The 245799-nt window shown below is 42.3% G+C and overlaps 2 protein-coding genes across 3 annotated transcripts; both read right to left on the reverse strand.

Annotated features, from left to right (window-relative positions):
- Positions 1–11138: 11138 nt before the first annotated feature.
- LOC141932146 (sphingosine-1-phosphate transporter SPNS2-like) lies at positions 11139–150704 on the reverse strand. Of its 2 annotated transcripts, XM_074845283.1 has the most exons (13): positions 150321–150704; positions 114172–114237; positions 87119–87255; positions 65844–65995; positions 63514–63580; positions 60815–60957; positions 59476–59628; positions 57689–57878; positions 51868–51933; positions 44330–44428; positions 32743–32906; positions 17636–17682; positions 11139–15783 (listed from the first exon to the last, which is right to left on the reverse strand). In XM_074845283.1, the coding sequence occupies exons 1-12, from the start codon at positions 150616–150618 to the stop codon at positions 17640–17642; spliced, it is 1578 nt and encodes a 525-aa protein (XP_074701384.1). In that variant the 5' UTR covers positions 150619–150704; the 3' UTR covers positions 11139–15783; positions 17636–17639. The 2 variants fall into 2 exon arrangements, with proteins under 2 accessions (XP_074701384.1, XP_074701386.1); XM_074845285.1 differs by lacking the exon at positions 51868–51933.
- A 61096-nt stretch (positions 150705–211800) lies between these two features.
- LOC141931981 (protein spinster homolog 3-like) lies at positions 211801–242102 on the reverse strand. Its single transcript, XM_074844859.1, has 12 exons — positions 241860–242102; positions 238101–238166; positions 237508–237644; positions 236837–236988; positions 235878–235944; positions 234758–234948; positions 232730–232882; positions 229467–229656; positions 224036–224101; positions 216382–216480; positions 213428–213596; positions 211801–212928 (listed from the first exon to the last, which is right to left on the reverse strand). The coding sequence occupies exons 1-11, from the start codon at positions 242065–242067 to the stop codon at positions 213429–213431; spliced, it is 1497 nt and encodes a 498-aa protein (XP_074700960.1). The 5' UTR covers positions 242068–242102; the 3' UTR covers positions 211801–212928; position 213428.
- Positions 242103–245799: the final 3697 nt, after the last annotated feature.

Genomic DNA, 245799 nt, shown 5'->3' on the forward strand with positions numbered 1-245799 from the left:
CGGGCCCTCTCCCTTTCACTGTTCCTCTGGCAGGGGGAAGGCGGCCTGAATGCGTGCTCCTCTTTGTTGCTGTCTTGTGGCACGGCGTGCAGCACAGGTGTGCAGCCCACGCAGGAGGCCATGCTGATCTGGCCTGGTCAGACGCGGCTCAGCCAGCCTGCAACTGCCTCCCAGGCCCCTGCCCAGGTCAGGCGGCTGGTGCTGGCTGGTGCGGAGGAGCCGCTGTCTTGTGGAGTCTCCTCCAGGCCCAGCGCCACGTCCTGCAAAGAGAGGTGTGAAAAGGTCCTGCCCTTTCCTCCTGAAAGGCCCAGAACTGCGGGGAACCCCCAGAAGCTGTGGCAGGGGCCAGCTAAGGGCCTCTGACAGGCCAGAGGGACGCAAACCTGCCCAGGGCTGTAAGCATTGGTTTTGCCCCTGCTCCTCTCAGGGAGGATTTCTCTTTTTAGCCTCTGCTTGGGGCATCCAGTTTGGCCACAGCTTTGCTTGGGTGTCCCTTTCTCATCATGTCCCTCTTGGGATGGCTGTTTTTTCCCCTCCCTTGCTTGGGGAAGCTCATTTTTCCCCTTCTCCACACAGGGTACCTGGATTTACTCCAGCCCTCCTCAGGTGGCTATGCCCCTGCCCAAAGCGTGGTGGCTAGCTTTGCTCCTGCCCCGCTTGGGCCATTGAGTTTTGTCCCTGTCCTGCTCAGGGCATCTTGTTTTGGCCCTGACTCTGCCCTGTTCGGAGTGGCCATTTTTGCCCCTGCCCCAGCAGGACCAGGGGGGCTCCAGCGCCATTTCCCTGGGACCAGCCACCGGCCCAGTGCTGTATTCAATTGTCACACCACACCCTTGCCTTTCAGGACAAAGATCTGCTTCCGAGCCTCCTCTAGCACCGCTCCTGCAGCTGCCATCGGACATTCAGAGGTGCAAAGTTCCCTCCCTGCTGAGCTCATGGCAGGGTCAGGGCCCAGGAGCTGGCAGTGCCTGATGCCACCCGGGATGCAGAGGATGCTGGCAGCTGGATGTCGAGCAGGGTGTGCCGCTGCTGCCTGCTCCTCACGCGCACGCTTTAGCTACAGCTCTTGTGCTTGGGCAGCACGGCCTTCGCTACCCTTCGCAAAACGCTGTGGCAGGCGGGCTTGGTTGGGTGAACGCGGCTGAAGAATTCTGGAGCCCCAGGAGGCTCCTTTTACGGGAGGCATCTTGTCCATAAGATCATCTGGACAGAGTTTTCGCTTATTTGGCTTTTCAGTAGTAGTCCTCTGAAGATGCCTGTGGAAAAAAACAAAAAAAAAAAATGAAAAGAGATTTTTAAAAAAATCATCTGTATCTATTTCAGTGCTGTCGCTGGTAAAGGCAACAAGGAGCCTGACCAGCAGCAGCTGCCAGGGCTTGCAGGCTCTAGGAAGCTCTGGCAGAGCTGGCAGAGCTGTGGCTGCCCTCATTAGACATTACTGACAGGGGAAACGCCAACTGGTGAAGCTGTCTTCAGACCTGAGCCATTGCCCATCCCTGTGGTATCTAACAATGCTTTAACTGAGATAAACAAGAAAAGAAGTGCTCTGACTTTGCTGTCTTTGTTTACTCCAAAAGCTGCTGCAGCGATCCCAAGCTTGATGCTTTGGGCTTGTCTTTCTTCTTCAAGGCTAAATAGTCTTGGGGGGATTTCCAACACATGTTGTGTCACCTGTCCCCTGCTGTCCCCCCGCATCCGATCCAGGTCCCCAGTAGCCTCCAGCCCCACCTGGTAGAGCTTCAGCAAGCCAGGATGTGACCCAATCTGCAAGAGGGTCCAGGTGATCAGGAACCATAAGCGAAGCTGTGCTATAAAATCCAGTGCTACACTGCTTCTGAAATGGTGCTATGCTGATGCTGCTTATAGAAATCTTGTGCTATGCTGATCATAAAACTGTGTTAAAAAAGCAAAGCTTTAACTGTAAGTACGACTGAGTGTTGTCATCATTCTGCTCAGGATGCCCAGAAGAACCTGTGTGTCCCCACAGTGTCGGGTGGCAGCCCGGGCCCAAAAGGGGCAGAGGGAGATGCAGAGTGACTGTCCAGCAATGGCATTTGGCTGAGGGGGGCGTGCAGGGCAACAGGGACCCAGACGAGCTGGTAACAAGTCCCCATGTTCACCTTTTTTTCCTTTCCCCTCCTAGGTGATGATGATCAAGCCCTGGGCACCTGCAGCCATGTTTCGAGTCTGTCATTCCCTGTACACAAGCTGTACATTCAGAAAAATGTAGCTTCAAAAGCACTTTCCTGAAGAGCGGTGGTAGTTATTTACGCAGTGCTGATGCTGCACCAACACCCGTCATCTATTTATAATGTTAGATTTGATCTCCAGGCATAAGGTCTTATTTCTTTTTTCTACCTATAGAAATTTAAACAAACAGTGCCTGTGATGACAAATGGTCGTTTTCTCTATCTGACCAAATGGGAAATATTGGCCAGGCTTTCTGGGAGAATTTTATTTAACCTTGGTCACTCTAGTTTCCTGTTTTTAAGGAAGAGGTTTGTCTTGTTCACTTAGTCACATAAAACACACGTAAAACACACAGCATGATAGAGTATTAGCTGTGGACAATACAAACCTGGAAGGGAAGCCGTGAGCCTAATCTAAGGAAGAAATTTTGTATTTGCTTGTATCCTGCTGACTTCTAAATGCGTGTCAAGTGTTTCTTGGATGGGCTTGCTTATCTGTAGTAGGGCCTTCTGTCAGAAGGATCTAAAAGTTACTGAGTTAACTAACTCTTTAATTTTTTCATTATTTTTCTCCCTTCCTTTCTGTCTTCCTGTGTGTCACTGAACTATTTTCTCCTCTGTCCATTTAAAACCTAGATCTCATCACATACTTCCCAGCTGTCAAGTGCTGAGCCAGTAAAGCACTGTTGGAACTCAGCATTCTTCCAGTTGGCAGAGTGACACCCATTAGCGTTACAATGGGAAGATGTGTGCATCTTTTCCCCAGAAAAGTATGAATTGTGTATGGTTTGCTCTAATATCAAATCTAGTACTACCAGAAGCATAAATTAGTATATAATGCAAGAGTAAGAGAATTAGGCAGTGGCAATGGCCCCAGGGACCTCGCTTTTCTTTATATACTTGTTAATGTACATAGTTTCTTGAAGACCTCACAGAAAAAGTTACACTTCTTTTTAGAAAAATTAGCCTTATAACACAAGCAATGCTCAAGACAGTAACAAAGATGAGACACAATGGCATTCTTCTTAATTAGAAGCTGGATACCAGGATTCAAAAGGTAAAGCTTTGGTTATAAGGACTGGAAGGTGCATTGCTGAATTGGGGACCAAGAATAAGAAGGGAAAAGTAGACTTTGAGATCATCAGGAATCTCTGTGAAGAGTTAAAAGCTGAAGTAGCGTATTAAGTTCTGAAATCGGCAGCTGTCAGCAGTAGTCAAAAATACTAAATCAGGTTTCCCAACAGAACTAGAAATTCTCTGTGAGGCTGGAAGATGGCTGGGTCAGCACAGGCTCACGCAGCAGAGCTTCCCACCCAGGCAGCCATTCTGTATGCCTGGCTTGACCATCTGCTGCCTTGTCAGCTGGTGTCGCTCTGCTCGTTAGTCCCCAGCCCTTGCTGCAGCTCTGTGTGTTGCCTGACCCCACGAGCGGTATCGCAGCAGCCTCCTGTTGTCAGAAGAGCTGGGATTTCCACCAGGGTGTAGGTCAGAGTGTGCTTGGTGTCACTTCCATGGCGAAGCAGTTCCCTAGGCACTGGTGACTCAAAGTTTTGCTCTGCCTTGCTAGGCTTCCCCTTTTTAACTTAATAAAGACCATTAAACCATTACAGCCCACCTTTCTGTCTTGATACCAGCATGCTTGGACCCACAGAGCATTCTTTATCCACTAGATGTGGTTAAACTCCTGCAGCGCTCTCTGTCTTGTAACAGGCATCACTGAAGAAACTCTTTTAAATGTCTCGTGTCTTGCTGAGGTTCAATCTGAAGTGCTTGTCCTCTTCGGTGTGCTGGGTCCCTACAGTTGACTTCGTTTTTCTCGTTCACAAAGGCAGATGATAGATGATAGCTGTTCAGTCCCGTGTGAGCCCAGTAGCTAATTCAGTCAGGTCTTGAATTAAGCAGTTTCAACATGATTTGAGTTCATTCCCCAAAGGGAGTTCTGTCTTACCCCATCCTTGTTCAGCATGGGATAAAGACGCTGTGTAATGCACATTACCGCTGTTTTGGACAGCGCCTTAGCTGGTTTTGCTTGAATTGCATGCACCAAAGGCACATTTAGGTGTTCTCTTCAGGTGTTTTTCACGTTTATTTCCTTCGTTATCTCCCAGTGGATTTTCCACCTCCTTCTCTTTTGATTTTGTATGACCTCTGATACCATGGCACTCTCTTCCAGAAGGTTTTTCAGGGTAATTTCCAGCTATATGAGATTTCAGTGGCTCTGCCCACCAGGACAATCCTCCCTTTGTTCCTGACAATATGGCAAATTCTCTCGTCTGGTCCCAGGTGGACCAAACCTATCTGGAGAAGAGTTCTCTCTGTTTACCGGAGGTTGAGGCTGAGTGCCAACAGCACCAACCTTTTCATACCATTTTCCATAGGTCCTTTCCCATTCTCCATATCTTTCTTTTTCAAATGGATTGCTAAAGCCAACAGATCAGCCATAGTAAGTTTTCATATCATATGGTGGAACCTTCTGTGTATCTGTTAAAATATTCCCTTTCTCCTTCCCCTTGAGGTATAGTTCATTTAGTGGGAGACTGGCCTATAAATACTGGAGACCTTGACAGTGAATGGGATCTTCTGTATGGGGGTGACCTTGACCTAGAATGATAGTTATGACTCTTCTGGGATATGACGGTGATCGTGAGTAGGAACAAGAATGGGAAAGACTAAACATAGAAGCGAGTGTGGGAAGAACCTGATCTTGACTTGGAGTAGGTAGACAAACTTCTAGAGAAGATGAAGCACTACAGGGAAACTTGAACCTTAAAAAAAGGTGATCCCGCAAGGTCTGCTGCATGCCCCGAGGGCTGCGCTGGCTCCTGCTGGCAGCAGGTGAGGGCTGGAGTTGCTGCGCCCACATGCTGGCAGGGTTCAGCAGGGAGTGTCGTCCTTCCTTTCCCTGCCTTTCGCTCGGTGCCTTCACAGCTGGCTGCCTCGGGCGCTCGAGGGAGGCAGGACTGAGGAGCACTTTGTTGTTGCCTTGGAGGCTGCAGCCCTTGTGCATCCTGGATGAGGAGTGGGCAGAGCGGAGCTGGACTCTGCAAGTCAGGCACCCTTTGGGTAGTGGCACAAATTGGGGCAGGAGGTGAAGGGGAGCTTCCATTTTTTCAGTGCAGCCCACAGAAATCAAGATGGATGAATGCTTTCTAATTCTAAATCTCTGATACGTCTTTCTTTCTAAATATCCCTCTGACTTCACTTACAGGCTTTCTGTTATTCTGTAAAGAGTGAGATAATTGCTTTAGGTGCTCCCATTGGTCGATGAGCTATTCAGATCAGCTTTAAAACAACAAAAAAAACCCCCAAACATGCATAAACATTTGGCTTAAATGAGGAGGAGGAGAGTTAACTAGTTTTCCTGCATCCTAAGAAACCTTTAAAACACAAATTTGCTATGGACATAAGCATTCCCTTTGTCTCATTGTTTCTGCCTGTTCTAAGCTATTTAATTTTTTTTACTTATCTGAATGCTTTGTGCTTTTTTTTCCTCTATCCATCATCTTAATTCCTTTATTTCATTGGGAGTGATGCAGAAGGGGAAGTCTTATTGTGTTGAGGTTTCAGTTCCGCCACAGTTGAGTATAGTGCAGACTTACTACTGTGCTTTACTTCAAGTCTGGCAGTTTTGTTATGAGCAGTTCAAGGTAATTTTCTTTTCTTGCTTTGAATGTACTTTGCTTTCGTTGACTGTTCTTTTATTCACAAGCCAACTGCAAGGTTGCCAATGTCCCTTAGTGTGTGAAGGGAAGCTCTCCTTTTGCCCATGCTTGCTAACTGTTGGCCTCCAGCCTCAGCAGGGTTTGCAGAAGCTGCTGGTCCTCAAGCAGGATGAAGGCTTAGGCTGCAAGTATGTGGCCAGGACAATACAGGTCAGACCTTCAGTGAAGTGCCTGGTGCCTGCATCTCTGTGTGGTGCTCCCACACTTGTCGGAGCAGTTTAGGGCTGAACTTGTCCTGCTTTTCTTCAAAGACACATTAATCTGAAGGTTGTTGTATGGTCTTGATTGCAATAGCTGCTCATGAAGTGTGCGAAAGAGCTACAAGTCGTTGTTCGCAGTCCGAAGGTACCAGCAATTATTATTGCCAATCTTGTCTCCAAGAAAAAGAGTGCCTCTGCTTCAAAGGGGACTGTTAGCACCGGGGATGCTGCCCTGTCTCTTCCATTTAATGCTGAAAGCTGGTTCATTCCCTTGTTAAAATCTCAATCCCAGCTAAGCCCCTCCATATGTGGAGTGATGACTTTTCGTATATTATGCATATTCGTATATTTCGTATATTATGCAAGTGCAGCATACAAGAGGCCAGCAGGTCAGGGCCATCTGTGTTCAATGGTCCAGAGATGCTCTGAAGGGGAGCAGGAATTTCAAATCTGAACACTGTCTTCACTAAAAAATTTTCTTCCTTCTTTCTGTGCCCATAAATAGGACGTCCTGGGACTTTGTACCACTGTCCCTGCAAGAACTAGAGGAGAAACAGCATGCAGGTGTGGTGGGTGGAAAGCAAGGTGAGCACACAGATATGTGGGTGTGTTGGGAGTGGGAAGACAGTGTTGGACCCCACTGGGCTGTCTCTTTGGATGTGCAGCAGGGCAGCAGCTTGATTGTGTTGTGGGAGCTGAGCATGGTGCTCAAGGCAAGAGGGCCTGGAGCAGCCTGTTGCAGTGCCCTGGCCTTGCCACACAAGTGTGGATGATGCCACCTCACCCTTCTGTGGGAACATGAGCCTGCTCCTGGGCCTGGCAGGTGCTGGGCAGAGCAGGTACTGTGGCCTCACAACAGGGACTTCTGGCCCTGTGAGCAGTTTGGGGTGAAGTCTTGTCTCAGCTGGTGTGGTTTTTGTCCCATTAGAGCATGCTGAGGCATTTTAAGGACCAGTTGAGCTCTCCATCACTTGTAGGCTCAGAGATGCAGTTGCAGCTGAGCTGTGGGACAGCAGAAGGTCCTGGTGAAAGTAAGTGTTCTAGAAAGAGCCTTTCACAGTGCTCTGATCAGAGCTGCCGCAGCAGGCTGAAGCCTACTTTCCTGCAGGTGGCACATGGCAGGGCCAGTGCTTTTACTAGGAATAGGCATTTCTGTAGCTACTCTTTCTAGCTCGCTGCTACCAATGTATGACTGGTTTAAATAGCAGGTTTTGACTCAACAGCTCACTGAAGTGAGCTGGATGAGAGAGCTCTATTCAGGCGGCAAAGTTGGGGGGACCTTCATGCCTCTGCAGAGAGTGCGTCTGCCCGGCACCCCGAGCTGCCACGCTCCTGTCGGGGCCAATGCTGCCGGGCGAGTCCTTGCCCACATGAGCGTGAGCTGGGGCCATGGAGACTAAAACTGAGCCACTCTAGGGTATCTGCCAGGATCACAGAGGTTAAGAGTTCCTGTGGATCAGGTTGTCACTGTCCTTTTGGGAAGAGACCAGGAAAGGTCAGAGCACGAGGCTGAAGCCATGTCAGCCGTTGTTTCTGATGGGATGGCACCTGGGTAGTGCCAGCTGCCAAGCTGGACAGGTTGACTTTGACCTCCGCCTTGACAGCGTGGAGGCTGCCGTGCTTGCGTGTGTGGTTGGTGTCCAGCGCTTGCAAAGCGGTCAAGGGGACAGGAAAGCTGTGAGGCATTGTGCAAGCTGTGCTTTAGTAACAACTCTTTCACCAACTAAATTACCTGACTTCAGGCAGGCTTTGATGCACAGTTTATAGAAAGCAGTCACTAATCCACCAAGTCAAATCATGTTTCACCAGCACTTATTTGCGCCTTTTAACAATTACAAAGGTTTCATTTTACTCAATTTGGTGTCACAGAATCACAGAATCATCTAGGTTGGAAGGGACCTTGAAGATCATCTAGTCCAACCGTATGTCCTGTCTGCTTGTTGGACCTTTACAGCTTTAGGGGGTAGGGCATGCTTTGATTTTAACAGAGCCTTTTCTTTTCAGCTGTCCTGGGCTCTGATGCTTTTTGGCAGTGATAAGAGCTCAAGGGTTCTTCTGAATGCAAGAAAATAGCTGCAGGCCCTGGGGCACTGCGCTCAGGGGCGTGATCCTCTGCGGGTGTGCTGCTGGAGATGAGCTCCTGTCCCTTGCCTTGCCCAGTCTGGTGCCTGCTTGTGCGAAGGCTGTAGGCTGCTTTAACTGAAGTCAAGATTGTTTGGTCCCAAGGTGCGTTAAGACTCTCTCAGCTGCCTATGACTGGCAGAAGAGTCAGTGCTGAATTGCTAGTGGAGGATTTGGCCAGGACATAAAGGCTGGATGTCTGTGGAGGGGAGAAAGGCTGCATGTGGCAGTCAGGTGGAGCTGGGCAGTAAAATGTGCTCCCTGCAAAGGGGATTAAAAATCTACCTGTCCCAAGCTAAGCCTGCACTGGAACAGCCGTATTCAGGTCTCTGTCCTCCCTCTGAATCTCATCCTTGCAGATGAGATCAGTCTTGATCAGTCTACAGCTTTCAAACCTCAGCCATGGCAGGAGGCCCTGCAGGGGTCAAGGCAAATGGTAGCTCAGCCACCTTGCTAACAAGGCTGGGGGAGAAATTAGCTGCCCTGTAGCGGTGGGACCTTGGTGATGCAGGAGAAGCCCTGGGTTTTAGTGCCAGCAATGTGTTCCTGTGGGGTGGGAAGTGCCATAGAGCAGTGCAATGCACTGGCACTGATGTGTCACTTGTGGCCAATATGCTTCGGAGCATCGATGCTAAGTGGCAAATACAGTAGCTGTGATCAACTCAGCAGCAGCCAGTCCTCTTCCAGAGAAAAGAAACTGCAACAGCTTTTACTTTTGCACAGCAAAACCAGAGATTTTTTTCTGAGTTGCTCTTGCTGCCAAGACATGAGTCCCAAACTTACTTCCAGTTGCTCCAGACTTGTGTAAAATATGGCCTGGGACAGGCTCAAGACATACCTGGGAGACATCTGAAAGACAGGGAAGGCACATGCCTGGTCTTGCTGTCTTTAGAAACAGTTCACTGAGAGTCCAGCATGCAGAATAGTGAGTTGTGGTTTTATTTTTCTCCCTTTTTCAGCCAAAGGAGAACCTGTCCCCCCCAATTGTAGTGGAAGCAGGCCTTAATGGTGACGATTCTCTGCTGTCTCTTAAAGCTGTCTTCTTCTGACAGATTCTCTGTCTTCTGCTTATAATCAGAAGCCCTAAGGTTACAGGAATTGGCTCAAACCGGGGTGTTGACACTGTGGTGTTTTGCTTCATGCTGTGAGACTAGAGAAACCAGCCAGTTCACTGTTCCGCAGGAGGCCGGCAGCATGTGCGGCAGCATGTGCTGGGGGTGACAGGACACTCCCAGCTGCTTGGCGCTGGTTTGGATTGGGGCAGTGACTCTCCCGACAGACTGGCTGTGCTGTGAGGGGTGACTCGGACTGGCCACCCACAGGGAACCTCTGCCCCTGGCACCCAGCAAACGGGTTCACATTGTGGCTGCTCTTGGCAGGGGAAAGCCTGGGCACAGGGATTTCCTCCTGACTTGCATCTGTTGGTCATCACAAATAACCACAGCGAAGGCGGAATCGGCTGCTAGTGAGGTAAACATTGTGTCCAGCTAAGCAAATTTTCAAATGCTAAAACGTTAATGCTTTATTTATGAAGTAATAAAATATGTGTCATACAGAGAGATCACCAGGGACACTAGGAGATGGTTGCAGCGTGTTGTAGTTGGTCAGGAGTGAGAGAGGTTGGCATGCAGTCAAGGCCAATTTACCTGTGGTAAATGCACCAGCAGTCAGACCAGGACACCTACGGCATAAACAGTGTCAGCTCGTACAAGCCAGCTCGGGCTTCACAAGGTGATGCACAGCTCTGGCTTCAGCAGGTGTTGGCGATGGTCAGTGTAGTCACCCTGTGCAAGCCCAGGCAGTCAGGCTGTTGTCATGTTTGTCAGGCTGCAGATGGCCTTGGTAAGAGCTCTACAGAAAGAGCGTGGGGAGGATTTATGAAAAGGGAAGGCTGGCGTTGGGGCAGAGTGTGTACGCACATGCACATATGTGTCCATGATCAAAAAACATGTGAACAGTAGTCATGTTAGTTGTTGCTTGATGGAAGCTAAAGCTGCTGAGCTTCGAAGCTTAGCTGCTAGAACATCAGAATTTATAAAATTATGTTTAATCATACTGTGTAAATTACTTGATTAAGCTGAAAGCCCCGAGATGCACTGCCAAAAGGCCATCAGAGTTGATAGTTTAAGCGACAAATCTTTTGTTTTCAGGGGTGTCCTGACTGGGACACTTGTGCTGGGCTGAAGGAAAAGAATGGTGAAGGGAGCGTGGCAGGGCCCTGTGGGAGAGGTCTCCTCCAGGACTGGTAAGGGGACAACAAACACCCCTTATCAGTGCTGGCACTGCAGACCAAGGCAGGAGAACAGGGGGGCTGCAGTGCTTCTGCAGCAGCAGCACCAGCCCCTTTGCTCCTTCTGTTGCCCACGATTGAGACGCCACCATCCCACGAAGCTGCCAGGGGATCCCTGGCGAAGGGCAGCCTTGGTGCCTGCCATGGCAACCACTTGGGGATTAACTTCCTGGTCTGCTTCCTGCCCGTCCTCCTGAGCACCCTGACCCGGCCATTTTTGTCAGATCAGCCAGGTCTTTTAGCTCTGACTTGTGCTGTGCAGTGAGGAGCCCAGAAGGGGATGGAGCAGGACTCTGCCTCCGTGCCCACCACTGACTCCTTCCCCCTTGCTCTGATCCTGGGTTGGATCCGGATCCTGGCAGCCAATTTGGAAGGAAAAGGAGGCTGTCACCCACCACCCCTCTGCTCTCCTGGCTCATGGTGTTACTTTCTAAACGAGCTTCAGGCAGGCTGGTGTCCAGGTAGATTCGCTGTCATCCACATCAAGGTGTTCTTGGCAGGAGCTGAGTGGCTGGTGGAGCTCGGGGCAGCCTTGTCCAGGGACCAGACCTGCAGACAGCAACCACAGGAGTGCGCAACCAGAGCGAGAGGTGACACAAGAAAGGGAGCCAGGAGCTATGTTTTAAATACTTTTATTTCTTAATTTACATAAAGGTATATATTTGGCTTATTTATCTTTTTTTTTTATACTCTGAGATTCACAATCAATTGCTCTTAAAAAATAAAATAGTCATTTGCTTCTGAAAGAAATCAGAAAACTATTTTATATTCCTCCCTTGTATAACAAGAAAATATACTAATACTCCCGTACATCACATAGTAAAAGTGATTGTAGTGCTGGTTTACCAAACAATAAAGCAAATGGAGAAGAAAACACACAATTAAGACGGAGGGTGCAGAGAGGAATGCTGCTTTCCAGAGCACGACCATTCATTTATAGGGTTTAGTCACCCTGAGGTTCTCTCTTAGCTAGTCTGTAAAAGGGGAGAGGCTCTTGGGTTCACCCAGGTTCCAGGTCTGTGAGCGAGGGCAGCAGGAGGCCTTATAGTTACTTGGGTTGGCAGCTTGTTGCTTTTTGGGTAATTTTCTTGCCTCTCTGTGCAGTTCCCATTACCTCTGTTCCTCTCGCTGTGTAAAAGCCACCTAATTGCTTCTGCAGTAGGTGCATGGGTGCAGATGCAGTATTGGCTGCGGAGGAAGTTAATGCTTGCTTAAAACCCCAAAATGTACGAAGTGGAGCAGAAGAAAGCCCTCATAATTAACTGAGGGGCATCCTGGACCCTCGCTGGCGCACTCTGTACACTCTGTGCCCTGCACGGACCCCCATGAATGCAGCGAGGCTGCGTCTAACCCTGCAGGTCCCACAGAGGGCAGGGAGGCTGGAAGGAGCCGGAGCCTTGTGGAGAACCACCGGAGATGGTCGACCCTTGGGCAGAGGTGGGGAACAGGGGCAGAGCACAGGGTAGGGACCAGCTGCGGCCCTGAGGAACAGGGTGAGGCAAGGGAGTGGGGCAAGACACAGCAGCACCTGCCGATAACCTGGAGACCTCTGCTCTCGCCTGGCTCCCGGTCCTGAGGAGATGTGCCTGTGCTGGGATGGGAGGGCGGAGTGGGGCTCACTGCCTTTTGGTATTTTACCATCTGTTTGAAAATGTATTCAAGGGTTCCTGTTTCTGTACTCTAGTTTTCAGACATTTACACAAAGTGATTTTGTGTGCAAGAGATCAGTGGCTCTAAAGGTATTTCTGTCCTTATTGTGACTATTTAATTTTGGGTTGAAGTTTAGAACCACAAACATAACCTCGATGACCTGAGCAATTACTTAAATAAGCGACAGCCTGGAATCTTGCTTCATTTGGTGTGATGGATACTAAAATATGTGGATTCTTTATTAAAAACTAACTATCTTTTCCTATTAACAGCCTTTCTTTATAAAAACAGAAATACAGCTTGGATATGCATACGCATTCAGTCTAGATTTCTATTCTCATTCCAGAAATGCTTCCTATGTATATACCAAAAATTGTTCCACTGCTCCACGAGGTCAACAAAGAAATGGCCCTCACAGCTTCCAAGCCTGGTTACATCTGTACCTGCATAAAGTGGAGTCATTAGGGGAAACCAGCACAACGTGCTTGCTAAGTCCAGAGTTCAGCACTGGTATAATACAATACCTCTACTAGAGTACAAACACACCATCGCTTGTTTATACAGCATCTCAGCAGCGAGTATCTCAGCTCTGCACATACAGAAACTGAGGCCAGGCAGTGACTTTCCCCAAGTCACATACTGGCAGAAACGGGCCGATGTCCTTGGACAGGGAACAGTAGGTTAGAATCCAGGGAAGGGTCTTATATGGCAACATAAGTCCAGTTTCTGTTCAGTAATACATATGTTTCACGGCCAGACTTGATGTACCTCTTACTGCCTTAATCTATGGATCCTTGATCTAAGCAAGCTGGTTTCCCTCTAATAGACCCAATATCTTTATAGAAGCACTAACTGAACAATTCCTCACAGCTAAACCAAGAAACTCTCAATAAGAAATGCAGCCTTTCAGCTTCCGACCATTCGAATATGGGTCATCAACATAAAGGAGCAGCAGCATCCACAGGAGGTGGAAAGGCTGTTTTCTTTCCCTTCTGTTCACCTCCTCTGAGCAGCCATAGCTGCTGCTGCTGCTTTGGCTTCCCTCTCAGCCTGCAACATGTGGGAGCAGGGATTCAGGGATCCCTTGGTGTGGAACTGCTGCAGGTCGGACTCACTTCTCACTCCCTTTCTTTCTCCCTTCTCTCTTTCCTTGTCAAAAAGAAAGCCACAGCAGTTTCCTTCATATGCACAGAAGATAAAGCTGACCTCCTGTAACAGCACTGTGTTTCTCTAACAAGGACTGGGGCTTGTCATGAACAAGGACAGCCAGTGAAATTACAAAATACTTAAGTTCCCTTTTCATTGTAGACTCCTGAGAATTAAGTTTAAGGACAATTCCTAATCTCTGAACTTTAGCAAGAATGCTTCATTTTGTTGACAGTAAATGCTACAACAGAGAGAGCCTATCAGAAAAACAATTTAGGAAATGTGACTAATCTTCTTTGGTCTCTCAGATGAAATGACTGATTGTTGGGTTGCTTTTTGTTTCTTTTTAAACAGCTTAACAAGGAATTCCTTAATGGGAATCTGAAATTCATGTGCCTTTAAAGCCAAGTGTTTGGCTCATAGACTACAGAGGCGGTATTTCCCCTATGAATGTAAATAGTGGCACAAGGTGGGAAATGAAGCATTGTTTTGGATTTGCTTTGCTTTATTATTTCTAGCACCTGCTTGCTGTTCTCCAGAGGATGCCCAGGCACTCGAGGAAAATTTCTGGCTCTAGTTGTTTAGCCAAATCTTAAAGCTATTGTTAAGGTATTTTAGGTGACAGAGCAACCTTTGCAGAAGAGTCCTGTGGAGGTTGATGAGGAGGAAAGGCTCACATCGTTATAGGAGTCACACTCAGAATCCATCTGCCTGGACAGAGGCTGGCTACGTGGTTGAGTATTAACTGGGTCACTGGTACCTGGAATTACCAACCACCTCTACTACAGTGCTGTCCTGTAAGTCCAAGCAATCCTGGGAGAGGATGGGAAATGAAACCCAGATGTACTAACAATACCTTCCTGTGTCTCTGCACAAATTGATGCCACAATCGGGACAGCCAGCTTCCAGTCATAACTCACATACAGTCCTGGCTTTGCTGATTTAGTCTTACTTGCAAGCCCAACTGCAGCCACTTGTTAAACATGAACACAAGAGTGAGGAGCTACTCGAGATGTGTGCTGAACTGTAGGGGAGTATCTAAACTTTGGGAGACATTTAAACAGGAAAAAGGAAGCAGGGAGTTCACTGAACCAATGCCCTTTCGCTGGAAGCCTGACTTTCTCCAGCACCCATGCTCACCTGCCTTCCCCACACTGTTGCAGCATCAAGCTGGCATAGCATAAATTTGGCTTATGCAGGCCACGTGCAGGAAACAAGACTCTAGTGAAATGGCACTCTGAGACTGCTTTACAGACCCACGCGTCTGCATTTGAGACTGATGCAGGGCAGACACCGGCCTTGTATATTAAAGATCTCAAATGCATCTTCGTAAAGACAGAAGTGACACCCCAGTAAGAGTAGTCTGGGACTGTGCATGGGGTTGGGCATGCATTAAACCTAATCACTGTTCCAAAGGAAACAGCTACGGTAGAGTATCAGCCACCTGCTTTGAAAATACTGACAGAGGGAGAATTAGCATTGACAATACATGTAGTATGATATGCATGTAAACAAAGCATGATGTCACTGGCACAGCAGTATTGCACTACCAGGCCCTAGGTAAAGCAATTCAGCCAGATGGATTTTGGTATTTTAAAAAACCTGTGAACCTCCTAGGCAAGGCTGAATTTAGCATATTGAGCAAACGCTAGAGCCCCTAGGTATTTCTGTCCAGAGTTCTTCTGGGCCTTTCTGTAACAACCACCAGCATACCCAGTGCAGTGAAACTCTCTCCTCTGTCCCATTGCTCAGCCTCAGGTGACAGGTAAGTCATCTATGGGAAGTCTTCCGACAGTGCCCTTGCAGGGCCTGATACCAGGACACCGAGATGAGGAGAGTTGTGGACGTTATCATGTCTGGTATGGTTGCACAGGCAGCTCCAAATTTTAAATGTTTAAATAAAAATTGTTTATCTAAATATATATATATATCTGTCATCTACTGTTTTCAGAAGAGATAAAGCATCTTATGACATATTTAAATAAAAAATAATCATCTGAATTGAGCCTTCAGTGTTAAAGAAAAGGTGATGTACAGAATAGGTCCCCAACTAGTGCAGTCTCTGGGTGTGGGAGCGCTGACAGAACAGCAGCTTTCAGTAGGACGTAAGTTGCCCTATAAACGATGTGGACTTCGTTGGCTACAACTAAAACCATATACACAATCTACAGTCACTCACTTGGGTAGCACATTTTGGGTCCAGTGGACAGTTGTGTTTGACGCTTAGAGGAACCTGTGAACATCCTTATGCTCAAGAAGTTCTTGTGTTCCAGGCTGCCCTGCTCATCTCCTCATGCCTGACCCTGCAGGCTGGAGTGGTGTGATTGATTTGGTGCTGGATAACCCTTCCAGGGTAGTGTGGAGCTGAAGGATCCACCAGTTTCCAGTACAGAAGGGCTTCGAGCTCAAGATTGGTGTAGCGGTGGCGGGAGCAGGAGTCCACATGTCACTTCCTTCACTGGCAGCTGCAAACAGGGAAGAGAAGGTGGTTAATGGGGTAGTCACAGAAATGGGTAGGTAACGGTGAACATACGCACCCCAGCTTTGTGGCAGAGGCCTCAATGCAAGTTGGAGGCTAGCAAAGCTTGACCAGTGTGGAGACAACACTTCAGGAGGTATTGTAGGCTTTTGGAATGGGAAACACAAATACAATGTGATCCTGGCACAATCTGCTCAGCAGCAGGCACAAACCTGCTGAACAGCAGCAGGTTTAGACTCCTTTCTGTAGTATTTAAGGGCATTGACCATGTCTTATGGCAGTTGTGTAGGTGCAACTGTTCATAATGTAGGTTGAAACAGCTCAGCAGATAACAGAGTTAATTTTTGCTAGACTTTTTTTAACCCCATCAGTTTACTAAAGAAAACAGGGATTTCCTCTTGCCTTAAATTGTCATTTTCAAAACTGGTGTCCCTTGGAGAGGCCAGTTCAGGCAGTCAGTCCAGCATGCACATCCCCCGCAGTAAAGCTCAGCTATCAGTCTTGCTGCTAACAAGGTACCCCGCATGCTGGTGGTACACACTTGCTTTAAAGAGCAACATCAGCACATCTATTGACTGGTGAGATACCACTTGTGCATGCTGTGGCATATCTAAGCAGCCAGCAGCCTTCCTAGATTAAGTGGAAAGGATAACCAGTTCTCTCACTGCAGGATTTCCTGTGAGAGGTTCTGTGCTCCATGTCATGCAGGAAATTGCCCCTGACCTTAAAAATCAGTGGCTGCTGGGTTATAGAAAAACTCCCTATAATGATGGCCTGGTTCCTCTCAACCTGTATAAAACTGGACCAAAAGAGAAGAAAGTGTGCACAGGACCCAAGTGTTCAGGGTTTTATAAGGTAAGTGTCAGCAACACCACCAAATATTTCCTCCCAGATTTTTTGAGGCTTTTTTCTTAAAAAAAACCCACTTTATCTAAAAGCTACTGATAAACAATAATGTGTGAGCACACATCCCACCCAGAGACTGCAGGTACAGGCAGGCCTATCATATCCTTAGCCTACACCAGAATATACTCCCCTTTGTGGAAATAACACATCTGCTCTACTAGAGATTGTATTAAATCTTTTCCCCCAAAAGGCCACTCTTAAGTGTGTTATTGAGTTCTGATTTTATCATTAGTCTTTCAGTGCATTTAATTTATGGGAAAGAAATCTCTTCAAAAACTTGCTTTAATTAATTTTGGCTACAGTAAAATGGTGGGAAACGTTTATCAATCGTTGCAGCTCTGAGCTGCAGCGCTGTGACTGGTGAGTGATAAGAATAGCATGAACACAAGAGAGAAGAAAGGGCAGTGGCAGTGGGACTCTCCCTCTGGCTCGCAGCCAAGGCCTCAGCTCTGTCGCCCTGGACCAAGGGCTGCAGTGGGGACAGTCCTACCAACGACATACAAGTTCATACACTGCCAGAAAACATTTTTCTGCAGAAAATTTGGAATATGCTAGGAATGGTCACTTGCTAGTGAGCAGATGTTGGACCAAGAGCGATGCAGCAGCAGGTTTTATGAACGCAAGATACGTTCTGAGTTCTGGCCTCGGACAATCACACCCACTGCTGGACAAGGTGAGAGGGGTTGCATGGTCTTATCTGCTTAAAGAAAGGGGCACCATGTTTCTGGAAGCAACCCAACACAACAAAGGACACTGGAGTTGACCCCTGGTTTCCCTGTTGTTGATTTGTTCCAATTTGGGTTGAGGGTAGCAAAGGTGCAGACCACGGCTGTCTAAGGTTAACTTCTTTCCAATTTCTAAGGAAAGGAAGGGGTTGACAGGGATTTTGGAGTGGACGGATAGCTTGAAACCAATTGGTTTGGGTCACTCACCATCTCAGACTTTCACAGAGGCTGGTGGCATCACAAGTTGATTTACCCTGGTGAAGGGAAAACAAAAGTGACATGTGAGAGCTACAATTAGTGAAGAAACAGGCTCCTAAAAACATACGAGCCTATTAAATCCAGGTTCCTGTTGCTTAACAGTTTCTGAAGAGATAGAACATTAATAACTGTCCTGCACAATGGTATAAAGCTGAAACCCTTTCACACAGAGGTGTCTGATAGCAATTCTGACAATTGCTGGAACATGCCAGGTACCACTGCTGACACTAATTGACAAGGATTTGGGAAGGTCCCAAAGGCATTCAGACGTAGCAATTGTTTCCCTAAGCCAGTAACAAGACTGTTTATACAGCAGCTGTTGAATGGTGTCCTTCAGACTGACAGCACAAATGTAAACAGTCACCAATGATAAAAATTAAATTAAGAAAAAAGGAGCTGTCTTTCAGTTTTCAGCTCCTGAAAGCCTCCTGCTGTTCCAGACAACTGCTCCCAAGTGACGGATGGAGTCTGGTGGGGACACTGCAGTGTCACCAGGCAGAAGCTGTCCTTGGCAAGGTGCTGTCCTGCACCTCCTGCTTGCGGGCAGTGAGGGGAACAGCTCCTGTCTGCTCTGTGGGGTACCCAGGGAAAGGCACCAACAACTAAGTTCATCCCTTAGAGCTGCTCCTTGTCATTGCAGGACGTGTCCTGTGCCATTCAGCCTTCCTTGGCAACAGCCCTCCTGCTGCTGCAGATCACCTCGCCTCTCCCCCCCTGTTCCTGCCTTCCCAGGCTGTGGTTACGCTGGTGCTCCGTTGACAGCAGGGCCCCTGTGTGAACTGTGACCAGACAAGTCACCCTCGGCCTCTCAGACCTTTGGGACTTGACTTCCTCTCTATCTCGGACACTTACTGACCTCAGTGGGAACTCCTGGATTCGTACGAGGACGCTGGAAAACCCCCACCTCACCTGAGGACCTGGCTTGACATTGCCACGTTTGAGTGCTTTTACCCAAATGCACTCTAGCTGTACGTGGCCAATAGAAGAATAAATCTGAGTCACAAAGAGTCTGCTCATACAATCTGGCTGTGCTAACTTAAAATTACAAACAAACTGAAACAGCACTATTTTATACCTTAGAGGATTGCAGCAGGATATTGCCATCACATGCAAATGCACAGCTTCTTTCTGAATCAGTGAAAAACTTGGGCAGGTTTACAGGGAAGACCACACAAATCATCACTGCCTGAGGTTCTACCAGATAAGAACTTCTCAGTGAAACAAAATTTTCCTTTGGAAAATGCTGATTCTATAACACTTATCTGTGGCTCTTCACCAGATTTCATACCTGACCCAGGACGCTCTTTTTGCTGAAAAGGGATGATGCTGGATTCAGACATGTATTCCAGAGTAAAAACTAACCAGTGTTTAGGGGACACCTTTCAAGAAATCTCTGCATCAGAAATTGGCCCAGTTCAGCCTACAGCTCTTGACTTCACACCGACCTCACAGAAAATTTGTCTCCAAGATGCATAGAAGCCTCTGTGCCTTTTCTGCCTTTCAGGGCTATAAGCAGAAATATTTTTGATGCAGGAGCTGGTGCAAGTTTCTTTGTAGAATTACCATTCTCGGTAACCCTACTGCATTGGACGTTACATTGTACTGAACACTGCAGCTGTGCTTTAACTATCAGAATACATCAGAGGGATGAAACCTATCACTGTGCAATGCTACAGTCCACTTCAGAGGTAGGAAGTAAACTGTGGTACGTTATGAAGCTATCATAGAACACTAACACTCCAGATGTTTGAATGGACCATAATGTTGTTTGAAAGTTGTGTCCCTTAACATGTACTTCATTACACATTTTTTCAAGATATAAAATACATACAGAAAAAGTTAGTTTTGCCATCATCTCTTTAACACAGAGAACCCACCTGCATTGCTGACAGATGAACTGTAAATACACACACAACTTTCCTTCTTATATTACTTACAGTTCAGTCTCCTCTGGGATAAAATGTACCTCCTACATAAGTACTTATGTTGTCCCCAAGTCATGTGAGTTACTCGCTCTTTGCATTTTAACACATTTCTCTCAATTTCTGCTTTATCTCTTTTTTACAGATGGGAACAGAGGCCTAGAGGGGCTAATCCTAAAATGCATTTAGAAGATTTCATGGGAAATTAGACCTCACATGACTTGAGAACCTGCTGGGGAGAGAAGTGACTTTCAGGGCTCACATAGGAAGCTCCTGGGCAGAAGAGGGAATTGAAATAGCCTCCCAAATTTCAGACACTGCAGTCTTCATTCTCTGAAGCACTGTGTTGTAGACAGTGGTCAGTGGCTTAGGCACAGCCTGATTTCAACGAGGCTCAGCTTACAGGTGGCAGCAGGTCAGCTGTGAATTTTTTTTTTTTTAAAGAAAAACCACTAATAATAAATTTTAGGTTCTCTTGGGTAATAGAATGTAGTACATGGACTTAAGCTAACAAGGCTCAAGAGCATCTAAATCCCTGTTTAAGTCCCACTTGCCTTTCTAATAATGATAATCCCACACTGAATAGATTGTCGCTTCCGATTTGGTGATATCTGCCGACTAAACATTGGTTCCTAAATTGTTCTATTTTCTCTGCAGTGTTTTCTCAAGACTGTGAATGTTTTTGTTCCTTGAAGAGAGCAGGGTGGGAACCACTCTGTTGTTTCCTTTGGGGGAGGAAACTTACCCAAATTGCCTTTCAAGAACAGAAGCTGTACAACTTTTTTGGTTGTTTTTACGGGTTCTTCCAGCAGTTAAAAATGTGGCTGACTCCTTCTAACCCCATCATTTCCTCTCCTGTCAAACCTAAATATTTCTTCTAGATCCTATCAAACCATTTCCATGTAGTGTGACAGCATCTATAATTCTGAAGTATTTATAAGACTGTCTGTTTAATATTAAACTACATGCTCTAGAGCTATTAAATATTTATACTATGTAAAATGGATCTAATTTCACAGCACCTCAGCTGCTTAGAGACTGCATAAGAAAAAGAAGACAAATTTAAGATAACAGATGAGTGGCCAGGATCTTTTACAGGTCAGCCACACTCTTTATTTCAGGAACTGTGCAGAGATTATTCTCCAAATGCTCCGTCCCTTTCAGTCTAGCTGGTCACTAAACCAACAGATAATGGAGATTACAGTTTGTAATACAGCCAGCACAGCTGTACAGTTCTGAGCACAATCTGGGCCCTAGAAGACCTTTGAAAGAGTTTTTGCTGCCCACATCCCATGCAAGAATGCTCTGCTCCACCCTCTGCCAGCACGAATAAAACCCGGATCGCCCTTCTCACCTGCAGCTCCATCTGCTCCAACAATTTAGGGCGAAGTTGTGAGAAGCAGTGGTGGGACATATGTCCCCCTGACTCTCCATAACATATAAGCCTCTGAATGTTTGAGCTCCATGAATATGTCATCTCTGCTCATGAGCTCGAGCTGAAGCAAGTAACAGGATGTCAAGAAGGACAAGACACTTTAGTATGTGCAGCTCCGTCATGCACAAGACTCCAAGAGAAAGTCTGTGCTTATATAAACCTTTTGTGAATGATGCCAACACCGTTTCATGTTAAGTTTCATACATAACTTGAAGAACACACATATTTCAGTATCCTACAGCTTTCCGAAAGCCCTGTTTTCTTGCTATCTAAACAAGTCAGGCTCTGGCTTTTGTAACAGAGAAGCATATTAGGAAATAATGTCCTAATTTTATGACCTGCTGTACTTAACATCACTTAACTTTTACAACCAACAATAAAATGCTTCGGTGGGGACCTTCTAGCCTGCAAATAACTCATTTTTTAACTAGCAGGAGCTCATTCAGCAGATGAGGGTATTGGGGCTATAGGGCCAGCTAGATCACTAGACTTAGCAGCAACTCCTGCCTGTGCTTAAGGATGCTTCTTCCTTCATTTCACTGGAGAGAATTCTGTGTTTCTGAAGTGCTGTGCAATATGCTATGAAGTGCCTGTTTGAAGCAGTGCTTTAGGAAGGGATACCAGCATAACAGTCGCTAATGGCACCCTTCCTCCCTGTCTGAACTTCCTCAGACGCTGCGGGTGGGGTGGTAAACCCTTCCCAAAGGCCTTGTGAACACACTGAAATCAGAAATTTTAGGTGATGAAATGTTTACATGGACAGACACCCTTGAAAGCTAATGAGACTTTATAGCCTTAAATCTATGAAAAACAAATCTCTTTTTCAAATACAGCTAGTTAAAGGGGTTCTTCTTGGCACGGAAGCGTTGGAGCCAATGACACACTCCACCAGTGTGTCAGTGATGATTAGCAGTGCAGCCAGGTGCAGCATTCTGCAAATCCAGCTACTGAAACTCATCAGTAGCATTCAAATCTAATGTTGCTATCTGAGCCTGTGCAAGCAAAACAGAGTCTGAGGATTATCATTTGTAACTCCACACCTGCATGACTTTCAGATGTAAGAGTGAATTTTATCCTCTGATAAATGAACACAGGAAGTTACTTGCACATGAGTTAGCTCATGCCATTGTTATCACTGTATTCCTGCAGACAGATAACTGACAAAATAGTTATGGAGTAGGAGAGCTGGGGCAGCCTTTGACATTGGGTTTCCTGATCTCCAAATGCACACAAACTCAGGTAAGTTAAAATTCTAGGTTAGAAGTAATGCTGTCACTGTGGTCCCCCTGACACTTGCAGGAGGACAAGTGTAGTTGCAGCTGGAAGGAGGAAAGAGATCACTAAAGCAGAGCATAAAGTGGGCTTAGGCACAGGCAAAGTCCTCTCTCTGCACAATAACTGCCTCCTAATTTACCAACTGTGGTTCAGAAAGGGAGAAATGTCAAGAAAGCGTATGTTTCACAAACTGGGCTCACTTAATCCTCCCCCTCCTTAGTGCAGGGATCAATTGCCTTAAATAAATCCTTGCTGAAGCTGATTGCCAAAACACATTAACATTATAGTAAACAAAGGAGGGAAACGGACACAAGTTTACAGACCATCCCACTCATATTTTCCATCACTGACTGCATGCTGTCAACCCCTCATAAGCAGAGTCAGCTTCAAGAGGATATAAAGCTTATCGCAGCTGGCCTGCCAGCAATACAGACAGGTAACACAGGACCAGGAAACACCTTAAAAACCCAACCAACCACCTCTCGTACGTTACCACACCTCATTCATACTCTACACAGACCCTACTGCTTTGTCTCACCGGTATTTCACCACACAGGGATTTCTAGCTGCATTTCACTGGGATTTTGTCCCGTTTTCCTTGAGGACTTTGAATCAGTCCAGCTCCATTAAATGCACCAAGTTTTATCTAGTAATGCATGATGCCAACAGGGCCACGCATGCGGGCACTGAATTCATGCAAAGATTTCTGCCCCTAAAGCAAAACAAAGTCGTCCATGGCTACTCTGCTTTCTCTTCATTTTACTCCCTGTAGAAGCCAAACCCAGCTGTCTTACCTACTGCAGAGTTCTCTTTCAGCTTGGCTCTCGACCACACTTGTGAGTGTAACATACTGGTCCCAACAACACACCACCTTTTTGCCAGACACTTTACAAAGAGCAAAACCAGCAGGCTGGAGACTCAAGTGTGTACCTTTTATGTCCTTCATTATACAGAGGTTTTAACCAAGTAGTGCAGAATGTAAATGTGTTTGCCATTACTGTACTCCAGTAACTAAGTATAGTTGCTGTTTTCACCTGCAGTTGGAAGGAGATGGCTTTGGCCCCCTGCTCTACAAGGGAGTTCTCCCAGGATGCTGAACAAACTGCTAGGTGCACCTGTGCCTCCGTCTCCACCTTAGAAGATGGCTGCAGAACATTACACCTTAGTACAACCTATTCCCTTCCGAGCAGGGTGTAAGAACAGCCAAAGCAAGGATTGCTTCCAGACAGCATGTCCTGTTTTAACTGAACTCAGTCACGTCAGTAACACTTTGGGACAAGATACTCACAATTAACAACATGCATTACTGCAGAAACTCAGTGCTTTGATTTAAAAGGCTCCTAGTATGCTGCAGCTGAAAACAAGGACTGAAAGTGAAGATGCATGAAAGGTGAACAATAATAATACATCAACCTAGAAAGATCCCAGTGAGTGGTACAGGGACAGGGCTGGCACAGCTAAAAATAGTCTATGCACTGAGCTTCCTGATGCATCATGACAGGTTCACCCAGCCTCCCAGGAACAGGGCCTGTTTGATGAAGCTGAGGTCAGTTTGCTAAAGGAAAAGGATGCCAAGCAGAACGCTAACAAAATTTAACAAAGAATCAGGCATAGGAGTAGCTTACATTGGAGTGGGAAACCATTGCTTAATTTAGCTCTGCTGCCTGCTTGCACTCACTCATTTCTACCCAGAGAGGAAGCCTGGGGCTTGTGTAAATCTGAAGCACTCCCAAGCAAGGCTCAAACAGGACTTGGTTGTTGCAGCCCCCCTGGCAGCCACTGCCCTTCGCTCTGGAGACAGAAATGGTGGCTCAGTCTGCAGCGAGCAGCAGCTCCCGTGGAGGCAGCCCGACAGGAGCTTCGTGCTGGTGATGACAGGTGCTCCGCCAGCTGCACTAAAGAAATGAACTGGCTTAAATCCCCTTTTCTTCCTGCATGTCAGTGTGTTTAGCAAATGCAATATGAGAATCATGTACAGCAAATACATATTTTCTCTATATTCAGTACAGCCCCTTAAAGTTCTGCAGACTCTGTTAGTATTTTCCATCTGTTCATTTAATCTAGGTGCTGAGCATATTTGCCTCCAGAGGGGGAAACATAGGTCAGCTTCTATTTTTCCTCTTTCACATGTCTTGACAGAGAAGAAAACTGGCATAAAGAAAAAAAATCAATAATGTTTCCTTCCATTTTTCCAGGCAGCTGCAACAGAACAGATGTGAAGACAAGTGGTTAACAGCACTCACTAGGGTGTGGAGGACTTGGATGGAAACGAACTGCAGAGATAAGGCTGCCTTACTGCTCTGCGGTGGTACGCTAACGTGGGCTCCTCAAGCTAGAGATGTGGGTCTCTGAAGGTCTCTCAACTTTGTGCCTGAGTCTGGCCCTGTATGTATAATTCTGCCAGATATGGATGGGCTCAGAATTAAGGTGGTGGGATTTTTAGTGCCGTGGAAGATGATGGTAACATCATACCCTTACATCCACTGAAATAATGGAGAAAAGAGGAAGTGGAGGGTCTTGCTTTTTTCTTGGCATGACTGACTGGGAAAGGGGATAAAAATGACATAAAAAGCAGGTATGATCTAATTAAATCTTTAAACGGAAAATCCTGTAGAACTTCCTGATGCCACTTGATTAGAAACATAATTCTTACCCTCCAAAACAGCTGCCTCATCATACAGCTCTTTTCACCAACCTCTAAGTTACCAGGTGTGGGGAACCATCCTTCTGTTTTGCTCCACTGTAACAGTCTGGGCAAGCCTCGTCTGGCACGTGGTAGTGGTCTGGCAGCAACTTTAGGAATGACCAAGCCAGAGCACTTGAGACACTCCTTATTGAAGCACTGGAAGTAACCCTCCAACAGTTTTGTCCCTGTTTCACTAAGAGATGCCGTTCAGGCCAAGGACCCAACCACCAGTAAATTACTCTAACACACCTACAGTCACGGCTTGCTGAAAATCTGCCTTGCAGATTTCTCCACATGAAGAGGTCATCTACTGTTGATAAAAGTAAATACCTTTGTAAGATGCTCTGTGACCCTGACAGGCTTCAGGAAACAGACTAGCAGGGCTGAATTTTTCATGACTGTTTGTATTTCCTTGTGTCAGAAAGGGTTTCTGGCTTGAAGGCTGCCTTCTGTTCACTGCTCCAGTCACCTGCACAGAATCTGATCAGATTTCCTATCTGTGCCAGGGCAGCCTTAGCAGACAAACTGTGCCAGCAAGAGTTTAAAATATCCTTCTGCATGATACAAGTCCCTCCATGCCAAGAATTGTCCTTTGCAATGACAGTGCAAACTGACATATTGAATCCATTGTAAGCATATGATTTAAGTGCCCCTTGTACCTTGTGGGCAAGTGCTTTCAATCTTGTTTTACAGCTGATGAGCATTTTAGGGACAGCATCTGATTTCCTGAAGGTCGCAGCAGAGAGTCAGTAGCCAAGACAACAGTAGGACTCCAAGTAGTTCTTGATCTGCTGCTCTTCTTGGACAAGTAAGTTTTGCCTTCCCAGAACTTCAGGCACAGGAAGAAATTCCACTCTTGCTGTAGAACAGCACTTAAGTAGTAGGAATAGTCTAGGAATAATGTTTTCTTTTCTCCATGGCACAGCAGATTAACCTCAAAAGGTTAGTGTATGTGAGGAATTGATGGGCTTGGAGAACCATGAAGTTCTGCCTGCAGCCTCTTCCGCAGCTTGCAGTTAGCAAGACCTATGCCAACACCAGCTGGCTCAATCCTTCTGCCTGTACTTAAGCAAAGCTCCTGCTGCCAGCAATTAACTTAAACAGCATATTCCAAATGCCACAAGCATTTTGTGTAAGGACCACAATTGAGCTCAAAATGTCTGTGAGCAACCAAACTGACCTTTGACATCTTCCTACCTAACCTGCAGGAAATCTGCAGGTTGACAAAAGCAAAAGAACAAATCTATTTTTTTCTATATGACACCATATTTTCCATCTGCTGGGGGCAGCTCCCAACTGAAGAAACAAACCAGCATTTAGAATTCAGCCAGTCCCGAGCCATTACATTCTTCTATCTGCTAGCCCCGTTTATGGAGTTACAAACATGGCTGGTAAACAGGGGAGAAAAAAAACCCAGCTCTACAAGCAGGCTTTTTCCACCAATACTAAAACTACTTACATTTTAAACACCTCCTCCCTTCAAACTCTTAACTCTTCGATTCCACATAAATGATCTAACAGTCTAATCTTATTCCAACTGCCATCTATATGTCTTTATCACACCACTCTCAGATATTCAAAACACACTCCTTGCCTCTCTTCTTCCATCATCACAGATCCTGTGCGTCTTAATCTGGGCTTTTTGCTGTAAATTCACATACCTTCAAAGGCCAAGGACATCTTATCTGGGCTAAAAAAGCATTGTGAGTTTATATCACTGTAGGAAATGTTTAATTATTGTTCTTCTTTTGTAAAGTAAAAAACAAACAAAGCAATCATATTATTTCCCCTAAATAGCTGAATATCAGCAGTGAGTTAACTGTTTCTCAAATATCCCTTTATGGGAGTTGTTAAAATCCGCTTGCTGGCCCTGAAATCCTCAAATCCAAACTCTGCTTCAATGCAGCACTGAGATGTCTCTCTAAAGTAAGTGTCTAGCCTCTTTAAAAACACCCTTGCAATACATCTTAAAATATTTCATTGGAGAGATATTCTTTTTAGTAATGCAAACTACCAGAATGGAACATGCTCTGTATGAGTCTAGCATGCCAGTTTACTACCTGTGACACTATTAAGAGGGGACTCTATCCTTTACTGGCAACAACATGAGGTCACCTGATGGGTCCTTTCTGTCTCTAAATGCTGCCGCAGAAAAATCAGAGAAAAAGATGGTTGACAACTCTGCGAGTCCTTCCCCTGTCCCACATAATAGAATCTGCAAAGCCAAAATAAGGTCAGACACTTTCAAATTGCTGCAATAGGAGAACTGGGAGATCATTTTATATCTAGTTCTAGAAAAGGCTAAAAATAAGCCTGATGTGAGGCAGAAGACAGAGTCTGAAAATGGATTATTCTCATTTTCCCTGTAATGTAATTTGCAGATGTGCCGTGTTTAAGACAGCAGAAAAGGTGTATGGACTAGGGGTTGTGCTTTTTGTGGCTTGCACAATCTGTAATGAGTATTTTCTTTCTAGTGTTTGTGCTCACCTTTTTTTAAATGAAATGTTAATCAGCACTGCTACTCAGCAAGAATTTCCACACCTGATCAAAGGTGTTAAAAGTAAATTTTTTTTCTTATTAAATGTTTGATTTTTATTTTAGGAGAGAAGAAAAACCCTAGAGGTGTTTAAATAACCTGCTTCTTGTCATGTAAACAAATGGGTGAACCATTTAGGCTCGCAGGTCTCTCTGAAGTGCTGAGTGGTAGCTAGTTAAATGCTTAAATTCTTTTGTTCTGACCAGCTGCATCAGTGCAGCTATTTATTCCTGTTCAGTCTGCACCAGGGATACACACTGCAGTTGCATCCTGCTGCCTGATCTGCATTGCTGTATCTTTGGCGAAAATATCCAGCATGTATCATGCAGGATGCAGAGGGACTGAACAATTATAAAACTTGGATATCGACCCAGAGCATCTTTCTGTACCTCTGGAAGAATATGGGGAAAAAAAGAAACGCGAGTGCTTCCAGGTATAAAAACAGGGATTAAAGAAAAAATATATTAAAAAAAAAAAAAAATCCTTTGAGGGGTAGACTGTCCTACACCTGCAGAGGGTGGTGTTTCTCAGGAAAAATCTAGGTGAATTTGGGTTTTCCCTCAGCAACAACTGGGAGTGGCCCTGCTGGAGACAGGAGTGCAGATCACCCTGCGCCTGCTGCAGAGCATCAGCGGCCCTACAGGTCTGTGCCCGTGCAGAGACAGAGGATCATTGCTCAGCAAAGCTCCAGATGCTCAACGCTCACGCTGACTGCCCAGAAAAGAACGCCACACACTAATTCCATTACAGTGATTTATATGCCCTGGCACCCAAAAGTTGTCAGAGCTTGGGGAAAGGACTTTTTTTCCCTTTTCCTAATAGAACAAGCACATTCTTTCCAATTACTGGTGAAGCCGTTGCTTCTAGTAAGCACCAATGTAGGCGTTTCTTCTGCAGCTCTAGGGTGAAGCTTTGTTTTTTCAAGTTATCTGCATTATGAGCAAGGAAGAGGACACAGGCAGACCACAGACGCAATTCTCAGCAGTGCTGAGCTTTTGTTTCCAACCCGTGAAGTACCTGAAGTACTCCTGACCTCTGAAAGTTGCCTTCTGGCTGACATCTGCCAAGGCTGCACAGGTATCAGTGATGGAGCTAGGGAATAAAAGGTCATCAGATTTCTGATCCGTTTCTGTAGGGCTCTCCCATGGCAAGACTGCACATGTACGTATTGTCTTCCAGAGGATCACAAGAATAGCTTGGGTCTCACAAATTTTCATTAAGCAGGTAAGAGAAATACAGTACAGAGTGGAGTCATGTTTGGAAATAAAATATGACTGCCTTAACCCTCCACTGCAGTAGTACAGAACAGCGAAGGAACAACAATATAGTCAAGAGAAATCACAGCAGGAATTGTAGTTCAGTGGTTTAAAAAAGAACTGAAGTATTTATTATTACTAGTGCATAAGAGCTCTTACAGAAACCATTCTTACCCATTTTCTCTCTCTTATCACTTTGGAAGGGTGGGATTAAATTTGTGTTATAAAAATTGCGCCAGAAAAGATTGGATTATATTACAGTGATGTACTGTATCGTGTTCTCTGCTAGTCCTAAATTTACTAAAAGCCTCTTAAAGCTGTCAGACTTCTGAAGCAGTATGAAAATAGTTATAAAATAATCGCAATTTAAAAAAAAAGGATTGCTGTATAAAGAAATTTTTCTCATGAGTGTTTTTGTGAGAGGGGAAGCCTTATTGACTGGAATTCCTGTGCTAAAAAAGTAATCTACAAAATATGCCAGGAATTGTGGCAATGATAAAAGTAGCGTAAAAAAAGTCACGAGGCACTGGAAATTCTGTTTTTGAAAGGAAGTGTGGTGGAAACTGGTGGAAGCTTTACAGGAAAGAGAGGTTGCTATCCTGATACTCTGTCCTGCCTGGAATTATCTCTAAGCAAAAGCCCAGAGACCATTACACAAAGGAACAAACAAACAAAAAAATCCTAGCAATAAAACCCTGAACTACTTTTCACAGAAGCATGGAAATTAAAGCAGGGAAAGCTTAATTTCCATAGGCAGAGCTGCAGAGAGCAGTGTTACACTTCTTTGCTTCCCTATCAGTTCATTAGAGAGGTCTGTGACATCTGCCCTGTGTGCCCTGACCCTCCTGGTGATGAATGGGTTTAATCTCTGGCGTGTGACACCAGCGTTTGTGATTCCTGCAGGTTAATTGATTTCTTTTGGCAAAGCACATTTCCAAGTCCTGTTGTCTGAGCAGCAGGACTGACTGCAGAAGGAAAACAAGGCATCTTGAGAAAGGAATTCTCCTGTACCCAGCAAGCAATAGGTAGGCTCCGAGGGAGGACTGGCCGGGCAGAAAGCTCTCCTCGCCAAAGGTGCGCGGTGCCAAGCGCAGATGGCCTGTCAGCCAGGTGGGAGCTGGACGTTGGATCTGCAGACAGCATGGAGTTTTAAGCTGCTAATAGGAAAATGCTCTGTAGTCTTTTCTCTCACAGGCAAGCGTGCAGCTAATAACAAACAAATCCTCCCCCATAAATTCTTCCAAGGAGACCACCGAACCTGTCAGCAACGGCAGATGGGACCCGATCGACAGCACAGACACCACTGCACATGGCAGGGAGAGAAGCCTTACTCTGCAGTTGCCAACCTTATTAAAGATACTGTCTTACTGTTCAGTAATGTGTCAAACTTGAATGAAGCTGCACTCTCCAGGAATCTGACTGTAGGATGCCAGGGTATTTTTAACATGGGAGTGGGCATATGCCAGAAACAGTGCACTAGGAGTCATTCGAGAGAAATTATTTTGTTAACCACCATTTATGAAAACTGTTCTCCCTCTGTATCTGAGCCAGTTTATAACACGAAAGATCCATAGCTGAATAATATAAAATTCATACAGAAATGTGAATCAGACAGACCAGAAAAGGGAAGGATGCTGAAAGAGAGAGAGCAACAAAAACATGTCTGAAGCCTGAATATGTTTCTTCAAAAAGTGGACCAGTGACTGGCTGGGAAGCTGGTATGCTTTGGACGTGAACAGAGTACAACCAAATCTGCTCAGGCTAGACAGCAACAGGCAGAAATAAACACTTTTATGCAGGAGAAAGCAGAGCTGTGGGATGTGATCTCCCTCCCATAGTAAAACTACTGCAAAGCTGGGTTTTGGTGCACTGTAAAACAGTCCTGTAAAACACACCAGTGCTGGCACCCAAGCAGAGTCAACCAGCTAGCGACCAGCCTGTGACCTGCAGTGCCTCCTGAGAAAGCCTCTTGCTTGGGAACTCCACTGGAGCTGGGATACTGGCTGGATACCACAGTGCACTGCCCAGTATAAAGGTCCAGGTGGGGTTAGACATGTTGATAAAGATGGGAGTGACCTGGAATTCATCAGTACCCGAATACTGAAATCCTCCTTCACCACCTGAGACACCTTCATGCCATGCTGGCAACACTCGTGGTGCAAAGGGACACATATCTCCACCCTAACTGTACCTAGAACGAGCGCTCTCCCTTCTGAATACAGTGAAGACAAACACTGAAGTTTGCTTAGAAACAGGTGGGGTTGTGAGCGAAGGCTAACACTACAGCTGCACAAGGAGGATTTCATCTGCTGCACTGTATCACTACCCTGCCACCAAACAGAACTTTTGGCTCCTTGCAGAAGAAAAAGCCACCCTGAGCACCTCGAAACTGATGTTCATCTTGCCATGTCCCCAGGTGATCACTACTTAGACTTGCATGTACAGCTTATGTGCACAATTACACAAATAGGACTGGAAGGCAGCCAGAGAGCACTTCCCACCTTCCTGCCTCAAGACTGAGCCACGAAGGCCTTCAGAAACACAGGACAGCTTTCCTGTCTTCTCCAAATAATCTTCTGTAGCATTTACATCTTTTTTTCCTCTTAGGAAGTTCTAACATCTAATCTCCAATTTCACTTCTTACAATTTAAAGCCCTTATATAGAGATAGCAAACCAGGCACACATCAGCCACGTCACATCTCCAAAGCCTGAAGTTCAGCTGTGCAGGACTTATCCTCCTTACAAGATACACGATGAGGTCTTGTTTTTTCCACAATGTTTAAACAGCTTATTACAGGGGGAATGTATATATCTAAAGGCACCAGGAGGCAGAAAACCTTTCCTTTCTCTGGTATTTGTGCACTTTAGTAAAAAGAAGGTGGAACTGCTTGCAGGGCCACAGCACCATCTGTGGCACTGCTTCCAGATCTCTTGCATCCATCTGATATGACAGTGAGCCAGAAAGTATCACCCAAACTGTTCACGCACTTATGTCCACCTCCAAACACCTTATTTTCATCCTAGTTGTACTATGTCTAGTGACAGTGATATGCCAGGGCCCTTCTCCTTAAGGCACAGCAAGGTATACTCTACTCTCTGTCTGCAGAATTACGACAGGCTGTTAACGTCTGCGCTGTGTGTCTGCGTGTCTCCTGCTCTCCCAGTGGGACAAAGGCAAAGTCAACTTATAGTCAACACCAGACTAGTCACCTATCCACATATTCAGCATGACATTATACATAGATACTCTTATTTTTTGACAATTATGAGAAAGAGACTAACCCCAGAAGTTTGTATGTCATGTGGAAGCGTCTTCTGAATTACTGTAGTTGCCAACCGTGAGGTGGTCCGAATCGGTTTCTTTACTGAAAAACAGTAGCTTTTTTTTTACAAGCTGCAATAAGGGACTGGGAAAGACTATCTTTATTACAGTGACCCTTGAGCACATATGTCCCCACACACAGCTTGCTTCCTTCTTGCCTGATGTTCCTGTGTATTGGAGGTAGCGGGCAGGGCACAGGGGTCTGAGTTGGGACTGTGGGCTCAACGTTGACCACCAAGTTCTGTGAAGTATCTCTTGCTCTTCACCTAGCAGTCCACCAATTCCAGCACACAGCAACTCCTCTCCACAGATGGCCTGGGCTGTGGCATGCTCACGCAAGGGTAAAAGGGGCCTGCGACCTCAAATCCTGTGCTCCCCTCCAGGCCATGTGGCCAACAACTGAGATCCACCAGAGCAGAAGCAGGTAAAGGATGCCCAGCCAGCATGACACAAGCCCCTGTGCTTTGTGCAGCCTCATGCACTCTGCTGAGCCGAGGTTCTTAACACACAACCCGACATCCTTTATCTGGAAGGACCAAGGCCAGGGAAAGAGTACAAGCATAACATTCAAGAGGGAAGACAGGCTGCGGTACCTCCCCATTTGCAATTGCCAGGTTACTCACTGTTGTTCAGCTTTGGCTCGGTCACTTAGGAAGAAGAGGGCTGTGGCCAGGAAAAACATCCCTCCTAGGACAACGACAAACGGGCAGAGCATGAGTGCATACCCCAAGCTGAGAAACTCCCAGACTGGGGACTCCTTTGTGCTTTGTCGTATCAGGTCTGAGATCTAGGAGAGACGGGCAAAAAAATTAGTCACTTAGATGAGAAAGAGACATGATAATGGTGAAGAGAACACGATTCCCTAAACAACCACCCGCGGAACATGTGCATGAGGTTTAAAATGGAACAGTGTGTTCACTAAAAGCTGAATGTCCCTTGCACGCTTCAGCCTTCCACATGCCACTCTGGAGCCTGGGCGACTTACGGTGCTGCTCTCCCTGTTGTTCTCCTGGCCTGATTCTTCCCACAGCTCACTCTATCTTCTCCCTGGCTGCTTCAGTGACTGCAGCGTGGGTGTCTAACCCTGCTGTACTGACCAAGCCTCCTGGGGTGCTGGCAGGAACACACTGGCATGGCTCAGTGCGTGAGGGACTGATCAATCTTCTCTAATTTCTATCAAGTCCTGCTTACTCCTACACCTTACCTCCCTTTTGGCAAAAGGAGGCATTAAATTCCATTTCTGTGTATTGAGTGGGAAGGGGGAAATGTTTCTCACAGAACAAAAAACCAGAGATCCCATCTGATTTTCAGAAACAGAACTCAAACATGGGCTTTTTATCCCCACATCGGAGCTATGGGACTCATTTCCTCTTCTAACCTAAGCTTGCTGCACTTTGAAGTGTAATTGTGTGCAAGATGTGACTCTGCCCCCCAGGCTCAGGCAAGGTCTGTTGCATAGGGGCTGTGCTCACACCGAAGAACCACACACCACCGAGTTTATGGACTAAGGCAACCTGCATCCTCCAACAGCCAACGTGAACACAGGTTTGCGCTTACACAAAGGAGCAGTGACGTAGTTAGTTCATTATGAAAAGCTTTTGCTAAAACACAGTAATATTTAATGACTGTCTGTAGCTAAAACAATCACATTTTAATATTTACTGTCCAGCAATAAACTTTACTCTCCATAAATCCAACAGAGCAGTAGCAGCAGTAGGGGTGAGTCTCAAGGCATTGGGTATTTAAATGTCCAGCTCTGTTTTCATCTGTGGCATTTTGTTGAGGCAGAAATACTAGATTATACTAAAAGGCTGCAGGGAATTTGCAACATAAAATCCTACTGCTGTGCACACACGCAAATTGGTTCCAGAAATAGCCAAAGCTTGTGCAGCAACTTCTAAACTGCTACATTACTGCTAAAAGGTGGTGTCAGACACAAACTACAAGCAAAATCTGACATTCAAGGCTTAAATTTTGACAATCAAGTGAGGAAATGCCACACACAGGAGAAATCACCAATTCACAGCCCTGCAGCCAGCCTGGAAGGTAAACGTGTGTGAAGAGATGCCTCAGCAGAGGCCAAGCACAACAGAAGGTCAGAGAAGGATGACATTTGTGGGGACTCAAGTGACCAGGTTGCAGAATGTGCTTTAGCAGGGAAAGTCTGGAGCACTGGTGGGCTCAGTGCCTTAATATTCATCTTACAGCTCAGCCTGGCTCCTGCTAGAGCAAAGGAAAGGAGGAGTGGCCAGCCTGATGCTGGAGGTGGAACCACTGCACACAAAAGAGGAGAGGACTGCCTTTTAGGATGGACCATTCTCAAGTAGAGAGAAGTAAGTAAACACTGGAAGAATGTATCCACAGAAAGAACTGAAGGTTTTTAGCCAGACTCCTCTGTTTCATTCCCTGTCCTAGAAAGGACAAGGAGAAAACTTCCGTGCTTGGGAGACAGCTAAGGAAGTGTTCCTGTCCTCTCAAAGAGAACTTTATTCACAGTGTGTAACACACACAAGTTAAAACAAGAGTGTTATGAACAAGTCTCATGTGAGAAATTATGGCTAAAAAAGTCCTTAGACTGAAGGCGAATAACAGTGGCTATTAGTCTGAGAGACTTATTAAAAAATAGCAACGAGACTTGAATGTGAAAAGAATGCACCCACAGGAAATTAGCAGAACATGCACTGCACCCAGGGACATCAGCTGGTAATTTATTCCCTCTTGTATCCAGACACCTTAATTCCCAACATTTCCCTTACTCTTCATTATGAATCAAAATTTGGCATTGAATCAGCTCCTCTGTGTGCAATAGCTAGAATTAAGGCTATTCTAAAATAGAAATTTAGAAATTCTAAACCACTTTTCATTTTGGGGAATGGATACAATTATCCTCCAAAAGGACCAGACAATAAATCACTTGACAAATTGACATGATAAATCAGCAGTAGAGGATGAAAAGCCAGACATGCGCTCCCAATTGCTTTCTCTTACGGATGACATGACATTCTAGGATAAAACCAGCTTTGAAGACATAAAGTCTCCAGCAAATAAAATTCTCAATGCAGCTTGCCCCACACCTTCCCTTCTAAGGCATCGTGTTGATCTTTTATACCAACAAATCATGTTAATATTGAATCTGCTATCTTTTTCATTTTTAACCCAACATATTCTGTAAGTGCACATTTTAGAAAAAGCAGTGTTTCCTCTCATCCAAGGTGTAATTCCTCCCACCAAGCCAGCTGAGCTTTCTCATCTAGGTTTCGTATAAACTCCTCAGCTCTATCTGCCTCTCTTAACTCTACAACTTTATCAGGGCCCACAAAGATGTTGTTGCTGTTAACTTAACAGTCACTATTCCTTTGCTGTTTTGTTTCACTCAGTTACAAGCCACCTAAGACTGGAACTTTGGCATCTCCTCTCAAGAGGACACAGGACATCATAATTACAGACTTGGGCTCCAAGAATGACATATTGTTTGCCAAATGGTCTGCTCTCCAGACTCCTCGCAACGACAGCATCCTGAGCTGTCTAACTGTGATCTGGCAAGACACAATCTAGCATCATATTTGGTGTCTTCTCTCTATCATGAGTAACAAAAAGTGGGGGTTGCATGCACAGTCGGTGCCAGTTCTTCAGCACAGAGTCCTGTGTGGGAATTCTTTGTTCTGTCAATTGATAGGTGGCAAAAAACTTCCAAAACATTTACCCAAAACTGGGGGGTGGAAAAATCAATAAGGAAGTCTGCTGCTTCTCTGCAGTCTAATCAAAAGTCTTTGATAACATCCTAACTAGGAAAGTTCAAATCTTCTTTTCCCTTACTGTCTAACACAGATCTCAGACCAAGAGGAATGACTTCCCTAAATAAACTTCAGCTGATGGCATTTTTACAACAGAATACAAATGGCATGTATTCAGCTGGTGGCAGCCAACTGGATAGAGTCCAGGAAGAGAAAATGCCCACTTGCCGGAGAATGAACAGTGCAGCTGCAGCTGATCCAAAAACCCAAAATCTCTGATTGTGTCTCAATCTGAGTGAAGAAGACAATGAAGGGAAAAAGGGGAACTTCATTACCTTTCTTGGGAAGCATGTGCTGCTGTGTTTTTTGGAACACTAGACAGGCTATTGATGTAATAAAAGCTCAGGTGGGCTGACACCCTAGAAAGATGGCTTGCTTCTGTGTTACTGTCCCTCCTGAACAGCACGAGTGGTTAACTTACATTATTTACTAATTCGACAATGTAGTGGTAACAACATCTTTGAAATCATCATTTCATCTACTCTGTCTCATTGCCAAGTTGAACATCTCAATTCCTCTGCAATTGCTTGACTTTCCTAAATTTCTGACATTGCCTCTTGGGCACAAATCTTGCCACATAAAATGGTGTTTCCACTGCAGTATCTGGCACAAATACCTGATTTTTACAATTACCAATTTGATACAAGCCAGGTTCTCCCTGGCTCTTCTCTTCAGTACAGTTCCCTAACACAGTATTCCCTGTAACCCCACAGTGTCACCACAATGGTTTGGGGTTCACGCACTCTGAATTCAGAGGTTTCTTTGATTTCTTAAAAAAATCTAATATGAATGCAAACGAAGACTAAAACCAAAAATAAGGGATTTTATAAAGTAAAAGTAAACAATTTGCTGGGCCTGTGGGGAGCACAAGCATTTATACTGTGCTAAATGGCATGAGAAACTTGTTATAAAAAGAAGTAAACCTGACTGTTTTATGATATTCATTTAGAAGACTGCAGAAAAGTAAAAGCAATTATAGTCTAAAAGTTATTTCAATTTTAACCTTGGCATGTTTAGATGTTAGAGGGGAAAAAAAGCAAAACATCCTGTTAACTGTGTCCTTTTGAGATTGCAAACACATTTAATACTTGGCCAGTGACAATATCGGTTCCCTGCACTAGTGTGTGGTACCCGAGTTCGCCCCAGCAATACCCATAGCAAGGATTCCTGCACTGCTTCCCCTGTGGAAGGTTCATCTGGTTACGCCCTTGTACTCTCACCCAGGATTACCAGGCTGCATTAAATAAGTGGTGCTTCCTTCAGAAGGCTGCAGTAAATTAAAAGACTCAATCAAGGGTTCTGCTTGAAGTGCTAGCAAATGGACTTTGTATGTCTCTTGGTGTTAGAGCAACATTTGCCTCCAGACAATGTTTGCCCTGGAGAGGGTTGGAGGTCTATTTTCTTTAGGACAAGAGGGAATGGCCTCAAGTTGCGCCAGGGAAGGTTTAGACTAGATGTCAGGAAGTATTTCTTTACAGAACGGGTTATTAGGCAGTGGAATGGATTGCCCAGGGAGGTGGTGGAGTCCCCATCCCTGGAGGTGTTTAAGAGTAGGGTCGACATAGCGCTGAGAGATATGGTGTAGATGGGAACTGGCAGTGCTGGGTTAATGGTTGGACTAGATGATCTTCAAGGTCCTTTCCAACCTAGCTGATTCTGTGATTCTGTGATTCATGTCACTGCCTTTCTCTCCAGGTCTGGTCTGCCCAGAGATTTTCTAAGTTACCACTGGACTCTCTCCTGTCCCAGCAGGAGATGCCTTGTACTGTGGGGAACGTGGAATCGAGGAACATGGCTCATACGAGAGGGCAGAGGTACTTCAATGTGTAGGGATCAGGGAGGGCCCACTTACATGTAGAAACAAGGTCTGTACCACAAGACCACAGTTTGGGAGCACACCCTTTCGCAGCATCCCTGTCCCCCACCTCTCCTTGCAGCACAGGCCCCTTCCCTGGCAGCACATCCCAGGAGAAGGAAGTCACGTTGCAGAAATTGGACAACTCGTTCTGAAAGGTGCACAGCCCCATGAAAACTCTGTGTCCGTATTGGGTCCTTCGCAGATCAGAGAAAGAAGCCACTTATTTATTGAGATTTTTAGTGCACAGAAGGAGTGATGGAGCAGATGGGACAGAGCTTGAAATACTTGAGGGAAACAACGATCAGCTCTGGATTTCTGGGCTTTCTCTAATGAGACACTTTTACATACTTTAAATGTCCGTTTATCAAAAACACTGAGAACCTGCACTTCTAACCAAAGTCGCGGGAAATGACAGGTGCACAGCAGCTCTGGAAAAAAACCAGAACAGGCTGTGAACCCTTGGCAAAGAGCGTTTTATATATGGGAAGTCATTTGGGTTTTTAGGGCAGATTTAAATCTTGTCTGTTGCTGAGTCATCAGAAGTGGGAAGCTTGTTAGCTCGTCGCAATGAGGAGATAAATCCTACGTGGATTGGTCTCCAGGTGCATAATTCTCCCCTTTTTTTGCAGCTGACAGCCACGTCAAAGATTTGGTCTTTCCATGCACTAGGAAAAAGGCTTTTAATTGTTCAGCTCAGCCAGGACCAGAGAAATCCTCAATTTAAAGTTACTGGTTGAAGAAACAGATAACAAGGATGAGGGGCTGAGGGCTCCTTTCTCACAGTATTTCCCTGACCCATGTACATTAGATGTTGGACTGCACCCACTCCCCACCACAATCTGGGTCATACACAAGCATGAATGCAGGGGAAGATCTCTGCAGGAGCAGTGATATCGTTAGGGCCACAGAACACCAGTCAAGCAGCTGGCACTTGGTAAAGAAAGAACAATAGAAAACATAAACGTGTATCACATTTCATCTACTATCTCCATCAGGTGATGGAAGGTGCTGCCTATACACACTCCTATATACTATAAATATTGGAACATGTAACAGGCTGCAAAAGGCAACAAGACAGAGACCTCTGTTCCATCCTTAATCCCACAACAACAGTGGAATAACTCCTGATAGTCCATAAAACAGAGAGTGATGGTAGGAGAGTACCTTGCACGTTTTTGTTACAGGATATGCCTGCCTTTTTGAACTCACGTTCATCGCGCACCCTGCTTTGGCAGAAGAGAGAGTACTGTGTAATCACCAGCGAGCACATAATGGGCTGTATTTGAGGAATGGCTGCGCAGGTCAGACAGGGACAAAACACCCTGCCTGCAGCATCACATCGCAATGATCCACTTTATTCCACTACTGTGCTTTTAAGTCAGACAGCAGTGGATTTGAGCACCAACAGCCTGTTGTAATCTAGCAAGCTAAACTGGAAAAAATGTTATTCCAGAGTAAGCATGTCCACAAATCTACTCGGAAGTAGCCACAGCATTTTAAAACACAAAATACGAGTTTTAAACCATAATACCCCAATTCAGCCTTCTCAGGCAGGCAAATCTTTACACATAGAACTACTTTCTATACATATATATTTACTTGGATGGGTAAACACCTTTGAAACCAAATCAACAAAAAGGCTGTCTCCAACTGGGACAAGACGGCTGTGAAAGCTACACCTCCAGTTATAACTTTCATTAAAGAAGTATCTTAATTGCTGTATTTACTACAGTTTTCCTTGAGTTGCCCCTAATCAAATGCTGATGTGCCTTCCCTGATACTCTGCACCAGTTATAATTAACACTGTTCTGCTAACTACTTGCTAAAGGAAGGTCATTAGCATTCTTGCTGTTTAAGTAGCTCATTAGATCTGGTTTATCAACCAACTCACATAAGAAAGTTGGGGAAGGGAGAAAAGTGAAGGCTTATTTTAAAAATCTTTCCAGGTAATACTAGGAGCAGCACAAAATCCCTTCAAAACAGAACAGCTCAGATTTGCTTACAATTAATTACAAGGTCATGCAGACCTCTTTTTCGCAAGGAGACGGTGCAAAGAGAAGATGCCTGTTCAGACACTGGTGATCTCTGTGGCCGGGTGAACCCGCACACCTGGGCACCGCAAACCGACACAGCGTTGGGTCATGGGGTCTTCCAAGAGGAGTCTGTCAGAGACCCAGCAACTCGGGTAACGCTGCCGTTTGCGTAACTGGGGATGGACAGATGGGGAGAGCTTTTGCATGACCCTCAGCACACAGGCGAGTGACCGGGGTCCCCGCTCTCACCCAGCCTAGTTGCCAGACTGTGGGATCCTGTCCTGACGCTGCCTGGCCGGAGCGGCTGGGGGTTGTGTCCCTTGGGTAAAACTGAAGCAGCAGCAGCAGCCAAGGAGGTCAGGACAGGTGGGAACCTCACCAGTGGAGTACAGGGAGTAGCTTTTAGCTCATCAGAAGGTGCTGGTAGAGGAGAGCTGTTCTCTAGCACTTGAAAACACACGTTGATGTTGCTGGTGACAAGCAGATACAGACAGGTTTCAAACCACAGACCTGATGGATTGTTGCATAGGGGAGATGAGAAGGAATTTAATAAAGCAGGAGGCTAACAGGAGAGGCAACAGCACGGGAGCAGCAAGGACGGTGTGTGCCCACAACAGCAATTTCCCTGGCACACGTAGAGAGAGCAAAACCTGCCGTAGGTGCCCATTTCTCATCACAGCCAGGGCTAGAAGCCACGCAGGGATGGAAGAGGAAGCAATGCTGTGCTCAGATAGGAAGCAAACGACAGACTTGGAGGAAGGAAAGAAAAAGTACCAAGGCACAGCCTCAAAAGAAACAGCAACTACCTGTACTCGGTTTTCCTGAAGCAAAAGAGAACGCAAGTGAGTGGAGGGAGACCACTGTCTGTGTGAAGGATTGATGTAAACCGCGAGTAGGGAAGACAGGTTCATGCATGCGTGTGCACAGATGAACACAGAAGCGCAGACTCACTGGCACTTCTTACAATTATTTAATTCTAAAGGACAAAGATTTAACCAGAATTAATAATACAAAGAGCTGGAGCTATGACGCAGCCTGAGAACTGTAGTTCACATTCTGCTGCTAGCTACCTCCACTCAGCTCTTCTGAGTCTGAAATGCTGTCTAGGTATTAGCGCACAGGAGGAGCAGTTAGAAGACCTTTATCTGATACTCAACATGAGTAGTGGGATTCGGGGTATTTCTCTTAACTGTTCTGTGCTTCAGCAACCGTGTCTACATAGTGGGACCTCTCAAAGATGGAAAAGTACTGGAGATATCTGGGTATTATGCACTGAACCAGTGAAATTTCTTACAGACTACATCAAGAGTAAAGCATGGAGTTATACTCCAAGTTGTTAAACAGGAATTATTTAAACTCTGCAGGTTATCACAAAGGTCCTGAAAAAGTTACAGTTATCTAGGAATAAAAACTATCCCATCTAATGAAATACTGCAGCAATGCCTATTCTTATTTGTGAATGAATAGGCAGCACTGTTTAATAGTAATTGATCTCAGTGCTTGGCAGGTAGTAAAACCTTATGCAAATTACAGCTGCCACCCTAAAACTGCATTTGCATAACTTCTTTGTAAGTCAGTCTTAAGCCTTTTTACCATAATAAAAGTTATCTATATTTAAAGAGACATGAAAAATAACCATACATACATGCTTCCTTCCACTTAGCTTTTAAACACTAACATATATTTGGTGCTTTGGGTGATTGTAAGGAACTGCACTGCAAGATTGGAAATTGGGGGAGATTACAGAAAAAAAAAAAATCTGAGTCTGACCTTCAACTCTTACTGCACACCACAGAGCAAGGGAGCCACCGCACACATGAGGCTGCAGCTGTTAAGTACTTTCTACGTTCCACATGAGGATTATAAGATCAATACAACATTTATTGGTATCCAGCAGACAGACAACTGCCTGCAACAGCTTAGTCCCACAAGGACACGGGTGTCTGATTCTTTATTAACAGCACTGCTAGAGGGAATCTCACTATGAACTCACCAAAACTATGTAAGCCATATTCGATCAAAACACTACTCATTTAGTGAGGGAGCTTCAGGTGGATTTTGTTAGTAGTCAGAAGAAATGGCAGATCTTCAGGCTCTCAGATGAACCCTGAGTAATCAGGAGGCTGTGTTTGCTTCTGAGCATGCCTGCTACTGCAGTTCAGTTATTTATCTTGCCTTCTGCCTCTCTCTTTCAAGATCTACACCCTGCTCTTGGTCTCCTTCATGGTAAGTCTGGAGTAACAGCAGTGTGAGTTGATGTCTCCAGGCTGGGGATTCCCAGAAGGACTACAGGAATTGGGTTCCCAAATTTCCCTTAAAGCCAATAGGAATAGGTTGTTTAGCTCCCACAGACTGCCTTGAAAATTCTCCTCCTAATCCAAGCCACTTTTGTAACCTGCCAAGTGAGATTTCAATCCTGCATGAAGGTCTCCAACACCACAGCTGGACAATTCCAATGACAAACATATGCAGTTTTTAACAACAAGTTGATTGGTTGTCTTAGCTCTGGCAGAGAAGTTGGTGTTTGTCCTTTCGCTTTAAATAGTATTTGTTTTTCTGTGTTATGTGAAAGCTGCAGTTGACCTTTCAGTCATTGTAGCACAGGGAGCATGAGTCAGCCAAGCCAGTCCAGAGGCTACAGAAATGGATGCTGGTGCCTTCCATGACATGAGAGCTTCTCTCCTGCCACAGAGCCTTGCACTTGAGCAGTCTCCTCCCAAATGAGGACTGCCCAACAGGTACAGCATTAGAAAACAGTAATTCAAAATCATAATTAATATTTTCCCAGTCTGCAGAAAGCCTAAGGCAGCTATTAAATTGGGATTAAGCATATTTCAAGCAGGCATCCTTAAGTAACGCACAACTTGCTTGATCTCTGAATACCAGAAGGGCAAGGCACATTATTTTCTACAACCAAAGTCCTTTTTTTTTAATCTGTGACACTAAAAAGCCCTAGGCAACTTTCAAGATTAATTGCAATTGTTCAGGGTCCTCGCCATTCCTCCTGGATATCCCTCTTATGTAAGAGAAGGAATGAACATGCAGCAGAGTCACTGGAGATGCCTCGCCTGCATCTCAGACCCTGCCTCTCATCACTGGCACCTGCCTTCAAAGCATGCTGGCCTGCTTATTTCATCTCCTACTTGACATTCCCCATGTTGACTGCCTTGCACGAAGCAGTCTCTTCCAGTGATTCCTTTGTTCTTGTCACTTTCAAATAATTTCTAAAATAAGATCATTTCTCCCTGGGTGCCCAGAACATTGAAGTAAATAAAGAGTAAGCCAAATTGTACATATTTATTCTCTTGAGACATTTCTCATTTCTTTGGTCCATTCAGCTTTATCTATATCTGTCTCTTCATGTATGCCTCAGAGGGCTACAGAGAAACTATATCATTCTGGGGAGCTGGCATTCAAGAGGAAGTATTTATGTATATTTAAATATATATACACAAAATTAAATATGTAAAAATAAATGCGTATAGATACACACACTAGTGTCTATGTGATGAATAGATGAGAAATGACAGGGTTTTTTTTAAAAAAAAAAGTCCACAGCACCCAGCAGCTGTGTCACACAGCAGTACTGAGCTGGAAGAGCACATCAAAGTTCTGTCTGTCAGCTGATGGGACTAGTGAAGATCCCAGTTACAGCACTGGAAATCTGTAGCAACTTCAACACAATGTGGGCTTTACATGGGAGCTACTGTATTTTATAAATGATGATTTGTGTTCTCCAAAACTCAATGCATCAAACTCCACAGAAGGGTGCAAGGGAAAGAAATTACCCCAGTATATCTAGACTTGTTTTCCTCATGAAATTTCCTAGGCCTGATCTTTTCAACTGTGAATGTTCTCTGATTGCCGTTTTTTGGAGCAGGGTCTTTTGTTTTGCTCTGCACTAGGATAATGGTGGCATAATAAGGGAGATCTCCAGTCAGACCAAGGCCAACAACTGCAGCAGTAGTAGAAAGGAATACTACTAATGAAAAACCAAAGCATACACACCATAAAGGAATACTAATAAAACCGCCAAAACATACACACCCATCCCGCCATGGATTTTACACCATTATTTATTATCATACAAACTAGGTTCAAAATATCAGCAGGTCAGAACAGCTGCATGTTGCCACCCATAAATAGGTGTTTGGTTTATGAGACCAGATTAATAAACACACACACGAGCCTGTTCCAATCTAATTTCTAATGGACCTATGTCCACACCACAGAAGCAACCGCTCTCCCTTTACAGAGCTGTCTATACGTTTTACAAAAGCCCTAGGCTAAAAAAATTTAGAAGCTCAATTCTGTTGACCAAGTGGTCCTTCCAGGTTTGAATTGTAGCCCACTGATAACAAAAGCATGTAAAAAAGTTGCATTGCACTGCACCGCTTCCCATTCTGCTGATAAATACAGGCCTTCCTTCCCTAGCATGGTTTAACTTGGCATTTTAGATAAGCAGTTAGTAAACAAAAACAAACATGGGCACGCAACCCTGCCAAAACCTGCTGTGAGCACTTACAAATCCAATCAGATACGGACTGCCAGCATCTCCCAGGAGGTGTGAAGTGAAACTCTGCAAGGCTACTGCGGTTGCACGGCGTGTTGGAATGACCACATACTGCAAAGAAGAAGGAGAAAGAAAAAAAAATACATAAGGAAACTTAAGTAAGAACCTGTCCAGCTGTCTTGCACTGCTCAGTTTATATCCAGGTCAGGACAAAGTAAACAAGCTCCCCCAGATGTCGGTGGCAGACACAGCCACTGTCCAGTCCACGGGCTCAAGCAACCGCGGAGCTCAGCTACCCTTCCTGGCTTCCTAGTACTTCTGATGGCAGGTGCTGAGGGAAGGAGGCTCTGTCGGGTCTGCACTCCACTCAGCAGCACTGAATGCCTGGGTTTGACTAACAACTTTGCCCATAAGACACTTTGCTATTGCAAATCCTCAGCCTGTATTTTGCTTGGCTGATGGGAAGAGTGAAGTTCAAGGTTGCCTGCAGCACATAATTTGCCAGCACCTCCAGCCTTCCAAGTGAAGGACTTTGCAGTGACCTGGGATATTGTCCTTTTTCCACAATAAGGATATAATTTTGTTTCCTAAACCATAAGCAATTCACATCAGTATGAAAGGTCACACATCCTCCCCTTCCACTCCATCTCTAGCCACTTTATATTTTTCTCAAAAATTTGGAATTCCACTTGTGAAAAGTGACCAAGACACATTAGGAAAATTTTCCATAGACAAGATATTGTTGTTTGGTCTCCACTCCTCTAATAAGGCATGACACCCTCGGCCAGGTCATGCAGAATCAGTCTGACTACAGAAGATCAGTGGAAAACACAAATTACTTCCCCATTAAGGGACCAGATCTTACAGAAAACAGAGCCCTAACCATGAAAGGGGATGAAAGATTAAAAAAGGAAAAAAACCCAACAAACCCCTGTCCTTCAGAATGACCTTAACTTTATAACATGCATTTAGGAGCAGAAAAAAGTAATTCTCCTGCACAGAACTTGTGAAAGAAGCTGGCTAAGAACATCTGCATCAAGTCCACATATCCTGGTTTATAAATTGATCCTGTCTTGATTTAAAGGCTGTAATTAATGAAGAATTCAATAGGTCTCTAAATCTAAGTGAGCTTTGTTTCCACTTCTAAGCACTGAATCTTGTTCTGCCTTTTTCTGTTGCTCTGAAGAGCCATCTACTCTGCCAGAAATTACTCTCTTGTCCACGTTCTCTCTGATGGGCTGCCTTTACTCTTTCTTTAGAAGGCATCCCTTCCCAGACTTCCACTCATTCTTGCAGTCCTTTCCTGAAGTCATTTATTAATTAAATGTGACATTTCAGGACTGGCATATCCCCAGCTAGAGATACCCAGAGATGAGTCTACTGAGGTAGGGAGAGCTCACTGCTCAACAGTGACATATCTCAGGGCACAGGATCTGAAGCACTGTTTCAGTGCTTTAACACTTCCTCTTAGGGAAGGGGAGTTGCCTTGTCTGCAGTGGAAAGAGCCACAAAAAATGGAAAGAAAAGAAACAGCATTGAGAAAATCCACACTAGAAGAGAACTGATGCCTATTGAGAATGATTATCTCATTCCAAGCAGAGACAATTAGGAACGATGGGTAAAATTAGATTAAATGCTTTTCCCTAGGGTTTTACCATGCCCTTTCAGAATGACCTGCCAATTCTTTCATTACTGGTTTGACAAAGGTGCAAGTGCACACTGCTAATGCACTTTGATGCCACATATTAAATGGGTACCCTGTTAAACTCCTGTTGTGCAACAGAAGAGCAAAAGATGATCAGATCCACAGCAACCACCTGGCTACAGGTGTTATACACTGTCCTCCTTTTGCATCCAGGGGCTCACAATAGACTTGAAGGCTCACAGAAATCCCAAGAGGAAAATAAGGTCTAGACTTTATTAGAGACACAGAAATGTACCACAGGAGGAGAGCCACACAATTCATTACCATTCCCCAAAGATGCAGGGTAATGGGTGCAACCTGGATAGATTAGACAGAGAAAAGAGAAAAAAAAAAAAAAAAAGTGAGTTATTGTTCTTCCCACCTGGTCCCACTTCAAACAAGTGCAATGGAGCAGCATTCTGCAAGAGCTGCTTGAGAAAGGGCACCTGAGAAGATAAAGTGAAATTCTACCTAATTCAAGAGTCCAGAGCTGGGTACATCTGTGAAACAGGGAATTTTAAATTTACATTAAAATAGTTTTCTTTCTATAAAGTTTATGTTAACAAATCTGGAGAAGAAAGCCTGCCTGGCTTTACATTCTATCAATTTTCCTAGCAAAATGACAAAGAAAATGGCAAATTTATTAAAAACTTGCTATTTTCAAGGAGTGGTAGTGAATTAGTGTAAAGTGGAGAAAGAAAATTGAATAATACCTGAATCATATCTGTGTGTGCATATATATATTTATACACATGAACACACACATGTATTAAACATAATTTTGCATGTATATCTGTATTATGTGTACATATAGTTTTGCAAGTAGCAATACAATTTCCTGCAAGTTTTCAGTTTGCCTAACTAAAGAAGTTATTGATGGTTGAAACCATTTAAATTAATTAAAAGTAAATTTAGTCTGGAATTCAAGTGAAAAACACTCCTCCCCCACCCCCAACATGTGGCAAGCAAACGAACATAAGATTTTTCCTCTTCCTCTGAAAGATATTGGAAAGAAAAAAAGGCTTAAACCAGCACGTCCAGAACAGCAAAAAAATAATCCACCCTATCCCTCCTTAAAAAGCATTTCGTTCTGATGGAGAGGAAGTAGTTGGTAGCAAACATTGTCTACTGTTCTAGGAAGACAGCAGTAAATTACAGTTCTAAATGGGCATTTTGATACTAAAATAGACCTAAATTCAAACCATACATGGCCTGGTTTGAATATCCCACAGAAACTGGAGGTGGGAGAGCCACCGCAGCCAAGGCGGAAGTCCGTGGGATCGCCCTGGCTCATCTCTGACTCCAGGTTCAGAGGCAGGCAGCACAGAGGATGGGCAGGGAGGCTGACCAAGCAGCTTTGGCAAACCTCTGCTCTTTAAATAGAGGTTCCGAAAGGCCATGGTTTACTGCTGACATCCCCTTCCTGTCGTGAAACCAGCAGAATGAGTTGGTCTGAAATAAGTTAACCAGGAAAGCCAAGGAGAGATCACCCTTCTCCCAGTGAAAGGCCACATGCCAAAGAGGTAAGTTCTGATGTTTATGTCTACTCTTTGAAAGAAAACTCTACTCTCTAAAACGCTTTGCTGCCCTTCCTGGGTCAGACAGTAATCTTCAGGACAATGTATTCTGGCCTCTTCAGCACCAAAGTCAGAGAAAACACATGCTAACCCAGTTCTAGGCACTGACAGAGCCTGGAAGTAGTCCCGGTGTCCCTGTTGTAACTGCCGCTCAGAAAAGGCAAAGGCTGTGATCCAGACAAACCAGCCTGAGAGAAACCCTTCACTCAAGCTAGGCAGGCATTGTCTAACACAATACTTTTAAAAGAAATAAAAGAAGGCTGATTTGGTCTCCAAATCACAGCACAACGTGGAGCAGCACACATCCATCTGCAACCCTTGGCCCACAGAAGAACTGCAGAGACGCCCCTTGGCACATCCTTCCCTGTCAGAGCTGTGCTCGGGTGTTTGAAGTGGGCTGTGTACCTTCAGTCAAAGGCACTCCTCACCCTGCCGTAAAATCTAAACCACAGCACTCAGATTACTGATGTGTGGAGGCACACTGAGAGAAGCAACAATGAGAGCTTCTGGAAATGCTATTTATCTGCGGCTGTAAAAGTAGGGCAGTATTTCATACTACATAAATAATTGGTTTTTATTTATAGGGAAGGTAATCAGAACAAAAGCAACATTCCTCTGTGCCTATAGCACAGCTGAGCACCAGTCTATACCTGTTTCAAGCCTAAAGGAAGACTTTGACTCTACAGCAAAACGTTAAAGCAGCTCCTCCATGGCAGCTCATGACCATTTAAAAAGAACTAATGTTTTAAAAGAAAAAAAAAAAATATGCAGAGCATTTTTTTGCATGACTGTCAGGACTTTGCATAAACTGGAGGGTGGCTTTTCTCAGCAAAGACCTAAAGAGATTGTGTGATTGCAATAGCTGAGGCCCTTTAAATTGCCTACTGGCTCCTACACAGAAAAGCCACCAAGCCTCTGTCCATCACCTTTATTTTTGAGATGTGCTATGGAGGAAAAACCCCACTATTAGAACCGGATTCCACAAAGTCCCAAGCACTCAGCACGTCTCAGAATGTTACACACTTGCCCGCTGCACTGAAGCTCATTCATTATTGCTGTTACAAGGCAGCTTTAATGCTTCTTTGGGGTTCTGGTAATTTTGAGGCCAATTTGCAAAGATGGCTGATAAACTCTGTTTCATAATTAGCATGCTCCATAAGAATCATCCCCCCCTTCCCTAAGCACCGTCTGAGCATGTGCCTGGGAAGAGATCTGGAGAGTTGTGCTCGGGAGAATAAGGCCTGTTTTGTACAAATTTGCATTTGGAACAAATATCAGCCTTTTAAAATCTCAAGCAGTGCAGTACATTCTGCAGTGCTGACAGTTTATCAAACCTAGCACTCAGCACCTTTTACTGCAGACACTTTGAGGAGCTGCACACTGACCGTTACACTGGCAAGAACAGTCGATGCAATGGAAGCACAAAGTTCTGAAGAGCCAACCATTAAATTTGAAGATAATAAGCAAACATCCTTGCTTTGCCAAGGAAATTAAACTTGCAAAATCTCTGAAGATGCTTACCAACTTGCCTGATAGGATTATTAAGCAATCACAAGATCTGTAAATCTTGGGAGAGCTATGGTAAATCATCTGGGATGCAGTTTCCAAAAAGCCTCACTTCTGGCATAATGAAATCAGTGGGAACAGTGTTCAGCCAGTATTGACAGCTTTTTACCCATGAAAACAGGATACTATTTATGTATATGATGAAAGTGGTGTTAAGCTTACGCTAATAATGCTTTTAAACTCCTTACCAGCCTCAGGCAAGAACAGACACACTTCTGATTACACCAAATAAATAGTAATCGGTAGAAATTAATTTGCCAAACATTTGAAGTGCATCTCGCTAAAGCATATCCACACCTTTCTCTGGCTAGGACTTCTTATAAAGCTGTCTGTCAAACATGGTTATAGCCCTGGCTCTCACCTATCGTCTGACTAAACATCCTCTCAAACCCCCTGTGTAATACGGATGCACTTCAGACCATCTGTTTACAGGCTTGCATTGATCTAAGTGGATGTTTACTTTTATTTGTATAGCACTTTTATAGGTCTACTCATGCTGATAATGCATTAAGCTGGGCATTATATATGACACTCAGTTCATTTTTCTAAACAGACAAGAGAACAGCTAGCTTAAGAGTTGGCATCAATTACCAAAATTCAATTTTTAATATGCTTTTAGTTTCTTTTCCATGTTTTGGAAATTTGAACTAAGAAATTATTTTCAATTATTTCCAATCATTTCTTACAGAGTTCTTTTGCACTAAAGCAACATAAATAACTGCAAATGCATCCCTACAAAATGCAACTCACTATAGGATGCTGGTAAAACAGATGGCAAACCCTATAAAAGCCATTAAAAAGCTACAGGATACTGAAGTCACATTGAAATCAACACAAAAAATCTCAGTAATTAAAATGGGACAATGATAGCATCCTTAGTACAGTTGATATAACAAAGTAGTTGGTTGAAAAATGCCTTTTGGGGTTAGCTTGAGACAAGGTAGGTCAGGTTTCAGCTCTCTCTCTGGCACAGATTTTCTGGAGGACCTTGAACATGTCCGACAGGTACCCTCCGTCCAGCTGTGCTGTGTTGGCAGCAGAGATGACTACCTCAGCTGCAATTTCACTGCTGGAGGACTGCAGATGTGCTCCATGGCCAAGCCCTTACCTGTTTCAGCCAACGCTAGTGAGGATATAAAAGATCTGCTGTTTAAGCCAGTCAGCTAATTCTAACCAGAGTTGGGAGTGCTCCTGGGAACACCACAGCCAAAGGCAGGATGCAACAGGAAGCTCTGGCAGGAGGCAGCAATGACAATTACAAGTATTGTATTATAATGTATTCCTCAACACAGCTGTCTGAAGACCGCACATCTAAGTGTTGAGGTACCACTTCATGAACGGCCACGGCAGCCTTGAACTCCCCACAAGCTGCAAAACTCACATAAGTACGGAGTAACCACACGTTCAGGCCATGCAGGGCTCCATCACACCAAAGCTAAACTGGTGGGAGGAGCGAACCTCGGTAATTAAAAGCTATGTAATGCTACTGAAGTACACTGATAACACCTTTGTTTCTCTGTGCTTTATTCACATCTGAGAGAAGGGGAATTAACCACTCCATCTCCCAAAACATTCTCTCCACAAATGAGTTAAAGATTGAAAGTTCATCAGACAACACAGTTATGGCAACTACAGAGATACCTTAAAAATATGAACACAACCTTGAACTCAAATCATAAACAGAACTTAAGCAGAAGCTTGAAGTTCTTTGCTGAATCAATATATCAACACTATTATCTTTACATCTAGGAATACTGAGCCAGACTGTTTTCTCATTGATGTTTGCATAAGCAACAAATACAAGTCAAGGGAGTTTTCTATTGATGCCAGACTGATTATATTTTTAGTTCTGTCAGCAAGCTGCCAAAAGACCTCGGGCAAGTCCTGTAATGGTTCTGTGCTTTAGTTTCTTTCTTTTCCATACAATAAGCAACAAGTAACCTTCCTGACACTGGGATTTCAACATACAGTTTGTTTGATAGGCTCTGTAAGTCTCTGATGGAAGCATCTACAAAACATGCAGGGCTCTCTAACAAACATTCAGACTATTTCATATGAAAATCTATCTGCTGAGGTCAGCCTGCTGATTTGAAAGACTTAAAAAGCTCTACAGTGGAGAAAGAATGGAACATTAAGGACATGGGGTGAAAAGTCCCTGACAGTTTCCTCTCGGACAAGATGGACATAGTCCAAAAATTCTTTATACTTTCTTTTCCTCTCTCCTCTCCCAGAGGTGGTTTTCTATTGTGTATGTGTTGAATGGTAGGTTTGCTGGAGTTAAGCCAAAGAAAGAGGTAGATGGCTACCTTTGTGGTCAGAGGAGGGAGGGAGGGAAGGATTTCCTATTGCAGAACAAAGCTGAGTTATTGATAACAAAATCCACTAATATGCTGAGTATTAGGAAATGCTGGCTGATTTCTTTGCATGTGGGGTTTTGTGCAAATACTTAAAATTTGGGGAAACTATTTGAATTCAGTAGTGGTGTCATTTCTGGACATCTCCTCTCCCTGGTGCTCAGAACAAATCATGAGAAGAATCTTTCTTCCCTTCTCTCTTTCTATCCCGCTTCCCTTTTCAGCAAGTAAAAAAAAAAAAAAAAATTAAAAAATAGGCTGAAGTAGGGGCTAGGCATTTGGGAGAAATTGAACTTCAGGTTGTTCTTGCAAGCTGACAAACTGCTCTGGCCACCAGAAGAGAAAGATGCTGTTCCAAAGTACACTCACCATTAGTATGTCTGCTGTGATAGCCCAGTTTGAAAACAGAAGAGTTTCTCCGATAAAAATGCAAATCTGTTGTAACAAAACACACAAAAAGAAGAAGATTTATTCACTTGACATTCAAAGGAAAAATAACCTGTCACAAACTTTCCTTTGCTGCTTATTTGTCTCAGACCTACAGAATACACTCCTTGTTACTGTTGTTATCCCGGATATCAGAAAACTATAGACTTTTATCTGAGCTCTAGGGGTTGGCCTGCAACTTTGTTAGAGTAAACTGTTTATGATCTACAGAGCAGCTAAACAGAAGGCTGACACATTCGATTACAGAAGAACATGAGAAGCCAGCAAGAAGAGACAGCCCTGGGCTTCCATACTTGCATCATTCTGTTCCAAAAAGCCAGTTAGAAAAGGCAAGAAGGCTACAACTCCCCAAAACACAGTCATTTTCATCACTAGGAATCAAGTTATGAGTTAAGTTCTGTAGCAAACCAAATGAGGTTCTCTGCTCACTATGTGCAAGATCCCTTCCCTTCCCCAATAGCATATTGCTGTCCTTTCTGAGCGGGACATAGGTCTAGGCACTACAACATCTCAAGCATTACACTGGTAATATCTATGTACAGTCAAAACAGGACTTAAGTATGGCTTTTGCAACATCAGTGTCTTATGGTGAAATATAACTCTTGACTCTGTGGAGGAGGTCAACAAGATACATTAAAAGCCCTGTGTATGTAGTTGGATGAGAGCTTTTTATGGTGGCGTGGCATGAACAGCCACCACATATGCTTTTCATCTCTGGCACTCCCAGTTGTGCTGGTACAACAGGGCCAAGCAGGGATTCGGAGCAGGAAACTGAGATGGAGCAAAGAATCCTTTGTTGGGGGGAAATAGAGGAAGAAGGGCTTGTTTTGCTTATTTTTAACCCAAATCAGTTGTCTGGTGCAGTTCACTGCGGTTCTACAATCAGTTATAGCAGTTGAAGAACTGGAAATGATCAAGAGGAGAAACAAATTTAACCTGGCCTCATCATTAAACTGAGTCCAATGGAACAAGGGTGACACGGCTTCAGGAGGAACACTGCCTCCATCAAGAAGCTTTTTACTCATATCTCAATTATGAACCTTTTGCTTTTATACTGTATGGTAACAATTTAGCAAAGAAATGTTGGTTCAAGAGGATGAAAAAACAAGGATAGAAAATCTTCCACACACACGTTTTCCTCTTCTTTTGTGTATTATGAAGAACAGAACACACGGACAAAATGCTACTTAAATAACCAGACTTGTAAAAATCAGCTCCCTCATTCCCCACCAGTAAGAAGGCAAGCAAAACTCCTTTAATCTCCCTCCAGAAAGTTGCTTTTTGCCCAGCTAACCCATTTCTTTTTGTGGCATCTAGAGAGAAAACATTACTCCTGGAATCCCTATAGGTAGCTGGGGATAATAGCTATGGAGATTGGGATTCTGGCAATTGAAGATTCCCCATTTTAATTGCCATACCTTCAGTTTTTGTTATGTTGCATAGGCTACAATTCACTAATGAAACAAAGCCAGCAAGAAATACACGGCACACCTTGTTCTGAAGAAACATTCAGCTGGGTGTCATTTTGTGGCGTTCCTGTGAGCTTTGACGGGCTGACAGGCACAGCCACTGCCCCGGTCCCTGCTGCCTGCCCAGGCGCAGGTTGGGGCGGGAGGAGGAACTGCAAGATTGGCAGCTATGGCATGATGTGACCATCGCAATTCTCTTTCCCACACACCGGTTGAGATTGCCTAAACCCCTCAGACCATCATGTCACTGCCAGAAATAGTTTGCTTTATTTAGTGAATCTTACGCATTGACCTACAGAAAGCTTCCTCTATTTGTTTCTAAAATTGTCTTTGTTTCCCACACGTTCTCCCTCCCTATCCCCTCTTTCTGTGACTGGATCTGCTTCCTCTGTGATGGTGTCGGAGCCAGTCATTATGGCCCAGCTGGTCAGCTAGGAAATCTCCTCTTTCCATTTTCCCACTGTCCACTGGTCTGCCTTGAACTTGGCTCTCACTGGAAATCACAACTGCCAAGCTAAGAAACACAGATCCAATGAATCAAGGTGCTGACAGGAGTTGAAGCCATGTGTCATGCAGCACGGGCATACCAGAGCCCCAGGTGGGCTCTCAGGACCTGCTCTGAAATCTGTCCTACTACAGCTCTGCGGCTGCTGTTGCTGTGGTTCTGTGGCTGGATAGATTAAACTGAGCTTGGGAAAGATGTAATCACACTTCTGAATATGGCATTGCCATGCCCTGCCTGTTCATACAGTATTGCAAACAGGCAACTGCTTGCCTTAAGGTTATATGAATTACAGACACATAACACATATATGAATTGTTACACACAGCAAGTAAAACTTGCCCCCTTCTGCAGGTATTCAGCACAAGTCCTATAAATAAATCACTGAAATCCTACAGATTTCAGAGCGCACCAGTTCTGAATTGCTGCATGTGTCTTTCACCCACCACGTTTCCACGAAACACATGCTTAATACGTGGATACTGGTAAAAGGAAAAGAGGAACAAGAGGAAGATCAAAAAGTAGGACAAAAGATACTGACATTAAAAAAAGTCTGTCCTTCAGCTGCTAATGGGGATTTATAAAAATGAGTTCTTCCCCTGCAAAGGGCATATGAGGATATGTGGCATTTCTGCTGGAGAGAGACTCTAGGGATGCTTACTGCAAATAGGGCAGCCTCCAGAACAGATCAATACCTCCCAAAATGCTCACGGTTTTGACTCCTCACACACTTTTCAAAGCCTCATTTTACACTGAGATTTCAGCTCTACACATAAATCCTCTTCCGAATCCAGTTGTGTTGTATAATATCTCACCATCTCCATGTGGTGTCCAGTTGTGATGAGCTGACAGAAGTTATATCCCCCTCAAGTCTTTCTGTTTATGTGATCAGTAGCAAATTCTGATTAGTAGGTTTCAGTGTGGTCACACCAGCAGCTCTCACAGCAAGATCTAAGCAGGTTATAAACTCCTTCCATGGCTATTTGCAAAGTGCATATCTGTCTACATCTTCATTACTTGTATTTCTCTGAAATCATGGGTAAGACTCCCACATGGACTCTTGAATTTGAAGCAAGTATAACTCCATCTCAGTGTTGGGCCATACTGATGCCTCAGAAGTAGGTACGTTACCAACACCATGTCAACAGAAAGTCCCTGGCGTTAAGACTGAGATGCTGTAAAAGCTCTATGGCAAGGATTTACTCTGGGATTTGCTGTTTCTGCAAGCTCATAACACGTCTTTGGGGAATTTAAATAGATGTTGAAATTGAGGTACAACAGGAACTTGGAGCAGTGTGAAAAGGAAGGCAAAGCAAAGCACTTCGCTCCAGTCATTTGGAGATTTAAACTAGTGTAAAATCTGCTGTTGAAATGTCTGAGCAGTGTGATACAATGACGCCATACAGTTAATGGGTTTCAAGAGAGAGGTTTGAAAACCAACATTTCAAAGAGTACATATTTCAGAAAGAGTGGGACTTAAAGATATGCAAATTTCTGTTTTAAGGAGCTAGACTACAACACACAAATCCACATGCTGCAAGGAAACCAGGATAAGAACTGACTGGACTGTACAGCCAAGCAAGATAGTAAAAGATAGAAATACAAGTGTCTGGGCAGCTAAGTGATATAGAATGCTCTTTTATTCCAAGATTGCAATAGCATTGAATGGCATGGAAATACAAGGGCTTGTGTTTGAAACTCGCCTTGAAAAGTCAATTCAACTGATATATAGCACCACCATGGTAATACCCTGTGTTATGAGACATTGGTAGCTCCAACATAGACCTGTTCTCTCAGTTGGGTTTAGCACCTGTAACACTAAACGGCAACAGCAACAGGTGGTGTGTCATTGTTTTCTGTTTATATTCATTTATAGTGGATGTCTTGTCCACAGATCATCTAACGCTAGGTCATTAATGATCTAAGCTACCCTGACCCTTTGTAAGTTAAGAATTCTCATTCTTGCAGAGGCAAAACAAAGTTAAATAACTAGCCCACTGTCACATGTAGAATCTATAAAGAGAGTTCAGATCTCTGAATCTCTGATTCCCCAATTGACACATTAACTAGACTCATGATCTGCTTTCTATGCATCAGGTTTCCAGCAGCAGAGAGAGCATATTTAGGGCTACAGAGAGGCAGTGTTGTTACCCACAACAAATGTATGCTTCAGCCTAACAGCATCAGCAAATACGCTTATATTTCTCATACCCCCTCCGTATGCAGATATAACTTCCTTTGCAAATCATTGACTCTTTATTAGATTTACTGCTCATGCATAATAAAATAAATTGCTTCTAAGACTGGTTAAATAATACCATCTATATATATTTACACAATGCAAAATAATCACATAGCTATTAAAAAAAAATAAGAAAAAAAAGATGAAAATGAGACCAATAACCACCTTTTGTTGCAAAATTTTTGAAAACGGTATTTCAAGCTTAGAAAGGGAGAACTTTCTCCATAAAGAGACTAAACACCACAAATGAATATGTCTGTCATCGGGTCTGAGAAAGGAGAAAATCACAGGTCTGGCTGCACAAAGAGGTGGAGGGGAGGGGCACGTAGAGGGGTGTGACAGATCACTCAGAGGAGGGTTAATGCTTCATCAACCAGTGACACCCTCTTATAGGTTGTCTGAGGTGATCGTTTTTCTGCTGAATCAAAGGTTGATTCTAGACCATGCCACAAACCAGAGGACTGAATCTCTTCTCACACTTTCTAAAGAGCCAGAGTAGGCATTCTTGGTTCTGTCTTAATGTTGTCAAAGTTGCATTCCTTCTTCTGTGTTTAATGATGAAAATATCCACGGCTAGGCTACTGCTAGAAATATAGAGAAGCAAGGGACCACAGTAGGTTGGTTGGTTGGTAAATTGTAAATGGATTCTCCTTGCTGGGTGGTGTGCACTGCTCCGTGGAAGCCAAGGGTGGGCTTTCAGAAATTATCCCACTACTCCAACCATCTCATGTTTTCCCTTCAAAAACTTCTCTCAGGTCCCAGGCTTCTCTCTATTACGTTGAAAGTGAACCTGGGACCTGGATTTCTACTCTCTACTGAAAGCAAGATTCTAGCCTGAAGCTGGATTATTATACTTGAGTTTTTCCTTTTTCCCTCAGTCTATTTGTCTGGATCTATCTTTTTCTATACTTTGATTATAAACACTCAGGGAGGGGCCATATTTTAATCAGCAGTCTGCAGCATCAAGTACTGTGGGTTCCTGGGCTCAGACTTTCAGATGCTATAGTAACACAGATAACAACAAATTGAAATTACATAGTAGTTAATATTGGTCTGCAGCAAGCTACCTAGTTATGGAAATTAATGGTACTTATAGGTAGCCAAAAGCATGCCCACAGACAAATTATACTGCAATTATAATTTGGTACCACTGCAGCTACAACACCCTTACTGCAAGGGAAGCGGTCAATTCTCCTGTACCAAAACATTAGGCAAGAGCAACAGAGGTATGGAGAGAGGTATAGACAGAACAACCCAAAGGCAGGGAACTGTGGGCTTCCATGCATGCGCTAAGTCACCAGCTCTGAATTCTGATGACAGTAAGTGGGGATAAGCAGCTGAGATGTCATTTTCCCTCCAGGCCCATCTAGATAGTGCCAAAACACCAAAGGGCAAAATGAAGGGCATTCAGAAGGGGAAAAGCAAGACTGACATCTCAGGCTTCCTGCAGGGGACAATGCACGCACTCTTCTAAGGAGTTTGGATGAGAAAGTACAAGCGAGACTGGCATATGCAAAGGATTATACTTACATAGGCTCCCACAATGCTGCTCTTGGCAGCAACGAAGATCAGACAGATGAAGATGGCTGATCCTAGCATGCCAACAGCACAGACAAGAGGATCAGCTCGCTGGGTTTTTAACCGGCACCATTTGGTTGCCCCTGCCCCTGTGATTACACCCAGGAAACCAGTGAAGCATGTGATTGCTCCGAAGATCAAGCTATAAAAAAAAAAAAGAAAAAAAAAAAGACAGGTTTGGGGTTTTTTTTGGTTTTCCCAAAAATGGGCATGGTCTTTGAACAAATTATTAGGGTAAAACAACTAATGGAAATCTGCACCTTGGCTTTTTAAATTTAAAATAAAACAAATGCGCTCCCCTGATGAGTGCTTGTGATTTTTGCACTCTTGCCCTGCAATTAAGAAAAACACAGCATATGTAATTCAGCCTTGTACACAGGCATTGATCAACATGCAAAGAGGTGCAAGGGGCCCACAGACTGCTTCTCTGTGTGGAACTCAGCTTCCTGTAAAGTGCATTGTACAGCTAATTCTGTATGCACAAAACTAAGTAATAACCTGCACATTGATCATGTAAGGTGAAATCATGGATAGCACAGGAACCAGGAAACCTAACAAGACCGTAAATAGCAGTGACTTTCAACATACTTTGACTTTCTAACTCCTTTCAGACCACTTCAAAGAAGCCTTCTTCTGCTGTTAGGGTACACATTTGAAATGTGTTAATTTAAATTTAAAGAGCCAGGAGCTGTCAAGGATTCTCTGTATTGTATGTGCAGGACTTGGATTACAGAGTCTTTGGCAACTACGTTACAGTGGCTCCAGGGCAGCTCAAAACATACATGTCATCAAGGAGTGGAAAACTTCTCTTTGTAAACAGCAGATGGGCAGTCAGACTGGAGCTGTATTTTCTACGCACTGCATTTTCACAGAATAGACTGGGACTGCCCGCTGGGTGCTCTGGTTGATGGAACTCCAAACCACTAAGTAGTTTACTTCAGATGGGATTGTGTCAGCTAGAGCAAGAAGGTTTTCCTAACGTTATTTTTCCCTCACAAGCTAAAAAACAAAAGAGCTAACAAAAGGCAGTTTTTCATATCTTTTACTCACCTGGAGAAATGCTTTTTTAGCATTTTATGTTTTGTGCCATCATGGTAAAGCACAAAACAATGAATTACTTTTCATAGCTTACGTGCTGTAAGTGATGTTACATAACCAGGACTGAAAAACCAAACCACTGTATAACATGAAGCACCCCAGACCGAAGTGTCCCAGATCTCTGCACCATTCTAGAGCAAAACTCAGCAAACACAGTAGCATACAGAGCAATGAAACACAGTGAAACCCTCCCTCACATAGAAACAAAAGTATTCAGGACTAGTCTCTGCAGCCTTTAGGGAAAAACAGTCCAACCTCTGACTTACAGCCACCACTGTGGCTACCCAACCTACCACCTTATTCTGCTGCTATTAAGTATGGGTCTTAAGAAACCAAATTCTCAGCTCTTCAAACATCCTCTAAGTCAAAGACAAAAGTCTCTTTTCTACTTCTGCACCATAGCCTGGGAACTAAGACAGCGCTGAGGTAACTGCTTCTCCCTTGGTTTGACTTCATGCAATGAAGAAGAGAAATAAAACCTAGTTTACAATCCCAGCATTTCCTATCATTGTTGCGAAGACCTAGAGGAAATTACAGACATTCTAGTAACTTGACTCTGTGGGACCTGCCTGTTTCCTCTGGCAAAGAAGCCCCCACCCCCTTTTCCCCCCCTCTTTAAAGCAGAGGAGTATGAATCTCACCTATCTTTGGTGCTGCAGGGCTGTGAGCTGCAGGTCTCTGCTGTCTTCTGCACGACCTGTGCTCTGTGAAGGTAGAGAGGGATCCACATGCCAAGCGCCCCTGTGGCAAAGGAGACAGCCGAGGTGGCCAACGATGAGAACACGTAGCTGCGGCTGTGGAGATGCAAGAGGCAAAAACAAGAGAAGGTTTAGTGGGAAGAGTGAAAAAGCAGGAGCCCCAGGACAGAAGCCAGTGCTTCAGTGACAAAACACAAGTGTTCCCCCATACTAGCCACCTCCCTTTGCCAAGGGGCAGAAACAATACAAGGTACAGAGCAATGGAGGATAAGAGACATGGAATATTTCTTCATATGTGACGCTCTATTGATAATAATGTACTTAACTCTTCAGAGGTGCTTCACAGAGACCATTTCTCATGGGACTGTTTCAGGAGACAATCAGTACTTAGTCACTAAGACATCACGTGTGAATTACAGGCCTTTCACTGTAATATCACCTGTTTACCTGGATGAGCAGTTTCACTTCTCCCTCGCCATCCATGCCACCATATTACTACTACTTGAATAAGCTACCAAAATAAGTAATAAAGAAATAGTGATAAATTAACCATCATCACTTTTCATAGTCCTTTCATACTGGATGACAATACCAACAAGGCATTCTAGCCAGCAGTTCTAAGGATGATGGACACAAGTTTTCCATCAGAACTCTGATGTAACGCTGAATTCACAAGTGCAAGATTTACACATTCATAGGCAAGATTTCTGAAAGCAAGTACAGCTGCTTAAACACTCATGAGCATGTGATCTTTTATGCACATATACAAGCACCCAAGCACATTCAGTGCTCATGCATTCAGTCGTATGTCGTTGTATAAACATATATATTTAAATTTGCCATGTAGTGTAAGCTTTTGTGTATTTTCTCCTCTTATATTGCTCTGGTGTTTAACTCTCTTCTTCCCCTCAGCAGATCAGCTCTTTCAAGGAAGAAAAAGGATCTAAGCATCTGAACAACAGTGCACAACAATTAATACAGGAACACAGCAATTTCTACACTTCAAAAGCCTTGATTTGTCTGAAGTATAAGCCAAACAAAGCAGACTCCCTCTTAGATCTCAATCTTGGAAAGGTTAGAGCAAAAGTTGGAATCCATCACTGTCATTGTCGATACCTCATGAAAATGTAGCTGCGATTTTCTCTCCTAGCTCCACAGACTAAGCTCCTGGCAACTCCCTGCCTGTTGTTGCTTTCCAGTTTCACAGTGCTAAGAGGTACAGGCCATTGCACGTTCCAGTTAAGCACTAGAGGCAAAGCATGATTTTTATTAGTGCTCTTACTTTCTAATCAGTGCTTTCATGTCTCTTAGCCACGAGGTCCGAGCCTTCAGCTGTCCCCCAAGTTGTTCAACATTTCCTCTTTTAGCAGCAGGTACAAATATCAAGATGAGTGTCCCTGTTATCATTCCCAGGAGTGGAGACACCTGCAAGAAGGGAATAGGGAATTAGCACAGGAGTCAGCAGGGTTTGCTCTGAGTAGTCAATAACAAGCAGATTACATTAGTTTTGTTTCAGCGACTCGATTCTTTACAGCTAGCCAGAATCTGTAAGCACACTGAGGCATCTGCTCCTTTCCTTCCTCCCTGACATTCCCTGGACTCTCTTATCTCACTCTGGAAGCATGTAGCTTTGAGAGTACTCTGATTAAGGCAGTCCATTTCTTTGTGTTATTAAAGTACCAAGATTCATCTAAATACGGTTCTTCAGTGATGTTTAACTCTTTGGAAACCTACTCCCAGTTGGCCTAAGAGACCAACTAGTTTCTGGGAGAGTGCAGAAATCTTTTAAAGGCAATGAGGCCAGGTGAAATATTTCTGGATGTAGGGAGCATGCTGGCTTTGAAAATCCTTGCTTGACATGCATCCCTCTTCCAGCTAACCCACAACGGCTTCCCATATTCAGGCAGCTTCCTCGGATTACCTCAGTGTACAGCAAACCAAGAAACACTGAAAATTCAGGCTGGAAGATAGGAAACAACACATTCAAGGGTTAGGTTTCCCAGTTTCCAACCCTTTCTCCCAATCACTACACAAAAATACAGAGATCCCACAGTGTTTTGCAAGCTCCAAATGTGATTCTTGTTTTGACACTGAAATTCCATCATTGTCAGAATGGAAAATAGCTCTGTTAGGAAAATAGGAACACAGATTTTCACCAAACTATCATCTATTCTGTACATGCTATTTTAAAAATAAATTCCTGTTCCAAAAAAAATATGTTTCCAATAATAACCTGAGAATGGCCTTTCAACAGAGAGCAGTGTTTCACACGCAAAGATGACAAACCCAGAATTCTTCTAGGGAAGGGAAGACAAAAATATTTCAGAACTGGAAAGTCAGGAAAATCCCTCATCCACGGATAAATGAAGCCTGATACAGTATCCTTAATACAGTTGAGGACAAGACACAGCACTGGTTAAAAAACCCCCAGAAATTCTGGGATTTTCTAGGGCCATATAATTTAAAGTCTCCTTGATTTTTATCAAAAGACTTAATCCCCCAACAGGACAGTATCCATTGAGACTCAGTAATGCTCCAGTAAAACACAGACGTTACTGCTAAATCCGGAGACAAAGCTGCACTTGCCAATGTGCCCTTCTGTCTTCTTCAGCTCACTGAAGTACAGATTATTCTTGACCTCTCCTGGATTTGGAGACCACAGGAGAACACAGAGGGAAGCATCACCTAGGGGAATCTTTCACATTTTGTAAGAGCACAGTAATTGCCACGGGGATGGAGGCTGCTTTACACTGATGCCTGGAAGCTTTCAACATGTGCTGTTTGACTACAATAAACAAGAAAAACTGTCTAAAGCAACCATCACAGAAGCGTGCAGCTTGTCAGATTCCCCACAATATTGCAATATTGTCTTTCAGATAGCCTGGATTTCTCAGGATAACTGTGGAGAGTTCATCTGAAGAAAAAGATGCTAATGAGGATTTCTTTGCACAAATTAATCATTTGAGTTTTACAGACAGAAGCACAAGAGTGCTCCAATGTATCAACCTCATTAACACCCACTGACCAGGAGGAGGGACTTTGGGGTTACTTATTCCTTGTGCTGGCCTCTACTCAAAAGTTACTTTTACCCTTAAAGTATTTCTGCTACTGAATAAGGTAGCCATCCTCTTGGTGTGAAGCTGTAGGCTAAGAAACTTTTCATTTCAGGTGCACAGCTGAAACCTACTCTCCACTCTCTTAGCTGCAGATGAACTGTTCACGGTGATTTTCCTGGCTTTGCTTACCCTTGCTGGGCAGGGAGGGAATGGCTTGTGCAACAGAAGGGCACATTTGCTTGAGATGGGAACCCATGTATTTCATCACCTGCTGTTATAAATGTGGATGGCCTGAGCTTCATGAGATTCATTTTCTTCATGAAGTGCCAGAGCCAGAGAATGCACCTCATGGGGGCTCATGCCACCCAGACTGCCAAAGGTCAGAAAACAGTTCTGCTGGGCCACTTCCTCTCAGCTCTTTCAAGACATCTTTGTGTGCAGGATCTGTTTGTGCGTATGCGATTGCAGTGTATTATCTTTTCAACACATTTATCAAGGTCCCTAGAGGTTAAAATAGAAGGAAACCGACTGTCTCAGGGCAGAAAAACAAGCGGAAACTGGAACAAAGTGTTTTTTCCTCAAAGCAGGAAGTCATTCTCGGAGTTTCTTGACAGCAGGGGACTGAAAGACTGTGGAGTTGATTTAAGGCCAATGCATCGTCTTCCCATCCCCATCAAGAAATCATGGTTGACCGATAATAAAGTGATTGGAAAATTCTAGCTCCCAGGCCAGGAAAAAAACCAAGTACAATGAGCCAAAACCACATACCTTCCCCACTTAGAGAATGTATCTGCTATGCACTTACTATCCATAGATGTAATTTCCAATCCTTTATCTTCTATATATAATAACAGGTTCAGGAATTGTGTGATAGAACTGATAAACAGACGCAATGATTATTAAGATGTTATTAAGATTGGCTTACCCGCAACGCCCAGTGCCAGTCTCCAGCAACCTGCTTCACACTTGAGCCAGTGATGTATCCCAAGCCACTGCAAGAAATACATGGATGAGAGTCAGTCAGATCTTTAACAGAGTACCACAGTCACAGATCTTCTTAAATAAAGATAGAAAGAGGCACAATTGATTGTGTGTCTTGGGCTCTCTTCTGCAGGAAGAAACATGGGGGGTGAAGCGGATGGTGGCTAATATGTAACTCTTCCCAGCGCTGTTGATCTAAAAATGCGCAAACCTGATGGAAATTTGGACATTGATCTCGAGTTTAGAGCTGACCTTTCAATCTACAGTGGATGGAAACAAAGCCTCAAAAAGAATTTATTTCCCAATTTAATTTCTACATCAGGCCTTTCTGTGCACTAGTATCAGTACTTAATAATTTTATGTTCAAGCTCTCAGTTAAGAAGTGCCCTTCAAGGACACACTATATTCCATCATTAATTTTTTTTTCTTGTCATTTAATAGCACTTAGTTCTAATTACCCATGAAGAGATCATTTTCCATAAGCTTGTAAGAAAAAACAAGAAGAATATGCAAGACAGTCTGATGTGAGAAACATCAGACCTGAAGACTGGAAACCTCCTCTGAAGATAAAGGAGCAACAGGACCTTCAGCCACATGCTAAGAACTACACTGAGGTAACAAAAGGTGGCTCACAAAGAGGCTAAATAAAGGTGACCATAGCCATGCTTCTCTCAAAATGAAGTGGATGGATGTGAATATCTTTTTTTTCAAAACTGCTGCATTTGTTGCTGAGATTGCCTTGGCTAGAAGTTGCCAGGGCTGCTGTGGGGCAGCTCTCAGCCATCACATGGCTTTACTGAACAGTCTGCCATCTGGACATCTGGAGGTTGCCATCTAAAATCACCCCAAGGGCTTTTTACACAGACAGGCCCCAAAATCAAACCATGGATCCACACCTCTGTTGGATATTGAGATAATTTAGTCCAAGAATCAGGCTCAACAGGATGAATATTTGTCATTTCTTGCTAGCCATAGTGCACTGAATTCTCTGTGTAAATACTTGGCATCCTCAGCCCTCTTGGGAAAATATTATTTTCACCACTTGTATATCTCTCTTTCCTCAAGAGCAAAGGGATGTTTGTGAGTTTTATCTCAGGGATGAGTGCTCTAACTCATAAAATGCACCACCCTGAACCAGAAGTTTTTCCCTGAGTTGGGGGGAATTAAACTGCTGTTTTCATGTTTTCCACGCTGGAAATGAACCCATGATGCCACTTTTGCACAGGATGTTGCCCAGCTCTGGGAATTGGTATGTAAACTATGCGAACCCACCCTGCCTACAACCTCACAATAGAGGGTCAGCCATTATTTTTAAAAAGTAAAAATGAAAAAAAAAAACACAACACAGATTCCCTCCTGTCCCAACAATCAGATACTGCATTGGGCTGATAAGGGAACTCAACTGAAAGAAAGTGCCAGAGGAAATAACTACCCCAAATCTGAATCTGCTTCTTGCTTTCATCAGGCATCTCTGGGCTTGGCTGTCCTCCACTGCTCAGCATTGAGACACAGTGGGAACAATCATTACAGTTTCTCTTTTCAGCCTTACTGTCTACATCAGACTTCACAATTTCTCCTAACTGCTGTTTCAGTGGCCATAGCACTAAAATGGACTGGCCATTGCTATTGCAGCTACCAAGTCACCTAAGACTGGCATAGCTGCATTTTCCAAACTCAGTCAGATTGGCCAAATTCAAGGTTGGGCAGAATTTGAGCTTAAACTAAAAATATTTTTAAAGTCAACATTTCAAATTGTGTATGTTACATAGCATACTCCTCTTGCAACCTCTGATATTTAGGAGGACTGTCACGTAGAAGCAGGTACCCACTTGCTCACTTTTGAAAACTCAGCCCAGTGTCTTAAGAGAACTTGATTTCACAGTAACCTGGAAGACATGGCCTAAAGAAGGCATAGACCTCATGTGAATTGAAGCAACAACTCAGAGAACCTATATAACATTATCCAAAATGATAGTTTAATTTAATAATGCTAAAAAAAAAAAGTCAGCTAAAATATTTTGATTCCATTTCCACCCCCTTACTGTAAAAAAAAATTCCTTCCCACTAATTCCCAGAAGTCACACATGAACCAGTAACAGGGCTAGAAAAAGGATCTAATTCCTGCAACTAATTAGTCACTGCTCACAATATTTTCCTGTTTAAACCATTCCAGCCAAAGACAGAAGAACTACGATCATTAGCAGCCTAAGATCTGTGTGAGCTTACTTTAAGAGAAAAGCCCAAACCAGACAAAAGAAGCATTACATCACTTACCTGCCAAGAGGAATTGCAAAGTAGAAAACAGACAGCATAAGGGTCCTTGTGTTTTTGGTGAAAAGGTCTCCTATGATAGTTGGTGCAATAGTGGAGTAACTTGCTTCACCGATGCCAACCAAACCTCGTGAGAGCACAAGGAGCCAGAAGTACTAAGAAAAGAAATAAAACACGTTAGCAGGTCTCCCCTTGTCTTTTTTAATTCAGGATGCACAACAGTGAAATCTGCGCAAATAGGGAAATATAAACCCCTGTGACTGGAATGTGATCCCCTTGTATACGTTTACTTTTTAAAACCTCAGACTCATTTCATTTAAAAACTCAGACTCTCTTGCTGGGAGGAAAGGGACTATAGTTTTTGTGAAGATTTATAGGCATGAAGGAAAAGTAATAATACATGTTCACTCAATGACACTCAAGAAGATATTCTAATACAGGCAGAAGACCCTCAGTTTATTCTGAGGATGCAGCTCACTCTTGTTAAGCCAGCATCAGCGCACTGACAGAGGAAGGTTTGGGGAGGCAAGTGACTGTAACAAATCCTGCTCTGGGATCCAGAAAAAGCAATACCTGCCGAGCACAATCTGAACCTCCCCAGCATGCCAAGGGACAGGTTAAGACTGGTGAAGTCCTAAAGGCTCTTCAAAGCTGTGACAGAGTTGAACATGCAATCCCCCAAACTCTATTTTTTTTTTTTTTTCCTTCATTAGAGGCCATGGAATAAGGGAAGTTTTTCAAAGGTGCTAAGCACCTATCTCACTCCACTTCTTTTGAAAAAAAGCATCAATCTCCCCCTCATAGCAGGAAGGCAAAGTAAGCCAACACTGAAGCGTTCTGAAAAACCTCAGGTTACAATCTGGGCTGAGATGCACGCAGTTACAAAGAGGTAAGACAAGCTTTACTGTGCACCACAGGGACATCGGTGTGCACAGTAAGGAGGAGCCCCAGGTGGACGATTCAGAGCCAAACCAGGCCACGGCACAGGCTGCGAAAGGCATGAGGCTGCTCAGAGAATTACACGCCTTTCTGAATAAGGGGCCATCCAACAGAATGAGGAGAAGGACTTCACGTTCAGCACAACACAGCCTAAAAAGGGACGAAAAGGAATCGTTCGCCTAACAGAATCTTCTCCATGGCCCGTTTCCCTGTTTTAGCCAATGCTTTCATAAACTGCAAGGACCTGATTTTCAAGTCGACCTCTTTCACTACACTTGCAGTTTTCTGGGTGCTGCTGTGTGAAGGCATAAGGCACAATATTTTGATGCCTAAATACCTGATAGATGAGCACAACCAAGTTCTCAAACATCCAGGCAGCTTGAGCTACACCCAGGAGTAACTGCAGGTACAGAAATGAAACAGGCAATTGCAGAAAAGTGTAAGCACAAGGAAATCTATTTCTACAAATGTGACTTCTACAAATCCTCTATTTACTGTTATTATTCATTTGTGTGGAAAACAGCAGGGATTATGGTAAATATGAAAGTGCTTTGAGAACAATGAGCGATTACAATGAGTGATGAGGGAAAAAGTTGAGTTGCAGGGAAGTGACTGACTTTGTGCCCTACAGCAAAGCTAAGCCAGAGTACAGGGCTCTCATTCACAAACATGGAAAATGCCACGCAGACATCAAGCCACGTGCCTCGGTCATAAATATATCCATCAACAGACAAAAATCTACCACTGACATGTTCTCATTGTTTTCTTCATTGTAATCCCCTGGTTGATAAGAATTTCTTGAGGATTCCTATAGTCACACAAAACAAATACTTTTGCACATTCTTCACTTCCTCTTATTTTGATGTAAATTCTGCATTAATACCTACCTTCTGAGTGTATACAAGTTCCTTGTTTGCTGGCAGGGAGTTTGCAGTGCTGCTATCATTCATATATCTCCCATAAACTGCACATACATAACAGACATGTGGGTGTATGCAGAAAGGGCAATACTGTGACTCAAGCGATTTAATTTATGCAAATTACCCAATGCTAAACCACTCCACGGCAGAAATATGCTGACAATGATGGGTGCACAGGTAACCAATGTATTTGGAATGAGCAACAGTATTCATTACATGCTGAATGACTTAGTCATGCAGAATTAGAAAGCGGGGGAACTGGAAGATGATTTTTGTTTCTTAAGAGGTTCAGATCTGGATCACAGAGAGGGTGACTGGCAAAATAGTCATCTGCCAGACCCAGAATGAGTACGCAGATAGTGCTAGTTACACATGTAGAACGACAAGTTTGTAAATCACAGAATCACAGAATGGTTTGTGTTGGAAGGGACCTTAAAGATCATCCAGTCCCACCCCCCTGCCACGGGCAGGGACACCTTCCACTAGCCCAGGCTGCCCAAAGCTCCATCCAACCTGGCCTTGAACCCTTCCAGGGAGGGGGCAGCCACAGCTTCTCTGGGCAACCTGTGCCAGGGCCTCATCACCCTCACAGGGAAGAATTTCTTCCTTAGATCTCATCTAAATCTGCCCTCTGTCAGTTTAAAACCATTACCCCTTGTCCTATCCCTACACCTCCTGATCAAGAGTCCCTCCCCCCTTTCCTGTAGCCCCTTTAAGTCCTGGGAAGCCCCTCTAAGGTCTCCCCAGAGCCTTCTCTTCTCCAGCTGAACCCCCCCAACTCTCTCAGTCTGTTCCTACAGGGGAGGTGCTCCAGCCCCTGATCATCCTCGTGGACTCCTCTGGACCTGCTTGAGCAGGTCCATGTACCTATTTTGTTGGGGGCACCAGAGCACTGGATGTTCCTCAGATTTGAAATACCTACACAAAAATGACACAAGTTTGTGCTCACCAGCCAGTATCACTCTCGGTGAATGCACTGGGCAGGAATTTCCTCCAAAGAATGCTGTTATAAGGTTCCTCTTACAGTCCTTGCGTAAAGCAGGAAAACGGTACAGTTTTTTATTGTGGTAAAGAGTGACTTAGTTCCACCAATATAATTGAATCAGAGTCCCAATACAATGAAATCATCTGCAACAAGTAATACGTTCATTCTTCTCCTCCAGTTCTTCCTTGAATCCTCCTCCCTGGCTTGTCCCATGCTTACACACTCCAAATATCTGTTTAATATTTAAACTGTTCTCTGAATCAGTGGTATCCATATTTAAGTCATGAGATTCTGATTTCAGTTGGCAATAAAAGCAGTCTTATAAAAGCATAATCTACATAAAGAGATGACTGATGAGATGATATATTTAAGACTATGGACAATGTAGCTATTTAGGTGTAACATCTAGACAAAACATACAAAAGTCTAAAACAATAATAGGTAATTATAAATAATCAGTTGTATGTTGTGCCTGGATTTATAGCTCTATATCTAGGATTAAAGAGCTAATGCCTCTTCTTATCCTGCTGTAAGATCTCTTCTGGATCTCTGGCTAGCATGCATTCTATTGGAACCTATACAATAAAATGATGTAGTAATTTGTTACAATAAGCTAGAACCCCCATTCTTCCATCTCTAATCAGTCAGTCAAAACTTATGTTTTTGTCATTTCTGAACAGGGACAGCTGGGTAGCTCTCTGAGACAAAAGGTGGTCCTTTCTGAGAAAGGCCTACTCTTTTCTTTTTTCGTAGGGGAAGAAAAAAAATCCAGACAACAAAACAACTCCAAAATTCTTATGCTGCTGCTCATTTGGACCACAGACATGCCATGAAACACTTAGAAACCGGTCCCAAAACCACTATGCGTGCAATACAGGCAACTGCTATTTTTTGTATGTGCATTTATATACACATACACCCATACGCACACCCCTCTCTCTGAGCGTATGCATACATGACAACGAACATAAGCAAATGGGAAAGTCAGATATTACCCACAAAGAGGAAGCACTGTTCCCCACCGCTGCAGCAGGACACTTCTACCATCTCCTTTGCAATAGATTTTTGCCCCAAGTGCTTTTTCCTCTTTGTCCTGCCCCAGGATTCTCAGCAGTTTAGTGAGATGAAAAGGGCTGACACCAGCCAAATTCTTCTCTACATTATCTGCACTTAAAAGCAGTACAGGCAGTTGAGACTTTTAACTGAATTTCACTGTTCCCCAAGCAGATATTGATATATACTAAAGAAGCTTATTCCTTTCTACATTACTTTAGAGCTCTTCTGTAATTTGTTCATCTGTGTAAATAGTTCTCACTCTGACAGGAAAATTAAAACCATCCGAGTCAGCTCTCAGCACCTGAGCTTGTTCCTTTTCCACAGGTTAAGCCCAGCAAGCTCAAGACTTCAGTGTCTTTTTCTCTGGGTCAGTGCTTGCAACTAAGTTTTTTGAAACGAGGAGCTATTACAGCAAACTATTTATGTCTTTAATTTTGTTTAGCAGTCTGCACCTCCATGAGAGCTGCCAAGATCTGTTTTGTAGAGATGCAATGGTTTTCTTCAAATGTATGGCAGAAATCCCCCTCCCTGCCTGTGCTTCAGCCCAACCTGCTCCAGACACTATCGCAGTCATGGCCATGCCGCAGCAGAGCTGCTGGTGCTGGTTGGATGTGGACTGGAGAACCTGAACCACACAATGCGACTGCCATGAGCCCTGGGGGCAATTTAGGATGCAAAGGTGCTCCAAGCTCCTTCCTCCAACTCGTATGTGCCACAAAAGGGCTGATGAGACGCCAGCCAGGGAAGATTCCAGTATACAATAAACCATCAACATATGGAAAGAATTGTGGCTGACAGAGACCCAGCACTGGCACAGTCTTCCTGGGAATTTCCCTTCAAAGGGGCCATCACCAGAAAGTAGCACACAGAGAAAGCACTCATACAAGTGCATGTGAGGTAGGTAAGTCAATGGACCTGCTCTCTTCTCCCCATCTCTTAACTCTATGGAAGGAAAAATATGCCCTAGTTCTAAAGCTGAAGACTTTACTACTTTGTAATTTGAAGATTAACAAACCCAAACAAAGAAGAAACCAAATCCACCAACTTAGATATGAGTTTTGGAAGGGATACAAATCCTTATGCCTCAGGGAATGCACCAATCACTAACAGGAATGCACAACCTACTAATTTCTAAATTTCTTAAACTATCAGCAAACTGTAGGTAACAGCAGCAATAGATCATGGGGTCAGATGGACTTGGTCTGACTGCTGTTGCCAATGACACTGTCCCACTAGAACCTATAGGCATGACACAATCCTTCCACAATTTTCATCTAAAAAAAGCTTTCATCTAAAAGAAGCTTTCATGATTTGAGTATTTATAATATGACATATATCTTTTCTGCAAAGTATGACATGGTTTATACTCACATTTTCATACTGACTTTACTCTCATCCTCTTGCACACATAAATGTTTGATGGCCTAGAACATGTGACTATCTTTAATCATGTTTGGACAAACCTCCTAATTACACATTTATCCTAGTTGTATAGGCCATTGAGTGAGTAATACATGTTTTAATAGGTCTAATTACAGCTTTAACTTCTTTCTCTTTTTTTTAATTAGTTAACAAAAGGAATTAAGCCACAGTTCTCTAAAAGATTAGCTGTCAGTGATAAACCCATAATCTGCCAAATATGTGTACAACTCCGAACCACCAGATTTACTCTCTAAAGAATCATATGATCCTTAAGCTTCGGTTATTAAGTATTTGCATTTGAATGTGGAGTAGCTTGTAAGGGTCATAAAACAAGCTGAAGACATGCTTCTTTCAGATCAGGGACACACAGACCGATGAGATCACACAGGTATAGTTAACCTAGTACAAATTACTAGTACGGATGCACAGCACCAATGCAAGCCATGTTTTGAACTGATGTTGCTGGTCTAAAAGGACGATCTTTTATACAGCTACAGCAACTGCACCTGCACCCTTTCCTATATGAGGGTATATGAGAAACCTCCTACGGTTTCTACATTTAGCTTCAGTAAAAGAGGGTTCAGCACCATGAGATTCCGTATTTGAACTGCTGAGGTTTGCCACATTTTCTTTCTTTTATTATATAAACATTATGCAGCAAACAAGGATATAGAATCAGGGTTTGCATCCTTGGAAAGATGTGCATAAGAAAAACCATCCATGCCATCAGGCAGCTAGGATTGCCACACAAAGCCTAAAATAGATGTGTGTGGAATGACAACAAGCTAATGATAAAGCATTGAGATTGATTTAATCTCCCTGAGTTTCTAGACCAAACTCAGCTGAACTGTACTGCAGTTACAGTCTTGTATTTCTACAGCTGGCAGAGTCTTGCACTGACAACATCCAGGGTACCACAACAGTCACAAGCGATCAATTAGATCAACTGAAGATAGACAAGTCTGAAATACTGCAGGAGTCAGCTGACCAAAGTAAAACCTGCAGGGGTCTAATGTATATTCAGGGGCTACACAACTGAGGTCCCTTTTGACAGCCACACTTGTGTGCAAGCATTTGCCCTTTGCGATCAGAACTTGTATTTTCTGGCCAGGCAAACACCACTTCCTCTTGCATTCCATTAAGTTTTCCCAACAGTATCAGTACTTTGCAGGAATCTAAGTGGTTAGAGGTGACACACAACACGCTTCACCGCAGGTACAGCAAAGACCATGATGTAAACCAAACCAGGAACATGCTTCTGAGTATCAGTATTGTGACTAAGAGCATTGGCTCCTGCAAACTCACAGTTCAAATTCCAGCTCATTAACTGAGAGTCACTGGAAGAGCTGAGCAATGGAATGACATTACAAATGCAGGTGACATATTAGCTTAAACACTAAACACTCCGTTTCTCTTAGCTCTCCCAGCAATGATGGTGTCACCTTTAAGAACCTGAAAGTTTCCGAGTCAGACAGGGACATTGACATATCATAAAAGACAAGATGACATTAAATGATGAACATGTTTTAAATTCCATTCTGTGTCTGGATGGATGACGAAGACTACAGCAGAATACATAAGCCTAAATACATCTTCCACCTCTATGCAGCCCTAAAGCTTTCCAAATTTTCAATATATATATGCAAGGCACCTGGCTTCCATTGGTGGATACAAGTCCTGGGTCCACACACTTGACAGAAGTAGTGTGTCAAATCTAGATGTGGACCACAAAGTCACACGCCCTACCTTCTCAAATTTGAATGGTTCAAAATCTCCTTTAATAAAAGCAGAATAAATATCATAGACAGTTAGAGAGAGGTAACATATTTAATACTGGTGAATTGTTCCATGCCAGTTCTGAAGAACATGTCTTCCTGTGACACCCAGCCCAGACTTCTCAGTAACTGAATATTCATGCCAAATTTTGGCCATTTAGTGTCTTATTGTCTGGGAGATCTTTGTGCAGGAACAAAGGAAGATGAGTATCTACCTTTATCTACAAGTAATCTTAACTAATCCCTCATGGAGATTGCCAGCAGAGACACCAAAATACAAAATAACATGAGGGCAGAACTGTTTACTATGATGTTCTGTTGGTCAGTACTTTTTTCCCCCATTAATAGGTTGGGTAAGCATTGTTTTCAGGATTTCCTAGAACCAAAAGGAGTTTATTATGTTTAATCTCTGGGTGGCATAAAGAGTGGCTAGCCAGGGTACATGCCTGTGTGGAGTCTGGTTGGCGACAGGTCGGTGAGTTATCAGAACTGATGCAATGCTGTGAGCTATCAGTATTTTATCTGTTTTCTGTAGAGATACAAGTGCACTTAGAGGTTCATGCTACAGGTACCTGTCTGATAAATGTAACTATAAACCACCCTTCTCACCTCCAACAAGATGTTTTTCCCTTATCAGACGTGAGTCATGCTGGTAGGGTAGCCTGGGGGAGATTCACTGCAGTTGCTCGTTCTTTTGCCATTTGGCTCAATGCAGAGATGTGATTGGGTTTAGAGTCTTCTTTTCTTCCCTCATTGTGTGTGTCATCACCTACGCATAACCACTTTTCACCTCCCATCTCTTTACAATCACAACTGCCTTTTAAGTCACTACTGCACACAACATTTCCCGTAACTTCTATCACCACTGGATTCTACAGTTTCCTCCCTTCAAATTGAACTCTTGATGACAAGCCCGTATTTCACCACCATTTTCAAACTGCTCTTCTCATTTACGTGCATGTCACAGAATCAGAGAATAGTTGAGATTGGAAGGGACCTCTGGAGATAGTCTAGTCCAAGCCCCCTGCTCAAAGTGGGGTCAACTACAACAAGTTGCTCAAGACCATGTCCAGTTGGGTTTTGAATATCTCCAAGGATGGAGAAGCCACAACTTTGCTGGACAACCTGTTCTAATATTTGACCATCCTCACAGTAAAAACGTGTCTTCTTATGTTTAAATGGAATTTACTGTATTTTAGTTTGTGCCTATTGCCTCATCTTTTCACTGGGCACCATTGAGAAGAAACTGACTCCATCTTTACTGCCTCCTATCAAGTCTTGATACACATTGAAGCAACATTACAGGCTCTCCAGGGGTAGAAGCACAGTTCTAGAGTAAGGATGACACTTTAACAAGGGTAAGCTATTCAAAATGTCAGGTTTTTCTTCACTTGGCTTTCCTGAAGCCTGCTTGGGCATAGGAAGTGTACAAGTTTAAGTATTTGTGTCCAATGAAGAACATTTCTCTTACCCAAAGGTCTCTCCCTGAACTCTGACGGGCAGGTCATTAACACTGAAGTGAAAATACTCTGGGCCTTCCTTCAAGTATTCACACATTTTATTCACACATGCGTATTTTATGCTGGCTAGAGGTTATAAACATGTTACAGAGGAGACCACTACACCACACCAAGATTTAATAGCAAGTTATTGAGTTATTGAAACCTTAGTACACTTAATTAATCATTTGCTCAAGGGTCAATGTATAAACGCTTTGCAATTAGGACGGACTTATACTATAGTTTCTAAAGCAGGTCTCATTCTTCTGCAGCATCCATTTACACTATGTCAAACACTTCAAAACTTCAGCTCATTTGGATGCATTAAGTGTCCTACCAATTCTCAGCTCTAAGCAGCTCACCTTTGAACAATTGGCTTTTGGGAAAATTCAGCTGGTATTCAGAGCCCTGCAAGGAGAAGAGAAACTACAGCAAGCAGAAAGAGAACAAAATACGTATTTAAAAATAGAAATGAGCAAGGGAGATGAAGCAAAGTCCACTCACCTTTCCTCTGATTGTCTCTAGTATTTGTTAATGGCTTTAGTTCTCCCAGGTGACCTGTTCAGGCACACTTAATTGAATGTGGAAAGTTTTATTTGGAAATTAACTTAAGATTCTGGCTGATCAAAGTGTCCTTATTTTATGAGATTTATATTATTATTTAGTATGTAAAAATAACCAATAAAGACTGTAAGATACTTATTTTTCACCCATCACACCCTTCAAACAGCAACTAAGGTGTTTAACAACTGGATACCTACAGGTAGGCTCTAAAGTGAAGCACCTAATTAAACACTCTGGAGAAAAAAACAAAAACAAAACCACCCCGGAAGTAGCAAGAATCCCACAGCACTTCCCAGAGTCAGCAGGGAGCTGCTGTGTGCTTCGCAGGTACAAAAATCAGGGTCAAGACCTTCTTAGCTACTTGTAAATTTTGAATGTGAAATTCCCTTTCAACATTAAAATCGCAGCGTTTGAAATCCAAGTTCCCATCACTGCTCTCCCTTCAAACCTGTGGCAGTCCCGAGAGGCTCTTCTACTACTTTTCAGTCATTTTTGGGTAGCACAAAAGAAAAAATGAAAAAAAAGAGTAAGCCCAATTCCCATTCTCCATCCAATTAGGTAATGTAATTACAAGACACTGGGTGAAGCAGCAGCACCACTGGGTCTTGACAATAGCCTCGGTTAAGACAAAGCAGCATTACAGCTTACTAATTGAAGGGCTTTTCATCTGATTGACCTGCCGGTGGTAAAAATATTACATGACACTGAAATGGTGGAATTTATGTTCTTCTCAATTTAGTCTCTTGGTCATTAATATTGCATTAATGACAGGGGTCTGGAATGTAATTGGAAGGAATGTAACAGATTAGCTTGCTTATTCACCAGAACACTGAGTGCTACATGCATAGCTACTTATATTATAGACCTTAAAGAAAAAGGCTGATGTTTTCAAATAAATCATAGGGATCATAAAGAGCCCCATGTTACCAGTGCCTGCTAGAACATTGAGTTAAAACACTTCTTTCATCCTTGTGGCTCTGGTGTAAGACACAGAGGAGTCCCTAGCATTTCACATGGCTGCAACAGTGGTCATTTATCCGTGTTACAGAACCATTACACGCAGCTCGGCCAGAATGTATCTTCCAAAACTGTTCTCCTGAGAACCTTAATAGTTCTGGGTCGGAAACAAACTGTTGCTTGTTGTTCCAGATCTGTCAGGTGGGACACACTTATCAGCACTTCCAACAAATATCTCTGGCATTAGGCACTATCACCATTCCCTTCCTGAGACGTGCAAAGACACCCATAACATAATCACAAAAATAGAGATTGGGAGAACTACAATGTAGTTTTGCAACTGTGGAAACAATGCAAGGTTCTTGACACATAAAAGTTTTCAAATACTAACAGCTGGAATATGGCCTGGCTAGGAATATTATAAACTAAAGGATATTCACAGGCAGTAACAGGCTCCTGTGTTCCAGCCACAGATGAGTCACAAGCAAAGACTGAATCCAGGCAAACCAGCTCTAAACAGCCCATTTTTCAGAAAAAATAGTTACAGGCACTGATATATAACACTAACCACATCTCCACCTTCAGTGATGTCTATAGAAATGCGTGAGATCGAAACACATTAACCTGATTGGCCGTCTTGGCTCAAACACTCTTTGGCTTGGACCAATTCTTAAGCCAAAATTTAGTCAAATCCAACAGCCAGGTCTTGTTCTTGGAGAGCACAACCCCATGTTCCTATCCACCAGACAACTGCAGAAACCATGATTTCTCAGGACCCTTTTGAGAAAAGCATCAGCCAACCAACCGAGACATCCAGGTGTGAATGTTTTGCTCTAACCATATGCATTTTCAAGGGCAGAACAAGTTTTGAGAGTCCATGAAGGACACATTTGAATAGAATGCCTCAAGGTTTAAATGAAATTACCACAAAATTATAGTCCCAGCAACTTTACCCATACTGTTGGTTCTGCTGATTCTTGGCATATTTTACTTTGCATATACTAACAATTTAAGTACAGCAGCAGGTCAGACCTTTTAGGCATCGTTGTTGAAAAAACACCCAAATCATGACAAACTCTGACTTTTTTTTTGTGTGTGTGCTTTCTGTTTTCACACTTCTCTGCCTTGCTGACTCAATCAAGATCCAGAAGCGCTCAAGTACTGTGAGAAAGGCTGACCTCGCAGTATGTTTGGCCTACATTTGAGACGTCTTTTTTAGCATCAGTTTTCCAGAGAGAAACCGATGCATCTACCAATTCCTTCTACCTACCAGCTTCTTCTTATTCATGATCTTCTTTGAACGGTTGTTATATTGCTAGGTGAAGCATTATTAACTGGCAGGGTTTCATCATGCTGTAGTTTCACTTCATTCTCTAAATCCAGCCTATTTGACAAAATGACAGTCCTATTTAACTATACTAAATGCATTTGCATGTTTTGTTACTATCTTCTCATGAGACTTTGTCAATCATATTTTCAGACATGATGATCAGCACCTTTGCCAGGGATTTCCAGCTCAAAATCTATTAGATTGGTTTGAGATTAGTACTCTAATTCAATGTTATCTGAATTGCAAATGCAGTGTTTTGTGTAGCATGTGAACTTTATGCATTTAAAAGAAATGTCAACACTTCAAAAGACTAATTTAGCACCTGGTACTGTAAGACATTTCCCATCTTCACACTATTTGCACATTACTCAGATCACAAAGGTCCTTTTTTCAGCCTTTATGCATGACCCAGGAGGCCACAGACTGTGTGTGCCACTGAAGAAGCACTTACACTTCCTATAGTATGACTGATGCTTTTGTATCACAGGCAACCAAGAGCTCAACCAAAGATAGGCTCAAATCCATACTTTTGCATCTGAACATGAGCCAGAGGCTTTCCCTGACTCCTGAATCCTATTTTTCAGGACAATATGCACAGCCTTCAAGAACCACCAAGGCCCTGTGAATACAAAGTTTAATTTGTTTCCAGGCCTCCTAATGAGCCTAAAACTGGGTTGAATGGATTGTTTTCTTTGTCTGTAAGGCATCATTAACCAAACTCCCCTGAAGCATCATGCTTCTTTCCAAGTCATAAACCTCAAGAACACAAGCCATAAACTGCTTCATTTACATCCATGCTAAGTACATGTCAGCTTACATCCTTAAACAGCAACATTTTTCCAGACCCATATTTGAACATCCCAGTGAAGCATGAAGGGACATGTTCTACACCACCAACTTGGCATCCTCTCGACACCCTCAATACACAATTACCCGGGAAGCTTATTTCCAAAGAGGCAGGATCACATGGTGGCATGCAGACACTGCAGTAGTGACTTGCTTTGCCTTCTGAACTCGTTTGACTGAGCCAGGCTTCCCCACCACTGAAGCACAGCATGTAACAGTGGAGCACTGCATCAGGAATGGCTTGTGTTCCTCAGGTCACTACCACTACTGCAAGGATCACATTAAGCTGATAGGAAATTTTATAATTCCTTACTCTATCTTTTAACATCTGCTTGGGAACTTACATGCAGCACTACCTCCTCTTTTTAAATTTTTTTTTCCCCCCAGCTGATTCAATCCCTATCTATTCAAGAAGCATTTTTCCTTTCTTCCATTCCTAGGATGTTTTGAATGAGGCTGAGCTTAAGATGCTGCAACAATTATTTATAAAACATAATGCTAAAGCATTAGAGAGACTTTCAATAAGACAGAGTTGAAGCAATAAAACATCCTTTTTGTGTTCCATCAGCATGCTCTTGGTTAGGCCTCTGCTGTGGTACGACAAGGAGAATATACATTTTAATAGACAACAGAAGAAGAAGGAATGCTTCCAAGACACATACAGCCTGGCAATGAAATAAATATGCCTTCTTCCCTCTGCCTCCTCAGCAAATAACTGACCCAGGTGAGATTTCCTGCCCAGGCACAATAAAAGCAGGACAGGCGGGTTGATAGTTACAGGCAGGCATTGCTTCCAAATCATCCAGTAACTGACATACTGGCTGAACTTTCCTACTCTTTAACCTAGAGACTATAAATTCAGGTTTCTGCATAAAAATGGGACAAAGCTGTAAAGGTCTGTGGCCTGTAAAGATCCTTCATGCTGACGCCATGGTCCCCAGCTGTTGTCTCTAGGCATTTTCATGATCCGATGAAACAGCATCAAATGTAAGCATATTGATTTAAAAAGATGTAGGGTCTGACTCAATTACCACAAAGACACACAAAAGGTTCCCACAGACTTCCAAAGGAGGAGCTGAATCAGAACCACAATCACAGACCCTGTGATAAAGATTTCAACATCTTCCAGTAACGTAGATAACCAACGGTTCCCTAAAAAAAGGGTAGGCAATTACAGGGAGCCCTCACTGAGAACCACTGCAAATTAGCATTAAGCCTCGAGACTATTTCTTGATACTCTCCCAGCACAAACCTCTGTGCACCTGCTCTAGAAAATGCCTGAGCTCCGAGGAGCAGTTCTGACATTTCAGTGCAAACCGCTGCCTTCATTTTAATGAACTGGCAATAGAAGCCTCTGCAGCAGCATGCATCAGTTCAGGTGAGTTATGACACTCAGCAATAGAAACATCTCTTCTTCTTTCAGCATTCACAGTGTTTGATCCAGATATTGCATGCTTTCAGACTGATTAATGACCCAAAAGTAGGTAGCAGAGGGCAGGAGGCACGAACGTAACAGCAGGGTGATTTGAGAAGTTCAAATGGGACATGCTGCCAGGCTGACCCTACCTGGGGAAGGTGGGACTTGGGGGGTGCAATCTTGATTGCTCTTGGGTCCCGGAGGGGAGAGCAGAACTGATCCTGTTCCAGACACACTGCAGACAGGAAATGCAATGTACGGTAGAGATATTCCTTATGATAGTTTCTTGAAGTTCATTTTTATCATCACATGAATAAGCTTTCTGAGTAAGCTTTGGAACTATACTCTGTCTCTCTCCTGGCAGCCATCACCAGCTGTGTTTTCAATAACTCTTCCCAAATGCTTTACAGACACATAGATGCAGATACTGGAGGGAAAAAACCAACACTCAGAGCAGAAAATACAGCACTTCAATTTCTGATAGTACCTATGAAAAGCCTCCTCCTCTCATAGATTGGCTTTTTGGGGCTGATGCTCTGAGAACACCCTAGCCTGTTTTTCATTTATTGTTTCCCTTGGAAGAGGGACAGGTAGAAAGGGATGAGGTAGGAATATAAAGCAGCTAGGAAACAAACATATGACAGTAATTCTGCACTCTATTTCAGCGAGCTGCAACTATTTCATCTATATAAATCTTTGCCCATCTCTTCTATCCTAGGTCAGCAAAATCTGAGGGAACAACGAGGACCCAAGATTCAAGAGTTCAACTCATTACACTTGTCTGTGCAAAAAACGATGTTGCTCTTACATGAAAACAGTTTCCCATACAGTATTTGGTATCAGCTGTGCTGAAGATGCTAGCAGACTTGACAGATGCTCAGAATACCTGAAGACCAGCTCAGCCAATGCTTCTTTATTGAACGAAGAAGCAATAGTGTATTTTTTTTCCTATAGTACTCCTCACATAATCCATGTTTTAAAAATGCAAGACAGTAAAACTTTTAAGAGTGCTGTGAATAGCATTGGGGAGGAGCAGCAGGTGCCTCCTTGCTGGAGAGGTGTCAAAGAAATGGTGCCTTTCAACTCCCATAGAAACTCTCATACTTCTTTGTCCAGAGAGCATGGATTTTGTTATGTCTTGATCTAGTCCTAGCTGGAAAGTCAGGAAGCCATGAAAACACAGAGGGAGTTTCTCACAGGAAACTGCTGCAGGAACCTCACAACTCCTACCTCCCAAGAGTCGCACCTTTAGAGATCTCGTGCCCATCTCCAGCAGCCATATAGGTGTAAGTACATATAATCAGATTTGAGGTAGGTTTATCTCTTCTCCTGATGGGTAATGCCACCACCAGCACACTGCAAGTAAGACTTCTGCATAGCAGGCTGCTGATGGGGGAAGTAGGTCTAAAGGGGGCCGTGGGAATTACCTTTCTTCAAACCATCTGCTTTCAGACATATGGGAGAGGGAAAGCAAGGCAAAATCAGTCTGCAAAGAATTTCACTCTGCAGTGTAAAGCAGAGATGACAGCCCTTATTCTTTCCCTCTCTTCTGGGACCTCAGAGCCACCTAAATCCAGCCATCACAGCATTCTCCTTCACCTGGCACCCACCGATCCCCATTCCCCCAGCACAGCAGCTCTGCTGCGGTGAGGAGGGAGCCCTGATAGATGAGGAGAAGAGGAGATGTATAGATTGCCATGTCTTATCTTAACAGAGGCGAAGCAGGATTAGCTACCGGGTAGCGCAGAGTGGCATCATACCAGCATTATACAGACGGTCATAATAGTAGCACTTGAGTGTTGACACTGCTGGCAGATAGAATAGCAACACTACTGTAGTATATTACCCACCCTAATCTCTTCCTCTGTGATAAGAGAGTACGCAGTGGACTACATTTTTCCTGAGAAGTCTAGCAAAAGGGCAAGCATGCAGAAATCCAAATGTCAACAGCATATGCTCATCTGTAGGGTTCCAGTACCACATTAAAGGCTGGCAAAATACACCAGAGCCAACTAACAGCCTTTGTCCTTGAGCACCCCATGTTAGTTCCAGCACCGATTTCTGTAACAGCAGCACAAACTGACAGGAGCTGCAGCCGAGGGAAGGGATTGAATGTATGTGCAGCAGACTTTACTAAGTTGCTGGGAGAATCTCTTTTGCTTTCTCTCTAAAAGAGTGTTCTGCTCAAAAATAATAGGATGGAACAGTGGGATATAAACATTCCAATAATTCATGGTGACTTCAAAGATAACACTTTGTACCCTTCTTGCATACAAAACGATGGCTTGGGGCTTCTAGTTTTGTTTGTTTCTGTTCTTCAAACTGTGGATTTATCTCACACAGTGGAAGCAAAAGAACAGAAGCTCTAAGTTTTATAACACAACTTCTGTCAGAGCACTTAAGACTAAAGGCTTTTCTTTGCTTGGAGTAAATCATCATGTGTAGGGGGGTGGGGTTGGTTTATGTTTACGTTTTTTAAAATTAACCCAGCTAACCATTTGTTCCATACTGCACATAATTTGTTGCTTCTCTTTTAGCACTCCTTGAAAGACAAGCTGTGGAAATAAATATACATCTGGCAAGTCTGAAAGACAGGACTTTAGCAAGCACTGCAGGCTAACTGGAATTCCACAGTGGGCTATTTGCTTCCGCTTTCAGAGATAAATCAAAAGGAGAGGAAAAGAAAATAAGCAGTAGTAGAAATACCTATCCAGATTAACTTGCAGTGGGAGCAAAAAGATTTTATCATGGCAGTTATATCAACATCTAAACAGAAATATCTATCAAGAACTGGAGGATTCAAAAGCACATTCCTGATTTACCTTGTTAATTCTTTGCTTTTCCGTTTCCAAACTTTCTGCCATCTGCAACTCCGATGTCTCACAGCAAACCCACATTACCACAGCCTGGTCTGGTTGATTATTAGGTACACTTGGTCTCCCAGAATAGTGGAGCCTAACTACTTAGCAGAATACTTTGCTCATCTGTAAAACAGCATCCCTTTTACACAGAAATATGCTTTATTTGAGGTATTTACATGGGAAATAGCAGTATTTCACAAGACTGGAGAACAGTCTGCAACTTTCCACCTCCAAACTCTTTCTTGCTTTAAGATACTGGTGTCTGCCCACGAGGGAGAGGGGTCCTGATCCCTTAGAAGTTTGTGCTAAGAGGGGTAGGAAGGCTACCACCAAAAACAAGGTTTCATCTAAGACAAATTTCTGGCCAGAGTAGTCAGCGGTAAGAACTATTATTATGACTAATAGATGTGGATATCCACACAGCCAGAAAGCAACTCTCAGCACGTGGCCTGATCACTCCTGATAACCAAGTTGCTTTCACGTGAAACTGTTCAGAAAGAGAGACATGGTGCAACTGGGATTACAGACTCTTTCCAATGACATCTGCACTATAAACCAGCTCAAGATGAGCAGCCACAACGCAGGCAATCAGGCACTGTGCTCATCAAAATGCTATCTAGAGAAAAAAATGGTTACCTATAAATCAAGAGTTTATATTGATACAGAGGAAGACAGACACATATTCAGCTTTTTGTGTGGATGGAAATGCATCCTGGTAAAGAAACTCCATGAAGATTGTGTGCTCAGTGCATTTCTTTGTGATACGACTCTATATTGCAGAGCAGCTCACTTATTTTTTGCTGATTTATTACAGAACATGAACCAACAACCAGCAAGCGTTTTCTCCAAATGCTTGCCAAAAGCCAAAAACAACAAAAGAAAGGGTTTTGCAGGTGAAAGTACCAAAATTTGTGTACCCGCAGGTGCAGAGCTGATTAAAAGGCATGCATAAAGGGAGGTAATTTCTAAGCAGGTGTTTGTACTTACAAAATACAAATTAAGATATATACATACTTTATTGAAGTTTCTATAAACGGAGTTAATCTAGAGATAGGTCTAAATATGTATCAACTTTAACTAATTTCAGATTAATGAACAAGTTTGTTAATGGTTGTTTTAAGCAACTTTTATTTTAGAAAGTGCTAAACAGTGTTATAGAGCAGAAATGTGCAAGTACCAGAGACAAAGTAGTGGAGGACTCATTTCTTATTTTTCTATAGAGAAATTGTGCACTAGTATAAATTATCAAATCATATTATTTGCCAGAATAAAAAGTGACCTTTTCAATATTATCTCAGTCTTGTTACTTCTGATTATTTTCTTTAGTTAAATTTATCATTAGCTATTTCTATCCATGAAACCAGGTGTATTTATTGATACAGTATTTAGTTGGGTTTCTTTTTTTGATTTGTTTTAAATGTAATTTAAGGCCTCATGAACAGTAACCAAGCGTTAAGTATCTAGTTGTCCTGTTTCTATTTTGCTCTACGTGGAATTCACGCATTATTTTTTTCTGTAACTATCACCTCCTATATATTCTGGAACTATCCTTAAGTTTTGGCCTGATTTTCTTTTTTCCTTGTGAGAGCCTATTATTTAGTTATTTAGTAGCTACTAGCAGATGAGAGATCCATTTATTTGATGATCATTATTCCATGTTAAAAGCCCAAAGACATTTGGTAACAAATAACCAAGGTTTTTTTAAAGTCGTTAAAAACCTTAATGCAGTGCTCTCTAGCAACTACATGTCTACAAGGTATATATATCCAATTCCCTGTTTTATCTGCCAATTTTCAGTCACTATCTTCTTAACCCAAATAGCATGAAATAGCATTTAGATAGTATCTTAGATGACTGTTTCACTGTGCTCCAATCCTTTTTTCCAGATCAAAATACATCTCTCTGAGGTACTTTCTCACTCCATGTCCTTTTCTTGCCACTTGGGTATTTCTTTACTGAACAACTTGACAATAGCACAGATAAGAATTAAGAAGTTCTTTTCTGTATGCTTATTTGCACAATAAATTACAAATAATCTAGATATTCACTCAAATTATAGCATTTTGACCGCTCTCCTTTAAGTGTCCAAATTTTAGCCAGGACCTAATATTACCAACACACTGCTGAAAACCTACCAATTGGGCACCTTCAGAGTCCACCAGAGGTGTAGCTGCTTTCCATCTTTGTTAAGCTGTCTCTTTCCATTTACACTCCAAATCTGAACTATGCAGATATGTACTCTATTTAATTACACTGTGATAGCATGCATGAGGCACTAGACACTATCAAAATCTGAAGAAAGGCCATCCCTGAAGACATAGTTTGCTATTTCTACTGAATGGCTATTGTTTCTCTTCTAGTTCAGTATTTTTGCTGTCACCACAAAAAGGAGTTTTCTGTACAATTTTTCAATGGGCTCAGCCTGTGCTAACTTGCTCCTTCTAGTCCTGTCTTTTCATGTTGACCTGGATGTGAGTACTTATCTACTTACAGTAGTCTTACTACTGCTTTTATTTGTGCCAGCAAAGTCTTTTCATATTTCAGCTCCTAGCCTTCCTCCCTGACAAACACACCAAACCTAGAAGAGAAAGATCAGGGAAAATGCCTAGTTAGTCACTGCATACAGAAAAAAAGCTGCATCAGCTCTTCTCTGACTCTTTTTCTCATTAAGCACTTCAGGAATTCACCTGTTCAATGTGGCATGTCTTCCCAATTAAAGATCAGGCCTCCTAAAAGGATACCAAAGTGGTAGGGATACTCTGTGAAGTTGGGACTATTCTTATAACCTTGCTCAACTGCTGCAGCCCCTGGGTAAAGCACATCCATACAGCAGCTGCAAAATTTTCCATTATCTTCTGGAATAGATAACAAGAGCTGGGCATGAGACCTCTGGTTCAATAAATAAGCCTTCCAGTAGAGTTGAGGAACACAATAAAATCAGGACAAAGGATTCTTCTCAGTATTTAGAAGATTGTGTCCAAGGTTGTAGTTTGAGTCCCGAGTTAGTACTGATGCAAATCCAGGAGGAATTAACACAGGCCAGGCTATTTTGATCTTGGCTCTCTTGTGACTTCCAAGACATTGGGGTTTGGATTCCAAACATATTCCAGCTTTATAAACGTTATTCTCCCTCTCTTTGGCTAAAAATATGCCACTTCCACTCTGAGCTCCTGTATACTGATGACCACATATATTAATCCTTGAACTACTTCAGCTAATACCCCCCCAATCCTTCAGCTGAAAATCAACTTTGCAAACGTAATTACATCAGTCCAGTTCCAGTGTTCCCCTACGTGCAACTACGGGACTACATCTATTGCAGAGAGAGCGATGAGAACCCGAGCATGAATGTGTGTTCCTAATGTGAGAAATGGTTATAAGCAAGTAACTGGTTCCTCATAAAGTGCTTCCCTCTCTGGGCTCTGATCACAGCTGCTTTTGCAGAATGTTATGAAGATAAATTAAAAAGAAAAAAAAAAAAAAAAGGGAAGAAAACCAAAACACCTTCTTCATTTTAGATGGGATATGTACTTTCTCTGGAAAGGATGCTTCCTGGCCAATTATAAACCAGAACAATTTACTGAGTTAAAGGCTTCTACATTTGGCCATATGCGTTTTTCTTTAGAAATGCAACAACAATCAGTCCAACATGAAAGCCAGACAGACATGTGACTGCCACTGCCCACTTTAGGTGGAAATACTCTTTTATTAGAAACTGCAGAGCATGTGTGTGGGCAGGAGGGAGCAGGGCGGAGCGGTTTAGTCCCTGGTTGTCATTCTTTAGGTGTGACCATAATGCTGCAATCTCTGGAACGCAGCTGGACAGAAAGGATGAGGAATGCCCTTGCCTCCCTCGGGGAAATCAGTCTGAGGATGCCAAGAGCTGTGATTTGTCTCTCCAGGAATGTTGCCACCTGCAGCAATTAAACCTCCTCTATAATATGATTTAAACAAGAGGATATTTTTCCCCAGAAACTGCCAGATCATTGTTTCCTCCAAGTGCCTCTGACAGGTAAGAAAATTAATGCAATGAGGAGTCCTCAAAATGGGGTAATGTGGCTGTCCTGAAAGCAGGTGAGGGATGCTGTGCATAGCTTGACAAAATTAAGTGAGCCTGACAACTCCATCATCAGTTCCCCAGACATATTCATCAACTAGCATTAAAGGAGCTGAAACTATGTCTAATCTCTATGCTATCATCCACCCTCACTGCCTTGGTTGGATAAGAAACAAAGCGCACGCACAAAACCACTGCTGGATGCATTCTGCCATTCCACAAGCCACGAGCAGACTTCCCAACAATCTCCAGTGGCTTCTGTTGCATATCAGAAGACCAGAGAACCACTATATAGCCATGGATTTTTTTTTTCCCCAAGTCTTTTTTAAAGCCTTTTCAAGTTTCTTTAGGATTTCCCTCAAAACAAAACCCTTATATCAACAGAAACTCTTGCTTAGATATGCTTCACCTGTTATATTTTATGAGTGTGCATGATCAAAGAATAACAGCTTTCACAGTTAAGAAAACACTGTTACACAGATGACACTTCACCCACAAAAGGTCAGATAATGCAACATGCTATACGTTAAATACACGCGACAGGGATACGTTCCCCTCGAGCACACGGAGATGGGGCGTGGGGATTTTTTCAGGACCATATTGTCCTGCTTTTCAGGACACCCTGCAAAGCACCTTTGCAAAGATCTTACCTGTTCAGTGATGAAGGAGCTTGAAAAAGTGACAGCTGACCAAAAGAAGATCCCACAGCTGAGAATGATCTTTCTGTTGAAACGGTCACCAAGGTAACCAAAGATAGGCGCCGCAACCATGAAACTACAGATGAAAACTGCCAAGGAGAGAAAAAGGAAAGAAACGTTTAATAAACATCAGGCCAAGAACATGAAAACTAATTTTCTGCAAGCCAAATCCTCTAGAGAGCAGTTCCATTTAATTAGACATTCTGCAGCCCTGACATAAAGTTGCGCAGTCTGATAGGCTTTCAGAAGTCAGTGTTTTCTTAATCAAACAGATATTTCATTCCCAGAGAAACTTCAGACAAGTATTACATTTGAAAGCACCAGCCCCTCATAGTCCACTGTGAGCTCAGAATCCAGGGATGGGCAAAACCAGGACAGAATAAATTAAAAGCTTCTGCCTAAATATCACTGAGAAGGTGAATTGGAGGTTGGAAGGAGTTTCAAGCAAACAGAAAGCAAGCCAAGGGCTGCTTTTGGTTCTTGCAGCAGAGATCAGGCCATAGAAACTTAAGTTCTTTCATCCTTCCTAGCAGTATTTTAAGGCAACCATGAAACAGTGAGGAAAACCAGTAAACACTACTATCACCCTACTGGCACCAGCCCTGTAATTAGACAACTCCTTCCTCCTCCTTAGGTCCTTTCACCAGCACTGAACTTGTATTTAAACCCATCACTGAGCAACAGTTTCACTAAAAGAAAGAGTTTTAACCTCCAAAGCCCTAACAGGCCAGGAACGCCCTCATCTGAAAGACTACAAGTTCACCTTTCTCTCTGCTTCCCCCCTCAAAAACCCAAAGCATTAACCTAAGACCTGCTGTCATGTAGGAATGAGGCACTTGATAGAATAACCTCTGCAAAATCTCCTCAACTTCAGAGGTCACTCCTCCAGCCTAGCTCAAAACAGTCTGGCCAGTGACACCACTGAAAACACCTCAAACGAGGCACTCACACCATATTCATGATTAATTTGGAAGTTGGCAGAAATGGCCAGGTTTAAAGCTGATTTATATCCAGCTTTTGTCTGTTCACATTAGAGATCTGGATGAAAGCAACTACATTGATTTTACTGCCATGTAGTATGAACTTTTTGACTTTCACTGACTGCCTTGAGTTCAGCAAACCCAGAAGGATTTGGGTGGGACACTAGAATACCTGGAGAGGCCTCTATAGTCACAGAGTTAAGCCTCTCATTAATTAGCAGGTAGTTCTTGGAAGGCTGGGTGGGCTTTTGGCATTGTTTAACCCCAGCCATCTACTTTTAATTGTACAAAAGGGGAGGGGGGATAGAACAGGAAAAAAAAAGGCAAGAGCAGAGGACACACCCCCCTTTGGTTGGAATGCGCACATGAAATTAAAGTGGTTAAGGCCCAAATGATGCATTTTTCATGGATAATAATATACAATAGCTCAAAAACATGCAGAATGCTGAACTATGAAATGATCTAAACGTCTCTTCTTTTTTAGTATATTAAGATGCCAAAGCTGCTTTATAAATAATACATATCCATTTGCAACTATATTTTGTGAGCCATATGACTGTGTGTATATCAATTTTGCACTGTGATATTTGATGGGAATTACAGATTTATTCCTTTTACATTTAGAGTAAAATAAATGGAGATAATACAGAAATGTTAAGACATGAAAAGAAGCACATGAAATGATTATATCAGGCATATTTCAATAGTAATGCTATGAACAATGTTGCTGTTAAAGCTAGCACACAAACCCTACTGATAGGCAGAACGCTCAGTCCCTGCATCTACCCCAAAATCCTTGTGCAAACAAAACCTGTTGAATAAAACTACGAGCACTTAACGCAGTGTTTGCATTTCTTGTGTTTTACAGAGAAACTACACAACTAGTCTGAAACCCAGCTTAACACTCTATCGCCAGGAAACCAGTCCCCATGTGAGACTGTGGGACTGATACCTTTTGGGAAGCCCAAGACCGTGGGGTTGATACCTTTTGGGAAGATGGGGCAGTGCCGCTGCCCCTGCACTGCAGCACAGACGCTCGGGGTACAGAGCCCAGCTTTGCCAGGCAGGGCTGTTGCATTCTGCCCCCAGCACCAGGCTCACGCAGGCTCCCTCTCAGCTCCCTCTCAGTTGGCACACGCAATGCCTGGCGCAGCCCAAGAGCCCTGTTGTTCTGCTGACCCAGGCTGCCAGGGACTGCCTGGGCAAACACTCTTCTTTCCCACACAGGGGGTTCTGTCATGCACACCCACCCCTGCAGCACAGTCAAGCTCCCAGAGCTTCACATCCCCAAAACCCTTGATCTCCAGTGAACTTGGCTCTAGCAGACCAGAAGTGGCTTACAAATTCTGCAAGGGTACATCTGCACTGGCCCCAGGCCAACAAGGCACTTAAGCACATGCTTATATTAAGCATTTTAGAGTCATCAATTCCATGATTAAGTGCTTTCCTGAATTAACACCAAAGAGCTTGGCACCTTGCAAAGCTGGTGCAGCAACCTGGCACGAAGGATATGTGACTGTTTATTGGGAATGAGAAGCAGAAAATGACTCTGACTCTTACCGAGCAGTGTGCCCATTGCAAGTTGACCTTACCCTTGGAAGGACACTGAAATTCATTCATCTCTGAATCAGATATTATGCCATTTTTATGATGTAAAAAGACATGAAGCTAAAAAAGCTTCTAAGGGAAAATTAGAAACATTCAAGTCAGCATCCCACCATTTCAAATAACCTGATTAATTCAGCTTTGAGACAGGGAGGGTGTGATCCAAAATTCTCATTAATCAGTGGGATTATTAGCTTCGATGACCTCTGGATTGTCAACGCAAAGACTAATTCTGGAATCTGGGCAAAAACAGGGCAAAAAGCACAAACCTCCTCTTTCCAATAAAACAAATGAAAAAAAAGATTGTCCTATGCCTTTCCAACAACATACATCCTGCTGTTACTCAAATCCCTTCAGAGAATTTATTTTTGGAAGATTCTAAACTGAGCTGTGAGCTTTGTCACTGGTAAGCAGCTGACTTGACAGCTCCACAAGGTGTAAAATGAAAGGACAACAGAACCTAATAAATAATAGGTAATGGAACACAGCTGTCATAATAATAAATGCAATTTATATCAGAGTATTTATGACCCAAATATGCATCAGAGCATTGATTGACTCAAATAAATGCAGAATATGATGGCTGTGTGGTCTGTCAAAAGGATCTGCCTGTTACAGGCATTTCTCATGAATCAATGCTTGCAATTACTCCTGCAAATGACAGGCAAGACTCCTGAACAACAGACTGGGTTGGCAGAAGAGAGGTGAATGAATCTAGGGCATGTTACCAGGTGGGACGGAAACCCCAGTTACTCTAGACCAAGAGTTGAAGTTCTGCGACAGCTAAACACTGTGAAGGAGAGATCTTATCCAGAAGACAGAAAACTGCCAGCATGTTCAGCTGGAGAGAGGGGCAGCAGAAACATGATTAATTTGTAGAGAAAGATGGCCTGCAGCATAACGCAGAGGGATGCATTCCAGTAAAAGAGCCTGGCCCTTGTGCCAGCCTCTTCCTGTCTGGCTCCTCTCCCCTCTTCCACAGCATTTGCTGCTCCTTGCATTCACCCACTCCCCAATTAATATCCAAGTGACACCACAGCAGCTGCAGCTTCGGCTCAACACACTGCCACAAATCTTTTTTATTAGGAGAGCGCTGTGACAGAGGCTGGCATTTCATTTGCCTCTTTCCAATCAACAGCTCCTCTTCCCATTTACACTTAAAGCCATCTCAGAATATTACCAACTCTCGAGAAGACATACACTGCAAGCCAGGGCAGAGTTAGAAATCCATTGGGATTTGGGATGAGCTACAGAAAAGGTAGCGATGGCGTTCAGAGCGGCTGTGGGCAGGTATAGCTATGTGGGTTGCCACTGTGTATGCTGTACAGCTAATTTCTCTTGGTAAATGATCTCCAACAGTGCCAGAAGTGGCTCAGTCCCAGCACTGGGTGGAGCAGAGATAATTTCTGCAGTAGAAAATTATCATGTGAGCAAAGGCTGAATAAACAGACACATAATGAATGCCATCCCAGGAGGGAGGTTAAGTACAGGTATTTTCAAAAGGAGATCACATTTGTCTTTATACCTCCCTTTGTGGCTTAGCCGCTGAAACGCCGACCGCGGTGAGAATGCAGGAAGAGTGTAATTGCCCAAACAGGATGGCTTGGTGTCTATTTCTGCCTCTGAACGCCTGTCCCACCCTGTACAGGTGCACAAGCACCTTCTCAGCCAGCACTGCCCAGCTTTTTCTGTGCGCGGCTGGAATTACAAAAATGTGCAGCTTAAAAAAAATACAAAAATCTTACACTTCCCACCCAAACACACACCAGAGAAGGAAAGCATCCTCCCCAGACTTTATTGCCTACTTCATGTACTATAGCTTCAGCCATCATTCAGGGATTATGGCCAGGGAGCTGCCATTCAGCCCACGCTTTTTCCTCTCAAGAGCTGTTTGTGTACCCAGTGGAAAAGTAAACCCCCAGACAGTGGAAGAAAAGGAGATTCGGGGAGAGGGAGAAACCACAGATTTTAATAGTCACAAAAAGCTCCTGCCTACTGGAACTAGACTTCATTGTTCTTATTTTTCTCTTCTTTCTCTCCAAACAAAAATTTACCAGCTTGACTCTACAGCTATTCCCTGAAACAGCTCTGATCCATCAGCTTTCTACCCCTTGATTCCAAAGACACTGTTGCCTCTGTCTCACTTGCTCTTTTCTTATGGGGACTGATCAACCCTTTGTGTCTCAGAGAGGGACTTCTCCTGCCAGCAGGTCGTCCACACAGTATAACCAAGAAGGAACAGAGGCACATGCAGAGGCTGCATTTTCTCAGTTACTGGAAGACTGAAAGATCACAGGCACCTCCAGAAAAGGATCCCTTCTTTCAGTTTTGACTTCAAGCACACAGGGTTTATTTTTTTCCTATCAGGAATAATGCTAGAAAGGTTCAGGTAAAAATAGCTTGCTGTCTCTATGCAGGGATGCTCAACAAGAAAAAAATAGTGGCTATCTTTGAGCTCTGAGTCAGCATGAAACCATATATACACATCTAATTGAGTGCTGACAATGTGTTTGGCTCTGTGGAAGGCAAACCCAGACAGCCTCTGCCTCGAGGGACTGGCCATCAACTTAGACACAGCAAAGGACTATGTGCTGTGAGGTTGTTAATATTTTCCCAACAACAAATTTCCAAACAATGAGAACACCTAAACACCCAACTCACTCTGGATGGGATAATTTACGGGTGTGTACAAGGACAATCCTGCTCTTTCTGCATGAGACACTGCCCTGCCAGGATTCGGTTGAGCGATTTCTACTCCAGGGACTTTTGGTCGTGATGCACATGTTTCTCAAGCTGCTGATGGGACCAGCTTCCATCAACCTGCAACGGTGAATAGAGACTCCACATAGCCCAACCAGCCCCTCTGTTCCAAATACATGTTTTTGCAATGCCTTTTTTTATTATTTTTCATGATAGTTTTATGGTATAATAGTACTACTCAGCACATACATACACAGCACATTTAATCACAGTGAGGCTTGGGACAATTTAGAAAGGAAGTTAAACATCATTAATTTCTACTTCAGGGCTAAGGAAATTAAGACACAGGGAAGTGACCTGACCAGGATGAACTACAGAAGTTTTGAACACATGCAGGTATTCCAGCTTCGGCAGTGTCCTGTTTACAGGACCATATCTATGTTAAAGGTATTTTTTAATGTCTACAATCACAATTAAAAGTGATTTTTTTTCTCACAGCACCATAAAAGCCAAGCAAGAACAACAATCCTTTCATGGTACTTCACCACTGAACCTGACTGTTCAGACACAACATGGTGATGTGACCAAGGTAAAAGTGGTATCTGATGATGGGGCAATCCAAGGCCCTGGGTAAACTCAGCAATGTGATTTAAAAAGATCATCCTTTGATGGAGATGAATTCCTACTACACAATTGTTTGTGATGTGTGGTGGTCAGTTCCCTGTATCACTTGTACAAAATATCACCCTTCAAATCATCGTTATCACAAACTCTACTATAGGTACGCTGTTACATCACTCTGCATGGACTTTGTTTTATTTAATTTCTAATTCAACAGCCAACAGATGGATCATGTTACTGCATTTTGCCAAGTGCAAAACACAAGATCACTGAGTTCCAGACTATCATGCAGACTACAAGTTTCTTGCAAGTGTAAAGAGCTCTGAAATACACCATCAGTTCCGTATGTCATGCAAAGCTGTCATATACTGACAGCATCGAATGCAGGAGAATTTTTAAAAAAAAGGCTTGAGAACACACCAAATCAGTTGGACTTAAGTATACAAATGTTTGGTTTGGACATGGCCTGAAATGCTCTCCCGGAACAAATCACAGTACAAGATGAAATAGAGAATTTCAGAAATGCCTCATTCTTGTGTGCTTGTGTCCTCAGCAAATTAGTGAGGAGAAAAGCAGTGCTTTAAAAGGTGTGGACCTAATTGCTCACACACTTTGCATTTCTCTAGTATCTCTCTGTGTGGCAGGACACTCTAGATTGCATTTCCCTCACTACAGATGCCTCTCATCAGTATTCAAGTTCCAATCTTGTCTTCTCTATAGGGAGCATGTTGCACCATGAGGTGCCAGTTTTTTCCTGAGAACAAACTGATATAAAATATAAACAACATGTTTAGGATGACTATATACACACCCAGCTGACATACACATTTACACTGAGAAGGCGGCTGTTGTACGATACCACTCAATTTCATTTGCTGTGACAGGGTCAGAACCTGGTTACAAAACACACTTATGAAGACAGACAAGGCCTGAACGCAGCTTTCCTGGCAAGTTCTTGATTGACTCAACAATACAAAGGATGCAGCCCTGAGAAGAATTCAGTACTGATAATTCCACCCCTTTTCCTCACTGGAGAAACCAAATTCTTCTAAGAGTTACATTCCTTATATTCCCAGCAAAGGATATCCTGAAGGCTTACTTTGTTCAACTTAGCCAACGAGAATAATTGCTTCAGTGGGAATTTCTGGAAAATCTACTCCTTGGAAACAGAAAGTCAGATAAGAATAGCCAGAAAACCAGTCCAATAACACACTAATGCCACCTGAGCTTTGAGAGGAACTGTGTTGGGCAAAGAGCAACCGCTGTGGTCAAATATAAGTAACTGCTGTCAAAACTGCCATATATAGTACAGTATATCATCGATCCATACAGGGGTGAGTATGTGATGTTATGGATGTAAGAGATATTTCACTCATTCATTGCTGTATAGGGGTGAAGAAATATTTCTCTTCAGTCCCAAATGCCTAGACAACAGCTACAAGAAATAACTCTAACAAAAGCGAAGGCTAAAAAGGGAAACAACCCTTACACATGAGTACCACTGCCTACAGACTGGCAAAGTTGAGAGTCCAATGGCCATGGCAGTTCCTTATGTGAGTAGGCTTACAGACAAAATCATTCAAATACCAATCAAACCACGAAATATTCAACTCAAGAAATCCATCTGCAAGTCCTGCTGCATGTCTAGTAGTGGAAGTAAAATCACAGGTGTAAGGTGTGAACTACTGTTATTCTGGTCTTCTCAATAGCCCGTTTTAAGGGCTGTTCAGAGGATATCGGACAGTTTGGTCATCACCAGTGAGAGGTGACTGTAACCAGTGAGCTGTCAGCTGCTGACTCTAGCATTGCTGCTGGTGGGCTGAGACAGGCATGTACCTATTCATAACCAGAAGACGGAGAGACCCAGAAATATCAGGTACAATGCACTGCAGAGAACACAAACCTTGCCATAATATACACTGCCTCCCACATAAACTTATAGGAAAGACAAACAATGTCTCCAGCCTACTTTCTATAAACCTATAAAACTGATCACTCTATGGTCCTCATTTCTATGGTCCATAGCATACCAGCACTCCCTAAAGAGCAGTAATGATGCTCCTCTCACTTAGGCCTCACAAATACTGCTATGACGTTTCAATGTATGAAATCTGCCTTGGTTTCCTGATTCAGGCAATCAGCATTGTAAAGGCAAGGAAAAAATGGCTTTGAATTAAAAGCCAAGATGTAAAACAGCACTCAAATTTTTTATCTAAGCATACAGTGAAAAAGCCAGCATTTTGCTGTACTGTTCAGTCTCTCTGGACGTCCAGCAAATTTACTTGGAGTAGGAGCTAACTTGCTACTAGATTAAATTTTGAACAGCTGTACACAGACAACACCATTGCAAAAGAAAAGAGGAAAAACCCAAACCCACCTTCTGCTTTTCAATTTGGGAACTACAGTGATTACATTACCATTGTTTTAAAGGCATTTGGGCAACCTGAACATCAATAAACCAGTTACTGTGTTCCTAGAGATGTGCTTCATAATACATTGCTGCAGGCAGCAATCCAAAGGAAGGGTTCCAGCTTACCGTCCACCTGTACCTAAACTAGTGCTTGCCTGACCTGCAGTGAGCTGAATTCTGGGCGACCAGCAGGTAGCCAGCCCCGATGAACATCTTTTGCAATGAAATAGTGTATTTGCTAGCAGAATGTCTTCTGTGGCTACACAATGCGTTCGATTGGGGGATTAAAATTTAAATGTGAGAACGTTTGAGGAGGAGCAAACACCACCTCACCCCATCAACTAAAAAAAAATCTTCACATCTGGGTCAGTTCCACAATCTGGTTCATTACATGGTTGCCAAAAAGAGGCTGTGGCAGAGTTTGCTTTCTATGCCAGTGCCATACAAAAGGCATGCAAATTACTGCCTAAAACAGCATTAGATTGCTGACACTTAGCATGAGAGCTTGTCTGGCAGTGTTTAAACTCTGCTTTTGCATTTCTTGCCATTCAGAAATGAATGATTAAGTCAGTCAAGGCCACTTTTGTTTTATAGCCACTTCCACTTTGAGTTGTTTTTCTGCAAAATGCTTTCAGTGTGGTTTGATTTAGACCCCTGACCAAAGTTGATAGAAGGACTACCACTTGATTCAGGACACATTAGAGCTGAGTTTGTTGTTTAGATGTAACTGCTTACAAATCCCCAATGGTAGCAGAGATCACAACTTCTTTACCAGTAAACACATTTTAGTACTTGTAAGTTTACTGCATCCCTGTAACATAAAAGCTTATTACTGGGAAAAGCACAGAGAGCATCAAAAAAAATTGTCAAAAGGATGAAACAGGTCCTTTTACAGTAAAACATTAGACATACTGGAAAAGGAACGACTGATGTGGGATATAGAAGAGATCTAGAACCACAAGCAGCAGGTAAAAGGGGAAAACTGAATCACCTCTCTTAGAAGACTGACCAGGTGGCATCAAGTAAGACTGGCAGCTACAAAATTCAAATCCAAGGAGATATTTCATGCACAAAACTTAACTAAACACTGGGGTTTTATCACAGGAGGCTATGGGAGCTCAGAATTTATGTTATTTCAAAACATTGGATAAAGTCCTGGAAGAATACTAATTTAAAGACTTTAAAGATCACTCCTCTTGTTCAGAAAGTCCTCAGCTATCCAGTTAATGGGGTATACTGGGGAGCTGTCACCATGATCTTGTCCTGTTCTTTTAGTATTTTTCCTATTTATGTGCTATTGATCACAACCAAAGACTGAATAAAATAATAGAAGGACCTCTGGTCTGGACTGGTACAACTATTCCCATGTTATTCTGGAAAAAAAAAAAAAAATTAGGAAGACAAAATTGCATCTGCATAATTTCCGCCAGCTTGATTAGGTAATGGCTTATTAACATGTTATTGAGTTGTACCTAAAATTATTTCTAAAGGCTGTAACGTGGTTCACAGTTACATTTCTAAAACCACAAGTGACCTTCACCCTGCACAGGCACACTCAGAGGGTAAAGTAACAAAGCACGCAGGCAGTTAACAGGAGCTTTTTCCACTTGCAAGTTCTTGTCCAGACTTAACGGGCTCTGACTGAGAACTTTGCTGGTTAACACAGGGAAGTGAAAAAGGACATCATCCTTTCCTGGCTGCAGCCTCGCTGCTCACACCATGCGTGACATGGGTTAGTTTGCCCTTCTCCAAACAGTTGCAGGGAAACTTCATTAACTTAGCTAGCCAGTTAGGATGGATTTGTATCCAGTCTGGTCAATCCTGAATTAGACATGAGATCCCAGGGGTACAGAGATCGGACAGTAGCTTTGCAGCACTGCAACATCATGAGTGACACTGCTACAAGATTGAGTTTGCCTCAACACAACTAAAATACACCTAAAACAATCTCAGCGACTGTTACAGAAAAGCCAGTAATCACTCCTAGCGCTCATGAAAGTCTGCATCTGAAAGAAGTGCATTTTTGCTTTTCCCTTTTTGTGCAGCTTTCCAGGACATTCTGCACACACACGATCCATCTGAGAGCCTCTCCAGCCCAGAGGAGGGCTGCTCCCATTTACCAGGAGGATGAAGCACCTATGTCCAGGGCTCAGGACTAGAGAAAGGGATCTTAATTTAAATAATCATAAACCAAATGGATCCTTATTTTATTCTATTACCTTCCTCTACTTGAGATCTTTCTTTTTCCATTGCAATTATGATACCAGGCACACACTACAACCACATTCACAGAACCCTTTGGAAATAAAGGTGAGCTCTTCTAAAAGAACTGGTCAGACTTCCCCTTGTGCCAGTACTAGAGCTTGTGTATCCAAATGGAGAGCAAAATCAGGGAACTGTTGAGGACTGAAAACTAAACTCGTATCTTTTCTGTCAGGTCCCTGATCTATGGCACGGCAGTGCGAGTGCCAGGCAGGCAGTAGGCACAGGTAGCCAGAAGCAAGCCAATTTTCTTGAGGCAGGAACAGTGACATGCACATTTGCCCATAAAGCCTTTTCAACCACAGCGTGCACTTAAATGCACCAAGAAATGACAGCCTAAAGCTGATAATGCAGAATAATCTAAATCCTTTGATCCTTGAAATCTGCATTGAGTACCATGAATTAGATTTAACTAGCATAAAATACTTTAAATCTATTATTCTCTTAATAGAATGGTACATCATTTGTATCTGGTATAAAGTGAAATAATGTTTCTTGTTTCCAATCTGAGATAGAGGGGGAAGACAGTTTTCATCCTAAAACAAGGTTTACCATTCTTCTTTACAACCACACCACTAATCCTGCATCCCACCTCAACTAACATTTTAATTTCAAATAATTAACTAGTGTGCAATAGGAGTTAATCTGTCTCAAAGAGAAATCAATCTCAACACCTACTTCCTGCAGCAACAGAGAACAGGAGAGAAGGCACTTCGAAAGTATTACTACGAAATTCTTTGCTACGTGTAATTTATCAACAGCAGCAGCTTCCGAAGAAAAACAGTGCAATAGGAAGTGCTTCCCCTTCTCTTTTGAGTGGAATCGAGAACTTCTAGTGCCATGGTACTCGGGGAAACTTGCTAAAAGAAACGTTCATCTGACATATTCTTATCCCAGAGCTTTTGTCAGATTTCAGGTTTGTTCAGGTTTGTTTTTAAAAGGAAATTCACAAATAAATGACTATTCCACAGTAGGAATGCCTTGCTAACCTCTACATCGGAGTTTCTAATAGCTGCTGGTTGCATTTACAAAGTGGGAAAAACCCTGCAGTGTCCCCAGATACACTCCCTAAACACGCTGCACAAACCGCTAGGGCACAGGACAGCTAACTCGGGTGCAGTTCCATTACAGGGTGAGGGATTCGGGGAAGGCTGGTGCACAGATGCTGATGTTGCAAGTAATCTCAGCCAGAAAGAGACCTTCAGCCATCGCCTTCCACCAGGGGCACAAGCTCAGGGGGGATTTTGCAGCTATCAGTCCCGAGGGCTGTGCTGGTGGGAACCGAGGAGATGCTGAGAGCGGCAAGGAAAAGCAACAGCAAAGTCTTGCAAATCCACAGGGCTCTGCTTTGGGAAAAGGGGGGGCACAGTCCTTTGCTGGCATTCTCTCCCACAGCCAGTGGGACTGATTGATTTCTTTTAAATTATCATTGCAGCTCTTTGGGGGGCTGTTGTGCAGTGGGCTTGGCAAAACACATGCTCCCTCTTTTGAAGGGAGAATGGCCATACTCTCATTTTCATTACGCAGTTGTCTATCAACCAGCTGAAAGCCTCATTACAAACATTTTCTACTCTGGCCAGGACAGAGGTACGAAATAAGACTTTGCTCTCAAGCTTTTAATGTCTGTCATTGACATCCACCAAAGTTGTCCTACTGAGAGTTAAAACTGAAGTCATATCTTCAGATTCATGTTCCAGAAATTGCTCGGAAAAGCATGTAAACACAGGGCAAATGGAGAGGAAATACTTTGGGGTTAATGAGAGACCTCCAGGGCACTCCAGATCCTGCTTCGGTGTTACCACAGAAGTGCAGGAGCAGAGCACCAATGTCTGGACAGGAAAGGACAAGGTATCATATTCAAAACATGCATTTGTACACGTGCGAATAAAAGCGTGTCAGGGTTTGGTAAGCAAATTCCTTTCTCACCATTTTTCTGCAAAATTGTTACCTTTCCAATTCAAGCCATACATCTGCAAGAGTGCTTTTAGCAGACCGGGAAAATGGCATCTTTTAAAATCAATAAAACCTCAATAACTAAGAAAATTATGAATCTGAAAGAAGAAAATGCTGATTCATCTCTGTGTATTGTAGCTAACTTCCTTCACAGAGGTCAGTTCAGATCTTTCTAAATTTTTAAACAGACTAACTTCACCCTGGTTTTATGCTGCCTGCCTCTAGTTATCTGGAGGAAGGCAAACATCTGTCAGATTAAACTGAATTCTAAGGGATGAAAATGCATTACCTCTTATCAGAAGAACTTCAAGAGGACATCTGAAATATCTGATTTTTATTCACTTGCTCCAAGATGCAGGCAGCACCAACAAGGGGTATTGCTCTTAAAATCCTGCCATCTGCAGCTTTATGCTAATTCACTCTTCTAGGAATAGAGAGCACTGTGGAATGGGAATATGCTAAAATCCACAGGAAATATGGATGTAAAAGCAGTTGTGGGTAATTGCTTTTGTCTGATGCTAACCCAGCAGCCTGGGATTGTCTTATTATCGTCAAAGTTTTTCCTCCAACTTTCCCCGCTCTCAGGGATGTTAGTGCTTGGTATAGATAGCTTCACATTGATTTGTGGAGGAAACACATCAATTTCATAACACTGCCCACCAAACTCTTACTTCTGAAAAGCTGCTTGCTGGTCACAGAGGGAATTTCACTATTTTGTCCTGCTCAATTGCCTACTTTTTTTCTGAGTTGCCTATAAAATATAGTAGTGTCTCATGCAATGACAGCTCTTGCTACCACCCATTAGGGAGTGGGCCAAAACCACACTAATTTTACACAGGAAATTTCTGTAGTGCTGACTGGGTTTCAATTCAAAGCAGCAACACAGAAGGAGAGAAAAGCATCTCTCAATGGACTCTCAGAGTTTCTCCTTAACAGTGGTGTCCATCTTTCTGCTTAAAGCATTGGCAGTGAATAAATAATAAGTCCCCCAAGAAAAGATCTTTCATGTAACCTCAGGAGACCACTTCATAAGAACATGAGAACAATGGCAACAGATCAGAAAACCATGTAGTCTTGCATCCTGTGACAGTGACAGCAATCAGCTCCTTCCGAGGAAAGTACACAAAATTCCTACGCATGCAGCTGAATTACCCAGAGGCTGGCTTAAGCCCTTCCAAGAATTATAATGTGCTATCCACATAAAGATCTGGTCTTTTAAACTCTGGCCCTGACAACACTCCTTGTTGTATTCATTTCCACCAGCTAACTGTTCACTGTTAAGTTTTTGGAGTGCTCTCCAGCAAACTGACCTGTACTGATTGTTTCTGCATTATGAAGAAAACATAAGAAAAACACACACCCTACCTTTTCAAGATGTTATTTTATGTGCTTTTACATTACTCCCCCCTATTTTTAAGAACAAGAAAATTAATAACACAGATTATATTTAAAAACTACTCCTGTAAGAAGGAAGTGAAGGGCGTGCATGTGAAGCCAAGATGTGAATACACACCGGGGCCGAGGCTGGCTGGCTGAATTGGGCTAGACACATTGGCCGAGAGTTGTGTGCGTAAATGCACTTGCTGTCTAGTTTCATTCTGAGTCACATATTCTTTAAAAGGCAAGGAAGGAACCATCTGCACTTGCACTTACCCTGTACCCTGAACTAATTCTTATTTGTTTTATTACCCCAGTCATTACACTTGCACAGGCACAGACACTGCGTGTTTAGACAGAAACAATTCACCAGTAGCTGCAAGGGCCAGGAAATAAAATGCTGAACTACTAGCCTAACAGTACAGAGGTGCTCACGGAGGAGTCTGGATGTGCCAGACAGCAAGACCTACCTTTAGGAGAAAACAAGGCTCTAGCCCCTCAGGAGTTACCATGCTGCTTTCTCTTACTGTTAAGGTACATCAGTTAACTCCACCTATGCTTCTCTTAGGGACTGGCATCTAAACTACAAGAGATGGACTTTCCAGACAAGCACCAAACTCCAACCTCCTAAAAAGATCCTTGTGCAAGCCAGAGATGTTAAGAACATGATCTTATGACATCCAGAATACCCTCAACTCCCACATCTCTGCGTGTCCAGCGCGCTTTAGAGGAAGTGTCATCATCATTTAAGAAGTCTGAGCACAGGATAGGAGTCATAAATACTTCTTACTTCCTATGCAATTCCACATGATGCCCATCAGCACTTAACAACTCCCTGCCAGGGTACAGAGCCACAGGCTTATCCATCTACTTTTTCAAATGCCAGCAACATTTCAATAGGATTTTGCACCACAAAGTAAACACAAAGAAACATTGCTATTGACTGCAATTAGTAATTATGTATTGACTAGTAGGACAAGAGAGATGAACAAACAGCAGGCCACAAATAAACACCTACAACGACAAGCAGTCTTCATCCTACAACACAGAGGGATCACAGAGTACGTAAGGAAGACTCTCTCATAATTGTAAGTGGCTAGTGATATTCAACAAACTATTTACTGATTCAATTTTGCTGGCAGTGTTTAGAAATGCTTTTGCCTCTTGCTGTTATAAATGGCAATTCAGACAAAAAGCAATTGTTTCAGAGTGGCTGGGTGGCCTTCAAAAAGGAATAAATTCCTTTAAGGAAATTGTTGAAATACTGACATATTTAATGTTATGTTTAATTTGCCATGGTGTGTAAAAGGAAAAGGATGATAACTACACTGGAGAATTCATTGAGTCTGTGTCTGTCTTACAGTTGTTATTTCTAAGATGATCATCTACGTGAATTTCCAAAGTGTCATCCACGACTTGCAAAAACACTTTTAATACCAAGTTGAACTGTGACTCCAGGAGTAAGCTTTGCAACTCAACTTGCATCTGTGGATAAAAGAACATGACGTCTGTAAAAGATCTCAGGGTTACAAGTAGTTTCAATAGCCATGGTGCATGACCAGACCCTGTTTTAAATAATCCCTCATTTTAAATTTCTTCTGACTAGTATCTTTCTGGTAGAATGAGTACTACTGGAAAACAATATACTGAAATGAATACTGCAATGCACAAGGTTTGCAAATGCAATGCCTTCATGCATCATCAATTGCATTAATAGGAAAAAGGAAAGACAATATGTGGTGAATCCAGGAATTGTTAACGTATTAGAAAAGCCCATTTCAATCAGGCCTAAATATGTAGAAGGTGAGACTGATGTCTGACCAACGGCACATCTGAAGTCAGTTTGTGTTCAGCACCTATTCCATTCCCCTCCCTAGAGACCACACCACTGTCCATGTCCCAAGATGCCAGCTGAGATTTGTTAGTAGCAGTCCTATACAGCTGAAAACTGAACCTTGGGGAAGACTTGTCATGGTGTTGCCAGCAGTTTTTCTGTCTGGTGATTAGACAATGGAGTCTAGTTTCTGGACTGTGAATCCATAAAGAACAAGTTCAAGAAGTACAAACAAGGAAAATTAACATGTCTTTTACACACAATGCAAATATTTCTCAGCTCAATGTGTCATATAGTGTATTGTCCAAGTCATTGGAAAGTATAACATTAGCAGCTGGTAGGAATATCTCACTGGGGAGCTTTTAGTGAAAATTCAACATCCATTGTATAATATCCTGTATTATTACCTTTGCTGCCATAAAACATCCTCAATGGGAACAAGGGCAACTTTGGACAACTTGCTTTTCAGGAAAATCTCTTCTCTCTCTACACAATTTTTTCCAGAGATATTTTCTTTTAATATTTTCTCTTTGTCTTGCTAATCTCCTGCCCAAATATGGCATATTTTGTACCATACTTGCTAATAATTTGCTGCATTATTACATCCATGGGTTTCAAAGCAGTTAGCAAGCAGCGTGATTGTTATGTTAACCAAAAAGCTGGAAGTAACTGAAGGCTCCAGATGGGTAAAACAGAAACGAAACCATCTGCACTTCTCGGCTGGTGATGCCAGCTGACGGAGGCAGGGCACTGTGCAGACCCATGCCGCAGTGGAGCTTAAAGACCTCACCCATCAGCAGGTCAGAATCACATTTGTGAATTTAGCCTCACTGGTCTCATGAGGAGCTGGAAGGTCGTGTTTCCAAAGCACGCTCAACTCTGTTTCACTTCACATTCCCAAACCTGAATGTCCCTTGAGAACAACAGGTTTTGCAGACTAATGACTAATGGCCCAGGACACTGGACAGCACAAGAACCAGAGCAGGGCACTAGTCCACTAGATTCCACTTATTATTGTATCCACACCCAAAACATCTGTCCCTTGACAGTGACTCTGTGGCCAACAAACTCCAAGTACCTTCAGGATAATAGCCAACTTGCAAAGCTGGTGTTTTGACAGATTGTGACAGATACTAGCGAAGCTAAACATCTTGAAGAAGTAGGTTTCTTTATAAGGAGATCTCATCACATTTTGTCAGAAATGGAAGAAAATAACCCTTAGAGACAGATCTTCTTGCTAGGCCCATATGACTAAACAAAAGCAACCACATGGCCGATGACAGTTTCAACATTGTGAGCTATAAAAACAGAGTAGTACCTTAGATTTATCCATTTCAGCAGTGCTCCTGTGAACCCCTGCGTGGGGGACATCATATCGGCAGCATTTTGATGGTGGAAGATGTCAATTTAAAAACAAAATGGGGGGGAGGGGGGGGGGACACAGGATGGACAATGACGGACACAGACCGAAACAGCAAAAATCATGAGACCTTTTCATGTTCCTGTTCTGTAATTTTACCTTCAAGAAGCATGATAAGGGAGATCAATTTATCTAGTCAAACACTTGCATGGTTCTCACTATTATAACTCTTTACATCACCCCTCTGAAATAATATCTATTTTTAGTATCAGGTTTTTAAAGTATCCTCAACTCACTAATTTTGAGCTTGCAATTTACCCTGGGAGCAATTTTGCTGGTGGAATTAGTGCCACTTAACTACTTTGATTTGCAGGCACAATTAGTAAGTTAAGTATTTATAGATCCTAAACTACACCTGTAAAATGGAAGGCTGCTTTTAAAAACAGCCCATATGCTTAAATTGAATCCAACTCAGTTCAATGGCACATGGATCTCTAAAGCACCATGCACATTCCAAAGTAAGCAAAAAAACCCAACTTTTTTTTTTTTTTTGTGGCAAAAGTTATTCTTTAACTCACCCATCTTTCTTACATGACTCATTCTAGTCACAAAGGCTCTCATAAAATAGTACCTTTCTTTGTCAGACTTTGTCAATGATTTCTAGTGCTCAAAAGGTGTGGCCAAGGGCACTCAGGCACTTTTACTGTTATTTATATTGCCAGGTAGGTTGGACAAAATCACGGGATGCTGAAAGTACAAGCATGGAGCTGACAGCTAACACCATCAATCGATCTGGTGACCAGGACCACTCAGATCCCAGGCAAGGTAGAGGCAAGGATAAAACCAGTAACTGTGATTAAGGCAGAATTAAAAACAAAGACTTTGGAGCATATTTCAAACATCCTTCAATGAAAACAAACAAAACCAAAACAAATCTAACACCCCCAAAAACACCAGACAGACAAATCCTATCCTGAAAATTTCACTCGGCCAAAATTCATAACAAGGTCAGTTTTAACAAGCACTTCATCACAGGCTTACAGGGTAGGTGATCGCCTTGCCTCTACAAACTGATGATCTAGAGGGCGAAGAGAACAGGGGAAAAACCCAGAGAAGAGAGTACCTTGGCCAGTGCCATCAGCAGAATTGTAAAAAGAAATCAAAGCTCAAACTGCTTTACTCATACTGCTGCCCTAATTCACTTTCAAGCCTACCCCAATACTAATTCATTGTAACCATCCAGTTAAAATCAGTGTAGCTCCAACTAAGCAAGTTAAAGTTATTATAACTTCTTAGCTCTTTAAGGCAACTCTTTGCAGGAAAAGCATATGGCTATTAATGTTCTTAGTTCAACACTACTATCCCCCAAAAGAATAAATTAGAGTTGCCACATCTCCAATTCAGCTCATCTACAAAGAACAAGGACAATGATGAAGTAGGAGAATATGTAAAATAAATCTTGCTTTTGTAAACATTAGTGGCTGAAAAGGTTGGAAGGAGGAAATGGTCAAAACTGTCCAAATGTTTAATTAACAATAACCTGACGTATAACTGAGTGAGGGAATAAAAGAAGTCACAACTGAACTTTCCTTGGAAACATCCTTTCCACTGAAAACCAAAGCACCTCCCTGCCTGCAGCAGCAAAGAACACAAGACCCCTCCTCCCCCTATTCATCCCATCAAATAACTTTTCCATTTGAGATTCAAAAACCTAAGCCATCCTCAGTCTTTTGACTAAAACTTGAAAACAACTGAAAGGAGTTTTAGCAAAAAAATGTTTATGTACATTTACATTTTTTTGTGAGAACTTTGAATTGGGGTAAGTAATGGACTATGGTCAGGAATATTTTCCCTCCAAAAACAAGTTTCTTGCATAATCTAAGCAAAAAAATTGGTCTTTGCTCTATAACCTTACAGGAAAAATCCTGGAATTCATGCACATATTGGGGTTAAGGAGAGTTCTTTTGAATTGGTGTAACAACACAGCATTCATGCAATTCAGACTTACTTGTGTTAATTGGAATCTAGTTCTGCAGGCTGGTTGCACTACCGAATACCATGAGGAATGTTCACTCTTTACGTAACTGATGCCCTGGAATTCATTTTCTAAGCCAGGTATAAGTGTCTACAAATGAGTCACTCCTTCTCAAGTGTGCATGGCTCCATGCACAGGAATCTCTGCAACCTGTACTGAAATGTAGTCGCTTCTGCCTGGAAACCACCACCTGTTTCAGCAGCTTGTAACACCTAAAGGCCATGGTTCCCTAAATCGTGTTTCACAAGGTAACAGCAATTTTTTTGCAGCCAACCACACAGCAATATTACTTTTATGGTGGTCTGATGATAAATCACTATAAAAATTGGATTGTAAAGATGCAGAGTGCTCTGGCACTCAGCCCCAAAGGTTTGAGAAGCACTGGTCTGGAGAAAAAGCCACCTGGAACTCAGGACACATTAGAGAAGCAAAACAATCACATGGGCTGGCCTAGGACCCCAGCATTCCCACTACTACAAAACCACCCTGCTACTTCCAGAGTCTACCAAATGCCTGCAGTATTACAACAAGTAACAGCAGTGCTCTTGCTTCATTGCAAGACGGTACCTTCAGCGCTCCAGAGCTCCTTCACACTCTGTCAAGATTATTTCATTTATCCAAATGATGTCTCTCTCAAATCAAACACATCCTCCAACAGCAATGCTTCCAACTATACTATATTAACTCGGAAATCTCCCAGGGGGCACAGACCAAGCCTGACTTCTTTATCACCTGATCTCAGATCCCTGTATGAATATAGCTGCTTACATTTTTCACAACACAGCATGTTACCCTGCAGAACCGTAGCTTTGTGCTCTAAGAAAATTAGAGTTCTTCAGGTGTGGGAGGCAAGACAAAACCAAAACAATCTTAAATCTTTTAAGAGAGAATACTTACGGGTCCCCTAGGATGAAGTATATTAAATATACAAAATGTTCTATTTTCTCACTCCCAGTTCTTAGAAGACCCCAGTCCAACTTCCCTTAAAGTCAAGGCAAAAAATCTTCCCCTCTGGGCTAACACTTGCCTTAAATTGGGCCCAGCAGGTATCAGTAGCAGCTGTATGCACAGATCTAGATCAGGGTACAGAGAAGAAATACAGGGCTCCTTCTGATTTAGACCATATACAAACACTCCTCTGGTCACCACACTTGAAAATTAAACTTAGAGGCTCAGTGAAAAGCAAGAATTAAAGCTAAGCAGGTTTTCCACTTACTACCAAAAGCTTTTAATATCACTGCAGAGGGGGGAATAAAAAAAAAGTAAGCTACTTGTGAGGTATTGAATATAAGTACATACCTCTCTTCCAGCAACTGGTACCCATTAGATGTCTAATAATGGCATTAAAATAACTCTTATGTAACTCAAATGTTCATCTCCCTATTTCAAAATTCCAAATGTGGTGTTAATGAAAAAAAACAAAGGTGGCAAGACTAGCCTTTCTGAACTATTTGTGCATGAAACACACAATACAGTGCACATGCCTGCTACGTGAGAACGCATAGCTGGTATTAAGAGGAAGTTGTTGTTTAAAATAATTACACAATACCAACAAAAATCCCATCTTCCACTACAAAGAGCTTGAATTAAATTCTGAGGTTTGAGGGACATGCGCAGGGGGAGATGGACAGGCTATGTTAAAAACTGTTAGGACTTCGGGTGGAATGATAACTACTTCTCTAAAATCTGTGGAAAATCTTTCCCCTCATTATTATTACAAATTACAGAAGTGAACACAACCTTGGCAAGAGGTGCTTGAGTTACAGCCAAAGGGAAAATAGGCCACTATCTACTTACAGAACAGACGTGCCACAGGGAGCACAAGTGCAAGTTTGTCTTGCAACACCCAAACCAAGTACCTGCCCTGGTCTGAAAGGCCAATAGTTAGGACAAACTTTCCTTCTGCAAATCAGGAAATAGAATAGGAAAATGAATTTGTGTCAGTGCCCATGCAGTATCATAAAATCAAGATATTAATGAAGGCAAGCCAGTCTGAAGAGTTTCCCTGTTCTAGTAGCCTGCACTCACTTGCTGACGCATACAATAAAAAGATAAAGTGCAACACTGGCTCAAGCATTTACCACCTATCAGCAGGAGGCAAGGACACCTTCCCCTCCCTTCCCTGCCCCTTCTCCCCCACCAAAGATTATTTACTTTGCAATCTAGGGCTGTCCAGTGAGAGTTCACACTGTAAACAGCATTTTTATAGTTTGGTCCTTGGTGTATGGAGGACTGGGCTAGGGCACAAACACATCTTCCTATAACTTGCTCACTGATTCGAGAAAATACTTTCATTCTTGATTGCAGAGGGATTTCCAAATAGGCTTAACTGCTTTCATGAATCAGACCCTCAGATTGCCATGACTTCTTAGCATATCAGATACCATTCTAGCAGACAGGAAAAAACGACTGTCGGAACTTGTAAAGGATTTACGCGGGAAATAATCAAGCTCTGGACTATCTCAACTCACTCTCCCTTGATAAGTAAAAGACCTACCCTTGTCACAACATTAATCAAGGCACACTGAACGCAGAGCCCTGCTTTTTCATCTTTATTGCTTAAACTATACAAAGTCCTATACAAACCGTTTAATCCCTAGATCAGCAGCATGCTTCAGAAGGCTGGAGAAGTTCAGAAAAAATGACACAAAATCAGGTATGGAGGAGGAAATGGGGAAAAAGGTTTTGCTCATTGTTGATACGACTTAGACGATCTCCTTCTGGCAGAAGGAGAGCTCCACCTTGCCCTGGCATTCAGAGCCCCTGATTGCAAGAGAAGTAACCTGGATTGAAGAACGCTTAGCATAGTTGGGGGAAGGGAAGATGACAGTGGCTTGACCTGCTCCGGGTAGTTCATGGTGGTCCAAACCATTTGCAGTCATAAGAGCAGCAGCAACTACTAAGCATTCTGTCTCACCTTCTGCACTGGACACCTGAGATACCAGGGCCTTGGGAGGTGCTCTGGTGTAAGAAGTCATTCACCCAAAAGGAAAGCCCATGGATTTTAAATAGAAAACAGAAAAGTGTCTAGAATATGAGTTCCTGTGTTCTAGCAAAAAGAACAGTTAAACAGGTGCAGCAGGAAGTGAAAGATGAAGATTTGATTCGGTTATGCATAGCACAGATGAGGAGCAAGACAGCATCTATTCAGGTAGAAGCAGATGGTAGAAAAGAAACATGCAGCACCTGCAACTCATGTAATATACACATATTCAAGGTTAGCATCCAGAGGAGGTGGTCACTGTGTGGAATAAATAAAAAATGTTAGAGCAGTATAGGCTGTCATCATAAGCCAATGACAAGGAGATGGAAGTCAAAGGGAGTTGAAAGAACAACCAATTTAGCAAGTCTGATTTATCCCATCATTGCACCCCACTATCTCAAGTCCCTACTCACTGCACATGCTTATAGCTCGCTTGGTACAATCACAGCACACCAGAGTTGCTAACATATTTGCAAGGTTGCAATCTAGTACGAGGTTACACTAGGTTGGCTCAAGAGACAGGGGAACTCAGGTAGGTAAAGGTTTCACTTTTCAAACAAACAGAGGTTTCAGTTGGAATTGACCCTTACAGGAAAAATGAGCCCACAATACTTAAGAAAGTACCTGGCATTGCTAGGCTTCCTGGGAAACTAGAGGCTGAAAGGCGTTTGGGAGAATGCCCATCTCTCCACGTGAGAAGAGACAAGTTCTTTCAGAGCCCCAGTTATCTATGATTATTCACCTTTAATGTGTCCTTGCAGATCTCTCCACTTCCTTACACTTCCTTGCTTCTGACCTTATGGTATAAACTTTTGGTTACCAGGATTTCCTCTAATGACATCCCTATGCTCTTTCTGCAAACAGACACTTTTCCCCTCTGTGTTTCAACAGAATTCTTGCCATACCCTCCATTTCATGCCTCACAGTTTCCACTTGCAGAAGTCCCCACTGCTTCATGTGCCTTCCCCTGAGCTTGAGCTGCCTAGGCTAGAAGATTAAGGTGCCCATTAACAAGAACCAAATCTCTGGGTCTAAGCATTAACCTAGTTGAATGCTGTGTGTTCAGGAACTGGATGGCAGTTCTCATCCTGACTCTGCCTCAGACCCGCTGTGTGACTTTGGGCAGGTCATTTCTCCCATCTGGCTTTCTTGGTTTCCCCATCTGTAGAAAAGAGCAAGTCTCATTATCCCTTCCTATATAAAACATCCTGAGATCTACAGAAGACAAACTGCATTGAGAGCCAGGCACTATTATTATTAGAGCTCTGTAGTACTAAACAGACACTGGCAAGAGACACAAAAGTAAAATAAATCGAAGGGCAAGGAAAGCAGACAGAGCAACAGAGCACAAAAATTGAAGAAAAAAGGGGAAAAAATCTGGTGAAAACCAGACTACAACACTGGGGCACCATTCCTGTGGTCTAAGTATATACGGAAGGATAACACTATTTAGAAGCAGGTCTACAAATCCAGTTGTCTGTCTTCTCAGTTTTTAGGGGCCTTTAGTTTTGGTGAGTCTAAATTGCTGCTCCTACCTAACTTTGCACATAGGAAAGACTTTTTGTATAGTTTGGCTTACAAGTGTATTGACTGACTACAGCTGTATAGCTCAAGTAGGTGAGAAGATGCTCTATCACCTTTTGAGATCAGCCAGGATTATCCCTTCTCCAGCTGGGAAAAGCAACCACTAAGAAATGAAAAGCACAAGAAAGCCTGGATGCAGACCTGTAGGACAGTTAAGTGAACCTAACTAATATTTATATAAGTGTGTATGTAGTGCTTTAAAAGGGAAGATGGGCACAGAATTAGAGCATCATCAAGAGATAACTGAGGCTCTGGAATCAACATAGTCATATGCCTGTTACTCTACAACGCTACTGGGCAAGAGGCAAATTGTGATCCATCTGTCAGCGTGTCCTTTGCTGTCACAGGATCCTTGCTGCAGAGACTACCACGTTCTGCTTCTTTCCATTATGGATGAGGCTGGAATGTCCCTGTGATTTTTCTGTACAAGGAGTTACAGTGCCCCTCTAACCAGTTTTCATTATATCTCCTAGGCAAAGAGCAGCTTGTATCTTGGGATTAATATAGAAGACGACAAAAATTCAAATCCTGTCTTTGCAATTCCTAAGAAACCACTCACCTTTGCTTTCGAGAGAGAGAGCAGCAGAAGCTGAGAGTGTATGAATTGGCTTTTGAATGTTTGGAGTGAGAGTGCTATGAGATTGGCTGGGTCTGCAAAGAATGGGTTATGGTATGAATGCAGGGTCATACATTGCCTTTGGTGGATTTCTTTTCCCCTTGCTGTTTGAGTTTTCAGTACCATCTCTTCCTAAAGCTGTGTGCAGCCTTGTTTCTTAGTTAAAAGGATTTTCTTTATTATTTTTTAAAGCCTATTTGATGAGTGATATGAACTGCCAGTGAATACTACATTTCACTCCCTCTCATTAACATTGTAAATTAATTTAGGACTCATTTAGATGCAGGATTAACAACCTGAGGACTAATCCACTCTTTATTCAGAGGACATATTTGGGATGAGCAGTCTTTCGTCTCACATCACTCAATTAGTTAGCAGGACCATCTCTTGGGAATAAAATGATATTTCTGTCTCTCTGCTTGCAAAGGAACTGTTCAAGGTCAAGGTAGAGGTCTGGGAGACATCAGTCCTGGTCCCAGCTCTACTACAGGCTTCCTCTGCAATCTTGGTCAACTGCTTTTACACTCTGCATCCATTTTTCCCAATTTGCACATCTAGAGAGGTCAGACTTAGAGAACAGGCAAAAGATTAAAAGTAGTGTTGTTTATGGTGGCTTAGGCCAGCGTGGTTTATTTCACCAGGGTTAAGGGTACATGGGCCATAAGCCAGCTGCCAACACAGAAACTTGTTAAGCTGAAGTAATACATTTAATAAGTTTTCAGTTACGTGTCCCTACTCTTACTTACGGGAAATGGTGTTTTATTTTGAGAGAACTCTCTTCCTGTAATGGCACTGTGATTAATACATTATTATCTATATTGCAGGGGCAAAGTCAAGCCCTCAGTTTTCAGATCAGCAAAAAAACAAGAGAAAAATGTTGCTTTTCTTAAAGCAACAGTTATCAGTTACAAAACTCATGACACATTCAGCAGCAATCTTGCAGTATCTCAGTGACACCATTTTCAGATGCCTTGTACGTTTGCTAGAGAAATAAATAACATTTCTTGCAATTAACAAATGAAATGGCCTGTTGGAGATTAGCTCTTACTTGCTGTCAGTAAATCATCTGCAGAAGAATTTCATCCACTGAGGGGAATGAAGATTAAATATATGCTTTGGCAAATGTCGTTTTCAACCAGAATATTTTCTTGAAGGCACTTCGAGTCTAATGATATATTGAGGACCTGTTCCTCTGAGTACAATAAATAAATACAAATATTTGCTGTAGAATAGAGCCTGATGGACAACCAGTGCCACTTTGGGCATAACTGACTGATGCTACCTGTAATCAGTAACACTTGTAAAGCTCAGGCCTTCTGTTCTGGACATGTGCTGTACACATCAGCTTAGCCGAACTCTGTCGTCCCACAAGGAGAGCATTTTTAAAGCCCTAATACAAACTGCTATTAATTGTGTGTATTGCAACATTACCAAGAAGCTGTAATCACAGATGAGGACCGTGATGTGCCATGGGTTGCAGAAAATAAAAAGGAGGAGATACTGCAGTGGTTCACATAGTTTGAAATCAAAGGCCAAATGACAGAGCTCCAGAACATTCTCACCTCTGGTGTGATAACAAAGGATGAATGATTTTATACAGTTTATTATCGGCTACAGTTTCATGGACAAGCTCCTGACAGGCATTTGGTATCCACTGTGGTAGAATAAGAAAAAAAGCATGGAAAAAAAAGTCTTTCTGGCACACTATTTCTAATCCTAATTGAATTCTAATTTTTTTCAAAGAGATAATTGTTCCAGTGTGGTTCCCTCAGACAGATGACAGTGACAAGACAACCACAGCACCACAAATCTCTGACTCCAACTAACAATTCTGTAGGAAGTTTCCAAACCAGACTGTCTCTCCCCTTAAAATACTGCTTTTGCTCTCTGGCTAGTCCTTTCAACTCTCCATAAGGATCAAACGTGCTGTCATAACTACATGAGACTGCTACTCAATGTCATCAAATCCAGCCCATTGACAAAGGCACTCCTCTAAACCGCCTCAAGACTAGAGGCCAGAAAAGCTGGATTTGTCCTGGGGTTGTACAGCTCTGTCTGCAGATGTCTGCAACATTAAAACGTCTGCTACATCACAATTGCAGTAATCCTCCTTCCTTAAACACAAGGAGAGAAATGTCTGAAGCTACAATACCAAAATCACAGGGATATTGTTAATCCATGAGTTACCATGAATGCAGTGATTGTTAGCCTTTCCTGCAGTTTGCATCCTCAGGTACTTGTCCTGATGAGTTTTACATTTTCATGCCACACTGTACTCCCAATTACTGTACATTCAGCAGATTCTCTGTAGAGCACATCCAGGGCATCATACATCACACTTATTACCAAGAGTTAAGAGAAGTGAGAACAACAGGATCCTGCTGTTGGTTTACCATGAATTTTCTGATGTAGGGGAAGTAGCCATCTCTTATTTGAATTTTGTTGCCATAAATAATGTCATTAAGTTTGTTTACTTTTGGCCCATTCTACCCTCAAGTCATTCTGAGCCCTGATCTCCTGCCCACCAGCAAATCAAAACCAAAACAACCCTCATGTTCACTCGTCTTCCTAGTAAGAGTATATTTCACAGCCAATGTGCCCAAGGGCCATAACTGAAGAAACCTGAAAGCACCCTTCTGAGAAGAGGAAGGTTACAAAAACCAGAGAGAAAACAAATACTCTTACCTGTCTGTAATAAGCCAGCCCCACTGTCTTTGACTCCAAAGTGCTGCTGGATGTCTAGTAACACACCTGCAAGAAAAACAGAAAGAAAAAACTCAGTGCCTTCAGCGTTTTAAAAGCATACAACTCAAACCTTTTGTGAAGCATCAGAAAAGCTTCAAATTCCAGTAGTTTAGACACATAACTTCTAAAGTTTGCACACTGGCTGCTCTTCTATACATGCACACTCAATAATTTCGGGCTACTACAATAACAGCAGAGGTAGGTAGATATAACATCATACAAAGAGTTTGGGAATGAAATCCTCATGCATGAGAAACTGGTCTTTCCTTTCTACTTAAATAAGATCAGTGTTTTCTTTTTGTTTGTTTTCTGCAGAATCCAGATCCCTTACTTCTGTTATTTTACAGAAAAATAAGGAAACCGATTCTGTGCCTTAGGTGATTCAAATGGTTTGACAAGACAGACAAATTGAATCCAAGACAAGTTTTAACAAACCTCTGTTGGGAGGAGATATGACACATTGATAGGAGCAATGATGAATGTTTTCACATTTATCTAGTTCTGAGGGGGTTCTCATTTCCAAAACAAATGTAGAAAATAAATTTAAAATAGCTTAGTAAAGGTGGGTAAGTGACCAAATACTTAGCTTTAAAGCAACTACAAGCAAAACCAGAATCAACCTCCTCTCTTCCCTGAACCCCCAATATATTAGTTGGCATAAGCAAAATTAACAGGTTTTGTAGTATTTACATATTCAGCTAGATTTAGCACTTGGGTATCAAACATACCAATGCATGTAATGTCAGGTATGTGTGAACAGGCATGCTTTTGTAATCTAGCCACAGGGAAAACCCACAAGAGAGCTTTTATAATTCATCTCGGGGGACACACATTTGCCAAGCTGTAGATGGTCCAGTTGTGTCAGGTACAGATCCATACGCTTGAAAGTTTGTCTATGGTCTAAACAAACTGTACTCCAACTTCTTGGGTCTGGAACAGAGACAGTTGCTCTCTTAATATCTGGAACTTCCTTATTTAGGCTACTGTCTTCCCCAAAACTGAGGATATGCAAGTTTCTTTTTTAAAAAACAAGAAACACCACTCTCCAACTATCCTGAACACCTATAAAAGTTCACCTCCAGTTATAAATTTGATCCAAGGCTTTATCCAAAGTGATTCTGCTCATCACTGTAGGTCACAGGAATCAGCTAAGCACCAACCTGAACTCACTCACCATATATCTTATCTTTTGGGACTGTCAGGATCACACTAAATGACAAACACAGAGATAAAAGACCCAGAGATAACTATTCCCAGCAGACATCTGGAACAATGTCAAGAAAACAGACATAAATTAAAGGTACTAAAGGAAAAAAAGATACAAAAAAGGAAGGAAAAAGTAAGAAACTTCATTTATCCTATTTCATATTACTGGTACATCATCATTTACTCAGGCAGCATTCAGCAACCAATATCTGCCCAGTAACACTAGTTCAACCTCTTACCTCCTACAACGACCCCCTACTCCCATATTCTATCAGTGTTTAGCCCTGAGCAGAGAAGGCTTGGGGTGGGGATGGGTGTGAATCTTATCAATGCATGTCAATACCTGATAGGAGAGGGAGTAAAGAAGACAGAGCCAGGCTCTGGTGCCAAGTGAAATGAGACAAAGTGCACAAACTGAAATACAGGAAATTCCATTTAAACACTAGAAGAAATATTTTTACTGGAAGAGTGGTCAAACATTGGAACAGGTGGCTCAGTAAGGTTGTGGATTCCCCATACCTGGAGACGCTCAAAACCCAGTAGGACACAGTCCTGAGAACCTGCTCTGGTTGAGCCCACTTTTAGCAGCAGGCTTGGACTAGGTGATCTCGAGAGATTGCTTCCAACCTCAATTATGCTCTGATTCTGTAATTTTCTGAAATATTAAGTTCCTGATTACATCCAGCCTGGCAGTTTTCCCCTGCCTTTCTTTTTCTTTGGAGCATTCCTGTCTACTGTCGTTCCAACAGGTAGTTCTTAGGTTCCTCTTGGATGGCAGATTTACCTCCATTTTCAAAGTGCTCTGGCATTTCTTGCCTGTCCTTCCCTCATTTGCTCCATTAATAACTGAGATATCATTATTTAGGTAATATCTGATGAACAAAAATAAATTTTGCATTTGCCTAGCAAAACCCTCTGTGGCTTAGATGACTTGCATACTTACAACACTCCAGCTGGAGAAGCCAAGTCAGAGGGATCCAAGCTCTCCTTTCTTTTACAGATGCATTCAATAAAAGACTTAATCCGAGCAGGTACATCACCAGCTGCTCAAAGTGATGCCCATTCACCTCCTGATCCATGGGCAAATGGCTTCCTGGTGGATGCCATGTCCCTGTTCAGCCCATCAACTTGCAGCTTCTTTTATTTCAGTAACAAAGGGCTAAGTTTTGCACCCACCTTTCTTTCAGGATGGGGCTTCAAATCCCACTGACATGATGATAGATTTACGTTTTAAAAATCAAATAAACTCTGTGAAGCAGGCTACAAGTATATTACCTAAAGGCTGCAAAGAAAAACAAAGCAGTAAGATACTAAACCAGGGACACTGCAACTGTACTGCTCCCAGCACTCTAGTTAGGATGGCAGCTGATGAAAAAACTTATTCTGAAGCTTGTGCAGACAGACTACCCCGATGTTGGTTTCATGGTAGAAACCTCTGAGCTGAGGTGATCACCAAGCAAGATTCATACCTCCTAAACTAGCAGGTGCACAAGGGTCAAGAGCAAGCCAGTAACAGAATCTCACCTGTACAAAAAGCAAACCAGCACAACCTACTGTCCTGCCACAGGATACCAAAGGGACTGAGTCAGTGATGGGGAAAGGGACATTAAGAGCTGTAGCCCTGCCTTATTAAAACTGTCTGAGGAAGCAGATCCTCTGAGTGGGAGGGTTGGACCAGACTATCTCCACAGGTACCTTCCAGTCTCAACTACCAGGACTCTGTGCTCCTAATCCCACAACGGAACATACACACGCGTCCAGAGCTCCCTCCACCACCCTGAAAGGTGCCTGCCCTGCCTACAGCAACATATTCCCAGTCAAGCCAGAATGCCAAAGAGGTCCACTAAACCACCAAAAGTTACAAGGAGCAGGAGCCTGGGATGTGATGGAAAGCAGAGTCAGAAAGAAGATTTTTTTGGATTTGCATCAGAAACCAGAACAGCAAGTGCAAGGGATTATAATGGTGCCTATACAGTAAAGCAGAGGAGGTCTTCCAGTTCATTACAAAGAAATTATCTGCCCAGTGACAATGGCTTTATAGTTCTACAGTGTTTTTTTCCACAAGAGATCGTGGAAACACATAACGTGTTTTACAAGCTTGAACTACTGTAGCCATAAATGAAATACTTTTAGGACACTGAAGTGCAGCCACCTTGGATTAAGCCTACAACTTCATTCTGGTGGTGGAGAAGGAAGTGGATTCTGTGGACAGTACAACACAGAACCACAATTATAAGTCCTGTGTGAGCTTGGAAGGTTTCAGATGATTAAGAGAGATCTGCATGTCTAATTGGCATGAATTTCCTACTTCAAGTCTATTTTGTATTCTATTTGGACTACAGGTGTTTTGATATGGGATTTAGAGCATTAAATTAGAGGCAGCAGCAAGCAGATGATGCAATGCATCTATGAAGTGATAGGAGTTTCTCTCTGCTGTGGGAGTTTTCCTGCTCAGCACACTCACATGGGAAGACACTCCTCCTCTCTTAAATTTGCTCAGCTCTGTTTCCACCTCACCATAACAATGACTCACCCCAAATTTTAATAAGATTTAGGGATACAATTAAGCAATGATAGACCAGGGGAGAGAATACAGTAAAATGACAGAAATGATAGAGCTTTTGACTTTCCCTTCTGCTTCTAGATGATGGGACAGCAGGGACAGCTGGAGCCAAGCTCCAGACAATGATCATGTTGCTTGTGGAGATGTGCTCCCAGGTGCCTCACAACACCTGATGCAATCCATGAAAGGGAAGCCGCCACATGTGGCTGACAAGGCCTTTCTTGGATTAAAGTTCACACCTACATCCCAGGAGGATCTCAAAATAACCATGAGCAGCTAACAGGCACCATTCTTCCTGAGACAGTCTCTCAGCAGGCCTGAAGGCCATCTGGGAGGTCTTTATGATTACATGGCACACGTTAGTGCTATCACCTATTATTTCTTAAACACACTTGGCATTCTCAGGACTGAACAAACATACAGGAAATATGGTGCCAACCTTCCAAAGTATCTTACCAGCTGAACCAGACACTATTAATGCTGATGTAGATCTTGGAATTCAATGAGATGAAACACAGGCTGCACCTAGCCAGGAGAACTGATCAAGACAGGCACAGAGACAGGACTTACTGGGAACCCAGACAGAGGAATTACTAGTTACTTCAGCCCTATCTAGGTTACTTTACTAGGCCTGCCACGCTGGCACCTAAGTACCTGACAAAGGCACCAAGGCAGTTATCAGATTTTTGCGGACACTGGGCATGAAGAGGACTTTTAAGAGCAATTTGGAGGATAAAATGTCTTTGGGCATGAAGTGTTAGATAGGGAGGGAATGCCAAGTAAATGGGGAAGAGGAACATGGCTGACATCCACCTACAGTGTCAGAGGGCTTCTAGGATCTAGTGCAGGATCCAGCATACTCTTGCCTCCCATTCTTTAATGGCCACTTCACAAACAGTGAATATAAAAGACCTGATTCTGAGCCTTTTGGAATGCAGGTACACATTTAATGGCCTAAGTTATCTCTGATTTAGGGGAAATACCTTGCGAAAGGCAAATTTTCCTGGAGGCACATGGTTTAGGCTTCAAACAGGGAGGTAGGTGGTACTGATGACACATGAGGCAAGCTGCTTGCCTGGATAGACTCTGCGTTACTGACCAGAGCTACAACAAAACAAAAGTTGCAAGACTGGAGGGTCATCTGATATGGGTAAAAAGATACTCAAAACAGAAGGTCATCTTAATACAAATGGTTTTTGTGGTAACCGTGACTTACAGAACTAGTCCACAGCAGATCTAGTGTGCAGAGTGCATTGGTTGTCCTTTATATTTAAAAGAAAAGTGGGCTCCTCACCTAACCACTGCTACCTGTATATATGAATAAAGAGTCGCTATGTTAAGAAACTATTCATAAGCTAAGCCACAGTGAAATCACAATTTCAAAGCAGAAAGACATGAGAGCTTCCGTGGGAGAGCCCCATTTTCCACTCACCAAAACAAAACATTATGATTCGATTTCAAACTGCTTCCAAAGCAGGTGCAAAATACAGAGTTAGCCACCGAGCACAAAGCTACAGAAACAAAGGCACAGGTTTTCAGCTCACCAAGCCTTGCATCAGTAATGCCAATGCACATTCTTTAAACACTGTCTGTGTGCAGCAACACCCTTGTCTACTTACCTCAAAAGCACATGCATTTTTAAAGCTATCTTTTAATGGGGAGAAATGATGGTGCTTTAAAGGAACAAGCAAGCACACAACTTTCCAGATGATGCAGGCTGGGCACTGACAGCAATCACACATGTCCCCAGCACCCCCTCTCCTGCCCCACTGCACCGCTCTCTGGGGAAGCCTTAAAGGAGGTGGAGGAGAACCCACACTCTCTTGGCTCCCACAGAGCCAGAGCGGACTCTGTACTGACAACTCTGTTTCCTCCATTACTTGTTGCTACCTTCCTCTCCTCCTCATAAAGGTGTTTTCCTTCCCCAGCTGTGCTCCCTGGTTCTTCCAGGACCAGCCCCCTCAGGTGGGGGTCACTAAGCAGGGATAGCCAAGCCCTGGCCTCCTAAAGGCACAAGCCACCTTCCACCATCAGGCTCTTCCTCATGCCTGCAGCCCTATTCAACCTGCTTCAAATAATGCGTTAAGGAGGCTTAGGAGTCGTGTACACACCTGTCTGTTCAGAGTCGTGAAAAGATTAGGTGGAGAGGAGTTTATTCTGAGGCCTGTGTGATTGTATCTTCACTGCAACCCTAAGGTGTGACTGCAGTTCACACACGGATCCCTAAGCTTCAAACAAGCTGGCTTCAGCTCAGCCACCCACTAGCTATTAAACACCAGCTTGACAATTTGGACTCTATTTAAATACTCAGCTGCAGAAAACCACCATGGTACCCTGCTGGTATTTGTACCTCAAGATAAAATCCCACTGCTACCAGAACTAGCAAGTCTAGAACTAAAACACAGTACCACCTTCTTTGGATCACCATGAAAGCATTCCCTGTCTTACACGCAAAAAGAAGCAGGCCTGCTCTTTAAGTATTGATAAATGAGTGGTGACATCTTTCTTGAAAACGTTGATAGGAGCTTCCTTAGGACATACGCACAGACTTTCCTTCTGCAAAACTGATTTCCACTGTTGCATGACATGACAATAACATTGGTGAAATAGTCTATGGTTTTGAAATAGTTTTGCAGGATTAAAAAGAAACAAACAAAACCAAACCAGCAACTAGACAAATCACAACAAGGGTTTCCTAATATCTGCTCACACTGGCACGCAAGAAACTTGTGACCTAGAAAGCATTGAAAAGAAACTGCCAACACCCACAGTGGCATATTTAGAAAGGGGTTTCCCTGAGTAATAAAGCAGAGCGCTGTGAAGAGAGAAATCCAGCACAGCAGTTCGAGCCAAAGATCAGAATAAGCCAGGGTCTGGGCGCCCAGCGCTGCAGTCATTCACTGGCCACGAAACAGCTGCTTAAAAATCTGCTAACAAAACCCAGAGTAGGTGAGTTCAAAGCCTTCACAGACACTGATAGCCTCCCACTACCTGCACATGAAGAAAGGTGACGGGGTGAAGGCTCGTCTCAGAAGACTGTGTTTGAAGTGGAGAGCAAACCCACAAGGGCATACACCTGTAGCTCTGGCACACAAGAGGACTTGCTGTGTACCCCGAGTGGCCTTTTCAGTGGGCTTTCATTAGGATAGGTGCTGTACGCTGCCAAGCATGCTACTGCTTGGGAAACAAAATTGAAATTTCTGTGTGCTTTGTAGTGACATTCCTATTCTGAATCAAAACCCAGTGTTACCCTCAGTGACTTGCACCACCTGTCACACCCACTTTTTCCATTCAATGTTTTTATCGTTATTAAAATATCAGTGGGGAAGTATCTGAGCTATTCATTCATTCCCAAAGGCTATTGGCTTACCTGCATGGCATGTAACAAGTAATTAAGCATTAGGAAAAAAAATAAGGAATGCAATTAACCAATGGCTTGGAGAAGAAAATATATTAAAAAACAACTTCTCCCTCTCTCTCTGGCAGGGGCTAGGTAGTAATAAATGACGGTTCTTCTAACATAGCTCAAACTCCACTGTAATATTGTATGCAAAGTCTTAGCACAAAATTGCCTGTGAGAGTAGGAGGAGATAAAAAAATTCATCAGGTGTAGAATCGATTAGCACAAGGCATCATTAACACAAGGTCAGGGCGTCTAGGGAAGGCAGCACAGGACAGCTAGTCCTGCTCAGATTAAAAAAAAAAATCAAAACAAAACAAATAAGAATTTGAATGTAACCATGGCTCCAAATGCTGGGTGCCTCACTGGCAAAACCACACCCTAATCAAATATTTCATCTCCCTAATTACAGTGTAGGCCTGTTCCCAGGACTATGGCTGGGAAGGAAGCCCTTGTCAAACGTGGAACATTGGATACTCAGCCAGCATGAGCCCAAGAGCTTAAATAAACTTCAAAATGTCCAAGATTTTCCATTTATGATCAAATGCAACAACAGCTCTCACCGGTAAAACTGCAAAATGACATGGGTCAAATCTGACACTAAGCTTACAGTGTCACTTCACTCTCCTTTCTACCCCCATCACACAGCTCCCTACAATAAGATCCTTAGTTTCACCTCTGCCTCCTCTCACTTTGAGACTCCCACTGTACCTACCTTGATCAGCCTTGCAACTCCCACAAGCCAAGGAAAAACTTCAGTTAAGGGATAAATGACGGGATTTGGCTAAAAAGACAAGCTAAAATGAACTGGCACCTAGACCTGAACTTGAAACCAAACTTATTCATTGAATCTTGGAAAGATTTCTTTATGTGGAATAGTAAAAATCAGAAGCTGTTACAACTTTAAACAACAAACAGAAACATAAGTAGTAGCTAAGGTTTATGTTAGTCATCTAAAATGACAGAAATCATTAACAGTTTTCATACGAAGTGGGCCAGACCTTTCTCCCACATCCAGGATCTCTATCTCAGGACTCAGTTCAGACCCCCTTTCTAGTTTTTTAACTCACACAAACCAAGCAAGGCACACTTTGCACTTCAATACCTCTGCTCCAACACAGAATGGAACACAATCTTCACCGTGACATTTCAGATCTAATCAGCAGCCTTAACAGATTTTCAGACCAAACAGCAGAGCCTCAAAAAATAAGGTCATTATTGTCCCACTTACTCAAATCTTAGAAAATCCAGAGACTCTCCCCGTTCATACTCTCTTTATGCATGCTATGGCAGAAAAAATTGGGTCTGCCACCTAAAGCTCTAGTTGTCTTCTGGCTTTCTAACCTTTACAGAAGACTAACAAGTCTAGCTAATTCATGCAATGAAACTTATCTCAGAGACTTTGTATATGAACTAATTAAAATAAATAAAACCAGTATAGATAATGATAGAGCAAATCAAGTGCATATGAATTCAGCCAGTGACTCACCACTCCCTTGTTTTCCTTATTGGAAAACTTGGCGTATCACCATACTGGAGTGACAATGAGTCAGGAAACTGGCATGAACCACAAATTGCAAGGAAATTAAAACAACAATCTACCAAATCTCTTTTTGGAGACATATTTGAGATTTTTGCTGGTTTTGTACGGATGTGGCTATGGACTTCACGGCTCTATTCTCATGGTTTTCTGGCTAAACAAAATCAACAACAGAAAGAGTAATTTACAAGTTCTTCTCAAGACAGTACATAATGATTAGGCTCTTGTTCTCAGAATCAATTTGATGCCTTTAGTTTTACATTGTCTTGCTTATATTTTAACCAAATACATTTGAAGCATACTACCATATCCTACTGAATGCTCAGTATCACCTTATCTAGAAAATAGGTGGATTATTACTTGCTTGGAACCAGCCGAAGTACATGCAAATATTTTAACAGCACTAAACTGAGGACTAATGGTGTGCATGACATGAGGATAACAGTTCTCAACCTCATTCTGTGCAAGCATAACCTCTAGCTGGTCACTTTGTTGCCTGACACATTCACACAGACCATGAGAACTTGCACTGTTACCTTCTGACACAGCCCCTCTTGGGCTCAAGATTTTCAGGCAGGCTGGGAACATGAAGCCCACCAAAAAGCCTGGGCTATCAGGTGTAGCTTCTACACACAAGCAGCTATGTCTCTGGGGCTGTCAAGAGATCACATTTCACTATAATAAAATTCAATTCAAAATGTTAAATTAAAAAAATTATTTAGAGATAAATAAAAAAATGCAGATTCCAAGGTTGTGAAGACTAACAAAAGAAAGCTTCTGTATTCTCTAATGTCACAGACTCTAGTGAGTGAGGATTTTTTACCCACTACCTCCCCTTTTATAACCACAGACACTTTTGTGACACAGAAGACTGAGATATGAGTGAACTGGGGTAATTAGTGACTGATGATTTACATCAGATGACAGCTAATTTCTCCAGTTAAGAAGATTTCTATCAAATCTGCAGAAATATGCACTCAGATTGGACCAAGTGACAGCATCTCATTTCTCATTTGTATTTTGTTTCTGCTTACCAATGCCTTGAAGCTATTTTGGAACATCACAAGCTGTCCAGGGCATGCTGATATGTTTGTATGTAATTGTAAGGCGCTTTCTATTCTTTTTCACTACAAAGAATGTTTGATAAAATGCAGGGGAGATGTCAGATGCAGAGGTATGCTGTGCTGAGTGGCCTGCAGAACAGCAACCAGGTGGTAAAGCAGCCCGGCAGGGAATGTTGGGCACCTCCCAGGCAGGTTTCTGCTGTGCAGAGCTGCCAGTTTCTCAGTGAAATCCCAACGTATCTACTGTCATGGTCCTGGGTTCATAAAGAGTTCTGGTAATCAACTTCACATCAGGATGGGGGTACATGAGCACATCTTCAGTGCTCCTGCTGAGATGCACACTGATTTTAAAAAGTGGCTCTGCAATGTTAGTTAACGTCCACTACGCAGATCTCCCTCTGGGACCTAGATCTGGATAGAATCAGGAGGCTTTAAGTACAAAAGTAGGAAACACTGGAATTGCCTATATCATATCCTCCATGGATTAAAACCTGGGTAAAACTGCGATGCAAACTTGGGGCTGCAGCCCACTTCTAAGATGACAGAAAATCTGAAAAACAACCCCAAAGCCCTACTATTTCAAGTAGCTACCTAAATTTTCTTGTTTTAACTTCCAGATGAAAAAGATTTTTGGCTGCAGATAAAAATACCTACCCTAACTTTAGTAATCCCAGAATGGCTCTTACTGCTAAATATATGCTTTAAACATCTCTGAGACACCGCTGCTGAACACGGCAAGAAGATTTGTGAGTCGTCATCCTGCATAAAGAAAGGAGGGTAGAGCTACTCCAAGGCCACCCTTGCACACTGCTCCCTTTCATTCACCTGTTTTCCCTGTTCTCTCTAGAGCACCATATCCAGGACTTTCTGGGTGTCCTCCCCCATCTCCTGATCGGGAGGGCACTATGTTCCGTACAGCAGCTTCTCATACCCAATGCATATTCCTTTCCTCCTTCCCTCTCCCCATTCTCATATGCGCTGGGGGAACTCTCCCATCACAGGTTCATTGATCTATGCAAGAATCCTACTACACACATGATGTAAATAAATCAAAAGGTTGTGTTTAGAGGAGCTTTTTTCATATCCTCACATGACCTGAGGGAGACGTTTTTCCCTGCAGATGAGGCTTGCAGGTATATTACTGCACTCTGCCAACATAGGCTCCTGGAACCCTCTTGTGTTTTCTTCCATAACTATTTAAAGCAGCCACTGCAGTCCTCTAATCACAGGCAGTTTTTAATCCGTGTATGAGTGGAAATGCCCTTCTGTCACTGTCCATTCCAACATCTCGCACTGATAGAAAATATCTTTCCCTGAGCACAAAGCAACGCGATACTCCTCCTCTGCGCACATACACGCACACACTTACTCTAAGCAACGTGTCTTTAAACTCATCTAGCTGACAAGACAAGCGGCTTTGCGTAGTTAATTAGTACAGGTATCCAAAGAAGATCTGTGTGGGGCACAAAAGCTTGTTAAGGAACCCAGGACATACCCACAGCACTATTAGGGAAAAGAGAAAAGAAACCAGCTTTGGAGTTATCACAGGAGATGTTTAAATACATCAGTCTAGCTTCTTAAATATGACCTATTAAAGAATTTACTGTGTTCTACAATAGCTCCACAGCTGATACAGCAGTAAAATCTGTGTGTAAAACCTTATACCTGCATGAGGGTGTGTACTTCAATGAGAATAGAGTGCACTAAAATAAGTATGTCAGCTAGGACTTCTCTATAATTGGAAGGGGTTATTGGTGTAGCCACATGACTACAGCAATATCAGGAAATCCTCACAGCACAAACAGGACTTGCCCTGTTTTATTTATAGAGTGTTTTATTCAGTGTAAGTGGTAGCAATTTCTGAAGCTAAAACACCCTCCACAGCAACGTTTTTGGTTTTTGCCTAGCTGCATTGCCACAGGACCTCTATGTGAAGGGCTACGTAACAGGACAGCGATGCACTAAATGACACACCCACGTTAGCAAAACCTGAATTCAACCTAGGCTTAAGAGACAGGTCTGCTCTGTTCCCAATCCTGACACTACATCGCTATTTAACCTTGGGTAAGTTATTTGATCATGCAGAATTTCAGAGCCTGCATTAGCCTAATGAAGATAATAACAATAATCATGTGTGTCACAGATAGAGTAGGGCTTGGTTATTATGTTCTTGTGAAGTCCTTAGAAGAGCCCCAGATGAAAGGGAAATTTGGAGAAGGAAAATTAATTATAAGACATGTGCATCCCAAATAAAAAACAGACAGGAACATTTTTGTTGTTGCTGTTATTAGGAGAGACAGTCTCTTGATTTAGGGCAGCTTTTATTTCTGTGTTGGTAAAGCAGACCCATTTTAACCACTTTCCACATTCAAACTTTATTTGTAAATTGTGGGTAGGTGATAAAGGCTGCTGAGCCTCTGATACTGCAAACATAAAGGCCTTTGATCAAAGGTCTGATTTCACAGTAACTGGCGTCTGTGATATGACAAAGCTGACGGGTCTGCCTGTGTTTTAACTGTTGCAAGGCAAAACAAGGAAGCAAAAATTTATTGCCACTCTGAAGGAAAGACAAGGATTGAAAAAAAGGAAACACTTCCTGTGGATAAACACCTCATAGTAAGCATAGTCACAAGTGAGAAATGTTGCAATGAAATTATATTAACAAGCACTTGGGAATTTAACAAGACGTGCAAACAAAAACATCTTTTCTACAGTGCTTTTTATCTAGGAAGTACTAAGCATTACCTGTTTTAAATATGGGGAAGGGGGGATAGTGAGAGATGCAGGGATACATCTGAGCTCATGTATAATTGAGTAGCACAGCTCAGAAAGAGACTCAAGATCCCAACTTTTTCCCCAAGCCTCAGCCTGGACTACTGTGCACTGGAGTAGGCTTCCTCCTTTGCCAAAGATGAACCCTAGTTCTTCCTGCAGCATGTTAGAAGTGTTAGATGCCATACTTTAATTCAACTCATCCAGTGACAAATTCAGTTCTAACTATTAACTTCATTGCGTGAATTTCAAAGCAATACCAAATTCCATGGACTATGCCTTGGGGCATTCAGTAATGAATTCCTTAAAAAAATAGATGAGTACAGGAACCTGGGGGAAAAAGAAAAAAAAAAAAAAAGAATAATTGTACATTCTTTCCAGGACATAGGAAAACCTTTCCTTCACCTTGCACAGAAAGTTTTCTGCTTTTTAAAAAACAGGGTGGTATTGAACCCTTCATTTCTCAAGAGTCAGATTTTTTTAAAATTGCTGTCAGTAAGTCACCTACACTTTAATTTGTGATAATTAACAACGCAGTAGAAGAAAAAAAGGACGCAGCCTCCCCTTGTTTCAGGAGACACTGCAATACAGCTAGCTAAAGAAGGAGTTTGGGTTTCCCCCCTCAACTATAAACAGTAAAAGGCTCTAATTTGTTCAGTTGCTGCTCATGAAATGATCATTAATTCCTTAATGACAGGTGCACCTCAGAGTCAGGACAGCTAATCACAAGATCAAGAGCTAACCACAGCACATAGCTCATAGAAGCCCACATCTTTTTCAAAGAAAGGTTTGGCAAGGTCCCACAAGCCAGTTCACAGCAAGTTTACAGCAAAAAGTTATTTCCAAAAAGCAGAACTAATGATCCCTGTTGTCCTACAGCTTTATGTCCTGAGACATCATTCTCCAAGCTTTTTCAGCAGTGGCTGATGTTCAAAATATTTTGCCTTTGTGGTTTCCTTCACATCTAATAAACATTAAGCTCAGGTTACAGGGACTCCCTCATTTCACTGGCTCCAAATTTCTATGAAACCTCTAGCAGCATTGTATCTTTGAGAAGTCTTCCTTTGAGTATGGCCAAATTTGGTCAATGGATTAAAACAGTAAGGGGTGAGGGGAATAAAGAATAACCTAGAAAAGACGAAATACCCTCTGTTTAAAAGAAACTGCTGCCATTGCAATTCATGTCTTCATTTACTGGAATTGCTGAAGTCCTTTTATTTTGGTCATAGTGGCCACATTTTATTCCAGAGTGACCTTCCTGTTTCAGAACAGCTACATGCATTACGGATCTGAAGCCAGCCATAGTGGGCTTTTCCTCTCTATACAGAGCATCACTCCACTGTATCTATAAACTCAGAAATGCATGCATTACCCCGTGGCAGTTACCACTCTCACTTCTGTTAATCAATACTGTCAGTCTTTTAGTAAGTTAAAACACCACACAACTTTGGTGAAAAATGGACCTAGCAAAATTTCTTGCAATGGTGTTTAATAACCTGAAGTTTCATAGCTGGCCAGTAAAATATGACTTTTGGGCTAGACAGTCCCTAACACTCAATCCTTACCTCAGGATGTTTTTATATATGAAGTGGAAAAACAGTTCAAGCTTCAGAAATAATTGAGATTGGACACAGGTGCTGCACATAAGGGACTATCACTGAAATAAAGCAAACAGTATTTATCTTTTCTTCCCTACTCACCCTACTTTTGCACAGAAATATCTAAACAGCCAAAGAGATAGGGTCAGGAAGAAAATGCTTAGCCACCGAACTTGTACGAACATAAGAGGCAGAGCGCCCTTTGAAGAAGGAGCCTGTTGGGTGAACATGCTTTTTCACTGAATAGAAAAGAAAAATAAAAGATTCATTTTAAAATTAAAAGCAACTCAGTCCTCAATCTGAACAGTAATCCACACTCTTTGGTCCTGCACTTCAGTCACTTGTATGAAATGTACTTCTTTTAGGACACGTGTCAATCCTTTTGATCATTTATTCTTGATTTAGATGTTGAGCAGAAAATAACGCATCTTAGTTGCATGTGTACTAGAACACTGCATAACATAGAGGGGATGCAATAAAAAGCAGCAGTGCCAGTCTGAGGCAAAGGGGAAAAAAACCTCAGTGCTGTCTGATTATTGAAAGTAACTCACAAAAGTATTGCAAAGTGCCTGTGCGGTCAGTAAATTTAAAGTAAACGAGAATTCAGGAAGTACTGCAAAATCCGAGCACCAAAATCAGTGCTATCAGATAGAGCGATTCTCAGATAAAAACCTCCCTGTCGGGTATTCTGCTGTGGGGGTACACGTTGCAGGTGGAGAACAGACAAGATCTTGCACAAGCATGCCATACCCACACGGTGTGCAAGACATTTGCCGGGAAGCTGGGCTGGAGAGCACCCGCTGACCACTGCTTCTGTCAGTCCCTCAGTGCTGAACCACCAGAAGTTTGGTCTGGATAGAAGTGCAGAACACACCATAGTACGGATAAAGCTCCCCACTGAACATGTTTTAGCATATACAGACAGTAGGTAAATCCACAAGGACCTGACAAGATAGATATGCGAGCTACCACAGCACAAAGAACTTTATTTTCAAACAGGCAAATGCCAAGCTAGCGAGGGCGCTTTCAAGTCGGTCCAGCTGCCAGACATGAATGCCACCCAAACACCAGCAGATAGCTCTGTGCAGGTCTGAACAGGCACGCCAGGTGTTCCCAGGAGGTACGCACTTTACCAACGGAGCTGCAGCATTCCTCACCAGCCTCCGCATTGGAAAGGTTCTCAGATGGGGTCCCAGAAGCCATTTACTCTGTAAGCTATTCCCCACAAGGTATGGGGCATGATGGAAATGAAAACAAGAGAAAATTAATCTTTTCATTAACTTAGAAAGATGCAATTCATGATTCATAGCAAGCTTGTATAAATAAATGGCATTGTTTAAATTGATTTGTAATTATACTTCAAGCCAGAGGTTTTCAAAGCTGCACTAAGAATACGGCATCCAACTGCCTAATTTATTGTTATTTTAAGCAGGTACTGTATGCTCAAATTCCCTTGGCAGATTACATCTCAGCTTAAGTGTTTTGCTAGAGGTAATTTTCATGTGTTCATGACAGCAGCAATGAGAGGAAGGAAATCAAACAAAAGAGAATTCCATCTATGTTGTCCAATTTCTTCCTCTCTCTGTGGCAAGTTGAAAGAGATTCGTGCACAACTGCAAAGCTGTACACTCATTGTGCTCTGCCTGATTTGGCACTGCAGAGAAAGTGGAAGTGAGGAAGGACCACATGCAAGTGGTTTCAGAAAGGAAACAAACCAGTAGGCTTGCTTTATCTGCCATGCACTTTTTAGAAACATGAAAAACTGCGCTTCGTGCTACTTCTGCTCGCTATACTATGCACCTGTTCATTACAACAACGGTAATTAATAGGGAACAAAAACTCAGAAGTAGATCACCTTGAAAGTCTTGTTCATACTACTTCATCAGACTCCTGCAGTCCCCAACCACAGACTTAAATTTCAAAAGGATCAAAAATGTGTAGAAAGCTAGAAATCATTGAGCGGAAAAATCATTTGTGCTAATACATATATAAATCTGGAACACCAATCTGCCTAGGAAATGATTCTTAACACATCACTTGAAATACCCCAGGCATGCTTAGAAGGCACCTGCTGATCCCCAAGGAAACCGATGCAGTTCTGAGGAACTGTCACATAGCTGGTTGTTCTTGAAAAGTTGGACAGAGAACAAAAATGGTTGGAGAAGTTCCTATCACGTATCTACTGCTTTTTAATACCTATCACAGTGCTGCAGTGTTGCATGAAATCTAAGACATGTAGCTAACACAAGGAAAATTAGCAGCTTCCTAATATATATCACTGTTAATAGCCAGAAGGATCAGTCACCCACTTACTCACTACAGAAGTTGAGTTGGGAAAGTTTCCATCTGTCCTTTTCTCAAGGCACAGTTTTAACCAAGGGAGATTTCTACATGAAAGTATAACTAAATCCTAAAATGCTATAATTACTAGGACTGTAAGATAGATATATATGTATATTCAGAAAAAAATTGTTCCCTAAATCAGTTTAATTCTTTTCTTCTGCTGCTAGAATATCTGGACTGCTTCTCCCTCAGTTAAGAAACTTGCCTTTCGTGTCAACTCAAATTCCCATGCAACAGATTTAATTTTGGTTTCATCTCCTGCTCATTTTGCTCCCACTTTGTGATGGAACTGATGCTGAGGAATGAGAACTGCTCCATGCAGTCTAAAACTGAACCCAAGTATAGTGGTTTTTCCTTCTCTGTTCAGAAACACAGTCAGCAACTTGATTTTGCTATGATCATTATTTAAGAATATACACATAACCCTATCCAGTCTTGAACTGACTTCAAATTTCTTTATGTTGCTGGATTCCTATCAAGTGTCTGCTACAGGTAAGAAAATACAGTGTGGTACCTGAAATGGCAGAGACAGAGAAACCTCTTGCAATTAATTTTAAATGACCTGGAATTTCAGAGAATATTGTTAAATTCATCTCTTTGTAGGTGGGGCCACAAACTGCTATTCCCTATCTTCTGATGCCCTAAGGGCCCAGAGGAAGACTGCAGGTATTTGGGGACAACTGGCAATGTTAGATGTTAGAAGATGCAGGTGTTAGAAATGACAAAGACATTTGTCAAATGCACACATATTCCACCCTACTCCTACCTTCCTTTTGCGTCATTTCCTAGTTTTATGTTATTAATACCACTTTTTGGGGGTGAGGAGAAGGAAAATATTCACCTCAGGCACACCACCCTAGGATACTGCAAAAAGAAAAGACTGCATAAAACATCTACAGACATAAGGATCCTGCTGTGTGCTGGAGGCATAATACATCTCCATTTGGCTAAATTGTGCAACAGAGAAGTGGAGAAAAACTGCAGAGATTGCTTTGAAAACAAAAACAAAAAAGTGTTTTCCTAGAGCCATCATCAGGTTTGCTTGTCAGATCAGATGCCTTTCTTTTTGTGCTCCATTCAAATGCAAAGAAAATGCTTGAAGAAAATTGCTAGTTCTGATATTTACACCCTTCACATACGCAGCTGGAGTGGGATTTCTGCCATGGTGGAGCAACATCATCGACAAAATAGTCTAAACCTAATGGTAGTCATACTGCAACAACTATTTAAACATATATGCAAAAGATTTCTTGATTCCCTACTACATACTCTCTAATCAACTTTACGCATATACAATTTTTAAGTACTTTTTTTGACAGCAAGTTTTAGGGAAATGGGCCATTCCGGGTTAAAGATTATGGTCTTGGAAGTAGGACTGAAGGAAGGAGGCTAATAAAGGTAGATGGAGTCATGAGAAACCTTCTCCCCACTTCAGCAAGGAAAGCAGAAGCTTCACAGAAGCTCCAACAGAAGGCAAATCATTTGGGAATCACAAGCGGACATTTGTCTTGTTTTAGCTTCCCATCTGACAACAGCATACACTCTGCCTCATGCTGCAGCTTTTTAAAGAAATACAGAATCAGTTCTAACTTTTTAAGAAGTAGAATTTAAGAACTGCCATCTCCTGTGCGTTTGTTTACCCTTTCGATATTTGGCACTCTCCTTAAAACAGCTGTTACTGCAGTTACCAAATTTAAGACTAAGCTCTTCAAAACCCCAAGGTTGTGCAGAAAACTCCCAAAACAGAAAAAAACATGCTCCAAACCCAGAATACAACTCAATCACACCCAAGAAGTTTCATAGCAAAGTTGAAAGGCCTGCTCATTATTGTGGCAATTAATATCTGTAAGGTGTAAGCTTCCATCAGACACCACCATCCTCTTTCATTTATTTTTTGCAAACAGAACAATGATGATTCTTAATATAAAAAGCTTGCTCAGACATAAGACAACAAAGCCACAGGTTAACAGAGAGACAAAAGAAAACAACGCATCTTTTCTGTCAGTCTGACAGGTATCCTGACCAACTCAACGCCCTCTTTTTCACATAACTGCTGTGGAAAAAGCTCTGCTCCTGTAAAGCCAGAATGCCTTTTGCTTTGCTACCAAAATACTATGGCTATCTATCCTGATAAAGGACAAATTATTTGTCTAGTTATTTACCTCCAGAAGAATTTAATTACTTTATCTTTCTTAGCTGATCAGCTGTGTCCCACTACCTTGCTTATCAGCTGCTTATTCCCACCTCCCTTCCCTGCCCTGACCCACTTGCTGCTGCTCCCTACATCACCTCCTGCAGCAACTACTGGCCCACGGCCAGTTAGAGGCCAGTTAGAGGGGGAGCAAAAGCACCTGGAAGGTAAAGAGGAATGTGTGGTTTTGCTTTACTTTCTCCTCCCTGCAGAAAACAGTAACTAATTTGCCTTATAGGACAAAAATTAACAATGCCACTGCCTACAAATATTTGAGTAAACCTTCAGAAATTACCAAACGTGTTATTTCAGCAGAAGCATGTCCTAATCCTTATTGCTCCAGCTATACACAGACTAGTTCCAGAGCCTCCTAAAGTGCTTTGAGTTGCATCAATTTCCTCTCCAAGTCCTTCATATGAATTGATGTGCTCTGAATTACATCATCAATTTCTGTCAAAGTACAGGTATTTAAATGCCATCCATCATATTTTTACTTAAAAGCCCTTAGACTCCTTCTCCCTTTCACACACATGCTCACTCACGCTCAGCATAACACAGGGAAAGAAGCTCCATGTTTTAATACACACCAACATCAGCTGCAAACAAGAGGTGTGAAAGGAAATTAGGTATGCAAGTCAACTCATTCACAAATTAACTGCCTATTCATTTGCAGGAGCATGGTGCTTTGCCACACTGGAAAGCCTTGCCAAACAAGAGGCAGCTAGGAGAGCATCGGTGGTTTTCTAGCAGCTTGAAAACAAGAGCAGGTACATGGGAAGATACCTTTGTTTCTCTGAGAAGACATTTCAGGATCGGCCTCTTCTAGTTGCTGTTCTCAGTCTCCAAACACAAGGCAGACATCAGCATCATCACCGACATTTTGATGTTAATAATAAACAAGTAACTTACAGGACCACTGTGAGTGATTATTTTGAGAAATTCTTCTATGCTAGACAGTCTCGCTATGCTAGGTGGGAAAGCAGAGCCAGAGAGGCTGTGCCCAGTTATCCAAGAGCATCAGCAGGTCTGCAGGATGGTCCTTCTGGAGCATGGGCCATCTGCATCTCTCAAGTGCTCCTGCTGAAGTCCCCTGATGTGACTGAGTCTCCTTCCTATCCTCCTTCTCTTTGCTGTCCTGCTTCCAGCACCACTTACAGGGATGCAGCAGGGTTAAAGAACACAGGGACTTGGACTTTAGGACTCTGCGGTAATACAAACTGCAATGCTTAATGGCAGTGTCCAAAACCCAGCTTAAGCTCTCTGTTCCTTCTTCCATTTATCCTTTCTAACACAGGAAAATAAAGTAGTAAAATCTTGATCTCAGTTGTACAGTATAAACACTCTGCAACTGCTCTGTATTCACACTAACATGAAAAGACTTCAGCCCAGCTATTTTCCTTATAAGCTTCACTTTAATCAACTTTGATCAAGATATGAATATAATTTCCTTTCTGAAACTTTTCAACCTAAAATAAACATTCCTTCATCACAATCAAACATTTATATACAAACCCGTTATTAACATTTCACAGCACGTTTGAAAAATAAATGGTTGCAGCCTATCAAGTAAAGGATTTTGCTTAAATTACACACTCTTTCATAAAATTACAGAATGTGGTTTTGCCTTCTCGCTGTACCGGGGACTGCACAGAAGCGCACTGCAGCGCTGTTACTGCTGCTGCACCACACATGCACCCTGCAGGCTGCTTAGGCCCAGTCTTTTGCTTCATATTAAACAATATAGTACCCAATTTGTTCAGAAGCAGAGATAACAATGGTCAGCCTCACTGGTTGAGGACTGCCAGCAGCAGAGATCCTTGTTATACATAAGGAAAGGCTAGTCAAGGAATTAGTGCCTACAGGTACAGCACAGGTGATCCACGTGCTGAGCAGAGAGCTCCATCCTCCCAACAGTCATCGTTGTTACTCGTCTGCACAGAACGCAACAACACAACAGTGTCCTTAATTGCAGTTCCTAACTGTAAATAGAAATAATACATAATTTGTGTATAACCAAAAAGCCTTCCCCAGGCATTTCAGATTTAAGAAGCATCCATGACTACTTTGGTAAGCATCAAAACTCCACTACATTTTAGAGCTGAGCAGAAAAGTAAAAATATCTGGAGCTTAAAGTATCTTTGTACTTCATGACCGACCTCCATCTATAGTTAGGTTACATCATAAGCCCCTGAAGATCTGAATAGTTCAGTTAATTGCATTTACTTGTCACGTCCTCTTACTGGAGAAATCCATACTAAGGCTACAAGTAGAGTAACGGTTATAATAACAACAGGGCATGCCCAGAGGATAAAATTGATGTAAAAAGCAAACAACAAAGAATAAGGTTTAATTTCTTAGGGCTCCTGAATAAAAAAATAGACAACAAAAAACCAGCAATATGAAACCCAACTGAAACGATGAAAACCGTATGAAAGTGCAACTCAGATCCATCTTTCATCTCAGCATTTCAAGTTTTCAGACTTTATAATAAATGATATATTATTTCCATTTATGACATAACAATTAAATGTATGGCCTAAAATGAGAGACTGGCTGATAGCTGAAACTCAAAGCATGTAGCTAGAGATTTCAGACCAGCCAAAGGCTCACAGCAATATCTGACCCTTCCACTAGCTGATACGAATTAAAGAGCAGAGCACATTATTTGGGAGATTCTTGGATTTTGCATAGCAAACACCTCAGAATTTTTTCTGTGATCTCACATTTTGAAGTGTTCTAGGAGAGTACAGCCTGGTTCTCCAGCACATCTTTCTGCTGGCCAGTTACACTGCTGGATGTGTAAAGCCTTCTTTGCACATCCAGCAGGCACCTTCTGCACCCCAGCACCCTGCTCATCACCACTGCCTTCTCAGGGCTTTCTATTACAGCACAATATGCAGCTCCGCAGTCCTCCCTGAGAGGCGTCTCCACCTAGATTAAACAGAAAAAGACCATGCTGAGGAATTTAAAACATCGAAAATTCCAGTTCAGAAAGAGAGAGCTGCCAGTGGCCAACATTTCTAAGGGCAAAATTACAGCATGTGGGAATTACAGATCTGCAGACAAACCAGCAATTTGTGAGGAATTCAAGTCACCAGAAGCGACAAATTAGGACCACAATGCTAACAAAATTAGACACAGTCTCCTTTTATCCCCATCTCTATTTTTAAGGGCTTTTTTTTTTTTTTAAGGTCTTGTATTTGTTTTGTTGTTAAAGTTTCCATGAAATTGGGCTGAGAGCAACTGTTTAGGAACGAAGTTTCCCCATAATTTACTCTCATTACCTTAGGATGTGTGAAATTATGCCCATGACTGTACAAGGAGGTTTCTCTCAGCCGTTTGACAGAGTCACACAGCAAAGATAGAACTCGGTAGCAACGTGAAAATTTCCATAATCTTTGCAAATATGCCACTTGACAGGAGGCTGTCAGTTGTAGGATTTTTTTATTTTGAGGTTCCCTTGCATTCTTCAGTCTTCTCTCCAGTTGGGGACACCGCTAGAGTCAAAAGACAGCTCTTTCCCAATGTGACTCTTGCTCATCTACATGTCAATAGACTGAACTATGGAAAAACAAAACAAGAACCAAGCCAATTTCCACCCCCCTCCACTCAATAACAATAAAATCACACAACAGCATCTTTAAAACCATGCCAGTTCATTTTGATAATTACTCTAACAGTCCATCTAAACACGGCCTCTCAGCCCCCATCTCCAAAGGAGAAACCAAAGCCTGAAGAAGGAGGAAACAGCTCATCTGCTGAATACAATGTTCGGAAATGTGAGGTGAACATTCCTTACCAAAGCAAGATGAATGTTCCCACCCAAGCACAAAGAAAGGATTCATATTTCATATATTTTCCATTGTTTGAGCTTGCTTATACATAAGCAACTACATTTAGCAATCACCAATAGGAGATATTTAGCAGCTAAAAAGATTAATGTTTTTAACAGTGCAATAGAAGAAGCAACAAGGCAGGCTGCACCCTGTTCAGTTCCACCAACATTCTCCAATTCTGACGGAGATGCACCTCTCCATGGGTACAGTGACCTCTGTTACACCCGCCAGTGAAATGTGCAACATTAATGAAAATACCACATTATCCACAAACGAGGGGGCTGCAGCAACGAGCCCCAAAGGAAACTAAATGCCAGTTTGCTGCTTAGTCTAAGCAATGCTCTTAGAAAGCTCCACTGCATAATGCTGTCTCAGTGGTTTTCAATGATACAGAGAGAGTGGATACGAAGTCTGTGTGGAACCAAAGAATTCTGGATTGAAACAAGTGAATACTTTGAAGTGTAAAATATTTAAATTAGATCACTTCTTGACTTAGGAAAATATCCTGTAGGTAGTGATGAAGGCAGTGGTTTCAAATTTCCACACTGAAAAAGTGTTGGTTTGACTCCAAGTTGTTCATCAGACAGTGAAAAGCATGGTGGAAGGACTTTGTGCAGAGCAGGCAGACCGGGCAAGTCTCACAGCCCGATGGCCATTTCACACTCCCGTGCTGCTGCACCTTGATCCTACTCAAAGTGCAGCTGCTCAGGCAGGGGTGGCTGGCACACAGGGTCCTGCACGGGGGAGAGGCAGCAGCCCTGTACCCCAGAGAAGGCACAATGCCCAGAGATCTCAATAGAAACAGCAAGAGAGGCTTTACCAACCTACAGTGGGTTTCAAATAGAAGTCTGCAGTGTTCCACAAGTGACTGCTACTGTCTCGAATGATCCAGCATCCTTGCACAGTTATCACTTGACACCAATGGCTGGTGATTTGGGCTGCTGCCTTTATGTATTTAACAGAAACCTCATAACATTGCCCTTTCTAGCTTTCATTACATGTCTGAAAGCACTCTTCAACTGGACCCTGTAAAAATACAATGCAGAGTGTTTATGGACAAAGACAAGCTTTAGAAGACTGGCAAGGAATTAAGTGTCCTTAAAACTATTAACCGAGATAGAAGGAACAGGGAACACTTATCAGCACGGGCTGCTGGCACACGAGGTCATAGCAGCAGCCAGCAATGGCAGGTGCAAATGATGAAATCTGTGTGCAAATTCTAGAGGGACAGCTTTCTAACAGAGGAGCTCTTCTCCACTGGGGCTGGTGCCTCTGTTTAATTTGATTACACACAAGTGAGAGCCTGGGGGAGGGAGAGAAGGAAAGAAAAAGAGTGAGGACCCTCTAAACACCCATGCTGAACTTAAAGGGCGCGTGCAGCTGCAGTCCCAGCAGCAGCAGGGGGACTGAACAGTGGTCCACAGCAAAATTATAGGGGGATCAGACAGCTGACATGGCATGATCCTTTGGCAGACAAAAAATTACTTGCTTTCCCCTCAGCAAACCACATGCCGCATAGCAATTTTGACTGGAAAGATGCTATCCCAGATTTAAAGGGAAACTAATCCATTAAAAGAAATACATCACTGAGCAGGAGAGTCTGGAATCTGTGTGTGAATCCAACGCCACACACACAGACTGACACTTCAGCCGTAACACTTGCAGGTGCTCCACTCTTTCAGCTTACCACCAACGAAGTATTTTACTACCTGGCTTTTTAAGAGCTGCCAAGAGACTCTTTTCTAACCATAACTTGAAACCTAAAAGTACCCAAAGCGTGCTCTTGCTTCTTGCTAGCCCTGAAATCTTATAGAAGCACCCTGGGACTGTTTCTTTAAAAGACAGAACAATTCCGTTTCTATTTCATGCTGAGTTAAAAGGGGAAAAAAATAAAAAAATTAAAAAAAAACACCACCAGAGTCTAGGATCAGGTCCTCCAGACTAAGCCCAAGAATATCACTAAAGAAGAAAGTTGCTCTTGTTGAAATATTTAGGTACTTTTTTTTTTTTTTTAAGCCTACCTTAAAATTGTCATGACTCTACCTACCGGAGTCTAAATTATACTTTCAAAATTATATGTATTAATATCTAAAGTGTGTAATTATAAAGGAGCAGATATATTTTAGAAACACCATACTTATAAACCTATTTTTTAAAATAGAAACTTTCTGCCTAAGATCTGTATTTTAGGTCTCCTGTCTTCACAACTCAATACTAGCAGAGGCACATGTTTGAATGGAAGCTGCAGTGATCTTCTACATTATGTCAATGGCATTGATAAAGAAAAAGCAAACTTTACTCCTGCAGAATAAAAGCAGCCCCTGAAAACAGTGGAAAAACTGCTAATAAATTTTCTTCTTACCAGCTTCCTTCACTAAATCCAAACTCAGGCAAGCAAAAAGTTTTATGTATTTTTTAATCTACCGAGAAAACTGAAGCACTGAAAAATACTGGTTTTGCCAGCCAAAAGTGGATTAATGACATTTATAAACAGCTTAATTATCAGATCTGTCATTTAAATTACTAACTAGTGATGTCTACACCATGACTGATCCTACCTGTTGTTTTCTGGCACTCTCTGCACAGAGACCCAAGGCTGAATCGCTATGACTATCCAGACAAACCAAACTCTCCCACTGCTGGGCTTGTTCTGTATACACAAACCCCTTGCTACAGATAGCAATTGCACAGGACACGTCTCCCACTCTAAACGGAAGCAGTGTGTACTTCAATTGCACAAGTCTTCGAGTGAATAAAACCAAACATTGTCAGGTTACAAAGTCCAGTAACTCCTAAATGATGATGAACCTATTTCCTATTCACATAGAAAATGTGAAGGGATGGTATAATAGAGCTTGACTAAATATTTAAGTCAAGAAGGTTAAATCCTGATTCAGTTTATACTGCATGTGCTTACAGGTAGAAGCCTCTATCCAGCCACTCGCACAACTTGTGTTTTTATTCAAACATTAGCTCCACTGTTAATTTATTCTTGTTAAGCAAAATGACTTTCAGCAATGCAAGTGATTTAAATGTACACTTGCGAGGCAAACGTAAGCTTGAAATGATGTACAGATTTTGACATTTATACCAGTATATATTTTTGAACATAATATTACAGAAGCATTACTAATTTTGAGTCACTTCCAAATGAGAAAAAGAAGTTCAACAAGAACAATGAAATGCAGAGCAAAAGTGATTTACCTCTCTCTGCTTCAGCTACTGTTGCAATCCCTCTTGATTCACAGTCTGAAAACCTGATAATTTTTGTAGCTTTTTAATAACTTAAGGTACACCCACTGCATCTAGAATAGCTGCCAAAAATGTGCCTTAATATCACATGCATCTTAGCACACCTTTAAGGACAAAGATAATTTTAACCCTACTTGGAAAAGTGTTTTAGCTTCCAAGAGCTTTAGTGAAACATTACATGAGAGACAAAGAACCTCGGGGAGGGCACATGCAGCTACTCAACAAATGTGTTTTCACCAGAAATAAGCTCCAAGAAGCGCAGCTGTTCTCCCTGCACTGCATCTGTAACTTCTGAGAGATACAGGTTCAGAAAGATGCCCTACTCCTCCAGTGCCCCCAACCCCAGCAACTTAAGAGTATGACCCTAAAAACTTATTGAAGTAGGGAAAGGTCTACCCAATTTCATGGGTGTAAAAGCACATAAAAACCAGTGCACTAGCTTCCAAAACTAGTCACACACCTAAGCTTAGAAAATAACTGCAAGTGATATCCATTTATGCCAAGCTGGAATTTGCCAACATGTAAGAGGCACAAATTATGACTACCTAAAAATACATGTTTTATGAAGGAAATAGCAAGTGACCCTGAATTTTAGCAGCTCTACTAAGATACTGCTATAATGAAATAGGCAAGAGAAGCAAACTCATTAATTTTATTGCTTTTTCAGTACTTCTGTACAGTTCAAAGTACACCACAGAGCCACCAAGCACACAGCAGTACGTGCTAGGGAAGCTCATGAGCATCCAGCACCTGCATACATATAAAAAGTAGATTAAATGAACACAGAGGTAAATGAAATAAAGTTGGTATTCCCTCAACGGCTAAGAAATGCCGCTGGAGAGAAAGGGAGGGAGGAAGAGGCAGAAGATTCAGTCACTGTATGGAGCACTAGTGGGTAAGTGCCAGAATTTGCACCCAACAACCTCATGTTCTGACCAGTGATTCAAGGTTTTTCATTAGGGATTGGATAATTGTTTATGCAGTCTGTATGCAAGCACAGATGAACTAAACCACCACAATTCCTCTCATTTAGAGAAAAATAAAAAAATATCTTCCTTGCCTTAATACAAGTTGGGAATAAAACACACACACACACACACTTTTTAGTGCCCCAAACACCATAGCTTAACTGATCATCAGAAGCCCAGGAATCTCAGCACACTGTCCTTATAGTCAAAAATCAATGACTAGTAACTGACACCGTAGTATTTTCCGTATCTTGTTATAGGAAAGGCATCATGGAGAGATCAGTGTTTGCCCTCCCAAGCACTATTACTCGGGTACCTTACTTGGTACTTCTGAGTTACAAATTCCTAAAAAATTGCAAAGGAAAAAAAAGTTGCACCTCCTAACACTATCACATTACATCACTTTTTGCCCGCCCCTTCTCTTCCCCATCAGAGAAGGGACTAACACATCCAAGATAGAGCTGATCAGGAACTGTCAGTTTTAATCAGAGTACTGTAGCTGTCAGTTGTCAGTGGCCCTTGGATATTTTGTTTCCTGAATATGTGAAATGCTGTTAATCTTAAATTTGGTCAGCATTTCTGCCTGCTAGATGGAAATAACAAGACTATTATAAATGTTTTAACATTAGTATAGCTGTAGCAGTATTTGAGTTCTAGTAACTTAAACACATGCAATGACCACTCTTTATGAGCCACACTGGTGCATTAGAAACAATTTTTTCCTTATTGCATAGTTTGTTTCCTAACTTACACAGTCAGCAGTTATTAATCGTGTTGCAATTCTATACTAATTATTATTTAGCACTGACAGTATGCCTGGAACTGCACAAAACTAGTCCCTGCCCCAAAGTGCTTCAGCAGCCCCGATTCAGTGTCCCATAACCAACATTTCATACACCAACCTGCCCAATTACTAAAGCCTGGATAGTAGTGTAACTTGGTCAGCTGATGTCACATCAAATTATTTAACTTGTGCCACACTGCAGTGGGTCTAGCTGGGATAAAGTTTACAAGCACAAGCCTGTTAGAAAAAAATACCCAACACTAAAGGCAATGTAAAAATGAGAACCCAGTATCTAATGGAAAAAAAAATAAATCCTGTCAGTCTCACGTTTTCAGATGAAAATTCTCCCTGAAGAGGTATACAGCAAGAGCACACAGTGGTTTGTAAACTTCCCAAACTGCACACCTGGTAGCAAAACTGTGCTAAAGCAACTATATATGCCTGGTTAAATGCAAAACATCCAAGGTCATCACTACCACAGAGTCACAAATCATGAAATAAAGAAGTGGTGGGCAGAAAGAAGTGAAAATGGCAAATCAACAACAGGGCAAGACCCCCCTTTCAGGTCTGTACTGCTCTGTTGGCGCACTCTCCCAAAGGATCACTTCTCTGCAACAAGAATATGCAGAGAGAGCAGATCATCAAATCGTAGGACAGCCACATGAATCAAAGTTAACCTTCGGGTAGGTTTAGTTCAAGCCCTGCAGGCTTCACACAGACAAATGTCCTGTTGCCTCTGTCAGTTCACCCACTCTTGTTGTTTTCCATGTTGTCGAGAACACAGGGCTCACGTTCTAAGATAATAATGACATGTTTCTAATACAAATAAAGAAAATGGGAAGCTATGAAACAAATAATTAACTGCGTTCTGTTATTTACATAATTATTGGCAGAAGCCTGAACAAGGAGTAAAATGGATTACTGCAGTTTTGGTTCAATGCAGCCTTAAAATAAAAAAACATCGTCACATGCCAAGGCTGAAAGGATTTTCATTCCAGCATGTGGTTCTCTCGTTCTGCCAGACAAGCTCCAAGCTGCTACTGCAGCTCTTCTCCATATAAACCCTGATCTTTTCCCTCTGCTGTTCTGTTCAGCCACTGCAGTTGCTGGCCACCAGCAGAAGCACAGGAAAGGTATTAAAAAAAAAAAAAGCCTGTAGAAGATAATATTGTTCACCAACAACATAACCCTGGTATGTTCATATTGCTGAAGCCTGAATTTAGGTCTGGCAAGGCATAAAGCTGACTTTTTCTTCTGTATTTCTCTCCCTTTTCTTCCGCTAAAATTGCTCTATGATTTCAGTTGTGGTAGAAGATCAACAGTTCTGGAGAAGGATGATTGATATTTATTCCCTCAAAAACAGAAGTACAGGATAGGTGGGAGCAGCTACATTGCTCTCACAACATGCGTCATTGCTGTCTAGAAGGATCAGCCTGACTGAAGAACTCAATGCCTTACTCTGTCATTTTGTATTTTGAGAGATAACATGGTGATTCCCAGCCATGTCTTGTGTGGAGGCTTTCATGAAACACAGCATCATGAAGCATGGAAAGAGATCAACAGAGGGTCATGAACAGCTCATTCAAGAGCCACTCCTGACTGGCTACAGGTCCAAAGGAATGACCTCAAAAGGGAAGGATTCTATGTCCCTTCAGTCATCCCGGATCCTTTACATTCTCACTTTCCTGATTATTTATACTGTTGTAAAACCAGAAGCACAGAAATTACTGTTCACTCCCTTTCACTTCCTTGCCCTGCAACCCTACAGAAATAGCTGGGTTACATAAAACAGAAACACCCAGAAAATAATAATGAAAACAGATGTGTCAAAAAAAAGAAAAAACGTCTATGAGATGCCTACTGTGCGTGCCAATTCTAAGTAAAGTATTCGTCCAGTCTGTGAATAGCACAGTGATCTATTTTAATAGTACCAAACTCAAAGGGAGGTTCTAGTAGTTAAAGAGCTCAGAACTAAGAGGTTGGGGGTTTGTTGGTTTTTTTTTTTTTTTAATTTTGCCTGTACCTGTCTTTGATTTGCTTCTTGACTTTCATCCCAAGAATTTCAGACCACCAAAAATATAATTTTCAAGAGAGGTCCATGTCAAGCTCTGTACCCAAGCTTCTCTGGAAACCACCAGGAGTTGTTCACCTCATTTACACCTCTCTGGGCTCCAAGCCCAAGCTCATTTTGCTCAACTCCCCTTAACTTCTATGGCCCCTTAGCGACTTCACAGATCTTTTGTAGAATTCATATCGAACATACCTTATTTTTTCCCTAGAACACTCATCACCCTACATCCATAGTGCCAATTTCCAGAAAACTCTCTCAAGCAGCAGAAAAGCATCATCCTCCATCATCCATTTCCAACAGACATCTTCAAGCTTTCTCCTGTGAGAAACGTGCTCATCACGTTTGGTAGATGCTGCCTGTAAACACTTGTTGAAAGCTACCGTTGTCTTCCCTCAAATCCATTCTCACGCTTTGGCTATGCTGCCTACCAAATTCATATCTGCTAATCTCCTAGGGCCCCTTGCACTAAGCAATGCTGCCTCTTGTCTCCTTCAGCCTCTCCCATCCATGGCCTACAGCTCTCTGATATCTCTTGATATACACGGATTATAAGTACCTTGGGTACACCATCTGATTCAATAGAAGCTGCACAATGATGCCCTGGTCTGTTATACACATAAAGCAATGATGATGCAAACAAGCAACTCAGCAAGAGTTCTGATCTCTGAATTTCCTCATTTCCATCTGTAAAATACAATTGTGGTTTCCCATTGAATCTCCTGAATAGGTACCATGAGCGTTTGTTAACAGTTATAAGGAACTTCAAGACCTTTACAAACCTTATTTGATTCAGGCGACATGTTATAACAGCTTTTAATCACAAGTTCCTCAGCAGTTGAAAGCCCAAGCAAGACCTATGGGATTTCATATTAGGGGAAAAGTCACCAGCTTTTAACAACTTCTGTTGAACTTAGTAGCCCACCATGCTACCTAATCAGCAGCTTATTTCCTTCTGATGTACAGTCTACCAGAAGCAATAAAGAATAAATGTATAATAAATAGGAACAACTGAAAACAAGTGGACTGATGGGATTTAACTCTATTACAGCTTGGCATGGTATTTGAAAAGTCCTGAAGAAATTATTACAGAATTCCCACACTTTTGACCAGAGCAGCTTTTCCACACAGCTTCTGGTATTGACAGTCTCAGAGATCAAGGGACTGGTACAATCATCACATTATTCTTAAGAACACACTCAATATTTATGAGGATCTTGACTTCATGGGCTACATTCTCTGACTGTGACAACTTGGATGCTTTGGGATAAAATTAATCAACATGCACGAAAGAGGATCTCAGAGTCAAACAGGAAAATCTGCACATAATAACAAAGATAGTAACTATCTGGCAAACCTACATCACAAGGTAGAAAAATACTATGATTAAACATAATAAGACTTCACTTGAAATGTAAATACTCTGGAACAAATCCTGCCAACTCGCATAAGAACCGTCAAACAGGAAGCAGCTGACTATGCAATAAAGTCCATCACACAGGGAAAACACAACGTTAGAGAACTAGATGCTACTACACACTGTGCTGCAGAGTGCTTTCTATTGCCTACTTTTGAAGTGCGTGAGGTTCTGTTCTTCTAGCTTCTGCTCACAGTGCAGTACTTCTTGAATGTTGAGCAAGTAACAGGTACCTACTGCCCAAGTAAAACATTGTCGTCCTTCTGCAAATTCTCACATGCGTGAGCTAGTGGCACTGCTGGCTCAAGCAGGTTCTGTCAATACTCTTTTCTAATATTTTCCAACATTACCCTCCTTCCACAGCTGAGTCCTAGGTTGAGATTAGCTCAACAAGAGACAAAAAATTAAGAGCTTGCACTGCCATTTAATGGTTTTCTCCCTGAAACTGTAAGCACTGAGCACAGTCTCCTTACAGTGGGGATAAGGGGCTCTTTATCCCATTACACATTTGAGATCTCAGACTGCGTGAAGATCATTCAGTAGGAAACATGCTATGAGGTAATACACTACTGCCACAATGTGAACTCACAAGTAAAAGGAAGCAGTTTTGGCTTATAACCTCTTGAATGTCTTTGCACTTGAGAGTTAGTGTTGAACCTTTCCTAACCCTTCAGTTATAGCTTGTCCTATGTAGTTTTAAACTTGACTTTCAACTTTCAATAATCATTTGCATGTATGTATCTTCAAAGAATGGTATTTGATTTGCAACTATGTGTTGTAATGAGAAGCTAATTAACACAAATATGGTTATTAGCAAGTTACAGACATTTACAGGTCAAAAACAGCAGACCAAAGCCTATGGCATACTGTGTCACAGGGATAGAGAACCTCAAGGATGAACTAATACCAACCAAGACTCTGCCACTAACTACATTACCACAGGCAAATCGACAACACTCTACAACTCTGTTTCTCCTTCTGTAGTGGGATAGTAAGATTCGTACACTTTGCTGGGTAGTTCTCCAGCTTAATTAAATCATTACCTTTAAATTAAAAGCACTACAGAAATGCCAGGAAGTAGTATCTGAATTAGAACATGGAGGTGACACCCTAATGAAGCAAGACTATTTTCATTGTCAACAGGAGGCGTAGAAAAAGGTCATCCATGGAATAATTGTGAAACCACATTCCAGGCTTCTGAAGGTAAGATGACTTTTCCCAAAACTTCATTAAGGAAGAAGGTATGCCCTAGCATCACCACATGGCTGAAATGCCATAGTTTCACAGGGAATCTACAATGGTTTCATGACTGCTTGTTTTCTCTTTTCCTTACTCTTTGCTGTCCCCAATAGCAGCAAAATATCACAGCTCTGGAAAGAATGCTTTTTCCACAGGCGACTGTTTTCAGTATGATCAAAGACCCATTAAGAAAATTGCAGAGGATCATTTCCCTTCAAGTCAGTAATGTTCAGCACAGAGTTTTCAATCTTTTCTTTAGAAGAGCAACAGTAGAGGCACTCCTACATTTTCTGTGGGACACCTTCTCCCAAATATCATTATATTTTAACATTCCCCATACACACTAGAAATTTCCAACTGTGCGTAAACATAAGGACATTATTGAAACATCCGCTACTTCTGCGCAGACTTTTTAAAGTATTGGAAGAAACTTAAACCGTAAGAAGCAGGACAGTCCTCAGTGGAGGCCCAGTTTCATCACGTATTCCCAACAGAGCTGCAAGTTAGTGTCAGGTGTGAAGCTGGGTATGTCCTGCATCTCAGAAACTGCACTCAAGTTCTGTCAGGGAACGTCCCAGGTACCAAACAGCACATCCCATCCTAAACTCATTTAGTCCATACTGGGGAGTCATTAAACCAAAACTAGGGAAACAGGCAGCTACTTCCTTGTTTGTTGCACCTGCAAAAAGATTACCCAAGAACAACTCATTATACAGAGTGTCTTTGTATCCAGACTGTAAACATCAAGAAACACCACACTTGCTGTTTATTTTTTAGCAATGCAAAAGCATTTGCTTTTTACTTTTAGGAGCAAGATGTGCTGCTATAGGAGAGGTCAGCCTAGTTCTTTCTACTGTGTAAGTTCTCCTTGCGTTGACTGGATGGATATTGTCTAGCTTCTGTGTGGTTATGTTAGAAAACTGTGGAAGGTACCCAGGGAATTACACTGGCAACAAAAAACTCCATATATGATCTTTTTTCTAGTTACTAAATATATACCTGCATATACTTATTATATATATATACACACACACACTAAATATATACTTGCTTTTTATATACTTGTATTTGTGATCAGGAAGACCAAAACGATAGCAACTAAGTTTTCAAGTAAGAAAGAAGATGTACTTGTAGTATTGTGCCCATACAACTGGATTCTCTGTTTCCTTATGTCCGTCTGTCAGCTGCCTACTATATTAATCACTTTGAGTCCACTGACCTGCTTTTGACTAAATTTGACAGCAGGAAGAATTCCCAAAGCTCCCAACACTTTCATTTAAAAAAATGGTTGGGTAGAGGAGGGACTCTTGTAAGACAAGAAGAGCAAGGTTAATGACAAAGGTCAACTCCTATTTGACGTCACAGAACCGACAGGAGGGGATCACCCTAGAGACACAAATTCTCAGGAACCAGTTTCCATTGGTCCTGCTGCTCTTCTAACACTTGTTTTGAACAGAACTGGAACCAGAAATTAATTCCAGTTCTCACAACAGTTCACCGGCCTTAGGTAAATCATAATTTCTGATGCCACTTCCCCTGCCGTAACATGGCTAGTGTTAAACTCCCTTATTACGTTGCTGCAACAATTCATATTTGAAATGTACTTTGAAGGTCTGAAGAGTTGTATTCACTAATTATTACCTGTCTTGAGACATGAGCTGAATATTCAAAGCGCTAGCTTGATTCATATGCAAGTGCACATCACATAAGCATGTGGTATGCACTAAGACTCAAAATATAAAAGCAAAGATTGCTTTTAGAGAAGACTTCATAATGAAGACAGTTTTGAGCTCAAAACACATCATTTGTATTACTACAAGTCTTCTATTAGACTAGATTTAAATTATTCCTTGTTTTGGATTAGCACTTTATAAAACACCAGTTTGAAAAATAAATATCACTTGACAAAAGACAAAAAGACCATGCAAAATTTGATTCTGTCCCCAAAGGAAAGTCTGATGTCTGAGATCTTAAACCTTTGATATCAAGCTGAATGCTAACAGATAAGTTCCACTGGACAGTCATTGAGCACCATAAAACCAGAGCTTATCCTAGAAACACTGGCAATCACAGCATCGGGACTGGCAACACGACATCACAGCAGGCAGGCATTTTTATCCTCTGTTTGGTCAGGCACTTTCCAGCCTTCCCAGAAATGAGGATGCTTCTCCCTTCCTTTGCCAGAGCATCCCACGCCTTCTGTTCTTGCAGGCAGAAAAATCAGATGACAAAGGTCTTGCTGAGAGTACTAGAGCAAATAGGTGAACAACACCATTGCTATTTTTTTTAAAAAAAAAAAAGGGTGCACGAGGGGGGATAGCTTCCTGAAAAGTAAACTTTCCACGCATTAAAGGAAAACGGTGCTTTGTGGTAAAACTCTCCACTAGAGAGATTCCTATTTGAGGGTGAGGAAGCAACCCAGTTTCCTTCAATAATAACAGATCAACCTTGCATCTTCAAGCATCCTGTAACACACCAGCTACCAGCCAAATACTCAATACTTCTCGATACTGACCTTTACCTTTCCTGAAGGAGCAAGCCCTGTCTAAAAATAATAATAAAAGAGCCACAACAGCGTCAGCTAAGTTTTCATTCTAATCCTCCCCATCTCCCTACCCCAGACAAAACAAAGCCTATCTGGCCAATTTATTCTGACAACAGGGACTAGATTTATGTCCCTTGTGCTCTACTGCTGCCCTACAAACATATATTATTTTAATGTGGTATAAACAAATATCTGATTTGTTTAACACCACATCGAGTCCTAGTGATTATGTATATGCATAGAGCAAAATTTATACATGCACAAACCCCTTTATAAGCTCTGAAGATAGAATTATCGGTATTGCCAAACACAGAATATGTATTATGTTTTAATTACGTGAGACAGTTGAATACCAACAAGCCTACTTCATTTCTAATTAGAAAAAGTTCAGTAATCATCTTCTTCCCTGCTGTTATTGCCTGACAAGAATAAATGAGGAGTCCCCTCTAGGGACTGTACAGTAAACATCTGAACGCACGCTTGTCCCGGAGCCGAGCTTCACACTCGTAGTAACCACCGAGGCACACGGTGCTTTTCACGCAGTACAGCCGGTAAAACACCCCCGTGACGGAGCGCACGATTTTCAAACGTTTCCCTCCAGAAAAGCGCCGCGTTGCGAAGCGCCAGGCGGCCGCCGCGCCCCGCCGGCTCTGCGGCGCGGGGACCCCCGGGGAAGGCCGGAGGGACAGCCCGGTCCTTCAGCCTGGAGGCACCGGCCGAAACAAAGCCACGGTGATCAGCTTCAGGGCGATTGTCACCCGCGGAAGCAGAAGCGATCGCGTTCGCCCGTCGCGCCCCTGCGTGCCCGGCAGCGGCTGCACCTGCCGCCCGCCGCACCGACACCGCTCGGAGATCGATAACGCCGCTCCCGGCAGCCCACACAAGCCCATCAAGTAGCCCCCGCGCTGGCCAGCGCCGCCCGGCACCAGCCCTTTCCGAACCCCCCCGCCAAACACTTCGCCATCGAGCCCAGACAAACAAAGGCCACCTCCTTTTATTTTCCGTAAAATTCGGACAAACTAGAGAACAATACCGGAGGGGCTGCACAATGGGCACCGGGCGCAGCCGGCCACGACACGGCCCTGACGGCTTATTGCAGCCCAGGCACGGCGAACCGGAGCCCCCGGCTCGGTGGGCGAGCCCCGCTGCCCCCCGCCCCGGGACGGCCCCACCGGGCGGGGTGGGCGAGGGGGGTGGGGGGGGGTGGGGGGGGGTGGAGGCGGCCGCACCGTGCGCGGGCAGCGGCTGTCCCCGCGGGGGCAGGGCATGGCTCCCGCCGCAGCGGGCCCGGGGGTGCCCTCACCTGCCACCGTGTACCGGTCCAGGTAGTTGAGCACGTTGCCCACGCTGAGGATGCCGGCGGCCGCCACCCGGGCCCGGCCGAGGCTCGGCGGCTTGTGGCGGGCGGCCGGGCGCTCGGGGTGCTGCTTGCCGGCCGCCGGCGGGTTCATCCTGCCCGACAGGGTCTGCACCTCGCCCTCGGCGGCCCGGCCGCAGCAGCCCCGCTCGCCTTCCTCCTCCTCCTCCTCGTCGCCGGCTCGGAGCCGCCCGCCGCAGCCCGGGCTGCTGCCGGAGGAGCCGTCGCTTTCCAGGCACATCATGAGCCGCGGGAGACAACGGCGGCGCGCAGGAGCCCGCGCGGAGTGACCGCGGTGCGCGCTCAGCGCCGCAGCCCGCGGCCGCCCCAGCCGCCAGCCCGCGGGACCGGCCGCCGCCGCCGCCTCTGACAGCTGCCCCCGGCGGGGCGGGGCGCGGCGCAGGCCCCGCCCCCGCGCCCGCGCGCAGCCGCCCGCGCCCCGCCCCAAGGGCCGCCGCGCGCGCGCCCCGGCGGGGTCCCCCCGGCCCCCTCAGGCTGGGCCGCAGGGACCGGCCCGGCCCCGCCGCGGGCGGGTCCTGCGGGATCGGCGGTGCCGGCAGCGGGGAATGGGCCCCCCTGAGCGAGCTTTGTCCTTCTGCAGCGCGGCGCGGCGGGCTGGGAGCGCGGCGGGGGGGAGAGCGGTGCGGGCAGCTGGGAAAAACACCCCGAACCGGCGCAGGGACTCGAGCGGAACGGGCTTGTGCCCAGCACCAGCTCCGCGTGGGCCATGCAGGCCCACCCTCAGAGCGGGTTTTGAGAACAAATCCGTACAAAAACCATCTCCTTGCCGACTTTCAACCCCCAGAACCATCCGCAGTCCCTAGACAACTGCTGTCGGGAAGGGACGACCTTGGGAGGCAGGGTGAGGGCACGCTGGAATGCGCTGCCGACCTCGCAGCTTCCTGCTCGGCCCCAGACGATTTCCCTATTACACAGAAGTTGCTTCAGGAACAACGTGCACCTTCAAAGGGAGTAAAATTGCTCCAAAGTTCCCCCCAGTGAAAACAGTTTCATCCCACTCCCTGTAAAGTTCCACCTTTGAGCTAAGAACGGCCAAGAGAAATTTCATTTCAAAAGGAGAAGTCTTCAAAGAGATAAAAGTGTTCACAACCAGAGTGGCTCCAGCCTGTCGTACCTGTAGTAAAGCTACAAAAGCGAACTAAAACCAGAAATAAAGCGACTGCTAGAGAGCTAATGTGCACTTGTTGAAGAACAGTACGTTAGGATTTCAGATTTCTCAGTTTGTTGATCTTACCTACGAAACTGTATCATGATGAAAGCCTTTGTCTCTAGGATACACATTTAAACAAATCCCTCGTCACCCACCTCTGAGGAAACCAGAGTTGCTCACAGCACAATGTGGTGTGTGTGTGCTCGACATACCTGGCTTTGTCACACCCTTTCCACAGAGCTCCCACCGATGACGCCGGGGCCGGACTATGCCAGTAATCTGGTGAGAGACCGCACAAGGAACCCCCAGGATGGGGCCGGTGAAAAGGGCACTTTCTGGTGAGTCAGCGTGCGATTCGGTGCTGTTTGAGCAACGCGCTGTTGAGGAAAGGAGCAAGAAGCGTTTCTGATGACACACGACACTCCCAAATAGTGGTGATGTTTTTATGTTGAGAATAGGTCTGCACAGATGTTCCAGAGCTAGTTTCGGTAACAGAAGCAACATGGCTGGATTAACACAGGATAATGTTCTGGTTGGCTTGTCAAAGTCTAGGGAATTATATTTTTACTCCTTAGCAGCATCTGCAGTTCCGTTGGAACTGACTGGTAAGGATAACCTTTAACCAACAAAACTGCTTCTTCACATTCCCACTAATTTCAGAATTCAAATGGTGTACACAATGTGGTCGAGTGACAGTGCTCACCCAGAACATTACGTAGCCCAAAAAGAAAAAAAAAAAAACAGGGTAGAATTGAAAAGAAAAAAAAAAGGGGGGGGGGGGGGCAAAAAGAGGGGAAAAAAGAGAAAGGGGTGGAAGAGAAAAAGAGAAAAAAGAAAATGAAATGGCTTCACAAAGGCCACACAGCTTGCCCAGTAGTGGAGGCAAAACTCGTGCTTCCTTTAAATTAGAGATATCAGGCACTAAACACAGCTGAACTACAGGTTCAAGGAGTTCCACAGAGACCAGATGAAGTATCCAGAAGCCCTCAAATGTGTATGGTCTGCTCCAAAGTCTCATTCCACTCTTTTTTTACTGCTTGGGCTACCCCTGGGCTTTGCACACAGAAAACAGTGTTCAGAAGATGTTAATGAGATTAAAAGGTAAGGCAAAATTACAGACCTTAGTCTTGTGGATCAGATGGTTCCCCTGAAAGCAACTAAGCACAGTTTCCTTAAGAAACTGAAGTTTAATTTCATTTCTTTCTTTTCATTTGTAACCAATCCCAAGCACACAAACACAGCTGACACTGAAGCCGAGGTAGCTTACTGCACATTAAAATAACTGCCTAAAAAGGCTGGCGAGTGACTTCTCCAATCCCTTCAATCCAGCAAATCCCCAAGAGAAACCAGCCCAAATGCCAGCTCACTATTAAAGGTCAACTTGTATGCTCCAAAGTTCGGGCAGGCCATCAAACACGGAGCAATGCAGGACCAAGCTGAAGGGGCTTGCGAGAGCATCCTTTTATTTCTGACACAGAGAGGAGTTTCAGCTCAGAGACATCTACAGGCATAGCACAAAGAGGCACCGGACAGGCGGTTAGTTACATGGACATGCAGGGTCTTACAGCCAGCCTTAACACCTTCAGCTGTACGTGGAAACTCACAGACAAACAGAACATATGCCAGTGCCTCCATGTCATGAGATCTATGTAAAGGAAAAGCAGAGGGAACTGGAAAAAATGCAATGGAATTGGCTTTACTGACAGGATGATTCATATGACTGAACTGCTAAAATCACTGGTTACTACCTCTTAAGAGGAACAGAGTACATTCTAGCTTAGAGACATTGCTGGGTTTTGCTGTTACAGGTTGTTGAGAGGCAATTTGATTACAGTGTGCAAGTTCCATCATGGGGAGAAAAATGCCAGTTCTAAGAGCTCTAATCAAGTGGGAAAAAGCATAGCAAGAACCAGAACAATGGCTGAGAGCTGGAGTTAGAAAAATCCTAATGAATCATCTAGTTCACATTTGTTACAGAGTGATTATCCTCTGGAACAAAATGCTAAAGAAGGGGTGTATTCTCTGTTCCTTTATGTCCTTGGATCCAGGTTGATTGCCTTTCTAGAAAGTGCCTTACTGAACTCAAACACAAGCTATTGCGCTCCACGCAGAGAGAACTGGCTGTAGTATGATGATACAGGAGGTCAGACTAGATGGGTTAAAGTCCCAACCCTAAAGATCCGAGTTCTTACTCTGCTTACCAAGCACACAACATTTTCTGCACCCACTTCAGTCACTAGACTGATCTGAGCATAGCCCCTAAGAAAGCACATTACACCAACCGAATCTTGAAATTGTGATTGCAAAACAGTAGTGTTCTCGTGGCCCTGCTGATAAAAATGGACAGCATCATTCTAGATACTGGTGGTAATGTGTTCTCTCTAAAAGCTAGGAAGTTCCCTCACACTGAGAACACTACCAAGAGGTGTGTAGATACAATTAAAAGCAAGTTTGAACTTAGCTAGCTCATCCTTCTGCTTCTTTCTGTATTATGCATGTCATCTCTGCTCCAGAATGAGCTCTGGCCAGTTTCTGTAGATTCCAGCTAACAGATATTAGCTAGGGATAAGAGAATCAGCAGCCTTTCCACAGAGAAGTAACATAGCCCTGGGCACATCTCTAAAAGCGCCTCAGCCCATACCCCATCACTGTCTTGACCCAGTGGCCTCAAACACAGCTATGCTGTCCGGATGAGACCAAGTGAAACCATGCACAAGTCCTTACCCATGCTCTGCTGAAAGGTACTTGCAGTCATCTTGCAGAGTGTCCAACGAGGAAAAGAACAAATTCACTTGTTAGTAGCCCTGCTCTCTCCCAATGCAGTCAACAGAGCTTATCCCTTCAGGGATTATTGTCTTCCTTTCATTATTTTGTTAGTAACCTAAAAGCTTGAAAATGTTTATTTTATTTTATCCTAGTCTGCACTTATTGATTTTTCTCTATCTCCAGAGTTCTAGAGGTGGTCGGTATGAGCAAAAGCACTTCTGTTTGACAACAGCTATAACTTATCTTTGAGAAAACAAAACCAGATTTGCCGGCGCACCAATATTAACTATGGTGACGTAGTCCAGTAGCTGGTCCGTGGGCTAGATCTGGCCTATGGGAAGTTTGTGACCAGCCTGCCACCTTCTCTCCCAAGGGGCGATGGCTGATCCTCTGGTGCTAGGTGCCAGCAACTGCCTTCTCCCTCACCTCCTTCCCTCTTACCAGCTCTTTCTGTGAGGGAAAGGGAAGAGGGGACTGTTTGCAGAGGGGAATGGTGGGTTGGACTAGCCATGGAAGGCAAAACCCAGACCTGAGCCCCGTTGATAACCAGGTTGGACCTTACCTAAAATCTAAGCAGTTTCTAGAGCCTGAGGAACTAGACCATCAGGAGGGCATCATATTGCTGTTCTGGAAATAATCAAAATTAAAAGAAAATGCCTTTCCTTCTCTAGGCCAGCTAATTTAGAATCCAGATTCCTTCTTCAATTAATAAAAATATTGGAAAAAAATCACTTTTTATACTTCAAAAAGTCACAGTAATCTAATACACAACTGTCAACGGACTAGAGTCTCCCTGAAGTAACGCTTTGCCAAAATGTACACCAGTCTAGCCACAACTGTTATCAGGAGCAGTAACTGCTACAATAGTCTAACATGTTAGACTGTAAATAATTATGACTCAAAATGGCTTTTGCCCTTTTCCCATGTTTTGCTTAATCTGGTTCAAAATCAGGACTCAAACATGGGAGGGGGACACACACTCACCGAGTCTCTCACTTAAGAAAAATAAAGCTATCAGAACACCAAGCTACAGGATCAAAAACCTCAGATTTTAGGTTATTCAGACATAAGCCTTAACCTGACCAAATATTATGAAAGGTCATATCATCAGATGGTCATCAAGGCTGCAAGAGCAAGACACAGGACAATGACAGAACTCTCTCTAGCCCTACCCATTCTTGGACTTCAAACAGATTGCAGCTCTGCAAGAAGAAGAACCACAACCCTGCAATTACACACGTACGTTCCCATTATGCCCACTGTATCTCCTGGCTTCTTTTTTCTTCAGAAACTGCTTAGCTGAATAATCCTGTTACTAACAACCGGTATTATGCAGCAGCATTTACAAGCTCAGAGGTTCCTTGTGTGAGATGCTGTACCAGGGAGACCTGCTGGGCATCAAGCAGGGCTTCCAAACCAGCTGGTGGGGGATACACATAAGCATATACCTCCATGTTTTCCAGCAGTCACTCTCTCTACCTTAAACTACCTAGAGAGACCAGCCTCTTAATTTAGCTATTTAAGGTGTGTGCTCAACACTCAGTGATGTGAATAACCCCCTGGTTATCATCCTTTTCCCCTCCACACTCATGTATGACATGTCTCACGAGGAGAGCTTTGGGCACTGGTGTGCTGAAACCTCTTTGTATGCGCAGAGCAACAGGGCCAGACCATGACGCCTTCAGAACAATTTCATTAGGCAGAGAAAGTATGAACAGTGCCCCAAGATGCACAGAAGTTTTAAAAGCTCTCAGAAGGCAAATTAGGCTTAATCTCAATGTTGAAAGTGTAGCAGTGTTTTAAGTCCCTGGATTCAACAGGAACATGATGGAGGCAGAGGCAGCGCATCAAAGGAAAAACCCGTGAACAGAAGCTGGCATCCCAAGGCCCAGTTCCCTTCTGACCCTCACGCTGTAGCACTTGAATTGATAAATTGGGTGCAGAAGCAGCTGTATTTCCATGAAAACATTTAGCTTTTGAAACAATACAAGCAGCTGCTCTCACCCTCCCCTACAATCCTACATAAGTGCCTGAATATTTGTTTGTGAATTTTTCAGTTACAACATTTGTATAGCGTTTCAACCTGACTGGCATATAACAACTTGTACCAACCCAAACTTAAAAAAACCCCGCCAAAACACCCCTCCAAACAACCCCAAAACACCCAACCCTCCCCACACCCAACAAGAACAAACACACGCAGACCCCAAACCAAAAGTCTGCAGGCATAGCAGACTGCTCAGAATCCCAGTATCCAGAGGCCGTTGGTACAGCAGCAAACACCACCTTTGCTGCCTTTCGCAATTTCTTAGTGAATGGGCCTTTGATGTTCAGGACTGTTGAACGTAGTGATCCATCTCCAAAAAATACTGACCTTCATTATACTCAGAGGAGTCTCAATGCTCCAAATAAACGGAGTTTGTGGTCTCACCTCAGGTCCCAGCAGGGACTACAATTACTAGTATGCCACATTTTTGGCAAGTTTCGTCCCATGTTTGAATGAAGGATGTTGATCCTGAACTACTGCCTCCTCCTACTAGAGGAGTCAGATTCTGCAGATGATAACATGCATATTTGCTGTTAGCATCCCACTTCTCAGAACAGAGAAATACTTGAGGTCTGATTAACTAGCATTTAAGAGTCCATTGTGGAATGGATAGTTACAGAAATAGCATTCTTGCACTACCCCAGCATTTTAGGAAGGGACTGCCAGGTCCATGTGGGAGCAGAGGAATCCCAAAACAATAAGGACAGACCCAGCAGTTACCAATTTATAAACAGCTTCCTGGCATCTTACAAAAGAGCTCAAGCCATGAGAAGGGGATCCTTACAAAAACAACATTAACAGAAACGGTTCCACTGTTTGTTTTTGCCCACATGAGGACAGATAAAAGATGAGGTCACACAAAGTGGAACAGGCTGAAACTGTGCAGCTCTAACTGCATGGTTTTTTCAGTCAAGTTGACTTAACTCATTTCAAGACCAAATTTCCTCGAGCAACTTTGAAAATTCCAGCTTAATACTAGCAGCTGTAATTAGGGCTGAGCATCCATTGTCCCCAAAATTACAATCCCAGTCTCATAACCTCATGTGATTTATGTTAATACATCATCAGGGTCACTTGAATTTATATTACTCCAAGTGGGCTGAAGCATTTGCAGTTAAAAAAAACATCTATAGCCTCAGCACTTGAAGGGCCAATCTATGCTTTCAGAAGAGGGGTTTATTTTATTTACACTTAGTAATTTTCATGCCTTTCAGCATTCACAGTGAAGCCATTTGGTTTATAATAGGATATTGGGGATGCACTCTTCTGGACTAACAGCAGTTGGACTGAACAACTGCCTACAATTGTATGGGACAGGATTTGACAACTAGATATATAGGATGGAATGAACCAGCTTAGTGGTTCCGCAGTTTCCAGCTCCGAAGTCCACACTGGTGACCGGTCCACTTGATCAAACAGAACATGCAGGGCTTGCTTCACTAGTGGATTGCCCTACACAGCTTGTAAAGAGACCAAAAACATTGGTCAAAGAGCTCTTTGTATATCACAGCAAGTTCTATGCCATGAGCATTAAAGAAAAAAAGAAAATGAAAGGCAAAAATCATTCTTCAAAGCCAAAGCACTCCTCCAAAATTAGGAAGCTGAGCTAGGTTTCTACCCAAGGCAATGGAGGTTGCAGGTAGTAGTGAGATTCTTTGAGGGGATCACAGTTTGAATGTAGTCAAGACCAGGGTATTTGAGAGCAATCTGAAGAAGAACATCCAGATTATTCTGAGATCAGAGGAAGAAGGAGGTTCTCACTCCACTGCCTAAAGTAGCATGGAGTAGAGGCTAGGTAGCTTTGAATTTAAGCTTATCTTTTATGGGATGGAGAGCTAAGGGAGAGAAAAAAAAATTAGTGAAATAGATGCAGAGTAAAGGGACACATGCTGCCAGTTTCAAAGTTAACTGCAACTCTGTAAATTATTAGCAACTACTATTTCTTAGTTCAAGCGATCTTGTGTCCTAATCAAACAAGTTTTAAATTAGGTTTAATTTTAAACACAAAAGGGAACCGATCACATAACTAGATGTTAGTTGTGATTCATGTAGGCATGCTTACACCTGGATCATCCTTCTTGTATGCAAACAGAATATAGCCAGTGAGTAATTAATTGCCTGACCAGTGTATAGTGCTTGGTGTTTTAGCAGGGACTGTTTCACAAAGCCGAAACAATCATGAGTCCCATTAGCAAGAGAAAAGTTAGGGATGATAGCAATCTAGGAAGCCACTCATTTACTGAGAAAGAGGCTATAAAAAACATACTAATACCATTAAAAGGACAAATTTTGATAAATTGGAATCTAGAAATAAATTGATAACGAAGCAAAAGGATGCAGAATATTCTGTAAGCGATATTTTCATTTTGAAGTGTATTTTAACATAAGAGTAGTGTTGACAGTATACTACCTCGTCATTAGATAAGGGGGTAGAGCTGACAACAACAGACTATTCTGCAGTCTGAAGCTACTAAGGCCTAGACACTTTTAAGTCAGAACTTCAAAGACTGTTAAAAGATCAGGATGAGGGCTCTCTGGTCTGCTGACACGAGACATGCTGAAAACTGTTAACACAGAGAACTTCCAGGAGCCTGGAAGGATGCTGAAGTTGTGCCAATATTTTATAAATTAAAATATAGGCCAGCTAGCCAGGCATCAGTCCTGAGTAACATAATGTAAGGGCTGACATGGGACTCGATTAATAGAGAAACAGGGTGATCATATAATTAGTACCAATGAACAAAAATTTATTAAAAGGTAGAACTTGCCAAATTAATTTGGTTTTTATTTTAATGGGATCAGAAGTTTGCTTGCCTGCTGAAAGGTGACAATGTCACTGTAATGGGCTTTTGCACAACACAATTGTGTGACATACTCATTAGGGATCCACAATAGTTCAGACTTACCATGACACGTTAAATGAATTAAACCTGGCTACATAACAAGTCACAAAATGTAATTATAAGTGGGGTTATATTCCTAAGCATATTTCCGAAGGAGTCCTTTGGGAACTTTAGCTCTGTTTTAATACATTGCTAGTGACAAGGAAGAAAGCAATCAACAACCATGTTCCAGTGCTCTATCATTTAGTATAGAAGGACAGCAGAGCTTACTGCTGCATGATCTGGATTGCTTGGCAAGTTGGAATAATATGTTTTAATGTCTAGGAACACAGACCATAGGTCTTACAGGACAAAGGATTTTACTCTGGAAAGCACTCACTTTGGAAAGGCAACTAGGCTGACAGTGAAAAGTCAATTAAACATGAGTTCCCAGTGCAGTGCTGCAGGCAAAAGGGCTACAAACACCACAGGAACCTGGAGTAGGAAGCAAGTGATGTCACCTTTCAATTGTGGTGTCACATCTACTTCTGACACAGCAAGTACAGTTTTGTTGACTACCACTCAAGAAGGCTGTTGATAAATAGAAGAGCACTCAGGAAACAGCTGCAAGAAAGATGAAGGGGCTGGGAATGATGTTTTGTAATAACAGATACAAGAAGCACAAATGGGTTCAGATTTTTAGGCCAAGGGCTGATTTGAACAGGTTTTTGTGCATATACATAGGAAAACTAACTCAATTGTTAGAGTCTCATCCATGTGAGGAAGCTGTAAAAAGGCCCTTACCAGCTAGAGTGTGAAGCTACACAGATACAAGCAACGAACAAGATGCATGTTTATTAACAATGAGTATAATTAGCCAGACCATTTCACCAGCAACTGTAGCAGTTCTACTTTACCAAAAATTATTCAAGTCAAAATTAGGTATTTTCCTAAAACCTGTGTAGTTCAAACAGGAAATAATTTACAGAAGTCTATAGCTATAACATACAGACTACTGGATTAAAGAGCTAGGAACGGGCCCATCTGCTCTGATAATCTGTTTTTAAATATAGTCAAACTCAAATGTATATACACATATGAATATACATGTATATATACATACACACACATAAACATACACACATATATAAGTAAGAATAAAACTTCAGGCAAGCATTTCTGTTTGTTCAAATGCTTTTTTCTTTCTGAGCAAGTGCAAAGAGGGAAAAAAAGAGGCTTTAACTACAGTGTCAGTTGGTGCTACCAAAGAGCCTAAATGACAACTGTTCTTATCACTTGTCTATTTCTATCCTCGTTGCTGCAAAACATAATGAACCACAACTGATACATGGCAAGAGAGCAAGTTTTATAAGCTTTGCTAAATAACAGAGAATTACAAAGTCAGAACAAAGCTAGAGGGCATTGCTTAAGTGCTTAATTCTCAAGAATACAACAGACTTCTTGGGACTGCTGTTTCCAACTAACTCTTTTTAGCAGCTAGTTCTTGTGACATACATACATCAGCATAACTACTGCTCATTTGAGCTGCCAGAGCTGATCTTCTCCAACCTCATCCTGAAATGTAGCCTGCAGCAAGACCGATGTGCAACTCTACTTACATCCAGTCATATAACCCTTCAAGCCAAGGCAAAAGGAACAAGGCAATGTTACGTCTACAAGCGTAGCACTGGAAACTCTGTCACTCTCCTGCTGTTTAGCGCTGTCTGCCTGGACACCTACAACAGAGTCCTACTTTCCTTCAAAGTGCCAGATCCTAGCCACAGCTGAGGTAACGAAGCCTCCAACAGATCAATTCTTGCTACATCCCCGCTTACTAGAAAACTTTGGTTGTAAGACAGAGTCTCTTCTTTGGTTGTAGACAGAGCCTCTTCCTCTCTCTCTTTTTTTTTTTTTAAAAAAAAAAATGGGACGGAGCACTGATCATTCATTGGCAGGCTTCTTCACTGTGAAGAGTGCTGGGCTGCATATTGGAAAAACCCACTCCAGCAGGAAGAATATTGTAAGGTCTCCAAACTGCATCACTTCCTAAAATGACTCAAGCAGCAATATTCACACAGATGTATCCTATGCCTTATTTTACAAATTCCACACATTCACCACACATACCACTGTAAAGAACATTAAAAATAAAACCTTTGCAAGTGAGGTCTGTGTCTTGCAGGAGAGGATCTGCTTGAATACAACTGTAACTCACGTTTTCCTGCCATTCATAGGCTACACAAACTGCCATCAGCAGTTCCTTTAATTGAATTAGAGCCTGGTTGTAGAGTCAGGAAATGTGTTTTCTACTCTGAGGGGAATGTAAAGGGAGAGCCTGGCACATGTTCTTGCAGAATACATACATTCAACACTGATTCACAGGCAGATCTGAAATCGTTGTAGCAAGATGTGTATTGGCCATAAAGTTGCCCAGTTATCCCAAAGAACAGAGGTGAGTGGCATTTGGTAAACACTGATGGAGATAACCAGATGCTGCCTTAATGCTGCTCCTAAAAAAATAGTTCAATTTCCAGCCACCTAGGAAAAAAAAAAATTCTCCTGATGGTACCTGGTGCTTTTAATGTCAACTAGTTCAGTTACATCTGCGCTATCCTCTCCAAAAAACATGGGGCTGGAAAGGCCTTCTAGACCTCCATTTTCTAAAATAAATTTCTTCTCCCCATAGCTCTGATTTGGAGACTCTTTTAAAGCCTCCCTGTTCTGAGGATTATAAATTTTTATCTTGTTTCCAGGCTAAGTTCATTCCTGGACCAGTCATACCCTTTTGCTCTTTGACTAATGCTATCCTTTGGGTTAAATATGTTTCCCTTCCTGTTGTTCATTCCTGTAGTGTATTTATAGATGGAATCTTGCCCCTCATTCTTTCATTCTCTCATAAAATGGGTTCCTAGGATGACTGGGAAATGGATAACCTTTTTCTGCACTTGTTTAAGAGCTAAGAACCTGATGCAAAACTCCAGGTAAGATTTCGTTCCTGCTTTGTACAATGCATTGATGCCCCCTTATAGGTTCCTGATTACTAGAACTGCAATTGTATTTCTCCCATCTGGCAGGTCAGATCCATCCTTTGACTATCCTTACATCTATTCTTCTCCCTCATCTGACTGCGCCTAGATGTTGTGTATAGCAGAAATCCTTGTTGATCTGTAGGTTCATAATCATGCATTTTGTCTTGCTGAGTTTTATCCATTTCAATTCTATTATGTTTTTAAATTCTCCATAAATGTAAACCAATACAAATATTAAATAAGATCACATGTATTGTTAGGAATGTCGTTACTTACTACCCTTATCTCATTTCAATGCTGCCTGTTTTTGTCCCCCTCTTCTCCACCTGTATGGCCCTATTCTCAAAGGACAGATTTGCTCAAACACTTTCTGCTGCTATATTCCAGCTCCTTCACTATGCTGGAGCGGAGAGTCCCATACTCAGGAGAGGTCCTGGTAATATTTGTACAAGAGCTGACAAAGAAATTCCAGACCTTTTCCATATTCAAGCGTGTTGCTTTCCCTAATCAGTTTTCCCTTTGAAACAGAAAATCTGAATCGCAAACCTACATTTGTTTATCCTTTCATTTAATTTAAATAGAATCAATTTATGATCACCCAAGCTAGGATAATGTTTTTCAGCAACTTCTTTATCATATCCTTAACACCTGCAAGAATCATATTTGAAGTCATATCATCTCTTGTTGATTCAGGCACATTTTGATGAGAAAAATCTATTAGATATTATATCCAGGACTATCTAACCTTACATTTAATAGCATTTGCTCTCCAGTCTATTATCTGGGAGGTTTGTCTTCCCATGCTAGTTTCCAGTAATATATGGCTCTTTAATAACACTACAAAGATTTTATGCAGATATGATTCTAATAAAACAGAGAAGCCTTCTAGCACCAACCTGGCAGACCCTTTTATCCATGCTCTGTCCCCTACTGGTTCCTTACAGCCTGTCTCGTCATTAGCACAAGACAGAAAGGGGAGCAGTTGTCATATTTGAAATTTTCTGGATAATGCAGATGGATTTCAGAGAAGTAATTTACACAACATCTGGTTTGCAAGGAGGATTGAGAAGTCTGAAATCGCACCATAAAGTCAACCTTTTATGCTAGAAAAAACAAATAACATGGCGCCTGCCATCACTTCTGTTTACATGAGCATTAGACTGTGCCACAGCCAGACAACAGCTAGAAGATAATAGCTGTGAAAGCTTATTTTATTATCACTGTTGATCCCATCCGCAAAACATTTTCTACCATTATGAAAAATAGGCTCAGTGATACCCTTGAATCTGAATCTTCAGTTTTTGCTTATAGAAGCAAAACCAAGACGTTGGAAATTTTACTGTTGAAAAAAGCTGCCAGATCTTTCTCTCTGAAGAAACCACAACTTGTTGAACTGCGAAGTCCTTCACAATATACAAGCCACAGCACTTTTATCACCACAAAGTAGCTGGCCCCTGATACCACATGAATGTGCTGTGGGTTCTCTTTTCCATATAAATATTTTTAGCATTTGGGTTTTCCTTGATTTTTGATGGACTGAACTCCCTGAGGAGTGGGTGGTGAAACACAATGAACTTCCTCACATCTGAGCACCATGGGAATAGCCCTGCTCTCTTCCACATCCAGCCCATGGAGAACTGTGCCATAAAAACAACATAATTGACTTCTTAAAAGGCAGCTTTTCTTCCTAGCATTTGGAAACATCCTTGCTACCATCTAAACATGGTAGAGTTGATTTACAGCTTGTTTGGATCATACAGGTAGGAGCTGATTTGCTTTTGTAAGTTATCACTGAGAGGGTGAGAAAAACTCGTTTTATGGGAGGCAAAACCCGAGCTGACTCCAGGCCATAAGAATGCCCTGCTCCATCTAACCAGCTCACCGGAGAGGTGTGGTTTTGGCACAGGATCAGGAAAAATTACACCAGATAAATAAATGCAGTTCTGACAGACCCCTGCTGCTGTCCCTGGACAAGCCACTTCTTTTCTTCCTCCATTCAGTAGTCACCGAGTAAAAGTAGAGTCTCCCTGAAGAGATAAGAAAGTATAACCACTTTGGTGGAAACATGGTAAAAAATGAGGCTAGCCAAATAAGTGCAAGCCTTTGCACAGATGAACTCACAGAAGGCTCACTTGTTCACAGTCAACTTTAAAAAAAAAAAAAGTGGTGTGCCCTGCAAGGCCCATACAAATATCTATGGGTTATACCTGTACAACTTTCTCATGCTGACAATCTCCAGCTTATCTATGAGCATTTTCAAGGGGAACTCAATGTCTGTCATCATCTTTGAAGTGATGCAGAAATACTCAAACATCCAGACAGTCCAAATAAGATTCTAGGTGAGCAGTGAGTTAACTCTCTGCTGAACTCTAATTAGTCTGAGCAGCTGGAAAGCAAATGACTAGGAAAGCTGTCACCACTGACCAGCGTGGCAGGTGTTCCCCCCAGTGAGTGATAATGGCTATGGAGCCATCCCAGTGGCATTTTACTTCCTTGTGTAGGAAATCCAAGGCTATGGGACAACTTCTTCCAGAATCATCATCTAGGTTTGTAGATGTAGAAAGAAGGGATCCCTTCAGAAAGGGCCTACCAGCAACCTGACTTGTCCTTCTGGTCTTTAATAGCAGCAAAGAGCTGCAGGTTGGGTGTTCTGCAATGGGAAAGTATCTATTTGGCATGTGGCAGACCTCAAACAGACAGATATATCTAGCACCAGCTGTAAGCCTATTTATTGAAAGGATCCCGAAAGCAGTAAGGTGAAAAAATGAAACAGAGAGAGTAGCCAGCCCTCAAGGAGCAACCAGTACTCCTTGCACTCAAGACCTAGCATAAGGCTGTCAAATACGGCAGCCAGTCAGTGACAGGTTCAGTGACAGCCTCCAGACAAGCCACTGTCAGCCTGTCCTTGTGAATATCTAGAAGAGAGAATTCCCTCTGAACCAGCTCTGCACAGGCTGTTGCCCTCCTCTTGCGGCATGAGCTTGGATAAAGCACAGAACCTATGGGCTTCTTGCAGGGCGCAGCCACCAGCCCACACTCCTTATACCTTTGGGTGCAACGCTCCTTTAGTCAAGCCCTTCCACACTGACATCTTCACTTTTATTTTTCTGGTTTGAAAAGAATTACTTCCATGGGAGGGGAAAGGCAGGCTCTGCATAGTGGAGAGGGCCCGAATCCTTCTTCTTCGGGTGCCGTATGCTTCTTGTGGCACTACGATGACACTGTGTGCTCTGTGGGGATGCTCTTGTTTCAGAGTGCTGTGTGTCAAAGCAGGCTACTTCCATGGTAGTTTTTGCAAGGACAAAACATTTTATAGCTGCAGATTTACATACAGGAGCAGAGAAGTAGCCAGGAGTTTTAGTTAAAGTATTTGAATACAAGATGTTTGATAAGAGAAACCGCAGAAGAGCCTCACAAAGTTTTACGTGAAGCAGTAACCTCAGGAAATTAACCGTGACAGCTACTCCAGGGTCCTGCTGGAGCAGTGCCGTGGCCATGGCATGCGAAGGAAGGTGCAGCGTCCCGCCCAGTGGGCGCTTGAGGTATGACAAGCCCAGGAGCACGAACATTTCTGTCATTGCGGGATTTTTACCTCACTGAGCAATCTGGTAGCACTTCCAGTTTCTTGAAACTGCCGTGTTGAGGGCATCCGTCTAATTTTCTATGCTCCTCCTGTAACTGAGTTCACACTGCGAGCCTGGGAACAGAGACAGACTCCACCAGGTCCATGCTGCCCAGGGTTAAGTCTTCTCCTCACACCCCCCAGTATGCACATTACCAGAAAGCACAAGAATGTGCTCCCATTTCCTAGTGGCAGCAGGACTTCAGCATAGCTTGCAAAACACTTTGCAAGTCTCTAATGGCAGGTGCAATAGAAACATTATTTACTACTGTATTTTCCTGGCGGCTTTCCTAGATCTTTCTTGGAGCAGATGGAGAATGAGCAGCACTAACACTGAAGCTGTGGGTGCAATCATTCACACATGCCTAATACTCCTCTGAGTAGCAATCACTTCCTTCTGTATGGAAAAGTGTGCTTACCATTGGTACTACAACAGCCGCAGCCCTTCCCTTACACAGCAACCCAGAAGATACTATTCATGAGTGCTCCCCTAGGCAGCTGGGAAGGGGCTCGGTGCTGCCACGAGCTGTAAGATACCAGGGCTGAGAGTTACAGCAAAGGAGCAGTGATGAGGAAAAATATGTGAAATATTTTCTTCCACCCCCAGGGGACAGGTCGCAATCCTATTACCATGAAGTAGAGGGAAGTGAAGGAAGAAGGCTTTGAGTAATGTAATCAAACAACCTTGTGGGAACAAGGAAATACTCTGTTTCTTGCAGAATGGTGCGAGCAACCAGATGCATTAGAAATCCCAAATCCTCAGCACACATGACTCACTTTAAAATCCCCTCCGATACTGCCTCACCTTTCATTTCACAGTCTGTAACTGGCAGTGAGAGCACGTGCCCTGTACACGAGCCAGACGCAGTTTGCTCAGCCTGGGAGGTCAGCAGCAAGGTGCAGAGCGTATCTTCATGGGGAATGTGTCTCTGGGTGTAACCATAGAGTGCCCTGCATGGCTGTGCTCGGCCTGGAATGTAAGTAAGGGTTTCCTGGATTAGTCCAAATTTATTGTAAAAAGTGACAGAACAAATAGGGGGAAAAAATACGCACAGCAATTTGAAAGTATCCATATAGCAAAGACTGTTGTTACACCAGCATAGTCACAGCAATTTAAATGCATATCCTGGTATATGCTGGCATGTGGACAGGGCTCCCAAAGCTAATACCCTGCAGTATCCTGTACCCACTGATTTTGTTGTGGCCATCCCAGCCAGACAGACAAGCGAAGTACCAGTCACTTGCATGTGAGCCTCACTGTTTGGCTCTAAGGACAATGGTGGGAATAAACACCTATCTGAGCCTTGAAAAAGGCCAGTGCAAGATCTGTTCATATTCTCCGCTTCCGTTCCCCCTTGGCCTCCCTCCAGCCTTTGAAGAAGCAGGTGCAGCTGACAAACTGTCCTTGTGCAGGGAGGGGTGGGACAGGGCATTGCCCAGGTCCTGCATTCCCCGTGTGTGCTCCTTCAGAGGGCAGGCAGCTCCCTCGCCCGTCGATGGCCATCTGCCGCCTTCGGCTCACCTATGGACACGCTTGCATGAGGACCGAGTTCCCCAGTCTCCCATCTTCTGCCCATGGAAGCTAATCTGGTAAGCACACACTGGCTTTTCTGCATATAACCACCATGCTCCAGATGAAAAGCAAAAATTGAAAAAAAAATAGGAAAGAGCATCTAGTGAATGTCTTTCATCTATGTCAGATAGCCTTCACCATGCAGTTGAACCTCAGGCCACGTTAGTTTGCAAATATTTCTAGGTGAAGGAAATGCTTGGAGATAAAAAGAGGTGGTGAGTTATCTGCATTTCAATCAGTTCCAGTGGATGATGGGGCCCCATTCTTCTCTCCCATACCACCTCTCCCACATATGGTGAAAAACAGTCACTGCCACACAGTGCTTCTTACAAATTAAGAAAATACAACGTGCAGTAGAAACCCTCACATGGCAGATGGGGGTCTGTGGCACAGAGCAATTAGATGAATGGCTAAAGGTCTCATTAAGTCTGTAGCAAAGCCAAGGACTGGGTAAAGATGTCAAATGCCAGTAACACTCCTGTGCTTTCCCCAGGGGACTATTTAAAAAGCAAGACTATCAAAATTCATCTAAATGATATAGGCATGGAAAAAACCTTCCCTGTCAAATTCTATCCTTACCTCCATTTTTCAGAAGGGATCCCTGTCCATTCTTCCCCTGACCTCTAGTGGTTTAGACTTTGTCCAAAGTAGAAGAGTGACTAAGCTGAAGTGAAAAGTGACTGTGCTAGTTCTGGCCCAATAAAATGCAGTCTTTGTCTACAAAAAACAAGAAACTGAATCCTAACAGCCTCCAAATGACATTTGAAACTTGTAGAGTTTAAACCAGACAATGCTGGTTGTAAGCTTGTTTCTGCAGAAAGCAAAGAAGGTTTTTCAGAGGAAATATTAACCTTGCTTTAAGTCTTTCCTAAGCTCAAGCATGTGCAGGTTTCTAAGGAGTCAGTCTGTTCCTCTTGCAGAGGGGGAAGAATTCAGGAGGTACCTACAAACCCAGATAATACAGGGACATCACAACTTGGGACAGTCTCCTCGGAGACATGCGCTGGCACAGTAGTAGCCAATTAAAACAATCATGTTCCTGTAACCCAGATGTGATTGCCTATAAAATATCCTTGCATGGGTAAATGGATAAAAATATATCACACTTTATTTTTGAGCTTTCTGGGTGAAGGTTGCCATAGATATACAAAGTACTGTTTGATGCTGCATTAAGTGCTTAGTATACTGTATGAAGTCTGGATACTTTATGAAGAAATAAGATTTGAGCCAGAACATGCTCGATATCCAGTTTCTTTAATGAGTTAATGCACTGCTTGTAAAGACAACTGCAAGGTCATCGTGTCTTCACTCTCATTGCTGCATGACACAAACATGGATATGCCGACAGAAAGCCAGGAGCGACTAAAGGAATGTATACATTTCCAAAAGGACAATTTGCCATCATAACTTGGGCCAAAGCCTTCTCTTCTATTTCATGTCTACATCTCAAAAAAAAAGCAAGGAAAATAACATATTCCTCCTCCTCCTCCTCCTCCTTCCATCCCTTCCCAGCCAAAGGAAGAAGTCTGGCTCACCTATCCAGATAACTTGGAAATACCCAAAACGTGCTTTTAGCTGCCTCATATTCTCCTATTGCCTTGGTCTTTTGGTCTTTAGGCCATTCAGGGAGTGACTGCCACTGCTCTGTAAGGGATCCAATGCACACCTAGCCCTAGATGCTAAATAATTAATACTGAACATGTTTAGAATTTGAGTTTTCCTTCTGCTGTCTCCCTGTATTTCACTCACTGATGATGAGGGACCTCACTGGGCTGTTAAGTACTAAAACCTAAATCCACCATTTCCTATCCAATTGCCTTGGCAGCCTCATTTCAGGGTAAAGAACAAAGAGGATACTTATCCTCTTCTAATTGGGAGATGGCAAGTGCTTATAGATGCTGCTGTATGCACTGGTAAGTGCTGTTTCTCTCCTGGGAGTGCTTCCCATATGCCTGCTGTGGTCATGTAGATGGACAAAAGCATAGTCCAGATTTTTTTGAGCCATCACGTATGTATATGTGTGTATATATATAAGCTTCTATTCACCAACGTGAGCCTCTGAGCTCTATCTTCTCTTCCAACTAGTGCCAGAATGAGAAGGCTGTTAGGTTACAGATAGCTAGCTTCTCTTTTAGTTATCAGAAACAAACAAAAACTTGCTTTGAGATGACCCAGCTTTTTCAGTTTCTATTTTCCAGCAGGAAGCTAAACCAAACCAAAATTTCATTAGAACACATTTGAAAACTTGTTAAATCTAAGTAAGTTTCTACATTAAGCATTGTTTTCAAATGAAAAGTATTTTCCAGGAAAAAAACAAAAAAACAAAAAAACCACCAAAACTTAGCAAAACTCAGACCTGCATTTTAAGGAAACAAGATATTTTTAGGTGCGCAACAGGAGTGTGGTACTACTTGAGGGTTACACAAAGGCACAGCATACTGCACACTAGTTCATTTGTCTTAACATATCACACTAAGATATAATATGGGTAGAGCATTTAAGCAGCATCTCCAAGTTTTCTTTGAATGTAAGACCCCATTCTGCTGAGAACCAATACTTACAGTTCAGTTATTTTGGATCAGTGTGTTACCAACCAACTCAGCAGATAAGGCAGAGCAATCAGAAGCATCTAGAAAAAGCAGTAGGAGTAGATCTGGAATTTAAACTCAGTCCAATATGTAGTTCAGTGCCATAAGAAATACTAGTATTTATGCTTTTTTGGAGCTTATCAGACCTGTAGTGACCCTCAGTGTTCTGCATGAACAGGTATCTCCCCTCTAATTATAGCAAAGGCATAAAGGTCTTCGGACCTAACTAAAAAAGCCATGAAAATAATAAGATGAATGCAGCTGGCTATATTTGAAGCACCAGAAGTTCCCTAACTGTGTTACTGGCCATGTGAGAGTAACTTTAGCACCTTGCAGAAACACTTGCATGCCTGGCCTTCATTACTAGTGTTTTGGGGTAAAACCACAAGTGATGCTCTTACCCAAGCTCTCCTGGTTTTCCTCCTCTTCTGCAAATGTCAGCAGAGACTGCTCATTGCTCTCTGCTACATTCCTTCCTAAAGCAAGAACTACTTTAGGCATTCCTTACAAGAGGAACAGGGATGTGGGAAAGATTACGGCAGAAATTGACTCTGCTTCTTCTAACCAGCACTAGTTCCAGGTGGTCAATGGCTCATAATTTGCTATTGATTTAGAAATGGATTTCCCATAATCTCCTTGTAGAGAGGATGCAGTAAAAACCAAAAGAAAGGTGGGCAAAGGAGCCTGGAAAAGATGTTTTATTGCTCAGTAAGAGGGAAAGAAGGTCTTCCCTGTTATTTTTAACTCCAAGGACCTGCTTTCCTTCTCAGCTTCAAGTCTGGAGTTTCAGCCAAAAAAACAGATCCCAGACCTCCCTCAGAGCCCTTACAGGCAATGTCTAAAACATTAGGATAGCAGCAGGAATCGTTGCATGCAGTTGTCAGTAATACAAAGAATAAAACCATTTGCAGGAATGAGGATCCATTTGTGAAGGGAAAGAGAGCAAAAATTTTCACTTAACTTTCTTTGCAATCAGTCTTTCAAACTCTCTCTGTTCCTGGCATCACACAATGTTCCTTCAAGCAAGGAGAAATTATCTTCCACTATAAAATAAATTTTCTGATATCAGAATAAAAGAGACATGGGTGGAAGCTGATGCAACACCCATTCAGTTTGCTTTGAACTGCACATTAGTCACATACCTGCAGAACATCCAAGTGTCATACAGGACAATTTAACATCAGATATGTAAAAAAACCCCAGACATCTAACATACAGGCAGAGGGGTTGGGTGCATGAAGGAGTACAAAGTATTCCAGCTTTTCTACCGAAATTCTGCTACCTACTAGAAATAGAAAAGTCACTTAAAACTACTAGCTTTACAGCAATGCTTTTTCATTAGTCTGCCTTCATCCATGAATGTTCCCAGAAGAGATTGCTGTTTTCAGCTTCCTTCTACCTAACCTATTCAGATGGGCAAGAGCAACCTTATTCTCCTAAAAGCTAAAGTTTCTTCCACAAATCTTTATCCTCGGTCCAGGTTTTCAGGAGTGGAAACACAGCCAGATCCTTCCAGGCATTTCCAGCTGACACTGTTCAGGTCTGTCTTTATGTTGTGATCATCCTGTAACTTACTCTCCCTCCCTATCTCTTGGATTCAAACGTACAAAAATTGCCAAATGCCCATCAGTCCCCATTCCCACTTAGACAAACCCGCCCGCATCACATGCAGAAACGCTGATAGCCACTTGCTGCTCCTAAAACATCTTACTCCTGCCCTGGTTTGTTATTGCAGGGCTGTTCTTGGCCATATGTGCCTTTTGAAAGGGACAAGATGACTCACACTTAAGGCTGAGTGAGATTTTCGCATATTTTCAGTTTTGGTTTCTTGTCTGCTAATTTTTTTCTCACGATACTGCTTTAAGTTCATTAAAATTATTTACTTGGGTTAAAAGTGACATCAGTTATTTATATGGTTTTTTACATATCCCTGGCTTGAGTGAAGGACAGATAGAAATGTCACCACTGTGAGAGCCACTCACAATTTAGCAGCTGACATATGGCCCGACTGCCTGAATCCAGTCCCCTGCCGTGAGGGCAGACAACCACGCACTAAACATGCAGTCCAGAGGGATCCACAGTACTCACATCACACACCCCTCCAAAGCAGGCCCAAAATTTGACAAGGCCACAATTGTCATGTGTCATGAAGACCACAGAAAAGGTCAGGTCACTCATGCTGGGTTCCTGAGAGGGCACTGTTGAATAAGGAGTGCCCTGTGAGCCCTGGGATGTTGCTGTGCTATGGGGGAGACATAAGTACCCACAGTACCCATTAATGGGAACATCAAAATTTGTTCCTAACATGAAATTGATAATCAGTTTAACCTTGAATACGACAGGATACATCATCCACACCTAAAAGATTTTAGCATCACTCACAGAAGTAGCCTTTGCAAGAGAGTTAGGGTGGGTCTGTATGCATTTAACTAGCCAGCAGATATCTTGATTTCACAAAGAGGATCTACAGAATTAGATCAGTTAATGCTGCCAGTAACATTTCACTGCAACAAATTACCATAGAGACCCAGACTGTGATCTAATCATCACATCTCTGAAAAGACTCCCACTGGCCTCATTCTTTAAAGTCAGACAGGTTCCCTGAAACTTTAGTATGGGACTTTTCTAAATGCACCTAATGGCAGCACATATCTCAGTCATTAATGCTTTAGAAAATACCACTTCTCACAGGCTATTTGCATTTTGTTACTAGACCTTATTTTCTTGCTGTTGTTTACACAAGCTTCAGTACCTTAGCTGCTGTCCAGCTCATGCTCTTGGAGGTACTTAACCTCACAAACACCCAGTGACATTGGTGTCCCCGTCTTAGCAATGAGCATAATGACATCTCCAGTGTATTGGGGAAAGAGTGAGGTACCTTGGTAACTTAGAATGACTGGATTCAAGAGACTCAACACTATCACATAGGAAGGTTGTGGCAGGTTGGGGCTTCTCCAAGTTGTAGGCAAATTACTTCTTTCTGCCATAATTCCTTAAAAAAATATCTTGGAGGAGTGCCTACAGAGTCCATTGAGGAGTTTTCCAGGACAAGCTTGCTGTGAGCTTGGGTGTCATAGTGGGGATACTGCTGTATATTCAACATTTACAGTTCGTCAGCACAGCAACATAGAATGAGACCAAACCCAACAGCCAGAATTAAGAATGTAGAAATAATTTCCTCCTCACTTTTCATACTCCTGAGGTGTTCTTGTTCAGATCTATATTGACATGATTGCTTTGGGGTTTAATGCTAATAAGGATAATTTTAATTGCAATCTTTCTATTCCCTCTGAAATCATGAGGGGTACATGTAAGTAATTTGAAGGGAATCATCTTTTTTCACTGCACTTTCCCATAAAGGAAACCAGTGAGGGAAGAACCATCCATACATTGGTGTTGACGATACACCCTCCAGAGAGGTGTTCACTTTATACCAGAAGGCACTGGACTAGATTGCATCCTCAGTAGTGTTAATTTACATGCAAGGCTCCCAAAGACCGGATTTGGGAAGTCTTCCAGCAAATGAAGAGATTCCCTGTGGTCACTTCAAAGTGGTACACAGTGATTATTTTTCTTCCTCTTTCCCTGTTTTGATGAGACTGGGGTTACTCTAGGTATGCTGCCAATTCTCATTCATTTATCTTTTTACCATCTGCTTCTGGTAACTTTTGTGTGTGCCAGACATTTTGGATTTTTATTATCCATAGTTAATGCAACTATCTGGGAGTCTCTCCCTGTTTATTCTCCTCTCCCTTTCTTCCAGTCCTGAGCAAGCAGTAGTGGGAAAGGAGAGAAGAGTGATCCTGTTATTCACAAGATGCCTTAACTTAGCATCTCTTACTTAATAGAATCTGTATCAACACATCCTGATATACTATAGCATCAGTTGTTAACATATCATGGTTGTATTTCAACCTGTTCATAAAGTATTTTTGATTATCCCTCAATTTTGTTGCTAACATCCATAGTCCACAACCTTCCCACAACAAGTGGAACTTCTTCACAGTTACAGGGAGATGCATAGAGTGGTGTCACCATCATCAAGACAGAAGAGACCTAAAAAAATCTTTCTTTTTTTCGGTACCCCAGCCAGGGTATCTTTGAGATGGCATGATTTTCTGCACTATGAAGGCATAGTTACAAGGACGCACAGAGAGACACTTTTCTAGATCTGTGAGGGACGTGACAAGATCAAATTAGCCCAGCAGAAAAAGTGTAATAGAAAAAAAAAAATCTGTGAGGTGAAACAGGGATACTGGACCCTCACAAGTGTAAAAAAGGTCAGGATATCCCAGTCACAGATGGAACACCGGCCACTCAGGGTGACATCCCAGGTAGTGTATGTTTGCCAGCTTTGTTTTAATGCTTTGGATGGACTCCACAGAGCTGCTCATATCTTTGTGCTGGCTGGAAGAAAGAGGCCGAAGTAAAGCAGCAAACCAGGGCCAGTAAGAGGTACCAAGGGTGAACTCTTTGAAAAATAAATGCAAAATAAATGTATGAAAGGCTTCTTCCTATATGCAGTCTTACTGCCAGAGAGTTAATAGAGCAGAGTTAGCCCACTGAGTGTCTGGTCTGTAGCTGCCAGACCATGCACCAAGCTGCTCCATCTGCTCACAGAGCGAAGGAGTGCTCCCAGCTGGGGCAAGAAATGCCCCTCAGATTCAGAGTTGATGGAACTTCAGCAAGACCGTAGGGTCACTGCAGTGTTTTAAGTTCTGGAAAAGCTGCTGATCTCATGCCACAACAGACACCTCCATCCTTCAACAAAACCCATGTGCAGACAGCCAGTGAGGCTGTTACATTTATTTTAAAAAAAGGAAAGAAAAAAAATATATAGCTGGATTTAGTGGTTGAAAACAGCCCACATGGCAATTCAACTCTAGCTTCCCTTCACTTAAAGTCTATGAGCGTGTTCTCACCCCACCAAAGATAAATAGAAACATTGCCATTGCAGAGCTTTACTCTAAGAACGAAGTCTGCAAAGGGGTGCTGGTAGAACAGTAGATTTCTCATGGCATCTTGTTTTTATAACCGTTGTATACTTAATGACAGATATGACAGTTCTTCCTCTAACTACATGAAGCTTTCACATAATGCAGAAAGGTAAGGGTAAAGTTTCCTGTTCATTAGGGATTTTTGTTTGGTTGGTTTTTTTAAAACAGCTCTGCTTACAACGAGAAGCTACTTATCAAAGCCAATTGCAAGCTGTGAAACTCATGCATTTAACTCCAAAAAGCACACCTTGTATTGCAGGGCTCAATTCATTTGTGGGAAGACATGGTGAGGATGCAACTATCTTTTATAGGTGACAATGATACCCTCATAGCCACAAGCATTCTGGACTTCCAAATCCCTCACCACTGCCCAGCAATATGATTCTCTTAGGGTTAAGTACTGACATTGATGCAGTTTTCGTATAAAGAGAATAGCACAACTTACACAGCAAGCAAATTATTGATCTTAAGAAAATCCTGCAAGTATAATAAATGACATTTGATTAGATGGGTAGAGGGAAGGCAGAAGTAGTCATCTGTGCTGGGAGAAGAAATAGAAAACCTACCTGGGACAGGGAATAAGAGAACAGTATGAGAACAGTTGTGTTCTTCCTATTCTGATGGGAAGGAGGAGTGGGCGGTTGCCTGGCCATTTTACTGAGTTGCAGGGGAAAAAGGTCAGTGAAGAAAAGCTGCCTGGCAGACTACAGGTCTAGACCCTGTGCTGAGTTTAGGTGTGGTTCCACAGTTAGCAGTACACCTCTGTCCTTAACAGGAAGAGAAGTAGAAAGGGAAGACATAGTTTACCCTGAAGGCTAAGGCAGCAACTGTCCTCTTGCTATACAAGAGACACAGGGGCTAGAAAGCGTGCCACTCAGAGGCACAATATGAAGATTTACAGAATATGTGCTGTAGGAACTAATCAGAGTTTTGATAAAATATGTATATGCACTAAATAAAATATCAAGTGATATAAATACATCTCTGTCCCAATTCATTCTGCTCTGTCAGGAAAGTGCAGCAGTCTATATAGCTTCACAAGGACTTCCTTCTCCGTGACACTGAACTTCAGTCCTCGGCTGTTTTACTCCTAGCAGCTACATGACAAGAGTGTGCTGCTGACAGATACCAACCACATTAGGTGTTTCCCTGCACATCTGTCCCCATCAAAGTCCTCAAATTGCTTCTGAGCCTATACTCTTTTGCAGTCCTTTGCTTTTAAATGGACAATTATGAGCCAAACGTGCAGGCTCGAACTTTAAAAATCCCTTCAGTTCTCTGGTTTCCATGCAATGGGACTTAAAAAAACACCGTAACATAGATTTGCATGGGGGTTTTTAGTTGGGTCTCTTACCAGGTGAAGGTCAATGCACATTAAGTAACAGCAGGTGCAGATGTCAGAGTGTTCCATTGCTCCATTTACCTTCGTACAAAGGCTTGTGCCGTACAACACGAGTGGGATTCACCACTCCTATGCACTTGCCAAATCAAGTCTGACAAGCAGCTGCCGAGAGCCACAAGCTACTGGCATTTCCCATCATCTCCCTTTCCAATCCCCACTTGTAAGCAGGGGACAAAGCAAGGCTAAACCAACTCTTCCAGGGCCCTTTCCCCAAGATTGAAGGCATTTTGGGTTAACGGGTTCCTTTTGGATTTTTCAAACAAAGGTTATTTTCGGGTTCTAAAATTCTTGTTTAATTTCTTTTATGCCAGAACTGCACCCCCCCAGCATGCACTGTCCTCTCCCTGATGCTTGTGCCTTCTTTGGCACACGAGTTTCCAGCAAAGTCCCGACATCTCTGATGTAACGCTCTCCTAGCACTGTGCATCATCCATCACTTAGGACCAACAGGCTTCTACCCACACAGAGTGAAGCTTAGGCATCTTTTCTTAAGCACATTGGGGCAGAATGGTAGCTTTTGATCACTTTCATATACACTCCATCCTCATGAAGTGAGCCAAAGTGGCTGCCCTTGCAGGAGGAAGGGAAAGTAGCTGAGTTCAGATTAAGCTGACTTGGCTCTTTCTTGATAGAAATAGATGTCAGGGTCTGTTTATGATTTATGAGCAGTGTCAGTTTTACAATATGAAGGATTAAAGCCCATAAAAATCAATAATACATGGAGATACAAACCCCAATGAAAATGGGTCAGTGTTTGTGGGACCAATAGTACATCTGCTAGAAAAAGCATCACTCTCAAGCTAATATGTTATTTCTCTGTACTCCACCTGGTTATTTTTGCCAATACAGTTCTAGTCCTTAAATATCTGCATAAATGTCATTCACAAGGAGAAGTGGCTGTTTTGATTCACTTTGTCTGCACTGTCATCTACACTGCTCCAAGGCAGAAATATGATGCAAGGGAAGCTGAAAATTTACTCTAGGCTCTATCTAAACTGTAAGTTTCAGACTGGAAAGATAATAAAAAAGCTTTTCAATAGCTACAAATTAATTTTGTTGTAGGGTACCCATGCAGTTTTACATACTGATGAATGACTAGATGAAGGCAAAAGCAAATCCTCTAAGACACCAGGCAAAGTCTCATGGATCTGACCATTTACCAAAACAGGGAGTTATACAGCCAGGACCTTTTTACCACTTTTGAACACTGGGAAATGTCAGAACATTCTTGACAAAAGTATTCAGCCCTTGAGCTTGCTTGATATTTTTGATGTTACAGGGTACAGTAATCCAGCTGGCCTCAGCAGAACTTCACTAACAGCAAATTTGGACCTCTGTATTTAATAGCAGAGTCTCTGTTCTTCCTCTCACACCCTGTCCCAAGAGCAATAACTGGCATTTTTGTTAAGCATCTTTTGATTTTATGATTTGACTCTCACAGCTACAGCTTTATGAAACTGCAATTTATGTGTCTTTCCAACCCTTCCAACATAAGGGGATATTACAGTGTTTAACCCAATGTTTGCTGACAAACATTATCCTTTGTAACTGTTGCTTTTGGGGGACTGATGAAGTCTAAGTTATTTGATGTTGACCAACATGAAAGTGAGCTTCCCAGTGTAATCAGAGGAATGCCCACATATACCATAAAGTTCAGAGGCAGAAGGATTCAGGTACAGCTTTTTTGTGACAGAACTGGGATTCTCAAGGTATCTCCAGATCTTCTGAATTGGAGTTCAGCTTGTGAAATCCCCAGAGTGAGATGGAAGAACACAGTTGTTCATATTTCTTTTTGTATTAGTACTTAGATAAGAAAATGCAGCAGAACTTAATCACTTTGCCTCTCAATACTCAACAGGAAGTAATTTGCTGAGTAAGAATATGTAAGCTTTCTATAGTCTATTTTCAGAGAAGAATCAAAATGTAAAGAAAAACGTCAAATGAATTAGAAGGATGAATACCTTTCTGAACTGTTTTTTTCTTAAGTCTAGCCAAAAGCCCACCAAAAAAAAAAAAATATCAGTCCTCCCCAACAGTGAAATATGAGGAAGTGGTAATCTCTCCGATCTCTCTGTGCTGATCTGCACTACTCCTACATACCACATGGAAACGTGCACATCTAGCTGTCCCCAGCAATTTAAGGAAATAATTTCAAAATAAGCCGAGATCTGTAGAAAGTCTTTGTGCTGCCAAATTCTTCCAGTGTTCTGAAAGAAATGCTCAGTCATCCATGCCACTGGAACAGGCTTGCTAACCTTTGGGAAGAGAACCTGTTAATGAATCAGAGTGGAAGGGAAGCAATCTGTAATGCTGAGCAGTACTTCACTTACGAGTCTGTCATGGCCCTGTCAGCACAACTGCCAAACCAGCTAGAGAGCAACAGGAGTGTCCAGGGTACGCCCGGGCAGAACCAACCCCACGCAGGGCACTGCGCTGTGTACTGGAGTGCCGAACCCAGCTCCACGTGTTTAGCGAGGCTCGCTGGCCACGCGTCCAGCCCCTTCGGCTACACAGCTCGTGCACCCCACGCTCATTTCCACCTGTAATCCAGACCAAGTGCGCTGTTCGATGTGTAACAAGAAGCAATCGACTGCCTTGTCCCCCCACACCCCCAAAGAAGCAAAGTCCCCATGCCACTGCTCTTCATGCAAGCAGGAACGTAGGTGTGCGGGTTGCCCAGCTCCAAAGCACATGAATACCTCTGGCCACCTTCATCCTTACATCCCAGTACCCCAGAGGAAAAGAAAGCTGCGAGAACATCTGACATCTCTTCTCAAAGATTCATGTGAAATAACTGCTGCTTGTAGTAAATCAGCCTTGCATAGCTCTTGTACACTCAAGCTGGGCAAGAATTACATTTGCATGAAGTACATCTATCTCCAAAGCAGATCATCGCCCTTCACATCACAGTTACCACTTGCTGCACTGACAACAGCTTGAATATTTCTTCTAGACTGTGATGCCTCTTCACTTTGTTCAACTCCCCTGCTAAATAAATTGGAAAGAAGAACTTCTTGCTTTGATTTCTCTGCAGATATGAGGCTGAACTGTTTCCATTATTGTCACTAAATTACAGAGCCCTGTAAAGCAGCTGCCATGCTTTAAAGCACAGAGACAAATTCTGTACTGACTTTACTATCCAAATAAATTCTTTTCAGCTGTTATTCATTCTAGCTAAGTCAGAGTTAGGGTGGAAACAGCTACCCAGACTGCCATCTTGGCTCAGCTTCTGGGAGCATGCCAAACCTGCAGCCAAAATCATGGATGCTGTGCTGCCAAAGAGACTGCGAGGGGTGTAAGGCAGCCCAGCGTCCAGCCCAAAACATTCCCTAGCTGGATGGGTAAACCTTTGGTTTCAGTGACTGAATCACCCACGGCAAATGCCATGCTAACAGCATAGGAACATTACTGCTCCTGGAGCCTTGAGATTGTGGGAAAGAAATGGTACATCCAGCCTGCAGGAGCTGTTGGTGGCCTTGTACTCTGAACTGGACAGACAGACGTGTGCCACCCCGAACAACACCTGGGCAAGGATAGCAAAAGTGTTTCATGCTAGCTTAAGAAATCCTGCTACCATTGGAATCGATGTTACCAATGATTTTCACAGATGTTAGTGCCCAGTGTTTTGAAGATGTCACACTCCCCCCACCCCCTTTAGACCAGTTGGAAGGGTATTTTATTTCTTTGCACTACTGTCACTAAACATCTGAGGCGAGAGCCACACTCCACACTGTATAAATGAAGAAGGTGCCTAGTGTTCATCAGTGCTGACTCAAGTTGGCTTTTAGTGGAGATTTAGATGAAAGCTCACCATCAGCTAGAATGTCTGCTGCCCATCTGAGTCCTCTTCTCAGCACAAGTCTGAGCTATGAGGCTAATTTCTGAAGCCACTGAGAGGATTTTATCCAGGGTCTATTAGCCATTGTAGCAGCAGGAAGTACATTACCATGGAACAACTTGCAAGAAAATAGCTTAGATTTACAGTGCGACTGAACAAACTGGGAAATTAAGTAGCCCCAGGTGTAGCTCGAGTAAGCTCCTTGTAACAGGAAGCAAGACTGAGTGAAAACTAAGCAGGAATGTCTCCAGGAAGGTGTGTGTCTCATTTTCCTAGAGACTTAATATCTATTAATATTAAGAATTGTACATTTTATCCAAATTTTTACCATAATCCTATGGGTATACAACAAATATAATTTGACTCACTATATACACAGATAGAAATATAAATTCAGTTGCAACTAATATTGTGCAGATATAGAAAATTACATTCCTGTATGTGAACAATTCTTTACCAAAATATTTATGTCCACGCTGTTGTTTGTATGTGTCTTTACTACTGTGAAATACTACCAAGTCTAGAATACACACAGAAACATCATCATGCGTGTGGATCACACTCCTGCACTGTCATGACGACATGATGCTAAATGCTCATATTATGTTGAAAACTCGGTGAAGCAAGAGGTCTGGTTTACATACTTATAGAGCAAAACCCAAAACCAACAGGGGAAAAAGGGGTGGGGGGGCACGGAAAGACACCCACAAGCTTTACTGTAGCAGTCAAAATAAAATCGATAAATAAATCAAGGGAAAGATACCAAGTGCGTACAGCATTGTGCACTAAAGATTGCATTACATGGTTGAGCAAACACAGTGAAATACTCCCAAGAGCTCTTTGCCCTTCCTGCAGTGCAATCCACATCCTTGAATAAGATTTAGATATAGCTCATATGTCTGCAAGGGAGAAAGCAGCTGGGAGGCAAACCCTTTGTCCTGCACAGGACCTGCCTGCGTCCTAACGCCGCTTGCAAGGTAAAGCACGATGGGGATCTGCTGCTCCCGGCCCATACAGATGGGGAAGCCTGTGTGTGACTCTTCCACCTCACAGAGCTCCCTGGTAACTCCTCAACTAGTGCAGATCTGGAAATAGCCTGCACTAGCAGGAGAGCCAGCATTGCTTACCTCCATCTGTAGCAAAGGATGATTAAACCACAGCGTGATCTCTGAGCTGCCTCCAGGGCAGCAAAACTGGCACCTTTTACCTCAGGCTGGACATCCTAACACAGCTCTGCAAGACTGTCTGAGGAACCTCCCTGCACATAATATCCCCAATGGCATCTTTAACAATCGTTTACAGGACAAAAAAGTATTCCACATTTGTCTTTTATATAGCAAAATTGGCTTGTCCATTTGGGGCAAAAACTAAATGATATTTTACTGCCATGCTTCCCCCCCTCCCCATGTTTTCGATTTCCACATACATTCACAGATCTCAATTGCAGAATGACTGCACTAGACCAAAACTCAGAGGCTTTTTGTACTCCTAAAGCATGAGTTCTGCTCATGTCTAAGGTATAAGGCTAAAAAACACCCAAACCCAACAAAACTCCCTACCAAAATTTAAGTGAAGAAAAATCAGCAGTACTTCACCACTTGCTAGTATTGCACAGTAATTACTGGATTGCTGCACAGTACCAGCACAAGATCTGAGGGAGCCTGGATACTTCCCTCAGGTCGGAGGTGATGGGGTATATCAACTTTGTCAGGTTTTTCTTATCTAAGAACTGAAGTATACCCATCTATACGGGAAGGAAGGTAGGACTTACACACGTAGACCATTTTGTTCACCTCTGATCACAGAGCAGTAGAAGCCCAGCATCCCCATAAAGCCCAACTCCCAAGGGCTTTAGCCATCCAAGTTTGAAACTGGCAACCTATACGGAGAATGCGTGAAGAGTTGAGCACTTCTATTTTTCTCTTATTCAGAACCATAAGCTGGAACAGTTTTACAATCACAACCAAATATATCAATCAACGGCCAGTTAATTTATGCATTTAATTCAAGGATTTGACCTGGAAATGGCAGAAGACATTCTGCCTCAGTTTCTGGAGAAAAGCCATTCCAATACCCTAGCACATAAACAACGATCTAGGATCACTTAGAAAACAAGTCTTTCTACTGTATAACATCCAAGTTTTTGGGGCTGCAGCTGTGAAAAATACCCACCAGGACAAAGCAGACTGCCTAAAATCCAGGTTCTGACTAGACCGGGTGCATATAACCAAAGCGCCTCACTGCAAAGGAAAAATTCCTTGACTTCTTGGTAGAAGGAAAAGTGTGGACCAAACATCTCTATAAAAAGGAAGCTCTGTCTCTTTGTCAGATGAGACACACCCCGCAGGACCAGGGAAACCAGTCAATAACATGTGGTGTTTGTTCACTCAAAATCAATGTTCAGCCAGCAGTGATGAAGGCATCCTCCAGAGGAAGCCACAACTTTAAAGCAACTAATGGCATGAGTGGAAACCACAGTGAGTGTGTGTTTGACTGTCAAAGAGGTCACATAACGGTGCTCCAGTGCTCTCCTTCATACGAGAGTCAATTTGTGGAGAGATGAAAGTTGAGGGATGATGTAGTATTGCACCTGCTTTAGTACAGATTTTTTTCCCAGTGTCTCTGCATTTCTAAAGCCAAATTCTATAAATGAGCAAGTTTTTACTGTTCCTATTACATTTTGATTTGCATAAAAACTGTTACAAACAAAACCATTACAAGCTATTTACATACATAATATATGAAATTCCTCCATTGCATCTTCATGACCTTGACTGTTATCTGTCTTGTTTGTCTTACATAAGTTGACTTTCTAAAGCCATATTTTCCATGCTCCAACTATTTTTCCCCAGCCTAATCCTAAAGTATCTTATTTTCATTAAGGCGTCTGGGGTCCCAACATGTGATTGACATGTGCTTTGAGACAAATTTGCCCAAGGCAAAACTGAACGTTCCGATTTGCACATCATGTAGCATCTCATCTGTAGTGCCAGGTACATAAAGTTAAATACGGTAGAGGCATTTGTTTTCCAAGTCTGTGTTCCAAAACTCACTGCACTCACTGCTGCAGTTCTGAGCTCTTTGCAAGGGAACAAAGAAAGCCTACACAATTATCCTCTTGAAATAGGCTCCTTTATACTAAAACCAAATGAAAGTACATCCAAGATGAGCATCCTTAGTTGGACAGAGGAGCAATGCCTCTGCATATTAGTAATAAGACTACTTGTTAAAAGAACACTGGTTTATAATATAGTTGTATTTATGAAAATACTTGCTGCAAATGCTGCCTGAATGTGTTGACCCCTTAAAGGCAATTACTGACTATGATTACAGTTCAGGTTGGTAATATACTGTGTTCAGCCTTCTGGGAAATATTCAAGAACAGAAATCTAATTGAAATTTTGTGTCTTCTTACTGTACATTCCTTGTGCCTTCCATTAGAAGAGCTTCAGTTCCAAGAAAAACTGGGGTGTTTTAGTGTGAAATCATGCTGCGTCTCTGATGTTACAGCTCAGTAGAAAAGGCTCTTGCAATGCACATGTACAACTAAATTGACTATAGTGAAGCTGAAAGGCAGTCTGCTTTGGTGTGAAAGAAAATGCTTCTTTAGATCATCTAACTTACCTAGGGAAATCAGGGTGGCAAAAGATTTAACAGGCATTAAGGAAAAACAGTAGATCTATATAAACAAAAATTAATTCCTCATGAGATAACCAGAGCAGTGTCTAGGTGAGACAAACCTGCCATAGTTCTCCTTTTCGTTGGGGTAAAATTAATCTCTTCTGCAGAAGAAGTGAGCAAGCCTGTTCACCCCTTTGGGTTACCTCACAGATGGAAGCATTCTGATGAAAATTCTGGCCTTTTGTTTGGATCATATCACTTACATCTGTTCTTACGCTTCATAAACCGCTCCAGCAGGGAGCGTAGGAACATCCACATCTGTCACTAGGGCATAACATTCTCTTGAAGAAATCATACTTTGTGTGGAGTTACAGAATGGACTGTATTCCCAGGCCATCCTGTAATGATCTGTAGTGATGCAAATACCTGTTACACATGCACAGCTGCATCCTTACAGGACTAGTGAAGAACATTGCAGCTTTATGTGTAGAGAAGTCCCAGATATGCTCTAGCAGAACTACCCTGTGTCTCTATTGGGATTGTTTCACTTAAAATGCGATACACCCAACAGTCTCCTACCTTGCCTCCACCAGTTATAATCCACCAGGGTTGCCAAAACTAGGAGAAATAGTAAGCAGGCAAAAAGCAGAAAGCATAATTCAAAGAAATGCCCCTATCACATCACAAAAGTTTTACTCTCATCTCATTCTAATGCTTTATTGGAAGTCACATAACTTCCTCATCACAAGGACACAGGCCTTGGTCAGGACTTGGATGATTGCTCCTTAGACATGGTTCACAGTACAGTAATGCTCAGTCAATAAAAATCTGAAATGCTTATGTGTCACAACATTTAGCTAGTCAGATGAATTATATATTTAATGGTGTGATCCCTTTAGAAGGCAATAAGAACCAAGTTACAAATAAATACAATAGGAGGGAGTTAATTTCAGCAGCAAAAAAAAAATATGACTTCAAATTGCAATTCTGGACATAATGCGGGTATTCTGAAATGCTCAGTATTGCTCCTGATGGCAAAGTATTTACACATGGCAGATAAGAAGCAGCTAGAAGGGAATGACTTGGCTGCTCAAAGGCTTTGCAAATCAGGGCACTGGTACAAAATGAGGCAACTTCATTGTCTTACCAAAACCTGTCTGCAGTCAGGCCTCTGGAGCAAGGAATTCCCAGTGAAAGGCATTGCTGGAGTCAGTGGGATGCATTTTGAAAATGATGCAGAGTGAAATCACATCAGCTCCTATTACTCTGGAGGCTCTTGTCCCATTGCAACCTCTTCAGTCCTGTAACCTCCAGGGGTTACAGTACAAGGAAACACAGCAGTAGCTCAGCTTAGCATCCTGATGAAAAGTACTTACTATTTATGTATTCTTTCCTCCTTCAGATCTTCAAGTGCTTTCACACATAAGCATTGCAACTTACGTCATGTATGGCCAAACCACAGATCTTTGTTTTCCAGCCAAAGTCACACACCCAGTTCTCAGTCCCTGGTACAATTCAGCTCAAATGCGAGAGGCATGGGACACAGCAAGAAAACCACCAAAACATTTCACCTGGAAACATGGAGGATACCTAGATATAGAACTTCCTTTTCACAGTTTTGAGCAGTAAAAGTCCAAAGAGGGAACCCCTCCTGCAGGACTGCTGGTAAGAAAGCTTGAGTAAATCAGCCTCAGACACATCCTACCCAGGGTACAAGACATTTCTGATAGAAGCACTCAAAACCACATTGTTTAATATCAGAAAAAAGCATTATTGAAGTCTTTTTCCATTGATCTCTCCCTGTGATAATTTATCCTGAGTCCCAGGGCACTTCCTATTAATTAGAAAAGCACTTAAGCATTGCAAAATCACTGAGAAAACACAGCAGAAACTCCTTGGACCACATCTTTCAGATGTTTAAAACAACTTAGTATAGCACGGAATCAAATATTAACTATGCCCTGGAAGGATGCATAGGGTCATTTAAAAATATCAATAGTACATTGTCTCTGTTATTTAAGTAATTACTTCATTTCTCTTGCTACTGTCTGGAAAACAAATCCTTCAGCAATGATGGACCTGAGCTTTGCGTTTCTTCAGTCAAGACTTCAATTCTGTTTTCTCACTCAGACTTTACCTTGCTGCTCTGCATATCACAGCCAAGGTTTATCCCAGAGGTCACTGTATTTTTAATCAGCATTTCAAAAATCTCTGTGAATGGAAAACACTACATAAAGTGTCAGGGCTTGCCTTTTTTTTTTTTTTTTTTTAAATGAACTGCTATTCTGTTTCTTTAATAAGTTTAGTTCTCACCAGTGCCCAATTCTTAGTGATTTGTTATGTCTAATTAGTCAGTATTCAAATGTGCCATGCATTAATTTGGACACTGCTCAAATCCCACACAGATTTCATATGAAAATGAATTATCTGAATTTTAAACACAGTCTGTTCCACCAATTATGACATATTAAGCAAGCTCACAAGCCATTAAAGCCATAAAATGCCAGTTGACCTAACAACCTGCAATGGTAGGGAATGAACAAAGCTATTTACTTTATTGACTGATGCTCAGAAGCAGAGCTACATGCACACTCTGATTCTGTATCCTTTGATTTCTCCAAGATCTGGGTGAAGTCCAGATGCTAGACTGCTGTACTCTCTGCACAGAACCATTGGCCATTCCAACACAGAAGCAGAGTCTTGACACTCCCCAGAGCCAGAAAGCACTCCGGCCTTCTCAGGCTACAGCCACAGAATGCAAATCATCCTGCCTGCTTCACCTTTTCAGTACGATACTTAAATTATTTTAGCTAATGGACTTGAAATACATCTTTTAGGGTAGTCTAGACAACTCCCGAAGACAATTGTAAGGAGTAGTCTCCACAGCAAGGAGGTACCTTTTGTATTTCTGTGCCAATTTGTATTGGAGAAAAGGCACAGACTGATAAAACCAAACTTAACCAGTCAAAGCCAGACATAACCCCCCACTCCTCTCACTGATGCTAGCTGCAGTCAAGTTCACCAAGGTTTTGCCTTTGCTAGGCTTTGTACACTTAAATTAAAATTCTCCTTTTTGAGGTGAAGGTACAGCCACATACACCAGCCTTCCAAGGTTCACCCATTGCCTCTGGCACATAAATCTATGGACATTAGCTTGTCTAGACTAGGAATGTATGGGGTGGTAGCTAGACTATTGACCTTAGCATAGGAAAATAAAAGTGCATTTTAACACATGCATTAAAGTATGCTCTACCTCTGCTAATGCATTTTAGCAATCTAGTACAGACACTGCCTCTTTGAGTCAGTCTAGACAAGGCCATAGAGACTCTTTGGAATCTGGGCTGAGCACTTGACATTCGTTTCCCAGAATTGCAATAGCTTTATTTTAATTCAGCACTATAGCACCTTCCAAACACAGCAACCTGTGAAATAAATGTTTCAGGGTTCATATCAGGGTTAGCCTGACTACTTTGGCAACACTTCCTCCTCCAAATAAGTGCAGAAATTATAGAAGAAAAGCAAATCCACCCAAACTATGGCAACAATCCAGGACAAGAATGATTAGTAAAATTAACTTAAGGTGAAAAAAATGCAGGACTGCTAAGATCTTGGTAAACAACAAGCCCTTTTATTCCACCACTGAAGCTTCCATAAGGCAGCAATATTCAGAAGGGTGATAGTATCCTCAAGTTATGCAATAGTAAATGAAAGGGAAACTATTTCAGCTCTGATTGTTTCTCCACACAGTATCAGAAAAAAGTGAAGGAAAACCTCAGAGCGAAGTAGGGTTGTTTTGGCTGTTAGTCTTCAGGCATAAACTGACTTGGTAGCTCTTTTCAGAATGAACATGGGGCCAGGTAGAGAAGGGAGCTTGGCAAATCATCCATAAAACCTTGTCTCACAACACTGCCCTGGCAACAGGATCAGTTCCATATATCAGCATGTCATGAAAACTGATTAACTTCTTCAGGTCCTATGGACCCAGAGATGAGCAGGTAAAGGATTTTTTTTTTTTTTACTTCAATATAAATTTGGGGGGTGGGAGAGAGAAATTTCAGGGTGGGGAGGTGAAGATTTGTTTTGGGGTAAACAAGCAGACAAGTTTTTCCAGGTGCACAGAAAAAAGCCCTTATACTTTTGGCCAAAGAGCATCTCTAGCCCAAACGAGGTATTTTACTTTGCCTCTGTAATATGTAAGATAAAAAAAAATTAAAATTTATATTTTTTCCATTTCAAACATTACATTTCCTAAGGGAAAGTCAGTTTTTCAACTGGAAGTCTTGAAGCAAAATGCTTCAGTATTTTAAAAGTGCCGTCCTCTTTCCCTCTATCATTTTTAGATAAAATTATTTGCTAACTGCTTCACTCTTTCCTCAGTAAAGTTGAAGGAAGGACAGCATAGCTGCTCAGGCATTTAGTGCTGAGCACAGCAATGGTATTTCTTATTGCAACTGTCCCCTGGGATTAAGGCACAGTGTAGTATGGACTTAGCAATCATGTCTGGTAACATTTCTTAAGCTATCGAGGACTACCTAGTACCAACACTACATCCTAGGAGCCCTTTGCAATTCCTGTTTTGGTCTGTCTTAAGTGTTCTGGTCAGCACAACAGGATTAAGAAGCCTGTACACAAGAGGGATGACAGGACATCTAAAGCTCCCTACGTTTAAACGCATCTAATTGTGTCTTTACTGTCCAGGTTTTTTCTGCAACAACTGTCCTTCCAGTATCATCTTTATCTGGATATAATTAAGCTGGTAAGTGGCAAAGAAGAAACTGAAGAGCTCTGTCTGAGTGGAGATTAAACGAAAGCTATTGTATAGCAGGTGCCAATCTTCTTGGCACAGGTGCCAGCTGTGAACACTTCACTAACAAGGAAGAGTCAAACTTGTGTGCACAAGGAGAGAAGATAGTCTCTCAAGGGTTTGGTTATTTTTTTTCCAAGAAACGGGCAGTAACAAGACAGCAGAGACATCGCTTCTTTGTGCTGCTCTCCTCTAACTCAGAACCTTGCACTGAGGCATTGACCCAGAAGATGACTGCTCAAGGGAGCAAATCACCAAGTTACTGTGCCTTCTGGAGCATCGTGCTCACTCATCTGTGTGCTGCTGAGGCACACACAATCCACAGCTTTCCTCTCAGCACTGCTCTGAGCTGCTCCAGGATTAATTTCCCCATGAACTGTAGAAAAACACACATATTTCTGGGCAGAAGGAAAGACACTTGTGACGACTCAACAGGGAGACTATGAAATTGTTTAATCATTTCTCCTGCAAAGTGGGAGGCTACCAACCTTCACGTTACCAGAATTTTGGTACTTGCCATGCCCCTAATATGCCAGCCAGTAGGGGCTGAAATCACCTCTTAGCTCACCTGATAGCTGAATGGCAAAGGGACTGCACCCTCATGCACAGAAGACAATGGTTGTAAGCAACTGGTCAAGCAGCTTCTACAGCTCGTTGGATGGACATCTTATTAGTGATGGTCTGTTCCACACATCCTCCCTGCTGCTGCTGTTTGCAAACACCCAGCTGCTGTGGTGCCACCTTATCTGTGGCCGAGGAGCAGCTCATCAGAATCATAATCACAAGGCAGATCTTCAAAATTACTGATTTTTCCCTTCACTCTCTGCATATTAATGAAGCATTTGGGAATGCTGATATCATAAGCAGAAGGAAGAAAAATCTTTCCCTTCAGAACAATCACAGCAGGAACCTTCTATATCTCCCTATGAGAAGAATTACTTTTATGTTATACTTAATGACTGAGCAACCACACAAGCAACGCAACAGGCAAGAGTCATCTGTTGAGATAACAAGCAACACGCTCCACGCATTTAGATTTTCCACATCCCAGACACTTGTGAGCTTTCATACCGTTCCCAGTGCTGCAGAGGCTCTGCCTCTCGGTGCATTCACCACCCCAACCCCCATCTGGTAAGCCTGTGGGAAGCAAAGACAGGAGGTGAATTTGACTGTCACTCATTCAGATAAATCGGTGCCAAAATGAGTCTAGAGTTTAGATTTCCAAACGGCTTTCTCAGTCTTCACCAAAACCTGCTTTGCACGCAAGACTTGCCAAGGCATGAGATTTTAGCCAAACTAATCAATAAAAATGATAAAATTGGAAAAAAATAGAAACTGAAGAAATTTTTTAAAGCACAAAACTGTTCTACCACGCAGGCAGATGAGACCACGTGTGTAAGAAACACACTTTGCTGTCTGAACAGAAAAAATGATGAAGTAATGGGGTAGGTTTTATAATGGAAGATAAAACTGTTACCCCTGCCATTCATAGGTCAAAGTCATCGAAACTCACTAAAGCAAAAAGGAAAGAGATGCACCTCTGCTACTAGAGGATGAAAGACAAGGATGAAGAAATAAAAACAGAGGTGGAAAGGCCTTTCACATTACCCAGGAGAGAAAGGCTTTTTTTCATGGATTTAAATTAAAACTGTGCAAGGAGATCACTTTGCTGGTAAGAAAAGATGGATGGTTGTCATTAGCACAAATAAACTGGTGTCTGACACATTTTGTCTGCAACTCTTTGCTGTAACAGGGAAGGCAGAACCTTGCCAGATTGTTGTGGCTAAAAAAAAAAAAATAAAAACCCCACAGAATAGTGGTGAAATGAAGCTACTGAAAAAATAATTTTATTTTTCTTTAATCCATTTACCATACTGCTATTAAGGATTCAAGTCCAACACTTTCCTTTTTAGAAACAGGAAAAAGGTTCTTTTTGCCTCACTTAATCTACTGGGTTTATGTGGCAAGGATTTGTTAGTGGGGGAGCTACAGGGGTGGCTTCTGTGAGAAGCTGCTCAAAGCTCCCCCATGTCCAACAGAGCCAGCACCAGCCGGCTCCTGGCAGGACCCGTGGCCCCGTGGAGAGAGGAGCCCACGCTGGGGCAGGTTCGCTGGCGGGACTGGTGACCCCACGGGGGACCCACGCTGGAGCAGTTTGTGCCTGAGGGACAGCACCCTGCGGCAGGGACCCACGCTGGAGCAGTTCGGGAAGAGCTGTAGCCCTGTAGGAAGGACTCAACATTGGAGAAGTTTGTGGAGGGCTGCCTCCCGTGAGAGGGACCCCACACTGGAGCAGGGAGAGTGTGAGGAGACCTCCCCCTGCGGAGGAAGGAGCAGCAGAGACAACGGGTGATGAACTGACCACAACCCCCATCCCCTGCCCCCTGCGCTGCTGGGGGGAGCAGGGAGAGGAATCGGGAGCAAAGCTGAGCCTGGGAAGAAGGGAGGAGTGGGAGAAGGTGTTTTTAAGATTTGGTTTTATTGCTCATTATCCTACACTGACTTGATTGGTAACAAATTAAACTAATTTCCCCAAGTTGATTCTGTTCTGCCCATGACAGTAGTTGGTGAGTGATCTCTCCCTGCCCTCATCTCGACCCACGAGCCTTTCGTTATATTTTCCCTCCCCTGTCCAGCTGAGGAGAGGAGTGATAAAGCACCTTGGTGGGCACCTGACATCCAGCCAGGGTCAGCCCACCACACTTACAAAGGAAATAAGGCCTGTCCACTGGTTGATCCATGCAGCTATTCGTATCGGTGCCCTTTGCTGCCAGAATTACTCAAATCTCTGCCAAGAGGTTAGCAATTTCATTCTAGTAAAGTAGAAGATCTGACTCTGGATGATGAAACTGGAAATGGTAACTCAAGAATACCTTACGAAATGCAACTCTAAATTACATTTTCCAATGCAGTGAAATGTTTGTTCCTACCTCTGGTTTTGGAGACAGCTTGATGAGGATTCTGAGGCACACATGGGTCTGGCAGTCAGGAATATGCAAGTACCTACAAAGCAGCAGTGGACAGTTTGTGGGCTGTTTTGTTTGGGGTTTTTTTGGGGGGTGAGGGGGAAAGTAGCAAGAGGAAAGGAGTGGGTTAATTGTTTTCTCCACACATTAAAGTAGCAGTTAAGCACTACAAACTTGCTCAGTCAGAATTTGGTGTCAGTCAGAGGAGGGTTTTGTCTCCTTCTAAGACTGCTGCACAAGCGTGTCCATTTTGGAGCACGGACTGCCTCAGTTCGCAGGCAGGGAGCAACAGGCACTGATGCTGGCAAGAGGACTACTTAAAACTAGAATTTACCACTAGAACTAGAGCTTATGGAAGGTCAAACCCAATTCATCAACAGTGGAAAACAGTTTAAAATGAAAAACAAATTTCAACTGCAGTTGGAGTAGCACAAACAAAACAGCTTTACATTCAGCATGGTATTTTATCCAATAAATTTGATGCCAGTGAAGGGCATCTGATGTCTCTGATCCATTTTGCTTCCACACTGGAACTGCAGAGCAGGCAAAAGCAGGACTAGTTTTGGGTGCATGCCTGATCACATAAATAAGATTTCCCTGCACTTTCCATGACCTTCTCAATCTTTACACTCCACCATGGCTGCTGACTAGGCCTGCCAGCTACTGCCAGGGGTTGAACACTCAGGTACTAGAAGGATTTGCACTCTCAGGGCAGTTTGCTTCTCTCTTCCATAACAAAAGCAGCTTTATTGCACAACCTTAGCCCAGGCACACATTTGTCTAGCAATCCAGACTGGATCCAACAGTGCATCCTGTATGTGACAATACCTCATTCCATTGCCAAAACACCCCTCAGGTGTTACTAATGATGAATGAAGCACTAAACTTTGTGTTCTCAGTTGTTAACACTTTAGGCAGATACCATATCACACTAGAGGTGAGAGTATATTTAACTTGTACCAGGCCACATCTTCCTCCTAGTTGCAAGGCAGGATGTATGACTGAGGCATACAACAGACTGGTTTTGTTGCTGGCTGACAGTGTGCTATAATGTGAGTTTCCATCAGTGTGGTGCAATCCTGGCAGTGCAGCCTTCCCCACAGAGAGGTGAGCAGAGGCAGGCTCAGATAAGAATGTCAGAAGGGAACAGCAGGTATCTCCATCTAACTTTGTTCTTTAAATGTATTTGAAGAAGATGTAAATACCCAGTGCTGTGGAGAAGGGGAGAGTGGCCCTCCCTCCTATGACTAGATTGGCTATTCATTAGTCAGCAGGCAGCCCTCCAAAGCACGCTGGTACATCTTGAGCTTTCAGCCTGCTTCCTGCTGTGCCGTCTGCTTCATTTATATTTTATTCTGTTCCCTTCAGGACAGCACTCGGTCTTACTCCCTCAGAAAGCAAACAGCACGCGATGAGCACAAGCGCTTGGTAAAGGCCTAAGTCCAACAGCACAGGCCAACAAGTACCATCTGCTGGGGAGCAAGAAGCACCCAAAGAGAGGAGCTTGGCTAGAGAAGTGTCCTGACATTCAACATCAAAGTCTCATGCAAGCCCCGGAGGCTCACAAACACAGATTCATAGCAATGCAGAAGTTTAACAGTAATGGGACAAAAATCTCAGGAGTACCTAGATGGTCCAGCACACTGGAAGTCATGAAGATCAAAGGAAATACTTGCTATGTGCAAAAGGAAGTGTTACTTAACCCAGCCCTTCTGTGAAACTAAAGTCAAACATCACTGTTAGCATCACAAATTAACAGCAACTCTAGATCATTAATACTTCTGAAGGTCTCAAATTTTCCAAGGGTGGTAGGGAAAAATATACCACGCTCCAAACCCATCAGAGAGGGTTTGCACTTAGAGATCCTTTAAAGGTTATTTTCCAGAGAGCTCAATATTCCGTATGCCACACTATTAAACATACCTGGCACATATTCTGGATAATGGAAAAGACATTTCCTAACACTGGTGCCAAATGCAACTGCTACACTTGTAACATAACTCCTACACCTTCCTGTGAAAACACAGGGACCAGATATCAGAAGGCTTGTAACTAGCTAAATAGGTCAGACCTATAAGCTACTGAAGTCCTGATGCTTACTAGAAGAAAACCTGCAGTAGATAGTTATTAGATAATACAGCCCTAGTAAAAGGTGCAGTTTTTTCTCCAAACCACAATTAGAGGGGTAGACATATATTGAAGAGCTCTCTCCCCTAAATTGTTATTATTATTATTAACTGTACTAAAAATGACACGAGTGTGCCTGGACAGGCAGTGTTCAAGCCACTTGTGCACAGAAGGATCCCTTCTATGCAATCACGTGAACTGGGGGTACAGTAAACTCATGACGCAATGAATGCTGTATCAAACAGGTCTGAATTTCTTCTTGGTTAGAGTAGAAGAGCAGGTACAGACACTTAACAGCACACACATTCCACAAAGGAGAAAGCCTCTTGTTAACTGTTGGTATACCTTCTTCTGGTGGTGCAGGGGATAATGTATTAAATCTTGTGCTGGTGGTCCTATATACACTAGGGATTTGACCATCTGTTTTTAACTATTCTTATTCTACTTAAATAATAAGACCACTCCAACAGCCAGCAGCATTTGCCTAATCAGGGGTCCAGTGACATTAACTACATAGGAGTTCAGCTTCACAAGTGGCAGGATTTGCATGTTGGCTTCTGTTCTGACCCAAAATAAAACGAGAGCTTTTCAATTCCAACAAAGCAGCCTCAACCCAAAGTAGCCACTTAACTACTAGCTAGACAAAAAATCCTGGTTCAAACTTGTACTGTTTCTCTTCTTGACCATAGATTTGGCCCTAGATCCACTTTAGGCAGTGGTTGAGACTAGCTTTCACCCATGACTTAATCTCAGAAACTTAAAAACAAACAACAAAAAAAAAAAAAAAAAAGAAAAAGGTTTTGGATAGATCTCAAAGACAAATTCACAAGAATGGTGTCCTGAACTGCGCTCTAGAATGTCAGCCCTTCCCTTCCTAAGCAGAGTTTTTGGGTATCATTGAAGATTCCTAAGATCTATTTCTTTTTAAAAAAATTACTCAGATGTTGTCCAGGAAATAACATTTAAGGCTGATGCCAGACAATGGAACTGTTTGGACTACCTCAGAAACAGCCTCAGAGTAGCATCCAACTACGACCAATCCATTTTGTCAGTAAACAGAAATAGGTGTTACACGGGAGCTCAGGACAGAAATCAGTTTTCTTTCATGGGATCTCATTTCCCTGATGAACAAAACCTTTATTTAATGAAGCATTGCAATTGGTTCATCCTGCAGCAGCACCACTGACTTACTGTGTAAAGAGAAGCTGCTGCAAAGAGAACAAGTCAATTAAAGAAAAAAGGAAGCTGTACTGCAATCTTTCAGATTGTATGATTACAATGGAGTTAAATCAAGAGATTAATCCAATTCTCATTTGTACTGTTTGCCAACAAAAGCTTGTACATGACATGGAACAGCCTCTTCACTTTTTAACCAAAATCTGGAATGCAAATTTAATTTTTATTTTCTCTTTTGCAAGATCAGCTTAACATTACAGGAAGACCGCAAAGGTAACTGTTCCAGTGTTTAATTCACTGCTATTACCCTTTCACTATGGCACCCCAAGGCACCAACTTGGGTTGGATGTCCTTCATGCTGGGTACTGGGTGCGCTCCTATAAACATGACAGTGCTACTCCTCTGCTTCCCAAAACAGCTTCTACTTCACCAACAGATAGGCCATCAGTTACCTGGCTGTGTGCCGGGATCACGGGGATCACTGCAAGACATTCCAGCTCCCTTCACCAGCCACAGGTTTGACGCCAACAGTGAATTTTTAGCAAGTAATAGAGAAAGTTGAATAAACAACACACCCCGGAGAGCACTTTCCCCATGGCCATAACTCTTCACACATCCAGCAGACAGAGTGTGCCCAGACTCATCCGAGATTGCTCAGTGCCATTCTCACACAGCTCGTTTCAGATCGTTTCTGGAGTTCAAAGAAAAGCCTGACGAGTAAGAAGCAATCTACACATTGACAGCTCAATCAGAACATTCTTTGCTTGGTGTGAACTGAGCAAGATAGGTACCAGCACCCTTCACCCCAACCGAAATTAATATGCCGTCGTGGCTTTCAGCCAGGTAAGGATGTCTAACTCATTTCAAGAGCCATCAGCTTAACAGAAGGGACGTTTGTTTTGCCCTGGATTAGAAACCAATGGAAATGTGACCAGCAGGGAGTTGTCAAATCTCCAGTACTTAATTTATGGCACTATGATAAGAGTCAAAATTAAGATGGATCCAGGGCAAAGCAATTAAAAACAAGACCGGGGAATGGTCCTACTTGCATCTGCCTCAGGCACCTTTATCTGCTACAGAAACACGTTATTGTTATCCCTGCAGGACACAGAGGACTCGCGACCCACCTCACCAATGCATGATTAGAGACTTTGAAGTTACAAAAGCTACATGAATGCTAAAGGGAATCTTTTCGTTCATCCTGATGGCATTCATTGCAGGGGTTATTGCTAGAATCACAAAAGAGATGAGCATTGGTGTAGTGACAAAGTTTGTAACGGAGTCTAAAGGCTTTACATGGTAGGCACCTGCTAGGGAAACGGCTCTGCTGTCTGTATTCACTGCCTGATAATAGTGGTTTTCAGTCTATTTTTTTAAAAATCTACACAATTGTTAAAATTCACTTTTCAGCATTTACCTGACATAAATTTTAGGAGAAGCTCATGTTTGTTGCAACCAACTGGCTGACATGAAGATTAAAGATGGCAGTGGAGAGGCATCAAGGTCTAGCCATGGTGCTGTGGCCTCCTGCTAAGCACGAAATGGTCTTTCTGTTCAATGCACTGAACAATGTGTAGAATATTCACGTAGGTTGTCCATGGAAGAACCAAAAATGGAAATCCGTTTCTGGGAATTCTATCTGGAGAGGACCTGCCTAACATAAACCATAAGAGACTCCACAGCTGAAGTCCTTTCTACTAAAACAGCGTATCAGACCTCTTTGCAAACCCTAGGCAGGTGTAACGTCTCTGAATAAGAAGCATTATCTTTCTCCAGTAGGTGAGAAAAACACAATAAACTTGGTAGCTTGTCTTTAAAAAAAAGCCAGGAATCATGGATTCTAGCTCATTTCCCCAGACAGCAACATCATCTTCCCTCCTTGTTGTTAAATGACAGCACACAGAGCAGTGTGCATCAGCTGGTGTATCGATGAGTTATTGTGGAAAAGCTGGCTTCGAGTCCCTTTTCAAGATGAAGTAGAAAACAGTGTAATCTCCAGTTATCTATTATCATTCACTATATGAGAAAGGAGAGCCTTACAGTGATATCTGACGTAGTGAGACATATACAAAACTGAAGTGGCTGTCATGCCACAGCTATTTTGTCTTACTCTCTTTAACCTGCTCTGCCAGTTAATCTCGAAGCAGCCAGCAGAAAGCAGTCCGTGTACCAGCCACTTCATTACGCCCCACAAAGGGAAGGTACAGACGAGCTGCTTGTGTAGCTTCTCCAGCCTTTTTGCCCAGTCGCACAGAGGACCCAGAGCTTATGGAGCTGGAAAACATCCTATTTTTTGTGTTATTCGGTCCATTACCTGACCTTCAAGGACCTTGTTGTCACTCATAAGCAAAAGCATTTTGATGTGTGTGTGTGCTTCGTTACAGAAAATTATGCTCAGAGCAAGACTCTGTTAAATCACGTGGAAAAAAAAAATATCTCCATGAGAAGAGATTCCCCAGATGGCCACAACCAGCCCTTCAATTGTTATAAAAGTATTCTGGGAAGGAAACACAGTTAAACAAAGGCTGTGCCATAGGTGGTGTGCAATGCTTTCAGTTGCACGACGTATTCTCATTTAGATAATGTCACTTACAGCACAAGTTAAACAAGACATTGCAGAAAATGGGCTTGTCAGCCAAACAAGGATTTCAGGCAACATCCTAATTCTTGAACACAGCCTATTGACAGTGATCTACATATGACAGAAAAGCTCCCTAGCAGATGGGAAGCTGGCAGGCTGTTTTGATAGCTGTAGTCCAAGGAAGATTGCCACTGAAAACTCTGACAGTTCTATAGCAGCATAGACAAACTAAGCAAACTGTAAATATAATTAAGAGGACTATAGGGATTGGTTATGAAGGGAGAACTAGGAGGGTTTGAAAGGTGTATGTGGAAATATTTAGGCTAACACATAGGAATTGTATGACAACATTAAAATACGAGAATGATGAGTATCAGGAAAAGAATAAACTTATGGTGAAATCCACAAGGCTGTTTACTAAAGCTACAGATACACTTAAGTTAATTAAAAACTATAAGCAGACATGACATTTAAGGAAAAAGTATTATAGGAAACAATCTGGCATCAGGAAAGAGTAAGCGATCCAATATAGTTTTCATGACTAAATCTCACAAAGGACACGCTGCAGACCAGAGATACAATATGCACATATACACACGCAGTTGCCATCTCTTCATACTTACTTGTCTTCTACATTTTTAAGTCTCTTGGTTCAGCACCAATATTGTCATTTCTCCTATGATATTAGGACTTGTCTTCTCCAAACCAACACTTAGTTTTGTCTGTCAGGAATACATACTCAAACCTCCACATGTGCCAGTGGTAGGAAGAGGCCTGGAGCAGCCTACTGGTGAAGGTCAGACAACTCATGAGAGCTTGGGCACTGGTGTCACTGGGCAGGCAGCCTTGGCACAGTGGCTGTGGTTTGACACCCATCCCGGGTGGCCGGGTCAGCACAGCAGGCACTCGCCATGCTCTGCACAGCCAAAGGCAGTGACAAGGCACATTCAGAGAGTCTATTCACAGATGGGGACGTTGTCACTTAAAGTAGATGACAAAAAATGCTCTGCACAGAGTTTATTCTTTTAGCCGACAAATGGCAGACTGCTTGTGTGCCCATCCAAGGTGCATATAAGTTTTCCTCTTCATTGTGCTAGTCATTAGGTATTACTTTTACCCTAGACGTAAAGGGAACATAACTGAGAGGAATAGCAATGTCTGACGTCAAGCCCCTCCACCTAAAGGGAAGCTCCTCTCAGACCCCTGCAAGCAACAACAAAGAGAGTAACACTGCTGGGGGTACGGAGGCTATCCACGAACCAGTGCACTCTTCTTGCATAAACACCAGTAAGGTCACCTCCCAAACACATGACGGACAGTTGTACATTTTATCTTCAGTTTTTGTATTCAAGATGAAGTAGTCACAGGCCAACAACTCATTCAAAGGATAGTTAACCAAAACTTACCAACACCATCACTAGAGATTCCCTTCCATAGTCAGCAGTCTTCCTGTAGCTAGAGAGAAGGATGCTTTATTTTTTTACCCTCCTAGGGCTGTTCTTTGTTCCATGATGCTTCTTACACCTCTAGCTCATATAGCTGGATAAGAACTTGGAGCTGCTTGAATTTCTATTTCTCTACAGATACAGAAACCTGTCTTAATGCCTCAGAGGTTTTTAGTATATGTAAAATCAGCCTTAAGCATCCCAACACGTACCTGTTGCTGGGGACTCTAGTTAGTAACATCCTGAGCATGACAAACCAGAATTGGCTCCTAAACAAAGCAGCATTAGCTGCATTAAAGAATTTGTAATTTACAATAAAACACTTGCCACTAAGGGAGACATGCAAACAGAAAATAATTGAGAAGCCTAACTAAAAAAACCGTAAGTTCTTACAAGACTTCAAAGACTACCTGTACGTGGGACAAGACTGAAGTAAGATTGCAGTGATCTAATTTAAAATGAGAGAGAACACATGGTTGCTATTAAAGGAGTAATCAGCATAATTAACATCACCTGTAACATTTAAAGCACTTGTAAACTAGAAAATAAGTATGTCTGAGCACCATGTGCCTTTATAAAACATTAGCAAAATAAATATTTGACAAGATTGTTTGAAAAGATTTTAAAATAAGAGTAGTGCAAGTGCAACATGAAGTGATTGACAGAGGTACACTAAATAAGGGCAAAGTACATAGCCCAAGATATAGTTTACAAGTATGTAAAATACGTAATTTATGTATTAAAAGCTACACTTCTGGTTTCAACAGTTTTCCTGCGAAGACATCAATGTTGAATACCCATTCCTGCTACTCCCCTACTAAGTCAAAGAGATCAGGATTCTGAAATGGTCAGGGTGAGGATGTTAGTAACAGGAGTTTAACATCCCTCTTCTGGTTTCTGCTGTACAAACATAATGTAACATGATTAATTTTCATAGAACTTTTTGGAGGTGAAATGTAATTAAATGACATATTTAACTGCATTGTCTAGCAGGACTCTGAATGACTGTTTTTTTATTGTAATAAACGCACTGCTACCCCTGAGTTTATCTCTCAGTGGGAGCTTCTCAGTGACATAGAGAATTTAGAGCTGCCACTCCAGCAGTGCTAGGCCAGGAGTTAAACCAGGACTTTATCACACAGGTGAGTAATTCCTACTTTGGAGAGAGCCATACAGACAGACTCACACAGTGATGTTAAAATAACACCACCTGTGGCTTGCTAGGAGTGTGTAGCTATTGCACTCCCTTATAGCCAGCTTAGTGTCTTCTCTTTAAAAGCAGGTGAATATATTTTCCCTTTGCCTCTTATCACTACAAGTCTTTTCACCACAGAGCAGATCAAGACTCTTATTTTTTAAACCAGGGTGTTCAGTGAACACCCTCTGCTGGGTTTGGCAAGTCTCCCTGCATGCAGGATTGTTTATTCTTGACAGACTCCAGCCACCTATGGAAATGAATCTTCATCCATATTTCATCCTTTCACTTAAGTAATTCCCTTTCTACTTCAGGTCATTATATTTTTATTTTTTTTTTAGAAGTAATCAACACATGTCCTTTATTGTGTGTTTTATCCTGTAACACAGAAAATAGGCTTGTTGTCACTGAAGCTCTACAAAAATACTTCCAAAGCTGATTTTCACTAGATTAGATTTTTCAGAAGCAGAAGCTATGTCTGACCAATAGACACTTTTCAGCATTCCCTATGTCCCTTCTGCTGTCACAGAAAGACAGATGGCCCTTCCGAGCACCATGTAATGCTAAAGTAAGAGTATGCTTCTCTCAAGCTCCAACTGTTGGGAAGCAATGGTCAAGACTCAGTTCCCTCTGCCTCCCCCCAATTAATAAGTGACCAGATTTTCCAGACTGCTCTGCACAGTATATCCATCCTGTAGGAATGCTGGCCGAATGTGTAACAATCTCAGCTGAAGACACAAAATATTCTGGAAAACTCAGCATTTCTTTAGGTAGCTCCTAGGGATGGTGCAATGAGTTTTCCAGTGGTTCAATCTGTATATTCCTCATGTGTCAGATTTGTTTAAAGTGAGATCTTGCATCTTGACCGAACAGACCTTGATGATATAAAACAATTCAATGCTAGTCTCAAACTGTACATCATTGATGTGTATCAGCATTTTTGCAGATATTAACAAAAAATCTTGCTTTCACTGAAAATTTTGGCAGCATCTTCAATCAGGGGAGGCACAAGAGTGATTTTATCAGATCAGACCAGCAAAAAACTAGTACCTCGCCTCCATCATGGACCAGCCTGGATTACTTTAGGAAAAAACACAAGAAACACTGTATAGGGTTTAAAACTACCCTCTAATCTTATAATAAAATGGTTCCCTAAGGAACTAAGAAACAACGTACCTGTTGTTCATCTCGTGGATTTTTTTCTTGTTGCCCACCAAAACCTTTGGAAATGTTTCTTTGTAGTTAACTCTTGAGTACTGCTGGTACACAGGAAGGTACTCAGTGGTCTTCTGGTTTTGTTTTTATTTTGTTGGTGGGAAATGCTTTGCTTCAAGAAATCTTATGATAGTTTTGGACAACAGAGTTCCACAAGCCAATTGTGCAAGGACAAAATAAACAGCTGGAATTTTAACTTCATAGCATTCTCTCGTGATTTTCGTCCTCTTGTGATTCCTTGGTCTTTTATTGTGAAGGAGGGTGGGTGAAGCGTGTAAAACACATCATCTTTGCTGGGATAGAGCAGCAAAGTTTTAGAGAATCTTTTTCTATCAGGCACTGCATAAATGCAGCCCTTTCACTCTTGTTTTGTCTCCTCTTCAGAGCAAGTGGTCACAACCATTCAGGAACTACCTCTTCTGAATAATTTTGTCATTTGAGTGTGCACACAAAATTGTCACTTGCCATATCTTGGGTGAGGGGGTACAGATGTATCCTACTGCTACAGCTATTCCACTGGCTTGAGTCCAACTATCTTCTTAGTACTGTATTTTGTGTATATATATATGTGTGAAGCATCAGACTGCAATGTTTTATGCACCCATAAAATTACAATGCAACCAATAACAGACACTAATTAAACAACGCCCTCATTTTATAAATAGACCTAAATTGTCTCCAAGCGTACTACACCATTTTAAAAAGGAGTGTCACAGACATCATACTTTTTAAAAAACAAACACAGCCCAGGGTTATCACAAAGTGTAAAGTAAAACAATGTTTGGATAGCAATTATAACATTCTTCACTGTTACATATAAATATCAGAGGAATATTAATTACTTTGATCTAAGGAAGAGGCAGTGTAGTATTCCAGGTAGAGTTTAACAGAAATTTATGTCATGAAAAGCTTCATTAGCCTGAGTCATTTTACATCACATTAGCTTCAGACACTCTGTTTTAGCATATGTTCACTTTCTTCCACTCTTACATTCCACCCTCATCTGTCAAATCCTTCCTGAATGCTTTTTCTATACACCATCATTAGCTTCCAGCACCACCTGTTGCACACTACACCATTAAAAGATGCTGATTCAGAAAATACTTCATCTGGCACTAAAGAAACCCTCTAAGAGGAAGGCTGAAAGCAGGATTCATGTTGGCTACAGAAAATTCATTTTTCTAAACTTTAAATTTACATACCATGCTAGATAGAATTCCCTTTCACATCCTTCATGATACAGGATCTAGTCAACAAAAATTGGTGAAACTTCCACATCCCCTAGTTAGAGAGATCACTACACTGAAGAGACAAGAGGCCATCAACTCTTTGTCCTGGAACTCCTGTGTGAAAGCCAATAGTTTCCTACCTAACTAGAGTACATCTTTTAATCAGATATTTGGCAGCCCCTTTTCTCCTTTTTGTGGATCCCCACTATCTGCCTCTAATCCTATCAGCTCTCCTTTGATTTTCTCATCTTCAGCTTTCTTTTTGTTATAGCCCTGGCTTTGTGTGCCATTTTTTGTGTGCAACTTCTAAGTTATGGCACTAAGCATGTTTAAATTCCTGTCAATTAAAATTGCAGAGCAGTGAGCCCTCCAGAGAACACTCACCAGTTTTCTGCTGGTTTAGGCTGTGAGAACTGAGCATTTGGAAGCTTTGCTTTCGTCTCTGTGGAGATCTATCTTGAAGGTGGCACTCTGCTGGCCCTTTTCTGGCCCACATCCCCTGCTCTGGTGGCTGTTATTTCAAAGCCTTTCAGAACAGTCTTCTCCCCAGCTCCACTCTGAGTAAAGGCAGCAAGTGGTCGCACAAAGCAATCTGAGTGGAAGAAGCGTGTGCCTTCACTCACTCCCCTGTGAGCTCATAGGCTTCAGGTTCCCTAGGTGGCTTTTTTGTACATTCAGAACTGTCAGGACAAACTTTATTTTTTTTTTAGAAGATGGAAAATAGAAACTGGACAAATCTGGAGGAAAGTCAGCACTTCAATGCTATGAAATAGCCATGGGTTAGGTACTCCATCTTAACTCATTGCAGGACATTTTTCTAGTTCTAAAAGAAATAGCAAGATAATTGAAATCTCACCAGCACTGGCAACACTATCAGTGAATACCAGTGGGAACATTTTTAATTAGCATTTTAATTATCAGAATCTACTTTGGAGCCCTCTTAAAATCTTTCTAAACAGATCTGTGCAAAGAGCACCTTGCTGCTACACGAAAATGCAAGGCCGGGTCATAGTTTCTTTGGGTTTCCATCCCTACCAATGCATCAGTCAGTGTGCTGCAGTGAATGGGCAGTAACTCTCAGTTACTCTTCTAATCTACATTAGGAATGGTGCTGTAAATCCAAGGGCAAAACTGCAAGGGACAAGCCTAAGGGACACTAAACCCACCTGTGGCTGCTGCAACAGTGTGAGCTCTGGACACTCACCAGAGGGAAGCATGAAGCACTAGCAGGGAACATACCAGCCTAGGAGTTAAGACATTCAAGTTCAAATCCCAGCTGCACCTTGACTAATAGACTTCTCTGGGCTTTATTGCCATTAAAAAAACCCAAGGATGACCCTGATCCATCTTAGTGAATTACTACTCTGTTGGGTGGTTTTTTGGCTAGTTACAAGTGAACTGAGTGTTATATTCTTCCCTGCTTCCCTTTTAATTCCTTTCTAAACAGACATGATCTCATAAGATGGGAGAAAACTACAATACTGGTGCCAAAGTCCTCTTGTCGGTCTCTTCAGAAGCTGAGAGAACTACTGGCACTAGCCCAGGACCAGCAACAAAGAACAGTACAAGTTTGGATAGCAGCTAGACTTGCAAACCTAAGAGCAATGCAAAGTAAACCAAACACAAAATAGAATGATGATTGGCAGGGATATGATGACTCTACTGCTGGAAATGAAAGTGCTATGAATAATTAGCCACCTCTGACCCAGGAAAACATTGACTTCATTTACAGCACAAAACTGATTGCAGATGGTATTGGGGAGGAGAATCAAGCTATTCACTGTGCTTTCCCCTCGTCAGAAAAATTCATTTCCTCTCTACTGTTGAGCAGTGAAATATACCTGATTGGATCTGCTGAGACGACTTCACATAGAAGATTTGGAATGAAGAATTAAAGAGCCCATGGGGTGATGCTGAAGGTAATCCTATTAAAACAGTGCACTAGAGGGGAAATTGCACGTATATCTCCTATTTTAATAAAGAACTAAAATAAATCCCTAAAGGAACAAATTTATTTGGACATTTCTTTGAAATCTTAATGTCATTGTTGCTGAATGGGATGCTGGATATCAGTGTGCGAATGAGGACATTTCTCATTCCCTACTGCTCCTCCTGTTTGTTCCCATTACTGCTCACTTCTTCCTACACTGCCAGCTGCCTCCTGCCTTCCTACTCCACTGCTTTCCCTGCAGGGCCGCCAGCTCTCCCTCCTTCTGACTCATGTCCTTGCCGAGTGCCAGTTCTTGTCCAGCCTTGTCTGCTGAGAGCTCCCACCTTCACAGGGATGACAGCTTCATTTGGGGCTCTCAGCACGCCCTGGCCACTGTAATACATTGCCTATAGCCATGACTCCAAGGCTTAAGAGAGAGAAAAAGCAAAGATACATTCTCACAGTAGGCTGAGATACCTGTCTCCTGTATGCTCTTGTCAAACACCTTTACCTCTCCTCAGCTGACACCAGAAGAGTGAGGCATCTCAGACTGGAAAGAAGCCTGAAGATGAAGAATAGCATCTCTCATTATCCCCTGCCACAGCCTTTGGCGAGGGGAGGATAGGACAGAGCAAAGCCTGCCTGGGAAGAAAATACAGCTCCAACTAACTGTCTCTGGCAATCTCCATTGCCTTCAGCATGTACAACATGTTTGACATATGCAGGTACTCGTTGGAAATCAGATATTACAGCCCCTCTGTTGAATGCTGCCTCAGAACAAATGAGTTTTAACACTGGCTTTCCAGGGCCATTAGAAATGAAGTCTAAAGGCCAGGAGGAGGAGGCGGCATTTGGATCCTTTTCTTGCGCCTCCGCAGCATCATTGGAGGGCAGACATTTCTCACATCTGGAAGAAAAATAGGCACCTTAAAGTAGGCGCCTCAGCTTGGTTTTAAGGCAAGTCTGCAACGCTCAAGAAGCTCAAAGCACTAACTTGTAGTTAAAGAAGTCTGCTCTGGAATTGTTGGGACCACAAAAAAGCCAATCACTTGTTGAAGCAGACGCATCCTGTGGCCACACCTCTTCTCTAGGCAGTTAAAGCTCCCTGATAGATCTCTCTCTTCACTTAAACAAGCTTTTTTTTTTTTTTTTGGTTAAACATTTGCTTTTTATGGAACATCAGCAAATGTAAATCTTTCCCCTTTCCTCCCATATCTTGCCCTTAAAAAAAGATAAAAGCTCCGTAATAAACTTGGCAAGTCCAGGCAACCCCAGTAAGCATAAAAATTTTCTTCTCCCCAGACAAAGATACAGAATTCCTTCGAAGCCACCAATGTCCATGCTTCAGTCCTGTTGTTTCTGTCAGTCTTGCCCTTTCCAGCAGCACTTTGAGCCTTTGGTAAAGTGCATCAAAGAACATTAGTCATCGCACTAAATCAGGAGACACAGACCCCCTAAGACAACATGACAGTGTTTAACAATACAAACTAAATTTACAGGGGAAAGCAGCTGGTATGAAAATAACTGCATCTGCTTCACTACCAACATTCTCCCACTTGCATGCGCTTAGCGGAGATGATGATGAATCACATTTAATCACATGCTATTAGAGGAGGATCAGACCACACAGTGTGACCAGGTTAATAGGTTGGAGATACGCATATCTGATGCCAAATTAAAACAACTCTAAAAATAGGACTGCAATTTTCTGTAGGAGCTATGCTTCCTTACCTTACAGATCAGGAAAGGAGCTCTGTCCTCCATGACTTCCAGGCAAACAAAAGGCCAAAGAAAAATAATTCCCTTGCTCAGAATCTTACCATGCAGTTCCCATTGAATTATCCTAAGTTATCCCGATTAAATGGAAGGGTGACTAAGAGAGACTGCTGGCTTGCAGAGGCTTTTGTGGCAAAAATCAGACCATGAACAGGATAAGAAAAGATAGATAGGATAAGATATTGCTTAAACACTATCTAGCTGCCATTAACCATCCTTTAGGTGAACCATCTCTAGTCATTCCTAATGCAAAAACCAGACTAATATGTTTACTATAAAAAGAACTGGATTGCTTACCCAGCATTTTTCATCCATCACCTCTCCTCCTCACCTCTATGCTCATACCCACATACCTCTCTTACATCATAGCACAGGGCTGTCTTCCTGCAACGCTCTTAAAAATCAGAGATGGGGAGTCTGTCCCATGATACTGTGATCCACATTTTATTTCACTACTGGATGAATCCACAGAGTTATCCAAATAGGTTGAAGAAACGTCCTTTCACCTGGTTTTTCTGAGGAAATATCCTCAGCAAGAACTCAGGGGTTCTTCTTCACTTCATGTCCTCTTTTACTACAGCTCTGTCTGCTCTCAGCTCTGACATACCAGTTCCAGTGACATCTCCTCTGTGGTGGGTTGTCAATACACACAAAGAACAAGTTCATTCACTGAAAATTTAAACTATAAAGGCAAAAAGCTATGAAGATGTTAACAGCTGCAATATCTACCAGACTGAAGATTAAGATGTACTCGCAGACCTGCATTTCTTTAAGTGATGTTTTCATTTAGCAGTAGAGACATTCCTGAAAAAAAATGTTTACAACCAAGACTGCAAAAATGAGGTGCCTAAGATTAGGCTTCTAAGCCCATAATTAAGTCTTTAAGTAAATGGCCTGATTTTCTTGAGTGTTGAACACACAGCTGCTCAGACCGCCTTCATTAGGAACGGAGGGATGCAAGGCTCTGACAAAAAGGAATGAAGAAAGAAAAAAGTCAGGCCACTTCCTAGGGTACATTATGGTGAAATTAAATAGCTAGCTTGAAGTCAGTACTTTCAAAAATGGTTACCTTCATCCATTTTACATCAGTTTCAAGTCTACTGCCCTACACGCTGCATACTGAAAAGAAAACTATTCCTGCATACATGAATGCATTAATTTACCTTTCAATTCCATTTAAAAGCATTTTTCATAATAATATAGAAAAATATTAACTGTAGGAAAAAAACCACCACAATATATGAGCAGATAAAAGTCAGATCTTAGTACCACAGTATGAGCCAAGTCCTGTACAGGTCAGATTTGTTCATTGTATAGAATCCTGATTTTACAGAGACAGTGTCCATTTCTGGAGCCCTGCTCTATCTCCACTGGCAGGGTTAGGCCTACAGGGATTCGGTCACATTCCAAATCTGTATACATTTAACAGTGCATTCACAAAGGACTTTTCTACAGTGAATTCGACAGCACTTACTTAATCTCTCAAAGTTACACCATTTTATTACTGCAGGATATGTAGTCCATTTACATACTAATAACAAAACTGTTATGAAAACATTAAATTACACAAAATGAGATGAAGACAATTTTGGTCAGCAATACAAGAATCTTTTCATATCAACCTTTGTTTCACTTATAAACAAAAAGCTTTCTAAGAACCTTTCCAAGGCTCTATTGGATTCCAATAAAGATAATTATAGAACTGAGATGAACCCAGTGGCTCTCTTGTAATGGAATACAGCCAGTTCCAGCTACTTGAATGCCAGCACAACTTGGCAGGGACCCACAGCCTGTTCTTTCATGGCTTTTTTTTTACCTATCTATCTCAAGGGAGGAGGTGACTTCTCGCCAGGTCCCAGGCACCCTCACAGGCAGCAGTAACTTGCAGTATTGCAGGCAGGGTAGGAGAACCCAGTACTTGAAGGAGGTCTGAAGAGTGAACAATGTTTGCAAAACAGCAGAAGGAAAACAGCAGAAAAAAACTTTGCCATAAAAGTTTTGGGATAATGGGGGATTTTTAGGTTTCTTAATTATTTCAGAATTTATTTCAACAGATACTGCATCTGCATTTTAATGTGAGGAGGGGAAGTTAAAAAAATGGAGATAATGGATCTAAAAAAAACTAATGTCAGCTACAGATAAATTTGGCTGATCTGGCCTTTCTGTACTCATATTATGCTATTGTCAGGTGGACAGTGGCTACTTCTTTTAGCTTACTTTCCAAACAAAATTAGTTAATTATTCTACAGATTCTAAACTAAGAGGACATATATACCTAATCATAAAGGCACTGGGTGAATCTCTAGCCACTAGACAATGGAGTGAGTACAAGGGAAGACAAGTGCAGGGGAGACAAGCAAGACAGAATCCACCCAATTATTCTGCAATAGAATAGTAGGGGGGAAACTGCCAATTTGTCACTGCTGGAGTACGGACACAGGCCACCTATGAAGGTGCTAAAGTCTTCTTCAGTGCAAGTTAGGAATGAGTTAGAAAAACAGCCATCGGGGTTGGTACTGTCATAACTGATCCAGTCTCAGCACAGGTCCCTCAGAATGACAGCGGCGACCCTGACCCTTTTTTTGAAGCTAAATGACACTTTTGACACCCATGGCTACATCAGTAGCATTATAAAGGATCACAGCTGTTCTGTAAAATATTTTGCAAAAGACAATTCAGCTGCACAAGTGATTAGGGCAAAGAGGAATAAAACACAAGATCTTCTTAGGAGAGAGCAGCCTAGACAATATATAAATCTGTCTCCTGGAAAGCTGTGGTCTGCCATCTGCACACCTTCAGCCACGGTACAGAGAGATTTCTTAGGTACTGCGAAACCCCTTTCAGGAGCACTGCACAGGGCTACTTGTTGGGAAGGAGAGGGGGAGGGAGAGAAAAAGTTACATGAAACGTCTTTGACAATTAAAATACTGCTGATAGCAATCACACAGGACATCACTGGTGGAAGGAATCACTCTGGAGAAGCAGTTATACACCACGGTACTGTTGTATCTTAGACATGTCCTGCCCACTTGATGCTTTTACAGGCATTTAGCAGAAGCTGGAAATAATCACAACTCTGAAGGCAATTTTTAAACCCAGCAGAGTTCTAAAACTTGTTTAAAAAATATCCACATAAACAGCACTAAAGGTCAGTACCAATCACCTGTCCCTGCTTTGGGTTATGAAGGAAGGGGAGGAAAAGATCAAAATCATTACCTGAATGGACTTATAAAATCACACCTTTGGGAGCTGTTCCAAAGTGCCTCTTACCCACTATTTTGGATGGAAAGATCAAAGAAAAAATGTTAAAGGTAGGAGGAGAATATACAAACAGTTACAAAAAATACAAGTTTTGTCACCTTGTTCGATTGTCATCCATGTGGTGGAAGGGACACGGATTCCAAGCAGCTTGAATGCTGCAGAACTATCTCAATAACCAGCAGCTTCCAGCAGCAGCTCTTTCCAATCTAGACAGAGCAGCAAATGAAATAACTTCTTTAAGCCCTCCACCTTTTTCTTACTTCTACTCAGTTGGAACCATAGAAAACAGCTGGTATTTCAATTGATGCCTAAAGAGAACTTCTGTTCCTTCACCGGCCGTGTGACAGGACTCTGTGACTTTCTCCAACAGAAGCTTTTGATGGCATGCAAAAAGTGTAATGTCTTACATAGCTACAATGCACAAGGGCCCCCTCCAGCACTAAGAACCTGTTGTGTTAACTCCTCCGTGCAGAATTCGGTGCCACCTGCTAAGAAGCAAATGCAAGACATGCAGAAAATTTTAAGAAATTCTACTCCTTTTACATATCTTAGTGAGGAAGTTTTATCTTTATTTAAGACACAGAACCAAACAGATCATGAAACCGTCTCCCTGCTTTGGAGGCAGAGCCTCCCAGGGCTGTTTCACCCAGGCACTGCAACTTTGCATGACCTCTAAGTCAGCAGTTCTCAGCAAGACAGAGGACAGTGCAGCTCCAGGGAGGCCCAGGCAGAGCTCAGAGCATCCAACCTCTTGGCTTAGATGTTAGTCTTGCAGAAAAAAATTTAAGAAAAATAAAAGTCCTCTGTCCTTACAAAGAAAAGAGAGGAGCATTTTGAAAGATGGAATTGAACTAGTCAGCATGATCCTGCTAATTTCTAGGCACTGATTTTCACAAAGGAGATAAGAGTAGGAGTAGGAATGAGTTTGTCACGGACTTCATGTACCATCTACAGAACAGCATTTGGCATCTCTTGCTCATATGTCAAATGCATGCCTCCGCAGTATTCCAGATACATTTTCTGATTTTATTTTTTCTAAGAAGAATTTAATGCTGACTTAATAAAAGTGATAAATAGATCATCTGTTTACAGGGTAAATCATGAACATACCAATACAGAAGTACTATCAAGCTGCTTAAATCCTCCCATAGCTGAATAATGGGTAAAACTACGCTCAAGATCTTGGCCTGTCTGCCTGAGTTTCAAGGAATCAGCTGTGGTGTTGGGGGCATCTGTTTTGCAGCTGTCAATGATTTTAGCAGTTGCAAAATTAATCTCTAGAGTTTGCCAACAGAGGTAGAATCTTGTGATTCTATTACTGATCCTCAGAGCTCTGTAAATCCAAGCTCAACACCTTTCAGAGTATCAGGTTACCTGATACTTAGATTTCTTTACCAAAACCAAATCATTACCTAATACTAATGTTCCCAGAAAATTTCAGAAATAGGCTGTACATAATATACGTGTCTATATATTGTGTACAAAAGACTTGAAGCACAATGCAAATCTTTATGGTGACATGCTTATGTGCAGCTTCTGAGAAATCCTGATAAAATACTAAGGAAAGATCTCGCACTGTTGTCACCAGCAAACATCGTAGGATTAAACAAAGTCAAAATAATTTTATGGCCTCAAATACTGATGTGTACTTGTCACAGAACTCTTCTATCAGTTTCTGGGCGTAAAGTGATGTAACATTAAATGGTTTCTAGTGGAGGTACTGCTGTACAATATATTGCGTGGGTGAATTTCACCTCACATCAGAATTTAACTTTTTGACAAAGCAGCTGTTTGCCAGAGCCATGTGGATATCATCAAACAGTACATGTGGTACAGTAACAGTGTACCAGATGAATCTCAGGATCTTGCAAGTCCAACCTCAAGTGTGCAGTGAGTTGAGAAGGCCTTAAAGAATCTTTCTAGACCTCTCAATTTCATCCTACACTGAGGCATTGGTGCAAAGTGAATTGTTCTCCCTCTAGCTGGAAGACAAATGCTACAAATTTCACCAGGTCTGCCAAATAGAAGCAAGAGGTTTCAATTCAAACACTGCTACCAGGTAGCTTAAAATATAGCCTGAAAATGTTAAGATGAGCCCTGGGGACCTCTACAAGCTGATGCGTCCATATCCAATAGTAAAAATCCCTTGTTGGACAGGGGTTCTCTGGCACAACATGCATTTCCAAAAAGTCAGTGATATAATGGCTTTGGCTATTTTTCACAACCAGAAAAATTTGCTCAGTCCTTCAGAATAACGACTTTTATTTTAAAGACAATTATTATACTCTTACTGAGTATCACAAGAAAGTTTCTCTATTATTTCCCATAATGGCATAAGTTCTGGCCAAATTTCACTACCTGGGTTTAAGACAGGTTTCAGAACAGATTTTTTAAACATGAGGGAAAGAGAGGGAGGAACAAAACCCTGCAGTTGCTGAATTATGCTGTTTATAATGACATTAGATATTCACAGTCATTACAGGAATATTGTGCTTCATGATCCTTATGATTTCCTGGGAGAATCAGTCAAGATTCATAATACTTCACAATTCACTTGCTAATATCTTCCTTGGGCTTTGGCTTTAAGGTACTGCTGGGAACTACACCACATCAAACAATGAAAGTTGGCTACTAATCATGTCCTGTTTGGCACCTGGCATGATATTATGACAATACACACCACATCCAAAGTCTTATGCACTTCAGAGATAAGAGCTCAAATGGATAGTTATATTTAAGTGGTTTTACAGCTACTACTGTTCACTCATGAGAGGAGATACCCAAGGCCTGAGGATACACTGAAGAGCCTCAAAGGATTAGAAAGAGGCCATTAACATGTTACATATAAAATTATCACAACCCTCCACTCTTAAATCTGACACTGACTTCGATAGTTTCTGCCTCTCTTGGTCATTTCAGACAACTGAAAACACTTTTTGTACTATCTACATTTTCCAAATTTTATAGGCACATCTTATCCTGCTGAGAATTCATAGGCCTCCCTTCCTAATCTCCACGAGACATTCTGCCTTAAACGCTACTGTCTTGTTTAGGTTAGCAGTTGTGCCTGTGACAGCTCTATACACTGCCTTCTGGAGCTCCCCAGCTCCACAGAATACTCGTGCCTGTTTTGCAGATGGGGGAGGGTTGCCATATGCCAATGCAGTAGAAATTTTTGACTCACAGTCAAAAGCATCCAAAAAAGTCAGTATGCAGGATTTTCGGCCATATGGAGGAATTGTTATTTGGCCTTTTCTCTAGCTGTATCTCATTAAGCAAAAAGGAAAGAAAAAGGGGAGGATATTATTTTCTTCTTTGCAAATCTTGCCCCAGAGTTAATCTTCACTTGAAAGACAGCGTTCATTTCTGGTACCTAGAAAACCAAGAAGGAAGTTGTAAGAATCTCAGTGATTTAGGACAATGTTCTGTCCAATTCAACAGGTTTTCTTTAAGTCTTTTACACTTTGAATATGACTTCTTTCAGGGAAGAGGAAGACTTATTACAGAGAGCTAGGACTGGTTCTACTGGGCTCAGAAAGACCAGAGTAGAAAAAGAACCACCTTCCCTTCCATGAAGTCTGTAATGGTGCATTACAGTAAAGCTGTTTTTTTACCTCCATATACTGCAGCATTTTGAAGGTGTCACTAGTAGCACTTCCCTGATCCTTGAGTGTTCTGCAGTCTATTTTGCTAAATATGGGAGGTTTGTTTAATCTCAGACTTTGCTGGGATTTTGCCTTTACAGAAACTAATGTGGTATTAACATAATGCAGACATTTGTGTTTTAACTTTACAGAGCCAATATCATGGCTAGTGTAAAAACAGAAAAGCAATCAGATACTTGTTTAAAAGTTATAAAGACATATAGAAACCTCAAAGCCTCTCCGCTTCTTTACGATCTTCCTCAATGTAGAAAGATGTCAGGAGGAAAAAACCTCCTCCAAAGACACCAACAAAAGCACACACTATAAAGCTGTACTGCAGGCTCCAGAAACTCCACTGGAATGAGCAAGCATTCTTGGCCTGGATAGCATTGGAGATCTAGGGAGTGAACAAGACTGTCATTAATCTGGGATAGCATCATCCTCCTCTCTTGGTTTAAACAGACTGTTTACAGTGTGGTCCTTGAAAAGTATGAAACCAGGCAGATAGGGAGGAAAGCTTGCTACCAAAGTTTGTCAAACACAGTACCCAATACACCTGTACTTCACTGCTGTCCAGCTTCCATTTGGTCAAGGTATCTCATGTTCTTTTATACTTTCAGTTCCTCCAGTCACAAGATAAGGAAATACTGCAACCAATGTTTATAATGTTTGGTAAGCATTAACTCATTTTACCATTTTCTAGCTCATCTCCAGATAGTTAGCACAGGACAGACATTTGGCAATGACCTTTATCATTTCTTGATGTTATTCCATAACTTTATACCTCCCTAATCAGCATCAAATTGATAGAAACAGGGGGCTAGCATCAATTCAGGCACAAGCAGCAACACTCATTAAAAAGGAAGAGCTGGAAATTAATTTGACACAGGAGTGGAGTCTGCTTTTGAGCCAAAGGCATTTGAGGAATCATGGAGTGACATTATGAGGAACTGGGAAGAAGAAGATACCAGGCAGCTGCTTTGTGCACTGGCTGAAGGATGAGGTTGTAAAAGCTATAAATGATACACATGAATTTTATTTTTGTAGACAGAAAGAAAAGCTGTATTTAAAGAAATTCACTAAGATTCAATACAACCCAGGAATTTAAAATCTCTTCTTAGCATAAACAAAAAGATGAATGTTGAATGCAGTCATTTTTATTCCCTCATTTGTTCTTGATGGTTAGAATACACTATGTGACTTGAAATACATAAATATGAGACTCTTCAACCTTTGCTGGATTTAGTATGATTATTTATGACAGTTTAGGCAGATAAGAGCAAGATCAACTTTAAATGGGCACCTAGGGACTACAGCAAGCATAATGGTCAAAATACAAACTTAGTGTATTTAATTTTTAAATGCTTAGTAAGAAATCTCTGGAGCGCAGAAGGGGGAAAAACAGACTCTGAAGAAGACTGTTCCCTGACTCTCCATCCAGTTTTTAAGCTAAAGGATTAGCTGAAGCAGGTTAGTAAACAACAGCGAGACATGAATGCAGAAGATCTGGTGTTTAATCAACAGCAGACATGGGCAGTGTTGGTGTATTGGTTCACAGAAGCATTCCAGAAGACAATGTTGTGGTCTTAGCACAGGACCCCACTTGGACATACAATAGTTCTATTCCTGGATTTATTGTCTCTGTTCTTTGCAAAGTAGCAAGGTTACCTGAGGTTAATCTCATCTGGATAAGCTTTTTTTGTCTTCACACTTTTCGATCAGCTGCTATTTAGGGCAACTGCATGCAAGGTACTGCATAAGAAGTATTCTGCACACAGTTACTAGCAGGATGCAGCCACATCCAGCAGGAAGCCTCAGTTCTGCCTGTGCCTCAAAGATGGCAAAGAACAGTGGGTAAGAGCTACAGACATTTTAGTCTTTCAGGCAGGAAGCATAAATCAATAGAGTAGTCAAAGGAAGAATGCACCAGACATATTTCAGCTTTTAAGATACCTCCCATTTTTGCATATCATTTCAGCCATTTTTCATGACACAGGGATGTCGGTTATTATGTTCCCCCATCCATACAGCCCCATCAGTGAGAGGGCAAGAGTTTCATAATACACACCAATGAGCAAAGTGGTGTCTTCACTTGCCAAAAAAAAGAGAGCCAGCAGGAGGAATCTCTCAGTGAGAGCAGGCTGTCTTCTCTGCCAGCTACATGACACAGCTGAGACTCTGCTTTTCACCCAGGACAAGGGGGATCTCCTGTCTGGCTGGACCAGCAGCAGCTGTGCATGCAGGCACAGCTCACTCGGGCATTTCTGTCTGGCCCTGTCTAACCCTAACACTGTTAACACGTGACAAAGAAAGAACAGATATTCCTGAGGTGAACATCTTAAAGTAAACTTCCATATAATCAAAACTTTAAAACAACAACAACTCACTCTCTCTCCCATGTCCAGTAAAGCAGAAAAATCAAAGTGGGCAATTGTTTAGCTACTGTGTGCAGAATTACTGTGTCTTAAATCAAAAATAATGAAGGAAGGAAACAACAGTGACACATATCATCCACTGGAAATAAAACAAATGAACAGCAAGGAGAAAAGAGGACTAGGCTGCTTTGTCCAGAAGCACCTAAGATTAAGTAAATGTAGGAAGGGCAGAGAAACCAGGTCTCAAGCAATATGGGAATCCAAGGTTAAGGTCATTTGAAACCAGAGCTTTGAATGCCAAGTAGTATCAAAAGGCAACCATTGCAGTCACTCTTGTTCTCATTTTCAAGAGACCATTGACTAATTGCAAGATTCCAAACCTCAAGATCTGAACTAGGAGTTTAGGTTTTATGGTATTTGATTAAGTTCCATGAAACTCCTCACAAACTTAGCAGAAAGTGCTTAAATCCAAGTACAATACCCATAACACAATCTTTGGAAAAATGTATGCCTTCATAATTTATGAGTTTGCAAATTCAGAATCAAAATAAATTTCTACACACTGCATGGAACTACTCACACCTAAAGGTGTAGGATTATCTTCTACATACCTGCAGTGTCACAGGACCAGAAGTTGCATGCAAGTAAAAATGGTTAGAAAAATGTCTGTATTCTAGTATCAAGGCCACCAATTTGAATAATTTCTAGTTTTGGACCAGGAAGTGCCTACAATTCTGTAAGTGTCTGTCTTTCAGTTTCTAGAAGTTTTACTCTATGGAAAGCTCAATAAGCAGAAGATTCACTTACAATCCCAATGAGATATGGGCTGCCTGCATCTCCCAGCAGATGGCTCACCAAAATCTGCAGGGCAATAGCTGTAGACTGTCGTCTTGGTGTCACCACATACTGAAACAAAACACAACCCACAAGAGAATGAATATTAACAGAATGAATGTCATGAATGGTCAGCTACTGATATAACAGCCTAGAGAGATGAATATATTAATTTTTATGTATTTCATATTCAAACACTGGTTACAAGTTTGGAGCCAGAGAAGTTATTCCGAGCAAAAGAGTACACTGGATGTTTTGTTGAGGAAAAAAACCATTCAAGAAAGCAACACACACGGCGGCATGACAATGGAGTAGAAAAAATATGACTTTCCTGCCTCCATTTGTAGACTCACAGCAGCTTGTACAGATTTACTTGGCCATGCAACTAGCAGAAACCTCCAGCCTTGCAGTCATACTGATTTACCAATAAGGAGATGCAGCACTGACAGCCTCTGAGAAAAATCCCTTATGGCACTGTGTCAGCAGGCATGGTCTGGGGGGAAACTGGGGTACCTGGAATTTGAAATATCTGCCATCACTATAAAGGATGTCAGCTGAGACCTTGCAGACCACATGAAGACAGAGGGAGGGGACCCAGCCTGTCAGACCAGAAGGTGCCTGATGGTGCTCTGATGACAGCTTTGACGGCAGAAGTTTGTTGCTTATAACCAGATAGCACCTGAGATATAGCTACTCTGGTAGCATCACCTCAAAATGATTATGCTTTTGAGTGCACACAGCTTAAATAACTAGTTGGAGAAGAAGATGTGGTGCACATCCAGAACACGGCAAAGCATAACATAGATTAGAACTATTTTTTAAAATGAAATGTAGTAATTTTGGGGTAATAAGGGCTTTATGTCTGTGCTACTAAAGATCGACTGTGCCTGAAGAAGTACAGAATGATTCTATGCAATTTGTGTTTCTCTCTTTCAAGAATACATTTACACAAAAAGCATTCAAAGGCAGAATGAGACAGAAGCAATTTTAAACCTTCATACCTTTGTTTTCCAACCACTTGCTCATAGCAGAGACAAAATGCTTAATATTCTCCCAGTCCTCTATTCCCCAATCTTATTTTTTGGGAAACTGATCTGAACATCACTTAGAGTGTCTCAAGCACTAATTAATAGGGTGACTGGTGTTTTACCAAGAGACAAACTCAAGGTTTACAACCCATATTGTGGCTCTAGAGCCACCTTCAAGGAAACACTAACATGCACGGCAAGTTGGGTTTAGAAGAAAAAAAATAAAAGATCCTGCTTTCACATTTGATTTAGAGTTTTATTATCATTCTTTGTGTTTAAAGAGGCCTCAGAATATTAGAGAAAAAAATATTTACCTACCACTAAGATGTAGCTATATCACAGTAGCAACATTAATGTCACTTCTTTAGGGTGAGTGGAACTGCATTAATGGACATTAAAACAGGTGGGTAAGTCCAAGACACCAAGGTTTATTACTCTTGTGAGAATAAGAGCAAAAAATACTTCAGTGCCACATGCAGTCAGGACCTATACATACCAGTAAGTTACAGCATTTTAACTACACTGAAACTTCAAAGCCATAGCATGGATGCAGAAACGGGAAGGACAATAAGCTATATTAATGTAATGGTTTGCATTCAGGGGTGGTTTGACAGAGGATGCTGTAGCACTGCATTCCTTTCCCTCTTGCAGCCCCCCATCTGCAGGAGCTAGCATGACATACATTCTTGGTATGAAGATTGGGCCACATAGATTCAAAACACCTAAAAATGTTATTTTGATAAAAACCCATTCATAGAGTAATCATGATTTACATCTTGTAATTTAAGTATCATGCCAAGCTTTTTCCATTGCTATGGTTTTCATGCTGTATGTCTCTCTCTCACAAACATCCTTCTACCATTTTCTCTAATGTTTGACAAGATGGATGTGCTGCAGAGTCTTTCCCTAAAATGAAGCTCTTCTGGGGGGTGCCAATCTGGATCATTTTTCTCAGCAAGGTCACCTATTTTCACAAGGCTTGTATGAACTCAGGTCTTCCCAAGGTCTCAAACTCTTTATCAAACTTGGTTGAAATCCATGGTTTCAAAACTTAAAGAGAAAGCAGACACAGACTGTAGTAAGTCTTGTTTCCTTAGGAAGTGAGGCTATGAATCCCATTTAGATTTAACAGAGCATTTGATCTAAAATGAGAAAGAAAACATACAGATTTCCCCAACACAATTAGCAAAAATTATAGCCAACTTGGCTATCTGTCCTTTTATCTCTGCCTAGTAAACCCTTCTTGTAGCCAGGGTTTTCTAAGCAGTAACATGCCTTACACCCTGCTGGAATGCCAGAAACACAGCAGTGATGTCCTTTTTCTTACAGCCAAATTTCCTATGTTCAGAGAGGGAGTTTCTCAAGAGCTCACATAATTAATTCCATTCAGTGGGAGCCTTTTGGTCCTGCTTACACCATATTGCAACCAGTTTCAGTAGAAAACCAGTCCACACTGGCAGTGCCCCTCTGAGCCAGAAATGGCCACAAACTTGGATACACAAATCACTCAATATCTTAAACCAGCATCTTTGCACCTAGTAAGAGTACTCTGTACAATGTGGTTTTATTAAAAGACATAACCTCCTTCCTTACTTTGTACACATACAGCTAGCTTGTATCCCTTTCCATTCCTAGTGTCTCCAAAGTAGATATTTCTAACATGGATGGAACATTTATTTTTCATTAGGAAAATTTAGATAGAGTGCTTCAACAGTAATAAATATTAAAACAGGGATGTCTTGGAGATCTCTTCAGAGTTACAGAAAAGCACTTTAATGTCCTGTTGCTGTCACACTGCATCCAGACCCCTGCCAGCCTAAGAACAGTCATGTGAGACTGGCTGATCTGGAAGCTGAAATCCTTGTCATCCATGAGATGGAGGAACAGTCCAACAGCTCCTCCTCACTGTGGTCATGGCACACTTTGGCCTAGCCTGAGGGTGTTCAGTCTACCCAAGTTCTGTTTTCTCTCAGAACCTGCCTGGAGTACCAGTTGAGCAGCTGCACTTTGGGAACAGGTTCTTGTACAGGAAGAGAGATAAAGAGTCTACAGTAGAAAACTCTGAGCTTGGGAAGTAGACCTTGCTATGACAGACTGTACCAGACTGGAGACTGACAGCTCTTGGCTCTCCAAGGATATCATGTCATCTGTCCTAGACTCAGATTTCTTTTCTTTTATTGATAATGACAGGCTGTGTTTGAGAAATACAAATCAAATATTGTTATGCACTTAATATATTGTGCGCGCTGCAGGCATGAGGAAAGATAAATGCACTTTCGCTCTCTCAGTGCCCTGCACCACTTCCATACCACATTTATTTAATATATCTGTAACTACAAGAGACACATGGAACAAAGCTGTAACAAGAAAAATGGAAGAGAAGGATAGGACATTTCCTGTAGTTACGAGGCTCATACCAACTCTGCCTGTGCTATTATTCAGGTTCTTCTGCACAATGGAAACCATATGCAAGAGCTCAAGCCACTGCAGAAAAAGAAGAAACCAAACACTCCCACACACAGGGACTATGAAATAGCCATAGCATCCTGCCTGTCCACAGTGACTGCCCAATTACCCACGCCATGTCAACAATGCGAATGACATCCTACACACTGTCATCTCCCAGGAATCCCAGTCCAGAAGCCTTGACAGGTAAGCAGGATGCCCCAAACAGATATCGTTTTCAAACCCTGTCATACTGTCTCTGGAGGTTTTAGAGATCCTCCTGCAGACTGTGAGAGAGTTGTCAGCTAAAAAAGCAGATGGAACAGACGGGCTGGTGAACGCTCTTATACCTCCCAGGGCACTTCCAAACAAAGACGGGGACATGTTGGTAGCCTTCCCAAACCCCATATTAGCTTCCAGTTCCAGCATCTCCTACACTATTAGCTGCCAAAAAACTAAAAGACAGAGTCCCATCACCTCACAGATGGCAAACATATTTCATAAGGGACACTCCATGTACAGCCTCCCAGTAAGGCAGCGTATTGCAAGCAGAGCAGCTACAGCACTTCTCCACTTGCACATTATGACTGTAGTTGTACAGTAGATACCTTCATGTTTACAGCTGAATAAGAGGCACAAAGGTTGCTACATGCAATGCATCTTGATGTATTAGCCACAAAGGAAGAAAGTCCTTATCATTCAGTCAGCATCTTCCTTTGTCTTCAGCTCCACAGGTCGCAGGATAAATGAATTTCTAGCTACATTGTCTGGCTAGTAGTGTCATGTGGGAAGAAAGAAACATCATTTTCATGGCAAAATAAGAACCTGCATTAGCAAATCCAGCCACATTATCAGAAATCCTACCAGTTCACACGGGAAACAACACAAAAAGAGAAATTACTGTCGTATCTATGGCACCCTTCAGTCAATGTAACAGCAGTGATACACTGAACCCATGGATTTTCAGCAGGATGAAGCACAACTCCCAACTAAGATTGCCGCTGAATGAGCAGACATCCACAAATTCAGCTGAATTCCATCATTTTTCTGATAAGACAATTAGTAACATTTAGAATTCAACAGATCCAACCCGAAGCACATTCACTGAGTGTCTGCTCTTGGGGGAACACACCACTACAGAGCTCTGCTCTGCCAAACTTTTCACCTTCCCACTTGTTGCCAACTGATGCAATATTGCTTGTACCTTAATCTGAAAGATTCTAAAATAAATACAAATAAGGGGTGTCAGTCACTCGGGAGACAAGAGCTTCCTTCCCTTCTGGATTTACATGGATCCAGGATATGGCAACGACACTCCCGACAGACTTCCTGCAGGCTGCAATATGATGCAGCATTCCCCAAGCAAGCTGAGACCTGAGTGACTGCACTGAATGGAAGTGCAGCAGCTTGCAGATTTTGCAGTCTGGATTCAGAAAGGAACTGAAGGAAGAGCTGACAATAATCACCTGCCTTACTTTCCCCATTGTATAACAACAGTATCTAACTCAGTGATGTTGCCCTCCTCTTTAACAATGACAGAGGAGAGGATTAAAATGCAGATGTAGGAGTTCAAAGAAAAGTAAATTGAGAAACTTTAAAAAAATCCTTCAATGGTGCCTCAACTGATGTAAAAATAATTCTAATTGTAATAGTACTTGGTTCTGTTGCAAAAACCCAGTGATTTCAAAATAAACTGAAATAGAAGCTAATAAAAAATTTCATTTTGGACCAGTGATAGCTTTTCTGCACCTGTTCACTGCTTCAAGGCTACAGCTCTTTTCTCATAGGATAATTGTTTCTGACCATTCTTTGAGAGTCAAAGAAGAAACAAAACCCTCTTGCTGCTGGTTGAGGTTTTAAGCAGACAACCAATTCACTAATGCCAACTGCAATTTTTTTTTAATTAAAATTCCAGAGTGCAGAAAACTGACATGTAGAAAGCAGCACCATGAAAGAGTATCCTGAGAACGTAACACAATAGTCAATATCAGCAGTGTTTTGTTGAAGAACCATGAAATATAAGTTGTTTCATTCTTTCATCTCAATCATAACGTAAAGAAAGATTCTTCAGGCTATGAAGTGTGAGGATAAACAGGCTCATGTCAACAAGGCCAGGTCAAGTCAGTGGAGGGGGTGTTCTACAGTGCTTCACAGCTAGTCCCTTTTGTCACTAGACGGTGCTCAGCATTTGGCTATATACTTTCACATGGAAGACTGCAATAGAGATACTTTCATCTCTGCTCAGCTTTTCTACCGCTTGTTTTTAGTTAGTTGTTTGGAATACCAAGCAAGTTGTACATCTGAGTAACTAAGACCATAGTGACAGCAACCTCAGTTGTAAATTTTTCAGTTCCTGTGGTAGCAAGCAGTGATGACAGCCTCGTAAGGAACTGTGTTCCACATGAGCCACAGGCTGCAAGTCTTCTTTACTGTCCTAAACTCTTATGACATGTTATTGTGCATCAGTGCATGTTCTGCTACATATTAATGCATTCACTGTGGTTCTTATATGAAAGATTTATTATGACAGTAGAGTTTGCAGTAGCAATTGGCAAATAGGTTTGAGCTCCCTTGGAATGAAAAACTGTTACATAAAACAGAAAATGCTCACATGTCTCTTGCTTAGGATCTCTTCAGCTACTGGTTTTCCATCATTAGCCTGAGGATGGGAAACAGTCAGAGATTTCTGTTCTGCTTTGCCCTGACCTTTGTGTCTTCTCTCACATGTCCTGATGGCTTTACACAGTTTCCCTACTCGCCTTCCATCAGTACCAACTGCATCAGCATTTTGCCCATGCCATGCTTGTCTCAACAATCTCTGTCTCTCAGGTAGCATCTTGCTTGAGATGTCTGGGTTACAGTCACACCCACCGTTCTGCAACACAGTGATCCCACAGCAGAAGATTCTCCAAAGTAGAGAGTCTGGGTCTCATTTGTGATACAGTACTCTACTCTTTGTAGAAAATGATAGTGCCAATTTAAATGCTTTGTCTTATGCCCATGGGTAGCAACAAAAGGATTGTCAATCATTTTAATAGCTCTGGGTTTGGTACTTAAATCAGCTTTCTGCAGTCTGATTACTAGATATGAACAAGGTAGACCATTTCCTTGCTTATTTGACTGATATTCAGGTTGTTCATACTATGGATTTAATAAAAAAATCATACAAACTACTTCATAAGACTGGTGACCTGCGTAATTCAGTGATAGTAACAACAGTATCTGTCCCATGTTTTACACAGACACTGATTAGTGACTGTGGAGCTACAGCATAAACCAAAGGTTGCTAATTTTTTCCTTTGAGTGAAAACTCAAGTACATTCAAAATTACTAACCCTAAAAGCCTTGGCAATAATAAATTAATAGCTGCTTGTTGATACCTAGACTAACTGTGCCACAAGATGTGTGCTTTTCACATCACTTCTTTTTAAAGAAAGTTACTGATGACAGAATTCAAATTAAATAATGCACTGCTATTCTTTAGGCTTGTGGTGTCAGTCCTGCAATCTCCAAGAGTCTCATAAGCGTTGCTCCTTGCCTAATGCTTTGGCAGTGTAGCACCACTTATGAATTTGACTTGCAAGTGCTGGAATTTATCTGCACTGTATTCTGGAATATGGGAACTTGCTAATAGTTCACAGAATGATGAACTGTAACAGATTCGCTAACTTTAGTTTACAGAATATTGACTTTCCCTCATTTGGATCATCTTTTCAAACTTTTGGAGCACAAATAGAAAATCTCCGATTATAGACAGAAAGTGACCCTCTCTGGTGCAGACCATGTTCTGGCAGACATCCAACAACACAGAGCTGTACAAAAAATCCAAACTAGTGTGGGTACAGGAAGCTCTAGATAGTTCCACTCACGTTCATCCAAATCAGTACAGCTCCTTTCTGGGCTTACAAGAACCTCGGACTGCTGCACCACCACACCCGTATTGTTACTGGCACCTTTGCACGGCAGTACATTGTGGCACGTGATTGCAGCCCCAATGCTAGCAGGGTAACAATAGATATTCTTAGTAAGAGTTCATTCTTCTCTTCCTAGGAGGTGGAGGTCCTTCTGGCCACCGAGATGCAGGCTTATGAACAATATTATGTTGAGGAAAGATGAAAAACTCAATATAAGGGAATAGTTTCACAAACACTTACCAACAGTATGTCTGTCACAACAGCCCAGTTTACAGATAGAAACAATTCTCCAAATGCAATAAAAATCTGCAAAAAAGAAGAAAGCAGTGACTGTACACACTGCATTGACCTTCTTTATTGTGAAGATGAAGGCAGGCTCACTGACTATGCTAATTGATGTAAGGGTTGTTGTGCCTAGCCACCTACTTATAAATGAAGCATCTCTGTCTATGTTTACAAACCCTAACTTCATCTTTAAAGGGGGAAAAGGAACCACAGCAGGTATGTGGGTTGTTTTTTGTCACAAATCTTCAGCAGAAGAGCCAAAATAGGAAACATACACCACCCTCCCAAATAAACATTAATGAACCGCTGAACCCAAGAGGAGGAAAGCAGGAACCTGTAAAGAGAAACACTCAGCACAGGTTTAAAAACTGGTCAAAGATCTCCCTTTGCTTAGGTTTCCAAATGAAACAAATAGAACACCTCTGTACCAGTGCAAGTACTCTTAAAGCTCCTCCAGAGACACAACTTCCAAGATGAAATGGACTCCAAGAGACAGGCAGCCTCAAAGCCTTGGTGCCCTGTGGGAATTCCCTAATTCATCACAGATGGAGACTCAGCCATCAGGAAAAGGGGAAGGGCCCCCAACAGTTCTTACACCTGTGGTCTTAGAAAAGATTAACTCTTTCAGCTAGCCCTGGACATAGATTTGAGCAGGCTGTACAGACTAATCGATACTTGAGGAAAGCATTAAAAACTACACTATTAAGCTGAAGCCATTCTAGAAGGCAGAATCTATTTAGTGACAGAGGTCACAAAGTCAGATGGCACCTAGGAAATAAAATCCATTACAACAACAGATGCCAGCATCTTGTTCAGTAAGGTCTTGGTCAAGATGTTGCATCTGGTTGATGAAAATGTAGTCCTAAGAAAGGCAGAGTGGCAAACTCTCAGATGTTTTCAGAGGGGTAGCTTACATTCTCCTATGAAGAACCAGACCTATTATGCATCTTCCTATGATACCCCTCCCTCCTCTGTGTTTCTTGCCTGTACTGTTCATGTCTTTTCCTCTCCAAACCAGTCTGGAGAAAAAGGTCCTTGAAGTACAGAGATATTTAGCATAGAACTTTATCCAAACATCTTTTCCTTCAAAATGCTTTATATAGGTTTTCTAATGTGCAGCTGAATCTCCATACATAACTATTTTTCTTTAAGTTTTATAACAAATATCACTTGTTTCACATACCCCTTGACTATGTCTTAGCTCTTGGATTTATGCATCCCACTAGCAAAGTCTTTCCACTGATACAACCTTGGCAGACCTTGCCCTGGCAAGAGACAGAATGCAATCATTCTTCTCCAGTTTCATGACTGTTGCAATAACAGCCTATAGACTGCAAAAACCATGCTGCATGCCAGTCTTAGCTAGAAAGCAAGTGACACACCCTTTATTAGAGAACGTTGGGCCAAACACAAACTGAAATGTGTTCATTAACGTGGGTAGCAATATCACACAGTTCAGCTTTTTGCCAAGCCACCTGGCAATAAGGACTACCAATGTCAAATCTTGCAGCCACCAGAAAAGATTAGCCCTTTATTATCTTAAGATAATACTCTCTGAACTCTCTTGGAAGACCCAAATTCATAAAGGATCTTCCTTTCCTTTTGCCCCTTGATTCCATACAAATAAACTTTAAATGTGCTATTACTTAACTTAGAACTGCAGCCTGTGAAGTGGTCAAAGTAGTACTCACAGAGGAATTATAGAAAAATGCAGAAGTGCAGTTGAATCCTGCTATACAGTGACAATGGCATGAATTTATGTAAATTCTGTCAGTTGTGCCATAGCTAGCAAAAGATAGTGTATGCTAAAGTGAAACACAAAGGAGAAAAAGAACAAAGGGATTTATTTAAATCCTGACTGCTATTTTACATATGACAAGATGCAAATCCAACAGTTAGAATAGGAGGTTCTGAAGACTTCCAAACTGTTCCTAGATACCATCAGTGGAGTAGATGACTACCTGCCTTTATACATCAAACGTTCTCCTTTATAGGAATCTTATGATGTTCAGCACTTTTAAAGTGTTTTTTCCAGTTCTCCTTTCTCTTCATGCTTTTTCCAAGTTATTTAGTCTCTACAAGCCCCTAAGAACAAGAGCATGTCATGCCTAGTGCAAGAAAAGAAAGCTAAATTCATCTTTAGGAAATAAGTTATACTCTCAACTTAGATACCGAAGGAATAGGAATTAATGAAAAATTATCCATGATAAGAAAACATGATATTTAGTGGTTAAGGCTTCATACTTCAGAGAATAATTATTTCATACATAATTGTGTTAACATTAAAGACCAACTTTGTTAGCTTTTCTTTTCTTTCCTAAGATCTTGTGTGGATTGCAATTGTAAGGTCACCAGAAAAATTTAACCCAGACAGCTTTGGAAGATAATAAAACATTCTACGGATTCTATTAAGGTATTCTGTCTGCAACCAATATCAATTTTATACTTTCTCATGCAGAATAAATGCAATATGGTTGAATAGCTGGCATACTAAGCCATCCAACTGCAAAAAAACCCCTGTAGTCAATAAAGAGAAGAGAGTTTTATGTTCTTTTCTTCAAAACAGGTGGACACATCCTGGAAGTACTGTACTTGGTTAGGGAGAAGGGCTGAGGATGGCAGGAAAACAACAGAGCAATGCTCTATTTAAAGTGCATCCTTCTGTTCCTACCATCTCTCGATATTCCTCATACTGTCTCAAGTTCTTATTTTAAATTAGTATAGAAAGGGTTTCCATTAAATTTGTCCAATCATGTTTGTGGCATGTCCATTCTAATCTGCTAAGTGTACCTAGAAAAGAGTGAAGCATTGTATTTTATTGCTGCCACCTTCTCCAGGATCCCCAACTTTTTTAACAAACACTTAAAGCTGGTCTCCAAAGGATACAACCAGAATAATGTCCCAAATTTTAAGGGGATTTTGCTTTGTAGATGACTGTTTACATTCATACCTAAGCTAATATGAAGAGAATTAGATTGTAATCAATGTCAGTGCCAAGCACACATTCTGATTTTAAACAGTCACATGCCTCAACAACAAATCAGGGAATCAGTATGGCTGGACCATAAGTGAGCAATGATTTCTGTCTTTTTTCAAAAAGAACCACACCAGGCAGGTGTATCAGAGACAAGAGTTGCAGAATGCGTCCTTCAAAGGCAAGCTGCAGGTTAAGACAGCATTACCATCAAAGATAGGTCTGTTCAAGTTACCGCAACACCAACTATTGTCCAAGGTTCCTAGTCATGACTTTCCAAAGCATCTGCTGCACTGCAGAGAGCACACATATTTCATTTTGTTTTGGAGACAGGAACAGATTTAGACAGAGACTGCTCTGAGATAACGAAGCCAGGTAATTTTTCTCTTGTCTTTTCAAAGGCAGTCTTTGAAATCAAGAACTGGGTGTCCAGAGAGAGAAGAGAAATCTCATTACATTTCAGTTCACCTACCCCAACAGAAACCTTTGGAAGTCCAGCCATATTTCTGTGTTAACTTGAGAATTCTTGTGCTTTGAAACATTTCTTCCAGCTTTGGCCATAACTGATTAAACCTGTCTTGTTCCCTTTTATTATCCACCCAAGACAGTGGAAAGCACCATACAGAAGCCACTGTAATTGCACGCTGATGCAAGTCTGCTTTTTTGCTTCAGTAGCTTCTGCACTGTGAAGTGATGGAGACAGGTCTGCTAACATCAGTGTGCCTGAGTAGACAGTGACTGGAAAGCCAGTTTCCTGCTAGTGTCCTACACAAATGGAAGATTTGTTTCAGTGGGACCTTCAAATTAGATGCAGCAGCTGGCACGCCACTCCAATTCTCACACCAGTATGACTAATGTCAGATCTTGTTTAGAAAGCAAGGAGAGGCACGGCTGGTGCCAGAGAAGCAGCAGTTAAGCAGCTGTAGTGGTAAAAGTACTAGAAGAATCAGGTGCTTAGATTATGTACAAAATTTATTACCACTGCACACTGTTGACATTACATGTTGGAACACCTGAATCTAGCACATCAAACAAAAGACAAAATGGCAAAGTCTTTGGTTAAAAGACCAACTGGTCTGCCCATGGGAAGAAACTTCAGGAACACACTTATCCATATCCCAGTCCAGACTTTCCTCCCAGATAACACACTGCCTGGAAACAGAATGCTGCTTGCAAGGGGAGAAACATTTTAAACAAATTCCTTTTTATCAGTCCTAATAAAAGGTATATTTTGGTAATTCAAAACCAATATATTGATTCACTCATCTAACACAGACTGGCAAGTGGAACTGTTGCTCTCTACCTTTAACGACAAAAAAGAACTGCAGAGCAGGACTATGTGGGAACCTGAGAAGCAGCAAAAGAAAATGGCTAATTCTTTTGGCACTCAGATCTCCACTTTTGAATCTAAAAATAATCTTCGATTTCACATTTTGCTTTGTGTACCCACAGTCGGACATGCAAATCCATTTGTTTTCTCCCTTGGTGTAAAGGCGTTTTTCCACAGGAATACACATTCCTGAGGAGTCAGAAGGAAAATCTCTTTGAATAAGTGTTATTCTTAGAAGCAAAAAAACTGCAAAACTGCCCTTTTGCAGAGAACTGTTGATTACTGTAATTAACTTTACTTGGATCCTCTTATTTATGTTAATCATGGTAATTGTGTCTATGAAGTCACAGGAAAAAAGCTTGAAGTCTTTCCCTAACACTTTAGCAGATTATAGTTAAAATAAGGTTTACATTCAGCTCCCTCTCACAGGGAATTTTTGGAACTATTCATTGTTCCTAGTAAGTTTCTGTTTTACCATTTACTGACAACAGAATTTAAGCGATTTATACTTCAGTTTGCATTGCCAAAAGCTTGACTTTGAAGATCAGCTAGTGGTTTGGGGCTTTGAAGGTGATGGCTAAATTATTCTTAGCAAGAACTGTGCGTAGTGTACAGTCACAAGTACACCAATCTTTAAGTATTCAGAGAGCAAAAATAAGTAAGAATACTAAATTAGTCACATAGCATTAAAAATTAACATAAGATTGAGACTTCCTTTAACTACATTTTTGGATAAGGGACACTCTAGCTTCCTGCAGCTAACTACATAGGCTTACTATTCTCTTCTTTAGTGTGGGTGGACTGTATAGGTCCTGAGGCCCAGTTTATAATGTTCTGACTGCCTGGGCCAAATAATGCACAACATGGCTCTCACAGGACAGAGCGCAGCTGCAGGCAGTATTAGAGCAACATGCACAGTCCTTAGCTGGTAAGGCCACCTTGTCACAAGTCACTGAAACCTCTTATTGGTCTAGAAGATCGCAGAGAATTCTGCAAAAGCCATCCCTTCCTCCTCCTCCCCCTTCCTTATCTCCCCAGGATCTTAGAAAACATTTTGCTAATGATAGCAGATCGGCACTTACAAATGTGGAAAGGATGTTTGTCTCAGCCACCATCAGAGATATGTAGAGGCACAGAGCAGAAATGAACATGCTTGTGGCACAGATCAGAGGATCAGCTTTATTGTTTATCTTCCTTAATCTTCTTGCAGCTTCTGCCCCAGTAATGACACCCAAGATTCCCGTCCCGATGGTGATGCCTCCAAATATTAAGCTGGTGACAAAGCAAAGGATTCAGTTGAGCATAGTAAGACCATACTGTGGAAAAAAATTGGTGTTAGTTTATACCTTTAGTTTCAGAGGACTCTTTACTGGGGGACTTGAATTTTATTCCACTTGATCTGACCCTCCCACTCTTTCTAAATGGATTTAATCCCAAGCCTCAATTGAAGCTATGCCTCTGCAACTGAGCCTCTATGCTGTGGAGCAGGTATTTGCCCATTTACAGAGCAGGTGTTATGCACCCAGGCTCAGAGAGGACTCTTCTCAGTATGACCTGGCTTGGCCATCCAGTGATTTAGAGGAGACACAGTCATCTTGGTTACTCTGTGAACCAATCTACTCAGTCATCCCTAAAACACAGATGGAATAACCCTGTATCACAATCTGCTGTCTTGGAAGAGATCTTATCACATGGAATTATATACATCTAAATTACAACCCTCTAGTTAGCACAGCTGAGATGAGTCGCTTCTCTGACTATGGGAAACATCTACCACTTCCCAAAAGAGTTGAAATACTGAATGGTTAACCAGAGGGAGGTCCATGTAATATTTTCTGAATGCAGAATGTCAAATGCCACACAGCATTGTGTGTCTGCAAATGTGTTCTCCAGGAATGACAAGTTCCTGTTTTAAAAGTATGTGTTTGAATAGCTTAGAAGATTCAGCTTCCAAAGGGACTTCTGTATATGCTTTTCTCTCTGTCCCAAAGGAGATCGTAATGACAAAGCAAGTCTCTTGCTACACGACTAGTGATGCCACTGATTGTTTAATGCATTGTAATTCTCCTGAGGCAAAGGAGGACAGGAGCACAAGCGCTTCTAAATATTTTAGAGTGCTGCATGGTAAGTTCTGTACATTTTCCTAAGCTTCCTCTGACTGCAAAGCAAAGTAACCATCTAGGATATGATCTGTTCCTTTAAACTACAGCGCACCTACTTTTTAATTTCTTTCTGGCTGATTAGGAAGAACTCAATACTTCTACAAGGAAAAAAAAAAAAAGTATTTCTATACAAGATAAAACTTTAAGCATATTTGTACTCTCCCTTTAAGTTCTTTGGGATTCTGATCCATCACTCAGTATAGCTTGATGGTGACAACATAGACTGTCTCTAGGCAGAATAACTATTTTAGAGATTTGTCCGGGAGAGGCAAGTTCCAAAGTGACATTAGTTGATCAAAGCATTCATGGAATTGTGTTTAGAAGATTCTTCTGTTGTAAACTGAAGTTGAAATAAACCTACAGCTGGAAGGGAACAGCCAAAACTAAATCCAAGCACAGTTCAATGGACAGGGAGTAGGAAAGTACAGAAGCCTAGTCCTGGTGAAAGGCTCCTTTGGGATGTTTTAAGGTCTGAGAATGCTCACTTATCTGTCTGATCTGTTCAAAAGTGTCTGCACAAGGACCTGAATAAAAACTTCATACTATTTATCTACCTTCAAAGGCTTGAGACCTGAGTCAGCTGTGGTGCTGTTTGAATTTGTGTTTCCAGTGAGTCTAAGTGACACAGCCCTGATCCTTAAACAAACCCTGCAACTGCTGAACAGCCAGAGGGGAAAACGTCCTTAAAGTACCCCTGGGCAGGTCTGGGAATGTGCAGCTCAGTTCTTCCAGCACCATCAGCTACAGGTCTGACATGGTTGTTTATATCACGTTTCTTTGCATCCCACTGGAATAACAGTCTAAAACTGACCCTATGCTGCTTCTGGCACTACCTTATGCCAAGGCTATTTTTAAAGCATCCTGTAAGAAGCAGTACATGAGGTTAAACTATCAGGTGCTCCATTTTACTTCCCTGAAGACCATGTCTGCTCTAGCAACACTACCGTGGAATAATAATTCAGAAGGTGGATTAGAAAACAAAACATAGGCTAACACCTTCAGCTTAAAAAAGGAAGTAATTAAACTGTGTGCCTTCTCTGCCTACCCTGAGCTGGACTCCTGAGTTCTACTAAGTAATGTGCCAGTGGTGACACCCGTGGAAGGACAGTTGCATTCCCCACTGAAGTATTTGTGGATGACTATTCAATCTATCCAGTTACACTACAACTTGGAAACCACTTTTGAGTTGGCTCGGTTATTCCATTGCAGAAAAGCAAAAGAACCCAATTACCAGAGGACAGCCTCAAGGTATGATTACTGCTTTTCTCTTTAATTGTCTTTGCCTGGAAAGACAAAGTAGTAAGCAGTTAGTTCTTGGAAATCCATCATGAAGGCAGCGACTGAAACCGGATTTGGGACACCTCCAGAAGAAAGGTAGGGACACTTGTATGGAGGCCACTGGTAGGGAGTTGGTACACAGAAGAGAAGTGTCCCAGTGCTCACTGTTACTGAGGGCAGTCGTGAAGACTCGAGAGGAACACTGAATACATTTTTCTATTCCGGTTAACACATTGTAAGGAAAAATATTCTCTTCCTAGCTGGGGAAAAGTGATCTCCAAAAAATTGTATTATGATTATTTTGAAGTCCTCTCCTGTTGTAAATTCCCCTTGCCCACCCAACATTTGATACTTATTCATGAATCTTTCTTGGTCTGGATACCCTCTGTAAGCAGAGTTCTGCTGACAGATACTCACAAGACCAAATTATCCTGTTTTGACATAATAACATGATACTAGATCAAATTCATTGAGCTTGCTTTATGCTGGGAGTCACAATGACCTGGCCAATATAGAAGCAGGAGTTTTAAAACCAGACTAACAAGAAGGTAATAGGAAAGTTACCAAAACACAGGATCTAAACATACTTAAATGAGTATTCAGGTAGGTTGGGGAGCACAGTCAATTGTCAACTGAAGTCTCCTTTCCCTGCAAATGTTCCTGTTACTGCTTCTTTCCACTTTACTTAAATAGAGTGGCAGCATCTTTCCAGTTAACCGAGTGACTATAAACAAACAACTAGGAGTGTCTCAGCATACCTGGCAGCAACCTACTCTAACATTCACACCCAACTGTCTTCACGAGAAGTGTTGAGGGTCACATCCTACCTTCTGCCTTTGGAAACAAACTTGACTCAGCACTGTGCAGTGTTTCCCAGCATGTTTCCACAGTCGTGCACACCTCACCTGTTAGATGAATTGCTTGATTTTTGGAGGCATGGTGATACAGTGCCCTGGACAACCTGAGCCCTGTAAAGAAACTGCGGCATCCACATTCCCAGGGCTCCAGTAACAAAGGCCATGGCAGTCAGACCCAGCGAGGACCAGACAAAACTCCAACTGAAAGTTAAAAGAAAGAAATGTGAGATACTAGAAAGAATGGGGTGTGAGGAAAAAGGGAAAGCCTACCTGCAATATCCAGGATTTCAAGCAATAATAAAACAATTCATTCAGGCATCTTATAATCAAAATGCACTCCCTTGAAGATACTAATTTTGATGAGACTTTATCAATGAACTTCAACAGTAAATTACTATTAGACCTACTGATTTCATGTTAAATCCCAGTCCTGGTCTCTTGCAGATTTCATTGCCAACTTCTGCTAAAACAATTGCTGTGAAATTTTTGATAGCGGAACTACAACAATGGAGAGTGGGCAAGAACTTAATGGCTTAGTAGCTAAATGAAAGTGTTCTATGTGCAAGTCTAAATGCCTCAGGATGGTTTTAAGTTGTTTGTGTAACCAATATAAATGAGAGTAACATCTAGATCTTCCAAACTGTTAAGATGCAGTGGCTGAACCACTCCTTAACTCTACCTGAGGAAGTAAAAATGGACTCTTAGTCTGCACAGAGAGTTTTCAGACAAAAGGAGACACGTTGTAAGAAACTGTCCAAATCTTACGTTCCCTCCTGCCCTATTCTAGGAGTAAATTCACTTTTTACTGGTCTCTTTCTAGTTAATAGTTTAGGAGAAAATTCCCTTTGAAGGCAATAGGGAGGTATGAAATCTTAAGACTAAATAAAAGCGCTGCAGATGACCAGGTGACCAGCAGACTAGAGGATTTGTTAAGATATGAATCTAATTCTTCATCTTCTAAAGATAACGGGCTCTCGGAGTTGAATAAAAGCTGAACCACCTGGTTTTTTGGCAGTATGTCCTTATGCTTTGGAAATCAATTGCTAAAGGAAAAGCAAATTAAAAGCTGATTTTACAACATTGCTGGAGGTTGTGAGGAACAACTTTGTAGGAAAACAACTTCGCCGTTAGTCAGAAAGGTTTATTTTTGATTCACTTCAGACTGTACTGCCTACAAATTGTGATCCAGCAACCTGGATCTCTAACGCACTTGGTATTCTGGATGCAGCCAGCACGCAAATCTAACCGTCAATTAGAAAACGCTGGATCCTCCACGAGAGGGACACTCCACAGACAGAGGAGGTCTCGGGCAAGCAAGAGGGGCTTGTCTTTCCCGGGAAGCCCTGCCGGGGCGGGCAAGCAGCGGCGCAGTCGGGCGGCCCGGGCGCAGCCGCGCAGCGGCACCTGCCGTTCCCCCGCGGAGCCGCCGCTCGGCTCGGTCCGGCCCCCGGCGGGGCTACCGCGGGCCAGCGGGCTGCGGGCCTCAGGAGCCTGCCGCCGGCCTGCGGGTCAGCTGGGGTTGACTTTAATTTCTGTGGGGTTGAAGGGGAGGAGTCGTCTGGCAGCCAACAGGTTAGGCGGTCAGACACCTGCAGTTACTTCATGAGCCGTGTTGGGCTCTGGCCTCTTGTCTCAGAGGCACAGCAGGCTCACAAATACCATATAAAAGCTGCCAGAGACGTGCTGATTCAACCTTCCTCAGGCACCGAGAATTACAGATAAAGTTACACCTGCAAAATGTGCTTCTACCCACCTAGCTTACCCTATGTGTTAAAGCAAGAGGGAAGGGGAAACTTAGTAGAAAGCAGAGTTGGATTTAAATAGGAGCACACTGCTATCACAGCTTTGCCTCCTTCCCCTTCCTCAGAATGGGAGAATAGCAGAAGCAAGGAAATTTTTAATCTATCGTGCAGCATTCCTGTAAAAGAGTGGAAGAAAGATTTTAATTAATTGTGTCTCAATAATCTTGTACATAGCGTGCGATACAAAGGAGCTGAGCAGGATTTGATGGCCTATTTCTAATAACGGAATGGTCATTCTTCAATGGAGGGAACCTTTACTGCTAAAATCACTTACTTCTTGGCAAGTGATACGACATCGTGACACCAAGTAGTCTTGGCAGTTCTCTGTACACCCGGTTTCTCAGCTGCTACTCGTATTGTGCCGGAGATGCTCAGTGCTCTGTGGGCTGCTGTCCTTCTCTGGGTCCTGTGAGGGACCAGGAGAATCAGAAGAACCAATGCTAGACCTCCCATGCAAGGAGTTACCTGTAGGCACAAGGCTCATTAGATCAAGGACACCTTTTTTCTTACAGTGAAAACTCCACAGCAACTCGCATTCAGTGTTAGAATGACATATCAGAGAATTGCAGGTATGTTCAGAAGCAGATGTGACTTGCTGTCTGTAGGTCATATTTGTAAAGAAGAAGGGTGACTTTGGTGATTTATGGTGACTTTGGAGAAAAGATAACAGATCCTCCCTCCCCATCATACAGATATATGATTGCTCCCTCCAATTTTGGATAAAAACATGTGAAGAAAGGAAACTGTACCATAATAGTCTGACCGCAAATGCAAGAATCACTGATGCACTGAGTAACATCAGACTGTTACTCCAGTAAATATTCTTCCCTACTCATCCTGTACTTGCTAGTTAATTTTGTAGGTAAGTTAAGAGGATCTGACAAAGTACTTCCAAAGCACTAGGTGCTCAGTATGGTGAGAAATTATGATGACATGACCAGAACAGAAGAGGCTTTTTTCTTGAAACCCTCAAATAATAGAAGTTGTTCCCAACAGCATTTCAGAAAACAAACTCTTTTGATTTTCCTGAAGAATTATACTGGTGCTACCAGTATAAAGTCCATTTTAACTTCAGTTTCCTCTGTTTGAGGAGGTCTTGGTGAACTGACAACCATGCCAAGTGTGTCCCCAGGTAAGAGGAACACCAGCACCTGCCCTGGCTGCTGTACAATTTCACCTATGCCTGCTTTCATTCTGCAAGAGCTAGGCAAAAATCATCCACTTGTCCTGCAGGAAGAGTTCTCTTAAACACCAAGTTCATGACCAGTCAGACAGTAGAAAGTCCTCCCACTGCTCACTTCTTTTAACACAATGAGCATAAGTAATCTAAACTCCAGTGATGATTCTGATTTTACAGTGATGGCTCAGCCCCTGAGTGAAAGTGAGTAACTCACCCTGAATGCCCAGTGCCAGTCACCTGTGACATCTGCCATGCCAGCTGCCAGGACATAACCAAGACCACTGTAAGCAACAGAACAATCAGTAGGCACCGAATTCTTGCTGGCTGAAATGACACATCTTGCCAGCTAAGGAGCACACAGAGAAGTATTCTGTCATAGTTTTCAAAACAGATAAACAGAAACAACCCTTATAGTCTATGCCAGTCTACTTGCCAGCCCGTATTAAAAAGACAGTCTAACCTCCTCAGAGCAGACTTGAGATGGTGGCAATAATGTCCCAGATTTCCCTTGGAATACAAGTTCTGTAGAATGACACTGCAAATCCAGATCAGACAGCCCATGAAGCAGTTTATTATTTACTGTTTTCTGTGCTAGCGACATGAGTTAAGCCCTGCAGGAATTCCTTTAGTTTTAATCTGCTTTCTGGGCTCAGCCTTGGCTGCCTGCTCTAATAAAGAGTATGCCTCTGAACCACTTAAAAAGTCCTTCTCTACCTCTTCTTCAGACACAATGTCAATTTAACTAAAAGAGCAGAGGGAACTGCCAATTCTTCCCTGGGAGACACTTAATGGAGCATTCTTGAAAATTTGTCAAGTAAACAAATATCTAAAAGCTTTTGTGTTTCAAAACCCAGAAATAAATTACCTACCACCATGCACATATTTCTTTTAGAATTGATTCAATATTTTATTCAAAACCTACCAGTTTTCAGAGTTTAGATTCTCCCTAAAAAATGGGGGGGGGGGGGGAAAGTAAATTTTTCTTCAAGATAAACACAGAAATAAGCCTAACCAGCTCTATAGAAATATGCTAAGCAAGTGACAAATCCTTCTGCAAGAGCCAATGCAGATATACATCAAAATATGTTTAATCGAGACTCAGGGCACAATGAATTGCAGGCATGGTCAGACAGAATTTCAAAAGGCAGGTCAGTTACTAGCAAGAAAACCAACCTTCCCACTGGAATGAAGATATAGAAGATAGACAACATTGTGGTCCTTTTTCCTTCCTCAAACAGGTCTGCAATGATGGTAGGTGCTACTGTGGAATAACTGGCCGTGCCAATGCCAACTAGTCCTCGTGAAATAAAGAATATCCAGTAATACTGCAGGTGAAAGACACATTATAGTACAAAAAAGCCCATGCAAGAAAGAACGCTTACTATTAAAGAGGTGCATTTCAGTGGATCAAATGTACGAGAGGAAATAAGACTTCACTGTCTTTTGCGTATGTCTGTGTTCCCTTCACTCACACCTGCTTCCCTCGCATCCCACTGCTGTGCTTTTTACTTTCTGCACAGTAGTGACTTCTTAGAGTGACACCCAGAGGGAATTACAGGATAGAGTTGATAGACCACAAGCTTGCTGAACAAACTGCTAGCTGCAAGGTCATAATCAACAAACAGTTGGGACAAAAATAAGACCCCATCATTTGCAACAGTAATGTGTGTGTTCTCCATTGCCCAGGCTGGACTCCACCGTCCCATAAAGCATTCCATTGAGTCCAGGCTTGAGGAGTGAGTGCTGAAACAATAGCTTTTCCAAACATGATCAGAGGGGACTCATCAACTTCTGCAAGACATATGCAGATTATTTTCATAGTACCCTCCAAAAAAGCAACATACCGATTCACTGATGAATGAACTGCCTAATGTTACACCAGACCAGAAGAAAATACCAGCTCCAAGGATGATTTTCCTATTGTACCGGTCACCGAGGTATCCAAAGATGGGGGCAGCCAGCATGTAACACAAGATGAAGACTGAAAATCCAAGAAGGAGCAAAGACAATATTGGTCAAATTATTTTTAGCCTATGTACTCCTCATCCCTCAGACAAACTCAGGTTATTTTTTAGGACAGAGGTTAAAGTCAGACTTTGTAGAACTAGTAGGTAGATTGACATTTAGAAAAAGATAAATGCAGATTCAAAAAAAAAATACAAAAATAAAATATGTGAATTGCTCAAGTTCTGTATTTCTTGAGACATTCCTTCATCTTTTGTGATTCACATGCTATAGGATTTTTGAAGGACTCAACTGCTTCCCTGAACCAAAGACTTTCGGTTTTGCATTATAGTCAGCCTGCCCACAAGTGGAAGTGAGCAATACCACACACATGTAGGAACTAGAAGAAATAAGTAACTAGATTGTGTTTTAGGAACAAACCCGTGTAGATGCAAGGCAAAGTAAACTATATGAACTTAAGTGATTTTATTACCTGTTTGCAGTAGACCTGTATCCCCATCGCTAAGTTTGAAGTATTTCTGTATATCTAGCAGGATCCCTGCAACAGACAAACACCGAATGACAGCAAAGTACCCTGCTCATTCCTTGTAATTCTATTAATTTGCCAGCTCAAAGATGTATTTGAAGAAGAGTGCTTGCAAGAACTGCAGCACATTTAGCTTGTTAGTTTATATGTAAACCATTAGTCTACCACAAGCACAGATACACAAGAGAATTAAAAATTCTTATCACTATAGATAAAATTCATGATCTTCCACTACATAGGTCTTATCAGAGTCAGTTTAACCACTATTTTAATCACAACTGTTCTGTTTCTTTTGCACCATTAGTACATAAACACATAAACAGTTTACAGTCCAAGGTTTAATGGACACAATGTGGAAAAAAACAGTGGCAAAGTTTCACAGGCAGGAGGTTGCTATCTTCATGCAACTAATCCTAAAATTTTCTTAATAACCTTAAAATGTTAGGATGAGTTGAAATTCCTTCTGTTAAGAATACCTGTTAATATTTTCAGTATATACAGTATTCCAATCAGTGCCTGTTGGATTTTTCAGGATGCGAATGGCTACAGTCTTCATTAGCCAATGGTGGCTAAATCAGCCCCATAGCCAGGGAAATACTACTGTAATACAGATCATGGTTCTGATCGTGTAATTCTGTTCATATTTCTATCACAATTTTGCAAAGATCAGATGAGATATAGATAACTGCAGATTTACAAATTAACATTTTTAGTGGTGACAATGACAGACAGATTTCACCAAAAGTGATCATTTCTATTTGTGATAAACAGCTGACAGAAATTCCATCTTGATTTCTAACCATTCAATAGCTGTGGAAAAAGGTTAGAAGAGTTGTCAAAAAGTGTGGAAGAAAGTCACACAAGCAACAAACTGAGGGAAGATCCATGGATCTGGCACCTCAAGGATGCATGAATGCTGTTGAGACAAAAAGGTCATTTCCATGTCTACATCATGCCAAGGCTGCAGATCTACCATCTCACCTATCTTGCATTTCTTCATTATATTCCTGAAAAATAATTTAAAATAGCAGAAGATACTGCTTTGAATAAGCGTACCTTTGCTCCAATATTAAAAGATATCAATTAAAAACAATTTCTTCTCATGTAGCTTTGGTTTTGCCAAAATAGTCAAAATGAAAACTTTATTAAGAGGATGAAGCCACCACTTAAGAAAATAAGTTCTGTGTAACCTGTCTGCTATGTTCCCAGAAGCTGACCTGCAGCAGAATGGAGCTCAGGGTGAGGTTAGCAAGAGGTACCTGTTCTGCTCCTACAGGGTATTTTATGTGTTATGCCATACACTAAACTGCTGCAGCCACTTGAAAGCATTCTTGAGCCAGTTAAAGCCAAATGCAAGCTCTCCCACATGCTCTCCCCGTGGCTGCAGCATAATCACTCTCCTCACTGTTTACTGATGTGACTTGAAGTCAGTGTAGATCAAGGTCCAGCCTAACAGCAGCACCAGAGCTTTTAAAGATGTTTCTCCGTGACCCTCGAACATACTCTGCATTTAGGATTTTCTTAATGGTTTCAGAAGTTTAAGTCAGTAGCTTCATGCAAACATTTTGTATCATTAAAACAGGACAATCAGTTTTATCTATTCTTTCTGGTAGCTGATTATCAACACAAAGAAATACTGTTATTATAGGAACTTCAGTTTTAGACTAATAGAGCATCTAGAACAAATCACAGCTAACACAAGACTTGAACTGAACCACAACTTCATCTCAAACTAACTTTCACACTGAGCACCACTAAAATGTTATCCCCTCCACATAACTGAAATAAGTGGCCTGACCAGTTATTGGCAAATTACAACAGCTTGGAACAGGGTTACAGATCAGAGGGGGAAGAGTCTGCATGATCACCATTTTTAACAAACTGAAGACTCAATTCTAGCAGACAAGTAAGTAGAAGTGCTTGTTTTCTGTGTGAAGATTGATGCAAACTCTGTCAAAGCCTGTGAGCAAAACTGCCCGGAAACCACAACTTCATAACTGCCACCAGCTTACTTTTAAACAAATATTCAAGCCTCTCCTTTTTCACTTTCCTGTTAACTCACATTTAACAATATGTTCATATATATGGACAGCCAAACTCAAAAGTACTGATGCAGGAATTCTGCAGTGCAGCTGAATTCTAGCAGATGAATGGTATACTGCTGTGGTATAAATGGCAATTTACAGATTGCCTCCATGGCCCAAGAGGTCCTAAAAAGTTACCTAAAAAGTGTTTCAGTCATATATTGTAATTAAAGTAGATGTCCGATATTTCAAAGGCTTGAACACTATCCCCACCTCTGTTCTTGAATTCTTACATGTCCCTGAGGGCACCTCACTCACAAGAAACTGAGCCTGTTAACAAATAGGCAAGTTTTACTTCACAGGCCTTCTTGAAAATTTTAAGCTCTTAGCATGGACAGACACCAAAGAATAGTTCAAAGCCTGGAATGAGCCAAATGACTGCTTGCACTTAATACTTCCAGGTGTACACCCTCCTAGCAGCCCAGTTCTTGCTCAAAGATATTTTCATCCTCTTCTGTCCCCTGCCCTTCTCCAGGGAAAGTCATTTGACAATAAAACCCATACATTGAAGTTGTTCACTAACAGTCTTGCAGTATCATTCAACATGCAGTACTACTTGTTTCCTTCCCCCTTGTATGTGTGGTTAAGAGTTATTCAAAAGAAAAAAGATTAAACTCCTAAACCCACTAACTTAAATTTTTAAAGATACCGTTTGGTACTGTCACTAGATATTTAATTCCAAATTTAGAAATCCATCCTTTGTTTTTTTTCAAGGTTTTAAAACATTTATGATTTCCAGGCCACTCAGAAGTAAAATACAGCAAGCTCACAACAAGTGTTTCCTCCTAATTTATAAATCAGATCCCTGGAAGCATGGTAGATGCTTTGGAGTGATGCTAAACAGAAGAATTTACACAGACCACAGTTTACATATGAGGAAAAACCATAGATTTCCCACCAGTTTACTAGAAGCAATTCTTTGCTGCTCATGGCTAGGTAAAAAAAATAATTTAAAAATCACATTTTGGAAGAAGGATATTATTATTAGCAAACACATTGTAAATTTGGTAGGTCATGCCTAAGGAAGTGTGTCTCCGTTCTCTTTACACAATCATGTTACGCTCTTCATTGCAGAAATCACACAATTTCCAGAAGATCATGAGAAAATTAAGCCTCCCCTAAACAAACCTGCACAAAGATAACTCAACTTTTGTACTTTCAATGGGGGGAATGGCATCACTATTCTTTAGATAAAGGAATGCCATATCTAATCTACTAGATCCAAAGAAGGCCTGGTAAGCTGCTGTATACAATAAAGGGAAGCTTCTTAGTCAAATCTCTGTAGAATCCAGACACAAAAATAGACTAGTTGTTCTGTATGCTGAAGTCTGTTTATAAGAGACTTAGATTTAAAAATATGAATCTTACGCATTTAACAGATATGATTTTTGTAAGCATTCTATTAACCATTAAGAACTAATACGTCATTTATCAGTCTTCCAAGATTCACAATTGGAAGTTTCATTAAGAGTATGACCAACAGGCTAAAGCAGATAAGTGAGAAACATTAAAAAGACATAAAGCATATCCTTACTTTAGAAAACATTTTTAACTACAGAGTAAGTAGAGCTGTTGAGAACTTAAATTTCTTTTTCCTTAGAAGGAGAAAATAGGCTCTCACCTGGTACAATGAACCAATCCATGAAATTTATTAAATTTGCATAGCACAGCACAGCAGCTATCATGTAATCTCTCTTTGCTGGACCCTTCCTTGACACAGACACGAATGGACCTTGTCTCACATGTGCTGCAGTAGCTCCATAATTCTGCTCCACAGGGGGCAGCTGGGGCTGCAAGCTTGTGTTTTCATGTGCACCAGGGTTTTGCATATTTCCCAGTGCAGAAAGTCACCATGAATTATGAAGTGTTTCCTTAGTGCACCAAGTCACAAGTCGATTTTATGTTCAAGCTATGAGGAACTTCAATCACTATGGTCATTTCCGGTGATGAAGCCCAGCCACTAAAAGCTGAAATTAAATGTTCCTTGCAGTAGGAAGAACTTTACAAAGAAAGAAGCTGCAGTCCTGTGTTTTTGCAAAAGTGCTGAAGCGCTGTACCTTGAAGACAAGGAAGAGGAAATGTAAACAAAAGCAAAATAATCCGTTGTGCATCCAAGAAATACAAGTGCACAACTTTGCAACGATCTCTCAGAAACTGCATATGCAAAATTGATGATAATCTTTGATAAGGTCTCAGAGAACTGCCAGAGGTAAAAACAGCCTTTCTAGAGAAGAGAGGGAAATCAAAAAAGAGAAGCTCATTTGCTAGATGCTAGACCTGGTACCTATCTTTGACTTGAGCCCTCCTTTACCACAGACTTCTTGTGCAACTCTGGAGAAGTCATTTGCTTTCTCTGCAGCTCAGATCTTTATCCCTGCCACACACCCATACACACCACCTTGGCCTTTAAAATAGGGCTACCTAGCCTTGTCCTTGCCACCTGACCAGTCACTTCTCCCTGTTACTGCCCATCTCCTTTGCACTGGCTGGATCTACCCTCAGAACAAAATCCTTCCCAACAAGGTTCTGAGTTTTTAGGTCAAATCAGTAATTTAAGCAGAAGACTTACACTCCAGACCACTTGCTGGTTTGTTTTTTTGTTTTTTTTTTTGGGGGGGGGGGAGGCAGAATACCAAACAAATCCAACAAGAAACCAATCCAGAATGCTACAGTAAACAGAGAAAGGGAGATGGAAACAAAAACACTCTTCTTCAGTGCTGCTGGAACTGTGCACATTCCACAGTTCTGAATTGTGCAACGGGATTTCTTCCCCTTTCTCTCCCAAAAAGGGGTCTGAAAGGGGAAGAAAGGAGGACACAGGAAGGCATTCTAGTTCTTTCAGGGTGTGTAGATACCTTTCTTCCCTGTCCTTCTACTGACCACTCAGATTTGAAAAAGTATTCTTAGTTAATTCTTCCAGCATCACTTTTCCTATTATATTATTTTTTAGACACATAAGTAGTCACATGTCTTCTGAGACATTTTTTGCATTACCAACTTCAGAAGGTAATTTATTTTTTGCACCCTGTTAGGAAATTTTAAAGTGAAAATTAACAGTAAACTGTAAGAGTTTAAGAGTGAGGCAGCTAATTGGAGTGAGTCCTGATTACAGTTTATGACTCATGCATGAAGACAAGAGTCCACAGTTGGGTTTTTTTTAGAACTGTGTGTTTCACACTTCAGACTAAACAGAAAAACAAAATAGCACCTAGTATTCTTGGCTATTTTGTAAAATCCAGACTCCTTTACTTTTGCATGCTCAACACTGTAGTATTTAAGTCTATCTTAATTTCATTAAGATCTAGTTTAATTTAATCATGGATAAGTCTATATTATTTCAAGAGGGGTCTTTTTTTTTTGGTAACAGCTCTCAACTTTCTAAGGGAGGATTTAGATATAGATCATGGGCATCTCTCCCTACTCCTGCTCAAGGGAGCTCCACGTAAATCAGCTCGTGTTTGAAAATATTTCAGGGTCAACTTACTATCAGGAAGCAATTTTTGCTCTCTGTTCGGTATTACCACTACTACCGTCTTCTCTGCTATAGACTGTAGAACCTCCACTGAGTAAATGTCACATTATTTACGCATCCCACTGCTTTATTAAACCAGTGAAGTCAAAAGTTGTCTGTACTCGGGAGCAATAAAGAACCAGCACAATTTTGGAGAAATTAAAAAATTATCTACAGGCCCAACCGTGGATTTAAAAAGGTGAAAAAATATGAAAATTCCGTGGCAGAATCCCGGTTGTTTTCAAAGCTGAGCAAGGTGCGGGGCCTCAGCCCAGCCCTCGGCGTGAGGGGGCGGCGGGGCCCAGCCCGCTCCCGCCCGCCGGTGCCGCGCCGCGCCGCTGGGTGGCGCTCACACACCGGCTCACACCGGCACACACCGGCACACACACACCGGCACACACCGGCACACACACACCGGCTCACACCGGCACACACACACCGGCACACACCGGCGCGCACACACGCCCCGTACCCCCCCCGTCACCCCCCGCCCCGCCGTTGCTGACCAGCGCGGCAGCGCCTCGGCCAAGCGCTCCCCACTGCCAGGTGTTGATTTGCTTTCAAAAAAAAACAAAAAAGAAAACCCACCAGCAACAGGCAGCAGTAGAGCCTGAACGGGGCGTTGGAGACTCAGACTGATGAATCTCAGCTGCTGGCGGCAGAGGGGTTCCTTAGCAAGAGGAAGTGAAACAGTACAAGTTGCACTATTTTTTTTTCATCTTTGTTCTCTTCAGAAGCAAGGCAGTAGTGGATCTGGCCTCTGTATCCTTTAGTAGGAATATTTTCCATATTTGATGCCCAGCCACATCGCAAACCCTGTAAGGAAGGCCCCACAGGGCAGCTCGTCAGGATCTAACTCTGACTCTGGATAGCTGAAATGACTCTTGATCCAAACATCCTTTGAGTTTCTGGGGCACATCCTGTATTGCTCTCAACTCCTGACATCTACTGCTGGACTGGATGTTTATAGACAGACATAAGCAGATTTCTAACTGTAACTGTTGTGGCAAGAACTCAGTTCTGCTTTCCTAAAATAGAATATCCAAATTCCAAATTTTCCAAAGATAGAGCCTGGTTAAACAGAAAATGTTGCTCACAAACACCAAACCACCAGTTCAAAGCTCTTCTTAAACTTTTGATTCCCTTTTTGCCCTTCATTAAAGATTTCAGACATCACTTGATGCTTTTTGATGCTGTATTAGCTGGACATTTTTCTGTCTGCAGCACCAAACTTGTGAGCCAGGTTGTCATGTGGGACCTCGATGCCAAATATACCTCAACTCTGCCACCGTTACGGGTACCAGACATCACCCGCCCTTTGCATCGTCCTCCCTCTCTCCCTTACCTCAGTGTCACAAGCCATATCCCTCCATCCGCTCCACTGTCACTGCTGGGTACAAGTCTGCAGTCACTTCTACAAGGCCCTCTGGCTTAGCCTTACTCTGTCAGCTTTTGTAGCCACCATTCCTTGACAACTATCCTGCCTTTAACTGCCTATTTGTCCTTTTCTCTGATTATGATAGTCATTTTCACGCAGACAACGCCATACCAAAAAATTCCTGCAAAACTCTGTGATGATCCACTTTTGCTGTGTGGGTTACAGAATGCCACCCTACAATACAAGTTAACTTTTCTTAGGCAAGATTACAGCTCATTTCTTTATAGCGAAATATTTTGTTTATCCTTATTGGTTCATTTCTGTCAGTCAGGGTATGGACTGACTCTCTTGGCACAGTGCAGTGTTTGCCTACAATAGCTTACACAAGGGGCGCCAGGTGCCAATGCAATATAAAAAGTAGCTTTTTATCCCTATCATGCTCCTGTCACAAGCTCCATTCTCTTGATGGTTCATTTAAGCATGAGACCTCATAGCTGTGTCATGCAGTTAAATCCTTCTATGGTAGCAGCAAGTCAGAACCTGTTTATTCGAGGCATTTGGCACTCGTCCACACACACACAGCAACATATTTTCTTACACCATTCTGAATCTGGCTATGGTACTGAAAGTTGTTTTGACGGTTGAACCTGACAGATGCAACTGAGACTCCCC

This window comes from Strix aluco, chromosome 19 (genome assembly GCF_031877795.1).
Source record: "Strix aluco isolate bStrAlu1 chromosome 19, bStrAlu1.hap1, whole genome shotgun sequence".
In the NCBI taxonomy this organism is placed as follows: domain Eukaryota; kingdom Metazoa; phylum Chordata; class Aves; order Strigiformes; family Strigidae; genus Strix; species Strix aluco.

Bases quoted from the DNA above. Each gene is read 5' to 3' on its own strand.
- LOC141931981 (XM_074844859.1), bottom strand. From the start codon at position 242,067: ATGCAAAACCCTGGTGCACATGAAAACACAAGCTTGCAGCCCCAGCTG. The intron at 235,945-236,836 runs GTTGGTTTTCTT...TGTTGCTTACAG, and splicing joins ATCTTCATTCCAGTGGGAAG to TGGTCTTGGTTATGTCCTGG. The intron at 234,949-235,877 runs GTGAGTTACTCA...TTGTGCCTACAG, and splicing joins ACTGGCACTGGGCATTCAGG to GTAACTCCTTGCATGGGAGG.
- LOC141932146 (XM_074845283.1), bottom strand. From the start codon at position 150,618: ATGATGTGCCTGGAAAGCGACGGCTCCTCCGGCAGCAGCCCGGGCTGC. The intron at 65,996-87,118 runs GTAAGATCTTTG...TTCTTTTCTTAG, and splicing joins GCTCCTTCATCACTGAACAG to TACTTCTGGCTCCTTGTGCT. The intron at 44,429-51,867 runs GTGAGTGTACTT...TCTTCTTTGCAG, and splicing joins TCACAGCAGACATACTAATG to TATGTGGTCATTCCAACACG.